The sequence below is a fragment of the Nelumbo nucifera genome, chromosome 1 (genome assembly GCF_055504915.1).
Source record: "Nelumbo nucifera cultivar China Antique chromosome 1, China Antique-T2T, whole genome shotgun sequence".
Classification (NCBI taxonomy): domain Eukaryota; kingdom Viridiplantae; phylum Streptophyta; class Magnoliopsida; order Proteales; family Nelumbonaceae; genus Nelumbo; species Nelumbo nucifera.
Window position 1 is genome coordinate 14004189 of NC_142649.1, and position 288358 is coordinate 14292546.

Below are 288358 nucleotides of genomic sequence, written 5' to 3' on the forward strand. Positions count from 1 at the left end.
GGTGGGGATGAAATTAATAGGAATACCTGATTGGAGACGGGGAGTAAAGTCCACACCCCGCACCAACCCCAATTATATATATTAAATTTGTGTATATATTATATTCAATACATAATATTATTTATGTTATTTATAATATTATATATATATATATACATCAAAATATTCTTTTCATTTTAATTTTTCTTTATTTTAAATAAATGCCTTTCTACAAACAAACTTTTAATTAAAAATTTGGGGATTCAAGTCCCTAATGCGGAATCCCTCTCTATTGAGGACTGGGGGAGTATGGCCCTCGGCCTGAACCCACCCATTGCCATTCCTACCCTAGGAGTCATCCCCTAAACCTATGACACCCCCAAACCCATAAATATAGTTCCATTAATTATGGCAATTACAAATGTAGTATCCAATACTAATGGAAATTATTAAAATTTTCCAATTATTTATTTGAAAAATTGGAAGTTTTATAATTTAAGTTTCACTAAATTAACAAAATCACTAATTATCGCTCAAAAATTATAGTAAATATCAAAATTACTGAAAATATGAAAAATAAATTTATAAAAATTACTGAATTTTTTTATTATTGTTTGATAATATCATTAAATATTAATAAATTGACAAAAAATATTGAAAATATCAATAACTACTTATAGATAAAAATTACTGAAATTTTAATTAAAAATTGTATTTATTATATTACCAAAATCAGTAATTTTGGTAATTGTATTTATTAAATTACCAAAACCAGTAATTTTCCCCAAGTAATTCTTAGCAATTAAAAATTTCAATTACCAAAGTTATGAAAAATTATAGTTTAGGTGTTGATATTTACTAAATAATATTCAATAAAAACAGTAGTTGTTGAAAATACAAAAAATACTTCACAAATTAATTTACCCATATTTTTGGCTTTTAGATGGTTTATAATATTGATTAAGAGGTGTTTTAGGAGGAATGTCAGATGGGAGAGATTGTTTTGGAGAAATTTTAGGAGGGGGTTGAGACGATTGGTACGTAACATGATATATAATATATATATATATATATATATAGAGAGAGAGAGAGAGAGAGAGAGAGAGAGAGAGAGAGATGGAGTGGAACTCTAGTAAAGAAGAGAAGACTGGCATGTGGCAATATAGATTAAGAGATGTTTCAGGAGGAATTTTAGGTGGGTGAGATAGTTTAGGGGAAATTTTAGGAGGGGATTGGCTAAGTGATTGAGAACATGAGAGAAAGATTTGGAGTGGCACCCTAGTGTAGAAGAGAGGGCTGCCATGTGGCTATATGGAAGGGCTAGGAAGGGGTAAAGGAGAAAGGAGAGAGGTTTAAGCAGAGAAGAGAGAAGGGGGAATGGGAGGAGTGGAAAGGATAGGTATAGATAAATTTACAAATATTTTATTTGAATTAGATATCCAAATATGTAAACAAATGATATTTGAAACTATGTTTTATATATATCCGTCAATATTGGATCAAGTTTGTGTCTCTTAGATGCTTATGGATCAAATTCAAATATACCCCTATCTGAATTTGATGCGACGATCCATGAATTTGCAGCCCCAAGCTTGGCACTATTCAAATTTGTCTTAAAATGTTTAAGATGCGCTTGTTTTGGCCATTGGGAGAGCATACTATATCATGTTTGGTAGGCATAACTTCCAAGTCCAATAAGAAGATGAGGTGACTAAGATTGTGGAAAATTGAGATCCGAAGGTGCCTATGAGCTCCTAATGGTTTGTGGTTTGGTGCCCATGAAGACCACGTCATCAATCTAAGTTAGAATATTGAAGGTACTATCTTGCCATATCAATGAATGAATTAGATCATGAACAAGTAGCAATCTGATTTAAAAGCCTTTAAAAACTCATAGAAATGAGAAAGATGGTTAGGCAATGAAACCAGGCCCGCGGGATCTGTTGTTTGAGTCCATGGAAAGAGTCTACTAGATCAGGAAATGAAGATTAGCTGAGCCCAACTGCCAAGTGGCTAATGTATTAGTATCTGTTTTAACTCTCTGATGTGCGTTGTAATATGTAACACATGAAATATCAAAGTACAAGGCAACGAACAGAAATCAAGCTCATGTATTAGTATCTGTTTTAACTCTTTAATATCTTTTATAACTTACAGTAATATAATTGTTTAAGCCAATCTTTGTCCTTAATTTTGAATTTTTGATACAAGAAAATTAGTTCTTCCATAGGGTAAATTTATGGTGCAAGATAGCGGAAACGCTTTGACCAATCACCCATACAAAAGCGACTGTAAATCCTCCCGATATTAACGTGCCAGCTGCTGATGTCGCGCTACCTTGAGGCGAAGAACAAATTACTGACGAAGTATAACTCCACATCAAATAAAGAAGGACAGCAGCGATTAGGGTTTTACTCCCAGTTAAGTAGTCTTTTGTAAGTTTATAGAGCCAGACCACAACTATTAAAAGAAATGCGGAATTGGAAGTAATGAACCAATAGAAGAACCACGGCGCTCGAGTAAGCAGAATTGGTGTTCCAGCGCTGTGCGGTTTTTGTGATGTCAGTGTAGAGTTGTCGGTAGAGTCCTGCCAAAAACCACCGGGAGGATTCACTCCGACTTGAAATATGGCCGTGATTACCAAAGTAACAATCAACATTAAGTCGCTCCGCCTTTCGCCTGCAAATAAATCGGTGCGGGATTCAGAACCAATCGGGCTTAATAGAGTAGGCAAGGAACTCGGCACGGTCGCCACCTTCAATATATCTTCAACCACATCATCGATTGTAGATTGTTGTCGTGGCTTTGCATGTGCCACATCATAAGTCTGGGCTCCACAACTGAGAAGAATTTCTTCAATTTCTCTAATTGGCCTGCGTGGATCTCTTGGCAACTGGCGTAATAAATCCAAAGCCGTTTGATTGTTAGCATCCACCTTGGTCTTCCCATGAGATTTATCAAGTAGCAATTTCACCATCTGCATTGGTAAAGGACGAACAGCTCTATTACACATTTTACTATTTTCTCGCAAATATATCGGAAGTTGTAAATTAAAAGAGGGAAGAATGACAAATTTGAAAAAGAAAAGAAAAATAAACATGGCGTTTGCCTGAGTTTGTCTTCTAGAGACTGAAATTTGCAAAAGTGTGTTTCCTCGGCGATCTTTCAAATTTAGGAGCTCGTATTTTTTCCATCGTTGAACTAATTTAACCAATAATTCAAATGCTTCCGACTTGTCATTTTCCAGAGCAATGTGAAGAGCAGTTTGGCTCTCAACTGTTAAGTCTGATATAGCATCTGGGCATGCAGAAAGTAGTTCCTTCAAAACTGATATACTTCCTGATTTAGATGCACAGTGAAGAGGCGTCATCATCTCTTTTCCCTTGATTCGGCCGAGGTTAAAGTCTCCTCTCAGAAGTTCCTTCACAATCTCTGTGTTGCCATTCTCAGAAGCTATGTGGATGGGACTAAGCCCATCTAGGTTTAGCTTTCTAGCAAATGAAGGCTTCAAGTTGGTAATTTCTAGAGCTAATGAGGTGTGTCCCGCCAATACAGAGATGTGTACAGGAGTATGGACGAACCCTATGCTATCAATCTTCTCAAGGATATCTGGGTCTTGCCTCAGTGACTGGTACAAGAGTCCTGTGTCTCCTGCCTGAACTGCAGCATCTATCCCACTTCTATCCATTACCTTCTTCTCCCTTCCCTTGTAATAGTGGAAAGACAACAACCAGACTACCTACTAATCCAGAAACAGAAATAAAAAGTCAACCGTGAATAGGAAGGCTTCCTCTATTTATAAAAGTAACAAAAGTCAGCTCTAGTGTGGATCTGTTAGGCATTAATTCGGTGTTGTTCTTAAGCTCGCATTCGAACTTGAAATTTTGTTGTCTGGTTTGTTTGGTGATTAAAACGGTTTGAATTTTATATTATCAACTGTATTTTGGTTATACTTAGAAATAAAAGAAAACAAAAGGCAATTAAGGAATAACTTCGATGAGGACACAGAATGGCTGGGTTTGTCTTAAGAGGTATTTGTTGTCCACGGGCCTGATGGGGCCAATCCGTGATGTCATTTAAAGAGATAAGGCTCCAAGACTGACAACTACGCCCAAGTCCTATTCATATGCAATGTCAGAAGCCCATTTTAATTTCTTTGATTTACATGGTAAGACATTTTCTTTAGAATAAGACCTAATTAATTATAACTTCTGACCTATATATCTTTTTTTCTTCTATTTATGAAATCATGTTGTAGAGACGTCTTCTTAACTGTTAGGTTTGAATATGAAGAAATTAGGCATATGATGATGAGACAATTTGAGAACTTGCTTTTTCAATTATTTTCCATTATAATACCAAGACATATTGAATCATCCTAGGAATATTACCATACAAACTTGTGTATTTATCATGAATGAAACTATTCAATTACTTGAATGATCTCTCTCTTTATATATATATTCAGAAGATCATGTGGCATGTTATGCATAGGCCCAATTTGTACTCAACCGTAGTCCAACCTTATGCATTGAGCCTAAGCCTTGAGCCCATGCTCAAACTTGAGCTATTTAATTTGGGTCTAATCCACATTGAAATTTAATTTGATGCACTTGAATTTGGCTCAAATTTGTATTGGTCAATCATCTCCATGCTGAAATTTGACATAAATGTATGTGCATATGCATACATGTATGCAAACATGTGACTTAAGGCTAAGTAGTTCAGATTGTACCCACCCTATTTCCATTTGTATAGGTCACTCACCACCAATTAGATGGAAAAATAATTTTCTTTTTGAGTTAATTTAAATTTTTATTCTATTTTCATTATTAAGAAAAATAATTCTTATTTATCACATTATTTTTTGTTTAATATAATGAAATGCATTAGCTTCCAAGAAAATAAGATGAAATACATAACATTAGAGATATATCCAAGTGTTTTCTACAATTTTTATATCTTTTAATATTTTTTGTCTCTTTCTTCTTTAAAATTCTTTGTCATTTAATTATGATAATGTAGGTTAACTGGTTTGACCTTTTGAATAAGAAAATGGTTTCATTTCTAGGTCTATTTTAATTAAATTTTGCATTTCATTTCCATATTTAATAAAAATAATTCTTATATGTTATACTTAATAGAGATGTGCCTAATCTTTTTTGTAACTTTAGTATTTTATTTATCTTCTAATATTTATTATTTAACTATGAGACCATTGGTTGACCCATTTGATCCATATAGCTGAACTATGTGCACGCCACACAGACAAAATGACAACTTATTTTCTTGTTGGATTTGAACACACAAGTTTTATATTATTAAAATTATAGGGTGTAGATTTAATTAGCAGAATTTATTGGTGAAAAACAAAAGTGCCTTCGAATAAAAGATATAGGGGGAGGGGGGAGAATGAGAATTAACATTTTGATGATAGGGAATTGAATGAAGTAAAAAGTAATAATTTAAAGGCAAAATTCCCGATTAGTACCTTGTACTTTGGGCCTAGTGCCACTTTGGCCCCTAAAATTTAAAATGCGACAATTTAGTACCTGAACTTTCAAAACATGACAATCCAATAACTACTATTAACTAACTGTTAACCAACCAATAAGTGGCATTTGAAAAAAACACAAATGCCCTTTGAGTGTCATCTAATTTTCTTTATCAATCATTCAAACATTGACAAAAAATTAATAGTCTTAAATTCTTACCTCTTCTATTCAAAAAAGTTGGGGTCACCAGAATGCCCACTCAAACGTGACCCCAACTTTCTTGAATGGAAAAGGCGAGGATTTGGGACTGTTAATTTTTTGTCAGCGTTTAGATGGTTGATAAAGAAAATTAAATAACACTTGAAGGGCATTTGTGTCTTTTCAAAGGCCACTCAACAACTAGTTAACAGCTAGTTAACGACAAGTACTAGATTGTTACATTTTAAAATTTTGGGTACTAAATTATCGCATTTCAAAGTTCGAGGACCAAAGTGGCACTAGGCCCAAAGTACATGGTACTAATCCAGAATTTTTCCTAATTTAAATTACATTTTTTTCCTCACTATTAGAGAATTACTAAATTTTTTTTGGAAAAGGTAAAGTAATATTTATTAATAAGGAATTACACACAAGAGGCTGATATTAGTCCTAGAACCGAATGACCGATCAAACTAGCAAATATACTATTAGAGAATTACTAAATTCAAAAAATAAGAGTGCTTTAGCCATGAAAAGTCCAAAACGATAATTTATTTAAGGGAAAATCTATGACACTAGAAAGATATGGTATCAGAAGTGCTTTGACCAATCAAAGCACCCTCATGAATTTTGATAAATACCTTTTAATGGTCATCTCTTTTATGATACCAGTTGATTAATGGTATATTTTTCTCCTATCATGTCTTTTCAATATCATAATCTAACCCTTTATTTATGATAAAGTAAACATAGGATTTAACATATATATATATATATATATATATAGTAAGATTGTCCACATCACCATGCCTCTCCTTGTTCCATTACCCGAACCTACATTCTCCTTGACTCTCTCTCCTCTCCTCTTCCCACCACTCCCATTAAGCCATGTTATCATTTTCAACCCAACTACATAAAAATATTCCTACAAACTACAATTTCACTCTTAAGATATCTCCTATAAGCCATTAGGAATGTACCATGTCACCTCATTCCCTAATCAATTCCTAAAATCTCTTCCCCAATCTATATCCACTCTCTCTAATTTAAAATATTTATATTAATTATTAAATAGTTAAATACAATTAGTATTTAATCCAACCCATATTCAATGAGTATTAAATAGTGTTATTACCAAAAGTTAATAAATACAGTTAGTAAATTATCGATAATTAAATATTCTTATTAGTATGGTAAATTACCAAAAATTAATAAACTCTGTTATTAATTAACTCATTATGACATTTTAAAGTATTTTGGGTAAATACTATTATATTCATGTCAATTAACAACATTTTATAGAAATTGAAAACTCTTTAACTAATTTCTTTAAAATTGAGAAGTGGGAATTTTAACTATTACCAAAAAGTATAAAATTTTAGTTATTTCTATTATTATAGTTAATAACCGAATGTGGATGGGTGAATAAAATATTATAATGTTGGAAAATGAAATTCTTAATTAATTTATATTGGAAAATAAAAGATAATTTAGTGTAATTTTGTTAGTAAACTACTTAATAAAAATAAATATGTAATACAAATTTAAAATAATTTTCAATAAATCTACATAATTGCACAAACGTAATAAAATTTTCAAAAATTTTCATAAAACTATATTTTCATAAAATAACATTTTGGAAACTAAAAGATATAATGTTGTACTTTTGGAAAATTATTGAAGGTTTATTTAAAATATATTAAATAATTATTGAAAATTATTGGAATGTTTAGGAAATTTTAGGAAAATTTATTACATTTGATATATTTTAGAAAACTATTGAAACATTATGTAATTTTTATTATAAATTATTGAAAATTTGTAAAGATAAATCAGTATAGGAAGGGGAAAACTATAATTTGAACCTATAATTACACAAGTTATTAAGATAAATTAGTGTGATTCTGTAAGTAAACCATTTAAAAAGAAAATAAATTATTTAATAACAATTTTAAAATAAATTTGAGTATATTTTCAAAATTACACAAATGTAATAAATTTTCCAAAACTTTCATAAAATTATATTTTTTACAATTTAATGTACTTTTAGAAATTTAACATGTGGTTAATACTCAGTATATCCTTTTCATCATTTTTGTCATCAAATTGAATATTGGGTTGACAGAGCGTGGACCTTGCCTTAAACCCGCCTGACACTAGGGACAGGGTAGGGAAAATTCAAGGATTCTCCATCCTTGATCAAGAGTGGGTGCCTTTCCCTAAACTCGTTCGACACTAAGGACGAGTTAGGGAAAATTGAGGATTCCCTGTCCCTAACAGGAAGTTATTAAAATTACTAAAAATGATTGATAAAATTAAATTTATTAAAAACTATTTATTCATATTAAATTAAGAATAATTATTTTTTGTAAATTAATATTAAATGAAAAAGACAATTATTAAAATTTTAAATATTATCAATAATTTTAAATATTTTTAGTTAATTAACAGTAAATTTTAATTATTAATTTATCAATTATTTAATAATAAATAAAATTATTCAATCTTTTGGATTTTACCGTGCATCGCACGAGTCCCCACTAATATATTATAAAGAACAAAAGCAGCAGTCTCTTTAAAATTTAGAAAGGTACAAAACCGATGCTTTTGGCCTATTCACACGCACCACCGCACTGCACTCATGCCAAAGCAGCCAAATGTGTTACACGAACTGCTACAATTCTCGCACGCTAGGATTCTATTTGAACCAAAATGGGCACTCCATCTATACAGCACGTTTTCTTTGGACAAGCTTCATGTCCAGCCAAGGGCGGAGGCAGGGGGTGGCAGAGGGGGGGCATGCCCCCCAATGCCTTGAAAATTCCTACAATACCCATTCTAACTTATTAACTTTTGGCCCCCCTATCCATGTTTATTGTATTTTGGCCCCCTCAAAAGAAAATCCTACCTCAACCCCTGCGTCCAGCCCTATATTCAGTTTGGGGGGAGAGGTGTCCGATTGATAGAATGTGCACATACACTTCTTAATCCCACTCTCTCCAGATCTCTCTCTTATTATCTATATAATTACATGTCACTTTGTAATATACATACATCAACTTCTGAACAATTAAAAAATATTATTTTTATAAAATTAATATTTATTAAAAAATATTTATTCATATTAAATTAACAATAATTATTTTTTATAAATTAATATTAAATGAAAAAGACAAGTATTAAAATTTTAAATATTATCAATAATTTTAAATATTTTTAGTTAATTAACAGTAAATTTTAATTATTAATTTATCAATTAATTAATAATAAATAAAATTATTCAATCTTTCAGATTTTATCGTGCATCGCACGAGTCCCCACTAATATATTATAAAGAACAAAAGCAGCAGTCTCTTTAAAATTTAGAAAGGTACAAAACCGATGTTTTTGGCCTATTCACACGCACCACCGCGCTGCACTCATGCCAAAGCAGCCAAATGTGTTACACGAACTGCTACAATTCTCACACGCTAGGATTCTATTTGAACCAAAATGGGCACTCCATCTATACAGCACGTTTTCTTTGGACAAGCTTCACGTCCAACCAGGGGTGGAGGCAGGGGGTGGCAGAGGGGGACCGTGCCCCCCAATGCCTTGAAAATTCCTACAATACCCATTTTAACTTATTAACTTTTGGCCCCCCTATCCATGTTTATTGTATTTTGGCCCCCTCAAAAGAAAATCCTACCTCAACCCCTGCGTCCAGCCCTATATTCAGTTTGGGGGGAAAGGTGTCCGATTGATAGAATGTGCACATACACTTCTTAATCCCACTCTCTCCAGATCTCTCTCTTATTATTTGTATAATTACATGTCACTTTGTAATATACATACATCAACTTCTGAACGATTAGCCATTGAGTCATCATCAATCGTATCGTTTTCTACCGATGTCATAGAAGGTTAACAACTTGTAATATATCAATTTTTCTGCCGATGAATGTTATATTGCTATGGGCCTGTAATGCCCAGGACATTAGAAAGTCTTTTTCATTCTGTGTTAGCTTAGCTCACTATGAATCTATAAATGCGTTCGAAATTAAGGCCCCAGTTTATTTTTTGGTAAGTTAATTATCCAGGTAAATGCAAATAAGGTAATGACCATTTTAACCAAATAAATCTATTATTAAAAATGACATTTTTGTTCGATTCAAGTGTTGGCAACTTTTCTCTAGGTAGGAAAGTTATTTATCCACTTAGTAAATGAGTATCACTTACCAAGTGATACTCAGGAAAATAAACTTTCCCTGACCCCCACATAAATTTGAAAAAAAAGAACATGGATTCTTGGTCAATGGATAGTAGGAACCAAAATCTCATTGACCAACTTTCCCCCTCTCAAAATCCCAAAAAAAAAAAAAAAGAATGTTCCCTGAAAAGCTATGGCATTATATTTAATTACATAACTCTAAGTGGTGGTGTTCACTGTTTGATTGGATTCTTTTCAACTGAACCATTATTTCAGTCTTTGCAAAATCTCAAACTGAAACCAATCGGTTAATCGGTTTATCAATTTGGTTTATGATTAATTCAATTTTATATCTATAATATATATTATAATGACTATATAAATATAATATATTACAAATATATTATTATAAATAGGTAATTATATATACCGGTCTGTTTCTTTAACCATCCATTTTTATTTTAGGTTAACCAAAATCAAAATTTTTGAAAATTATCGAAATGATCTGCTATATTAACTTGTTTTCAGTTTGGTTTTTTGGTATTTGTTAAGCACCCCTACTTTTCATTTCTGGAAGTTGTGTGCTCTTCTATGGAATTTGAAATCTAATAAGAAGTAAACACGTTATATTTACTTATCACAGATATATATACCGTATAGTACCATCATAGAGTCATGAAATTTCAATGAATTACTTACCACAGTATTGTAGAATCCACACATGAAATTTCAATGAATTAATGTAAGAGCATATGTTATACATGTTTACAAGTAAGTATTAACTAGATATGATATATGGTAGTTAGACAGAGGTGTAATGTGGACCACCTACACTGTAGAAGATCATGCCATGTCGGCATGCCATGCCTGCCTAGCTTGGAACCCCTCAAAAGGGAAGTTTGGCATGGCCCATGATGGCATTAGGGGTGCAAGTTGAGCGAGTTGGGTTCGGTTAATGGTCAACTTAGGCCAGACCCTAAAATTTGGGCTTAAGACCCAAGCCCAAGGTCAAGCCCGATCTTTTCAACCCGAGCCCAACCTGCATTATAATTTGATGCACTCGGGTTGGGCTCGAGCCCTAGCCGGGCTTGGGTTGGTCAATGAACCCACTCTAAAATTATATATGTATATATGCATTTTTGTAAATATGTATGTATACATATATGTATGTATGTATGTATGTAAATATGTATGCAAAATTTACATATATATACATATGTATGTATGAATATATATATATATATATATGTATATGGACGAATAGGGGAGCCACCGTCCATCCATTGCAGCGGTGGCTCACCCATTTAAAGATGTAAAAAAGGGATTCTAGCCGATAAGAGCATCTTTTCGGGTTTAATAGCAATTAAAATTACATAGTTCATATAATAACTAAAATAAGGCAACTTTTTTTAACAAATATCAAAAAAGAGCAGTTGTATATGAAAGGGGAGCATCGTATGAGATACAATTCGTATCTCCTTTTCTTAGGACAAAATTGCCCCTTTATTAAGTTTAGCAAAATTTACCCATGCTCTTTCTCTCTTGCAAATGTTTTCTTCTCTCTCTCGAGTATCCATCTCTTCTCTACTCTCTAATCGCTCAAATCTCCCTACATCTTTCATTCTCTCGAGTCTCCAATATTTTCTCTCCTCTTTAATCACTCGAGTCTCTCTACATCGTTCTCAGTTCGTTGGAGTGAAGCTCTGCGTCTCTCTGCATCTTTTAGTTCTTACTCGATCGTTCGAGTGATGGTCTACACATTTCGGTTCTCTGCTCAGGAGTTTCTCTTCATCTCTGCCTGGTAAGATATTTACTTATTCCCTTTTATCAGGTTCTTTCTCTGCCTTTCATCGCTACTTTTCTAGGTTTCTTTGCCTTGCTTTCAACTACTAGGGTTTTTCCATTCCAATGTATTTAGTAATAATGGTTAAGATAATCGTGACCAGGTCTACGAATTATCTCCATTCAAGACTCAAGAGGTTGTTTGTTCCTTTCTTTTTTTCCCATCTCTAGGGAGATTGAGAACTCTACGAAATATAATGATATTTCACTACCTTATTCTTTTATTCAGATCTCCATTATTTAGTTTCAAATGGGTTTACTTTTGAAATTATTGTACATATAATACTACGTAAAAATATATATACGCAATCGATGAGATCATTCTATTCCCTTTTCTTAATTAGGTTTTATGCCAACTGGGTTTTCTTTAAATTAAACTGTCTCCTTTCCTTCTCCTTTCTAACTTGAAAGTTACACAGTGATTCTTATAAGACTAAAACAAGATGGCAAATATTTAGGAAAAAAAAAAAAAGAGATTCACAAGATATAAGTCTTCTCTTCTAAAGTTTGACTCCAAGTGCTTTATCATCAGAATTACCAATAATGGTAGCTTTACAACTTTACACATTAGTTTGGTTAAGTTTGCTACTTCTGAATCAATTAGAACTCTTCAAATGTTTATAATAATGGTGATAATAATTCTTACAAAGTGTTGCGTAGAGGTACAACCAAATACCAAGAAATAGCTCTTTTAGACACAAAGCACTTCAGGAAGGTAACTATGTTTTTCTTCTCTCCTTCAATCTAGACATATGTTTCAGTAACATCTCTCTTTCACAGCTAGGGATAATCATATAATTTATTGTTTGAGATTTTCAAGAATGCCAATATCTCTATTTTTCTCACAGTTAGGGCTAATCATATAATTTATTATTTGAGTTCTTCAATACTGTCAATATCTCTGTTTTTTTCACAACTAGGGATAATCATATAATTTATTTTTTGAGTTCTTCAAGAATGTTGATATCTCTATTTTTCTCACAGCTAGGGCTAATAGCATAATTTATTCTTTGAGTTCTTCAAGAATGCCGAATACTTTCACTTATTTCTCTGAAACCATTCACAATTTTCTAGGTGTTTTGATAAAACTATTGGGAGAAATAGTGAATAAGTTGCTTTGGAGGGGGGAGAGGATTGCTTAGTCCTCATAGTTTAGGTAGCCTAACATGATGGTGGTGTATAAATTTAAGATGGTGAAAAGAATATTTTCATGGGAGCGCTATTGACATTAGGATATATTAAAAGTGATGATAGGATAACCAATTAACCACCAACGTTTCCAATGTTGATTGGGAGATGAAGTAGTGGTTACTAAATAACCACTAAGGGATTGGAGGAGAATTGTAGATGGTGTGATAAAAGGCTTAAGGTTGAAATCCACCATGATATTAGCTCCTTTCAAGAAGTGGCTAATATTAAATCCTTCGGGTTTGGAAACTTTTGTTCCATTGCTTTCTATATGCAAGAATTAATTAGATGGTTTCTTCAGGAAAGTCTTGCACAAACTAACAAGGAGAGAGATTTGGCTACTTGCAAGGCTTAATTGGATGGTTTCTTCATGAAAGTCTTGCACTCACTAACAAGGAGAGAGATTTGGCTACTGCAAGGCTTAACTGGATGGTTTCTTTGTGAAAGTCTTGCACTCACTAACAAGGAGAGAGATTTGGCTACCAAATGTGATCATATTCTTAATAGAAACTAGGTGAATGCCTTAGGTCTGTTTTCACAGTTTTTCATTAATGATACAACGAGGAATTGGGCATTAGTTGCAAAAATCTCTACTTGGAGGGATTAGCATGCAGTAGATTGGAGGTCGGTCCCATGAAGAAGGTTTTACCAAGTTAAACCTTGATAGATCCAACTTAGTCAATCTGGAGCCATCTAATATTGGCTTGTGTTTATAAATGAGGTCTGATTCCTACTTTATCCTCGGTCCCCCTTGGAGTGGGGGAAGTTGTTAATATCGAAGTCCACACATTCTAAACGGGGACAAAACTTTCTATAGAGATAGATTTTATGTAATAGTAATTGTTGCATACACAAGCAATAGGAGTGGGGAGAAATGTAAAGTCTTCCAAAGCTTTTCATTTGAACAAGGTCATAGGTGCATATTCTCTATAAACAAGCATCTCATAAAAAAACTAATTTCTAGTAGGGATATTGCTACACAAGCTTTTCTTAAGATTTAGATTTGGGAACCTTTCTTGGTTTTTGAAAACCAAAAAAAGTTAATGAACCCGTATCTTGCATTGTTGAAAAATTAGACTATAAACCGCAATCAATCTAATCACCGATGCCCAAATATACATCAACTGGGTTAGTAACCCAAGCAAAAAGAGAGAAATTGCCAAATGGGCCCTTACATCAACCGGATTAGTAACCCAAACACAAAAAAAAAAGAAACTGTCACTTGGCCCCTACATCTTAGGATTTAGGATTCAGAACTTTTCTTGGTTTCTAAAAACTAAGTTACTGAAACCAAATATGACCAAATTAGAAAAAAAAAAATTGTCACTTTGGCCATTAGTGTCAAGGTATTCATCATATGTATTATTAACCCAAACGAGTAGAGAGAAATTGTCACTTGTCCTCTAGATCTTGGGATTAAGGGTGAAAACCTTTCTCAGTTTTTAAAAACCAAGAAAATTTACAGAACCCATATGAGTCCAAATAAGACTAATTTTTCATCAATATAGCCACTAGTGTCGAATTTTACATCACTCGAATTAGTAACCCAAGCACAAAAAAAGACACTCTCACTTGGCCCCTACATCTTATGATTTAGGGTTCAGAAACTTTCTAGGTTTCAGTAAACCAAGAAAAGTTACTAAACCCAAATGTGGCCATAATAGAAAAAAAAAATTACCTTGGCCATTAGTGTCAAGGTATGCATCATATGGATTATTAACCCAAATGAGTAGAGAGAAATTGTCACTTGTCCCATAGATCTTATGCTTAGGGCTGAGAACCTTTATCGATTTCTGAAAACCAAGAAAATTTATGAAACCCATATCGGGCCAAATAAGACTAATTCTTCATCAATCTGGCAATAAGTATCGAAGTTTACATCACATAGATTAATAACCCAAGAACAAAGAAAGAAATGATCACTTGGCCCTTACATCTTAGGATTTAGGGTTCATAACATTTCTCAGTTTCTAAAAATCAAGAAAAGTTACTGAACCTAAATGTGACCAAATTAGAAAAAATTGTCACCTTGGCCATTAGTGTCAAGATATGCATCATATGGATTATTAACCCAAATGAGTAAAGAGAAATTGCCACTTGTCCCTGAGATCTTATGGTTAGGGCTGAGAACCTTTCTTGGTTTTTGAAAACCAAGAAAATTTATGAAACCCATATGAGTTCAAATAAGACTAGTTTTTCATCAATCTGGCCACCGGTGTCGAATTTTACATCATCCGGATTAGTAACCCAAGAACAAAAAAAGAAACTCTCACTTGGCCCCTACATATTAGGATTTAGGGTTCAGAAACTTTCTTGGTTTTTGAAAACCAAGAAAAGTTACTAAACCCAAATGTGGCCATATTAGAAAAAAAAAATTGTCACCTTGGCCATTAGTGTCAACGTATGCATAATATGGATTATTAACCCGAATGAGTAAAGCAAAATTTTCATTTATCCCATAAATCTTATGGTTAGGGCTGAGAACCTTTCTCAATTTCTAAAAACCAAGAAAATTTACGAAACCCATATGAGGCAAAATAAGACTAATTCTTCATCAATTGAGCATCGGTGTCAAATTTTACATCACCCAGATTAGTAACCCAAGCACAAAGAAAGAAACAGTCACTTGGCCCCTACATCTTAGGATTTAGGGTTCATAACCTTTCTCGATTTCTAAAATCCAAGAAAAGTTACTGAACCCAAATGTGACCAAATTAGAAAAAAAATTGTAACCTTGGCCATTAGTGTCAAGGTATGCATCATATGGATTATTAACCCAAATGAGTAGAGAGAAATTGCCACTTGTTCCCAAGATCATATGGTTAGAGATGAGAACCTTTCTCGATTTCTGAAAACCAAAAAAATTTACAAAACCCATATGAGGCAAAGTTAGATTAATTTTTCATCAATCTGGCCACCGATGTCAAAGTTTACATTACTCGGATTAATAACCCAAGCACAAAGAATGAAACTCTCAAAGCCTTTCTTGGTTTCTGAAAACCACAAAAAGTTATTGAACCAAAATGTGCCCAAATTAGAAAAAAAAAATTGTTACCTTGGTCATTAGTGTCAAGGTATGCATCATATGGATTTTTAACTCAAATGAGTAGGGAGCAATTGTCACTTGTCCCTAGATCTTATGGTTAGGGTTGAAAACCTTTCTTGGTTTCTAAAAACCAAGAAAATTTATGGAACACATATAAGGCCAAATTAGACTAATTTTTCATCATTCTATCCACTGGGGTCGAAATTTACATCAATTATATTAGTAACCCAAGGACAGAAAAAAACTCTCACTTTGCCCCTACATCTTTAGGATTTGGGGTTCAAAACCTTTCTTGGTTTTTGAAAACAAAGAAATCTTACTGAACCCAAATGTTGCCAAATTAGAAAAAAGAAATTGTCTCCCTGAACATTAGTGTCAAGGTATGCATCATATGCATTATTAACCCAAATGAGTAGAGAGAAATTGTCACTTGTGCCTTAAATCTTATGGTTAGTGCTGAGAACCTTTTTCGATTTCTGAAAACCAAGAATATTTATAGAACCCATATGAGGCCAAGTTAAATTAATTTTTCATTAATATGGGCACCGGTGTTAAAGTTTACATCACCCGGATTAGTAACCAAAGCACAAAGAAAGAAACTCTCACTTGGCCCTTACATCTTAGGATTTAGGGTTCAAAACCTTTCTTGGTTTCTGAAAATCAAGAAAAGTTACTGAACCCAAATGATCCCAAATTAGAAAATAAATTGTCACTTTGGCCATTAGGGTCAACGTATGCATCATATGGATTTCTAACCCAAATGAGTAGAGAGAAATTATTACTTGTCCCTTAGATATTATAGTTAGGGCTGAGAACTTTTCTCGGTTTCTAAACATCAAGAAAATTTACAAAACCCATATAAGGCCAAATTAGACTAATTTTTCATCAATCTGGTTACCAGTGTTGAAGTTTACATCAACCATATTAGTGACCCAAGCACAAAAAAAGAAACTCTCACTTGGCCTCTACATCTTAGGATTTAGGGTTCAGAACCTTTCTTGGTTTTTGTAAACCAAGAAACATTACTTACCTCGAATGTGGACAAATTAGAAAAAAAAATTGTCTCCTTGGCCATTAGTGTCAAGGTATGGCATCATATGGATAGTTAACCCAAATGAGTAGAGAAAAATTGTCACTTGTCCCTTAAATCTTATGGTTAGGGCTGAGAACATTTATTGGTTTCTAAATCCAAGAAAATTTATGGAATACATATGATGCCAAGTTAAACTAATTTTTCATCAATCTATCCACCGGTGTCGAACTTTACATCAACTGTATTAGTAAACCAAGCACAAATAATGAAACTCTCACTTGGTCCCTACATCTTAGGATTTATGATTTAGAACATTTATCCGTTTCTAAAAATCAAGAAAAGTTACTGAACCCAAATGTGACCAAATTAGAGAAAAATTGTCACATTGGCAATTAATGTCAAGGTATGCATCATATGGATTATTAACCCAAATGAGTAGAGAAAAATTGTCACTTGTCCCTAAGATCTTATGGTTAGGGTTGAGAACCTTTCTCGGTTTCTGAAAACCCAAAAAATTTACAAAACCCATATGTAGCCAAATTAGACTAATTTTTCATCAATATAGCCACCAGTGTCGAAGTTTATATCAACCGTATTAGTAACCCAAGCACAAAGAAAGAAACTCTCACTTGGCCCCTACATCTTAGGATTTAGGGTTCAGAAACTTTCTTGGTTTTTGAAAACCAAAAACATTACTGAACCCAAATGTGGCCAAATTAGAAAAAAAATTGTCTCCTTGTTCATTAGTGTCAAGGTATGTATCATATGGATTATTAACCCAAATGAGTAGAGAGAAACTGTCACTTGTCTCTTAGATCTTATGGTTAGGGCTGAGAACCTTTCTTGGTTTCTGAAAACCAAGAAAATTTACGAAATCTATATGAGGCCAAGTTAGACTAATTTCTCATCAATCTAGCCACCGGTGTCGAAGTTTACATCAACTGTATTAGTAACCAAAGCACAAAGAACGAAACTCTCATTTAACCCCTATATTTGAGGATTTAGTGTATAAAACCTTTCTTGGTTTCTGAAAACCAAGAAAATTTTTGGGACCCATATGAGGACAAGTTGTACTAATTTTTCATCAGTCTGGCCACTAGTGTCGAAGTTTAAATGACCTGAATTAGTAACCCAAGCACAAAGAAAGAAACTCTCACTTGGTCCCTACATCTTAGGGTTTAGGGTTTAGAACCTTTCTTGGTTTTCTGAAAACCAAGAGAAGTTACTAAACCAGCATGTGGGAAAATTAGAAAAAAAATGTCTCCTTAGCCATTAGTGTCATGATATGCATCATATAGATTATTAACCCAAATGAGTAGAGGAAAATTGCCACTTGCCCCTAGATCTTATGGTTAGGGCTGAGAACCTTTCTCAGTTTCTGAAAACCTAGAAAATTTACGGAACCCATATGAGGCCAAATAAGACTAATTTTTCATCAATCTGGCCACCGGTTTGAAAATTATATCACCCGATTAGTGACCCAAGCACAAAGAAAGAAACTCTCTTGGCCCCTACATCTTAGGATTTAGGGCTCAGAACCTTTTTTGGTTTTGGAAAACCAAGAAAAGTTACTCAACCCAAATGTGCCCAAGTTAAAAAAAAAAAATTGTCACCTTGGCCATTAGTGTCAAAGTATGCATCATATGGATTACTAACCCAAATGAGGAGAGAGAAATTGTCATTTGTCCCCTAGATCTTATGGTTAGGGCTGAGAACCTTTCTCGGTTTCTAAAAACAAAGAAAATTTATGGAACCCATATTAGGCTAAATTAGACTAATTTTTCATTAATTTGGCCACTGTTATCAAAGTTTAAATGACCCGGATTAGTAATCCAAGCACAAAGAAAGAAACTCTCACTCGACCCCTACATCTTAGGATTTAGGGTTCAGAACCTTTCTTGGCTTTTGAAACCCAAGAAAAGTTATTAAACCCAAATGTGGCCAAATTAGAAAAAAAAATTGTTTCCTTAGCCACTAGTGTCAAGGTATGCATCATATGTGTTATTAACTGAAATGAGTGGAGAGAAAGTTTCACTTGTCCCTTAGATCTTATGGTTAGGGCAAAGAACCTTTCTCGATTTCTAAAAACCATAAAAATTTACGAGACCCGTATGAGGCCAAGTTAGACAACACTCTTTTTCATTGATAAAAGTAAATATTCTATGGAGCAATCCCAATTTGCAATATAGAATAGAGTCTCATTCTTCTCCTACAATTAGAAATAACACCCAATAGAGTCTTATTCTTCTCTACTCTATTCTGTATCCACATATTCTATACTTGCCTTTATCAATGAAAAAGAGTATTGTCTTTAGTTAGGGCTTTAGACCTGGTTGACTACAATGGAGAAACAAGGAATGACAAAACCAATCATTAGAATCAAGTAGAGAGAGGGGGAGATGGGATACTCAAGAGAACGAGAGATGCAGGGAGGTTTGAGCAATTATAGAGGAGAGAAGAGATGGGATACTTGAGCATGGGTAAAGAGAGAGAGAGAGAGAGATTTCAATGGTGACCAAGGTCATCGTTTTTCTTGAGAATAGATCGAAGGAAAGGAAGACTGAGAGGAAGAGAGAGGATAGAATGTTTTGAATGAGAAGGGCAATTTTTTCCTAACAGGTATGGATACAATTTGTATACTATACTGTAGAGAGACCTCGTATGTTAGTGCCCCTAAGTGATATTTTCGAAAAAAAGTTACCTTAAAGGTTGTAAATCTTCAAAAAGTGTTACTTTAGTTGATATTAGAAGGCAAAAGTTCCCCTAATCGGCTAGAATCCCAAAAAAAACACCTACAAGTGAAAGGTCATTGTAACTAGATGTTGGCATTTATTTGCACCGGTGGATGTGTTTTTGCAGGTTTGCAAGAAATATTTGGGTAGCAGCGTCTCCACTCTCCAACCTTCGACTGGTTGTGAATTTGTGAATTAGGGGTTTTGTTTTCAGCTTGTGAATCCGAGAAGCATCAAATCATTTCTTTCCCTTGCCATGTAGGATGTTACATCATCCTAAAAATTGGAATCCGAAGAAAATCGAAAAATCACCAAAAGCGGTGATCCCTCGTGAGGTCCAATTTTAGGCTGTGTGGTTTGAAGGTAAAAGGTAGGGAAAGGTAGGAAAACCTTTATAAACCTTGTATAGATTTTTCTACCTTTTCCTTCAAACCAAACATACCCTTAGGGATTGATTTCCTAGAAATTGAAACAATCTGCCAACCAAACAAATAAAAAATCACTGGCTCTTTAACTTCTAATGTGGATCCTACATGGCATCGACTTTTGAAAAATCATCATAGATGACAAACATCACCTTGGTCTCTCTGGAAGTAATTGACTATTATCTTCTCTCCCTAAAATGCATATTGTTCCTTGTTACTTTTCCCTTGATTTTGATATATTTTCTCTTTTTCGGAAAGACAAAGCAATAAGTTATTCTCTTCATCCACTTGAGCTATAATCAGATGTTCTCTTAAATCCAGCTCTTTCAGACAAGGAACTCCCGACCTTAAGCACAAGATTTTATTACAATATTAATATGAAAGATTTTGAAAAAATGAGAGGAAATAATTACCCAACTCATTATTCTTCAGCCCACTACTTTGTGCGATTTGATGTAATTAATGTACATAGGCCCGTTTGGGAGTGATTTTGTGTTGACTAAGGGCATGTTTGGTTCAATTCTCATCTTTTTCATTCTTATCCAAGATGAAATTCTAAAATGGACAAGAATGGGTAAAAAATAGATAGAATGAGAATATTGTTATAAACCAAGCACTTTTTTAAAAAAAAATGTGCCAATATTCATAAACCACTAATCTAGGTCTCCAAAACTGTTGGCATAGATGTTTATCGATGGATGGCCGGCAGTCAATATTTATTAGTTGGCATAGATGTTTTTGTAAAAGTATTTTCGTAAAGGTGATTTTATAAAAGTACTTCCGTAAAAGTCATTTCCTAATAAGTACTTCTATAAAAGTGCTTTTATTTCGTAAAAGTACTACTGTAAAAGTGCTTTTACTTTCATGAAAGCACTTTAATCATAAAAGTTTTTTAATGTAAAAGTACTTTTCATAAATTTACTTTTATAAAAGTGATTTCGTATTAAAGTACTTTTATAAAAGTGATTTCATAAATTTACTTTATAAAACTATTGCTATAGATGTAGATGTTTACTTTTGTGAAAGCAATTTTATAAAAATATTTTTATGAAAGTACTTTTATAAAAGTGCTTTCATGTAAAAGTACTTTTATAAAAGTGCATTCGTAAAAGTGCTTTCATGTAAAAGTACTTTTATAAAAGTGCATTCGTAAAAGTATTTTTGTAAAATTTCTTTCACAATAGTAATCATCTACATCTATAGCAGCAGTTTTGTAGGCATAGTTTCCTTAAAAAATGAAAATGATCAAGATGGGGAATGATTATTTTTCATACTGCAAGCTATTCAAATTTTGTATTATGAGACTGATTTTTCATAATGTGGCCCATGGCAAAAATTTGATAATCAAACACTTTAATGTTATTCATTATTGCATAGAATGAACAAAAATTAAAAGAATAAGGCCTAGAGCAATGAATCAAACATGACCTAAACTGCATTGATTGAGTTGTTTCCAGAAAAACTTCACCACAAAGTTGATCTTTCACCTTATTATGTAACCCTATTTTTGGCTTTCTAATTTTTTTACCACACATAGCTTAAAGCTTCACCACAAGTGCTCATTAAAAGCAAATGGGATTTCCAATTCACTTTTCCTACCCACACTCTACCAACCGTGAATTGCAGCCACACATCTCTATATGAATTTAGAGATGTATTAGAAGTGCCTATTAGATTGGGTCCCTAAGTTACTGCCCAAAGGACACCTCAGCTTTGCTTTTTACAAGCTAATTAATTAATGATTCTTACTCCGACTCCGAGTAGACATGCTTTCTACAAACTTACCGATTGCACAATTAATCTCAATTCTCAAATGAGTTACCAAAGGAATTATTGAGTCTGTGCTTATCTTTTAGCGTCTGTTTGGAACTGTTGTCATTGATCCAGAAAATGGTGCCACATCAGCGCCACATAGGAAAAAACAGTGCTCCAAGAAATAACTATCTATTTGGAACCGTTTTTTCATCGAAAACGGTGCTCCAAGCCATGCCTTGGAAATCAGGAAGGCATGGCTTGGAGCAATGTCAAATTTGGCATTTCCTAAAGCTACAACTCATTGCTGCCAACATGACGGTGATGTGGTAGTGATGTGGCACTGGATAATGGGTAGAAGTGAAGAAAATGTTTCCTAGAGCATTGGTACCAAACATAAAAAGTTGTTGTTGCTCCAGGAAACGTTCTAACTGGCAGCAATGATTCCAAACGAAAAAAGGGCATCACTTTTTGAGAAAATAGTACTTCCAACCCACATATCAGCAGCACCGTTTTCTCTGCATTTGCAGCATCAATGCCAAACATATACTTAATCGTCTGAAGTCGAACTGTTGCAAATGTTGATGTAGATCAAACAGAGAGCTAGTATGTTCAATAATTACTGACTATTAAAACTAAAATCTCTCTCATAATAATGTAGATTAGTCCAAGAAATTATTTGCAATGCCAACTCCCTAACAGTCTAACTTATAGTATAAAAAAAAAGAAAAAAAAAAAGCTCTCTAACATGACAATAATGTTTCAGAGAGAGAGATGGTATGAACTAACAACTATATGAGGGATTTCTAGTCTTTTCCGTCCTCTTCCTTACATTCTGATATCAAATGTTAGATGGAACTGTTGTCGTAGGAATAACTGGGATAGAGAAATATGGCTCTACCAGCATTACTTCATCCTGCATGGTTCCTTCGTCCATAACATCGCCCCAGAACCAGTTGTACAATGCCTTAGTCTTCCTTAAGATGTAATACAGAGGAGAAGCTGCCAGGTCCCTAAAGCTGATTCGACAAGAACTCGAAGTCCTCAGGTTGCTGTCTTGCCTCTCTCGTGGCCAGCCTCTCCGTGATTTTTTGCACCTTGAACCTCCGCTTCGACGTCTGCACTCTTGGGAATGAGGAAATAGGGGCCGGGTGACAATATCACCACCGGAGGAAGTACTTGCCGACTTTGAAAATGTGACGGAATATTGTCGGAATTTGGTGGAACTAACAGTTCCGGTCGCCATGGCAATGAGTAGGTTGTGGTTAATTATATTGAGATATCCGTAGCTTGAAAGAGCTATTGCTCAGGCCTTATATATAAGTAGAAAGATGGAAGGGCCAGCGGGTGACCAATTAATGCATGGTTTCCAACACACACCGATAGATGTTGTATAGTACTTGTTGGGGAAGATGGGGTCACTGTAACTTTGGAGGAGAAGCTCTGAGGCGTGTCTGAAGACACTGTCTTTAGAACGTTATTTGCCCTCACTCAGTTTTACTGAATTTGCTGTTGGGTTACAGGCAAATTCGTTCCCAGGATACAACAGAGCCTTGGGCGAGAATCTGCAACCAGCAAAGTTGAAGAGTCTCCAAAGAAACCTTCTGTGAGACTGTAGCAGACCGGACTGAGAGAGAGAGAGAGAGAGTGAATTTCGAAATTGTGTGTTTTGGAGTCTGATTCATTCTCCTTAAATAATTTGTGAAGAGGTATGAGGAAAAGGTGGGTGCTGGTTTAGAGAAGGCACATTGAACAGTTACAATTTCAAACATTGTGACTGTTTAAAAAGTTGTTAACAGTTGGTGACTGTTAAATTTGAATTGTGCCTCTTGATCACACCCGATCGAATTGTGACCGTTGATCTCATCAACGGTGATCAACAGTCATCAACGCACCAAAACCAAAGCAGTCCATCGCGAGCCATGCAGGTGCGAGCAAAGTGCGGTTCTAAAGTGCCTCATTGCGCCGCACACACGCGTGCGCGCGCGTTGCGCGGTATCGAATCCCCATACTCTCCTCTACTAATTCTAAGGAGTGTAAATCAGCTCCTATTGAAATACTGAAAATAATCCTTATAATTATCCAATGTGGGACAAGTTCAAAACCGAATTTTATAAGAGAAAAACAGATTTTTCAATCAAGTATACAAGTACAATTTCTCATGTAATTGACCAATCAAACCAATCTCTTATGAGATTAAAATACAACAGTACTGGTAACATGTAAATGTGGGACCATTAATAGATGTTCTATAGAATCGTCATTTTTTATTGATGAGACCTTTGGGCCTCAATTTGCTAGACGTTTTCGGTGCAAGTGAAAGCCATCTGCTACAGTATTCTCCTTTACATGAGTGAATCAGTTAGCTGTGATGTTATTTTCTTATTTAATTTTGTAGTTTTATGGACAATAGGGGTCTCCATCAATCTAAATTCTTTACAAAGATATCTCTCTCACAAATAAAGCCAATCCACAAAAAACAAGTAGTGTTGACCCATTACCCATTTGATCCGGACATTGAATAAATGGGGACAATTAACATCACTCACCCATCTGATCTAGACAAGCAAATATAAAGCCCTCTACTCTAACACTTTCGAATTCAAATAAATGAATCAATTCAGCTCCATTTTGGGTTGAGTAGTCAAGTTTAAAATTACGTTTGGACTGGATGATTATCTTGTTATCAGAGCCATGATACTTGTCCACCTTCCCGGCGCAGAAATAGAAAGAAAGACGAAACCAAATTACCACACATTCACAAGGAAGAAAGAAAACAAGTTGTTGGCCAATCAATATTGAATCAGGCAAATTGATAAGGAAATAGTTCATTTGGAAAAGGATTTTGGCTCGCCAATTCAAGTCCAACCCTAAAAAGTGAAATTCTAAATTTGAAGCAATGAAGGAATAGTAACTCATTTGACGACTCATTTTTGGAAGATCTTTTGGGCTTTTTAAAGACTGCTAGAATAGAAAACAGTCTTTTTCCATTTGGCAATGAAAGATGAGAAGTAAAAAAGACCCACATCCTAACATTGTTTTAAAAGGCTTAAGTCTTAAGGTGTGAGACGTACACCTTGAGACAAGGCACTCAGATTTTGCCTCAAGGCTTAAGCCTCACAATTTTGGTTTGAGGCTTAAGCCTTTTGTCAAAATGAGGCGTAAGCCTCAAGCCTCAAGCCTCAAGGTGAGGCATAAAAAGGTGTAAGCCTCAAATATCAACATTATTTAGTGATTTCATGCAAAAAATATATATTTTTATGTTTTTTTATAGTTTGAAATATATAGAAAAAAGCACTTTAATAATTATGGGTCATATAAAAAAGAGTAAAAATGAAAAACCAATAGGGCAAATCAAGTTTTATTAGTTTCTCTTAGTACTTTAGTCTAAGAGAGTTTAATGCAAAAAAAGGGCCAATCAAATTATTAGTTTCTCTTTGATAAATCAACTGGACATTTTTTCTTAATATTCTAATTTAACATCCTAAGTTTGTTGTTTTTCTTATTTTTTTTCTAATGGATTTATTTTCTTTTTATTGATTTTTTTTTTTTTTTGCATAGATCAAATCAACTACATTGTTTCTTTTCTTCACAACTGTTAGGTGACCATAAATATGATTCTTCATATATGAATAATTTTGTAAATTGCATTTTGAAACATAAAATATATAATGTTTATAATTGTTAGATGATTAGTTCTTATTTTATTTAATGCTTAAAAGTTAAAATTTATTGCTTACAAAATTCTATTTTGTGGATATTTGTACCTTCCCTCATTCTAATTAACTTGGTATATTACATGTTATTTTTATCATTTATAAATTTTAATTACTTTTTTTCTTAATTTTTGAGGCTTATCATCTTTTTGAGCCACTACGCCTTTAGCCTTTAAAGCCTTGCATCCCAAAAAGGCCGCAGCCGAAGCCCCAAACAGTCAAAAGTCAATAAGTTTCAAAATGGAATTTCCCATCTTTTCACACCTAAAATCTTTCATTTAATAGCCAGTAGATCACAGAAGACCAGGATGCTTATCAAATAGTTTTGATTCTTAAAGACAAGACCTCAAGAAGTTAATATGTCTCTATTAATAGATCTTCCTAAAAGGACTTATCAAATAGAACCAAAATTAAAAAAAAAAAAATAAATCTTATATATTAAAGGATCTTAAAATAATATTAAAGACACTTGCACCATTGCATTCTGGATGGCCCAATATTTTGAGGTTTGATAGAAAATAGTAGAGAAACAGCTTTAAGGGAAAGTTGTCAAGAAATGATCAACAAAAATAGAGTGAACGAAATATCTGAATGGCCCAATATTTTCTATTGCACCATATAGAGTCCAAAAATTAATTAATGCATAATTAAGATGATAATCTGACCAAGGATGACCCAAAAGTCAGAAGCTGGTATCATAGACAAGGAGGCAAATTCTCTCATTAATGGACAAATAAAGGTTCTCCCTAGTATACAACGAAAGTGGAAGAGGACTAGACCCTTGTTTGTAGGCTTTTTGTTTAATTTCAAGAAAAATATTAACCTGTTAAGTGTTTGGTAAATGGTAGAAATATAGGTCTCAAGGTCCAGCAAGAAAGATAAGGTTTGGCCAATGCAAAGGGTCTACATGACTAAGGTGTGTTCGTTTGCTCTAAAAAATTCATTGACCTCTTAAAAGCAAAAAAGCATTGTCTATTCAGAACGTTGGATTGGTTGACTAGTTAACCTCCTTTCAATTCTTTGACAACCTCGCCTCTAATTTTTTAGGGGAAATTGTTTAAAGTTTATTATGATTTTTCAGCATTTTTCTTAATTTCACTGTAACTTTTCAAAACATTCAGGGAACCCCACTTGATGTTAAATAGATTAACGGGTGTTAATAGATTATCATTTTATTCTTTGTTATATTTGACCCATTTTGCAATATTCTAGAAATACCCCGGGTATTGTTTGATCCAAAACCCATTTTTCAGCTTTCTCATAATACTTTCAAGCAGCACAACGAGAGAAAAACATCTTTCAACGAGTAAAAACTTTATATATAGGGTAAAATACAAAAACCTTTCCTGAAGTTTCTGGCAATCATAAAAACCCCATTATAGTTTCATTTTAACAAAAACATCCCCTAGATTTTTAAATAATTCGACAAAAAACTCCCCTAGACTTAGCTCTCTTTACTTAAATAGTATTGAGAACCGCGGCAAAGACGAAGGTGATGTTTGGTACCACTTGCGCTTTATTGATGATACTACATAAGCACCATCTCAGCATTCTCTTGCTCTTATGCATACGTTAAAACTTCCACATAAACTTTGGTTCATGTGCATGCCAGCCTTTTGTAGAAATTATTTTTTGAAGCCTCTACAAATGGTCAGACGTCTATTCACTGTTATGCTGAAGTGACATCTAGTGGTGTCCATATGTCATAAAGATTGTAATTATTGCATTTTTTTTATTTTATTAATAAATAAAATACAAACATTTATTTTATTAACACATACGAAATGGACAATCCTTACAGTGGAAGACAACCATTACTACTAGGCCAATCAGAAACCACACGGCCATGGCGAACGCGGCAACTGAGTTCACACATGCAATTATCTTTGGCTGGAGCGCCATAAACAGCTCTGCCCAATCATGGGTAGGACCAGGAGGACTACAAGCAATGCGCCAACTCTCTGGTCAATCTTCTTGTGTCTAGAAAAGATCACTACCTATGGCCCACAAATTGGATGGCCATAATCTCTTTGCCATTTTCAAATGTAGGAGAAACCAAAAATAATTGAACGCAGGGGACCATTATTAACGCCGGTCATTCGTACAGACACACTTAAACTCATTGACTGAACTCACCTAAGCTGAACATGGCCATCCAATTATTTGTGGCATCGACACATCCCACCTGCATTAATAACAAAGAAATACTCCGTAAACCAACAACCCAACAAGCATAATGGAAAATAGTTAGATAATAGAAACCTCAGGTGTAAAAATCAGCTTTTCTTTGCAGGGAAGCTCACCAAAACGAAACGAGGGACCAAATAAGAAGGGAGGTTTTTGTTAAATTTTTAAAAAATTCAGGGGAATTTTTTGCTAATGTGAAATTATATGGAAAATTTTTATGATTGTCAGAAACTTTAGGACAGGTTTTTGTATTTTAACCTTATATATGTAATGCAGTTGGGCACTTAAAGGCATTTTAGTCATAAAAATATGTTTAACATAGATGACTTTCCATTCAGGGGCAGTTTTGTTATAAAAAAATATATTTATGATGACATAGACAACTTTTGTCAATGTACACTAATGCTGCTCTAAGTGATGGTGACACCGTTATACATATTGACGTTTTGAAAAGTTTGATGAATTTAAGAGAAATGATGAAAAGCTAAGGTGAGTTTTAGATAATTTCTCATTTTTTAGCTTTAAATTTGATATATAAAGTTATTTTCTTACCCTTTTGTTTGTTTGTTAAAATTATGTAATATACAACTTTTCAACCCATAGTTGTCTCAGAAAATTATGTTGATTGCCATTGTTTAGTCCCTACGTTATTAGGATATCAGCATTTGTCTCATCATGCCGATTTGTACGTATAATTATTGATAAATTTTGGTCTTGATTTACATGTACATCAATTGTTGGGAGAAGCTTCATTTTAATGCTTTCCTCAATGGTTAAGTGTTTATTTACTTTTTCGTTGATCTAGCACCTAATGGCATCTACTTATCAACAAATCCTGGAAAAACATTTATCAACCATTTTTTCTTGGTTTTAAAAATAAATCAAGTACAAATGTTTATTTAATAAATAGAAGCTATACCAAATACATAGTAAACCAAAGAAAAATTATAAAATCCATCATTCTGTTTAGGGATAATTTGAATTCAGTCCCCATCAGAATTTCTAACGCGTTTGGACAGTTCGGATAACATTTGAATAACCAATAAAATCTAAGGGGCAAAACTCTAAAAAGGCCTTGATTTATAGGGGTGTCAACGGTATTCAAAAATTTGATTTCGAATTCGATAATCGAAATAATTGAATTGAATTTGGATCATTCGAATATCTAATCGGTCGAATTTGGATATCCTATTCATATTGAATAGTTAATCGGATTCGAATTTTGATATGACCTTATTCGATTTGATAATATCCGAATTTGACTGATTATTTAATTCTTATATAAATTATTTTATATAATTTATATATAATAATTAAGTTATATAAATAATTTATGTATTTATAGAATTAATATCAATAAAATATTTATTTTATATATTTATTAATTATCTAAAATAACTAATTAATCGAATTCGAAACAAATCGAATATTCGAATATTTAATCAGATTCGAATTCGGATATTGATTTTCAATATCCATCGGATATCAAATCAAATTTGGATATCAAAATTTCTAATCGGATTTGAATTCGTATATTGTCTTATCCGATTTGAATTTGATCCATTTACACCCCTATTGATTTATTCCATCTTTCCACAGTATTGATCGTATGGTCAGGAGAAGCTCTAGTCCTTACAACTTTAGAATTAAACTGATATTTGACTAGCTAATCGACCAATTATCGGGTTCAAACGAACTATTTTGAATAATAAATACCAATTAATAGTTCAATAATATTTAACAAATAGTTATTTAATATTTAGTTAACTAACTTTATTTTTCAATTGATTTTTATTGAATTAAAATTTTTAATTATTTCTAGTTAATTAATTTCCTTAGTCATTAAATTACTTAATTACTAAATAAGTAATGAAATAATTATTTATTTCATAATAAAATAATTATTTTTGAATTAATTATTTAATAAAGTATGTTTAATTACTAACTTTAATAAATTACTTGCATTTAACTATATGAAATTAAATACTAATTATTAATTAATTAATTAACTAATATTTAATTATTTAATAAATATGTAGTAATATTTCATAAATATTTAATTGAAAATATATTAATTATGTAATCAATATTTAATAAATGTTTAACAAATATGTAATAAATGTATGTATGTATAAACAAGTATTATATGAATAAAAAAATACATATTTATATCTTGAAAATCACTTAAAATCAATATAAAGATAATTCCATTGAACAACCAGTTCGACTTAGTTGAACATGTCATGATCAAGTATTCAAGTTAATTCAAATTCTGGGTTTTAGGAAAACTGAACCCGGAATTAGGGTCAATTGACTGATGGTTCACACAATTCGATTGTCCGAATCAATGGTGTACTGAAAACGCTGAGTGATAGTAGTTGAAGTTTCAATTTTGAATTTAAAGTTTTCTTACGAGGGAAAAGCTCTATCACGTTATAGCCTCGTTTTCTTAGTTGAAAATAGAAACCATTATCGTGGTGCAAGGACACTTCAAATACCCATGAAAAAGGAAAGAAATGAAGAGCTCATGTCTAATCTATCACGTTATAGCCTCATTTTATAATTGTGTTTAACACATTTTATTTATTATTGAGATATTTACAGCAACTGTGATTAGATCTGTTCATGGGCCGGGTAGTCTGATGGGCTTGAATACAGATTTGAGCCTGCGGGCCTAAAAGCCTGGTTCGAATTTATTTTGGGCCGGATTTGGGATTTGCCAAAATAGCCCGGCCCGGCCTGACCTTTAAGTTAAACCAAAAACTCTAACCCTAAATATCCTAACCCCTCTCTTCTCAGTCATCTCTTTCTCTTAGTCTTAGCCGAACATCAGTTCTCTCTTCTCAGTTTCCACAGTCACAACCTCACACTCTCAGGCAGACAGAACCGGCGAACACTCACCGGCGCAACCAGTGAACTTCGACGGACTGGCAGTGAGTCCTCTCTCTCTCTTGTTCATCTTCTCACTTCTCCTTCTATCTCAGAATCTCAGATGTGAACTCAGGCACCGGCGAGGCGACAAACACAGGCACCGACGGCAGTGATGAATAGTCATCGTTTTAAACTCTCAAAACCCTACTCGAGCTTGACTTTCCCCTTTCCTCTTTGTTCATTGTTTTCCAATTATCAATTCTCATTCTCAACAGTCAGCGGTCATTGTTTTCCAATTCTCATTCTCCCAAAACCCTAGCAACGGATTAGCAGTCCAGCATGTCTTCTCAAGTGTTTTCTTCTCTAACAAACAAACCAGCAGTTCTCACTTCTCATTCTCAGTTCCTTGTTCCCTCTCAATCGTTTTCTTCTTCGACGATCTCCAACGAACGTAGGCTAGCATCTGCACACCTTCTTTTTCTCGTTATCTTCTCTGGTGAGCTTAGGCTAACACCTCAACGTGAACTTAGCACCGGCGAACAGTCACACGAACTCAGCACCGGCAACCATCTTTCTATTAGGTTGAGCTTCAGGTTTGGACCCAGGCTTTGAGCTTTTTATTAGAGCCAGGCTTAGGCTCAAGTTGTAAGCCCACTGGTCATGCCAAGCTCGAGCTCGGGCCTAACAAAATCCTATTTATAAAAAGTAAAAGCCCGGCCCAGCCTTGGCCATGAACAAGTATACCTGTGATGCAATTGTTGTAGCGTTCAGATCAGACTCCAGAAGACAAAAATATGCTATTTTGCTTCACCTAAAAGTACAATAACGCCACTTATTATTTTGGTTGTATACAATATAGAAATTTCTCAACAAGATCCTTTTTCTCCGTTGCACGGAGTGCATAAAACATTGAATGTGGTTTTAAGGGATAAGCACAAATCTGTGAAGCTAGGGAAAACTAATGTAAATAGACCAAAAGATTGGACTGTTATTTTTTATTTTTTATTTTTTTTGTGTGTGTAAAGTAAAGTGCAAAAATACCTGAGGTGAAGGTTATTTCTATGTAAGTAGTCCAGATGGACTAAAAACAAAGTGGTTAGACAACCCATAGAGATCGGCTTTCGTCAGGACAAGCCTGTGCCAACACCGTTCCATCCGCCTTTTGCAACTTTATAATGGGAATATCTCTCCATGAAATAAAGCACATAAGCAAGGAGATATTCTCAATGTAAGGCTGTAAAGGCCGCTCAAACAGGTTTTTCCCTGACTGGAGCCGAATTCTATCCTATAAGAGTCCAGCTTACGATGCATATGTGCATTGTTGGTGCAAAAGGAGAGCGCACAATAAGTCTTTTACTTCGTATACCCACTTAAAGTGTGAGAGGCGAAGGAAACGGTGTTGATAGGAGATACCGTTAGACTCCATTCGGAAACCTATTCTTTGCCACCTCGCACCAAACTCTGTTCACTCTCATTCCCCAAACATTGCATCAGGTATTGAAAAACCTAACTGATGTAGCGCAATCCAGCTGCTCCCTGCAGAAGATGATCTGGCTAACAGCAATGACAGGCTAGATGAACCTACAAGAGATGAATCAGAGAACCTGGAGTGGCTTACCCGGCGAGGTCACTCCGACAGTTAAGTTAGCACTTAGTAGCGAGCTTGAAGATGATAATAGATTGTGAGAGAGCTAGAGAGCATAAATTACGCATACCTTCGCCCCTGGGGGGTGAGGTCTTTATATACTGGAGTCCTCGTGGGTTTGGTGGAGTAGTTCTTGAATCCCCGCTATGATAGGATCTGTTTCCGTGTTAGTTGGGGATAATGCCACCAACCGGTAAGGTTGCTCATTTCCACCCGATTTGGGGAGGGGGTATACTAACTGTTACAAGGCATGATCCCGTAAGACGCGAGGTACGATGGTGAGATCCTTGAAATTACCATGCGGTGGTCGGTCTGACTAGGAGGCGAGCTGCCTGTGAAGTGTCGGGCTGCTTGGTGGCGAGCTGCATAGGAAGTGCCGGGCTGCACCTAGTTGTCATGAGGTTCCATGTGTCATAATGTCATTGGAGGGCCAAATCCGCCCTCATCATTTGCCCCCCCACTCCCGAGCTAAAAGTAACTCGACGAAGGGAGTAGATTTCTCCTTTTGGCCCGAAATTCGATGAGCTCGTAAGTGTTGATTCAATTCCTTAGGCTCTGGGAGCGACTTGCGGTCTACTCCTGGATTTTGCCCATGCCGAAGAGGCGACTGGGTCTTATGAGGTGCCGAAGTCTTTGCCAGTTCGGCACTTTAGCCCTTAGGCTTTGGGAGCGACTTATAGTCCACTCTCGTTGATTTTGCCCATGTCGAAGAGGCGATTGGGTCTTATGTGGTACCGAAGTCTTTGCCAGTTCTTCAGTTCGCGCTTGGGCCAGGCTGCCAGGTCGACGCCCGCGCTAGGCCACGCCAGGTCGGCGCATCGTCAGCGCTGGGATCCCAGCTGCAGTAAGCGGTATGGTGAACTGACCTATGCGGACAAACGGGAACTGAAGTTGCCCCTCGGAGACATTCACTTCGTTGTTTTATCCGGCGTTGCTAGAGGAAGCCATGGATTTGATTTTGAGCTTGAGATTTTTGATTGGATACAAGGGCTTTTAGTAGCAGTTTCCCACAGTCGGCGCCAAATGATGTAGCACAATTCGGCTGCTCCCTGCAGAAGATGATCTAGCTACCAGCAATGACGGACTAGATGAACCTGCAAGAGATGAATCAGAGAACCCAGGGTGGCTTACTCAGTGAGGTCACTCCGATGGTTAAGTTAGCACTTAGTAGCGAGCTTGAAGATGATAATAGATTGTGAGAGAGCTAGAGAGTAGAGATTACGCATACCTTCGCCCCTGGGGGTGAGGTCTTTATATACTAGAGTCCTTGCGGGTTTGGTGGAGTAGTTCCTGGATCCCCGCTGTGATAGGATATGTTTCCATGTTAGTTGGGGATAACGCCACCAACCAGTAAGGTTGCCCATTTCCACCCGATTCGGGGAGTGGGTGAGATAATACTAGCCGTTACAAGACATGATCTCGTAAGATGCGGGGTACGATGGTGAGATCCTTGAAATTACCATGTGGTGGTCGGTCTGACTAGGAGGTGAGCTGCTTGTGAAGTGCCGAGCTGCTTGGTGGCAAGCTGCCTATGAAGTGTCGGGCTGCTTGGTGGCGAGCTGCCTAATGGCGAGTTTCCTGTGAAGTGTCGGGCTGCTTGGTGGCGAGTTGCCTAATGGTGAGCTGCCTGTGAAGTGCCGGGCTGCTTGGTAGCAAGCTGCCTAGTGGCGAGCTGCCTGTGAAGTGTCGGGCTGCTTGGTGGCAAGCTGCCTGGGAAGTGTCGGGCTGCACCTAGTTGTCATGAGGTGCCATGTGTCATAATGTCATTGGAGGGCCAAATCCGCCCTCATCACTAACCCTAACCAATTTGGATGCAATCCTACTCATAGTCTCAACATAATCGACAATTGTTTCATCGGATACCGGCCACCGGCGACAATCAGGTACGTACATCTTCCTTCCAAAGGTAAAGTAAATTCATTAGTTCTCACACTAATCGCCATTTGCCATTCGCCAAACAGAGAAGATGAAATTAAGGTTTAGGTTTTGGGGACAACAAAAGGAAGGAAACGCAATACCTGATGCAAATCATGCAATGTTTGGGGAAGAAAATATGAAAAAAAAAAATAAAAAACAAATACCTGAGCTTTTTCCTCCAATTGTCAATGTTAACAATCGCCGGTGATAATTGTTCGCCAACAATTGGAGAGGTAGAGAATGAGAATGGACAAGGTTTGATGTCAGGTGGCAAAGAACAGGATTTTACGAATGAAGTCTAACGACATCTCCTATCAATGCCGTTTTGTATGCATGGGCCCATATGGGACTCACACTTTATGCGTAGGGAACACTAACATGTTCACTCTTGATAGGTTGCTTAGCCCACTTTGTTTCTAATCCATCAGGTCCCCTAAGTGAATAGGATATAACTAGAGGTACAATTTGACCGGGTCCAACCCAAACTCCGACCTGACCTGACCCAAGTTTTTGCATGAATTGGGCCTGAGTTTTTGGGCAGCATGTTGGGCATGCCAGCCTCGATAGCCTGGGCCAAAAAACTTGGGCTCAACCTAAATTTGGTTTAGGATTGAGTTGAGGTCTCAGGTAATACAAGCCCAACCCAACCCAGGCCCACCAAAAAAGGTATATACATATCTATATTATATAAAAATATCTCTTTTTCTAATTATAATTATGAATACATACATATATAAATTTTCAAACCCACCCAATCCACCCAAGCCTGACGAACTTGACCTGGCCCATCCCAAGCCCAACCCAAGTTGTGTTGGGTTAAACTCGGAGTGGGCATAGGTTCGGATTGGGCCAGGTCCAAGCCCGAGTTTTCCACTGTTAGGGTTGGATCTGGTTTGACTTCAACCCGACCCAACCCGTCCAAGTTGTACACGTAGATATCACCTTTTTTTTAGTTAGTTTATTTTTATGAACGAAGGAAGATGAAGCGGCGCAGAAACTGGGACCTAGTGGGTGCCTCAGAAATCCTCCAGAAGGCACTGCAATCTATTGACCTGGTTGTGGGCATTACTTTGGATATCCCTCTTCAATTATCTAGTCTCTATTGGAACGTTGAATCTGCTGCATCTGCTATTCTCCAAGTATAAATTATTTCCCATTTAATCTGCTGTGGAGGCTGCAAGATTCCTGGGGAGACATACTATCATGAGCCTAAATGCTTAATATCACCTTCAAAGCAGATGCTACTCCATCATTATTCCTTTCCTATAATTATCGCCTCTCTAGCAGTTGCTCACTTTGCAAAAACAAGCATTGTTCTTCTTCTGATTTGGGCCTTTTGATTAACAAATATCAAGACAAAGTAAAAAAACGCTAAAGCGGTATAGCCTGATCATATTGTGTAACTGTGCATACAGTTAAAATTGAAGCGGAAAGAGTGGATAATTCCCTGTGGAAAAAAAAAAATCAAAATTTTCAAGACCCCATATACTCCTATGTTTTGTATTACTGTTTATGTGAAACCAAATATTCTCTTTACTTGTGTAAAGCTCACAGGGGGATGAACCGATTAAGGGGTGGGGACAGAGCAGGGTGCAGGTGAGGGACTCGGGTTCAGTCCTCACAAGACTGTGTTCACACCATATTCACAGCCACTTGAAGCTGTGCATTGGAATCTCCCCATGAATAAGAACATTCAAGCATGGAGATATTCCCAATACATGGTTGCAAGTGTCTGTGAGTACCTTGTGAGCACGGTCTTGTGAGGACAGAATCTGATCTCTTAGGTGAGGTCTGTCGACCTAACAACTACTGGGTCCTGGGCAAGCTCTATGGTTAAGGTCTTGTTCGCTTTTCGGTAAATTACTTATCCGGGTAATTGCAGTTACCTGGGTAAGCTTTTCCTGGGAAACACTTATCTAGGTAAGTACATTTATCCATGTTCTTTTATTTCTTATGTAAATAAAGCAATGACCATTTTAGCCATAAAAATTCATTATTAAAAAGGGCATTTTTGTCCCATTCAAGTGTTGGCAACTTTCTCCCTAAGTGGAAAAGTTATTTACCCACTTAGGAGATGGATATCATACCCAAGAAAATAAACTTTTACTGGCCCCCACATAAATCTGAAAAAAGAACATGGGATTCTTAGTCAATGGGAACCAAATTGACCAACTTTCCCCCCTCTCAAAATCCGAAAAAAGTACGCCCCTAAATAGTAGCCAATGAGAAGCTCCTTTTGCCAATAGAGGAACTAGGAATTTGGAAACCTACAGAACTACCGCTGAATGCATAGCCACATGGCACATAACTCCCACTATATTGCTTGATTAATCACTACAACATCCGTGCTGGTCATGTGTAATGAGAAAATAGCCCATGTATTCATTTACCAGTCCTCTCTATAGAATATTCAGACTCCTAATCCTGGAGTTGGTGAAAATGCCCAACTGAAATTACAAAATAAATAGAATAGGAAAAGAGTGTGGGAAAGGATTACACCCTCAGCCTTAGGAGGTACACAATTGAACCAGAAATAGTTACTCTGATCATTGGTCCTCAAGGAGTATTCTCTAGAGGGTATTGTAGGAAATATGTCTTATATTTATTTATAAATGTGAAAAAAATGGATTTTTGTATTGAAATAACAAACTTAAAAATTAAAAAAAAAAAAGATAAAAGCCCTTACACTGCTTTACGCACCTTGGCTCTTATGGTCCCCAAGGCTAGTTTTTCTTCTTCTGAACTTTGACATCATCTGGGATCCATGAATTCCAAAATAGTGGCAGCAATGTAAATGCAGTTTGTATCAGAATGCCCTTTGGCAGTGCTGAGAAGTCCTGATCAGAGATGCCGACATATGTTACAAGTGCAACACCAAGATACCCGCTAATAATGAAGGCAAGTGCAATAGCAGACATGACAAAGGCCATCAGAGACCCCTCACAGCCTGGTGGGCAGAGTTGTGCCATCAAGACACTGAATGGAAGTACCTTGAATATGAAAAGGACTTCCAGCAATCCTGAGAAGATCACTACATATAATGAATCTGGCACACCCATCTCACGGTAAAATCCCTTCACAAATAACACATCAGATAACATGAAAACAGCCAGGGTGACCTGAACAGCTGAAATTAGTTTTCTTGGTCGGACTGATTTCAATTGTCGATTATAGATTATGCTCCATAGAAGCATTGCCACTTGTCCAAACACCTTCGACAATCCCAGCACTGATGAGTCAAGCTTCAAATGCTCTATTTGGTAGAAGAACATTGTGCCTGTTAAGACTGGGATAACAGCATGAGATGCTGCAAACCATGCAATTGCATATGCAATCTCTGGCTTACGCAATGCAACTAATAGGACCGAGAGCTGTTTACGGATGCCATTATTGGATGAATTCTTGGGGAGGTTCAGTGAGCTTTCTCGGATTGCAAGTGTTCTGAGGAGCTGGATAATCAGGATAATACCAAATCCAAGAAACATAGTTTGAGGAGAGAACCGGTCGATAGATAAGCCACCTATGAGGTTACCAAGGATTCCACCTACAGAGGCTGCCGTCCAAACAAATGACTGAAGCTCACCAGATGAAGATGATCGTGACTTATTGGTAGATTTCGGTTGCTTTCCTGCCTCGGCAACAAGGGCATCATTGGCAACCTCAACAATTGCTGCACCAAGATTGCTGAGAAGGAGGAGGAGAGTAACTGTGAAGACTGAGATGCTTGACGAGGGTAAGAGAGCAATGGCTAACCAAGACACTGCCTGCACAAGAGCTGCACTAGCAAAGTTAATGAAGTAGCCATGAAGAAATTCATAATCGGAGATTTGTTGCCAATTCTGTAAAAGATAATAGTAGTATGCCACTCCAAATTCCAGACTGTAAAAGATTTTCAGTAGATATTTTAGGAAAGGGTAAAACTGCAACACAGACATTTCAACACACACACATGCACCGGAAAATATGAATGGCAATTTTAGATGATGATAGTAATAATGTGTCTACGTATAAAAATAATTATTATTTCTCAATTTTATTTTTGTTTAATTTGATGAATATATTAGAGACATGCCCAAATGTTTCTACAAAAAGTTTCGTATCTTTTTATAATTTTTTGTGTTTTAATCTTTTTTTTGGAATTTTTATCATTTAATTATGACATCAAGGTTGAACTGTTGACCCACCACCAAACAGGAAAACAACTACATTTTTAGATCGATTTTAAATTTTGCATTTCATTAAACATCATTTATAAAAGAAAATCTTGTTTATGATGCTTAACTTTCTTTGATGTTAGTGTCAACTGTATAGGGATAGGGATAATTTTTAGTCTTTCTATTTATGTTTAAAACTGATGTGTAATGTTCATGGGCCCGTTTGGTGCGTCATTTCACACGGTCTTTCGGCTGTTTACAAGCTGGGCAGACTGATTTTCGGTCTATTTCCATTTGGTTCATAGAAGATCTAGCCACCAAAAGGCAGAGTGCCGAAAAGAAGCAAGAAGCCCATTTTGGGCTGATTTCAGGAAGCTTCAAATGAAGCTTTTCACGTTTTATTCTTGCCCGGAAAGACATGCATCTGCCAAACTAGCTTTGGGCTGCTCAGATCTTCATGCAAAAGCTCAATGTGTCTTTTGACTGTCAGAGCTACCAGAAGATCTTCCCAAAAAGACTTGCCAAGCGGGTCCTATGTTAAGTGACGTGTCCCATACTTAAGTAGGGACATAATAGTCTTTTGATTTTTGAATAGAAACATATAAATATAAACTGGCTGACTAGAGAGAGTGATCAAGCTCTCTAGTTCAAACCAGATTTTTCCTTTTCTTCTCTTTTCTCTTCTCTTCTTCTTCTCCTTTTCTCTCTAGTATCCCTTCTGATATCTCTCTAATACTGATACTAACAGAATCCTAGTGCAGATCAGAACTTTATCATGGTATCAAAGCAACTGTGACAAAATCAGATCTGCCTAGAATTCTCTTTTTATCATCATTCAGCCTAGGGTTTTTCAATTTTTCTTCATTATCTGTTGGAGATAGGGAAAGAGGCTGAAAAGGAATGATCGCCCTTTACTCTTGGAGGTTTTCATGCCTTTGGTCAGTAGGTTGATGGGTGTTTGCAGTGGTTTGTAGGAAACCCCCCCTAATCGATGGTGAGAAGAGGGCTGTTTTAGGTGGTGCTGTGGACAGTTGAGTGCAGGTTGGTTTGTGGTGATTAAATAGGTGGGTTATGTGGGCATTTCAGTGGGGATCAAGTGGTTGGTGAGTTGCTAGTGTTATGGTGTGTATTCAGGTAGTTGTGTGGTAGCTTTGTGGTGTGGAAAGTGAAGAAATCAGTGACAGGTGTTGCTGAAATTGTGACTATAGGTGGTTTTTACTAGCTTTGTGGTGTGGAGAGTGAAGAAATCAGTGACAGGTGTTGCTGAAATTGTGATTGTAGGTGGTTATCTTTACTAGTGTGCAGTGTGGTGAGAAGTGAATGTAAAAAATAAAAAAGAATCAGATATGGGAGACAACAGTGACAAAAAATCTAGTGTGATGGTTCCCACCGACTACTTGAATGTTCAGATGACTTCTATCAAGTTGAATGGGGAGAATTATGTGCCTTGGACGAAATCTGTAGAGGTCTTTCTTAGAGCTAAGAAGAAAGTGAAGCATGTAAGGGAAGAAAAACCCTCCACTGAGTCTCATAAGTATAGTGATTGGGAACAAGAAGATGCACAAATTATGACCTGGTTATGGAATAGTATAGAGCCCAACATTAATGTGAATTTCATGTTCCTAGATAAAGCCAAGGATATTTGGGACCATGCCAAGAAGCTATATTCGAGATAAGACAACACTACTAGAGTGAATCAGCTTTATCAGGAGTACTTTAATCTGCAACAAAGTAATCAAAGTCTTGAGGAGTACTATGCTAGCATGAGGAACCTTTGTAATGAGTTGAACGTGTACCATCCCCTCACCTCTGATGTTAAAATTCAGCAACAACAGAGAAAACAACTAGAAGTGACCAGATTTTTAGTAGGGTAGAAATCTGAATATGAACCAATGAGAGCACAAATACTAGGAGGGTCATCCCTTCCGTCCCTAGAAGAGGTATTTGCCCGTCTTCGAAGGATCTCTATTAGGCCTACAGAGAATTCTAATGTCTCTGGCAGGTCTGCCTTTGTAGTGACGAGAGGGGGAGGCCGTGGTGTTAGAGGTAGAGCTTAGGGAGTTCAATCCGGCCATAGTGGTGGTAGTGGACCGGTGTATGGTTGTAGTGGTGGTGGTGGACCTATGTATAACCGTGGTGGTGGACGTATTGAAGGTCAAGATTCAGGGGGAGTTTGTGGTAGAGGACGTAGTAATGGTCTAAGGAAGTGTACACACTGTGGTATGGAAGGACATACCATCAACTTTGTTATGATTTGCATGGCCCACCTTCAACTTGGGAAAATCATGTAGTGGCCAGTGATAGTGGTCCCAAACAGGAGAATCAACAAGCTAATCAGATGGCTTCTATATCTACAGATGTTTCTAGGAAAGAGATGATGAGTGTTCCACGTGATGAGTATGAGAGATTTATTAAGGCCACATCTCAACAGAATACAGCCACTCTTACACACTTAGGTATGGCTTGTTTGGCATCCAAACCCAACCCCTGGATTATTGACTTTGGAGTCTCCGATCACATGGCTAGAACCTAGAACTCTAGGTGTGTTTTCCTCCCTTTCTCAGTGCCCCACATCACACTTTGTTACCCTTACTAATGGTTCAACATCTTCCATTTGTGGTGTTGGTAATGTTGACATAGACCCTTTATCCCTATCCTCAGTTTTGTATGTTCCCAAATTTTCTTTTAATCTTATGTTTGTTAGTAAGTTGACCAAGTCCCTTAATTGTTCTATCACTTTTTACACTTCTTGTGTCTTTCAAGATCTCAAGATGGGGATAAAAATTGGTGGAGGGGATGAAACTGGTGGACTGTATTATCTTGATGGTGGTGGTAGCTCATCAATAGCTCTTCAGACATCCCTTTTCTCCTCTTCAGTGGTACTATCGACTTGGTCATCCATCGCTTAAATTATTGAAGCATCTTGTTCCGTCATTGAGTCATCTTTTTGTTTTGGATTGTGAGCCATGTCAGTTGGGGAAACACCATTGTGTTCCCTTTAGCCCTAGGGTTGTATGTCAAGTCATTTTTCTTTAGTTCATTCAAATGTTTGGGGTCCAAATAAAATAGTGCCATACAATGGTTACAAATACTTTGTTATTTTTGTTGATGATTATTCAAGAATGATGTAGCTTTACCTAATGAAAGAAATGAGTGAATTGTTTTTCATTTTCCAAAACTTTTATGCTGAAATTCACAACCAATTTGGTGTATACATTAAGATTCTTCGTTCCGGGTCGAGAATACTTTTATACACTGTTTCAGGAGTATTTGGAACAACATTGCATTATGCATCAAACTTCATGTACCTATACCCCATAATAAAATGGGATAGTTAAGAGAAAGAACTGACACCTTTTGGAAACTGCTCAATCCCTTATGCACCATAAGAATGTACCTAAACATTTTTGGAGTGATGTTGTGTTTATATCTTGCTTCCTGATTAACCGGATGCCCACGCCCATCCTTGAAGGTCATTCCCCTTTCACCACTTTATTTTCTACCTTGTCTCCGTTCCCCCTTACTCCTACGATTTTCGGATGTGTATGCTTTGTTCATAATCTTGAACCAAGAAAGGACAAATTGGATGCACAATCCACTAAGTGTATCTTCCTTGGCTATTCCCGGACCTAGAAAGGGTATAACTGTTATAACCCTAGTTCTCGACGTTCCTTTGTGTATGCAGATATTACTTTCTTTAAGTCTACTCCATTTTTCTCAGGGTCAGGTGATGTTCCTTCTTCTTCCTCACCTCCTCCTCTTCCAGTTCCCGCTGAGGACCCCATTCCACTTGTTCTAGTTGTGACTAAGTCTTTGCCTCTAATGCAACTTCCTGTTGAACGACCACCCATCCGTCAAGTGTATACGCATTGACAACATGTACCAGCTCCTCCTCTAGATTTGTCACCGTCGATAAATCCAACAGTTGTTCCAACACCAGCCACAACCCTAGTTTTTGACGTTGATTTTCCTATCGCCTTGTGGAAAGGTAAATGCAGTTGCACACTTCATCCCATTTCTAATTATGTTTCTGTCACTCACCTTTCTACTTGCCATCGCCAGTGTATTTCTCTATTGTCTTCTATTTCTGTTCCTATGAATGTCCAGGAATCCCTTGCGGCCTTGCTTCTCTAGGGTGGCACCATGCAATGGAAGAACTCTCTGCCTTAGCTCATAATCATATGTGGGAACTCACCACGCTCCCTCTTGGTAAGCAGGTTGCCAGTTGTAAGTGGTTATACATTGTTAAGTATTTACCAAATGGTAGTATAGAGCGGTTGAAAACTAGCATGGTTGCTAAAGGGTATTCCCAAACATATGGTATTGACTACACGGAGACCTCTCCTGTGCTAAAATTGGTTCAGTCTGTGTTGTGATATCTCTATCTACTATGTATGATTGGCCTCTATTTTAGCTTGACATCAAGAATGCCTTTTTACATGGTGATCTCCTTGAAGAGGTCTATATGGAGCAACCACCGAGGTTTGTTGCTCAAGGGGAGGATGGTAAGGTTTGCAAACTAAAGAAGGTCATTTACAGATTTAAATAGTTTCCCCATGTATGGTTTGGTAGATTTAGTGAAGTGATAAAGAAGTTTAGCATGAAACAGTGTCAGGTTGATCACTCAGTATTTAATCATGATTCGCATGCTGGGAAGATCTTACTGGTGGTATATGTAGATGATATTGTCATTACCAGCGGTGATAGATTGGGGATTGATAGGCTAAAGACCTTCCTACATGAGTACTTTCAAACAAAGGACCTTGGTAAATTAAAATACTTCTTGGGGATAGAAGTAGTAAGGTCTAAGCATGGTATTAATTTGTGTCAAAGGAAGTAAGTTCTTGATTTATTGGAAGAAACAGGACTGTTAGGTGCCAAACCAGCTGAAACACCTATGGAACCAAATATCCCAACCTTATCTTAACTATAGGCTACATGAGATTTGTTTCACCATTCCATTTTGTCTATTGCCATATATATTGTTGAATTATTGGCACTTAAATAATTTCTTATTACTTCTTCCCATGGCCCTTTGGTTTACTCCTAGACCTTCTAGCCCCTACAACTTGTAACAAATGACTTCTTTTTATGGGTGTTGATAGACTTTTATGACTATGATCAACCCATCTTAGTTTACTTTCTCTCATTTTATCACTCAAGGGAGCTAATCCTAGGTTTCTTCTAATGACTTCATTTTTTATACTATCCTTTCTAGTTTTTCCACTCATCCATCTTAGCATACACACATTACTGCCAAACTCGTTTCTAGACTTGTTGTTTCTTCATTGCCCAACACACATTTTCTTAAATATGATTAATATAAAATATTAGAGATGTGCCCAAATTTTTCTACAATCTTTTTTATTTTTTGAATTTTTCTTTAATATGATGAATATCTAATATTAAAGGTGTGCCTAAATTTTTCAACAAAAAATTTGTATTGTTTTGTAATTTTTTTTATTATTTAATTGTGACATCAAAGTTGAACTGCTAACCCACCACAAAACAAGAAAGCAATTTCATTTTTGTCTTGATTTTAAATTTTGCATGTCATTTCCATCATCAATAAAATAAATTCTTGTATCAACTTATTTCTCCTTAATATATGATTAATCTAAAATAATATAGATGTGCCTAAATTTTTCTACAATAATTTATTTTTTGTATTTATTTCTATTTAAAAATTTAGTATTTACTATGACATCATCGGTTAACTTTATTTGACCTAGATGAATTGCTTACCCCCCATTTGGACTTGGACAGAAGAAGGTTTCATTTTTGGGTCAGCTTTAGAAACATAGGTTTTCTATTGTTAAAAGTATTTGACATAGATATACCTGATATAATTCGTAATTTTTCTTTGGTAGATATAGTTGGGATAAGGCATGGGTGATGATGATTGGACATAGAGCTAGTTAGTAGAATTTATTGATAAGAAAAAATTACCTTAAATATACAACTTAACGAGAAAAATCGGAGTTAGAGGGAATTAAATGGGGTTAAAAGTAGTAGTTCAAATTATTTTGTGCACTAACAATTATAGAGGGATCAAATTCAAAAATAGAGATACTTTAGTCAAAAGGAAAAGTTCAACAGGCTCATTCGTACATGTAGTAGTAGTATAGATATATTATATAATGTATCAATAAATAATGTTTTTATAGCATTTTAAGATATGTATAAAGTATATTATTCTTGAACATAATATTTATATTATTTTATACAGTCTTTTATATCATATATTTTATTTTATATATAAATATGTTATATTATACAATATAAATTCTAGATAATATGATATTATAAATATTATATTATATAGATATATGGAATTGTTGAAAGGACAATATTAAGCAGTTAACAATATTTTCCACCTAGCTTACTTGTTAAGGTCTCTAGCTGGTTTTAGCTGAAACTTGAGACCTAATCTTATCTTTATCTTGGTCAATTTAGTGACACCATTATTTTAAGTGTTCATCTGTGGGTTCTCTTCTTTTGAATTTTATTTTATTTTTTTCCAAAACTGTGAGGTCAATCTCGGTTACAGTTTGCTGTTGTGGGATTCTACTATAATACTTGACTAACACTCCACGCCCACGGAAAATAAAATATAAACAAGCCCAGACCAATAACAGACCCACATGCAATTGTGTCCAAAGCCCAATTTTTCAGGCTCGCTATCTGCCAGTCTCTCTTTGCAATTGCAGCCCTACCCATTCACCAATCACAGTGTGACAGGTACCCTATGAGCTATCAAAAGCCAAGTGTAGTATACTAGTATGGAAGAAATGACGGCCCCACAGTAAGTACGAGGAAGCTTCAGTATAACTGGGTCTACTATTAAAGACTGTTCCCATCACAGTGGAGAGCCACATAGTGACATAGCAAACCTGATGATGGCCTCAGCCTGACCAAACAGCACCTAATCACCATTATAAATCGACCAAATAAGTATTTAACACATGTAATTCCAACAGCTCTGAAAGCGACTATTTTTGTCCTCGAACGAATGCTCGCTCTCAGCAAGCCTTGTTTCGCGGTCTTACCGAGCAAGCCAAGCATCCCTCCGACAAACCAGACGATCACCGACGTCACAGGCAATCACGCCTGGGGCAGTTCCGCCAACCTACCCTCCTCCTTCGCATTCGATTACAGTAACAAACGATGGACATTTTCGTCATTTACGTTCAAGAAAATGAAATATTCCGGTATCTACCCCTGCCTCTTCCCAACCAGATCGTTTGCTTGTTCAACAGATACTGAAAACGAACCAAAAGCGGTTTTCGGAGTTCAATACAAGGCGGTTATGAGGGAGCTTACCTCCAATGACGATGTAAGGGATCCTGTGCTGGCCTCCAATGTAAATGGCGTCGGAGACGATTCCGTAAAGAGGCTTTCCGACCATCGGAAGGTTGGCAGAGTTCTGCAACAGCTGAAGCGTGGAGGGGTCGACATTGAGCCCGTCTTTGAGGAAGAAATTCACGCCCATCCACGGGAAGCATCGGAACCCCTGTACCCAGACTCCGAATCCCAACAACGACCGAAGCGGATTCCCGGCGGAGGCCACCATTTACCGGCGATGGGAGAAATCAGGCCCGTGTTCAGAGAGGCGTCGTGTCTTCTCTCCTGCGGAGTGAAGAGTAGGAGAAATTTTTCCGATACGCGGATGATATCAAGGAAGAGAGAGTGGGCCGAGATTGCTTGGTGGCGGTTTTTCGTACACGTGGCCTTCTATTATTTAGATCCAATTGAGGTGACCGGTTAAGGTTCTAGGGGCGTTGATTTTCCGGGGAATGCCGGTTTGAATCCAGTCGACTCGAACGACATATTGATAATGGCCCTTCGCCTATCGGAGCCGGTGTATCCCCAAGAAAAAAGACAAAAGCAAAAAGACGGGGAGGAATTTTTTTCGGTAAATAACTACTGGGGAGGAATTGATTCAGTGCAATCATCGGCATGGCTTGAATAATACGGTGTAAGTTGTGGGCCAACCCAGGCCCAATTCTCAGCCCAACTTAATCCTAGCCATCCAATCCAATTCCAATTTTTAGAGTTTAATTTTGTTCTGCCGTTTGAATGGAGAAGGAATGTATGGAATCATGACTCAGGAAAGTGAAATACAACGTTGAACCGAAAGTGGCCCGTTGGGCATGCAGTATGCTTTAATGATAATTCTTTTTTTTCTTTGCTTCAGCTTTTGATTAAACTTTTTTTTAGCTGTGGGCTTTACCTGCTTTAACAAGCGTCAGAGAATCAAAAGAGTATGATCTCACCATGGTCATAGTCTCATAGAAAAAGGTTTAAAGGTGGCTTTTTTTAATTGAAGTCGTAATGGGCTTAGTAATGAAATTAATTTGTGGGCCGGTATGGTGTTGAAAACAATTCCATTTTTGCCGGTTGAGGCCTTGGAGTAGTTGAACCATCTCTCTCGGTCACAGCACACTAACACAGTGGATTAATAATTTCTCAATATTTTTTGTCAGGAAATATGGTAGATGGCCTACAAGGAGGGGCTGCAAGGTTCTAGGTTCTAACCAGTTGAACCAGATTCAATTGGACAGAGTAGACCGGTTGAACCAGATTCAACTGGAGCCAGACCCTTTTCCGGTTGAATTGTAATTAAAATTATTGTATAATTCTCTGTATTCTTAACTCATTTATTTGTCACATCAGCAGTTAAACCGGTTGATCAAGAATGTGCTTTTTTTTTTTGCAACTCACAGGCCCACCGTGCATTGAGAACATTTCAAATGTGTTATTATTAACGGAAGATGTTACTAATGCACGGTGGGATGTGTCTGTGAGATCAATGTGAGGAGCAGATCCAGTCCCTCATAGATGGGGTTTTATAAAATAAATAAAAAATTGTGAGGTGGGTAAACCATATTTTCATTTTTATATTATTTTTCCAGACATCTAATGAATTGGGTAGACTCAGGAAATTCATGGAATGAAGAAGAGGAAAGAGGCAATACCAGAGGAAGAACAAGTGAAGAATAGCATTCTCTTCTTGCCATGCTGTTTTCTGCGCAATTGAAATTGGGCCACCTGTAATGGGTATACGTCCATGGCCCATGGGCTTTTACATCCAAGCCTTCCAAGTCAGAATGATTTTCAATATAAGGGTGTGTGCTAATCACAATTGTGAAGGGAATTGGACAATTTTATTTGTGGGCCTTAAATTTGGCGGATCCAAGAACTTGTGTTTAACCTAATACCGGGCCATATAAGCTCGTCTTGGTCATGAGATGGGCCTAAAATGAGTGAAGTTTTCATGATTTTGATTTGGGCTGAACAAGATGAAATTTCCTAAATATATCTGCAATATTTATATGTATATATTTATTTATATTTCGTCTAATATATGTTAGTATTTCACTCCAGTAGATTTCTTTTAAAGGCCTAAGCCAAAGTTTTATTCATAAAAAATTGAAAAAAAAAAAACCTTGATTACAAATCAACCTCCATATTGTAAAAGCTTCGACTTCCAAAGCAAAGAATAGATAATTTCTTATTTCAAAAGCTTCAACTTCCATATATATATAAGTAAGCACACCTCATGAATAGACCTGTTCATGGGCCAGGTAGCCCAATGGAGCCCGACCTGGCTCGATTTAAGCCAGGTTTGGATAGGATTTCAAGCCTATAGGCTTTCGGGCCTAAAACACTGGGCCCAACCTTTTATCGGGCCAGGCTCGGGCTTTCTCAAAAAGTCTGAGCCCAACTTGATAATGTATTATATAATAAAAATATATTTTATATAATAATATATATAATATTTTTTGTATTATTCTTCTCTTTTTCAAGTAATAGTGAGATATTTCATTATTTTTTAGCTTTTGAGGATTTTAAATATAAATAAAAGAGTTTTTATTGAACAAAAAAAGAAAAAAAGAACACTTTTTTCAATTTTCTAGCTAGGCTTAGGCTCGGGCCTGGGCCTAAGTATATTTTGTTAATACAATGACAAAGCCCAGCAGGCTCAAGACCTAGGCCCGATGGTCAGGTGGGGCTCGGGTTCAGACCTAAATATATTTAGTTAATACAATGACAAAGCTCGACCCAACCCATGAACAGGTCTACACATAAACAAGGATTAAAATATTGATGTATGTTTTATTTTATTGTATTTGAAAATATCGGTCTACACATGAGTAGGTTTACGAGCGATATTGTATGTTTTATTTTATTTTCTTACTTTATTTTAACAATTATAGGGATATGATCTATCATTCCAAAGTTTTTAACTTTTTAAAATATGCATGTATCATACTATCAGTGCATTCTGATCACTACAAACTATATGAACTTTACACACGTTATGTGAGCCCAATTTGAATCAACCTAGCCCACAATTAACAGCGGCTGCTCTTAAATTTTCGGTCCTTGGGCTGGGCCTGGGCCCAAAAGTTTGGGCTTTTAAATTTTTCAGGTTGGGCTTGGACCTAGCCCTTAGGAGCCCAAACCCAGCCTGACTCAATTATATACTTGTATGTGTGCATAAGTAGACACATATTTGCATGCATACATGCATATATGCATATTTTTTAATAAACTATACCTATATGCATACATTTTCACACATGTATATTAATTTTTAAGTATGGGCTAATTGACCAACCCGAGTGCATCAAATTTTAGTATGGGATGGGCTCGAGCTTTAGGCCCAATTCTTAGGGTTGAATCTAGATTGAACTAAAACCTGACTCAGCCCGCCCGACCTGCACACCTAGTAACTAGAGTTGAGCTACCAAAACACATTCCAACCCTCTACCAATTTGATCTAACACTTTCATTTCTTTGTATTTTCTTTCATATTTTGATTTCTTCTTCTTCACCCCCCTACTACGCGACTTTCTAGAGCCCATCTAAGTGATGTGCGCGGTACAAAGTTCATGATGCAGAACTCTTTTTTTTTGGTTCGTCCTATTGGCTCGGCTCATCCGAAATAAATATCTTCCAAATCGGGGAATATCAATGAAGCCCTACTTTCTTTCTTTTTTTATTTAGCTTTAGCCCATCCATAATACGAATGAGAGTTCAATTACTCTGTTTGATCTAAAACAGAACGTAAAAAGATTCCTTTTCTTTTATATCTGGAGTCGTCGAAGTGAAGATTTTTTTCTTATCGTTCAATGAGCGTCTTGTATTTCATAGAAATTGGGGGCAATATAATCCTTACGTAACATCTCACAATAACACTAGGACCCACAGAAAAAGTGGGACACACTATATATATGTGCTGTGTGAGATCATGTTACTAATTATAGAGGTTTGGAACGTATTTTGTTAGTAGATGATCCGGATTCTAGTAACTATGGTATCTATGAGAAGGGCATGACCTTCATCCCTTTCTCACATAGCTTTGTCAACCCCATCAAGCTAAATGGCAAACATTTGATGTTCAATTTATTGGTCCTCAGCTTTAAACTGCAAGTGAGACAAATGTTTGATTATCCCATTAGCAAGCTAGTCATGAGACGAAATAAATCGAACAAGCAATTTCTTCTATATTATTTGTTCATGTGTAAAATGAAAATCTATCTCTATGTGTTGGGTCTTGCATGAAAGACAGGATTAGCTATAAGATATATATTTCAAAGATATTGCACCATAGAATAGGTGATGCAGAAAGAGAGACACCTAACTCAGTTAATAGAGAGCATAACCGTATCGCTTCTAGAGCAACCATACAATACTACGATACTCACTCTCAATATTTGAGTGAGATATATACAACGGCTTGCTTCTTAAAACACCAAGAAAAATATCATAACCGCTTTGGGATCACCTATCATTAGGGCAACCTACTTAATCAATATCGGAATAAGCATATAGTTGTAGAGAAGTAGAGGGATGAATTTGGAACCCATTTATACAATTGTAGAGAACCAAACGCAGTCTTAAGAAAAAGTTGTTCCTTCCAATGCTATGTACTATTTACATAAACTTCATACAAATGGCAAATGTATTGGTTGAGGATCATATAATTAATATAATTAATGGCTGAAAAACGATAATTACTCCAGGGGTGAGCAAAAAAAACCAAAAAGCTGAATCGACCGAAAAAGCCGGTTGAAACCAAACCAAAAAATCGGTTAATCGAATCGATCGATTCGGTTTTGGTTCAGTGTTTTTAAAAAACCGAAGGTATCAGTTCGGTTTTGGTTAACCAATATAAAAACCGACGGTTAACCGAATCGACCGGTATACATGTTTTTCTATATATTTTATATATATTTATATATATTATATATATTTTTTATATATTATAAATTAATAAATATGTATTGTATATAAATATATATATTTATAATATATTATATATTATTTATTATTTAAAATATAATATTTTGTATATATTTATATATATTTTTATAATATATACTATAAAACAAAAAAATCGAAAAATCGACAAACCAAACCGACAATTAACTGAACCGGTCAACTGGTTAACCGACTGATTTTGATTCGGTTCCGATTACCGGTTTTCCGAATTTATAGAGTAAAGCAACTTGGACCAAAACCAGTCCTAGCTTGATCTAGAGAAGGAAAACAAAAAACATAATTCCAAGATGGTAGGCTTGATTTCTATCCATGTCACATGTATTAATGAGCAGCTTGATGGGTAGCCTTAAGCCTGTTTCTATTGCTGATACTTGTGTAAGAATGATGGACAGCTTGATGGGAAGGGGGTTACTTTGTATAGGTTCCTCCGAGTTGTGTCAAGCGTTGCAGCTTAGCTTGTAGAGCTTAATTTAAAGCAACCTTGACAAAGCTGCTCATCAAAACAAAGCATATTTACAACATCAGAATTATGCCCTAATGTCCCTCACTGCTCTCTCTAACAATAAAAATCCAAATACAACCAAAAACAATTTTGTCTCTCTATAAGTCCCAGCTATTCCTAGTCTTGGACTGAAAACAGATCTAACTGGCTAAGGTAAAGAATAATTAAATAAAACAGTAAGTTGGAGATCTGGTTGTCTCAAAGAATTTGTCTCTCTATAAAACAATTTTGTCTCTCTTTTTCTATTGTTTTTCCGTTATGTAGGATGATTACAGATTGGTATAAAGGACTCAAGATTTAGACCTTGGAGATTCTCTTGCATTCAGTTTACTTGTGCATAGTTCACCAACCATTGCAAGGGCCATCCATGACCATGTATTGATTTAATGAAATATACACTTTGTTAAACTAAGAGAGTTAAGTTAGAAAAAAAAAATGAAGCATAATGAAGTTTTGCATCTCTTTCTCCTCACTTAATGCCCACCTTATTGACAGGCTCCTTGAAGATAATCAGATGGTGAAATTATTTTGTTTTCTCTACAGGTATAATTTAAAGGGATTTGAAACCTGAAAATGTCCTACTCCAAAGCAATGTTTATGTAACATTGACAGATTTTGATCTTTCATGTTTGACATCTTGCAAACCTCATCATATGGTGTGTTTTGGTCTATGCTGTTGTAATTTTCTAGTCTCTTCAATCATACTGCATAATGAATCCATTTTCTTTCGAATAAGAAATCTTCTTGTACTCGGTTTCAATGGGATACTACCATTTCTTGACAATAACCAACTCAAATGTCACCATAAAATTTAGTTCCTCCAGCTCAGTTTAAAACCTATTCAGATTAGGTCAAAATCATTGTTAAATGGCTATTATGAGCTTACAGCTAGTAGATGCATTGGTAAAATAAAGTGGAGATGTTGGGATTGCATGTGTAATTATTCAAGCCAACATGAAACCAGTAAAAGACCATTCACATGAACCACTTGCAGTTCAAGCACAGAGCTGGGATTGGCAAGGTCCTGGTTATTGAATCTTGGGCAGCAAGGCATGAAACTTTCTTAGCAGAGAGAAGAGAAAAAGATACTTTATCTAGAAGGGGACTAAAGGAATGTTGCAGAGTGCATTGAATTGAAATGTTGGACCTGGTTTTTACCAACATTAATAGAATATTTCAACAAACTCTCAGGTAAAATGATTGTCATGTGGGATAACCCATATGTTTCAACAGAGTACTAGGTGATTAACTGCATAACTGGGTATGTATACTAGTACATGAAAAGGGTGTTTAGGTAATTAAACATGCTTAGGTGTTGTATATTAATTACCATTTACCAATTTACCGAAAACCTTGTTCAGTTGGACTCCTATATAATTCTTTGGCTGATGCACTTGCCACTTGCCAGAGATGGAGCAGGGAGACAGGCCCTTGACTAGAGGACTCCTAGACCAAGGATTCATATATAGATTTGTTTTGTATTCTAAGATAGTGTTGCTCTTTCTATTTGCTCTTCTTTCTGCAAGATACTTCTTGCCTTCTTCAATATGACAGGTCTTCCATTCTCTTTATTGTGTCGAGTTCCTAGTACCTTCTAAAACTTCTTAAAACTATGACAATACTACTCTTCCAATGAGAATAAAAGAAGTTTACCTTAGCTCAACTATCTTCAAAGCCAATCCTCCTCTGGCCCAAACTTCCTTCATGGTGAAGTTTTATACTGCCAATCTGAAGCCTTGAGAAACAAAGGTCCTTTTAGGTTGGAAACTGGCTAAACAAACCTTCAGTCAAACCAATATGAACATGAATCCTTGGATGGTGTGAGATATCCTTAAAATCGGTAATGATTAATGACTTAGTTTTGTTGAAGGAATCAAGAAGTCTAGTAACTCTTGGAGAAACAGTTGGATTTCGCATCACTTGGGTTAATTCAATATTAAGTGTATAATGCATATAAAACTCTTATATTAATTAATTTATATAGCTAATTATTGATATCAATCCTTGAGTATTTATTCTTTGTTGATTTAGTATACTGAAGATTATGATCCAAAGCAAATGTCTTGAGTGCGATGCACGTGTATATAAGAAAATGTTCAAATGCAACGAGGATAATTTTGTCAATTCTCTTTTATTGTTTCATTTTTTGTAATGAAAATACTTGTGTGAACGTGAATATTAAATAAAGATTACTATGAATATTTTGTGTAAATGTGTAAAGGTTTTATTTGTAAAAACATCCACCATATACAAATATAGATACAGGTGAGAGTAAATGTTTTTCTAAAGTTGCAATGCTAACCATCCAATGTTTGAATTAAAAATAAAACTTTTAACAATGGTTTAATAAAACCGTTGCTAAGCGTATCTTCAATAGTACACAATGAGAACTTGTAGCAACGGTTTTTATCTAACTACTAATACACATTTAGCCACGGACAGATCCGTTGCTATCTCAATTTGTATCGACGGTACATAATAAAACCGTTGCTATGGCTAACTATTCATACACATTTAGCCATGGACAACCCCGTTGCTGTATCAATCAATGGTACATAACAAAACCGTTGCAACAAATGTTGAAATTGGCAACGGTTAAAATCGTGGCTATTTGTATACTTTTAACCACGGTGTACAATATCCGTTATTATAACTTTTAGTCATGGCAATATCCCTTACGTACAAAAAATCATTGCTATAACCTTTAGCAACATTTTTTTGGGGGTTGTAGCAATGATTTTGTCCATTGCTAAAACTGATTTTTCTTGTAGTGAGGGTACCATGGTAGAGGAGGTTGAGGTCCTTTGGGAGGCTGAAGTCAGGAAAACCGACAAGGGCAAGGTAGATGTAGAGGTGGTGTCCGAAGAGGGGCTTGGCACCTCTGTGTGGTTCGACAACCACTTTAATTCTTCTTATAGGTTGACGCCCCAAGACCTAGCCCGTATTAGAGCTCTTTATTGTATCCCCGAAGAGTACGAAATGAGCTGTCCCAGTATAGGCGAGAGAGTCACTTTGGCTTGGCCGAGTGAACTTTGTATTTATGAGCATAGCTTGTCAGCTGCGCTAAGGTTCCCTTTGAACACAAGCTTCACAATGGTGTTGAGGTGGTACCGCGTCCGACCGATCCAACTTATGCCCAACTTCTTTAAGTATCTAGTCAGCCTCCTCTATTACTGCACGGTTCACAACATGGACTTACCTTGCCAATGTTCATGTACTTCCTCCACCCGAAGAAGCACCATTAGGGCTACTATTATTTCTCGGCTCGATAGAACAATAAGGTGCTCATTGGGGCCCCCTCCTCGGTGAAACACTAGGAGTGGTTATTCTTCATGTGCTAACTAGAGGGCTGGTCGTTCCCCATTGAGCTATCAATCTTGAATACCAAGGTGAAGGCACCGACCAAGGCCGAGCTATCTAGGGAGGAGTTGGTGGCCATCAGGCAGATAGTGAGGGTAAATATACTGGAGTACGCCTTGTCCACAATGTTGATCCATGTTGAGTTGATGGAGCCCCCAGCTGGTCTGTCCTTGCTTTGTATTTTTTTTTTGCTTCATCTCTTTGGGCTTGACTAACTGTTCTTTCTTTGGAAGAGGTGGTGGTCGATGAGGAGGAGAGGACGATGCACATGTAGGTTACTATGTAGAGGAGGGTGACGACCCAAGTGAGGCAGCTCAGTAGCAACGCCACTCTGACGTCATGACTCCTCGGTCGCATAAGAGGTCGAGACTGATTGAGGGCGACATGGTTGACATTGGCTCTACTGAGTCTCCACCACAATACGTTCAGCCACGGTCTACACCCCAAGGAGGTCATGAGGTCTTGCCCTCTTCAGGCCCAGTGGAAGAAGGGGACAAAGTGTACAAGCCAAGCTGGAGTGTTCGGTTGGAGGACACCTTGGAGGTTGAAGGCATGCCCAAGCAGCTTGCTAGGGGCATTTTGTTGCCTGAGATCCATAAAGAGACTAGTGGTTGCACGAGCGGGGTGTTGGAGAGCACAGTCACCTGAGAGTCCGTCGTGGTAAGGCATCTGCACTACCCTTTCTGTTCTTCAGTTTTCTTGGCCATGCTCATTGACCTTTTGTTTTGCAGGCTGTATTGTGTGGTGACAATGTTGGTCGATAGGATGTGCACCCTTCGTCAGATGGCTAAGTCTCGAGAGGGTGAGTTCTCTCATCGGCAAGCGGAAATGGCCAAACTGAAACAGTCGATGGTGGCCAAGGATGAGGAGCTATAACAATCGAAGAACCACATGCATGATCCAAGGAGGGTTGCAACAAGGCATAGAAGGCAACTAAGGAGGCGGAGGCGAAGCTGCTATGCACCGAGAAGGAGGCGATCACCATGTACAAGGAGTCCAAGGAGTTCCAGATTTCCCTCCACGGTTTTGTTATAGACTCTTGCCAGACTCGAATTGCTTGTTGCCAGAAGAGGGTCAGGTGCGAGCACCCTGAGATCAACATAGCCATGGAGAAGTACAGTCCCTTTGATGTGGAGGTGCCGCTAGCTGAACAACCTACCCTGAATGACGACATGGCTACCCTTGAGGAGGTGAACCTTGTAGACAACACTACCGGTCTGGAATGATGTTCTTTCCTTCTTTCTTTTGTTGTACACAGCTCGGTATGCCGGGCTCATAACCGTTGTATTATGTTTTTTTTAATGAAGATCTATTTTGCCAAACAAATTTCTTTTTGTGCACTCTTCTTTTTTATTTTTGTTCACACTTCAAAGTTTGGCCAGTTGGAGTGCTCCTCAGACTGTGCTACCGTTTGGGCCTTAGGGGCTCTTTGCTCGAACTGACCCACTTCGGGTCTTATTTGGCCAGAGTGCTTCTAACTCCTTGTTGCTATTGGGGGAGCTTGGTGGCACTCGGTCTTGGAGGATCCCATGCTCCTTGAGGGGGCTGGACGTGATGCTCGACCATCTTTGCTCCAACTTCGAGTCAAACTACTTTAATGGTCGGATGGGCGTCATTCCTGTCGTGCCTTATTGGGCTAGTTTGGCTTAGGGCCTCAGTCGTCTTGTGTTAGTCGGATCTAAGTTAGAGTGTTAGTCCTTTGGCCTCAACTCGACTACCAGGTAGTGTCTTGGGGGTTGGCCTTTGTTCTATGTGCGGTCTTTATGTGCCCGACCATTCAGGTTTGGCGAAGTCGTGTATGTGGTATTGTGTTTTGATGTCCTTAGTCGTTAGAGTTCATTTGAGTTGGGTTGTGTGTGTGTAGTGCATTTTCAACTACTGTTGAGCAAAAGAGAATTTATTTAATTTGTTTGTACAGGAAATCTTCTATCTTGTTCACTGATAGTACATTCTAAGGTTCTCTACGTTTCAGCTCCTTGGCATTGGCTTATTGTCGAGGTCTTCTAGTCTGTAGGTTCTCAGATTGAGCACTCTGTTCACCCTGTATGGTCATTCCCAGTTGGGTCCGAGTTTTCCTTCTTTAGGCTCAGGCATGATGACTTTGCAGAGAATGAGGTCTCCAGTCTTGAACTCTTTTCTCTGGACTTTGGTGTCATAGTACCTAGCCATCCTCTACTACTATGCTACCATCCAAATGTGTGCTCGGTCTCGGGATTCTTCCACTAGGTCAAGCTTGGCATGAAGGTCTTCATTGTTTGTTTCATCATTGTAGAGCTCTGTTCGGAGAGTGGGGGATCTGATCTCCACAGGGATCATCACCTCGGCTTTGAATGCCAAGCTGAATGGGATCTCTCTAGTGGCCATGCGTTGTGTGGTTCATGGAGTCTTTAGAAAAATTGAAACAATAAAATTTTTATTTACAAAAATTTCCCTCCCCACTTATTGGTTCAAAAGGTAGATTGTGCTTGCTGGAATTCCATCAGTTGTTGAGGTAAAGTTCTTTGATGTCGATACAACTTTCAGCAAACAAGATCAAGTTTATTAATTTTGATGTGTCCAGACGGTCTGATGGTTACCGTGCAGCAAGTGTGGTTGCTCATATTTGTAATAGAAAGTTCTATTTGTTGCTTGTAGAAATGTAGTAAAGGGTGCTCCATCAACCTAGTAGAAGTATGGGCAACGGTTAAAGCACCAAAAAAGGCATCAAAATTTCCTAATCATCAAATTATTATTGAATGTGACGCCAAATTCATCCTAGATTGAATTAGGTCATTTATTTATGCCCATTATTAAACGTGGTAGTGCACCTTTATTTATGCCCCACCAAATAAGAGTGAGCAAAGAGTTATATGGAATTGGGTCAAGGACATTGTTGTAAATACCATGGGCCCTTAGTGTTTAATTGGGGATTTTAACAATTTTAAATCAATTGAAAATAAATTAGGTGGAAGATATCCTCAACCTAGTCAAACTTGGAATTTTAATGAATTTTTGAATGATTGCAATCTTATCGAATTGGAAATGAAAGAAAATCAATTTACTTGAAAAAAACAAAAATATTTTAGAAAGAATTGGTCATAGAGACGCATCCCGACCATCGGAAGGTTGGCAGAGTTCTGCATCAGCTGAAACGTGGAGGGATCAACATTTAGCCCGTCTTTAAGGAAGAAATTGACGCCCATCAACGGGAAGCATCGGGACCCCTGAACCCAGACTCCAAATCCCAGCAACAACCGAAGCGGATTCCCGCGGAGGCCACCATTTACCGGTGATGGGAGAAATCAGGTCCGTGTTCAGAGAGGCGTCACGTCTTCTCTCCTGCGGAGTGAAGAGTGAGAGATGTTTTTCCGATTTGCAGATGATATCAAGGCCGAGCTTGTTTGGTGGCGGTTTTTTGTACACGTGGCCTCTTATTATTTAGATCCAATTGAGGTGACCAGTTAAGGTTGTAGGGGCATTGATTTACCGGGGAATGCCGGTTAGAAGCCAGTCGACTCGAATGACATATTGGCCCTTCGGCTATCGGAGTTGGTGTTACTCCAAAAAAAAAAGGGCAAAAGCAAAATAAAAAATATGCATTGAGCTCTGATTTTTCATTGGTAAAGAACTACTGCGGAGGAATTGATTCAGTGCAATCATGCACATGTCCTACTAATACACAGTGTAAGTTGTAGGCCAACCCAGGCCCAATTCTCAGCCCAACTTAATCCGAGTTATCCAATCCAACCTTATGATTTTGTTCTGCCGTTTGAGTGGAGAAGGATGTATGGAATCATGACTCAAGAAAGTGAAATACAACATAGGCCGAAAGTGACCCCTTGGGCATGCAGTATGCTTTAATGATAATTATTTTTCTGGAAAATTCCCAATAGGTACTGGTACGAAATGAGCCACTTCAAATAGGTTCATTGCTCCGGCCCAGAATACAATTAATCCGGCATGGGCGACGTGAGCCCCAAGTAGTTTACCGGACAAATTGATAAGTCGGGCATTCCCGGCCCACCAAGCGAAACCGATGGTTTCTTGGTCACGACCAGCTAAAGCTAAAGTTCCATTAAAGAGCGTTTCCACGTGGTAGAACCTCCTCAAGGAATATAAGGTTTTCATGAGGCTGATCCTGAGCCGCCATCCAAGCACGAATCCCTTCGTTTAAGAGAATATTTTTAGTGTAGAAAGTTTCAAATTCAGGATCTTCCGCTGCACGGATTTCCTGGGAAACGAAGTCATAGGCACGTAGGTTCAGAGCCAGACCGACTACTCCAAGAGCACTCATCCATAAACCGGTTACTGGTACAAATAACATAAAGAAATGTAACCAACGTTTATTGGAAAAAGCAACCCCAAAGATTTGGGACCAAAAGCGGTTAGCGGTGCTGTACATCAGGCCGAGTGCTAATTTAGTATTGGAACTTTAAAACACGACAATGTAGTATTCAAACTTTAATTTTGCGATAATTTATACTATTGTTATGTATATCACGTGACTCCATGTGCAATTTAAGATTTTTAAAAATATTAAAATTATCCTTAGACATTGTTCATCATCTTCTTTCTCAAGAAAATGAAATAGAGCCCAAATTCTCTATACGCAGTTGAGGGACTGCTCGAATGTACTACTAGTACCACCCTCCATCCAACTACGACGACAGAAACAGCCACCACCAGCTCCCCGGTCACCCTCACAACGATACAGCCAGTGGTAGCAGTGGAAAGCGAGTGAGTCATTGACTGTTGGCAGTATCCCAGACTCCCAGTCTGAAACCAAGAAAAGAGAAGCAACGAACGTTTGTAGAATGGATCAATTGAGTGGAGCCATGGAGGTAGAAAAATAAAAGTAAAAACATTCAACACCTGATCCAAGTGCGTTCTTCCTGCAATACTAGATGATCGTAGGATTCGAAGAAGATTTGTATTGGTCTGAGCTTTCGCTAATCGCTAGCTTTATTTTGGTTTGGACTTCAGACTTTTAGAGTTGAAATTGGCCGCTTTTAGCCAGCCTTGAGTCCCCTGATGCTACCAAGTCACGAGTCTATATATTTGTTATAGCTCACTTACTCTTGAGAGTTGAGCTTGAGACTCTTATGGCTTATCTCATAGGAATAAGATAATAGATAATAGCAACAACTCTGTAGTTGGATGGTTCTGTTAGAAAACCATTTTCTATAGACCTTGTTTTTCAACACAGCACATTGCCAGATATAAAAATGGTTCTTAGCTAGACTTTAGCTATTTCCCACTCACCATAACCTAAAAAAAAATATTGGAATTTTGTCGGAAATTCTCCTCTGTTTAGGAGTTGCCACCTTGATGGTCCAAGCATGCCACCGAACCACTCAGGCTCGGTGTTCCATTTTGAGGAATACATGGCCACAAAGGATGAAAGGGTGAACAAGTCTCTGGACGAGGTTGTTCCTCTAAGACAACCACTCAAGATACATGAGGCCATGAGGTATTCATTGTTGGTTGGCGGGAAGCACATTCACCCCATCCTGTGCATCACATCCTGTGAGCTAGTGGGAGGGGATGAGTCGCTAGCTCTTCCTATGGCATGTGCAGTCGAGATGATTCATACCATGACTCTCATACACAATGACCTCCCTTGCATGGACAACGGTGATCTGAGACGAGGCAAGCCCACCAACCATAAGGTTTTTGGGGAAGCCATAGCTGTTCTGGCCAAGGATGCACTGTTTTCCCTTGCCTTTGAGCATGTCGTAGCTAGGACCATCGATGTGCCGCCGGAGTTTGTTGTCCAGGTAGAGGCTGAACTGGGTGCAGCAATTGGGTCTGATGAACTTGTGGTAAGCCAAATTGTTGACATTGCCTGTAAGGGACAACAAGTAATGGATCTAAAGGAATTAGAGTACATTCATGTCCACAAGACTGTAAAGCTGCTTGAAGCTTCGGCCGTCTGTGGAATGATCATGGGCGGAGGAAGCATGGCCGAGGTGGAGAGGGTGAGAAGGTATGCCAAGTGCACTGGTTTGCTGTTTCAGGTAGTGGATGATATTTTGGGTATTAGAAAGGTATGCCAAGTATTCTCATCTATCATCTGAAGTCTTAGTTGTCCACTATTAACAACTATGGTTGGGACAGTGGTAGCCATGGTAGCATTCTTAGACTAGTAAATTAGAGGGACGGAGAGGAGGAAAGAGTGAGGAGAGACAAGACAATGAATAGGCGGCACTGTCGGTTTGGTTAATCCTAGCTTCATCTGGCTCTAATTTCCTCTCAATGTAGTTTTTGGCTTCCTCAATGTTTTGAGGGGTGGATGTAGTGAAGAGATCAATAAAATACCCCCTAAACACATCAACTATGTTCTTTTTGCTCTTACTCCCAATCCCCTTTAGCATTCTTGATCCTTAGAACTCTATTCCTAGCTCTTCTACTCAAAGTTGTGTGATGGAAGAAGCTTGTATTCTGGTATCCCCAATTTAACTAGTCACATCTAGACTTTTGCGCTCAAAAAATTCTCTCTTTTAAGCCACTGATCTAACTTTTCTTCACACTCATTTACTCTCCCACCCGAAGTGGAGGATCCTACCTTTCTAAGAGCTTGGTCTAACTCTGCTTGAGCCTCCTAGATTTTGGTTCCAGGTTCCCAAAATTGAGCTTATTCCAAACTCTTAGATTTTTCTGACGCCACCTACACTTATTTCTCAGAACAACTTGGCTAGATCCAAAAGAACTATTACTCCAACTTTCTTCTATCACTCTAACACGTTCCTCATGCAAGGATCACATTTCCTCAAATCTGAAAGGCTTTCTTCTCTTTTCAATCTCTAGATATTGGTCAGAGACAATAGGTAAGTGATTTGAACATCCTAGTGGGATGTGAAACACAGACACTTAAGGAAACAGAGAGAGCCACTCCTTATTTTCCAAGGCTCTATCCAGAACCACCTTGACATCCCCCAAGTAAAGCCCTAGTGTTTCTCTACAGAATGCATTTCTTCTCAGTTGTCCCCCATACTTTGTCTTGGATAGAAAAAGGCAACGTTTAAATCTCCTATACAGATCCATGGACCCCCCCCCCCACCGCGCAAACTATTTCCAAGAATCCAAAAAAATTTTCTTATTTTTTTTCTTTGGTTTACCATAGCAAAAAGAGCAAAACTAGTCACCTTTATCAGCATCAGTCACCAAGGTATGAATAAAATTTTTATTGGCATTCAACACTCTAAGCCTCGAATCCGAAGCCCAAAATAGAGCTAGACCTCCAGCTAGACCACAACGATCAAGTCCCCAATAATTCCAATCTTTTAACTTTAAGTTTTTTCCTGGCTTCAACTAAATTGCGTTTTATCTCCATGAGAAAGTGAATCGAAGGTCTCTCTGTCCAAGGGGATCCCAAACCCTGACATTTCCAGCTTGCAACTTTCATTTCTTTTTTGGGGATTGTTTTAGGATAATCCCCTCTAAACATATTATGCTGAAGACCACTAATTTCGATAAATTTTGGCTCCAGAACCTCAACCCTCCCATGATTGAATTGTGCTACTTTATGGATAACCCAACTTTATTCGTTGAAAATACAGATCTTTTGACTTTACAAAAAACCAATTTTTCTACCACAGCTTGAAAAAGTTTCCTCTTGATACAAAAAAAAATCTGATGGCCTACCATATTTTTAAAAATTTTTTGGGATGCACAACTTCTAGCTTATTGTGATGGTTCGAAACATGACATGTTTGCTGGAGATCATAGGTTTTACTGCTTCTCATCGTTCTTCTACTAGAACGATTACTATTGATAGTCCAACACCAAGGAATTTAGGGGATCAAAACCAACATTTACTATTGATGAATTGAAAAAATTTGAACTCATTGATAACTTCCATTGGTTCAAGAACTTGAGATGACGATGCATTGAAGTTGCTGATAAAGACACCAGTCTTCTTTGAGAATAGAGGGATGATGGGTTTGGAAGTCTCAAACTTTGTCTTTTTAAAAAATGGGACCAAAATCGATGCGAATTCCACAAACTTGGATCTGAATCTAACCCCATTTAGCTCGAACACCAACCGCTTCAGCTTCAAGTTTGGTTTTATTTTTTTCTACACCTCAACTCCCTATAGTTAACTCCTTATCCCTTTTGTGTGGTAGGCTCTGTTCAATTTCCACAATTAGCGATTCCTTCTACCTCACGTCCTTTGCACAATTTTTTAAACCTCACCTCTTGTTGAATCGATATTTCTTCTATGATCACTCCCGATGCTTTTCTCGATTGTGAAAGGAACTTTTCCTTGAATGGTTGGCTATCTATGAAATTTCTAAACTTGGTGAAACTTGAGCCCCCCACTCTTGCCACATTGACCACGTTCCTCGAATTACTACACGAAGTGTCCTCTTGCCAGAGGGGGAAGATCAGCACTAATACTAGTTTGAAATTCTGACTGGTTATACTGCATTCAAGCTACGTTTGGTTTTTTCCATGGCAACTCGATGGGAAGTTGTTGCATGAAGACAAGGATAATGGACTCTCTTGCTTCCGTTGGGTTCTCCTTTCCTCTGATCTCAGAGAACCCTGACTTGAACCCTCTGATTCAACCTTGGAATCTTGATCTTCCTTTGAACCATCACCTAGGGGTGAGCAAAAAAAAAACCAAAAAACCAAACTGACCGAAACCAAACCAAAAAATCAGTTAATTAAACCGGTTGGTTCGGTTTCAATTAACCATTTAAAAAAACCGACGGTTAACCAAATCGACTGATATATGCAATAACATATATATGTATATATATATATATATATTATATAAATAATATAATATTATATATATTATATTATATTATATTTTTTAGTTTTTTTAAAAATCAAATAAAAGATTTCGATTTATTCGGCACCTAGTCGCCTACCGATTTATTAGCTGTAGACTTTCAGCCTTAATGTTCATATTTCAAATTCTTTTTTGAAATTTGAACCTTTTCAATTAAAAGTTCGGTAGTCTACCTCTACCAGAGTGCTAGAGTGCCAGTTTTCTTTTGTCTTTTCCCCATACTGCCAACTCTTTTGTCTCATTTAATTTTTCTCTTTTTCTCTCACTCTCTTAGTTTTCTCACTTTCTCCTCTCCGTTTTCTCTTCTTATTCAATTCAGTTCTCACTCCATAGACTAGACGGCCACGCGACCTGCGCCAACCACCAGCACGGCAGCACCAAGCGGCAACGCCGGTCACCGCCTCACTAGAAAACAAGCACCAATGGTCCAACCAATTTGGAAAACAAGCACCAGTGCTGTCTCTCTCACTCTTTCAGTTCTCTCTTCTCTCTCTCACACCTCTCCTCTCTGCGTCTCCACTAGGCGCCAGCCGCACCACCTCTCAGGCTCTCATTCAGGCAATACTTGACGGCAACCACCGGCACTAACCAGTCCGGCACCGACAGTAACCAACGGCACCAGCAGTCTGGAACCAGCAACCACCCAACAATTTTAGTTATTTTTTTTATTTTAAGTGTATAAAAAAAACAAAAAACCGAACCACGATTAATCGGTCCATCAGTTAACCGATTGTATTGGTTCGGTTTTGGTTTGGATATTTAAAAAACCGATCAGATCAGTTTGGTTTGAAAAAATACCTCACGACCGTCACCTGTTTTCCCCTTCGGTTGAGCCTTTTTCTTTTTTTCTTTTTTTTTTTCAATTTGTTTATGAACTTTAGCTCTTCCTCATCGTCATCCGCCCTCAACCACCTTCCATAATCCTTTGGAATACCTACCTCTGACATGGATTGCACTACTAGTTTCTCAGTGAGGTCCTCAATAGGATCCTTCTATTTAACAAAACTACATTTTTCCTTCTCATGGTCGATTCGACCACATAGGTAATAGAGCACCAATAACTTTTCATTACAAACTGGGAACCTTTCCACATCGCCATTTCTCTTGACTCGCTTAATGTCTTTGACTAGAGGATTATTGATGTTTATACAGATTTTAATTTGGATATATAGATCCCACTCTAGGGAGATTCGATCTTTCTCATCATCTTCTTCCAGGGGATAGGTTCCCATAGTTGTCTTGCTAATACTTCAACATGAGCCCTTGACATGTATTCAGTAGGGAGATCCAGGATTCTTGCTCCAATATTCAAGTTCTCAAAGCACATTGAGTTATATTTCAGATCTGGTTCCCACTTTTGGAAGAGAATAGGGTAATCGTTGAAGACCCACGTTTGATTTTTGAGCACTCTTTTGTGTTCCTTCTCCCTTCGAAAGATGATAAAAAAGACATAATCTTTCAGCCTCTTCACTTCATTGTTTTTTATTTTCTCCTTCTACATATTTCTCAGTCTTTCTTGAACTCTAAATGCATTTAATGGTTTATTGGACCCCTCTATATAGACACAACTTACATTTTTCATCTAAACTCAGAACATCCCCTTCCTCTTCCATTACACACTAGAGAAACCCCAGCAAGGACCTAGGTGGAGATAGAGGAAACTACCAACTCTTTGGTTTACAACAACCCTTGCAAAATTTGAAACTAGGAAAGACAAGATAAAGAGAAGATAAAGAAAAGAAGGAACGTCAATGGAGAAACTTTAACCGACTAGACTTCACTCCCACAGGGGCAAAGAAGGGCTCTGACAAAGCAAAGAACACTCCCATAGAGCAAAGAAAGAAGAAAGTAAGCGAGTTCCTGTGCAATTGCAGTTAGGTCATCTGTGATGGGTATACGTCCATGGTCCATGGGCTTTCACATCCAAGCCTTCCAATTCAGAATGAGTTTGAATATAAGAATGCGTGCTAATCACAATTGGGAAGGGAATTGGACAATTTTATTTGTGGGCCTTAAACTTGATGGATCCAAGAACTTGTGTTTAACCTAATACTGAGCCATATAAGCCTATCTTGGTCATAAGATGGGCCTAAAATGTATGAAGTTTTCAAGATTTTGATTTGGGCTGAGCAAGATGAAATTTCCTAAATTTCCTAAATTTATTTGCAATATTTATATGTATGTACTTATTTATATTTTGTCTGATATATGTTAGTTTATAACATTTAAATTATATCTATTCTATATTTGCACTCCTATAGCTTTTTTTTGAAGGCCTAATAAGCCAAAGTTTTATTCATAAAAAAGTAAAAAAAAAAAAAAAAAACCTTGGTTACAAATCATATGGGACAAAGAAAATGATGGACAAGAGGAGGACTACACATGAAAGCATGGGGCAAATTCAAGCTATGTTTGGCCAAGTAATGAAAACACCGTTATCCTCACGAGGAATAAATCGAACTAAGGCTGAAGAGAATTCAACCAATAATATCCTACATTTTGTGACAATGTCTTGTGCATGCCAAGGTGAAGATAAAGAAGATTATATCAATAGGAAAGAAAGGTTGAGTGAATCACTCTCTAGAATAAACTGAGATATCTAATTCCAAATCAAAGAACAAATAATTTCTTATTGCAAAAGCTTTAACTTCCATATATACGTAAGCACACCTCATGAATAGACTTGTTCATGGGTCGGGTAGCTTGGCAGGTTGGCCCAGCCTAGCCCGTCTAAATCAGGCTTGGATAAGTTTTCAGGCCTGTAGGCTTGGACTTGGGCTTAAATCACTAGGCTCAACCTTTGTTCGGGCTGGGCTTGGGAGCCCGAGCCCAACTTGATAATGTATTATATAATAATATATAGTATATTTTTTCTTTATTATTCGTTTCTTTTTCAAGTAATAGTGAGATCTTTCAATATTTTTTAGGTTTTGAGGTCTTTTAATATAAATAAAACAGTTTTTTGTTGAATTAAAAAAGAAAAACTTTTTACAATTTTCTAGCTAAGCTTGGGCTCGGGCTCGAGCTTCGGCACGCTTTATATAAGGGCTGGGCTCGTGCTAAAGACCTAGGCCCGATGCTCTGGTCGTGTCGGGATCAAACCTATTAATACAATGAAAAAGCCTAACCTGGCCCATGAATAGGTCTACACATGAACAATGATTAAAATATCAGTGAATGTTTTATTTTATTGTATTTTAAAATATTGGTCTACACATGAACAGGTCTATGAGCGATATTGTATGTTTTATTTTATTTTCTTACTTTTTCAATTTTTAACAATTATAGGGATGTGATCTATCATTCCAAAGTTTTTAACTTTTTAAAATATGCATGTATCACAGTATCAATGTATTCCAATTACTACAAACTATATGAACTTTACACACATTATGTGGGGCCCAATTTGAGCCTGAACCGACCTAGCCTGCAATTTAACACTGACTACTCTTAAATTTTCAGTCCTTGGGCTGGGCCTGGGCCCAACAGTTTGGCCTTTTAAATTTTTCAGGTTGGGCTTGGACCTAGCTCTTAGGAACCTGAATCCAGCCCGACCCAATTATATACATGTATATGTGCATAAGCAGACACATATTTGCAAAGATACATGCATATGCATACATATATACACACATGTATATCAAATTTAAGTATGGGTTAATTAAGCAATCTGAGCCCAACCCAAATGCATCAAATTTTAATGTGGGATAGGCTTGGGCTTTAGGCCCAATTCTTAGGGTTAGGCCTAGGTTAAGCTAAAACCTAACCCAGCCCGCCCAACCTGCACACCTAGTAACTAGAGCTGAAATCTTCTGCTAACAAAACACATTCCAACCCACAATCAACTTGATCTAACACTATACATCTCACAATGAGACTAGGACCCACCATAAAAATGGGATACACTATGTATGAGGTGTGCGGTGTAAGATCATGTTAGTAAAGATTTGGAATACGTTTTGTTGGTAGGTGATCCAGACTCTAGTAACTATAGTATCTTTGACAAGGGTATGACCTTCATCCCTTTCTCACATAGCTTTGTCAGCCCCCTCAAGCTAAACGACAAACATTTGACGTTCAGCTTATTGGTCCTCATAGCTTCAAATTTCAAGTGAGACAAATGTTTAATTATCCCATTAGCAAGGTGGTCATGTGACGAAATAAATCGAACAAGCAATTTCTTCTATGTTACTTGTTCATATGTGAAATGAAAATCCCAGCATGAAAGACAGAATTAGCTATACGATACGTAGCTCTAAGATTATTGCACCACAGAATACACGATGTGGAAAGAGAGACACCTAGCTCAGTTAATAGAGAGCATAACCATATTGCTTTTGGAGCAACCATAGAAATACTACGATACTCACTCTCAATATTTGAGTGAGATACAACGGCTTCCTTCTTGGAACACCAAAAAATGAGATTATCATCAAGAAAAATATCATAACCACCTTGGAACCACCTGTTATCAGGGCATCCTACTTAATCAACATCAGAATAAGCATACAATTGTAGAGAAGTAGAGGGATGAACTTGGAACCCATAATCAGTATTTAATAGTATTCTTCAAGTAGCGGAGAATACATTTGACAACAGCCTAATTCTCAGTGGTTGGAGCATATAAAAATTGACACACGTTGTTAACTAAAAGGCTAGTGAGTGTAAGATATTGCAATGAACCAATAATGCTCGATAATGACCAACATCATCAAGAGGAGATCCCAAATCTTTAGAGATAACTAAGAAATTTCCAAAAGAATCCCGAGCAACTACTCTAAAATTAACCTACACAACTACTAGTCAAAAAATATATATACACCAAAAAAAGAAAAGACACATCCGCATTTAATTTAAGGGGTTTTTATAGTTCAGTCCACCTCTAGAGATCTAGAGCTCCACTCTAGGGGTGAACTAAATCCTAACTGTGAATTGATGCCAAATCCATGGGGCAGGATGCAGTTTATAGGGAGGGGGTTACTAAGTAGTACATTAGGACGGGGCTGCAAATCAAATTTCTAAATCCCCAATTAATACATGGAATCGGAATCATTGGGGGCGACTAGCAAACACAATGATTTGACAAAGGGCTAAAGAGGAACCTTACCAAATCCTATCTAAAATTTTTCTAGGCAGCAACAATCAATATATATGAAGAATGTGAACTTGGGTGACTCCAAAAGTCTGATATATCTGAACTTGGGTGTTAGAACTTTGTATCTTATTAATGGTCGAATCGTATGCAAATTAAACCCTATCTAATCGGATTAAGTCAGATAGACGGGATCCGGATCCGTAGGTTTGATAGTAGGATACTCGGATCTGATGCGGAAGCGGTTGGGTTCGATCCGATTACGGCCCAGCAGTGAGATCGTCGAGGTGATCAAACAATCAAACATCCATCTCCTTTGAATATTAATTGTTCTTTAATTTGTTTATTTAAATAATGAGATTAATTACCCATTTTGGTTTTGAGTATGCGCTACTTTTCATGGACTCCATTAATTTAATATTTATTTGATTGTCTTGCTTCGTGTTCAATACGTTGATCACATTGAAGATTCCATTCCACTGTGTTGTGCTTGAGATTCTTCTCTCCCATCTTTGGATTCTTAACATGAGTCTTATTAAATTGGTTATAAATTTCTGATCCTAGCAATAGAACACCAACGCTGACTCCCATGCATGTCTTGATCCCGGAACCATCTCGATCTGCAGCCTGTTGCGAAGGTGCAACATATAACAACGCCTATTATATATTCGACCTTTCTCTCCATGAAAAAGACCGGCAAATATAATGATTTCACTTTAATGTATAGTTAATACAAAGCTCCAGAAATTACAAAGCATATCTTCAACGATTATATTAATGGAGGCTTTCTAGATTGTCTTTCCACCGGCCATCTCCCCCATTCCGTAGGTGGGCTCAAGGCTTGAGCTTGCACGGCCATGGCAGATAAAGCTCTAAGCTTTATAAGCATTCTTGCTGAAAATTTAGCACCCATGCTCGTAGAAAGGTTGTCTGGTGGAGTCGATGCAGAAGTGAAATTCCTGAAAGATGAACTAGAAAGCATGAAAGCCTTGCTGAAAGAAGCCGATACAAAAGGAGACTGTGTGGAAGGGGTGAAAGCTTGGATGAAACAAGTACGGGAGTTGGCTTACGACGTCGAAGACATCCCAAGTGACCGAGTCCAGACTTGAGCCAAATTCTGTTGGTTTCCATCCGAGTATCAATCACCTTTTCGAAGAAATTGTGTCACGCTATCAATTCGGAAGCCAAATAAGGCAAATTAACAAAAGGACTCACAGCATAAAAGAGAGAAGCGAGAGATACAAAGTCAGAAAACTCGCAGATCAAGGTTCAACTTCATCAACCATCATCAGTTCAGCCCATGATCCTCGAATAGCTTCGCTTTACAACGAAGAAGCTGAAGTCGTGGGCATCGACAAGCCCAGACAAGAATTAATAAACTGGTTACTAGCAGAAGAGCCCATGCGAATGGAAATGGCGGTGGTTGGCATGGGTGGATTAGGCTTGGATCACTGTTTCTCGGTCCTTTCAAGTTCGGGATCTCTTGAGGGAAATGATAAAACAATTCTGGGAGGAGAAAAAGGAGCCACATCCACCAGGGCTTGACGGCATGGAAATGGTCCAGTTGATTGACATAGTCAGAGCTTGTCTACAGCAGAAAAGGTATGTAGTCGTCTTTGATGATGTTTGGAGTATTGATTTATGGAACAGTATAGAGAAGGCATTAGTTCTTAATGGTTGTGGTAGTAGGATCATGCTTACTACACGCATGGTTGAGGTAGCCAATTACTGTGTTGAATCTCCCAGCCATGTCTACACACTCCAACCTCTACGTTTTGAAGATGCATGGGAGCTCTTCTGTAAGAAGGCTCTGGGGGGCGATTGTCCTCTGGAGTTGCATGAGTGGTCTGTTAAAATTGTAAACAAATGTGATGGGATGCCGCTTGCAGTTGTGACAATCGGTGGTCTTCTGTCAACCAAAGATAGAACTGCTTCTGAATGGAAGTTGTACGTTGTATGACAACATGGGCGATGAGCTCAAAACCAATCCAGTTCTAGAGCCCATGACAAGAACTTTGCTACTAAGTTACCAGGATTTGCCTTACCACTTGAAATCTATTCTCCTCTACATCGTACTCTTTCCTGAGGACTATGAGGTCGAATGTGGGAGACTGATGAGGTTATGGATAGCTGAAGGACTAATCAAACAGACAAGAGGTAAGACAGTTGACGAGGTTGCACGAAAGTACCTCAATGCTCTCATCCGGAGGAACTTGATTCAGGTAGCCAAATTGAATATGTATGGAGAAGTAAGACGCTGTCGAATCCACGATGTCCTTCGCGAGATCATTCTTTCAAAATCTGAGGAAGAGAATTTCTTCAAAGTTCTCTCGGAACAAGATAAAGTCTGGCAACAAGAAAGCATGATCAGACATTTATCAATCCACAATAGTATTGATAATTTTCTATGGAACAGCAGATATACCTCCAGGGTTCGAACCCTTTTATTGTTTAGGATTCTGAAATTACAAGGAAATTTCATGAACACAATTCTGTCCAGCTTCAAGTTACTACGAGTACTGGATTTACAAGGTGCTACATTAGGAAGTCTTCCAGAGGAGGTTGCAAATCTCTTCCATTTGAGGTATTTGAGCGTGAGAAAAACCAAGGCCAGAGTGCTGCCGAAATCCATAGGCAAGCTACAAAACTTAGAAACGCTTGATCTTAGAAGCACATATGTAGAGGAATTGTCTTTCAGTATGCTAAGGCTCAAACAACTACGACATCTCTTGGCTTTCAATATCAAAAACCCGGCTACTGCTGAAGGGATGAGGGTGCATGGTCGAATAGGGTCTCTAATGGCCCTGCAGAAACTATCATTAATAGATGCAGACATGGGAGGTGCTCGCATAACTACAGAATTAGCAGGCTTGACTCAGCTGAGGAAGTTGGGTCTTCACAACCACGTAAGAGAAGATGGAGCAGATTTGTGTTTTATTATTGAAAAGATGAAGGACCTCCGTTCGTTGAGGCTGGACACCATCTATGGTGAGTTCCTTGATTTACAGCATCTATCGTCTCCTCCCAAGCTTCTCCGACGCCTGTGGTTGGATGCCCATCTGGAAGAGTTGCCGCACTGGTTTTCATCCCTTCATAACCTGGTCTACTTCCGAATGGGCTAGGTCATGGTTGCGTGATGACCCCATTAAAGTTCTTCAGTCACTGCCTAATATGAAGGAGCTCTATCTCAATGGGGTATATGATTCAAAGGAGTTATATTTTGAGGCACAAGGATTTAAGAGACTGACGCAATTTGAGATCGGTGTCTCACATAATGTGAGCTCTGTAGTCATGGAGGAAGGTGTGATGCCGCTTCTTGAGTATCTGATGATATCGTCACGTGAGAAGCTAAAGAAGCTGCCATTGGGCATCCAACACCTCAGAAACTTGAACCACTTCAGGTCCACCAACATGCCCAAAGAATTCGATATGGCCATACTTCAATTACTGGATGGTAATAGTCAGAGGAACTCCAAAGTAGATGTTTTGAATCATATAAAAAAGGTAAATTTTAACACTCTTCTTGAAGATGGACACTGGCTTACTTACTCGAGGGACGAATTCAGAAGCACCATTGAGCGTCTTCGGAAGAAAAGCGACCCAGAATTCCCACAATCTTTGGAGGATTTGTTTGGTAAGTATATTATATTGTTTTTGTTTGATGGAATATATTGAGCTGTGTTTGGCTTGATAAAAAATAAGAGAGAGACGGAAGGTTGAGGGAAAGTTCTTAAGGAGTTTTAAATTCTGTCAAAGAAATTTCCCTCAACTTTCTGTTTCTCCCTTGTGACATAGTCTTTAGTTAGTTCTGTTTGAGTCTTTTCTAATTCTTTAATGAATCAGTTATGATACATTCACTAATTAATATTTTGTTTAAATTAAATCAAGATTTCAATCAATCATATTAAACAAGTCATATGGTTCACAAATCTGCACTGGGCCTATCCGTATTTTTCCGTATATTTTGCCCAAATAAATAAATATGTACAAATGCCACTTACAACTTGCAAAATCATTGTTAATTATAATTTGTTTTTGATATCATAGACTTGACTAAGCGAACTATACTCGAAGATCGGCGCAAAGACAGCTATTTTTGGTAATCTAAACTGCTTTACACAGATATCATTCATTTAATTTTTGCTTACTCGATCATATTCCTTTTGATTCATACTAATTAGATATTTTCTGTAGGCATCAAGTCCATGGAAGATAATTAATCACTGGAGATCGATCGCTGTTTGAATAATCACAGGGATATGGAAAACTGAAGAAAGAGGTTTTCCTTCTGATTATGGTAGGCATGCATCAGTGTTATCAGAGTTGGTTCATAATCTGTCTGTCCTGTTTCTGTTTTATTACCAATAGTCATTTGTTAGCCTGATACAGCATTAGCTCCTGTAATAGCTTCTAATGCTGACTTAGGGCGTTAATGGTCCTGGTAGTGCTGATGATAGAAAGGACAGTCCACAATATATAAGCTATAAGGTAACCACCCAACAGAAAGATGTGGGCCCAATTTAATGGGCAGTGTAAAAATGATGTATGCAGGCCCATCTTGGTTAGTATAAAATATAATTGATTCCAGATAGACTGCTTTGAGGAACCAAGACCTGCCCAGCCAAGACCCATTCCTAATGCACATTACAGTGTCAAGTGTTAGGTATGGGTATTAGCATTACAGACACCTGTCTAGTTTCTTAAGAAAAAATAAAGAAAAAAAATAGATACTTGTTTAGTCCATACTACCACACGGTATACACTAGTCAAAGGCGGAAAATTTTACTGTTAGCTTAGTTTAGTTTATTTTGAGGGAAATTTGGTAATTAGTGGCACAGTTTTAACTCACCTTTTATTTGTTTTCTATGTCCCATTTGTTGTTATTATTTTCACACTGGTTATAGAAAAAGCTTTATTTTCTGATTCTGTTAACTTATTTTAATATAAATGGAAAAAAGAAAATAAAGCTTTCATCAATAAAATGAAAATATATCTCAACATTTCATTCGAAAAATTTCAGGCACAAGATAAGCAAAAGCAATCCTATGGTAAATGTAACTGAAAAATAAGTCATTTAGATCCATGGGCGCATAAGTTAACAGACATGTTTTAGGATATGCTTCGGAGATGCATGGATTCAGTGAGAAAAATTAAGATGCTCATGAATATATTAGGAAAACTCAATGAAATCCCAAAGATACAGGGTGCAAGTTGGATAGACTCGAGTTGGGCCTTCTTTTGTCAAAGTTTGAACCCAGCTCGAAGGTCCAAATCCAAAACAGTGTAAAATTCTAAGTCAGGCCAACCCATCTAAATAATACTAAGAAAAAGGTTAAAACAACCGTAAGGCTATGTTTGAAAGGAATACAAATATGTAGACTACAAAACCTTATATTTTATATATATTTATACTTTATATAATTGTATTTGTACTCTTTTTAAACTAAGTAAATAATTTATAAAATGTAAAAGAGATATATTTTACTGATTTATATGAAGTGTAAATAAGATAAACTTGAAAATAGGTGTTGCAAATGAATGGGTTGTATTAAATGTGGGTTGAAGACTGACACATCCTCGAAGGCTCCAAACCTCCAACCACCTACATCCGTTGATAACCCACATTTTGTACATGTATATGGATTGGAACCCAATGTAACCCACATCCACCCACTTAAATCAACGTTCTAAGACTCAATTCAGACCAGATTGAATGGTTGGACATTTACTCAGGAATACAAGGATAATTTGATTTTTAAACCCTTACACGTGGGAGCCGTGTGATGCATAGGATTTGTTGAGGAAAGCTAAATAATAAAACATATAAAAGTATATAATTGTTTTATATTTTTAACTTTTAAATAATTATTAATTATTTATATTTTAGAATACTTTTAATAACTTTTTCCAATACAAAAATAACAATAATTTATTTCAGCTAGGCATGTTCATCGAATTGATGAAACCAACCAACCTGACCAACTTGACTCAAATTGCTCAGGTTCTAATATTTCTAATTGAAATTGGATCAGTTTTGCTACGGCCATTTATAAATTGACCAAAATTGAATGACCTAATCACAGATATATATTAATATTTTTATATTTTAAATATAATTTTTTAATATGGGAAAATAGGGAATTTCCCATATTTCTTAGTCTCAAATATTTTATATTATAAATTTTCTTTTAATAATGTTAATGTCATTTTTAAAATTTAAAACTAAGCTTTCAATTTAATATTTTAAACCAATTGAGCAAACCAAAAATCAGCCCAAACCAATGCAACCCGATTTAGTTGATTTTCACTAATGGCCAGTAGATTTCGAGTAACCAACTCCTCAACCAAACCATGTCAATATGGTTGGCCAAATAGCCTACAACCGAACTAAATTAGGCCATGATTAACACTCCTAATTTCATCTAAATTAATATTTTAATCTCTAATAAATAAAAGTAGTTTAATCTCCAATCATTAATAAAAATTTATAGCAAAAATACATAGTTATTGAAAAATATATTGATAATGAAAATAAAATAAATACAATAATTACAACAATACAAAAATTATATGAAGTTAGTCAATAAATATTGTAATCTCAAATAATAGATTAATCTCTAATAAATATCAATGAATAAAGTACAACAAAAATACAATAATACAATAAGTATAATAAATTAAATTTAAAAAGATAAATAACAGTAGTTTAATATCCATTAATTAATAAAAATTTTCTATGAAATAACAAGACAAATACAGATTTATACATAATTATGTAAAATATATTTATCATAAAAAAGTATAAATAATTGCTGAAAATAAAATAAATATTAATTTTAGTATATTAAATATATAATAAATATGGATTAAGATTTTAAAATTATTATTAATGGATATTATTTTTTTGAAATTTATTTTTCTAGAGTTACTAATTGATACAAGTGAAATTGGTTATTTAAAATATTATTTAGTGTTTAAATAATATCCTTATTTAAATTTTATAATTTTAATTCTTTATCGAATTTAATAATATATAAAATTATAATTTATTCTATTATTACAAAATTTCATTATTAATTTTATAAAAATATTAATTTATCATTAATTTGAATATTATGTTCTGATTTTTTTATTATAAGATTTTTTTATTTTATTGCATAATTTCATTATTTTAACTATTTAAAATATAGTTATGTTAAATATTTCGTTATTTAAAATATTTATTTATTTAAATATTTAAAAATACTCATTATTTTAGTTTAAGATATTTAGTTATTGAAATATTAAATAATGAAATATTTTCTATAAAATTATTTAGCTATTTTTAGTATTTTATTATTTAAGATATTTAGATATTAAAATATTAAAATAATATTTTATTTTTAATGTTTAATTTCTATTCTTTGAATAACATTTAATTTGAATAATCTAGAAAACCATAATTTATAGGGAGAAGTACCAATCAGCCCAGATCAGAATTTACTAGGTCCAAAGTACAGGGAGAATGCATCCTAACCGTGAATTGATGCCAAATTTACAGGCAGGATGTGGTTTATAGGGGAGAAAGGGCTAGTTAAAGGGGGGGCTAGAATTCAGAATTCTACGTCGTGTGTTTCCGTACTTTTCCCTAATTTATATTATTAGTACATAATTTCGTGATGAATTTTGTAGAAATATAAAACTATTAGTAATATGAATATTCTTAAATCTACTAGCGGGGACCCGTGCAATGCATGGGATTTATTAAGCGAAAGCTAAATAATAGAAACGGTCATTTACTAAAATACCCCTTATAGTTTCATGGATTTACTAAAATCTACCCTATAATAAGATTTTACTAAAACACTACTTATAATTTGCAACGGATTTAATCAATCTTCCATTAGATGATGGTGGAAAATGACAATGTTGGCATTAATGTTCATATAAATAAATTTAATCAAAAGAAAATAAAAATAAAAATACCATTTTTTTCCCTTTATAAGACATGGGAAACCACTCTATTGGCTATATTTGGTTAACTTTATTTTTCTGTACAAAAAAAAAGTGTGAAGCGTATTTTTGGAATAAAAAAAATCATGGGCCTAATGGCAAAACAAACACCCCTTAATGAAAGGTTGATTAAGTAAATAAGTTGTAAAATATATGGGATGCTTTAATAAAATGAAAACTATAAGTTAGGTTTAATTAATATGTAAAACTATAAGATGTGTGCTAGTACATGACCCTAATAGAATCACATAAGAGTATACAATTGTTTCATATTTTCAACTTTTTTAATAATTAATAATTATACATATTTTATATACTATTTTTAATAAATTTTTTATAATACAAAAATAACAATAATTAATTTCAATTAGGTTTATTCATCAAACTGATGAAACCGACCAACCCGATCAACTCGACCCAAGTTGGTCGGTTTTCTAGTATTTTAGATAGGCTTTGGTTCAAAATTTTTCCAATTCGACCAAGTTGGATCAATTTCACTTTGTTCATTTGTAAACCAACCAAAATCGAACGACCTAACCATGGATATATATTAATATATTATATTTAAATATAATTTTTAATATGAAAAAGTGGGAAATTTCCCATATTTCTTAGTCTAAAATGTTTTATATCATGAATCTATTTTTTAATAATTGCACTATAATTTTTAAATTTAAATATTTTGAACTGACTAACCAAACCAAAAAATCAACTTAAACTGATTCAACTTAAGTGGGCCAAATAGCTTATGACCGAACCGAACCCACTCACGAACACTCATAATTTCAACTAAATTACTAGTCTCATATCTAATAAATAACAATAGCTTAATCTCCAATAATTATTGAAAATTTATAGCAAAAATACACAATTATTTAAAATATATTGATAATGAAAAAATACAATAATTACAAAAATACAATAAGTACTAAAAACATATTAACTTAGTCAATAAATAGCTTAATCTCAAATAATAATTTAATCTCTAATAAATATTAATCAACAAGTTATAACAAAAATACAATAAATACAATAAGCACAAAAAATTAAATTTAAAAATTTCAATAATAGTATTTTAATCAACTATAATTATCAAAAAATTTCTGTTAAATAACAAAACAAAATAATTTATACATAATCATTGCAAATACATTTATCACAAAAAACAATAAATAATTATTGAAATACAAAAAAATTTAGTATATATAATTACATAATAAATATAGATTAAGAGTTTAAAATTATTATTAATAAATATTAATTCTTTTAAAGTTATTTTCTTGAATTATGTTACAATTATTTTTCTAATTTTCAGAATTTGTTTTATAAATTTATTACATAATTTCTTTATTTAAATTACCCAGTTAATTAAATACTTAAATAATATGTAAAATATTAATTATTTATTGAATTTAATTATTCATAAAATCATAATTTATACTTTTATTACATAATTCCATTATTAATTTTTTAATATATTAAATTATTATTAATTTCAATATATTGTTATAATTATTTTTCTACTTTAAAGAAATTTTTTAAATTTATTACATAATTTTGTTTTTTTAACTATTTAAAATCTAGTTATGAAAAATATATAGTTATTTAAATATTTAAATAATCTATAAAATATTTAACTTTTTTTCGTTATTTGAATTTTATTTATTTAAAGCTATTACATATTATTAAATATTTGAAACACATTTAAATTGGTGATCCGGAAAAACATAATTTAAATTGTTATTACATAATTTCGTGATATATTTTTTAAAAATATAAAATTATTTATTAGATCATTTTGTTATTTTAACTATTTAAAATATAGTAATTATGGTAAATATTTAGTTATTTAAATATTTAATTTTTTTTGTAATTTGAATTTTATTTATTTAAAGCTATTACATATTATTAAATATTTGTAAAACATTTAAATTGATAATCTAGGAAAACATAATTTAAATTGTTAGTACATAATTTCGTGATATATTTTTTAAAAATATAAATTTATTTTTTTATTTTTTTAATAAATATTTTAAAGTTATTATATAATTTTGTTAGAATATTTAAATAATTATTAAAATTTTTAATCTAAACTTTCTTTAGACAGATATAGATAAAAAGTAGGGGCGAGGATAAATAGGAATTATAGATAATTTAGGAGAAAACTATCTACTAAATTAGAGATAAATAGGAATTAGAGATAATTTAGAAGATAAATAGGAATTTGAGATAATTCTTGAGAAAGTGGGGGAGATAGATTAGGATAAATTTTCGGAGAAGAGATTATTTAGGTTATTGGGAAAGTGCATCTCATTGGTTTATATATATATATATATATATATATATATATATATATATACATGGGATTTATTAAGAGAAAGCTAAATAATAGAAAGGGTCATATACTAAAATACCCCTTACAGCTTAATGGATTTACTAAAATCTACCCTATAGTTAGCATTTTACTAAAATACCGTTTATAATTTGCAATGGATTTAATTAATCTTCCATTTGATGACAGTGGAAAATGATAGTGTTGACCCTAATGCTCATTTAAATACATTTAATCTAAAGAAAATAAAAATAAAAATACCATTTTTGCCATTAATAAGACATGGGCAACCACTTTATTGGCTATGTTTGGTCAATTTTATTTTTTATATAAAAAAAATGTTAGGGGTATTCATGGGCCTAATGGCAAAATAAACACTCCTTAATGAAATGTTGATTAAGTAAATAAGTTATAAAATATATGGGATGTTTTAGTAAAATGAAAACTATAAGCTAGGTTTAAGTAAATATGTAAAACTATAAGGTGTGTAGGAATGGCACGGAGGTGGGGATCATATTCTTCGTCCTCAACCCCAATTCTGAAATTAACCCCCATCCCTGATCCTCGACGGGGATGGGCTCCCCATGGGGACTTGAATCCCCAAAATATTTTTAGATAATAGTATTTTTTTAAATAAATAAAATTTTAAATTATAAATAATGTTTTAAAAATGTTTTGATACATATATATATAATATAACTAATATAATAGTATACTTAATATAAATAATATATATATATATATATAATCGGGGTCGGGGTGGGGCAGGGACCTCAATCCCCACCCCCGCCCTGCCAAAACAATCCCCATCCCCAGCCCCATCGGGTCGGGAAAGTCGGGTCCCCATCCGGGGATGAGGAAAATTACCATCCCTAAAAGTGTGTTCTAATAAATGACCCTAATAGAAACACATAAGAGTATACTATTGTTTTGTATTTTCAACTTTTTAAATAATTAATAATTATTCATATTTTATATACTACTTTTAATAAAATTTTTATAATACAAAAATAACAATAATTAATTTCAGTTAGGTTTATCCAACTCGATTAACTCGACTCGAGTTGATCAGTTTTCTAGTATTTTAGATTGACTTTGGTTCAAAAATTTCCAAATTCGACCAAGTTGGATCAGTTTCACTTTGGTCATTTGTAAACCAACCAAAATCGAACGACCTAACCATGAATATATATTAATATTTTATATTCTAAATATAATATTTACTATGGAAAGTGGGAATTTCCCATATTTCTTTGTCTAAAATGTTTTATATCGAAAATCTATTTTTTCAATTTATTATCTAATAGTTACACTATAATTTTTAAAATTAAATTTTTAAGTTTATATCTTTTGAACAGATTGACCTAACAAAAAAATCGACCCAAACTGAAACAACTTGAGTGGGTCGGTTTTCACAAAAGGTTAGTTGGTTTTAGTTGACCAACTCCTAACCTGACCAAGTCAATTTGGTTGGCCAAATAGCCTATGACTAAACCGACCAATTCATGAACACTCATAAATTAATCTCCAATAATTATTGAAAATTTATAGCAAAAACACACAATTATTGAAAATATAATGATAATGAAAAAATTTAATAATTATAGAAATTACAAAAATACAATAAGTACTAAAAATATATTAACTTAGTCAACAAATAGTATAATCTCAAATAATAGTTTAACCTCTACTACATATTAATCAATAACTTATAACAAAAATACAATTAATACAATAAGTACAATAAATTAAATTTAAAAATTTGAATAATAGTAATTTAATCTCCAATAATTGTTGAAAGTTTACTATTAAATAACAAAACAAAATAAATTTATACATAATCATTAAAAATACATTTATTGCAAAAGACAATAAATATTAATTTTAGTATATATAATTATATAATAAATACAGATTAAGAGTTTAAAATTATTATTAATAAATGTTATTTTTGAAAGTTATTTTCTTGAATTATTACTTGATATAAGTGAAATTAATTATTTACAATATTATGTAAAAATATAAAATATTATTGATGAGGGCAGATTTGGCCCTCTAGTGAAATTGCGACACGTGGCACCTCATGACAACTAGGCGACACCCAGGCAACAACTTACCAAGTTGGTGTCCCACCCGGGCACTGGCCTAGCCGGCCTGGCGCGAGGCCCGCGCGCGGCCTGCGCAACCTGGCACATGATCCGACCTGGCCGACCTAGCCGACCTGGATCAGCCCGACACATGATCCGACCTAGCAACCCATAAGACGTGCCCACCGATAAACTCGGCATGCATACCCCACGATACGTGGAGGCCGGCCCACGTTCCGGAAGTTGGTCAATGTGCATGGCGGTTACCTCCAAGGAGCTCGCCAAGGAGCTCAGCAGCTCGCCAAGGAGCTCAGCAGCTCACCACGGAGCTCACCAAGGAGCTCGGCAGCTCTCCAAGGAGCTCGCCAAGGAGCTCGGCAACTCACCAAGGAGCTCGGTAGCTCTCCAAGGAGCTCGCTAGCTCACCAAGGAGCTCGCCAAGGAGCTAGGCAGCTCTCCAAGGATCTCGCCAAGGAGCTCGACAACTCTCCAAGGAGCTTGCCAAGGAGCTCGTCACCAAGTAGCCACCAGGGAGCTCGTTGCCATAGGCAGCTCGCCACTTGCAGGGTAGCTCGGTACAGAAGAGCAGTTCGGCATATCGCAGGAAGATCTCTTGCCTGACAACCGTACCTGACAGATATGGTGGCAGCGCCCACATCTCTTGCCAGGCGGCGTCGTGCCTGGCGTCTCTGAAAAGCATGGCACGCCTGACGAGTCCGTACCCTACAGCACTAGCCTGCACCTGTCACCTCAGTCCGGACAGTAATGGCTTGGGTAGTGGCGGTTACGCCTGATGTGACTGGGCACACTATATAAGGACTCTGACCCCCAAAGCCAAGGGGGAGAATGGAAAAAATTGAGGTAATCCCTGCTCTCTAGCTCTCTCATTTCTCCAATATCATCTTTAAGCTCTCTACAACCAGAGTGCTAACTTAAGCGTCAGAGAGTCCCCGCCGAGAAAATACCCCCAGGTCCTCAGATTCAGTTCTCGCAGGTCCCTCAGCTCCTACCGCCTACAAAGAGGAGAAAAAGATGGAGTTCTCGCAGGTCCCTCAGCTCCCACTGCCTACAAAGGAGAGAAGATCACCTCATGCAGAGGGCAGTCGGGTTGCGTTGCACCAGGGAGCTCCACCATTCTCTGAGTCACAAGCCGCCTAGGAGTAGGGAGCTCGTCACCAAGGAGTTTGTCACCAAGTAGCTCACCACCAGGCAGCTCACCACCAGGGAGCTCGTCACCAAGTAGCTCGTCACCAGGTAGCTCGCCACCAGGTAGCTCACCACCAGAGAGCTCGTCACCAAGTAGCTCGTCACCAGGCAGCTCACCACTAGGGAGCTCGTCACCAGGCAGCTCACCACTAGAGAGCTCGCCACCAAGTAGCTCATCACCAAGTAGCTCGCCACCAGGTAGCTCACCACTAGGGAGCTCGTCACCAAGTAGCTCGTCACCAGGTAACTCACCACTAGGGAGCTCGTCACCAGGCAGCTCACCACCAGGGAGCTCCTCACCAAGTAGCTCGTCACCAGGTAGCTCACCACCAGGTAGCTCACCACCAGGGAGCTCGTCACCAAGTAGCTCGTCACCAGGTAGCTCACCACTAGGGAGCTCGTCACTAGGCAGCTCACTACCAGAGAGCTCGTTACCAGGTAGTTCGCCACCAGGTAGCTCACCACCAGGGAGCTCGTCACCAAGTAGCTCGTCACCAAGTAGCTCACCACCAGGGAGCTCGTCACCAGGCAGCTCACCACCAGGGAACTCGTCACCAAGTAGCTTGTCACCAGGTTGCTCGCCACTAGGTAGCTCACCACCAGGGAGTTCGTCACCAAGTAGCTCACCACCAGGCACTTCACCACTAGGTCAAATGATGAGGTACTTAGCCAAAAAAATTGGTACGTGACCAGAAACAGTTACATCAATTATTAATTTCAATACTATGTTATAATTATTTTTCTACTTTTTATAGTTTTTTTAAATTTATTACATAATTTCTTTATTTTAACTATTTAAATTCTAGTTATGTTAAATATTTTGTTATTTAAAATATTTAGTTATTTAAATACTTAAATAATATGTAAAATATTAATTATTTATTGAATTTAATTATCCATAAAATCACAATTTATACTATTATTACATCTTTTCATTATTTATTTTGTAATATATTAAATTATCATTAATTTAAATATTACGTTATAATTATTTTTCTACTTTGAAGAATTTTTTTAAATTTATTACAAAATTTCATTATTTTAACTACTTAAAATCTAGTTATGATAAATATTTAGTTATTTAAATCTTTAAATAATATATAAAATATTTAAAATTTTTTGTTATTTGAATTTTATTTATTTAGAGCTATTACATATTACTAAATATTTAGAAAACATTTAAATTGATATTCCAGAAAAATATAATTTAAATTGTTAGTACATAATTTTGTGATATATTTTGTAAAAATATAAAATAATTTTTTGTGTTTTTAATAAATATTTTAAAGTTATTTATAATTTTGTTAGAATATTTAAATGATTCTTAAATTTTTAATCCAAACTTTCTTTAGATAGATATAGATAAAAAGTAGGGGAGAGGATAAATGGGAATTAGAAATAATTTAGGAGAAAATTCTCTACTAAATTGGAGATAATTTTGGAGATAAATAGGAATTAGAGATTATTTAGGTTATTGGGAAAGTGCATCTCATTGGTTGTTTAAAAAATGACATGGAATTAAAAAATTAAAAATTAAAAAAAAAAGAGAAAATAGATAAATATCTTCTCTCAAAGGAGAAACATGCTGACATAAACAAACCAATTTTAATATATATATATATATATATATATATATATATATATATATATATATATATATATGATAACATCATGATTCATGAGTGAGATGTTGCCTATTGACCCAAAGAGAAGAAAGGTTGAAGAAAATTTTAATTTGCGGACGGTACCCTTGTTGTGTAGCCTCTGGAAAAGAAAAAAGAAAAAGAAAAAGAAAAAGAAAAAGGAAATGTGTTGGGATTGAATTAGGAGTCTCCGTTCAGTATATCTTCTTTGTATATATCTTCTTATCCTTATCTTGTATAGTTCAGATAGGAAAGATAGGTTTGAGTCCCTGTAATATCTGAATTCTCAATGAATAAAATACAGAAAAAGAAATAACCAGAAAAGCTCTGGTTTCACATGGTATCAAAGCCAGGCTCGCTGAATTGCGTTTTCCTCCGAAGGCAGCAGTTGATGTATGTTCTTATCTCTAGTACCCATCTGGAACAATTGCTGCTGCTGGGCACTGAAAGAAGGCAGACTGAATCCCTGTAGCCGAGCCAGATTGGAACCCCCGAAATCTCCACTGACGTTCATGGGCTACTTGAACGATTGGAGGGCTGCCAAGGAAGACAAAAACGACCCTCCACTTGGGTAGAGCACGGAAGACGGGTTTGGTACCATCTGAGGCATCGAAGAAGAGATCATCGAGTCTACGCCTTTGGTCCTCAGATTAGAATTACTACCAGTGGTGGTCATGACAGTTGAAGTGGAGGTCACCGTGGAGCTGAATCGTTGCTGCTGTGGTGATTGCTGGGTTACCGACGGGGAGTTGACTCTGTAGATTATCGGCCAGAGAAACTTCCTGTACCGAGCGAAATTATTTCCGTCTTCTTCAGAAATTTTACCTTTCTCGTGAAGAAGAAAGGTTTGATTCTTCAGAAAAGAACCAGTTGTCTTCTCGATTTCTTGTCGAACAGAAAAAGGTTTGATTATGTTCCTTGTCGAACTGGCTCGAACAGAGAAAGGTTTGTCTTCTTCCCTGCGTTTCCTGACGAACAGAGAAAAAGGCTTTCGCGGGACAAAAAGTTTGGTTTTTCGCCTCACCAGGTAAGAGTAGAGAACTCGGGGGTTCATTCTCGATCAGAATGTCTTGATCTTTAACAGGTTTCCGGCGAGTTGAAGTTCTGTGGCAGGTTTTAGGGAGATCCGGAGATCGGTTCTCTGTCTTTTGTGGCGATTCTGCCGCCGATTGTGGGCTTTCAGACACAATAGTCTGGCATGACTGAAAACAGAGAAAAAGGAGCAGGGGCAGGAGGAAAAGGTTATGGCGGCCAAGTCAAGGTCAATACAGCCAAAGCCTTTGTGCAAGGCAATGCGTCTCAAGGAGAATCAATTGATCCAGCCAAGACTGGGTTAAATGGATTGAGTAGTAAGTAGTGGAACATGTTGCTCAACCTTTTGAACACACAGAAAGAGGGGAGTCAACGACTAAGTGGTAAGCAAAAATTGTCAAAATGGATAATAGACACAGGGGCCTCTCATCATATGATAGGAAGCCTCGAGTCGATGAGAGACATAAAGAATGTCATTCAGTGCTCTGTCGGGCTACCAGACGGGAAAGCGACAATAGTAGAGAAAGAAGGCCCAGATGCATTGGACGATCATCTGAAACTGATTAGTGTTTTATATGTGCCTAGTTTGAATTGCAACTTACTGTCTGTATCGCAATTGATTGAGGAATCGAATTGTATTGTCCAGTTCACTAATAAATTATGTGTGATACAGGACCGCACTACGAGGATGCTGATTGGAGCGGATGAGCAGCGAGAGGGACTCTATTATTTTCGAAGCATTGCATCAACAAGAGCAATGAAGACTACAGAGAGCAGGACGTGTGATATTTGGCATCAAAGGTTAGGGCATCCTTCTTATAGAATTGTTAAGTTGCTGCCTTTTATTAGTACTAAGAATAATAATGATGACAGTATTAAGGGTTGTGATGCATGCTTCCGAGCTAAACAATGTCGAGAAGAGTTTGTTTCTAGTAATAATAAAGCATCCGATATTTTTGAGTTAATTCATTGTTATTTGTGGGGTCCTTATAGAACTGTAGCTTCTTGTGGTGCTCATTATTTCTTGACCATAGTAGACGATTTTTCTAGAGGCATTTGGATTTATTTTCTGGTTGATAAGACGGAAGTGGGACGAGTTTTTTGAAATTTTTTTGCTTTGGTTCAAAGGCAATTTAACAAACCTATAAAGGTGATTCGTACAGATAATGGGATTGAGTTTGTATGCTTGACTAGTTATTTTGCTGAAAGTGGTATTATTCATCAAACCACTTGTGTCAGGACCTCTCAACAAAACGGGAGGGTTGAACGCAAGCACCGCCACATACTCAATATTGCCTGAGCTTTGGGCTTTCAAGCCAGCTTGCCTATTGATTTTTGGGGGGAATGCGTCCTGACCGCATGTTATTTGATCAATCGGACACCGTCCATTCTGTTGAAGGGAAAGACTCGCTATGAAATGTTATTTGGGTGACCTCCTTCTTATGATAATGTGCGAGTTTTTGGTTGCTTAGTATATGCGCACAATCATGGACATGGAGGGGATAAATTTGTCAATCGAAGCAGACGGTGTGTTTTTGTTGGGTATCCTTTTGGAAGAAAGGATGGAGCTTGCATGATTTAGAGTCCGACATGTTCTTTGCATCAAGAGATGTTACTTTTTTAGAGCATGAATTCCCGTATGCACACAAGGAAGATGCACAGCCGAACAAAGCACAAGGCCAATTTAATTATGGAATAGGTGGGACAGATGAGGTGTTGGTACCATCCACTTATTTACCTGGACTAGCAAATGGTGAGATGGAGGCTAACCAGTGAGGTGAACCCGCTGAAGAAGGAGTCCGTGTAGAAGAAGGAACCCGCGTAGACCTGAATGCAAATGCTGGTGAACCCATGCATTCTTGTGACGCCACCACAGAAAATGCAAGTGTAGATGGTCCTGATGTCAGGGGGTGGCGATATTGAGCAACAACAGCACTCTGAATTTCATTTGGGGCGTGGGCATCGACAGAAACAGCAGTCCACAAGGTTGAGAGATTATGTGCTTCACACCACACAGCGCTTGAGTCCCTCTCCGCGTCCCTTTGCAAGCTCACTCGGCCAATCACATTCTGCAGGTAGTCCTTATCCCATAGATAACTATGTGAACTGTAACAATTTTTCTTGTCGACATCGTGCTTTCTTGGCAGCTATTATTGCAGGAGTTGAACCTACTTCTTTTGCTGAGGCTGTAAAGGATGAAAAATGGAGGGATGCAATGCAGAAAGAAATACAGGCACTTGAAAATAATCAGACATGGACTGTGGAGCCTTTGCCATCAGGAATACGAGCCATAGGATGCAAATGGGTGTATCGAATCAAGTATAACGCTGATGGGACAGTGGAAAGATACAAAGCCCATCTTGTGATTTTTGGGAACAAACAAGTTGAGGGAATTGATTATAATGAAACTTTTGCCCCAGTTGCAAAAATGGTTACTGTCTGTACCTTCCTTGCAGTTGTAGCAACTAGAAATTGGGAGCTTCATCAAATGGACGTACATAACGCATTCTTGCATGGTGACCTTCATGAGGAAGTCTACATGTGAATGCCTCCTAGTTTTCAGTCGGATAAACCAAGTATGGTGTGTCGGTTGCAAAAATCTCTGTATGGCTTGAAACAAGCGCCGAGATGTTGGTTTGCTAAATTAATCGCAACCTTGAAGACATATGGATTTCAGCAATCATGTTCAGATTACTCCCTCTTCACCTTTCGTCGAGACAGGGTGCATGTGCTTGTTCTCGTGTATGTGGACGACATATCGTGTCAGGTAATGATCGTATGGCAATCCAAGTCTTCAAGAAAAATATTTGAGTGACTGCTTCCATATGAAAGACTTGGGACCATTGAAATATTTTTTGGGCATTGAAGTTGCCCGAAACTCAATAGGAATTTTTCTGTCTCAACTTAAGTATGCTTTGGATATTATCTCTGAAGTTGGATTACTTGGTGCAAAACCTGCTCCTATTCCTCTAGAGCAGAATCACAATCTCGCCTTGACAGATGGGCCTCTTTTATCTGATCCTGAGCGATACAAGCGCTTGGTGGACAGGCTTATTTATCTCTCAGCAACACATCCAGAGTTGTCTTATTATGTGCATGTTCTGTCATAATTCATGCAGCAACCGCAAGAAAGACATTGGGAGGCTGCATTGCGGGTGGTGCGCTACTTGAAAGGAAATCCTGGTCAAGGAATTCTCTTGCGTTCAGATTGTGACTTAATATGCATGGTTTGATTCAGACTAGGCGAGTTGTCTTTTGTCCCGACGTTCTCTGTCTGGATGGTTTATTCTGCTTGGGAAATCGCCTATTTCCTGGAAAAGTAAGAAACAACACATTGTGGCTCGTTCTTCAGTGAAAGAAGAGTATCGTTCTATGGCCACTACCACGTGTGAATTGAAATGGCTGAAGGGATTGTTATTGGCTCTTGGAGTTACACATTCAACCCCAATGCGATTATATTGTGATAGTCAGGCAGCCTTGCATATTGCAGCAAACCCAGTGTTTCATGAGCATACGAAACATATTGCAGTTGATTGCCATTTTGTATGTGATGAGATTCAAAATGGTTGCATTCGTCCTGCTTATGTGTCGACTACCTTTCAGCTGGATGACATTTTTACAAAAGCATTGGATCGCAGAGAATTTGAGTACTTTCTCCGCAAGTTGGGCATTCACAATTTGCATGCTCAAACTTGAGGGGGGGTGTTGGGATTGAATTAGGAGTCTCCGTTCAGTATATCTTCTTTGTATATATCTTCTTATCCTTATCTTGTATAGTTCAGATAGGAAAGATAGGTTTGAGTCCTTGTAAACTTAGGAGATTCGATGGCTGTATTCATGTATATATATATCTGAATTCTCAATAAATAAAATACAGAGAAAGAATAAACCAGAAAAGCTCTGATTTCACAAAATGCATAGGAATAAAAGTTTAAAAGCCAAATAACGGGTTCCTTCTTACAAATGGGCCCTAAAAAGTTAACATGGGTCTGCATAGTTTTAAGGTATAAGTCTAAGTGAACATGATCTATGAACTAAGAATTCAAATGAAGTAAGCCAAATGAGGCCCATACCCAGATACCCTCTTTTAATAGAATGGTCCCTTTTATCAAAAACCACCAATTCTTACGTGATATAGCAGAGAGCATGTATAAGAGTTAACAAGTGTCTGAGATTGGCAACTCTAACCTTAGGATCTAAATAGCAGCGCCTACGGAGAACAATCTCTCTAGTCCACAAAACACATTTGAGAATTGCAAGCAATTACACCTTCAAACTCACTACAATTTCACTTCAAGCCTTAAGAGAGAAAAGGAGCAGAAACAATTTCTTATCTTTCTACTTCACATTTGGATTCATTCTCTCAAAAAAGATCAAGCCACTGCCAAAGGTCTTAGAGAAGCATTCTTCACAATTGGTCAAACACAAAGTCTGGAATTACATCTAAATTTGATTAAATTTTGGTAAGAATTTCGATTAGTTATTATTCACCATTGAATGGAGTTTGGACATAATAAGTTATTGACTAACATTAATCAATTAATAAACTGTTAGGTGTCAACCTGCAGGTTGGTAAGGTCTCTTAGCAGAATCCTGCCTACACCTGGGTTGAGGGACGGGCTACCCCGGTTGTGTATCCCTTCAAAAGAAATAAAAAAGAAATTAAACCAACCAATTTTATTAATATAAATACATAATAAATTTTAAGTATGGGTTAGGAAAAGGGTCGATCCAATTATGGAATAATTTAGACATGTTTAATTGGATCTATTTACAACCCTATGGCGGGACCATTAGTAATGTCGCATTTTGACAAAGGAGCCATTTGGGTGTATCCGTATAAAATTAATTCTTCACTTTCATATAATTTCACATCAACCCACTTTCTCTTTCCAATGAAGCGAAAAAGAAAATGATATATAAGCAAATAAATCAGTTCAAGATAAAACGCAAAAGAGCTAACAGTTGTGAATTACATACATCATAAATCAGGGGGACTCGCATTTATTATTCAAGAAGACAACCTTGCCTTTCTTTTTTTTAATCCATAAAAAACAATTTTGATTCATTCAGCAATGCTCAGAATACATCCCAAAAAGCTAAGATCATCAATAACAGTGAAAAGAAAGAGACAACGAAAAACCATCTACCGATGAAGAAGATGGTGACTCTGAACACCGGGAGAGAAAACTCGTGAGCCCTCTTCAAGTGGGGCAAAGTCATGATATGCCAAATAAAAGGAGGATGAATTCACTTTGCTTTTGCCATTAAATGTTCAATTTATCCACCATGATTATTATTATATTAATTCCATGCAATATATATCTTGCCTTGCAGTTTTCATTGTTCATACCTGCAAAAATGACCGTGTGAGTGGTATCGGAGGATTAGCGATGAGGTTTAACCTATCTGTTGATAATCAACTTACCAGTAACGGGCGAATTGACGGCGTCCAGCGAGTATGGTCTGTTTAGTTAATTCTGGTCATGATGTAGCAAATTTTGTAAGTATATAAAGAAGACCGTGAAACGGCATAACAGATTATTAGCTAGCAAGACAATGTCTATACAGAGTAATAAAAACAAGGATACAACGAAAATCATACAAAAATAAATAAAGAGATGAATTCGTAACACTTGTGACTTACTGAACATATCTTCTGGAGTCGAGATGTTATTGGAGTCGTTTTGCCTCTGAAGACGCTCCATAGTACGTCTATATTCCTCCTTAGAATAATAAAGCCAACGTCCATCATCTAGAAGAATACCAAAATTGATTTTGTTTATATGCTGCAATGGATTAAGGCCATCTTGTTCTTGTTCATTGTCCAACTGCAGTATTGCCATATCGAACTCATTGGGCATGTTTGTGGAGCTGAAATATTTTAGCTTTCTGAGGTGCTGGATGCCTAATGGCAGTTGCTTCAAAGCCTCACAAGTCGACATGTATAGGGATTCAAGTACCGGAAGTGCTCCATCGTCCATGACTACCGATTTTACATTATACGAGACGCCAATTTCAAGTGCCCGAAGTCTCCCGAACCCTTGTGCTTCAAAATGTAGTTGCTCTGCTTCGTATACACCATTGAGATACAGCTCTTCTAGCTTAGGCAGTGATTGGAGAACTTTAATGGGATCATCTCTTAACCATGACCAACCCAGACGTAAGTAAACTAAGTTTTCTAGAGACGATAACCAGTATGGCAAATTATTTAATTTGGCATCCAACCATAGACGTCGAAGAAGCCTGGGAGGAGATGATATAAGATTGAAATCAACCAACTTCGGTTGCTTGACGTCTAACTTCAAGGAACGGAGGTCATTCATCTTATCAATAGAGGAGCATATGTTTTGTCCATCTTCCTCTCCCAGGATTTTAATGCCGAAAGTCCTAAGCTGGGTTAAGCTTCCCAATTCTTCAGCTATAGAAGAGCCTTCCGTTGCCTCTATGAATGATAGCTTCTGTAGGGCTGTCAAACGTCCAATTCCATTGTGCACGTCCACCGCCGGATGATCTATGTCATTATCAATATTAGAAGCCAAAAGATGTCGTAAGTGGTGGAGCTTTGAAATGCGAACAGGTAACTTGACCACTAATGTCCTTCTAAGATCCAGAGTTTCTAGGTATTTTAGCTTGCCCAAGGACTTTGGAATCTTTCTGATCTTTGTTCGTTTCAGGCTCAAATACCTTAAATGATAGAGAGTCACAATCTCATCAGGAAAATTTTCCAAAGGAGCACCTTGTAAATCCAGAACCCTTAATAACTTGAAGTTTGATAGAAGTTGTTTTGCAGATTTTTCTTGAAATCCATCTATTCCAAACATCAGAAGGGTCCGAAGACGGGATAGATTCCTGGTGTTCAACGAAACACGGTCGCTGTTTTCAAGGATGGATAAGCGCCGTGCATTTATGGGTTGCCACCTTGTCTTTGGTTCTGGATAGACTTCATAGAAATTATCATCCTTGGACTTGGAAAGAATGATCTCGCGGAGGATATCATGGACTCTACAACGTGATACTTCCCCGTAGATATTCAAATGCGCTACCTGAACCAAGCTCCTTTGAATGAGCTCATTCAAGTAGTTTAGTGCAACCTCTTCAGGTGTTTTACCTCTTACCTCTTCAATCAATCCTTCAGCTATCCACAACTTAACAAGTCTTCCACATTCAATAGCGTAATCCTCTGGAAAAGATGATATATACAAGAAACAATATTTCTGAGGGTGTGGAAGATCATTGTAGCTTAACCACAGCAATCTTTTCATAGCTGGACTTGAGTCCAGCTCGTAGCCCATGCTGTCATAGAACTGTTTCCATTCAGAAGCAGACTTGACCCTTTTTCTCCCCAAAAGGCTTCCTACTGTCGCAATTGCAAGCGGCGTTCCTTGACATTTGTCGACGATTTTATGGGATAGTTCATGTAATTCTTGAGGACAATCACCCCCAAATGCCTTCTTACAGAAGAGTTCCCAAGCGTCTTGTTGGGATAAAGGTTGGAGATCATATATACGATTGGGTGGTCTTGCATAGGAAGAAGCTACATCGGTTAAGCGAGTGGTAAGAATGATTCTACTACCGTAGTCATTAAGAGGAAATACATGTTCTACTAAGAACCGTAAATCGGTGCTCCAAACATCATCAAAGATGATAACATACCTCTTTGACTGTAAATATGCCATAATCAATCGCTCCACCCTTCCCATTGCTTCTAGGTCTGCTGGAACTGGTTCCTTCCTTGCCTCGCAGAATTGCTTTATCATGTCCTTCAACAGCTCCTGAACTCGAAAGGACTTGGAAACGGTGACCCAGGCTTGGCAATCGAAGTGTTCATTCACTCTTCTGTCATCGTAGACCTTTTTAACAAGGGTGGTCTTGCCTAATCCACCCATACCCACCACAGCAAGAACCCTGCGATCTGGTTCTTCGTCTAATAGCCAACCTACCAGTTCTTCCCTACGCTGCTCAATGCCCACAAGGTTAGTTTCTTCAATGAACAGGGAAGCCACTGGAGGATCCTGGATTAAGTCGTTCTCCAAGGACAAATTCGAACCTGGTGTAATTGAACTACTGAAGTTGTATCTTTCTCTTCTCTCTTTGATTTCACGTACCCGTTCTTTGATCTCTTTTATCTGACTGCCTAATTTATGGCGTGATTTTAATTCCTTGAGAAACCGAGCACTACGAAAAACAAAACGAATGGACCAGTGCTTAAATTTGTACTCTTGAACTATGCGAAGCACGTACTTGTCTAGCACATCTTCCACATCGTAAACCAGCTCCCGCACTTGTTTCACCCAAGTTTTCACTCCTTTGTCAGTCTCAGCTTTTGTGTCTGCGTCCTCCAGGAAGGCTCTCATGAAGTCCAATTCGTCTTTTATGTACCGAACTTCTCTGTCAACACCGTGCAACAATCGTCCCTCTTCTATGAGCACGAATCCTAAATATTGGACAAGAATGCTCACAGCTCTCTCCGCCATTTTTTGGTGCAGAGCCCACAAACAAACAAACAAGCAAGCTCAACTACTCAAGCCTTGGATTGAACTACTGAGTAAACTAGGGAAATGAGTGTGCAGTGACAGAATAGACTATCAAAGCTACGAGGGCATCGTGTTCCCTGCCATTGGATCATAGGTTTGGTGATCCGATTGCACAGTTCAACTATTTATTTTAAAATGAGAATCAATATCAAACTAGTGGCTCATTTACAAGGTCAAATGGTTTAGTGGTTCAACTGAATGTTAAAAATATTACTAGTGGCTCAACTACTCAGGCCTTGGATTGAACTACTGAATAAACTAGGGAAATGTGTGTGCAATGATAGAATAGACTATTAAAGCTATTTATAAATTATAGCGACGGTGGCATCGTGTTCCCTGCCATTGGATCATAGGTTTGGTGATCCGATTGCACAGTTCAGCTATTTATTTTAAAATGAGAATCAATATCAAACTAGTGGCTCATTTACAAGGTCAAATGGTTTAGTGGTTCAACTGAATGTTTAAAATATTACTAGTGGCTCAACTACTCAGGCCTTGGATTGAACTACTGAATAAACTAGGGAAATGTGTGTGCAATGATAGAATAGACTATTAAAGCTATTTATAAATTATAGCGACGGTGGCATCGTGTTCCCTGCCATTGGATCATAGGTTTGGTGGTCCGATTGCACAGTTCAGCTATTTATTTTAAAATGAGAATCAATATCAAACTAGTGGCTCATTTACAAGGTCAAATGGTTTAGCGGTTCAACTGGATGTTTAAAATATTACTAGTGGCTCAACTACTCAGGCCTTGGATTGAACTACTGAATAAACTAGGGAAATGTGTGTGCAATGATAGAATAGACTATCAAAGCTATTTATAAATTATAGCGACGGTGGCATCGTGTTCCCTGCCATTGGATCATAGGTTTGGTGATCCGATTGCACAGTTCAACTATTTATTTTAAAATGAGAATCAATATCAAACTAGTGGCTCATTTACAAGGTCAATTGGTTTAGTGGTTCAACTGCATGTTTAAAATATTGCTAGAACTCAAAGTTTTGTATAGTTTGAATTAATCACACAAAATGTTAGGTTTGATCCGGATATAAACCAAATTTTCTCATTGGGTCATGGATCGAGTAGTCCAATCATCTAGCTGAATTGTTTGACCCAATAAATTAAAAACTCAAAAAAAAGTCGAAAAATACTAAGGGGGACTGAACTCAATAATCCAAACTGAATAGCATTAACCTATATAGAGATGATGACAATGGATCGGATCTGGTCTGGGACACGGTGGATCTGCGGGTCCCAACCAATAAGATAATGATGCAGACCAAATCAGACCCTATTAATTCTATAAAACCAGGCCGGTTATTAATTGGGCTAATTGGGTCTTGTCTCCTTACAGCCTATCAAATTTGACATCTATAATTATTTGTAATACAACATTTATAAATTCACTTTCCATAATCAATGTTTTAAAGACATAGTAGAGTGGGCTTTTCATGGTAAAATAATGAAATTTTAGTGCTATTTGGAGAAATTGGGTAATGTCGCGTTTCACATGTAATTTATAGGGTGTTGGTGAAGTTAAAGCTTAAAAATAAGCCAAAAACAAAAAGCTTTTATTGAAGCTTTTCAAATCTTTGGCTTTAAGCTTCCACCCTAGCTATAATCAATGTTTTAAAGAAACCCAAAAATGGAACACTTTTTTCCTTTGGGTGGTAGATAAGTGATTGAATTATCTATGTCAAAGGGGTCAATCTACAATTTAATAAATTAAATAATAAAAATAAAATAAATAAAATTGAAAAAATACAAAAATTATAAAAAATACAAAAAAAAATGCAAGAACATGATATTATATATCCATCTTATATTAAACAAAAGTAAATATCACAAATGAGAAAAATTATTATTATTGAAAATGAGAATCAATACCTAATTAGTGGCTCATTAACAAAGTCAAATGGTTTAGTGGTTCAACTGCATGTTGAAAACATTGCTAGAACTCAAATTTTTCTAGTTTGAATTAGTCACACAAAATGTTAGGTCGGATCTGGATAGAAACCAAATTTTCTCGTTGGGTCATGGATCGAGTAGTTCAATCATCTAGTTGAATTGTTTGACCCAATAAGTTGGAAATTCAAATAAAAAGGTAAAAAGTACAAAGGGGGACTGAACTCAATAATCCAAACTGGATAACATTAACCTATATAGAGATGCCAATGGATCGGATCTATTCTGGGACAACGTGGATCTGTGGGTCCCAAACCAATAAGATAATGATGGAGATCCAATCCTGAATCAGACCCTAATGTTGATTTTATAAAACCAGACCAGGAACTAGGTCGGTTATTAATTGGTCTAATTGGGTCTTGTTCCATTAGAACCAATTAAATTTGACATCTATAATTATTTGTAATACAACAATTTTTTTTTGGTAAATAGAAGTTAGGGTGCAATGCGAGGACTTCCTAGAAGGTCATTCATCATATTATTACTCTCGCCCAAGCACACTTTACTTCAAAGTTCTGATGGAATCCAATGCACTAGTGCTGGTATGCACCCATATATAAAAAGTTAGGGTGCAACACGAGGACTTTTTGGTAATACAACAACTTGACACATCACTTTCCATAACCTATATCTTTATGCATATAGCAAGATTGTCCACATCAGCACGCCTCTTCTTGCTCCCTTACCCCCATCTTGCCTTCTCTTTCACTCTCTCTCCTCTCCCCTCCCCACAGTCCTATTAAGCCATGTCATCATTCCTAACCCAACCACCTAAAAATATTCTTAGAATCTCTCTTAAGGTATCTCTTCTAACCCATGAGTAACTTAATCATGTGACCCTACTCCCCAATCAATTCCTAAAATCTCTCCCCCCCCCAATCTATATTCACTCTCTCTCATTTAAAATATTCATATTAATTAATATATAGTTAAATACAATTGATATTTAATGCAACCCATATTCAATAAGTATTAAATAGTGTTACTACCAAAAGTTAATAAATATGTTTAGTAAATTACTAAAAATTAATAAATAGTGTTATTAATTAACTCATCATGATTTTTAAAGTATAATAGGTAAATACCGTTATATTCATGTTAATAAATAAAATATTATAGAAATTGAAAACTCTTCAACTAATTTCTATGAAATTGAAAATTATATTTAAAAATGGTCAAAAAATATAAAATTTTAGTTATTGCTACTATTATAGTTAATAAGCAAATGCAAATGGGGGATAAAATATTATAATGTTGAAAAATGAAATTACTAATAATTTATATTGGAGTAATAGAAGATAAATTAGCATAATTTTGTTAGTAAACTACCTAATAAAAATAAATACTTAATATAAATTTAAAATAATTTTTAATAAATCTCCATAATTACACAAATGCAATAAGTTTTTCAAAAATTTTCATAAAACTACATGTTCGTAAAATAACATTTCGGAAATTAAAAGATTTAGAATTTTTGAAAATTTATTAAAAATGTATTAAATAACTATTAAAAATTATTGAAATATTTTGGAAATTCTAGAAAAATTTATTACATTTGATAGATTTTGGAAAATTATTGAAATTTTATGTAATTTTCATTGTAAATTATTGAAAATTATTAAGATAAATGGGTATGGGAAAGGCAAAGTTGTAATTTGAACCAATAATTACACAAATTATTAAGATAAATTAGTATAACATTGGAAAAGTAATTTATTGATTAATTTATATTAGAAAATATAAGATAAATTAGTGTAATTATGTAAGTAAATCATTTAAAAAGAAAATAAATTATTTAATAACAATTTAAAAGTAAGTTTAAATACATTTCCAAAATTACACACATGTAATAAGTTTTCCAAATTTTTCATAAAATTACATTTTTGAAAATTAAAGACAATTTAGTGTATTTCTAGAAATTTACATGTGGCTAATACTTAGTATATCATTTTAATCATTTAGGTCATAAAATTAAATATTGGGTTGACAAGGAGTGGGTGCCCTGCCTTGAACCCGCCCAACACCGGTGATAAGGTGGGGAAAATTTGAGGATCCCCCACCCTTAAGGAGGAGTGGGTGCTTTGCCTTGAACTTGTCCAACACTAAGGATGAGGCAAGGAAATTCGAGGATTGCCCATCCCTAACGAGGAATGGGTGCCTTTCCCAAACCTTGCCTAACACTAGGGATGGGGTAGAGTATTTTAACTATGGGACGGGGACAAGGATGGGGTGCCTTGCCCCAAACCCACCCCGTTATCATTCCTATATAGTTGTTAATTATTAGTGAAATTAATAAAAATGTTAACTTTTGTAATTATTCCTATTTATTTAAAGTCAACCAATATTTCATTTAAAAATAATGAAAATAATAATAGTTATTAAAGTTACTACAAATGATTAATAAAATTAAATTTATTGAAAAAATATTTGATCATATTAAATTAACAATAATTATTTTCTACAAATAAACATTAAATGAAAGATACAATTGTTAAATTTTAAAAATTAACAATAACTTTGAATACTTTTAGTTAATTAATAGAAAATTTTGATTATTAATTTATCAATTAATTAATTTTTTTAATCCTTCAGATTTTCCTATGCATCCCACGGGTCCCCACTAGTATATACTAAATTAGAGCTTTCCATGTCAACAGTCATCTCCTTGCTCCGCTACACAAACTAAGCAATTCTAGAGGGGGAGCAAGATTACCTCTAGAAGCACTAGGAGTTGCCACTTATTATGGCTTATCTCCTTTTTTCCTCTCCTTTTTACTTAGAAACTAACAATCTCCCACTTTCTCCAAAATTATCTCTAAAGAATGTTTCAATTAAAAAATTTAACAATTATTTAAATATTATAATCAAATTATATTAATAAATTTAAAATATTTATTAAAAACACAAAAAAAATATTATAATGGGTTTAATAAATAATAATTTTATTTTTATCAAATTCATAATGAAATAATACTTTTGTGGATTATTCAATTAATTTAATTACTAAATAATATTTCAAAAACATAAATAAAAAAATTTTAAATAGCAAAATATTAAAAATATCTAAATAATTATGTAACAAAAATTTTAAAATTACATAAAAACATTAAATAAATAAAATATAAATAAAAATATTAAATATTTTGCATATTATTTAAATATTGAAATAATGAAATATTAAACATAACTAAATTTTAAATTGTTAAAATAACAAAATTATGTAATAAATTTTAAAAGTTTTTCTTAAGAGTAGAATAATAATTATAATCATTTTCATAACTTTTGAATTAATAATAATTTTATATTTTACAAAATTAATAACGAAATTATGTAATAATTGATGTAGCGCAATTTGGTCACTCCTAGCTGGCAGGGGCCTCACTCCTAACTGGCAACGGACAACACCTGAGAAAGAGAAGAAGATGTAGGATTCCCGGGGAGCTCGCCCAGCGGGAACACTCTGATGCTTAAGTTAGAACTCAATGAAGAGCTTAGAGAGTAGTAAAGGAAAATGAGCTAAGAGTGGAGATGCGCAATTCGTAATTCGTAATTACCTTGCTCCTTGGAAATCGGGGCCTTTATATACTGATGCTCTGTCAAATCGAGTGTAACCGCCTTTGATTCTCTGCTCCAGCTGTTATTTGTCAGGGCTGATTCGATTGGTGTAGGTAACCATCGCAGAGTATGGTCTTGTCAGTTGAGAGATGTTACGTAGAACTGGCGTGCACGACGCCGCCTAACGTGAGACGTGGGCGTAGTCTTCTGGACTGGTAGGTGCTGTGCCGCCAGACAAGAGACGTGGGAGCAGTCTATCATATCCACAAAGCACACAATTGAAATTTCTTCTTTAATAACTATATTTTTTTAATATATTATATAATGTCTATTTATTTTTAATGTATAGTTTTTGAAAATAAATAATAAATAATTATTAATTATATTTTCAGTTAGAAGTTGTCCCAATGCATGTTTTATAGTTGGATAGGAGAGTTGGGTTTTTCCCATCCCATAAAACATTAAAACTTAAGAATTATAGTTAAGCATGAGATTTTTAAAGAAATTATAATTAACTACAATATATTTCTTTATTAAACCATTAAAATGTGTTAATTTAATGTACTTACACCTCATTGAAGCCTTATATGTAGTGTTGTTTATTTATTAAAGTATTTATAGTGTTTGCAAGTGTATCTATGCATATCTTAGTTTTTCTCCTATACACATGCGTATCTAAGGCGTATCCCGATATGTCTCTTTCCAATACACTTGACGTTTCTGATACTTTGAACATTGGTTTTAACACTAAAGAAAATAGTAATTCAATTTTTTACATTCAAAGTGCAAAGATAACTAGTTAGGTGGCATTCAGTAGCACCAAAGGAATCGGCTTCGTTTAGGGCAAAACTTGTTCATGCAGCCTTTACTGCCTTGCATTGAGAATATCTCCTTAGTTATATGCTTTATTTCATGGGTAGATATTCCCAATTCAAGGTATCAAAAGATTGTTAGAACAGTGTGGGCACAGGTTTACCTTGATGGAAGCCGATCTTAGCACCGAATGACAAAAGATGGTTTTTAGGCTCCGTTTGTTTGCGATACAAATGCCAAACGACACAGGTTTGCCCTGGTTCAGCATTTGTGAGTGTTTGTTTAATATGTAAAAAATAATGATTATCATATCAAAAATGTACTTTCTGACACTTTTGTACTATGAGAAGAGAGCATTACTATACCTATTTTTTTGGATACAATTTTGTGTTATTTTGATAATTAATTTTTTTTTACCAAAGTTAATACATTGGATCATTTAATGATGGGCCCACATTTTGCACCAGTTTCAAACAAACAAGATGAGTGCAAAAACGGTTTAAAATATGAACCATATTTGCATTCATGAATAAAAAAAAGAGTAAATATTCAATATACATATTTGCGTTTGCATTGCAACCAAACACAGCCTTAAGTGCTTGGTGGTCGTTGGGCTGCACCTCCTAATGTAGCTACCAAATGCTGAAAACTCCTTCTCACTATGAGCTACCATATGAATGTGTTCGGAGGCAGCACACAAAATTTCCACTCCAATGGCACATTTACTCAACACTACCGTCTTCTCCTGCTCCATCTCTACTTCACCATGCCTCTCTCCACCTGAAACCTTAATTTCTCAGTTCATCTTCCCTGCTGCTCTCTACCAGGTATCCTCCTCATTGAAGTAAGTGACGATAGTAATTAACTCGCACTGGGATTCAAACGCTGAGATAAGAGAAGGATTGAGGTTCAAATTAGAAAGAGATTCAATCCATGAAGACGAGATAGAAGACGAAGACAATGGCACTGGTTTGAGGAGAGATAGGCAACAATACAAATGGTGGTCTAATGAGCAGTCATCGTGGGTTTCCGACAATCCAAAGGTTTTTGAAGAAGCCATTGATAATGTTTGGATTCTAATGGTTTGATATAAAACCAACTCAAAACTAATTTTCTTTGATATTGAGTTCTTGTATTTATTGCCAATCACTTGGCTAGTTTGGTCCTACTTTAATGCATGTCATATCAAATGTACTTGATTTGCATTTGGGTCGATGGAATGGACATCTACCTCTATTTCTTTTGGGTGTAATTTATAGATAATTAGCCATGTTCGTTTTATATTATTTTTAATTATTTTTAAAATTTTATTATTATTATTATTATTATTATTATTATTATTATTATTATTATTATTATTATTTTCTTACATTTTTATTATATTTTGTAATCATTTTTACTACTTATTAATTTTTAATATTATTTTATAATTTTTATTTATATTATTTATTGATTTTTCGTTGTATTTTATGTTTTTATTATTTTTGTAATATTTTTATAATGTCATATTATTTTAATAATTTTTATTTACTTTTATTTGAATAATGGTTTGAGGGGTAAATTTGTAAAATGCAAACTTTTCAAACATTACAATATTCAGGTTATCAAAGAACTCCATTTAGATGTCTACAAAAACAGAAAAGCAAATTTTCTACTGAATATTTTTTTTTCTGAGATTTTTTTGGCTTTCCAAACTTCAACTTTCAAATTTACGGAATGCCACCATAGACCGTATTAACTTTTGTCTAGTTATAACAGAATATTGATAACTTTAATAGAATGTTCACCATTAAGTGGCATTAAAAAATGTGACATGTAGGGCATTTAAATATATCAAATTCAAATCGAATCAAGGTAGATTCAATTCAAAACCAATTACAAATCATGATATTTGAATTCAATTCGATATTTGGCGGATATCTAAAACTGAGGTTCGACTTTGATTTCGATTATTATTAAGTCGAATATTTGATTCTATTCTAATTCAATCATTACATAACCCCTAACATTCTAATTCCATGATAAAATTTTCAAGCTTATTATGAAACAAAACCTAAAAATAAATCATTCTAACTTACTCAAAGAAAAAAGAAGGCAAACATATGAATGTTAGATTAGGTTTTTGAATTTTGGATTACTTGAGAAAGGGCAAGTGGAAAGAATGAAGAATCTTGCTGATGAGGGCAGTTCGCCACCAGGCAGTTCGTCACCAAGTAGCTCTCCACCAGGGAGCTCGCCACCGGGCAGTTCGCCACCAAGTAGCTCATCACCAAGGCACGTCACTACCGGGTCAAACAACGAGGTACTTAGCCAAAAAATTTATACATCACAAAAAATGGTACGTGACCAGAAACAGTTACATCGCTTGCCTTTGGACCAGATCATCAAATTAAAAACCCCAAATCTACGATTCAAAAAATGAATTGATGTTGGAATAGGTGTGCCGATGCAAGTGTGCAACGATGGTGGTCAATGACTAGTGCTAGATGGCTGGACTGCTAGAGTCATGGAGTGGTGGTTTCTTTGCTTGAGTTGGGCAGCAACGAATTAGCGAAGTAACGAACCGGCAAATAACTGACCGAGAGAGACTGATAGAGCATTGTGAGTGTGCGACAGCGGCGCCACGGTGGTCGGTGACTATCGGTGTTGGTGATGGTGTTTGTTTGTGTTCAATAGCGACAAAGGGTTAGGGAGTTAGGGTTTTGGAAACTTTAGAGAGGAAGTCGAGGGTTGAGCACCCTCTCTAAATTGATTTTACCTCTATGCCCTCATTCTGATTGTCTACACTTATTAACATCATTTCTAAATTTTGACTCTTTTAGGTTCTGTTTCATGTGCAGGAATAGGGTCTAGAATGGAATGGACCATTCTAATTCCAATTATTTTGATTGGGTGGAATTAGATTCAGAATGGACCATTCTGATTCCAACTATTTTGGTTGGGTGGGATTAGAGCTGTAATGTGCGCGGAGCCAGTGGCAGGCCAGCATGTGCCAGCATGACAGGGGTCCTGCACGACACAGTCACTACAGTACCATGTCATGTTAGAGCACAGTACAAGGATCCGGGCCGTGTTGGGCCTAGGCTAAGGAGGGGACTGGACCTCCCAAGCATGACTTGACCAAACGGCCTGGCCCGGCTTGGCCCTGCACACGTGCAATTGCAATCCACGAGAATATAGCTGTTGTAGGGGGGCCAACAGCTATATTTGATTTTTTTCTAGCCTCAGTAGTTATAAACCACTAGGGTTATGTATTTTGGATAATGGATGGGGGTATTTAACTCAAATAGCATATAAGCTCTGAAAATAACCAATATGCCCTTCCCAATAGCCATAAACAACTAGTTTAGGAGGGTATTTTGGTCAAATTAATCTCCCAATTCCTATAAATATCCTTACCCTCCCTCTTCTCACCACAACTCTTGTAGTCTCTTATATATTCGCATACTCTATTACTCTCTACAATGAGTGTGGAGTCTTAACTATGTTTGAGTTGGTAAGGAAAGAAGAGTAGTTTGCAAAAAAATACAAACATGATTTCAGCTACCATAGCAGTAGTGGCATTGGCCATTTGTTTAGACACATGGAATCTCACCTAAAACAGGGAAGAGGAGGAGAGCAGCTTGAATGATCAACTCCATTGTATTATTTTTTTCAATTTATTTTTTTTGTAACATAAATGACAATTTTTTCAACTATTACTATTCGTGTTAATTTTCTATTATTGTATATTATTTTTTATTTTTTTCTAGTTTTACTTAGTTTATGAAAAGACGAAAAGTGGAAAAATGTAAAAGAAATGATCAAATAAAGTAGGCCCAGCCTACCATGGCCCAGTTCCTCAAGCCCAATCCAACATGATTGGGAACGAGGTGTATCGGGCCTGATATGGGAGAGGGACCATGGTGCCTAAGCACGGCCCACCAAGGCCCGATGCCTAGCATGACCTGTCAAGGCCCGATGCCTAGTACAACCCGACATGGTTGGGAACCAGGCCATAGCTCGTGCTGGGCTTGATCTGGGAGGGTCACTATATTGCCCAAGCACAGCCCACCAAGGCCCAGTACGGATGGCATCCGGGCTGCCTACAATTCATGTCGTGCTGGCTCGGCATAAATGGCATCCAGATTGCCTACAATCCATGTCGTTTTGGCCCAATACGGCCCACATTACAAGTTTAGGCAGGATCAGAATCCCATTCCAATTCTTAATGGAATGGCATTCCCTCCCCTGCTTTAGGAATGAAATCCCGTTCCAACCTATTCTTATTCCTATTAATTCTTATTCCTATTTTGAATCAAACAAATTATGGGAATAGACCATTTCGATTCTTATTAATTCCAACGATTTTTTATTCTGAATCTTTTTTTTTTAAACTTCACTGGATCATTTGAAGACGACAGTCACACTAGAGCACGGATTAACTAGTTGAAGTTGATGGTTAGTTTGAAAGGAGTATAAATACAAATATATAAAATGCAAAATCTTATACTTTATATTATTTTCTTTATATTTGCACGGTACATATTTGCATTTACACTGTTTCCAAACTGAGCCGATGGTTGTTTTAGGGGCTGTATAAAGCAATAATAACGCCCCGATGTTAGTCATCTCATATATAAATGCGAAGAGAGAGATTGAAGGGTTGTGAGTCATGCATATACACTTTGACTGATTGGGGCATTATTATTGGTTATATAGCCCCGGCCCTAGCACACATCCGGGCCGTGGAATTGCACTTCTTTGGCCTGTAACCAATCGTAGATTTTCCAGCTTGACGTAGCATTTATAATTTGTATATACTTTAATTGTGGTTAAATTCGTACTTGAATAGAATCATCCCCTTTATTCACTATAAATTAAAGAGTCATGGTACATGTTATTTGTTGTTTCCTGCAGGTTTCTTTATTTTCATCAATCATCATTTAGAGGTGCTTCTATATATCATTCTTTCACTTCTCCTCAAATATAGCAGCTAGGTGCATCCTCCTGGACCAAATCCCAACCTCTGTCCTGCCACATCGTAGATCACCTCATATGTCTGTTGTAATAAATTGCCAAGGACGCCGAATTCATTAGGGCTGCTGGTTGCAGCAAAAGCCAAGCAGACTTGAGATAAACTACTGTCTCCAATAACCCTCCCAGTTAAATCCACGTCGAGGCTAGCCCCTCCTTCAAAATAGAACACAACACTAGGTATCACCACATTGGTGGCGGACTTGCTTAGATCATAGCATGTATCAAGCTCATCGGGTGACAGTGGTGGCGCTGGCGGGTAATTAGTCATTCCTTGCCGGAATGCTGACCGGAGGGCTGCATAAACCGACGGTGGCAGGTAAGTCAAAGTTGTGCCAGAGTCTATGATGGTTCCAGGAGACTTGAACACAGATGGAGGGATGGACAAATTCCGTCCTCCAACACTTATCCCGATCAGTTGAACAACATAGAAGGATGGTGCATTTAAGTCTATTACTAGCGGTGTGTATTTTATGGAGGTGGAGCCTGTGCCGGCTTGGCTCCCAAATGCCAAGTATCCAATGGAGTTGCTGCTTGGAAGACAGTAAGAAAAGATTTCTCCATATGTTTTAGCAGTTTGAGACACCAAAGACACCTGATCACGTCCTAAGCCGAGAATCCCTGCGATCATACCGATGTCCCCTCGAGTGCCCTGACTACAACCAAACTGGAAACCAGGGAACACATCAGAGGATATTGTTAACGTGTCGACTCCAAGATATCCAATGGATGTGAAATTACCCATGTATTTCATTAAGTAGATGCATTTGGAGGTGGAATTGCAAGGATGTGGACCGACGAGTTGGGAACACTGGACAGAGTCGCACGGAATGCTGGAATAGGATGATGAGTTGGAAGGGTCGAAGATGGGTTCCAACTGTTGGTAGCAGCTGATGGCGCATGGTTGGCATTGAATCCAAGTTAGGGAACTGCCGGTGTCGAATAACAAGGTAACATATTGCGTTGGTGTACCAAATCCAACCTTAACAATGTACTCCATCTTTCCGAGTGGGAGGCCGAACTTGGCAGGGATTGCAGCCTTGGATCCTGCGATAGAAGTTTCTTTGAAAATTCTAGATTGGATGGATTGCACTCGGAGTTGGTCCTGGAGAAGGATCTGGAGAGGGCTCAAGGTTGTGTTTCTCCCTAGGCCCAGCGGTGAACAGGGTCCATTTTTGTAGACTATTTGTAACTTTGTTGAGTGATCGAAGCCTGCATCATGCAATTACAAACAACGTCAGTGATATGATCATAATTTTCTTCTCAGTAAAGCCTGAACTGAAAGCCGGCCTGTAGCAGTCAGCCCAGTCCTTAGAGGCTACAGCATAGACGACCTCTTCATACCCGGTTTAAACCACCCTGAGCTGAAACCAAGTCAGTCAGGCCATGAGCCCAGTCCAGTGAGGCTGAGGCAGTGACCAACCGAGTGACCAAGCAGTAAGTAGTCAAAGCAGAATACGAATATTCCTGAGCACCACCGAAGTCGGTGGCCTGATCCCTCCCCGGAGGGTACATAGTGCAGAGTGCAGACCCTCCGGGGTCCGGCCACCTTAATCTCCATCAAGCAGTTTCATCCTTCTTCCTTTAGACTTTGGGAGCTTATAGGCCGGCCAGGTTGTCCAAAAATGACTCGAATTATTGTTAAATAAAAACTCAAGAATTAACAAGAATATACATTAAATAAAGAACACGATTAGAGAAATTTGTTCACCTTTAGGGGACAGCGAACAATTTGTAGCTGGAAACCGCGAATTAATGGCAGCCTCTAGCCTTTCTCTTCCAAAGGCCTCGACGTAGAAAGGAAAAAGAAGGAAAGAATATAAAAGATAGCTGAGGAGAGAAGCATGCCTAATGGCCATTGCAGGGACGGGGTTCGTTGCTGCATCCCCCTAGCTCCTAACTTCTATATATAGAATTGGAGAATGAAGGTAGAGGCCGTAGGATTAACATTTGGTCGACAATAAATAAGAGAAGATGAAAGCAACCTATTTCCCCCTTGACGTGCATTTTATCAAATTAAAACTGTTTTGCGAGTCTCCTGAATCCTGATTGGGGAGTTCAAAGAGATGAAACTCGGAACTTGCAAATCCACTCTCTTTTTTATTTATTTATTTTCCTTTTATGACGTGGCAACTTCGATCATGTTTGCATCACTGTCCACGGAAAATACACAGTAGTTTGGATTGGAAAACCCCAAAGTCAACATTAATGTGGATTGGAGATCAAGTTCAATCCCATTGTCTACTTGTTTATTAGACTAATTAATCCTGTTAATAATTATAAAATGAAGGTTAGAATGATTTTACTATGCATTAGTAATACTAGTGATTATTTGTTCTTTAAAACATTTCATTGAATTAACATTTTTTGTGTATAGGGCTTTGATGCAAGACAAGTGCGTGCGCTATATTGCGCGCAGCAGGATAAATGACAACTATTTATTAATTAACTATAAGAAATGAAATGAAAATGTTGGACTGTTAACCCAAATTACCAAAGGTTTGAGCAATAGCTGTTTTTTTTTTTTTTTTGCACACAAGAAAATCAGCTACATTGATTGATTAGAAAATAATTTTACATGATTTTGGGTAGTAGAATGATACGCGAGCAATAGCTGTGCTACCCTAAAATCTCAACACCCAAATTGTCAATTAGCTACCGACTGTCAGCAGTGATCAGTTTTCTAATTTACTGAAACTTAAATTATTTTAGGGATGAAAATCTAGTATTGCACGCGTTATCTTCATACCATCCGGTTTGAACGGACAATTCATTCTGATTTAAAAATAAAAATAAAAAAATAAAAAAAATAAAATACGGCAAAAAACTATTATCACTCAGATTAGTAGCTCATTGACCAAATCAACAGTTTTTGGCTAAAAAGCAGTTTATTAGAACAAAACAGAATCTATCAGCTACCTAATTGATTCTCAGGTCACTCTATTTGATTGTTCGGTCCAATCCGGTTTTCAAAATCATGTAAATGATTATTCTCACTTTCAAATATAAACTTCAAATATATATATGTGGTACTTCTCCACTTTGGAATTTTCATTTGAAGGCTAGGCCATCTGGATTCTCGCCAGATTTTATACAGAGTAGAGCCACAAAAGTTCACCAAGGTAGTGAACTTGCTATTCATTTGAGCAGCTCTAAAGTGAAAGGAGCCACAAAAGTTCAGCAATGTAGTCTTTGAGAAATAAAGGTTTTGTTCTTCACTGGCTATTTATTAGAAAAGCTCTAAAATTTGGTTTTTTGAAAAATATTAATTTGTTACAGGGAAACCTTTCAGTCATTCAAGTTTAATTAAGTAGCTAGGATCAGTTGTTGATTCTAACTTGTGGCGTATTGAGCACATGTTCTTATAAAGGGCTGTGCTAGTTCAATTTGCATTGGCCATCTCAATATTGTATTATCACAATGATTTGATTGATGAAACAAGAACTGGATAGTTCTTGCAACTTGGCTAGATTGTGGTTATCTACCTGCATGTTAAGGAAGGTTTGGGTAGGACTTGTGAAGACCATCCAGTGAGAGGTTTGAATAGGTGAAAGGATTGGATTGGACTTGTTAAAGACTACAAAAAAGTAAATTGTAGCTCACTACAGAATTCTGAATTTCATTGTAGACTTATAATAATTCAAAATGTCAAACACCCCCACCCTAAACATCAACACTTGCCCATGTATTAACATCAATTCTGAGCTAGCACTTATCCCAATTGTACGGTGGGGCTAAAAATTTTGATAGTGGTTTGAACAATCATTCTCCGTAGTGACTATCTGGTGACACGGCTTGGATAGGATCTAATGAAGGATAATTTGGCCCGCCCAATGACACGATGACACATAGAGCGACGCAATGACTTCACAACACTTCAGCATCCTCGGACACCTCAAGCAATCCCAATCACCTCGGGTCACTCAGCCAAGATCGGGGCCCAAGCAGCTCGCTACACTCACCGACTTGCCGAGGTGTCATGTAGCCTTCTAGAAGTAAGCCAGCTATCTCCGATCTCTTTAAGATCATGCCGCACAATAACAAATCTTATCTTCATCCCGCACGAATCAAAAAGACTTGGATAAGCCTTATCAGCTTACTCATAGTCTATCTTCGGGTGCGGAACTGACTTTGGGTTAGACAGGGCCATTGATCTTGGACACGCATTGTGAGGCACATGACAGCTTGCCTATATAAAAGCTTCGCCTCCAACCTCACAAGGTACGCGCGATTTAGCTCTCGTAATCTACTACTCTTAAAGCTATCAACTCTCTCAAACCTCCTTCGCTAACTTAAGCATCGGAGTGCCCACACAGGGTAAAGTAACCCCGGGAGCTCTGATCTTCTTGCCTTGCAGTTCGACCCAGCCACATATCAATTCGACGTCTGAGCTGCCTTCTAACAGGGAGTGACCAAATTGCACATCATCAATTAGTGCCACGTTGGTTGACGCCTCCGATGTATTAACTAGCACAACCACCCCAGGAACCAACGTGCTAAACGTGCACTCGGCGACAAAGTCTGCTAAGACCTATGCTTTGATTGTTGGGCGCAGCTCAAACCAAATGTCATACTCGCTTAACTCGATTTCCCACCAGATAAAGTACCCCAAGAGTTCTGATCTTTTTGCCTTGTAATTCGACCTGGCTATGTAGTAATCCGACATCTGAGCTGCCTTCCAGCGGGGAGCGACCAGACCGTGCATCATTAGGGCATATGAAAATTATTCGACAAAAAGTTTGGATATGACTTGTGAAGAGGATTCTTTTCCTGGTTAGTGACATCTGACATGCTAGGTTTTATTCTTTATCTATTTTGTTTTCGTTTGCACGTTTTTATCTTCTCTTCTCTGCTTAGAGCATTTGAACTTCTTTTGATTGGTAACAAGTAACTTCACAAGACCATGAATCCAAAAAAGAGTACGAGATATTCAAAAATATTAGGTACAAAAATGAGGTACGGGGACAGAACTAGTGGTCCTAGTATCTAACCCACCCAACCCGTCCATTTATTCGGCGGATTGGAAATGGGTTGATCACCCATTGGGTTAATTTAAATGGATCGGGTTGTGGATAACCATTGGGTTAACCACTACATATATAAGTATTAATTCCTTAGCTTTTTTTTTTAATTTTCTTCATTTGAATGAAATAATTTATACTTAATGCATTAACTTTTTATTAATTATTGATTAAAATTAGTTTTTTCTTGAATCAACAACACACTTCACCCAAATCGACAAAAATCCAAATCAACTTGACCCAAGTCCAGACCAACTCAACTTGGTCTAAATATGAACAGACCCGGTCATCTTGGTTCAGTTCATTTGGATTGGTCAACCTCGTCTGGACCTGACCCGACCTAGGGCAGGCTGATATGGGTTTATTTTGATAATTAATAAATGCCAAAGTATTGTTATTTTTAAAAATATATTGTTAAGTAAAGTGGTTAGTTAGTTAAAAAATGTTGTATTTATTTATGGTTATTTTTAAATTAGTTTTATGTATTTTTTGGTAATATTTAAAAAGGTTATCAATTGCACTTCAACAATGGAGAATGTGTAATAACTGATAAGAAGGGTTAAATCATTGCTAGAGTAAATACGAGTTTCAAGTGAGCTCATCAACTCATACATAGACAATAATTAAGTTTTAGATTCTTCAATGGAAACCACCACATGATCAAATTTAACCAATAAAATCCTTAAAACCTTTTGTATAATTTTTTCATCTAAGAAAGCATCTCCATATGTTCTAATTTGATTTACAATACCAACAACTCTAGAAAAGAATTTTTGAACAGATTCATTTTCTTTCATCAAAAGATTATCAAAATCTCCCCAAAGAGTTTGAAGTTTTATAGATATTACCTTTTTAGTGCCCTTAAATTCCTTCTTGAGAATATCCTATGCTTCCTTTGAGCTTTGACAACCATGATTTTTGGAAAGATTGTTTTTCTTATTCCTTGTTAAATGTGGTATGGGGTTCTAGCATCGTCTTTTCCTATTTTCTTTTTATGGCTCTTCGTGCCCTTCTACTAACTCCAAATCTCTTTGGGTATGAAAAAGTTTACATTTGTATGCTCCAATAATCATGGTTTTCTCCATCAAAAATAGGAAAAGGAAATTTTTGGAAAGAATCTAAAATAGAATTACTTGAACTTGATGCCATGAAGGCTTTTAGTTTTAGATCTGGGTAGTTGGTTGGATCTTTTTAGCTCCAATACTAAAATTTTATTGGGGTAATGGAAGTGAAATCAGCTTTAGTGCTCACAAGGCCATGCTCACACAGTTCGCACAGTCCCTTACAACCTTGCATTGGGAATATCTCTCCATAAAAACTACTATACAAGTACGGAAATATTCTTAATACACAGTGTAAAAAGCTGTGCAAACGATGTGAGCATGGCCTTGTGAGCACTGAAACTAATCTCAATGAAAGTGTGGTGAAAAGAATCAAAGAAAAGACAAGATTTTGTAAAAGAAAAGATAAGGATATTATTTTTCATGGGGAATATAGCACTGAAACTAATCTTAATTCACGGTGTAAGGAATGACCAACTTTTATGGGTGTTACTCTATTCTTCACTTCATGTTATCTATCTCTAATGTAATTGCTCACACAAAATATAAAAAGGGACTGGCTTTTTTCTTTTTTTTGAAAAAGAGAAAACTTAAATTGTAGATTTGAAAATATGTACATCAAGTCCTTGGGAGGGTAATTGAAAGACCAATTCCGAACCCCTCCTACAGGCCTTAGTAGCTACTCTATGAGCTATAGCATATTTTGTTGTCTATTTACATGCTTAACTGTGCATACATCAAAAGACCTCGTAAGAGAGTAGAACTCATCTGAATACAACTTATTGACCCCGTTATTTCTATGTAAGGTGTCGACTACTCCCATGGCATCACAAAAAACAGTGATGATATTGATATTTCTTCTTTTTTCTTTCTGAAGCCCCAGAAAAACTGCCTTCTATTCAGCTTCAGCTGGATCTTGTGCTTGCACTATACTGCCTGTAGCTGCCATCACCCTCTTATCATTGTAGAGAAGAACATAAGCGCCCGCTGTTCGATGAGAATAATAAGAGAAAGCACCATCTGTATACAAGGTATAAGGAGACATAGATTGCCCTTCCTCCTGGATTTGTAAAAGTGGGGGATTCTCTAGTGAAACAATGTAGTTGTGGGTAGTTTTAACTACCCAGATTGGATCAGGACAAAGAATTTCATGTATTTTCTTGTTTCTGATATCCCATACACATTTCAACGCAATAGCCACTTCCCCCAAATAAAAACATTTTTTTTCGCTCTTAATAATTTGGGTAGGAAGTCCGTTTAACCACTTTTCGATGTGTTCATGAATGGAGGTGCTTTCATTAGTAGGGAGACAAAGATTATACTGTAAACAACACCAAACTGTCCTTGCAAAAGAGCATTTAAAAAAGAGATGCAGTTCCAATTCCAGCTCCTTTTGGCATAAAACACAAAGCCTATCTTCACCATTAAGAAAAAACAACTTGTCTTTTGTGGGTATTGCTTCCTAGAAAACTTTTCAAATGAACATTTGGAACCTAAAAGGGATTCTCAAGGCCTATATGTTGTTCCAATTAACTGGATGAGAAGAAGATGAGGGATAATTCCTTATGAAACATTGATACGAGGACTTAACAGAATACTTATGAGATCTAGAGTGCTTCCACAACACTTGGTCTGCTGTTATATGAGAAGCAATGTGTGTTTTCAACACTTCCCTCACCACCTCAACATCTAACACTTGCTTTAAAGCTTGCCTATTCCATTCGCCACTTGAGCAAATTAGGTCCTTGATTTTGATATTCCTGTCTATGTTTATAGAAAGGGAGCATCGTGTTGCATATCCCCCATGAATAGATGGAACCCAAGGATCATGAAAAACACTAACATTTCTACTATCCTTTATTTACCAAATGAAATCAAATTTCAACTTTTTGGCTATGGCCAAGATATATTTTCCACCATAGGGAATCATTTTGCTTTGGTTGCACGGTAAAAACGGAGTCTTTCTACAAATATTTCTCCTTTATAACCCTAACCCACAATCTCTTAGGTTCTATTAGAAACCTCCAAATTTGTTTAGCAAATAAAGCCTCATTCATCTCACTTAACATTCACTTTTCAAGTCCCAAAACAAGATACAAATACATGAGACAAAGATTTAAAGAAAATTACAAAATTACCCACAATTGACTTTTCAACATATTATTTGCTTTGTAGTCTCTTGGTTTCTTTATTTTCACTTTAAGCTTCTTTCATTCTTTCTCTTCCCCTCCAATAGATCCTCCGAATTAGGTGCATCCTCCTGAACCAAATCCCAACCTCTGTCCTGCCACATCGTAGATCACCTCATATGTCTGCTGTAATAGATTGCCAAGGACGCCGAACTCATTAGGGCTGCTGGTTGCAGCAAAAGCCAAGCAGACTTGAGATAAACTACTGTCTCCAATAACCCTCCCAGTTAAATCCACGTCGAGGCTAGCCCCTCCTTCAAAATAGAATACAACACTAGGTGTCACCACATTGGTGGCGGACTTGCTTAGATCATAGCATGTATCAAGCCCATCGGGTGACAGTGGTGGTGCTGGCGGGTAATTAGTCATTCCTTGCCGGAATGCTGACCGGAGGGCTGCATAAGCCGACGGTGGCAGGTAAGTCAAAGTTGTGCCAGAGTCTATGATGGTTCCAGGAGACTTGAACACAGATGGAGGGATGGACAAATTCCGTCCTCCAACACTTATCCCGATCAGTTGAACAACATAGAAGGATGGTGCATTTAAATCTATTACTAGCGGTGTGTATTTTATGGAGGTGGAGCCTGTGCCAGCTTGGCTCCCAAATGCCAAGTATCCAAGGGAGTTGCTGCTTGGAAGACAGTAAGAAAAGATTTCTCCATATGTTTTAGCAGTTTGAGACACCAAAGACACCTGATCACGTCCTAAGCCGAGAGTCCCTGCGATCATACCGTTGTCCCCTCGAGTTCCCTGACTACAACCAAACTGGAAACCAGGGAACACATCAGAGGATAGCGTGAGCGTGTCGAGTCCAAAATATCCAATGGATGTGAAATTATCCATGTATGTAATCTGATAGGTGCATGTGGAGATGGTTGTGGAGGTGGAATTGCAGGGCTGGACGCTGTAGACAGCCGGGATGAGTTGTGAGCAGTAGTCGGAGTCACATGGAATGAAGGAATAGGAGGATGAGTTGGAAGGGTCGAAGATGGGTTCCAACTGTTGGTAGCAGCTGATGGCGCATGGTTGGCATTGAATCCAAGTTACGGAACTGCCGGTGTCGAAGAACAAGGTAAAATATTGGGTTGGTGTACCAAATCCAACCTTAACAATGTACTCGGCCATTCCGAGAGGGAGACCGAATTTGGCAGGGATTGAAGCCCTGAATTGTCCTCCAGAGATTGCATTTGAAATCCTTGAGTGGATGGATTGCAGTCGGAGTTGGTCATGGAGGAGGATCTGGAGAGGACTGAAGGTTGTGTTCTTCACTAGGTCCGACTGTGAACATGGCCCATTTTTGTGCACTATTTGTAACTTTGTTGAATGATTGTAACCTGCACCATGGTATGAAGCAATCTCAGAGATAGATATTAGTTACTTGCTCCTAGGACCTCAATAAAAATTACAATAAAATATTAAACTGTTTATATGTGGATAAAACTAGTGTTTTCAATCAAAATAATCTTATATATACTGTATACGAAAATTACCCTTTTAGACATAAAACAGAACAAAAGATATTATAAGAAAATCGATCAGGAGACCTCTATATATTATTAACTATATAATGGGTTCAAGTAGTCTGGATCGGTTTGGTACAAAAAGAACTACAGGTCCTGAGACCCAATTATTAATCGGTTGGTTCAGTTGGATAGAACCGGCTATTGAGAGCTCCACTGAAAAGTCACAGTATGTTTGAGAGAGAAAGTCAGAAAAGTGAAAAGGAGTTTGAGATGAGATATAACCCTTTACAAAACCAAAAATAATTAAATGGGTTGTCCAAAAATGATTCAATAATTAGCATCCATAGGTATATATATTAAGCAATTAATAAACACTACCTATGATGAAGTTTATTCACATTGAGGGAACAGGGAGCAACTTGCTGCTGGCAACCGCGAGTTAATGGCAGCCTCTAGCCTTTCTCTTCCATAGGCCTTGACCTTGTCACAAGAACAGCAGAGAAGTAAAATGAAGAAAGAATATAAGAGATAGCTGAGGAAAGAAGCCTGCCGAATGGCCATGAAATGAGTAATTAATGGCCGATATTGTTATATACGCTTCCCTTGCTGATGCCCTTGTTGCAGCAGGTTTGTGGCTGCTCGTGGCTATTAGTGCTATATACAGAATTAAAGAAGCATTTGGCCGGCAATGAACAAGATCAGCAACCGTATATCAATAGTGACGTCCATTTTGTTAAAACTAAACCTGTTGTGTGAGTCTCCTGATGAATCCTCTGATAGCGTGAGTCGTGAGATATCAAACAGAAGAAACACGAAGTTGCAAATATGCACGTATTTTTTGACCTGCTGGTAGCTTCAATCAAATCATGTTTGCAACACTTCCCACGGAATTGCACTGCAGTTTGGATTGGAAAATCCACAAGGTCAACATTATGGGTTTATGGATTGGAGATTAGTCTCAATCGCATTGCCTACTTGTTTATTAAAAACTAAGCCTGTTAATAATTAGCAATGAAGGTTGGAATGATTTTATATATTCTTCTTTTGGAAGGAATATTATTGATTATTAGCATTTAATTATTGAATAATTAACATTTTTTGTGCTGAGCTTGATGCAAGCCAAGGGCGCGCGTGCGTTGTGTCGCGTACAGGATTATTTATTACTAATATATAGACAGAAGGAAATGAAACTTGTCAATTAGTTACTGATCGTCTGTTATAACTTTCTTGTAAAACTTTTAACTATTTTACAGACGAGAAACCCAGCTCTCTCTCTCTCTTACGCAGACGTGCACAAACTCCTCTCCAATTCTAGAAGGTGTAAGAAGTATAGTTAACATTCACTAATTACTGCGAAAGTTATGCTATAGATGAGCTTATTTAGGTTCTGGTTGCTGGTTAAGCAGTAGATGCAGATGCTCATCTCTTGGCAACCAATGTCCTTGTTAGACCATATGATTGTTGCAAAGGCTCAGTTTGGAATGTAGAGTGCAAAACCTTGCAATTTGGATGTATATGTAACTATAACCCATTTCAAACTGAGCCTAAGTCTGCGTTTGGAAACAATGCAAATAAGTGTGAATGTAAATATGTAGAGTGTAAAACGGTCCATATAAATTGGAAAGTTTGGTTGGTTTTGCACTGACAAATTTACCTTCTTGTCAAACAGACTTTTAGCTGTAATGGATGCAAATATGAATTCCAATAAAGCATATGTCTTTTTTTTTTTAATCAAAAACCCACTTGAATGCAAATTTACTTCTTTTTTATTGATGTACTTTTATATCTTATTATCAATATAATTATGCATTGGAAAATGTGTCTTCTATCTTTTGTTAATGCATAAATATAATGTTATCAAATATAGGCAAAAGTGAACTAGAGTGCAAATTTACCCTGAACCGGGATTTACATTCCATTTGCATCGTTTCCAAATGCAGCCTAAATATCAAATCAGATAACATTAAGTAAATGAGTTAGCACAGCCTAAATACATTCCATTTGCTGCAGGTGGTTAGCACAGGGCTAAAATTGAAGAATCCAATTTGAAGTAATCAAATTTTAAAAATTGATAGAAATAAGTTTGTAAAAAATATAAAAAATTTGTAAAAAAATATGAACATATCTCTAATATTATATATTCATCGTATTAAAAGATAAATATACAAGAAGTGAAATACAAAAGTTAGGAAAAAAGAGTGAATTAATCCCACTATCCTAGTGATCAAATGGTTCAATGGTTGGGTTAGCTAGATCATATTTTTGGCTGAGTCAACGGTTTTGTACAAGCACCCAATTTGGTAGTAAATGAACCTGGTTGGATATATAGAAAGATAGCTGGTCCAACTGATCTTTAGGCAAGTAATGATTCAATTAACACCAAAACATTGATATAAGCTATTACAAATGAGAAGATTTGAAAGAGGTCTTCAGGTTGAAAGACAATAAATCCAACAATGTGCCCATTGTTCGACTCTCTGTTATCATCTGAATGGAGAATTTCAGACCAAAGAAATTCAAATGCAAATCTACATTGTGATGCGACAGCTTCAATTAGCCTTGCATCACTGCCCACGAATCGAAGTTCAAGGTCTACCTGCATTGAACATGAGCTCTTTTATATTTTTTCTCTTTTCCTTCCTTCCTTTGTTTCTCTTTTCTTTTATTTTTTTTCCTACTAAAATGTTATCTTGATTATACTTTATTGCTTATGAGGCAGAATGGGAAGCGTGGGAGGAAGGAGAGCACTATCTTCTTCAAAGAATGTTTCTTGAATCCACACAAGAAAGGGAAAATCCTTAAATCTACAGGAAAAAGAGAAAACTCGAGAGTAAATCTTATTCAATTAAATATACAATACTCTTAGTTACAGACAATTCATCAACTAAAATTAGAGAAGTCCTAATTGGACACAAACTACCTAAAATAGTGTATCTAACCAAAAAGCAAACTTCTTGATCTAATTCAGACTCAAAAACTCAAAATTAACGTTCTTCTTTTTCCCATAATCAGTTCTCCACCCCTTTGGTAAAATGATCATAACTTTGCTTAGAAAATTCCAAATTTGATTGATCTTTTGATGCATTGGGAAGTAGACTTCAAGAGCTTTCTAAATATCTTTAGAAATTCGCACTATTAGGTACAAATCTACTACAAAAATAGCCCAAAACATCTAGCTTTTATGACCATCTGAAGTATTAGCACCTTCTTTGGGCTTCTTCTTTTTCTTTTCTGTCCATGGGCTTCCAAAAATTGTCCAATAACTCATCCTACATCAGCTTAATTTTACTTTTATTTATTTATTTATTTATTTATTTGGGGTGTTAGGTAAGGATCAATTTCATATCATTTACAAGGATTATCATTTGAAACCCCTCCACCTTTCTGATTTTTCTCTTAATAAAGCTCTTCATTACCTCTAATGATCCGTCAAACATTTGCAGATGCCCCTCTATTCAACTCTATTATTTGACCAAATTTCCACAAATAAGCCCATCCATTCACTTGATACTCAAAATGAACTGTTTCGTTAAGGCATTAAACTGTTTGTTGGTTGTCAAATGAGTGAACATGAAATAGGCAATAAAATAGGGGATGGAAATAAAGGTGTATTTTTATTATACGAAAATTAGTTAACGGAGTACACTAGCTGGTCAACCTTAATTTTTTATTAAAAAATAAAAATGGCACATAAGTTATAAAAATGGCACATACATTAAGGTGTTTGGATGTATCAAAAAGTCAAAGTTTAAGAGAATGTTAAGAAAGTAAATTGGTGCATTAGATGAAGGTTCAAAATATTGATACGCCCGATACGACGTATCGGTACTTTTTTTTCAAAACCGGTTCAGGGGGGGCCGGTTTAAGACTCCTCCACCTCTGAATTGGTCAGAACCCCGATACACCCCCTGTAGGGACATACCGGGGAGCTCTCAAAACGATACATATCAGCCCGTATCGGCCGATACGTGTCGATACTTTGAACCTTGTATTAAATAATAAACCATTGAATCTATATAAATCACTAGCACATTTCGTCGAGGGATTGCAAGGATGACAAGATTGACAAGATTCCCTCCAAGCAAGAACCCTGCAAACACTATAAGGGAATCCAGCCTTATATTGGAAACATCTTTCCATGTTTTAGCATACATGTACAGAAAATGAAAAAATATACCCAATGTGTGGCTGAATGTTGTGTACCAGAATTTTTTCTTACAAGAGGTCGGGACTCATTGCAAGGGACTCCAGATCTGCTGTTTACAGTTGGGTATAATGGGTTATGTTAACCAATCACGAGTGAGCATACCAATGTCCAGATCTAATAGGCACAGCATTGTAAGCAGGTTCACTGACAAATGCAATATATATATATATATATATATATATATACATATAAAATTAAATCTCTCTCTCTCTTCCTGTGCATTTGGATTCAAAGGCTTCAAGTCCACTCAATCATCAATTTAACTGATAACGAATAAAACAGAAAAAAAAAAAATAGTCCTTTCATTTGCCTTCCCAGTTCATTCCATTTGAGGCTTTTTCATCTTTGCAAAATCACAAATGAGATCTCAATTTCTAAAATCTTAGTGAGAATCCAACATTAACCTTCGAACAGCTCCAGATTGGAGCATTACACTGCTAGAACGAAGAGAGATGAAAGATGCGGTTGTAGAGTCATCACAATGGTTTTAGAATTTTATGCAGCTTATCCTTGACAGTTTATCCTGTAATGAAAATGTCAAAAGGTCATGTTCTTATCTGAACTCCAATAACGTCAATGCTCTTTATTGTAGATCAAACAGTTTCAAGTTTCAACATGTAACATTCCCCATCTAGTCCAAGTGATGATACAAGTTAGGCACACACTGTAAATTATTAACTCATTAGATTGCAATGCCACTTTGTTGAACCCCATTACAGTCACAATCCAAAAAATATGAAAGTTCTTAAAGAAAAGGAAACTAATTTAGAATATCCCAAACCCCAAATTCAAAATCTATTTCATGGTTTGAGGTGAATGGTTAAGACACATTATGACTAGTTTTTAAAAGCAGAAAGGTGGCGATGAAGCAGACTTCTTTCTTAATGTTCAGAGGCATAAGAGCCAAATAAGTTCACGTACTGTTGGAGGCATAATGAGATTGTTGGAGAGGAGATAGTTCAGTCACAGTGCTTGCAAATGTCATAACGATTCGTAGCCAAGCTCCTACTGTTGCACGCCTTCATAGCACAGCACCTCTTCCAAATTGGACAAAGGAAAAAAGAATTGGAAAGCAGACCCAAATGGCTGCCTTTTCTCTATTCCAGTGTTTTTAAGACTTGGACCAGATTAAAAACCAAAATGATCCATGGATAAACCGGGCTATTTGCCTGTTCAAACTGTCAAATTGACATTGTTCTCACGTATGTGGGTAGTGTGTATATAAAAAAGCATTTTTAATTCCACATTTTGAAGTACTCAGTTCAAAAATAAAAGCATGAAAAGTTCTCACTTCTCAGATCTACGGTCCTTGGAGTTAATCAGCTTCTTCATCAGATTCATCATAAAGGTCATAATCGTTGGCTGAATCAGCAATGTAATTAATCAAATCTTCATCATTTCCATCACCCGACTCCCCATTGCTTTCTATCAGCTTTTCTTGTTCTTGATTCACTAATTCCATTATTGCCTTTCCTTTGCCTATAGTTATACCAACAAAGAGTAAGAAAAAAAATTAGAACTTAAATAGATTTTAAAAATTAAAAAGAAAAGAATAAAATGCAAAAAGCTAACCTTTTGACTTATCTTCACTCCTCTTGTGTTTTGAAGAAGATGCTCTGCCTTCTCCACTGCTGCCAATAGCATCCAACATTGTTTGTTCATCAAGAACAAAATTATCAAGCAAAGATTGATATTCAGCGGGCTCATCAATGACCAGATTACTTGTAGACTCTTCTGTGATCCACTCATCATCCGATTCTAAATCAACAAAATCCAAACAAATAGGATCTTCCATGGCTTTCCTCTTATCTTGTCTTTGTGCCAATTTCAAATTGTACATAATATACACCACCGAATTCAAACGTTTTTGCTGTAAACAGTTTCTCTTCTTGGCATGAACCTATTCCTCAAGTTGAAGATCCACATCCAATTAGATGATGGTAAATAATTAGTATAATAGTGAATTACTAACATTTGACTAAATAATAAGGCTAACAGTGTATCACTAATATTAAACTTTGAGCCTTCATCTCTTGAAATAATATTTTACCTGGTTCAATGAGTTCCATTTTCGCAAACAACAGGAGGCACTACATGCAAGGCTTAACAATCTCATGGAAAACCTTGTCAACTCTGGGGTTTCATCACCATATGCCAACCACCATTCAGCTAACAAAAATACAAAAAAAAGTAAATAAAATTAGAAAAAAAAATGCAATAATATCTAATACTAAATATAACTTCTAAGACCCATGTATTTAATCTTAAAAAAGAAAACAAGAAAGAATAATCAAGTTACCAGGAACCCTTCTGGACACTGTAGATTTGGCTAATGTTATTCCAAATAACCCTTGACTATGTCGAAATGCATCAAGCTGTAAATCTATAGCTTCCTGCTCCTTTACATCTCTAACTAATCTTTGCAAGCAATTATAAAAACCATGTTTAATATCCGGGTGGGTTAAATGATCTGGGCTGTAATAGATTTGTGGATTTAGGTAGTAGGCAGCAGCATGCAAATCATGATGTAATTGTGGTTCCCACCTCCTATCTATAATATTCCAAATTGGTCTATATTGTAACTCATCATCATTTAAACTTTTTGCAATTTCTACCTTGGCTTTGTCCATTGCATTATATAAAAACCCCATTGCTGACTGTGCATTAGAATTTGCCATCCTCAATACCACAATCAATGGCTTAATGGTTTTCACAGCATAAGCTACAGATGCCCAAAACTGTTTGTCCCTTAGAATAATTGCTTTCACTGCCTTGCCTTTAGGTTTTTTTGCATAAGAACTTTGTGCCCACTTCTCTGATGTGAACATAGTCTTTAAAGCTTGCATTGAAGACAATAACCTTCTTAAAGTGAGAAATGCAGTAGCAAATTGGGTCATTGCTGGGCATATAAGATCTTTCTTTAGAATACTTCTCATCAATGCCAATACCCATCCATGGTTGTAGATAAAATTCAACACTCTTTTCGACTTTTTGAAAGCCATGTCATGCACAGGAAGTTCAAAAATATCCTCTAGCATCAACTCAATGCAATGAGTTACACATGGGGTCCAATACAAGTTCTTCCTCTTTTCCATCAGCATTTTACCAGCCTTTGCAAAATTAGTTGTACTATCTGTGATTATCTGTACAACATTTTCTTCTCCAACTTCATCAACAAGTTCATCAAGAAGTTTACACAATAAGTTTGCATCTTCCACAGATTCAGATGCATCTACACTCTTCAAAAACCAAGTCCCTTTAGGACAATTAACCAAGATATTAATTAAACTCTGCCCTAGAGTGTCTTTCCACCCATCCAGAATAATTGAGCACCCATATTGATCCCATGTCTTCTTAGACTCAACCAACATATTATTTACTGTTTCAACCTCTTCTTTCAAAATCCAAGTAGATAGTTCATGCATATCAGGAAGCTTCATTCCTTTTCCGCATCTGCCAAGGATATCTAAAAAAGCCTGAAAACTAGGACTGTTGCAAACAGTCAATGGCACACCATTTTCGAAAAAAAACCTCCCAATGCTTTGACAAACCCTATCTCTTTCTTCCTTCCGAACAGCATTCAATGTGGTATGTTTTTCACACTGTTTACTGACATTATGACCAGAAACTACAAATTGGTCCATAGGGCCCCTCACCCCCTTTGAAGTAGAGCTTGCATCACTAGACCCTTCTACTGGTGTTCGTACAACTTGACATGCATCACCAATGGATTCTCTATGACAATCCCCTATTCCATAAACTTCTATTTCTTGGACATCTCTTTTTTTCTTCTCCTTAAATTTGTCCAAGTATTCTTTCATTTCTTGTATCACTTCCATGGGGGCATACTTGCATGGGGCCACATTGCGACGAGTTCCTGCAAGATGTTCTTTCATTCTTTTCACGCCACCTGAAATTTGTTTCTCACAAAAGTTGCATTTTAGATACACATATGTTTTATCATTTTTTATTGGTTCTTCCATTTCTGTCCCATACTTCCACGCTGGATCTCTCCTATTTACACCCCTTCTTTTGCCTCTCCTTTGCATTTTTGCAAAACTTCAAGAAGCTATTATAACTGCAATAAAGATCAAAGAAAAAAATATAAATTATGGGATTTACATGGTGGTGTAAATCCAGTGTATAATCTATCCATCTACATTATACCACAAGTTTACAACCATCATTGCAGGTTGGTATGAAAACTACCAAATTAATCTCAATAAGGACATTGGCTGTACGCAAAGAGGAGACTAATATACACATTAAACAGAATTCTGTGTTTTGTACACATAAGTTCAACGAAGCAAAATTGAATGCATAGTAAATTGTCAAGAGGGTTCCCCCGTTCTGCTTTCAAAGAAAATTTGCAGAATCAAATGAGGAAGAGAAAGAGAGGGCCATGTGACAAGAACAGGGGCAAGCACGCCCCTGTAGATCAACCAGAATGAGTCAGACGACCATATAAACTCCTCTGTATCTCTGTAGATAATCTATAGCTGAGCTTGAGAGGAAGATGACCATTTAACCCTTTACAATTTCTATTTTCAATTTACTAAAAAATTACTAGTTTGATCATAATATTCCGACAGCACCACCATGCATGAAGCACTGAAGCATTTCATCAAACAGAAAAATGACAATGTAGAACAAGAAGCGCAGACAACAATCAAAACGCCCTTACCTGATAAAGAAAGCAAAGAGAACTCCACCTCTACATGCCTTCACCAAACAACACAAAAATCTGCTAGGTGACAACAAAAAAAATGGTAAAGATTGTAAACCGCAACTACAAAATATCCGATAATGGCTGACGAAAAGTTAGAAGGAAAGAGACTGGCAAATAAAAACCAAAAACCTTACGGCTACTTACTCGATGCAATAATCATGACCATGTGCTGTCAAACCCGGAGAATCGGTTTCGAGCAGGTCTTCTGACTGATCAGAAGCTCAGAATGCAGTGGATTCCACCAATTTTTACCTCTATTCTCATTTGCCTGTTAGATTTCCCCCAGAAAAATGCACAAGATTAGTTCTATAACTCTCAATGCACAGCCACAACCTCAAATCCCCCGCCATGATCCTCCGGGAAGGACAAAGGCGAAAACTTGGGTTCTGGGCCTCCGGCGTCGCTTAGCCCATAACCGATCAGGGCCCACATGTGTCTTGTATTAGGATGATGGGACCCAACATTCAACATATCCCACGTTAATATGCAAAAATAAATAAATAAGCAAAAAAAAAAAATCAGCTTACGTGAAACTAGGTTCCTTTTCCCATTTTTAGGATTTGAGTTCACCGTTCGCTTTTCGATAATTATTTATTAAAGGCTAAATTTCTTAGACTAAACTATCCTAATGGTTTAAGTTAATTGATTAACTCTATTCTTATTATTTATATATTGTCTTAAAGTATCATATTATTTTTGATAATTAACATTGTTAAAAATTTGAAGAATAGTCGTGTAATTTATGATGACAATACCACCACCACCTTCTCTACCACTGGTGACAATGCTGCGCTAAATTCAACCCAGTTGCAATCACCAGAAACAGGTCTTTTGAATCATGAAATGTATAATGAAAAGGGTAATATTGGATTAAAAAAAAATTATAGGTCACGTGATGTCACATACACATGAATTGTGATGGAATATTAACGGACACTAATGCTATGGGTAGAATTAGTCAATTGCTAGAAAATTTAAGAATACTCTAAGATAATATGTAAACAGTAAGGATAGAATTAGTCAATTAGTTAAACCATAAGAGTAGTTTAAGAAATTTGTCTTTTATTAAATTAGAAGAACTTAGGAAAATAAATTTTTTTTTACCCCACATAAGTCTCAATATGAATTTTTTATTTAATGAAAATCAAAATCCTATTGACCAATTTTCTCCCTTTTCAAAATCCAAAAAATCACCTCCTAAATTTGACTATAATTTTAGGAAAACAAATTTTACTTTTTACAACTTGAATGTTCAAGAATACAACTAGCACTTGAAACATCCACTCACCTTACCATGGAGAGCCTGCAGTTGCATGGATTTTGTTTCGTGTTTTTATATTTGAACATAAGGGTACAACTAGAAGTGTAAGTTAGGTTGGCTTGAATTAACAGCTTACATTGTTTTGGGCTTAAGCTTCGGGTTGGGCTGATTAAAATTTTAAAACAAACCCAACCCTAACTTGCAAAAATTGCACCCTTAGGCTCCGTTTTGAAAAGAATACAAATGCAAATATGCAGTGCAAAACCTTTTATTTTGTCTGTATTTGCACTGTATAAATTTGAATTTATACTTTTTTCAAACTGACCCTTAAGTACAATTCGAATTGGCCTGAACTAACATTTTATACTGTTTTAAGCTTTCGATTAGATCCATTCAAATTTTGACAAAAATCTAACAAGAGCCTGCCCAAGTTAGACCCCGATTTGGAGGGATGCCAAGTATCATATCATATACTTGATTATAGCGACATAGAAGAATGCCAAAGGTTTGATTCGACAGAGATTACAAACTTCCATGAATAATAATTGTAATAAATCACTCAAAAGCAAAATGAGATAAAAACAAAGGAATAAAAAAGATGTCAGGGTCGCTTCTTCCAATAAATTTAAAAAAAAAAAAAAAAAAAACTCAAAGACAAATGCAATACTCTTGGACCTCTTCCTGCAGAGAGGTTTTTTTTTTCTTTTGTTAAACATGAATTTCCACCTTTCAAGGAGCCAGAAAAAAATTGAGATATAACCAATCATACAAAACATTTGAAAATATTGTCAAGCTCATTGGATTCTCACTGGAGCCAATTTCTCAATCCTTAGATTGAACCCAGAAGCTTTCAAAGTCGGTCCTTGGTTGAAAGCTCCTTAATGACTGAAGATAAATTTGGGTTGATTACTAAGCTCCTGAACACCCAACTTTTGGTACATTTGTGACGATGCCATTGCTAAGATCTTCAACATAAATCCACACAATATTGCAACATAAATCAGGAATCCTATACACATCGGGTGTTGATATCACTACTGTCACATTTGGATTTTCGCTCTCGATTATGGACTTTGCTTCTTCTGCTTCCATCCCTATAAGCTCTGGCCATGACTGTTTCCCTGCAAATTTTGAAAAATAAAATGTTAATTTTAGTTTTTTTTGTACCGCTGAGGGGTCATGTGGCCCTTAATCCTAGATATTACAGTTTATCAATGGGTCGCCCACTAGTAACTTGGACTCTAACCCAACCCAAAAGGTAAATTGGGCTCTTATTTTTCAACCCCGACCATAACTTAAAGCTTCAATCCAACCCAACTCAACTAAACTGACCTTTTAGTTGGGGATTAGTCCAATAAGTGGGATCAAGAGAGAGAAATCATGAAACACCACTGAAAACAAGACTGGATTAGCTGAATGACATGGCTGTATAACCAATGAGAAAGCTCCACATCATCCATCAAGTGGTAGACCCCACAACCACTTTAATCTTGACACGCATGACAAGGCATGGGGGCAATGTACAACCATCACATTCAGCCAATACAGAACTGCTGAAAACTGTGCTGAATCAGGTAGTCCAATGGGTCCACTGTTGCATTTTTAGAGGGTGAAGACACTCATTGGATGAATGGATCCCACTAAAAAAGAGAGACTATCTCATAACCCACACCCCAGAATGTGTACACCAGCTTTGCAGCCTTGTAAATACAACTAAACCTTTTCTTTTCTCTGTCCCAGAAGCCAAAAAAATGCAGCTCTACAAGAGACCAAAGGCAACTTTTCTTCTTCCAATATCATTGATTATGGCCCAGCTAATCTAATGGGACCCATTTAATGTGGGTGACAACCTTGATAAGATACATATACGGCGAAGATTATCTTATATGATCTCCAAGGGTCATGGGATTGATGATACTTGGTGAGAACTGAGAGGGATCAAACATTCCACAGAATGTTAGGTGTAGTAAGCTAAAGCCTGGATCCTGGGATATGGTTTACCGACACTCGGTGTAACCTTTTATTGGAACAGTTTTAGGACCCTGAGGCCTGAGACACAGTCGCAGAGACCAATCAGTCTTGGTCTCTTACATTGGTAAGAGCCCCAAAATGGGTGATCCCAAGTGCAGCGCTGTGGCGCCTATGGTCTATAGGTAGAGCTGAGCAGCACAATCGTCAATGGTTTAACGAACGAAAGAGAAGAGAGGAGAGAAAGAGAGGAAATATGTAATCAAAAGAGAAGCAAGTTTTGAAAACGTTACCCGGACAGCAAATAATGTCACTGCAGCCCAGATTGTCGCAGGGAGGAAGAGGACTGGGAATTGTGCCCATCTCTCTCTCTCTCTCTCTCTGTCTGCGTGAGACTGGCTGGATGTAGTTGGTATGAGGGCCACAGAGAGAGTCACGGACAAATATATATAGATGGGTTGGGTCCACATGTGGCTTCGAATTACTTCCATGGAAATTGAGACGTTCTGGCAAGTGTCCCCCTTATCCCTGTTTTGGGGTCTCATCAGGACCCCATTTTATGATTCATTATTAATCTACAAACTCCTTTTTCCTGTGTTCTGTACTCTGTACACACGGACGTCGTTACTTTTGAATCTTTTTTAATTATTTTATAAAAAAATGGTTCCCGGGATTTCTTCCATGGATGGGCCAGGAACAGGATCTTCCAATCATCTAACAACTAAAATGCTGCTTTTTTTTTTTTTACGGAAAATTAGTGAGAAAGAAAATCCTTCAAGGTTTTCCTAAAATATTTGAAGGGTGTTCATCAGAAATTATGAACCCAGGCCATCACAAACAATTTTTTTTTTTTAACTATCCCCTTAGTACAGTTAAGAAACTATAGATTTAGCTAAATTATGCATGGATCTGATTCCAAAGCCAGATTTTGGTTGCACAGTGCAGACTGTTAGCAATTTGGAGCATAAATTTGAGACTATCCCCAACCCACCCAATGGAGACTGTGTCTTAGCTTGGAACACGGATTAATAGGGATGTTAAATCGAGACAGGGACCACCCCACTCCAATCTATCGGGTGAAAATCTCATATCCGTCAGAGATCAGGGATGGAGGTTAACTTTTCTCTGATGGAGATCAAAGACGGGGACAAATGCTAACTTAAGGTTGTGTTTGGTTTGAAGGAAAAAGTAGAGAAAGAAAAGGTAAGATAAAACCATATAAATGAAAATGCGCTGATTCTTCTCTTTCACTTGACTACAACCAATAGTTCTAACGTCACTCTCCAAGATAATTCCTCACTATCAAAAGAAATTTTTTGCAAGAGACAATTCAAGAGGCCATAAGCATGATTCTTGGATAATAATTAATAAAACTGTGTTTTGTAACTTTAAGCATATCTATATTGGTCCACGTTCCATATCTATTAGTTATGGGCTGGACAACTAATTTCAAAGTAGACACCCAAGTTGGATAATTATCGAAGCATAGACAACAAGGGCTTTGAATAGGCCTGGGCCTCCAAAAAATTCAATAACAAAAGAATAAATTCATTTTATCTTTCAACAAATGGGTCCAAAAGTGAGAAGTGGTTGAATTCTATTTTTAACTAACTTTTATACGAGATACCTTGTTAAGGCAACAACTTGGCCTTAAGAATTTTGGGTTCCTGGACTTGGGTCCAGAAGATTTGGATTTAAGATAAATTTGGGTTGGGCTTGGGTTGAGGACAACCTTGGCATAAAAAGCAGAAAAGCTTATTACCTTTATGATCCAGGCTTAGTATGTGTTGGGTTTAGCATGGATTGGACTGACATCAGGCATGGACCTAAGATCAGGATGGTATTGGGCTTATGATACAGGTGAGGTGATAGAAGTTGGCTTTACATTAACCTAAAAGAATACGTCCTTTTCTCCTCTAAAGCAATAACATTTATGTGGAAGGTGCCAACTGGCTTGGTTTTGTAGTGGAAATTTGGGATCAAATCCCACTATCTCCACAATAGAGGGTCATTCAAACTGTTTACATTTTATCCACCAAGCAATCTTCTGATGTTTTCACCAAGCTCCTTTGAGCACTTCATCACTTCCTTCACATCATCCACAAGTTGGGTGTCATTACTCATTAGCATTCACACTCTAACTTGAGGTGGAAAATTAGATACAATTAGAGACCCACATGTATCTACAAGTAATGCATTTAGTTGTATATCTTCATACATTTATAAATCTTTTTCTTTCGGTATATATGTATGAAATGTGGTAATTAATGTACATTGAAACTCATTCATCCATCTCCAATTTATTAATCTCTAGCAAATTTTAAAATATTATGGTAGGGTTTTTGTAATAGAAGTGGGAGTTCTCTAGTGCAGAGGTTTTTTTTTTATTTTTTTTGGCTCCATTGGGCTACACAACAAGGGGATGGCCCTGTCCCCAAACCCAAAACCTCGAGCAAATAGGTAAGTTTTATTGTCCAATTAATTTGACCCAAAACGGAGTAAATTGGGTTTAAATCAATTTAGTTCAATATAGACCATTCACTCCCCCTTGGAAGATTCCTTTAGCAGATTTTATTACAATTAAATTTGCTAAGCTCCAAATCTGTTGATAGAGGGGATGCCTCCTATTGTGTTCCCCTATTACTAAAATTTCTTAAGTGAATGCTTTAATCATAGGGAATTTGAACCACCTAGCTTGGAATCTGGTCAAACCACTTTTGCACAATTAAATTAAGATATCGATGAGTTTATAACACACAACTTAACAGAGGTTCTATATATTAATTAAAAAGTGCCAACTCCACTTGAATTAACTTTCTTGTATTGGATAACCTATATTCTGAAATAAACTTATCTTAGTTTGTCCAAGCGTCTTCTGTGTGCAATGCAAGTATATCCAATTGAATCACAACAAATGTAAGCAATGAAGAGAAGAGAATAATAGACACCAGATTTATAGTGATTTAGCCAATCACAAGCCTACATCTACTCCCCAAACTAGCATAGTTTAGGAATTTGAATATTTAATCATCCCAACTAGTTTAAAATTACTAGTCAATCCTTATGATGATTAGGTGATAGCAATATTTTCGAACCGCCGTTGATCTGGATGGTTGGATCATTCTGCCTGAGAATCGTTCAGGTAACCTGTTCTGTTTTATCCCAAATTTGGTTTTTGGCTAAAAACAGTTAAAAAAGTCAATAATTCGTTGATCTGGGCGGTCGAATCGTCGACTCGTTTAATGGTTTTTAATCTTTGTTTATTTTTTAATTTATTTGTCAGAATGGGCATCCATTCAAACCGAACGATTGGACCGTTGACCCGGAAACTAGTGGCCAAAATGATATCATTTCTAGGTCGTTTTTTAAAATGTTGGGTGCTGATAGTTGATACCAATGTTTTCAAACCACCGTTGACCCGGATGGTTGGACCGTTCGGCCCGGGAACCTTCCAGGCAACTGGTTCCGTTTTACCTCAAACCCGAAATCTGGTAAAAAACCATTGAAAAAGTCAACAACTATTGACCCAGGAAGTCAAACCATTGACCTGTCAACTCATTCAACGATTTTTTATCATTTTTTTATTTTTTTTTTTATTTTTTTAGTTTTGCTATCAGAATGGGCCGTCCATTCGAACTGAACGATTAAACCATTGACCCAAAAACTGATAACAGTTCCATTTCCGGGTCATTTTTTAAAACGTTCATTGATACAACGCTAATCACACACCAGCTAGTTGATACGCATGCATGCCAATCCACTCCAACTAGTTGATACAGTGTCAGCCTCACGCAACTAGCTTATACGATGCAAGCCAGACCCTAGTTAATTGATATGGTGTTAGTCACACCCCTGGTTGATTGATACAGTGCTGGCCACACTCAAACTAGTTGAATATGGTGCCAATCCACCCAACGAGTAGTTCAAAGGACTTGGGGATTATAACTTGATACCACTTGATGAAATGAAGAGAGGTAGAAAAAGCTGTGCAAATTCAAGCACCAAACTATGCAAATCTTTCACTTGAACAAAGCTTTTAATTAATCTAACTATAAGACTTCAAATCTTGTCTTGTGTTTTAATCCAAACTTTGAAGGATTTAAAAACAATAGCAACTTATAAGTTCAGTCCTTCAAGTTGGCTTGAGGAGTTGAGGATCAAACCAAGTTTAAGCACTGATAGACAGTAAACTCCTTAACCGAATATATAATAATCCTTCCGAATGTTCATGAAAAGTTCACAGAGTATTTTCAATTCAAACACTCAATAGACCTCAGTAAACATTTCAGTGAATACCCAGTAGAGTTCAAGAATATTATTGCAATTGATTTACTAAATGTATCTTTGAAAGATTTCCAAAGAATTCACCAATAAGCACATGGTTTGCTAACTCAAGACTTAGAACCTCTCATTGAGCCAATAAACCGGTAACATGGTTTTGAAAACTGGACTGGACCGGTTGATCCGGAAATCGGTCAGGCAATCGGTTCCATTTCACCCTAAAATCATTTATGTGCTAAAAATCATTGATTTTGCTAGCGATCCATTGACCCATACAGTTGAACCATCGACTCGTCAACTCTAACAATATTTTTTGGCTATTTTTATTTTAATTAATTAATTATTTTTTATTTTTAAATTAAAATGGGCCATCCATTCAAACCGAATGGTCAGACTGTCTGGCCCAAAAACGGGCCATCCAGTCCAATTTTTAAAACCTTGACCGGTAAACCTCTTGTCTTGAAAGAAAAACTAATTTTTAAAAATATCCAAATGTTTTTATCTTGAAATGTACTGTGCTTTAATCGAGCTTTTACAAACTCTTATATTTATGGTTGCATTTTAGAAAACCTAAGCTCAATCAGTTTACAGATTTCTAGTGAACAACAAATTAGATACAAAAACTGTAAATTGATTGAGCTTAGATTTTCTAGAAAGCAACCACATATTTAAAGTTTGTAAAATCTCGGTTAAACATAGTATATTTCAAGATAAAAATATTCTAAATGATACCACAATTAAGTTAAAGATTCTCATAACATATCTTCAAAGTAAAGAAATAAACCCGTTAAAATAAATGAGAGAGAATCCTTCAAAGGCTAAAGAAAACAAATATATCTTCATTGCCTATTTGCCGTTCTGCATTCGGCCTTGGACCTAGAGAGAGATGGGAGATTGATTGAGACTTGAGAGGGAGCAGAGATGGAGAGGAGCATTGCTAGGGTTTCAACTTTCAAGACTAAAGTGGTGTTTGATAACACTTTTTAGACCTCTAAAATCTGAAATATTTGCTTTTCAGATGCAATGCTTGTTTGATGTTGTATTTAAAATATGATCTGAAAAGTTTTTTTAAATCTAAAATTGTAAGACCCAAGTCCATCATTTAACGCACTCAAACATATTTAAGATGTGGCATAAAGTCAAAAATACCCTCACCTTTCGATCTCTCTCTCTCTCTATGTGATTTGAGTTCAGCTAGAGATTGCTACTTTTCGAAACGAATCATTGGGAATAAGGAGAGAAAGGGAGAATCAAAAACTCATTTCAATGTGTTATTTTAGGGATTCCGCCATTAAGATCCTGCAACGTTCGTCCTAGTTCTTGAGAACGAGAAAATGGTTGAACTTTCTAATGATGCTAATTAATACGTTTACTCTGCTCCTGCTGGTGCTTTTTAGGGAATGGAAGCAAAGCATTTCGTCTATGGAGAAATCATCCAAGGAAGAAAAGCAAGAAATTAGCATGAAGGTTCCGGTCTTGAGAGTTCCAGAAGCGATGGTTCCTTGGATGAGTACTTTGTCAGTGTCAAGGGATTAATTATAAATTATTTTAATTTTTATTAAGTATTAATTATTTTAACTTTTTTTACTAAGCATTAATTATTTTTATTAATTTTACTTGTGTTATTTATTAATTATTAAATATTTTTATTAATTAGTATTAATAAATTAGTATTTTAATTTTTATTAAGTATTAATTATTTTAATATTTTTATTAAACATTAATTATTTTTTATTAGTTTTACTTATGTTATTTATTAATTATTTTTACTAGTTAGTAATTTTTAATTATTTCATTAATTTTTAAAAATTATTTTAATTTTTATTTGTGTAAATTATTAATTATTAATTATTAATTATTTTAATATTTTTATAGTCATTAATTATTTTTTTTAACTTTAATCATTTCATTTATTAATTAATAATATATTAATTATTAATTTATTATTTTTATTTATATTGTTTCAATATTATTTTGATGTTGAAAATGATTTTTTTATGAGATAATGTGAATTAAATTCAACATTTTCAAATAATACGCTTTAGGGGTAAAATAGTAAAATCCATGAATTTTAGATGATAAATGGTTGATCCAACACAAACAAACTTATTGATTTAGAGCCTCTAAAAGTAAAAAAATACTTATACTTCGTTTTAGATTTTAGCAAATAACATCCTTTTAACTTTTCATATTTCAGTTTTTAGATTTATCAAACGCCACCTAAAAGTCGAAACTCTTAAAGAACAAGCCAAAAGAAGCACTAGCCACTAGGTGGTTGATTGTAGAAAGTTAAAATATTAACTTTAAAATATTATAATATATATAGGTCAGTTCACAGAACCTTACATTGAAAATATCTCCATACTTATGTGCTTTATTTCATGAAGACATTTACTCAATCAAATTAATTCGTTAAGCAAGAAAATTAATTGATGCATTATTAATAAGGATAAATCTCTTAAACTATCCCGTTCACAAAATTGACAAACTGTATTTACTGTTTAGATTTGCGGTACCCTTACGTGACAATAAGGAAATCTCGAATTTATCCTCCACTATTCCTCAAATTTCATCCCCTATTTCACCATCCGCCTCTACTCTCTCTCCATACCTCCCCCTCCGCGTCTGGTTTCTCCCCCTCCGCCTCTGGTCTCTCTCTCCTTCTTTCATCCCCTATTTCACCATCCGCCTCTACTCTCTCTCCATACCTCCCCCTCCGCGTCTGGTTTCTCCCCCTCCGCCTCTGGTCTCTCTCTCCTTCTTTCTCCGTTCTCAGACCTCCCTTCCACCTCTGAAACAATTATGGGGATCCTTGTCGATCGAGCTGCAATGAATAATCCCCAATGTCGGATCGTCCGGGACTTTAAAGATCATCCTCACGTTGCTTTCTAGCACTGATTTGGTGGGATCGTCGGCGATGATGAAACAGGGGCGACAGCCACCGACGAAGGGTTCCCTCCCTCTCTTTCTCCCCTTTGTTCTCTTCCCCTATTCCCTCTCGCCCCTGTTTCATCACCGCTGCCGCGGCGGCATTGATGAAATAGGTGCGAGAGAGAATGGGGAGAGAGAAAACAAAGGGAACGAAGGGGACAAAGGGGAGAGAGAGAGAACGAAGGGGAGAGGGAGGGAGCCCTTTGCGGTGGCTGCCATCGCCTGCGACGGCTGTGCCGAGAGGGAGAGAGAACGAAGGGCTCGTCGCAAGCACAGCTATCATTCTCCCTCCCTCTCAGCACAACCGTCGCAGGCAACGGCAACCACCGGCAAGGCTCAAACTATGCCACCCACTCCTTGGACTCTTCTTCCTCCGTGAAAATAACTGATTCAATTCGACCGTTCATTGATGGCGGGGTCCCTTCGCCACCCGAAAGCCCTTTTAATCTGTTTTCCATCTCTTTCCCCATATTCTCGGCGCTGAGCTCGAGCTAAAAGTTCCCGTCCGACGGTACGAGCAGTGAAATTTCTCTGATACTGAGGCCGCATCGGACTCAGCGTAGTTCTGGTGGTGATGATTTCCCGACGATCCTGAACATGGCTTGCAATGTCGGTAAGCTCTCGAGGCCTTCAAAGCCAACTCTGTTACAAACCCTAAGTCTAGTTGGAATTTATTATGATAGAAAACTAGAAAAGAAACCCTAGCTTGCTTTACCTGGGCAGTGAGAGCTTTAATAGCTTGCTTAGTACTTGGCGTGCCAGTGGTGTCCTCGTCTTTTGGTTCGTGAAGCGATCCACCGCTGAGCTACTTCAAACAAGCGATGCACGGCAGCATTTTGTGTCTCACTGATTGTTATCAATCGGATCTTTGCCGTAAACAGGGAACCCAAAACAAATATTTTGGAAGGGTGACTGGGATCTTCCTGTGGTAGCGGTGGAAGCACAGTTTAATGTTGGTGGCGGTGCTTTGTTTTCAAACAAGCTAATTACAAAGACCAACAAGGGAAAGAAGAAGAAGATAGAGGGATAAGTGGAGAGAAAGAGAGATGATAAGGATGGTCGAAGCAAGTTGTAACGATGAGGGGGAGAAAGGGTCCTTTGAATCCGTCCGTATAAACAAAAATGAAAGGGGGAAAAAGAAGAAAGGCACGGAAATGCGAAGATTCCAATTTTCTCGAGGCATAGGAAATCCAGACCGGTGTTTAGATCTGCTGTGGTGAATGAGTCATCAAATTTTTGCCGTTCGGAAGTTGCAGTGGCGACTGCCCCTTGCGACAACAATACAAAAATCACGCTACCATTGCAACTTTCAACAGCGGCTGTGAACAATAAAGATATTTTAAGAATTTTAAAATAATTACCATTAAGGTGATATCACATGCGGAGTGTGATGGAAAATTAATGATAAAATAGGTTTTAGCCCGTTGTCAGTTAAGAATACTACAAGACAATATCTAATTAGGAAGGGTATAGTTTGTTAATTTCGTAAATGGTAGGAATAGTTCAAGAGATTTATCCTATTAATAAATATATTGATATTTAATTTATTTTTCTACTTTAATCAATTAAAAATTAATATTTTATTAATTAAATTATAAAATTATAATATTTTATTAATAATGTATCAATCAATTTAGTTCTCTATACTTTAAAATATTATAATTTATCTTTGTACTTTAATCCTTAGTTGGAAGACATTAAAGAAGGAAATTTGACGTTTGAGATCTCAAAAAATCAATTTACAACTGTTAGGATGTTTCCCACGACCCACTGCTGAAACGCAACTATCATCTAGTCCCAAAGAATGTTGAAACGCGGAATAGAGATGTTTATTTAATTTAATTCTGAAAACTCCAACCGTTCAATTTTGCTTCATGCACTATTGTTCTATGATGGAGGTGCAGAAATATTGTGGAAGGGAGAGACTTCACCCCTTCGATCGATGCTATTTTAAGTGCTAATGCGGCCCAAATTCATGAATTAAAATCCTTCATGACTCATCAACTGTTAGTGGTGCCAATTTTATTATATATGATAGTCATTGTTCCTCAATGGACCCCCCGCCAACTCTCTCTCTCTCTTTATGAACCTCAACTTCTTGTGTTACTTGAAGTTTTCATCAGAATAATACATCGATGCTGTTGGATTGTGTTCAGACTTCAATTTTCTAGTTGATCCAATTAGTTTATTAGTATTTTTCTTTATGGTTGCTCTTCTATGGCCAACAAAATTGACTTTCTACGTATTTTCACAATTAATAATTTTAAAGAAAAAGAAGGAAAGAAAGAGAACAAACAGAAACAAAAAAAAAGTCAACTTCCAAATTGTCCTCAAGAAATGTTCTTGGAAATTGCAACTCTGTTAGTGGGAGGAAGACCTTCTAGAGATTAAAAAAAATGTATAAATGATGATAATTGTATAGCGTTCCAAGAAGGAGAGAAATCTGTGTTTCCTCTCTCTGGTCCGGCGGAGGATGAACAGAAATTCGACATGGTGGTGTTCCTTCTTCAGTGGTGTGTCGTCGTTAGCTGCAGGCAAGATCCACCAACTCTTGTGCGTTTGTAGCGAAGATTATAGATCAGGTAATAATTAAGCTTACTTTATGTATTTCGTAGTAATTAACAAAAGATGGTGAACGAAATTTATTCAAAATTAATTGGCAGGTGATCAATCCCAAATTTTGAGCTATAAATGTATTGATATCTAGTATATATCTACATTCACCGATTGGATTGTTTTCCTTCTAATGTAGCAACTTTCAATATTATTTTGACTCTGTTTGCATTGCAATTCTGAGCCCCATATATGATTAATTTTTTATTTTTATTCTTTTGATCTCATGCACATTGCTTCATCAGATTTTTGTAAATCATGATTTGCAAGTTTTTCAAAGTCTAAAGGCATACTTGAGACGCAATGGTCCAAAAAGGTGGAGTGTAAGTTTCAATGCGTAAGCCTCGGACAAAGCTTATGGATAAAATTAATTAAAGTTTATTGCTTGATAAAAATAACATAATATTATACTAATTAGTTAGAATGGTAGATGGTGTAAATATCCATAAAATAAAAGTTTATAAAGCACAAAGTTTCAATGTTTAAGCATTAAATAATGCAATAACTAATCAACTAACAATTATAAACATTTTTCTTTTTCATCAATAAATTCTACAAATTTAATCTATATTCAATATTTTTAATAATGTAAAATACATGTTCAAAACCAACATAAAAAAATAAGGGCAAATTTGTTAATTTATTCTTTTTTGATTTAGCTAATTAACTAACTCTACCCTTAATGTTTGCATATTGTCTTAAAGTACCCTTAAGTTTTTCTAACAATTAACATTGTTGTTAAATATTAACAGAAAATGAAATATAGAATTTATCTTTCACTATTTTTTGAATTTTTAAAATAAAACCCAATTAATGAAAATTTTTAAAAACTGTAATTTGCTCTGTACTGCTGGGAAGTCACATTCAGTGGCCGTTTATCTACTTGTGGTGGCTTTTCAGAGGTTGGGGATACTGTTAGTGTAGATCTGAATGGGCTGCCCCGTCTGATTTGTGTTCGGGTTAGGGAAAGGAGCCTCCACCGATCCCACTAAACAAGATTTCAGAAGAGTCTTCCGTCGCACCTCCCCTTTCCCGTTGGCTTCCGCAAAGAAATTTCTCTTTCCTGCCTTCAGCACGGCCTCCCCTTCTTTTGCCCACTCTAATCCTTTTGCCTTGTCCACATAACAGCGCAGTCCCCCTTGTGCCATCCACTCTCCCTTTCTCCCTTTCTTTTGCATACACCATGGCCTTGGCTAAACGATTTTGGCCTAACCGACCTTGTTGCCTCCTCTGGTTTTCGAACTCTCTCTCCCAGCCTCTATAATCCCCAAAGAAAGGCACTCTCCCCCGATCAAACCATCTCATTTTTGTAAGACAGAAGAAGACTGGCTTTTAGATCAACGTGCTACGGTGAGGTTCACGAGTAATGGCATGGTCGACGGCCGACGACTAGCCAGATTTTTTTTGCTAATCTATATGATTGTACTTTGTACATACCCCTTGGAAACGATGGGGACACTGTTTCCAGTAGTCTGTACTAGTTTTGTCATCATCAATATTACAAGCAAACGAGCAAAGCTCGGGTGAATACGAGATCAGAAATTTAGGGATAGAAGAGAGTTTTTCCTGGCTCCAGCTCAAAAAGGAGAAAGAAACTAACCTGCTAGTAAAAATTTCCAAGAAAATCTACAAGTGGAAAGAAACCGCAAGAGGGTTCCAGGTGAAATGATAGTTGGAGAGAGATCTCCACAAATTTCTACCTTATGTTACAGGGTTAAAGCAACAACGCAGTTGTTAAGTTGTAGTAGTCCGTCTCGTCATTTAAAAAATTCAAGCCAGGCCTCAACACGAAGGTGTTGGAGCCGTTGTTCGTTGAACGGTTGAAGTATATATCGGCCGGTAACATACAAAGATGACAGATTCTCACTCTTTCTTCTCTTTTTCCAAAATTATTATGAAATTTAACCTCTTCGTCGAAGCATCATCAATATCACCGTCCGACGCAATACATGAAAAGAACTCACATGTATTGCAGACGGTTGAGTTGGCCCAGAGACCGGGAAACATTGCTGAAGAACCGATTATATGTCATATGTTGTCACATATGTACGATTTTGACGAAACATTAACAGACCCTAACAGTGGGGGTAAATCCAGTCAATTGTGGCTGGTTTAAGACAATAGTTAAACTTAAACAGTAAGATTACAATTTGTCAATTAAATAAATAATAGGGGTAGTTTAAGAAAATTTCTAAAAAAAATAATTAAACAAATTACCTTTTTGTTTGAGTCATAAGTAAATAGTTCAACCATCTCATCAAATGAGTTAAGCATTGTTCTAATAGTTAAATAATAAAAAAATTAATATATATATATATATAAATATTATAAAAATTATAAAATTTTGTGAAAAATTTTAGGCATATATCTAATATTATCTATTTATCATATCAAACAACAATAAACATGCTAAATAAAAGTATTTTTATTAGATGGAAACGAAATACAAGTTTTAAAATTGACCCAAAAATAGAACCATTTTCCTATTCAAGTGGTGGGTCAATGGTTCAACCTTTTAGGTCAAATGGATCAATCCATGATTTTATAAATAAATAACAAAAATTTTAATAAAGATAGAGAAACAAAAATTATTAAAAACATGGAAATTTTGTAAAAAAAATAGAGTGCATCTATAATATTATGTATTCATCATATTAAACAAAAATAACTGTAATTGATGGTCAATGGTCCATACGGAGGCAAATTAGGTGAGCTTAAACTTGTAATTTTAGATAGACTAGTTTCAATTTTTTATCCTCAACTTAGACGTAGGCCTGTGCTCGAAAGGTTGGATTTCTTTATTCTTTAGGTTGGGCCCAAGCCTAGTCCTTAGGTAACTAAAGTCAGGACTAGTTATATACATATAATCATAAATACATATATAGTACATATTTGCATACATACAAGTACATATAATTATAAACATACATTTTATGTCAAATTTTGTCATGGGGTTATAGAACCAAGTCCAAGACTAACTCAAGTGCATCAAATTTCAATGCAAGTTGGGACCAAATTGGATAAATCAGGCTTGACTTTGGTCTAAAAACTTTAGGTCCAATAGGTTGGGCCTAGGTTAAGTTTAAATTCAGCCCAATCTGCTTGACCTGCACCATAATGGTCTAATCGTTTTAGTAAATGGGTTAATCAATGATGTCATAATTAAATAATAAAAATTAAAAGAATAGATGGAAAGACACAAAATTAAAAAATACATAAAATTTATAGAAAATTTTGATACATCTAAGATATTATAAACTTATCATATCAAACAAAAGTAAGTGTGATAAGAAAGAGTTATTATTAGAATTAATTATGTAAATGTGTTCACATCTCTAATATTATATATTTATCATATTAAACAAAAATAAATATGACAAATAAGAAAGATTTTTATTAACAATGAAAATGAAATACAAAATCTAAATACACTATTGCACCATGTTTTGATTATTTATCCATTTTAAATGCTCTAATAAGGACATTGAAATTATTAATATTATTTGAAATTGCCATGTAGGTGCATATTTACTAATAATTAATTAAATTTCAATATAAAGATATAAATGGGCCTACATTTGTCCACGCTCCAAATCATAGACTTTGAGGCGCAGGGGCTCCTTAGAGAATAAAAACCTCTCACCTATCAGGTTAAATATATAGGTTGAATGGTACGTTAATGACCAAAATCTACAAGTACCTATAGATGCATTGTGACGAATTTTGTATTAGAATCTCTTATAATTCTGTTCAAATCAACCCCCCACAACGTCTCACAGCACATTCCCGCCATGTATTGGGAATATCTCCCAATGGTAATTTATGGGGAGATGTTCCCAATACACTTGAAGATGAGTTGTGGGAGTTGTTGGGAACAATCTTGTGGGAGGCTGATTTGATCTCCTTATAATTAATGGGTTTGAGTTGGGCTGTTTTAATTAATGCCAAGTATGCTTATGTTATTGATAGAAATAAGAGAGAAATAAACCAAAGGGGTTTTAGAGTATGGTCTACTTATCCTAATTAATTAATGCCCTCTTGCAGGGTCAAGAGTGCAGCCACCTTGTTTGAATTCTTGTGGCTGTGGTCTACATCCCAACTCAGGCAGACAGGCACAAGTCGAATTCATGTTGGCGTATTCTCTCCACCTTGTTTGACTTCTTGTCTGTTCTCTTTTCTTTTTAGAAGCTTGATATGAAGTTTTAATAAAAAGGCATGGGCTCATACCCTTAAAACATTTTCCATGGTGATGTACCATTTTTAGACAAAAATACAAAAAATTCTTAATAGAAGATTGATTAAGTAAATTGGTTGCAGATTATCAGGGTGTTTTAGTAAAACTATAAGCTAGCAGTTTTAGTAATTGACCCTAAATAAAAACACAGAAAACATATGTGGTTTTTGTTTCTAAAACCGAAACCAAAGTGCTCTAGGATTTATGGTTTGAAGAACGTGTGTTGTGATCCAGTAGTGATCTAATATAATTCAATACAAGTGTCGGTAATTCAAACTCTGTTTGTTTTGAAAACCATTATTTTGATAGTTTAAAAAACATGAATTATTTTTTTAATTGTTTTTGCTTCTCAAAACAAATTAAGATACTTGCAATTCAAAAACAAAACCATGATTCAATTAAAAATAAATGAAAACAAAAAACCTTCACCTTATGATGAAACAAGTCAATTACGTAGATCCTTAACGCCACTGAAAAGCAAATTGATGAATTTCATGATTGTAACAATAAATAATACAAGCTAGGAAGAGTTTTATGTATAATTCATATAAATGTAACCTAAACTGGACTAGACAGGGTCTGTATTTCAGGCACGGTAGCCAAGTAGAGCCAAGACGTACTGAGCCCATATCCCTTTATACAGAACTGTCATTGGCCCGGCTTAGTAGCGTGCAGGATGTTTATGATTAAACCTAGAATCTCGTTTCGAAGACTGAGAGGTGGTTCAAGTTCGGAGTTCAGAAACTTGAGCCCCAGAGACAGTGAAGGGGATAGTGAAAATAGCAACGAGGAGATTAATAGAGCGGGACGCCACCATGTTTCCATTGAAATTTGCGAAGATGGAAGCAGCACTACCCTGATCAACAACAAGCGTAAGAAAAGAAAACCCAGCAGAAATTCAGACAAGGCATTGTCAGATTCCATCGGAGGAAAGGTGAAGCTTACACCTCCAAGGTCGTCCGAGTGTTGTATCTACCGAGTACCCAAAGCACTCCGTGAGACTAAAGAAAGGGCCTACGTGCCTGAAATAGTCTCAATCGGTCCCTTCCATCGAGGCAACAGAAACCTACAAGCCATGGATGAGTACAAGAGGCTGTATCTGCATGATCTCCTCTCCCATTTGCCAACCCAGGCGAAAATGCTTGAGAGTTGGATCAAAACCCTGAGAGGGTTGGAAGTAAAAGCCCGCAAGTGCTATTCGGAGCCAGTTGACAACCTCTCAAGCGATGAATTTGTGGAAATGATGTTGGTTGATGGTTGCTTTGTGCTTGAGCTGCTTCGCAAGTATTCAGAAATACAACTAAAAGGAGGGCCGCCGGAACCGGTTCATAGTGGAGTTCTAGGAGCAGCACAGGACCAGGCGGCCGACGACAAGGCCCAGCCGCAGGACCCCATCTTTAAATCTGCTTGGATGCTACCCAGAATTCTATGCGATATGTTATTACTTGAAAACCAGCTTCCCTTGTTTGTACTCGAGTGTCTGTTCAAGTTGACCATTGCTCCTCAACTGCAACAAGCCTTATCCCTCAATGAACTTGTCTTCAACTTCTTCGCAAATATAATGCCAACGGGTGGAGAGTCCCCTGCAGATAGGCCTAGACTCATCAAAGGCCAGCATATTCTCAGCTTATTACGTAAAGCCATTCTTCCCTCGTCCAAATTGAAATTCCCAGGGGACATCAAAGCGCCGGAGTTAACTCACTGCGTGACAGAACTCATAGAGGCTGGAATCAAGTTCAAGAAGAAGGAAAAGCCTGATAGCTTCCTGGATATAAGCTTTAGTACTGATGGGGTTCTAGAGATCCCAAGTATCAATGTTCAGGAGTACACAGACTGCCTGTTCCGGAACCTGATTGCTTTTGAGCAGTGTCACCCTAGTTGCACCAGTCGCATCACGTCCTACGCCTTTCTCATGGATAGCCTCGTCGACACCCCAGAAGACGTCCAGTATCTGAATCGAAGAAGCATCATTACACATGTTATGGGCACTCACAAAGAAGTTTCCCTTCTTTTCAACAAGCTTTGTGATGGCGTTTACCTCAACCACTTCTATTACGTTGACCTCTGCGACCAAGTGAATGCCCATTTCAGAAGTCGGTGGCATGTGTGGCGAGCAACCTTGATGCGTGACTATTTCAAGAATCCATGGGCTGTTCTTTCATTCGTGGCTGCAATTTTTCTACTCATTCTCACCTTCACAGGGTCATTGTTCTCTATACTCTCTTTTTCGATTCACAATTCTTGATCCATAGCTCAGTGAGATTGGTCGAGTGGCCAGGTTCATAGCTCAATGAATCTGCTGGTTTAATTGCAGAACCTGCACGGACTCATCCGTTTGCCTTTATTCTTTCCGTATAGGCTCTGAGTTACAATGGTTGCTAAACCTACTTACCCGTTTTCAGTCCTTTCATATCTGTTTTAGAGTCAGTCAATGTTATTGCTCTTTTTGTTCTTTGTGGTGCCGTTGCTTTCTCCCCTCTGGTACACTAAAAGGGTCTGAGCTTTTCTGGTTTCCCTATATCAACGTTATCATTTAGTCCTTCTATCCCAATTCAATTCCCATCACCACAGATTGACTTCTAATTCTGTGAAAACTTGACGTGTATATATATTTGATCATGAAAGGAGTTAGGAAGCTGTGATTATAATGGGATGTACCTCAATTAAATGTTCTGGGGGTATCCTTTTTTTTTATTTTTATTTTATCTATAATGATCATCCATACTTTCTTTCCATTGAGTAGCAATTAATCCAATACAACCCCCTTAACTCTTTTTTTTGTTCAATTTCAATTGGAAATTTCATTGACAAAATGGCCCATGGCAATGGCGCTTCAGCTTCTCCATTTTCCTCAATATATATTCTCCTGATGATAATAGGCACCTGGCAATTTCTTTTTTTGCAGAGAAAAAAAAAAAGAAGATTTTTCCTGCACCGTCTTTAAACCTTCAAGGCTCAGATTTATAGCATTGGCATGCGTTTGACTCAACATGAACCCAACGAAATGAAATGGGATGACGAACCCAACCCGACCTGCCCAATGATGGTGCCATACCCAGCTAAGACCTCGCCCAGAACCTGAGTTGAAACCGGATTAAGATTGACCAAACCTGCCCTATGCTCAGAAAATATATTATTTTATTTAGGTAGAAAAGGTTATACATGTAAAATTAAACTTAAAAATGTCATTTTAAAAAGTGTGTAAATGAAAAAAAGTAAATATATAAATTAACTATGAAAGAAAAAAAAATGTCTCCGAAAATGTATAAAAAAATTAAATAAATTTAATTTATTGTATATAAGAAGAAATTAGGAAATATGCAAATTAAATAGTGGAATTATTTTATTTAGGTAAAAAGGTTATAACCAAGAAACTGTAAAAAAATGAAATTCCAAAAACAAAGGAGGGTACCTTGTTCGCACCTTCCCTTCCTTTTTAAAGAGTATTAACATATCGCAAAGATATAAGAGAGATTATAAGAGACAATCACAGTAGAAAGAAAGTGGGAATTTTTTTTACTCCATGGACCCAAATGAGCACATTGGTAAGGATGTGACAAATGATGAAATATGGGAGGCCCTGAAATAGATGGACTTAAAATTCAAGACTTTTTTTTTTTCACTCTAGTAAAATAACAAGAGAAATCAGTAAGACTTTATAGCTCTAATTCCAAAAGTTGAGAAACTAGAGGGAGTGGATAATTTCAAACCAATCAATTTATACAATGCCACCTATAAAATAATTATCAAAATATTGGTCAATAGGGTGAAACCATGTTTGAACAAAATTATATCCCCACTTCAAAGAAATTAACTTTGTTCCAAATAGACAAATCACTAATAATATTTTAATAGTTCATAAGCTTTTTTAACACAACAAAAAAAAGAAAAAAAAAAGGAAAAGGAGGGGTTTTAGCTTGCAAGATCGAAATGGAGAATACGTATGATAGACTTGAATGGAAATTTTTTTATTAAAAAGTTATGTTTTAATGCAAAATGAATCAACTGTATTATGCAGTGTCACAATTGTGTTATTTCAAGTGCTTGTTAATGGCTCTCCAACTAGAGTCTTTAAACCCAATGGGGGTAGGGTAGGGGGATGCCTTATCCCCACATTCCTCTGTTTTGTGTGGGGAAGCTTTAACCAGGTTGATGAGTGATAGATCAAAGAAAGTTAATTTAGGAATTGGTGCCTTGAGAGATGGACCAAAAATTCCTAATCTCCAATTTGCTGACAATTATATTGTATTTGCCAAAGCCATGATGGGTCTAAGAATTAAAGAAGTAATTGAAAAGTTTGCAAGGGCATCTGGATTATGTCCAAATCTTAGGAAATCTAATTTCTGTTGTTCAGAAAATACCCCGAAAAGGCACCAAAGGATTCTACCAAAAATACTTAATTTAGATTCCCCTCAATACAAGAATGGATACATATCTGGGAGCTCTAATTATAGAGAAAAGCATCAACAAGGCTACATTTAATAAAGTGGAAGAAAAAAATCATAAAAAAGCTTTGTATGATACCTCTATATTTAATGAGAGCCTTTAAGGTTCCCAAAGAAAACCTTGAATCCATTGATAGTGTGCGAAGGGATTTTTATGGGAAAAAAGAGAGAAAAAAAAAAAAAAAACTATCTATCTAATTGGATAGAGGACGTTGTGAAAATTGAAATCCAATGCTGAACGGGGACTTAAAAAATTGGAGTGGATGAATGCCTCATGCTTAGCTAAACTAGTATGAAAAATTCTCACGGATCCTGGTAACCTATGGGTTCAGATATAAGTGTCTAAAAGATTTGAATTTGTGGGAAATTAAAGCAAAGAAAGGAAGTTTTTGGGTCTGGAAAGGTAAATTAAGCCAAAGAGATCTGATAAAGAAAGGAGCCCACTGGATAGTGTGTAAGGGTAATGATACAAAGTAATGGAGTGACTCTTGCGTAGGTGAGCAACCCATTGAAAATCAAGTAACGAGGAAGGAGACGATAAATCGGAATATTAAAGTGAGGGATATCATGGAGACCTCCCGAAAAAATGGAATTGGAGCAAAATGGAATGAAAACGTGGAACAGAATTAGAATTATGATTTGGAACAGGAGGACAAAAATGATTTAGAGATCAGATTCAAAGGTAATTTTTCAATAAAATCAAGACCTGGCAATTGGGTTGGGTGGGTCGGGTTTGGGTTGGGTCAAGACACTTCTGTTTGATTTCGGGTCGGGTTGAATTTCGGGTTGGGTTATTAAATGCTAGACCCTAACCCCAAACGTTTGGGTTAGGGTTGACCCATGGGTCAATTCGGGTCATCCCAAAAAAATAACCGAAATTTAAAAAAAATAAAGAAAAACTACATGAAAAATGCAAGGAATTAACCTTAAAATTCCAAATATAAAATAAAATAACTTCAACATTTAACAATTTAAAGAGTAAATAATAAAGAGTAAAGACTAAGTAGAAAAAATTAAAAAGTGGAAACTTCTAACAATATATAAATAGTCCCAATTAGACTTGATAATCGGGTCAGCGGGTTGACCCATGACCCAACCCAACCCAATTTTTTTCGAATTGGGCCGGGTCGGGTCATTTTCACATTCAGATATCTAAATATGAGACCCTAACCCTGTTTTTTTGGATTGGATTGGGTTGGGTTGGGTCAACTTTTTGCCAAGTCTAGACATTCATTAGTGAATAGAATTCTAGGCCTATGGTGGAGGGTCTAAGTGTATGGAAGTAAAATGCCTTCCAATGATTAAATGCTTTATGTTCCTCCTCCTCCCGTTGAACAGACTCCCTTCAAGATGCTTACTAAGACAAGGAGGTGTAAATATAGAAGAGGAATGACCTACTTGTGGTGAAAATTGAAAAGACAGGGAGCATATCTTCTGGAAGTGTGAATATGCCAAACAAGTCTTGAGCTTATTATATTGGTCCAAATTAAGACCTGAGAGTGATGTGATCTAATATCGCATCCAAAACGAAGAACGTGACTGTTAGTGATATAGATCTCATTGTATTCATCTTGTGGAGAATCTGGAAAAGTAAAAATGTGTTTGGTAAATGATGGTGCGCAATCTGACTGCTCCTAACTGGAGGTGACTTGGCTTTCCGTAGACGACGGACGTGGAGATCTGCACGGAGAGAATCAGATAACCTGGGGGTGCTTACCCGGCGAGGTCGCTCCGATGCTTAAGTCAGTAATGTGCGAGCTGAGAGTAATTAGAATGCAAGGAAGCTAGTAAGCAATAGTTGCGCGTACCTCTGTCCCCGAAAGGTTGGGGACTTTATATACTAGAGTCCTCGCGAGTTATTCGGAGTGGTTCTGGGATTCTTGCCGTGATGAGGCCCGTTGCCGAATTAATAGGAGATAACGGCGCCAGCCGATAAGGCATATCGCTGCCGTCCGAATCAGTCGGAGTAGATAAGGCCAGCTATTACGAGGTGTGATCCCGTGAAACGTGGAATCCGGTGACGAGATCTTCGGGGTTATCACGTGGAGGTCGGTCAATAGTACCCGTGCTAATGCCCCTGGGTCCGATCTGGTACGAACGCCGAAGTGCCTAGTAACCGAATTGATCCTAACGCAGTCGTGCCCCGAAGTGAACCTGTCTCGAGGTGGATTTGCTTCCGAGGTGGGCTTGTCCCGAGGTGGTTCGGTTATCCAAGCTTGATCCGTTTCAAACTTGGATACGTCGGGATGAGTTGTTGTTCTGTCAGTTAGGTTGTGTCCACATGTCCCCCTATTACTAAGTCGGGCCAAATCACCCTACATCAGTAATATTGCACTCCCTCTGGCTATTGTGTTCAACAAAGCTCGAGATGATTGGAGAGAATATACAAAGGTAGGTATGATCAACAGGGCAGCAGTGTTGGAATAAAGTGGGTTCCCCACTCCCCAGGAAGCCATGTATTAAAATAAATTTCGATGCATCTAGAAAAAAATAAAAAATAAAAAAGATGGTATAGCGGCCATTGGATGCATAGCTAAAAATGAGCTGGGCCAAACTCTTAAGATCAAATGCAAACCAGTTGGCCAATGCCCTATAAATGTAGCTGAAGCTTGGGCTGCTCTTGAAACCCATTAAATTGAAAAATCTTTCTATTCGAGAACTATTATCATCAAAGAGATTCAAAGCTAGTAATAGAGTGCTCAAGGATCGCGATATCCTCCCTTGGAGCATAACTAACATCATTGAGGAATGTCATTCAATCTGTTGGAAATGAGTGCTGAATATTGAATGTCATTCAATTTGTTCGAAATGAATACTGAATATTGAATGTCGCATGTATTTAGGCTGAATTTGGAAAGAGTACAAATGAAAATATGTACTGTGCAAATACATACAAAATAATGTAAAATATAAGATTTTGCACTTTATATATTTGCATTTGTACTCCTTCCAAACTGAGCCTAGGGAAGCTAACCAAGCAACAGATGGCCAGCAGGTGTTGGCCATGATGGTGTGAGTTGGGAGTCTATGATTAGGAACAGGATTTTTTGTTCATTTGCTTATCTGATATTTGGGGGAGAACTACCCCGTGTTACGTAGTCCGTGTGTTTCCTTTATAATCAAAGGGAATTTTTTTTCCAAATTTCTCATCAGTAATATTTTAAACCTATAACTGAATCGTATTTCACTGGAGACCAGATTGGCCGTGTATTAGGAACATCTCCCCGTGACAAGTACGAGAGATGCTCCCAATGCACGCTGAGATGTGAATGTGGGGTGCTTGTGGGGCACCATCAGTGGGGAGAAATCTGATCTCATTTCACTTACCCTCCATACCATATTACCATTTCCATTTACTTTTCTTCCAAGCTTTCACCGTAAACCGAAAAACCACTCTTACAGGTTAAATCTGACCCACCACCGGCCTCATCACCATGGGAGGGGTGACTGCAGGTTCTACAAACAAAAGCTGGTTGTAGGTTGAGTATTCACCTTCTTGCTAATACGGCAATACTATATTCTTTGATTACTGGATTTGACAAAAAGAAGTAATATGTTGATTAATGAAATCAAGTTTAGGGGCAGTACACAAGGCTACAGGAGTGTTTGCTTTACTCATCATCAAAGGCCTCCGTCGCATTCACTTATCTTGCCGACTTAGAATAATGTAGACTTGTAGTCATAACATTTTTTTATTCTAGTCAAATTACTTTTATCCCTTCAATCTTTTCGTTATATTGCACATCAATTAAAGTGTGTTTCTCAACCTTTTAAACCTGTTAAAATTTACAAGAATAAAGGAAAAAGAAAAGAAAATAAAAGAAATAGGGTCAAATGGTTTAACTGGAGCATTCTTTACAGAAAAAAAAATAAAATAAAATAAAATTTAAGAGATACAAGTGGAGGTGGGAGATTTCATCAATTAGCGAACATCAGAATCAAACTACAACAGAAACAACAGAAAGATGAGCTTCCAACTTTTCACCACTTCCGGTGGCCATGATCCCCTATGCCTGCAATAGAGTTCCCCGGAGAGACAACACGCATCCATAATTCTATTAATCCACAGGCCTGTGCAATTGTTCTGCATGGCATATATACATCTACGTCAAGGTACCTAGCTTGCCTGACCATGAATTACGAATGCTTTCTCTCCCATTTTCCTTCACGTCTCCCATCTCGCTCCCTCCGCTCCATGATCTGCCTCGATTTGCTGCCTCGAGACCCATGTCTCTGACCAGGCCCAAATCCAGCTGATTGTCCATCAAAGGCGGATGCCAAATCTGGATCACCAACACTACCTGTGTCACCAGAGTCCTTACTTCCATCAAAAGTTTCATCGTAACTACTGCCACGGTCATCTAAACGATCTCGTGACTGTAGAATTGTTGGTAACTGTCCAGAAAATGGTCGTGACCCAGCCAGAACAACAGTTGGCATGGATGACACACTGGTAGAAGTTGCAGGTTGATTCTCACGGCCACTGCTGCTTGGCCTCATGCCACCTTCATTCCCTGATCTCCCATTTTCCCTTTCTCGATACCTCTCCCTAGGCCGACTACACATAGAAACGCCACAGGTGTTAACATGTTTCTGTAAAATCAATAAAATGCAGCCAAGACCATGTGGTTCGTGGCCACCAAAACATTCTTTACAATGGACAAAGCAAATTCATAGGAACATGACTTTTTGGTCCGAAGAAAGCTCATAAACCAATTAACCATAACGTATTGGTTAGATGAATTGAATTCTCAATTTGGGAGTTCAGGCTGAAGCAAGCTGACAGTGAAATGTTGGGGAATTAGGATTCTCCAATTTGTATGACTTTTGGGCTATTATGACACAGTAAAGGGGTGGCCCATCATATCAAGACAACTCTCCTCTATGCCAGATTGTCAGCCTTGCATGAATGTGTGGTCCAAAGGACAAATCTTATACCAATAGGAACAACAGATGTTATCATTGACAAACTTTTGGGATATTGAGCAACTTGTCTCAAGTTGCTTCAGCCTTTTAAGGATTACCATTGACAAATTACAATCCAAAATGATCAGAGGATAATACCTCTCTAATGGTGTCATTTTCTCTATCATGACACTAACATTTACTTCACACTCCTATCGTACTTCAGTTACTTGTCCCACAAATTCTTAACAATCTCTATGCATGAATATATGCTGTAGCAGGCAGAGTAGTAGTTGCATTATATTACCCCGGGTGAAACTCTATGTAAAACATATATTTACCAATATTGGACAACTTTTATATACACCACCATCCATGGAGTCTTAAGGCACACACATACAGACTCATGTATATATGGAAAATGATCCACAAATTTTCGGCATTAACCAGATGCTAAATAATGTGGTTGTCACTCATCAGGTCTGTAAGTTATCATTCTTCTAAAAGGTTGCCACATTAATTGAGTTGTCTGGTCCATAAACCACCTAGATGGTATGTTATGATGGGAAGCTAAGCCCTTAGCAAGCATCCAGTATGACTCCCTTAGTAAGACATGTCCTATTCAGTCTGATGTGAGAGCCCTCATTGAATGACCATTGTAGAAATAATTTAGAGTAGCTTAAGAGAATTTCTCACAAGGATTTAGTATGAGATAAATAAATTCGTTTTTTGATGAAATGTTGATAATTTCCAATATGAAGTAGTCACGAACAATTGCTTGTCTGGCCTACATGCTCTGGATCAAAAAACGTTGACCCATCTCAGAGGAAAGCAGATGTAACATACCTACTGGTTGTGGAGGAAGAAAATTCCCGCCTTGAAGGTCGAATCCCAGACTCTGTCTGCTCTAGTTCTCGCTGAAGCTCTCTCTACAAGCAAGTAGATTTAATTTTTTTTGCAATTTTTCCATGAGTTCAATAATCAACATAATATAAAGCTAGTATGAGAAGTCCATTGAATTAACAAAACTAGGCATGGTTACATGAATTTAGGAATATCAAACTATACAAAATATAAATAAAATACATCTAAGATTTTGACATCAACTGTGGATCAAGGGTCACTTATCATCAAGGATAATAAAAATGTGCCGAACTGCAAAATAGTGTGCATGGCTCTTGGTAACAATGTTGGTCACTGCTACCTAGGTTCATGGGGAGGGGTAGACTGGATACAAACCTAACCTTGAGGTTTTAGCACCGGGTAACCATTCTTAGGCTCAAAGGTAACTGAGATAAGACGGCCAGAAAAAATAATACAATAAGATCCCAGAAAGGCAGATTTTATGAAATTTTGAGGTGGTCTAAGTGTCAGGCTCTTAACTGAGCTGGAAAAGTCATGACCTCTAGATTTTGGTGCTCCAAAGCAGTGGCATGCACACTGCCACTGGTTTAGATCTTGTTACTTCAAACTCTAAAACCATGTCTTTTTGGGCAACAAGAATAGTTATCATAGTGCAAAAAGATTAATCCAGTAAGAATTTATAATATGATTGATCGGAGGGAATGATTTAAAAGTTCACAATCAAGAAGTGTTGGACTTGTCAGTAGCTATGGACAACAGTTAAAACTTTAAAGATCCTAAATCAGGATTATACATGCAGGACAGAATACAGTCTATAGAGGGGAATGGCTGGTCTGAAATACAGCTTTAAGATTCAAGGGTTGGTGGGTGATATGGGCCAAAGTGGGGATTTACACAATTTAAAAAAAAATAGAATTACATCAAAATATAGGGTAGTTTAAGTGACCTTGGATAAAAGGAAAATTGCCATAAGAAACAGACATGTAAACTAGTTTAAAAGCACATAATCAGAGTTTCAACATCAAAGATTCTTTTTATAAGTAACAGAAATTCATTAATGTAAAAACAAGCTAGCCCCATAGGAGTAGCAGTCCAATAGAAACTCCCAGCCCTGGTTCTCCCCAACCCAAGAACTGTTTAACTGGTCTGGCTTTAGCTAGTGCATCAGCCATGCTGTTTGAACTTCTTGGAATCTACTTGAATGAGATGTTCAATTTTTCACCTAGAAAATGAGTCTATCTGACCAGAATCCTAAATCTTCCATCAAGAGAGATATGGAATAGATACAGAAATACAGACACTTTCTACAGAGTACAAGCCCCTCGCAGAATGGGCCTCAGACATCTATTCAATGTGATGGAATAAGTTTGACTAGAACTATGTATACTATCTTACACTACCAATATGAATTGTCAAACTATAGACACACTTCTTTTATAACTATTTGGTTGGCACTTGCAAGAAAAATGTTTGGATGGCACCACAAGTCAGGGGTTCCATAACTTTTCACATTTTGATATTTAGGCGCTCAGGACTAACCATTTTATAAGTCCCAGCATACAGAGAAACAGAAAAGAAATCACTTTTAAGCATAATCACAAGTGCTTTTACTCCATTCATTTGTCCAAAAGAAATGTGGATGTTTGAACCATGAACATTCTTTTAAAACTGTAGGAATTTCTCATAATAATGCATAAATCAAGTGGTTAAAAGTTGTCTGGTCATCATAGTGCCTGGGATGGGCACCTTATTAAATGGATACTGATCCTCCAAATAATCAACATTTTGCAAGGTGATCTTAATACAAGAATGTCAGAAATGTCAGAGGGGCTCTAAGCTTATTCATTATCTTGGCATGCAAATCTTCTTAATCAAGCTATCCATTAGAGAGTGTTAACCCTTTTAGATTGCATCCAACAAAAGATTTTAATAATTTTTGTAATGGTTATTCATCATTTAAGTACTATTTTTTTTTGTTGAACAAGGTGCATCAGAAAGAAAGCATTTCTGGACAATGCAAGTTCCTAATGGACTGCTCTTGCAGTTCTTTTAAGATTCTCAAGGGGTACAAAGTAGCCAAGGCAATCATTGTGCAGCTGATTGGAAATGGGAGATAACTACTTTGCATGGACCCTTCAATATATTCAACCAAACACTTTTTTTTTTGATAATTCAAACACAAATTTCTTTTCTATGACAAACAAGTCCAATCTTGTTAGTGAATACCTAATGCATCTTATTTGAATCTTTTAATTAGCACTCAAGAATTTGGTTAATTATCAGATAACAAGTCTTTTTGGTGTCAGTTTGGCACTATATGGTGAAAAATATCATAACTAGTATCTAGACAAATACTTGACTGTATCCAGTCCCACTGTTGTGCTGCATAAAAAACCAGGTAAAACAATTCAGGATTCACATTCATAGTGGTATACTGGTATCTAGCAGAAATGCAGGAAATCACTTACCTGTGTTTGCCTTTCCTTCTCCATGTCAAGATTGTGACGCAGCTCTCTTGTTTTTGCACGCTCAATCTCCAGTGCTCGCTGCCTCTCAATCTCACGCTCCATTTCACTAGTTCTCTCCCTAAGAATACATAACCAGGTTGTCAATAGCAGCATGCAAATTGAGATGTAATCTACACTCTGAACTCAACTATTCGTAAAGCTATGATTTAAAACTTGATTTGCAAGTAAAACCTATCAAGTTCTTGCAGAAGTTCTGCCTCTCGTAAAGCTGCCTCTTCCAAATACTTCTGGCGGGCATGTCTTACAAGAAGTTTCTTTTGTCTGCGAGCCACTATTTCTTCTCTGAGTTTTGATTTCTCTCTGTGATCATTCCACACAAAAAAGGAAATACATTCAATTCATCAAGTCCCAGACCATACTATACTAATATGCAAAGGCATAAGAGATTATTAAAAAGCAGTATGCAACTAATATCAGGCCTGCTGATGGGAGTGTTTAAAAATTAAACTAACATAAGATTTCCTTCTAGGGAGGATTAATGGCTCCATTTTGGTGAAAAATAAAGGAAGTTAACTAGTCAAAATACAGAAAGCATAGGAGCATAGTCATCTACATACTTGACAAGTTACATTTATTTAAAGACATACCTTGAATTTCCAGGCAGATTAAAGGTGCCTTCATTGTTGCTAGTTTAGTTCATATTGCATCGATTCTCTAAGTTTTCCCCAGTTCACTACATAACTAAATTTGTGTTTGGATAGATGAGCTTGGCTTTGGCCTTTAGTATTTGCATCCCGTTGAATAAGATTTAAATGGATTAAATTTAAATTATTCAAAACCTTGTTTGGATATTGATTTTGAATAATGTAAAATTGAATCTTCAGATTCTACATTTGCAGAGAAAGATTAACATTGCTGGGATTAGAGTTTGGAGTTGGAGACTGTTAGAGATAAGAGCATAACAGGTCCAATCTGGAGCAAATCCATTTAGATCAGGGATCCTATTTTATGTAAAAAAACTCTTGCCAGATCCAGATCTGAATCTAGATCCAAGTCAGATGTGAAGGTATTAATCCATTTGCACATTCAGGCTAGATCTCAGGTCAGATTCCAAAAGGATATGGCTGGAGATGGTCCACCTTTTCATAAACTTCACCAGACACAAACCAGATCCATTTCAGAATAGGGTCCATTCATGATGATCCAAACCCACTAAATGCTAGTATGGAGAACATCATGGCAATGTTTTAAAGCATGGAAGCATGACATGAAGCATTCCACTACCTGGAGGCGTTAGGCATAGTTCAGAACGTAAGAGGCATAAGCCTCACAGAAATCTCCTTAAGAGGAGGATCTCATCTTGTTTCTTTTCTTTTTTTTTTTGGTTTCCTTTTTATGAAAGATGTTTTGTATTAAGAAAAATGAAGATGCATAACAGTAGCTGAGGCATACGCCTCTAGCATGCCTCATGCAAAAGGCATTTGAGGTGTACACTTTATGCACCTGAAGTGCATGCCCCAGAGACATCAACACCTCTGGCATGCACCTAAGGGCGTTTTGGGGTGTATGCTTCCCACGCCTTTTTAAAACATTGGATCAGAAAGAGAGAGAGAAACACAGCCTACTTTGTATTCACAATTCTAATTCCACCACTATCAATTATCAAAACACAGCCTAAGTAAATGCACTACAAGAAGCAAACAATTATATTTTACCAATACGTTTGCTCTAAACAATGACAAAACAAAACAAAAAATCACATTGAAATACTTACATGGAATGGATTTCATCTTTAATTTGCTGAAGACGGTTACCATCCTTCATATTAACTGATTAAATTCACATAAGAAATACGAAAAATCAGCAAAAAGACCTACTTCAATTAAATGTTCTAACTGACAATTATTAACATGATAAATCTGCAAATATTAAGGAGAGCAATTATTACCAGGTGAAAGAGGTAATTGATGCGGCTCCCTAAAATTTTTAGATGATTCTTGTAATGCTTGTTCTTTCTGAAGAAGGTCCATCTCTATTTCAGCCTCTTCTAGCTCCTATAACATTTGCAATTTATAGAATCAAATCAATCTAAAATATCTGAAATAAAGTCATATCATGGATTATTATTATTATTATTATTATTATTATTATTGAAACTTACAATTGCCTCTTGGTCAATCTTCTTTGCAAAGATACCAAAATATGATTGAACATGGGTCAGATTACCAAGCACCTATAAAACAATTACATATCTGTTTAGTGAACAAGACAGTAGAAGACAATAGAATTATGGAGTGATACTGAAGATGAAAAAAAAAAAGAAAGACATAAATTAGAAAGTAAAACCACTTCCCATGCGTCAAGGGGCAAAGTAACAATCTTATACATTGACAAATTCTCCATCCAAATTTCATCACTGTCATCACCTAAGCCTTGTCCTATCTATATGGAGCCTGCTACACGAATCTTGTTTCACTATTCCATTTTATTCAGTGCCGTATCCATTGCTTTTTTTTTTTTTTTTTTGAGAAGTTGTAGGAATTTCATTAACTTTAAAGAAAAAAGAGGCTGATGAGGGAGCAATTTCCTCAATAACCAGGCAATACAAGGGCAAGAGAACTAATAAAGATTGCAAAGCAAAACCATCACCCCCCAAAATACTATCCCAATGGTCTACAAAACAACGGAAATCCAGGCCCTGAAAAATCCTGATAACAGATGCCCATTTGAACAAGGTTCTTTCCAGCTTGGCACAAAGCTTCTCAAAAGATGAGGATGATCTTCAATCACCTGGCCATTCCTCTCCTTCCATAAGCACCAGCATAAGGCCAAGGGAAGCGAATTCCAGAGCACCTTACCCCTTCTACTTAGGCATGACCTCTCTAGGGTGAAAACAAGGAGCCCACATCAGTGGGCGTAACTTAGCTCATTCCAAAGAACTGTAAAGCATGGGACCACAGACTGTAGGAAAAGCTACAAGAAACAAGGAGATGCTGAATAGTCCCCTCATACAAACCACAAAGATAGCAATGATTTACAAGGACCACACCTTTCTTTCTCAGCACATCAATTTTAGGAATCTTTCCTTCTAGAGCTACCCAAGCAAAGAAAATAATCTTGGAGGGAGCTTTTGATTTCCAAATCCACACCCAAGGGGGACAGACAGCTTGATCTTCAGCAAGCAGATGAAGCATAGAGTTAACAGTGGACATACCAGATTTGTTATGAGGAAGTGAAAGAGAAAAAAACATATTAGACTGGGAGTATCCTTGTAATATGTCAACATACATAATCATATATACAATTAATGCATATATGTATCTATCCATAGATGATTGGGATCTTAATCAGTTCGGAATAACCAAAACCAATCATGATCCGATTAATCGGTCCAAAGGACCAAAGCCTTTCATTTCCTTCCCAATCCTTATCATGAAATCTTAAATCATTCCTTGGTAATAAGAACTCATGTCTGTTGTACAACACCAACCATCATTGAAACTTTCTTGGCTAAGCTGCAAAAAAACATTGTAGAGAAGATGGGCCGAATGGCCCATAGGCTGTTTATCCTTTTTTATTTTTTATGTTCTTTGCTGTAATGGGCCTTAATCTGGGCATTATTCGTTCTTATGTTATGTTTTTTTAATTTCCTACCCAACTAGGGGCCTCTCTGTAAATTACTAAAGTTTAACTTAATGAAATGGAATTAGGGGTGTAAGAGAGAAGGTTATGTTCGAACATCTCTCTCTCTGAACCCTAGTTGCCACCACCTTTTTCTTCTTCTTCTCTCTTCTTGAAACCTGATTTCTGCTACTTCCTTTTGATTTTCTGCAATTTTTTAAACAGTCTTTTCTTTTCAAAAGGCTGTTTTTCTTCTTGGTATCAAAGCAGGCTTGACTTTTCCCTTTCTTTACCTCTTTTTTCCCATACACTATGTGTATGAAGAACTGAATCGTATGATTAGTTAAAGAAACCTATTTCAGCCCAGTTGTTAGTGGTTTTTGGAGAGTAGGGGAGTAATTTTGTCGTCCTCCTGACAGATTCAAGTGTGTTGCCCGAAACCCTAATTATCTGGAGAAATCTGATTGCGGGCCCCACTGAGAGTTTGACCTGGGCGCTCAATGACTGAAAGTCTTTGTTAGTGAAGGGGTATTTCGGTCTTTGTACCTGTTGAGAGTGCTGATGTGTACTATTATGTCAGTTCGAGTGCCTCTTACTTAAATAAGGGCACTTATGTCTTTTCCAATTACATTAATAATATAATAACAGGTCTGGCCGAAAGTAGGTGTGATTTTTTCCTAATTTCGAACCAGACCTTTTCTCTTCTCCTTCCTCTTTCTTCCTTCTTCTTTCCTCTCTTCCTTCTTGCTGTTTACTTTACTTTTCAGCTAACAAACAAAACAGACTTCTAGGGCAGGCCAAACTTCAACATGGTATCAGAGCCACATTAAACAAATCAGACCTGCTAGAATTCTGTTTTCTGCGCATTCGAACTAGGGTTTCTCTTGGATTTCTCAGCTGTTGGTTGGAGACTGGGAAAAGGGCTGAAAAGGAGTGATTGCCCTCTTCCCTTGGAGTTTTCTATGCCTCCGGTCGTGTCATTGGTGATTGGTTTCTGTGGTTTCTAAGCCCTCCCCTAATTAATGTAGGGCTGGTGCGTGTGGTGCAGTGGTGTTTCATTCCTTCGTGTGGTTGGCCTTCAGGCGATGAGGTAAGGAGTTTTTTTTTTATGCATATTTTCTGTTATGGAACACATGAGAGGTGTGGTACAAATCGTATGATGGGTTTTCAGATTGCAGTATGCTAGGGTTTATGCTGGCTTGTGTGTGATTCAAAGGGAAGTAGTGTTTACTTAATGGTGAAACTTCCGGTAGCTGTAGAGTAGGATTTGTGGTGTTATAAGTACGGCTTTCAGCCTTTGTTATTGCTGAAATCAGTGTGCAGATTTCGGTGAAGTGTCTGTGTGCAGTGTGCAGTGTGTAGTGCTCAGGATTCAGTGATAAGGGAATTTGGCAATGGCAGATAACAGTGATAGTAAACCTAGTGTGATGATATCTACTAACTACCTGAATGTCCAAATGACCTCCATTAAACTAAATGGAGAGAATTATGTCCCTTGGGCCAAGTCTATGGAGGTTTTTGTGAAGGCGAAGAAGAAGGTAAAGCACATAAGAGAGGATAAACCCCCCACTAGTTCAGGAGTATGAAGACTGGGAACAGGAAGATGCACAGATCATCACATGGTTGTGGAACAGTATGAAACCCATAATTAGTGTGAACTTCATGTTTCTTGACACAACCAAAGAGGTGTGGGAACATGCTAAGAAATTGTATTCTGGTCAGGATAATACAACTAGGGTATATCAACTGTATCAGGAATACTTCAATCTGCAACAGGGAAATCAGAGCCTTGAGGAGTACTATGCCAGTATGAGAAATATCCATAATGAGCTAAATGTAATATCACCCTCTCACTTCTGATGTCAAGGTTCAACAGCAACAGCGAGAGCAGCTTGATGTGACTCGGTTTTTGGTGGGGTTGAAGTCTGAGTATGAACCAATACAAGCCCAGATACTAGGAGGATCTGCCCTTCCATCTTTAGAGGAGGTGTTTGCTCGTCTTCGGAGGACTTCCATTGGATCTATGGAAAACTCTAATAACTCAGATAAATCAGCATTTGCAGTGTCGAGAGGACGAGGTGGCAGAAGTGGGGCTCGAGGAGCCCAGCCTGGCCGTGGTGGCAGTAGTGGTCCAGTGTATGGCCGGAGTGGTAGTGGTGGATCTACACATATCCGTGGTGGTGGTCGTACTAGAGGCAGAGATTCAAGGGGAGCTCGTGGTAGAGGACGTGGCTCGGGTCCACAGAGGTGTACTCATTGTAGTTTGGATGGACATACTATTAACTACTGCTATGACTTACATGGTCCACCCTCGACGTAGGCCAACCATGCCATGACTAGTGACACCAGTGCCAACTTTAGACAGGAGAACCGGTCAGCTGACCAGATGCCTTCTACATCTTCAGATGATCCAGGCAAGGAGATGGTGAGTGTTCCTCGTGATGAGTATCAAAGGTTTGTTCAATCCATGTCGTAGCAGAACACAACTACCTTTGCACACTCAGGTATGGCTTGTTTGGCATCCACACCCAACCCCTGGATTATTGACTCTGGAGCCTCCGATCACATGACGGGAACTCTAGGTGTGTTTTCATCTCTCACTCATTGCTCAACATCACAATCTGTTACCCTTGATAATGGCTCCACATCATCTATTCGTGGTGTTCGTAATGTTGACCTAGACCCTGTGTCTCTATCCTTTGTTTTATATGTACCTAAGCTTCCATTTAATCTTATGTCTGTTAGTAAGCTGACCAAGTCCCTTAATTGCTCCGTTACATTTTACCCTTCTATGTGTGTTTTTTAGGATCTCAAGACGGGGATGAAGATTGGTGGAGGGCATGAAGCCGGTGGACTGTATTATCTTGATGGTGGTGGAAGAACGTCAACGGCCCTTCAGTCATCTATTTCTCCTCTCCAGTGGCATTGTAGATTTGGTCATCCTTTGCTTAAAGTGCTGAAGTCCTTGGTCCCTTCATTGAGTCAACTTTCTGTTCTAGATTGTGAGTCGTGTCAATTTGGGAAACACCATCGTGTTCCCTTTAGTTCTAGGGTTGATAACCATGTGTCGAGTCCTTTTTCTTTAATCATTCAGATGTTTGGTGTCCTTATAAAGTGATGTCATATAATGGACATAGATATTTTGTTATTTTTGTTGATGACTTTTCAAGAATGACGTGGCTCTATTTAATGAAAGAAAGAAGCGAATTATTTGCCATCTTCCAGAAATTTTATGCTGAGATCCGCAATCAATTTGGCGTTCACATCAAAATCTTCCGCTCTGATAATGGCCGTGAATACTTGTCTTCATCTTTTCAATAATACTTGGACCAACATGGCATTATACACCAAACTTCATGCACCTACACCCCACAACAAAATGGGGTTGCTAAGAGAAAGAACCGACATCTTGTAGAAACGGCACGCTCACTCATGCACCCCATGAATGTTCCCAAACCCTTTTGGAGTGATGCAATGCTCACCTCTTGTTTCTTAATTAATCGGATGCCCACGTCTATTCTTGATGGTCGTTCTCCTTTTAGTGTCTTGTTCCCCAACATGTCTCCGTTTCTGCTTCCTCCTCCGGTATTTGGGTGTGTCTGCTTCGTCCATAATCTAGGTCCTGGGACTAACAAGTTAGATGCACGATCCCTTAAGTGTATTTTCCTTGGCTATTCTCGGACTCAGAAAGGGTACAAGTGTTACCATCCCAGTTCTCGTCGTTCTTTGGTATGTGTTGATGTTACTTTCTTCGAGTCTACTCCGTTCTTCGTGGGGTCCGGTGATGCTGCTTCCTCCACATCACCTCCTCCTCTTCCCCTTCCTGTGGCTGATCCTCCTCCTCTGGTTCCAATCGTGCCTACGTCCTTGCCTCCGGTGCCACCGTCCGTTGACCGTTCACCTATCCGTCACGTGTATACACATCGCCCACGTGTACCGGCTGTGCCTCCTCCGGCTTCATCACCGTCGACAGATCCGGCTCCAGATCTGACACCAGCCTCCAACTTTGATCTTCCTATTGCCTTACGGAAAGGTAAACGCACCTGCACCCTTCACCCTATTTCCAATTTTGTTTCCCTTACTCACCTCTCCGCCTCCCATCGCCAGTTCATCTCCTTGTTATCCTCAGTGGTTGTTCCTAAGGATGTCCAGGAAGCCCTTACCTCTCCAGAGTGGTGCCATGCTATGGAAGAAGAGCTCTCTGCCCTCCATCATAATCACACTTGGGACCTCACCGCTCTTCCTCCTGGGAAGCAGGCTGTCGGTTGTAAGTGGGTGTATACCATTAAGTACTTGGTAGATGGTCGTGTTGAGCGCCTGAAGGCGCAACTGGTTGCAAAAGGGTACTCCCAAACCTATGGCATTGACTACACAGAGACATTCTCCCCGGTTGCTAAGATAGGGTCAGTTCGTGTTGTCATCTCCCGTGCAGCTATGTATGATTGGCCTCTACATCAACTAGATATCAAAAATGCCTTTTTGCATGGTGATTTGCTCGAGGAGGTCTACATGGAACAACCACTAGGGTTTGTTGCTCAGGGGGAGGATGGTAAGGTATGCAGACTTTAGAAGGCTATATATGGGCTTAAACAGTCCCCTCAAGCATGGTTTGGTAGGTTCAGTGAGGTGGTCAAGAAGTTTGGTATGAAACAGTGCCAAGTTGATCACTCTGTCTTCAGTCATGACTCTCCGACAGGCAAAATACTACTGGTGGTGTATGTAGATGATATCGTTGTGACTGGGAATGATAAAATGGGCATTGACAGATTGAAGGCATTCTATAGGAACACTTTCAGACAAAGGACCTTGGCAAATTGAAATACTTTTTGGGCATAGAGGTAGCAAGATCTAAGCATGGCATTAATTTGTGTCAGAGGAAATATGTGCTTGATTTACTAGAAGAAACAGGTTTGTTGGGTACTAAACCGACTGAGACACCTATGGAAACAAATACGAGGTTGAGCAGTGATATAGGTGAAGTATTTGAAGACCCTAGCAGATACCGACGTCTTGTAGGCAAACTAAACTACCTAACCATTACTCGGCTAGATATTTCATTTGTGGTTAGTGTGGTGAGTCAGTTCATGCAGAAACCTTTGGTCCCACATTGGAATGCAGTGCTAAGGATTGTGAGGTACTTGAAAGGAGCTCCTAGCCGTGGTTTGCTATACAAAAGTGGCGGAAAACTGGAAGTAGAAGGATACACCGATGCTGATTGGGCAGGCTCTATGTCTGATAGACGATCTACCACAGGATATTGCACCTTTCTAGGGGGTAACCTGGTAACGTGGAAAAGTAAGAAGCAAACAGTTGTGGCAAGAAGTAGTGCAGAAGCAAAATATAGGGCCATGAGACATACTGCTCGTGAATTAGTGTGGTTAAGGAACCTTCTACAGGAGATAGGATATGACATCAGTACTCCAATGAAGCTCTATTGTGACAATCGGGCAGCGGTTCATATCTCTTCCAATCCGGTGTTTCATGAAAGAACCAAGCACATCGAAGTTTACTATCATTTTGTGAGAGAGAAGGTGCTGAATGGAGTGATAGAGACTGCATATGTTAATACGGGAAATCAGTGGGCAGACTTGTTTACAAAAGGTTTGAGTCGGGGGAGAGTGGACTACATATGTAACAAGCTGGGATTATATGATATATACTCACCATCTTGAGGGGGAGTGTTAGTGAAGGGGTATTTTGGTCTTTGTACCTGTTGAGAGTGCTGATGTGTACTATTATGTTAGTTCAAGTGCCTCTTACTTAAATAAGGGCACTTATGTCTTTTCCAATTACATTAATAATATAATAACAGGTTTGGCCGAAACTAGGTGTGATTTTTTCCTAATTTCGAACCAGACCTTTTCTCTTCTCATTCCTCTTTCTTCCTTCTTCTTTCCTCTCTTCCTTCTTGCTGTTTACTTTACTTTTCAACTAACAAACAAAACAGACTTCTAGGGCAGGCCGAACTTCAACAGTCTTCTCATCCTTCATCTTGAAGATCAAATCAAGTGGATTGGTGTTCTGTGAAGTCTACAAGGAGCGGCTGAGATTTCTCTGTTTCTCCCGGCTTCCGAGTGTGATGCGGGTAGCTGGTACGACTGCACAGAGGATGGCTCACAACACAGTTTTTGTTCTGTCTTCATTTGTTGTTATTCAAAGTTGTTATAAGTTATTTTCGAAGTATTTAAGAAGATGAACCCTTCAGAAGTTGAAAACAAGCATGTTGTTGAATCCGGACAGGTTCCGGGAGCCTCTGTAGACTCTCTACTGGTTGTGACCACAATCAAGCTAGATGGAACTAATTATCTGGATTGGTCACAATCAGTAAAAATTCATATTTGCAGTAGAGGCAAATGGGGTTTTGTCTCCGGGAGCAAAAAGGCTCCTTCGGAAGATGATCCATCATATGAAAAATGGATGCAAGAAAATTATACTATTATTGGATGGCTTGTGAACTCAATGCAACCACAGATTAGTCAGGACTATTTGTGGATGAATTCAGCAAAGGAAATTTGGGATAGTGTTGCTAAAACCTATTCCCAGAAATTAAATGTGGCCAGGTCTTACAAGCTGAGGAGTGATGTGAAGAATTTGCGACAGGGGGAGAAACCGTTAGTTGTTTATTTCTCAATACTAAAGTCTTTATGGCAAGAAATTGGTTTGATAGAAGCTGTAGCTTAGGACACCACTAATGATGCTGAGACCTACACGAAACTTGTTTAGAGAAACAGGGTGTTTGAGTTTTTCACAGGGCTGAATCCAGAGTATGACATCACAAAGCAAAATATTTTATCCAATGATAGTGTTTCACTGTCTCAAGCCTATGCCTTGGTAAGTAGTGAAGAAAGCAGGAGACTTGTCCAGGTTCAAGGGTCTGGTCTAAATGATCACCTTGCTAATAGGGGAGTGAAACCCAAGGGAGTTACAGGGACTCCAAGTAGCTCAGGGAAGAAAGAAATTATTTGAGTACTGTAAGAAGCCAAAACACACTAAAGACAAGTATTGGAAATTGCATCTTGAGCTTCTTCCTCTTCGGTTTCAAAAGAAGTCGGATATGAAGGCAGGGAATGCCAATATTGCTGTTGGTCCAGATAGTGACAGATACCAAACTGAAGAAATGACTACTAGTGAGCAGTTAGCTGCTATGAAGGCAGAATATGAGAAGTTTGGAAGGTTGATCAGTCACCTAGAGGGTGTGGCCTCTTCTTCCAACCCTCCAGGAAATTCAACCTCTTCTACATTTGCTCATTCAGGTATACGGGCTTCTGCCAATCATGCAACTATTTCAGGTAATCGTAGGATCCTTTGGATTATTGATTCTGGTGCTTCTGATCATATAACCAGCTTTTCCACTTTATTCGTTTCTTATGATTTACTTCCTAGCCGTGACAAAATCACCCTAGCCGATGACTCTCTTGCCCCTATCTTCGGCAAGGGAACCATCAAGGCTACACATTCCTTGGTACTTCCTTTTGCTCTTCATGTACCCAAGCTAAATACAAATTTGTTATTTGTAAGTAGCCTAACTAAGTCATTGAACTGCTATGTAATCTTCTTTCCTTCCTACTGTGTTTTTCAGGATCTGGAGTCTCAGAAAGTGATTGGGAGTGGCCATGAGGCGAATGGAATATATCTGCTAGACACTCCTGGACAGAGCCATGGACAACCTGGAAAAGCTGCTTTTGGGTCTACGTCTACAGAGTCCATCAGTTGAGTCATGTTATGTCATTTTCGTTTGGGTCATCTTTCTTTTTCTGCATTAAGTCATTTATTCCCATAACTGTTTAAGGGAATTAGTCTATCCAGTCTTCATTATGAGTCGTGTGAATTGTCAAAACATTGTAGAATCAGTTATCCTCTGAGTAATAAAAGGATCTTCTCCATTTCATATTCTGCACTCTAATGTGTGGGGGCCTTACCACTTACCTTCTATGGGTGGCTACAAATATTTTATCTTGTTCATTGATGACTTTTCTCGGTTCACTTGGATATTTTTTATGAAGTCCTGTAATGAAGTTCCCAGACTTGTGAGGCAATTCCATGAATTTGTTATAACCCAGTTTGATACCATAATTAAAATTTTTAGATCCGATAATGCAAAAGAATATTTTGAGAAAAACCTGACCTGTTATCTCACTGATTTGGGGGTTATTCACCAAAGCTCCTGTGTTAGGACCCCATAACAGAATGGAGTTGTTGAAAGAAAAAATTGGCATATTGTTGAAGTTGCAAGAAGTATTCTATTTGCCTCACATGTCCCTACAAAATTTTGGGGTGATGTTCTTACTACAACCTACCTAATCAACCATATGCCATCTAGGGTTTTGGGGTTTAAGTCTCCATTCAATCTTCTTCATCCGGGCAAGGATCTTTTTCCTATTCCTCTCCGTGTCTTTGGTTGTACTTGTTATGTACATATCCCAAGTGTCCAGAGACATAAATTTGAACCAAAAGCCCACAAATGTATCTTCCTTGGTTATTCCCCCACACAAAAGGGTTACTGTTGTTTTGATACGAAGACTGGCACTCGGTATGTCTCAATGGATGTCACCTTTGATAGCTCTCTTCCTTTTATGATTCTTCTCAAGAGAGGCATTGTCCAAAGGGGGAGAATTTGTCACAGTTGTTTGCTCTCCCCCTTCCTGTCCCAATCAATGTTTAAAATGTCGATGTCGATGGAAATGTCGCTTACCAAAATATAGGACATATGTTGGAAATGTCGGAAATGTCGAGGGGAAATATTGTAAAAATTAGAGACATTGTGGAAATATTATGAAATATGTGGAAATATGCAAAGATATTTTGTAAAATGATAAAAGAAGCATTAATACATATTTCTAGACTATTATCTTAATCCCAACCATTATATAAAGCTAAGAAACTAAGATCAATAACAAATTAGTAAATGACGATTTACTGATTTATTATGCATTTTGATGTTTTTACAAGGTTATCTGATATTTTCCTTTCTTATTTTTAATTCTGATTTATTATAAATTCTAATATATTTATTTCACACTAGTAAATAGAAATACATTTATTCTGTTTTTTTAAATATTAAAGTTATAATACATTATGTTTTATTATAAATTTAATAAACTGATTCTCCTTTTTGTAGTATTAAGATAATGATAAATTCTGATTTCTTATAAAACTTAATGAATTTATTATGATTTTTAATACTAAATTTATAATAAATTATGATTTAGTATAAAATTTATTAAATTTATTCTGATTTTTTATATTAAATGTATAATATGGTTTATTATAAAATTTAATAAACATTTTCTGATTTTAATAAATATTTTAAAAAATACTAACTAGTTAATATTTTACTACTTGAAAAATATTTTATGTTTTATATTATAAAGTAATTAATTTATTCTTTTGTTTTTTATATTTTGTTAATTATTTTTATAAATATTTTATTTGAAATATTAAATAGAATTATTAATTGAATAATCTATATTAAGATATTGTATTAAATTAAAATAATATACTAATATATTATATTTTTAATGTACATTAGTCGACATCTTGTCGACATAATAGGAAAAACTGTATTTTTTTTTGTTATTTGGACTGGTTTGGTCGACATTACAGAAATATAGGAAATGTCAACCGACATATGTAACTTTTATATTACCATCCACTTTCATGCCGGTGAGCCTTGACATCGACATATGTCGAGCGACATTAACGACATTTGGTGACATTTGAAACCATGGTCCCAGTTGAGTCTTCTGTTGAGACTCTTCCTCCTTCAAATGAGTCAAGGGAGGATCAGTCTTTTCATTCTCATTCCAGTGTTCCTATCCCTCCTCGTCCTCTTTTTAATCCTAGGTTGTACCAACGGCAAAGAACCAGAAGTGAGCAGATTGTTTCCCCAACAACACATGAGCCTCCTACACTTACAGTCACAGAAAAGACAACAGGTACTGATATAGCCCCTTTGGAGTCATCCTTTCCAGACCTTGATATCCCTATTGCTATTAGGAAAGGAAAAATGAAGTGTACTGCACATTGCATTTCCAAACACCTTTCTTATAGTTTGCTCTCTCCTTCATATTTTGCCTACCTTTCTTTTGTTGCTTCTAACCCAATTCCCAGGTCTATGTCAGAAGTTCTTACTATTCCAAAATGGAGGGATGCTATGAGAACAGAAATTGATGCCCTGCACAAGAATGACACTTGGGAAGTGGTTGATTTGCCTGAAGGGAAAGATCCAGTAGGTTGTAAGTGGGTTTTTACTATCAAATATCATGTTGATGGCACCATTGAAAGGTACAAGGCTAGGCTGGTTGCAAAAGGTTATACACAGACATATGGGATTGATTATCTGGAGACCTTTCCTCCTGTTGCCAAGATGACTTCTATGAGAGTTCTACTATCTCTGGCCACTTTATCAGATGGATGTAAAGAATGCATTTTTGAATGGAGAGTTACATGAGGAGGTCTATATGTCTCTTCCTCCAGGGATGTATGAAAAAGATATGAAAGGGAAGGTCTGCAGGCTGAAGAAATCTCTTTATGAACTTAAACAATCCCCTAGAGCATGGTTTGAAAGGTTTAGGGCTGCCCTTGTTAGCTTTGGCTATGTACAAACACAGTCTGATCGTACCCTCTTTGTGAAGAGGAGAGGATCCTTGGCCGTTTACCTGATTGTGTATGTTGATGATATTGTTGTGACTGGTAATGATGTATCAGGGATTAATGATCTCAAATCTTTCTTTCATACAGAGTTTGAGATCAAAGATCTGAGGGAATTGAGATACTTTCTTGGCATAGAAGTTGCTAGATCCAAGGATGGGATCCTTATCTCTCAAAGAAAGTATGTACTTGATTTGCTCTCTGAAATAGGGAAGATGGGTACTAGACCAGTTGCTACTCCTATTGATATGAGTCATAAACTCTCTGCTTCAGATGGAATATTGTTGAAAGATAAGGGAGTCTTCTAAAGACTACTTGGAAAACTTCTCTATCTATGCATGACTCAGCCAGACATTGCATTTGCTGTCAATTGCATTAGTCAGTTCATGCATGCTCCCAAGGATACTCACATGGCAGCAACAGAGAGGGTTCTGTGTTATTTGAAGGGTTCCCCTGGAAAGGGATTTCTATTTGCTAAGCATGGCCATATGAAACATGAGGCCTACATAGATGCTGATTGGGCCGGAAACATTGATGACAGAAGATCAACCTCTGGGTACTGTAGCTTGGTGGCAGGTAATATTGTCTCTTGGAGAAGCAAGAAACAATCAGTTGTTGCCCGATCTTCAGCCAAAGCTGAATACAGAGCCATGGCTCATGGAGTTTCTGAACTATTGTGGCTTAGATCCTTGATGGAGGAACTGGGTATTAAGCATGATAAGCCAATGATGTTATACTGTGATAATCAGGCTGCCACCAACACTGCTCACAATCCAGTGCAACATGACAGAACTAGACATATTGAAGTTGACAGACACTTCATTTGAGAAAGAGTGGCTTCTGGAGAGGTGTGTCTACCTTTCATCACTTCTGAAGGACAGTTAGCTGATTTCCTCACCAAGGTCATTCCCAAGGCTAAACTTCAACATGACACTGGCAAGCTTGGCATGATTGACATCTATGCTCAGCTTGAGAGGGAGTGTAGAGAAGATGGGCCGAATGGCCCATAGGCTGTTTATCCCTTTTTATTTTTTATGTTCTTTGCTGTAATGGGCCTTAATCTGGGCTTTGTTCTTTCTTATGTTATGTTTTTTAATTTCCTGCCCAATTAGGGGCCTCTCTGTAAATTACTAAAGTTTAACTTAATGAAATGGAATTAGGGGTGTAAGAGAGAAGGTTATGTTCGAAAATCTCTCTCTCTGAACCCTAGTTGCCACCACCTTCTTCTTCTTCTCTCTTCTTGAAACCTGATTTCTGCTACTTCCTTTTGATTTTCTGCAACTTTTTAAACAGTCCTTTCTTTTCAAAATGTTGTTTTTCTTCTAACATATACTGTCACTCTATCCAAGCCTTATATAAAGTTAATAGATTAATGGCAAGCCTCTAGGGTGAATCCAGTACAATTATAGTTAATGTAGCATGTCATTCTAGAGTATGTATACTCTTTGGATAGAGAAGAAGAAAAACATGGATTCTCACATTAGATGTGGTCTCAGGCCTAGTATGCTTCCTTACTGCAAAGGGGGATCTTAAAGAAATGGACATTGGACATTAAAAAAAACACTGACCAGTTACTTCGCATCTCTTGAAAAAAAAAAGATTGTTAAAAAGAAATGTAATCAGAAATTCAGCAAAATGCTACATGATCAAGGACTACATCTGACAGCAGACAACTGCTCCAAAATTTATGAATCATTGGAGAAATGTTCTTACCTGAAGAATTGCTTCACGGGTACTTCCAAACTCAGGATCAAATTGTCTTGAAGAACTTGAAGAAAGCACTGCTTTCAGAGCCTTGAATGAAAAATTGTAGTTCAGAGACTTTTGAATGCAAAAACATAAAGATCCAATAAAAATTCAATTATTTAGTTACAAAATCATGCAGCAGGTTTGACAGATGTTAGGATAACACATAATGGTTTGAGAAGATACAAGAACAAGGGCACGTATTGTAGGGGGAAATTAGCGCCTTACCTCTTTAGCCCCATCCTCCTCTGTTCTCAATTTACAAAGTGCTTGGCAGGCTGCCCTCTCCAATTCCCCAAGCTTTCCTCCTATATTAAAGATGGAACAGAAATGGGTAGAAAAGAAAAGAGATTGGAGCATCAATGGAAAGAATTCAGTCTCCCATTAAATGATCTTGAAACTAAAAGAAAATAAGTAGTCTACCTGCTTTTGACATTCCTAATGTCTCAACATTTTTCCAAATGCTCTGAGGAATCAAAGCAATATCTTCCTCTGGGGAGTACAGGCAAGCATTTGCAAGAAGAACTAACGACAGCCATGTTAGTGGCCCATCAAACACTGGATATGAAAGTCTCCCAAAACCACAAAGCACAGTATCAGCTGCACCAAGAAAGGACTGCAACTGATTGCGTTCAGCGAATGGGATATAGTCTGCCAGAAGTGCCATTGCATGAACCCTCAAAAGCATGGATGGATCAGAAGATGCAATCAGAGCTACCCTTTCCCATGTATTTGAGACTAGAACAGAGAGAACTGGCTCAGAAACAGAGGTAACTAGGTGAGATGCAACCAATTTATTGCAGACTATATATGGTAAGGTTGCTGTTCCAGTGTCTACATCTTGGCCAACGAGTCTTCCCAAGTACAGCAATGCAATAGATCTTTGTTCAGGTTCTGGATGACCAAGCATTGTACAGAACAAATCAACTAATGAATCCTTATGCTCACGAAGGCCACCAATGCCTCTTGTGAACAAGATTGACAACCATTTATCAGTCTGGAGGCGCCATGAGATTTTTGGTGCATGAGAAGCAAAATGCTTAATTGCAGAGCAAACTGTACCAAGAACACTATCCAGACAAAAATACTGAGGAAACCCTAGTAGGTAATCAAGCATAACAGACGCAACTTGCCAGCAATGGTTGTTTTGAAGTGTCACAACAACTCCAGCAAGCCCTTCAAGACCTACTTTCCAATGAATAGAGAAATGATCATTTGAATTGATTGCAATGAGATCCTCATTGTCATTCTCTCCACTAATAACAGCTTTTTGAATGGAGCACAAACATCTTGAGTAAATGAAACACTTGGCTGATGTAACAATCAGCTTTTTTGCAAGCTGATAATGAAGCTTCCAGCACTGCTCAATGGTTGGATAAAGTTTGGAAATCAAACCCTCTAAGTCCCTGGAAAAGCTTTCTACTACTTCAGAAGATAAAGCACAGACCTTTCTATGTGAAATACCATTTAAATCCTTGGAATTGTCAAACTTCTCAGAAATTTTAGTTGCATTATCAGGACAAGAAGAGAAGTCCGAGTCATCAGCATGGACTTCAGCCTTGCATATGTCAGTAAATTGAGGCTTCTGAACTGGTATGTGAATTCCAAAGTCTCCTAAGCTATCAACTAAAAGAAGTTTGCAACTTTCAAGGACATTCTGAAATGCACACAGATAGTCATAGAAAGAAGATGTTGGCTCAAAAGTAGTAAAGTTAACCCATGAAACTAAAGATCTCAAAACTTCCATCTGCTTGTGAAAGGATAAATCAGTGAATATGGCACCCAATATAAAGATGGACAGAGCTCCCTGATATATTTTCTCCCTAGAACCATCCTGACAATCATCCCTTTGTCTGATATTACTGAAAAACTCGTCAAAGCATAGCGACTCAAAATTAAGGCATGAAGATTCATCAGTTAACAGTTTTTCATCATCAGATACCTTTCCTAAGGCATATGATATAAGTGGCTTCAACAAACGCAGAACAGAATCAAGAAACGAAACATCACAATATGAAGCTTTACATAATGACACTAATACTTGCACTACTTGAGGTATTTCAGGAACCATTGCTTCCATGTGCTCAACTACAATAGCTTCAAGTATGTATAGTACGATTGCCTTGGCATTCTTAGCAACATAACCTTTTAAAACATCAGAACCATTTCGAATGCAATTTTGGTCCTTTACTGTGGCCAAAAATGGCCATGAACAGACATCTGATAACCAACACAATAGATCTGGAACACTACTAGAGGGAAGCAACCTCAGTTGCAAGCCAACAGCCTCTAAAATAATCTCCCCAAAAGATTCAAATTGCTTTTTCATATTGGGGAAGAACCTATGCAGGTCAGGGTAGAGAACATGAAAACATCTGTCACCATATGACCGATCAGGAAGTTCAAACATCTTGACTGGATGATCTTGTGCATCTCTTGTATGTTCAGACCTTAGAGCCTCATCTTTCTGGTAGACTGCATTATCTACCAGTGCAAATTCATCAGCAAAAATAGATAGTAAACATGCCAGTTGGGACAGATCAGAGGCAAAAAAGAGATGATCCTTGAGGTAACCTTTTGCATAACGAGATACTGCCATCCACCCCAAGAACCTAACAAGAGGGTAGGGGCTAGAAGAGAATTTAGGTATTCTCTGCATCCAGGATGAAAGTGGAACCAAAGTTCGGTACTGAAATCCACTGCTAAAGTTGAATATTGAGTCTTGCCCTTCATCACCAGAACTAGCTGCAATGACCAATCTTTGAAGAATCACCCATCTTCGTTGCACAGCATATATTTTCTCAGGGTCCAGCTGGAGATTACCCTCTTTAAGTTGATAATAGAAAGATGTAAGAAGACCATTAAGATATTCACCAGATCCTAGTATGATGTCAATTACATGTTCTGGAGGACAGAATAGATCAGTGGCCGAATGCAACAGAAATAACAGGCTTTGCATGAGGATTTCATGCATAGAATATTGCTCTTTCTGTAATCGTAAAATCAGAAAATTACACAGCAAAGCCTGATTCTGTCGAACCAATGTCACAGCATCTGCAGAATTCAGATCTTCTGGAGATAATTTTATGCCACGCTCTTCTTTTGCAATATCATATGGGCAACTTTCCCCATTTGATACCTTTATTTGATACTCCTTGTCCAATTCTGCCGCTTCAAGAAGTATTTGCAGCACAGTTTTGTCTCTTTTTCTTTCAAGTTGAGCTATAATTTCCAAGTCATTTTTATTCCATTTGGAGACCCTTCTCAGATCTTCAACTTCATACTTTTGAGGAATTGTAGTACCACTAAAATTCATCTTGTTCATAACCTTCGGAACACCTCTAAAGGCTGTCATAAAAAAAGGATTGACATAGCACTCTGCTGCTAAAAGCAATGCATCAATGGCAGCATCATGTCCCTCCATGGTAATCTCATGCTGTGAGTGCAAGTCTAATGCCAAACGTCGAAACTCAGAAGCCCTAAGTTCAGACTCATGATGGTTCATAAGTTGCAGGTAATCTGCCTGCATGTTAAAGTATTCAATAGAAAATCCAACATCCATGATTAGGCCATTCTGAAACTGGTAGTTCGGACCTTTTTCAATTAGATGTTTCCCTTCAATGCTGTTATCAACATGAACAGATTCTGAGCCATTTTTCTCGGGAATACTTGCTTCAAAAATGTTAGAGACATTCCTCAGTGATATGTTTTTCAACTCTGGAGGAGCAAACAAAAGATTTACGTCTTCAAAAGCATCGATGTTGCTGGATGCTTCATACAGGTCAGCCTTCCCATCACATTCATCTTGATTATTAGGTTTTGAAGAGGAACCTCCCAGACGAGGGACAGAAGATACAGATTGAACAGAGAAAGATTCTTGCTCAGCAGCTTTAGAAACTGGACATTTACAAAGGTCAATTTCAGGTGGCAATGGCATGTTGGGTCCCAAAATTGCAAGAAGTACACTGCATTAAGAAACTTGTATGACTCAATCCATTCCAACAAAAGATAAAGATACAGTTGCTATTGAATGTCACCAACTGTTTTAATTATATAGATTTACTTAATGCAGCACTTTTTGTCACCAAGGATAAAAGCGAACCAAATGGATTGTCCTAGTGCTTTCAAAAATCAAAATAAATACACTTGAGCTTTTTGAAATATGATATAGTCTAGACCTGAAGTTTTCACAATAATTGCTCAAACAAGAAATAAGGATTGTCTGTGGTCAGAGGATTTTTAAATACAAAAGGACTACCCTAAACAAATCATTGGGAAAATGGAGGGCATTTTCAGACAATGGGTGGTAATTCTCAAGGATATTGAGGGTACCACTACTGATCATTTCAGCAGGGATAGGGAACTCTTTAATTTTCAATCCTTTCATGGTGTTCTAGGGGAAGTTTAGTAAGCTCCTTTTAACCTGTTGATAACAGTATTGTATCTTTTCTGTTTCAAAGGAACTCCTCCTTCCAATAAAATTCACCATTTATCAAAAAACAAGGGCTGTCTGTGGTCTGGATTTGGAACAGGTGTGTATAATCAGTGTGTACATTGGAATATAACAGGATTATTGGATTGGATTAATGAGAATAAGGTATTGATCCAAATAATAAACAGATATTTTTTTAAGGTCTATATCCTAACTGGATCTGAACAGGATCATAATAAAATCCAGCATAGTTGTCAAGGCAACGCCTAGGCGGGCGCCCAAGTGACAAGGCGCCCTTGGAGGCTTGCCTCGCCTAATTGCCAAGCAGTTTTCTATAGTGTGTTATAAAAAACTTTTATATTCTTAGTTTGTTTAGGTTATAATTATAAAATAGACATTTTTAAACTAAAATATTCATTTTGTGTGTTTACATACTATTTTTTTATTATTTTCTTATTTGTTAGGATTTAATCAACACAACATTGCTAAATGCTGTATTGAACCCTCAAAGACTTCAAAACCTGAACCAATAAGGAAGAACATAAAATGTTGTCCAATCAACACATTTTCTTCTTTTTTCTTTACTAATTTTGTGTGTTTATATACTAATTTCCTCTTCTTCTTCCACCTTTTCTTTTCTTCTTTTCCTATAACAGAAATAGGGGTTCAGCCCCTATATTTTTTGAATTTTCTTTTCTTTCTTCTTTTTCTTCTCATGAATATGTTGGAATATGTTGATTTTCTATAATTCAACATGAAGTTTATACTTTTCTTATGAAAAATATGGATAATTTATTAAGGAAATATGATTATGAAACCTAGGGAACTACCCTAGGATACATGTTTTTACTTAAAAAAAATCCATCGCCTAGGCACCCCCCTATCACCTAGCCTCGCCTTGGCACCCTGAAAACTATGCAATCCAGAGCTTTAATTTATGAGAACAATAATACTTGGAATCTAATGTTTTACATGTGTCAATATTGTTACCATATAGCTGACCCAATATAGTTCGTGGGGGGTGGGGTCAACTATGATGCCGGAAAGACATGATACTGGAAAAACTTATAACCAATCAACCGGCATCATAAAAGAGGTAACCAATCAGGTGGGCATTCATAAGTCTTTCCGGAATCAGAGATTTTTCCATAGTTGGATAAGGCTTAGATGATGATGAATATTTCTACCATATCAATTTTCCTGTTGTTTTCCAGATAAAAAAAAAAAAAAAAAAAACAAAAGCAAAACAATTCTTAAAAACTTACTCAGATCACAATAATTTGAATATTTGTGAAAATTCATAGTGATTGTAATTTGTATATACTGCTGATGGTTATTATGAAATTTTGTGGAACTTTCAACAAAAGTTGAAACAAGACGTAAGAGTCAAACATAAGGAGATACAAAACCAAATAGTCATTCAGGTTTTAAATGCAAAACCAACCAGTAAGATGCTATGTATCTCTCCTTGCAAGAAATAGATACAGATTAATACTACCTTGGAGCCACTGATCCACGCCTCCATTCAGATTCCATCGATGGAAGAACCGAATGTTTATGTACAGCTGTACGGATTACATTGAGTGCTATGGCACAAGTTTGTTCTTGTTTCTCTAGAAAAATTGCAGACACATCCCCAAAAGCAATTGTGTTTTTCACTGGTGTTATGGCAGGATCAAGAAAAGGCTCCAACATTTCCACCAGAAAGAGTATCTTATGCTTTACTTCCTGAAAGGTGTGAAAAGGAAAATGTAAAACAGATCAGTTAATGACACCAGATAACATGTAAATAAAAACCAAAAGAACAGAAGAATCATAGGAACAATTTATCATATAGAGACAACCGGATGCAACAAAGTCTACTAGAAAATTAAAGTATTGAAAGGAAGAAGCAAAGATTAAAGAAATGAAACAGATTGGTCTTCAATTCCAAGCTGCCATATCTACAAATCCAACCACTGAATCTTCTTGAAACATTGTTCATTTCATAATCATAAATATATGCTAAAACTTCAAAATGATGAATCAGCAGTAGCCTGGTGTAGGAACAAGGACAAGGTTGAGACAATCGGATCTCTGAAGATCTGAGGAAAAAGGGGTTGGTGAGGACAGAAATGGCCGGACCCCCGGAGGGGATGCACTGTGTACCCTCCTCTGGTGAGGATAATTCATCAAGCGCATAAAAATCAAGCTCAAAGTGATCTAACATGAAAGTTAGAAGGCCAAAAGTCAAAACGTGGATAACCATTGAGTGCATAAAAAATAAATGGAGGGAAGGAAGTTTATATTAAGCCTGAGCTTGATCTCTAAGGCAATACTAATTCAAGGATAATTCACTTTTCAAGACGGAGAGTCTAATGAAAATCAGTCTACCAGCAATTCCAAGGATTGAAAGAAGAGAAAGGAGCAAAAAGTTCAAGACAATGCAATGGGAGCAATCTTGTATAATTTCTTGGGGAAGGTTTCAGAAAAGCCATATTTTCAAATCTGACCATTGGATCCATAGAACATTTTCATTGTCATGAACATATTCCATAAGCCTAAAAATGATCCAATAGAGACTTGGCAGTAATCACAGGTCTGAGGGAAAAGGCAAAGAATATGGAAGAGTAGATAAAGAATGAGCAGAAGGTAACCAGGAATTACAGACATATGTTGAGAGAACTATAAAGAATTATAGAAGAGTTGCAGGCAAAAGTGGTGTGGGTCCCAAGGGCTGCCAATGGATTGGCAGATGAGTTAGCAAAACAAGGGGTATCAAGATTGGGGCCAAATTGGTTAGGGACTGATGCATCTTTTATGGAGGTTAGTTGAGGCTAGTCTCCCTACTTGGGTTTTCCAATATGATGTACTCATATATTTCTTCTCATTAACAAAAGTTAGTATTGTTATTTATAAAAAAAAAAAAAAATGATTGTATCAGAGGAAGAAGATAATGCAGCAATAGGAAGGTGGACAGCCAGATTTCTTTCAAAATTCAATCATCAACTTTTGGCCAAGGGGACAAAAATGGTGAACCTTTTATGGCATTTAGTTAGTTTTCTAACCTAATCCATTTTAAAATCTTTTCTTAGGAATTTTATTTAAAATTTTTGAGGGTCATTGATGTAATAAAATCTACTTATTTGGATTATGGGTATATTTTACTTCTAATTCATTGGTCCTAGTATCTAATAACAGATTGGGTAGGTTTAAGAAAGATTAAGAAGCTATTTCAGAGATATTTAAGTATTTCAACAGAGTGGAATGAATGGTAATTTGAATAGTGTTTTTCTTGGCAGAATAAGAAATTTAAAGCTAGCTTCTTCGCAGACCAGTATGGTCAGTTATTTGGCTCTTCCCTTCAATCCATTCTTTGCTTTGCAAAATATAGGTTCACATAATTTTCAATGGAGAGCCAACCACATATAGTTGGAAAAAGGCAAGGATGATGATGCTGATGATTTTCAATGGAGCTTTTACTGAAAGAGCCATACAAAACATGAAAACAAAAAATACAGACATAGCAAAGAGCAACTTAAGTGTAAAGAAGCACCTTATATTTAGAAAGTATATCATCCATATGTCCAGATAAAGCCAAAATCAAATATTTGAGAGCAGCCCGAGCTCGAGTAATAGAATAGCAAGCCCCCTAAACACATGTCAAAGCAACAAGATGAATTAACTTGCAAACAAAATAAACCACTAATAAATCAGGGATAGTCTTAAAAATTTAGAGAATCAATTGCCTTGTTATGCAATTGATGATGTTAAGAAAGGATGGCAGAGAATTGAAGCTTCATCATGCTAAGAGACATCAACAATAGAGGGTGGTCTCCCCCATCCCATAAAACCATCAACTTAAAAAATTTTGGCGGGTGTGTCATGGGCAACTTGGCAGAGTCAGTAATAGAGGGAGCTTTTCCCTACACTCAAGAAGGATACTACAATGACCCTTCTACATTTTTTATAACTGAAATGATTTCATTAAAATTAAACCAAAGAATTACACAATTAAGAAGGGAGAGATAAATTTGTAAAGAACTAGAGAAAACATCAAGGGGAGAAGAACACCCATATAGTTAACTAGTAATATAGCTGCCCAAGTAAAATTTAGCACTCCCCAGCCCACTCCAAGCTAAAGAATTTGCAGAGATTTAAAGATCAGAACTAAATCTGAACAAGATGTAAAACCTAGATGCCAATGCTCAGGTTTAAATAATATGATAAACTCTCAAGAAAGAACAAATAAAGCCACCAACCATCCATCCAAAAATCATTTGAGAGTTCCCTTGTACCCAAGTTTAAAGTACCAATACAATTCTCCCAATACAGGGCATATTATATCGGTATCCATGGCCATTAATACGGGATATGCCCACAAATCGTGCATATCAGCACCATATGCCTCCATATTGGGTCGTATCGGACCATACCGATGGATATGGCTCGATATGCACCGATACGAAAGTGTATGGTGGCTAGTTTGATAAAACTGTACACTGACTGTTTTTAGATTGTTTTTGTACTTTAGTAAAAGTTGAAAGTTATAATTATAAATACTGGAAAAAAAATTTTAAGATTTAATTTCCCCCAAAAATTAAAATACTAAATAAATAAATGATATATATTTTACATATAAGTTGTATTTTAAAAATGAAAATATATTTATTATTTGAAAAAATAAAGTTATTATTTATATAAAAATACTAAATAAATAAATTTTCCCAACAAAATTAATAAAAATTGAAAACTATAATTTTAAAAACTGAAATAAATAATTTAAGTTTTAATTTCCCCCAAAAAATAACAAAAAACGTAAAAATTATAAAAATAATTTATTTTATCTTCCTGAAATGATTTATATGTTTTATAACAATTATGTGTAAAACCACACAGTTATATGTTAAAAATGAAAACATATTTATTGTTTGAAAAAGTAGTGTCATTATTTATATCAAAATAATAATTAAATAAATTTAACAAATTTTAATAATATTAAAAATTATAATTATAAAAACTGAAATAAAGTAATAATTATTGTATGATGTGTACATGTTCTAGAGTCATGGTATTGTTGATTGTAATCTTTTTCTTCATATAACCTATTAAAGTGGCATTTCTCATGTCTTTATATCTTATTCATAGATGATTCAGCTTTAGATTTAGTGTTATTAATGTATGTATGTGATTTGTATGCATTTCTTAGTGTATTCAAGTGTTTCCATATCTTTCATACGTATTTATGTGTTTCAAAAGTGTATCTGTATCTGTATCCATATCTGAGCTATCCGATACCGATACTTTGATCCTTGCTTGTACATCCACCCTCAACACCTAACAAAAATAGTAATCTGATGCCATAGATGAGGACCAAATTCTTTATATAGAGTATTCTGTTGACTGACCAGAACTAGATAGACCACAATAATGTGGCCTTCTGGATCAACCAACACCAGAGAGATTTGGGTTCCCAAGAGCATCCATCAGAATCTAGCTTAACAATTTCCTGGAAGCTGTTAAATGGACAAATGGTTTACCGCTTTCCTTGTTCGAAAAAAAAAAAAAAAAAAAGGCAGCCCAGTGCATGAGGCTCCTGCCAATGCTTCTCCTTACTTGTTCAACATAAATCAATATCTAGCATATACGATGAACTCCATCTTTTTCCTATACATTGTTCTAGGTAACAAAGAGAAACCTTATTTAATTACCTAATCTTCTGTAAGTAATATGATGATGGAATGCACAAGATACCAAATGTTTCAATAGTAAAATTGATTTTGAACATATCCCTGAGAATATTTTTTTCCATGTTCATGCAACACAACCTGGAGGGGGATTCAATCTTTCAAGATGCCCTGTCTATCAATTGCGAAAGTGGCATCCTTTGGCCACAATTTGAAAAAAATAAAAATAAAAATAAGTTCAAATATCTTTACTTTATATGGAATATGCAAGAACATGATAAACAAACCTGGATTGTGCCGAGAAGGTCCTCCAAAATCTCAATAGCTAGGTCAACCTGTAACAAAGGTTAGTCCTGAAATCAAAGAAATAGTAACAAAAAACGAACGGTCAAAATGATGTAACAAACCTTTGCTATCACAGTAGATATCCATGGTGCTAGTGGCCCAGAACACAGATCAATTAGAACACATGCTGCCTTTGCCTAAAGTGAAGTTTTCGACCAAATGAATTAATGCTATTCATATCCAAAATAGAACGCGATTTGATGAACTCTAAAAACATTAATTATTGCATTTCAAGGTGAACCCAGAAAATGGTAAACATTTGTGCAACAAGGATATTAATACAAATATTATAGTAACATGACACCAGAAACATAAAAAATAGAAAAGAGACAAGATTGTATTTAGAGGATGGTAGGATTTAGGAGTAACAAACATGTGATGGTAAAAAGGATGATAAATAGCCAGCACAAGAATGAAGAAGAGGATGGTACACTGATGAAGATGATGCTGCTACAATCTGCAATTATAATTTGATTGTCAGCAAAATGCATACAGACACATACATATATACACATGTATTCATATATGTTTGTATGTGTGCAAAATAGATGAATAGTAATAGTAATGATGATAATAATAATAGTGATGATAAATCAAAATCACATGATAACCTGAGATAGAGCATGCTGCACAGATGGCTGTTTCCACTGCAAAAAGTTATCATCCACTTGATCTAAAGTGCTGTTTACAGGAGGGCGAAGTGCTACACCATGCCACAGACAGCAAAATGTTCAAAAAATTGATCTACATCAGTCCAAGTGGTTGTATCATAAAAGCCTAAAGCATTTGTAAAGTGCTTGAAATGCATTTTTCCCTTTCATATTTAACATGAAGAAGAGATGTTTCACAATGTACCCAAAAAGAATCACCATCTAGAAGAGCTACTTTTTTATTGATCAATAACAAATTCAAATTAAATTGATGAGAAAAATAATTACAGCACTGCAGATAGAGGTAAAAAGACTAAACTCTCCCCAAGAGAACAAAATAAAAAATTACAATACAGCCCAAAATATTTGATCTCTTCCCACCCCCTGCCTTGCAGTGTCTACAAATGCATTTACTTTTCTCTTTACCCACTGAAATTGGATTTCCAGCCCCCTAGTTAGCCATTTAATTTCCCTTCTCTCATTAGCAAATTTCCAGTCCACTACCCTTCTGTAACCAGCTTAGAGTCACCTTCAACGACAAGCTTTTGTATATTCAGATCCTTTGCCTTCCTTCTACCCTCCAATACAGCATAAATGTCAGCTCTAAGAGAGTTCCCCTCCCCAATGGGACCTGAATACATTGCAATCACCTACCCACTCTCATCTTTGAAGACTCCCCCTACACCTTAAGAACCTGGATTGCCCTCGCTTCTCCCATCAAAATTTAACTTTATAAACCCAAGGTCTGGTGATGACCACACAGGACACACAACAGAACGAGCAGGAGCAGAGTTTGCCACCTCCACCCAGCTATTCAGCAACATCCCCAAAGATATATCATCAAACATGTCCAAAGATGTTAACCACTGCACCATCCTAACCGTTATTACTTCAATAATACCTTCTTTATTTCTTTCTTTTTCAGAGAACATCCCGGAATTCCTTTCCTCCCATAAAGTCCAGCATATAGCAGCCCTTACACACTTCCACATAATCCATCCCCTTTTCTTAGGCCATCTAAGGAAAGAAGGACTAAACAAACTTTGAATATTCGGCAGAGGGGACCATCTGCAACCAACTAGAGCAACAAACCTGTCCCAAATATCAAAAGCAAAGGGGCAAGAAATCAATTAAGTGGTAGGAGCTTTTACCGTTAGCCTTGCAAAGAATGCACCAATTAGAAGACAAGCACCAAGAAGGCCCTTTTCTTTGAAGCAAGTCACAGGTATTACATCTTTCCAAAAAGGCTTCCCAACAAAAGGCTCCAACCCTTGGAGGGATCGACTCACCCCAAAACTTCCTTTGCAGGAAAATCTAGAAGAACTACTTTTATCAAGGGGATTCCACTTTTATTGCTTGGGTACTTAAAGCCTGGAACCTTGACCTTATGCTGGAATCGACTTACCGATGATCAGTAGACATCTTTTCTTTTTTTTTTTCTTTTTTTCATGAGCTGTGGACATCTTTGTGCTTGAAATTTACCCACAAAAAATATGGGAAGTAGAAACACAATATATTGAAGCTCAGCATAACACTTGATTCTCCTTCACCCATAATTTCTGTTTTATACCTCTGGGCCAGGTGGTCCTATACTCCTATTGTCCTTTGTGATGTGTGAGAAGCTATGGCATCTTCAGGAGTGTTTGTGCAGGATGTTGGTGAGGTGGAAGTAAGATTAGAAGTTTGAGATGTGTGCTTAGTAGGTAGGTTCCTCGATTCAGATCCAAACAAAAGAGATGTTGGAGGTTGGGCTTGGAATGAATGGAGAAACAAAGGTTTCCAAATAGTGAGGCGATTGAACACTGGTCTAATTCTGTTCATATTCAAGCGAAAAGAAGAACCAGAAAATATTCAAGGAGATGAAGCAGAAGAAAGATATAGATACCCTGAACTGAGATTAGGTCAATAGTATCCAATGGTGAGGCAAGTGACGAATACGGTAGGAAGGTGCTATTTCTGGATTAACATTATACAGGATACCACTTCATATGTATACCCAGACTTTCAAAGCAATAGAAGAGGTGTTTTGAAAGTTCAAGAGATACAACTTTCAAAATCAAAGGTGGAATAAACTCAAGTTCGCATGAGTTTTGGTTGAGAGTCGAGACTGAGACTGTCCAAATAATCCTGTTGAAATTAGAACTGTACTTTGCTGGTGATTGGTGGGGTCTTTGAAATCAGATTAGCAATTGAAGGAGAAGATCCTACATTTGGTGTTAGAACAATGGTGATGGAAAAGGAGTTGCAGGGGAGCAAGGGGGGAGTGAGGAGTTGGAGAAATGGAAAGGGTGAAGGTTGGGGAGGGAGAGGAAGAGATATAAAGGGGAAAAGTGAAGGAAGATGATTCGGTGAGGAAGGAGAAGGCCAAAGAGGTATTATATAAGGGGATTAGAGGGAAAAAATGGGGACAAGGAAAATCTTGTTATATTAAGTAGTTTGGTCCATTGGCCCATGGGTGATATTGGGCCAAGTAATTGGTGGGCTCATGAGGACCCTAATACCAAACATGTGGATATTTTTCAACTGGTGATGAAGACAGTGGGTCAAGACATGTGTTGGGCTAAGTTAAGTTTCCAACTTAGCTGTATCCAGGCAAGGAGAAGTGCAGACTGACCCAAGCGATGTGTTTGCCAAGACCTTGAGGATAACCTAAAGAAAGGGAATGTATTTGAATAGAAGGAAAACCAAGGAGGGCTTTGGGAGTCAAAGATGATAGACAGCATGCAGACAGGGATAAAAGGGAAAGGCGAATATCAATAGCACATCACAAGGTACAAATATAAGAAGGAAGAAAAGATTGAGAAAGGCAGAAGTTCCAGAGCTGGAAAGGTGATTGATCAAAAGATTATGGATTAAACTTCATCTAGAAGAAGGGAAGTTGGAGTTGCAGCAATAGCATGTGGAAGAGGTCGTGGTACGATTCAGAACATGGCTGGAGATCAGGATGTTGGTATTGAAGGCAGAAGTTACAAAATGATCTAGGGTTTTTCTCTGGCATCAGGGTTCTGAACGAAGAGAAAGTGGGAGCTTCCTTCCTTCCAAAAATATCCAAGAGGAGGAGGAAGAGGGTGGGAACAAAGGTGAGTTAGGGGTTGGAGCTGACATGGAAGTGCAGGAAGTCTTGTTGAGAAGGGAGGCTGCATGCTGAAATTCTAGGTACTTGTGAAAAAGAAGTGAGAGAAGGTTTACTATAAGTGTTAGAGGGGAGAACCAAAAAGGTTAGGGGCAGAGTGGGGGGATGTGTTTCAAGAGAAAGATTGGGTTGGGGGAATCGGGTTCCAGGAAAGAAGGGTGGAGTGGGTTCACAGATTCTAGTTAGGAAGCAGATCAAAGAGAAGTAAGAGCCAAAGGTGGGTCCAGAATGACTATCGGTAACAATGTGGTTGGGCTTGTCAAGCTGTCAGAAAGAAGTAAGAATTGAGAAGGTTCTGGTTAAAATGGAAGAGTGGAGAAGAGATACGGCATCAGAAACAAAGGACAAGGAAGTATCGACAATACGGATGGAGGAGAGAGTTTGGTTTCATCTTGTTCCAGAGTCTATAAAAGAAAAAGAAACAATCAAACAACACCTTTATAGGAGGTTGATGAGAATTCAGTTGATAAAGGGGAGGAAAAAGAGGAAGGTGATTCAAGTGAAGATGAGATTACAGTGGATGAAACCCATGAAATTGAAAACTCAGTTGACTTGGAAAAGGTATTGAATATAGAGGTAGAATTGAGCAAGGCCTTGGGTTTGTCGATTTTACAGGAAGAGGAATTCACTAGGAAGATGTTCAAAGATCTAGAGGAAAATTTTCCGATGCCTGTGAGAGAGCCTAAAACAGAAGTCAAAGAAAATGTTTCAAAAGATGAAGGCAGACATGATAACCAGAGATCAGGTAAGCATGCCAGGTTAGCCAATGGAAAGGGTGAATGTCTAGGACATAGTTGTCAAGGCAATAACTAGGCAAGTGCCTAGGCGACTAGGAACCCATGGAGGTTCACCTCACCTAATCGCCAAGCAATTTTGTACATTGTGTTATAAAATACTTTTATATTCTTAATTATTTTAGATTATAATTATAAAATAGACATTAGTAAACTAAAATATTCATATTGTGTGTTTATATGCTAATTTCTTTTTATTATTTTCTTATTTATTAGGGTTTAATCAACAGACATTACTAAATGCTGTATTGAACCCTGAAAGACTTCAAAACCTAAACCAATAAGGAAGAACTTAAAATTTTGTCTAATTAACACATTTTCTTTTCTTGTTTTTTTTTTCGATTATAAAATGAAAATTCATTAAAAGAAGAAAAACATTACATCCTGAAAGGTGATAAGGAATCACCCATATACAACCAACACCAAAAAGCTAATAGAAAAAACAGAACTAAAATCCATCCAAGTTGCAGAGTTGAAGCTCCAAAATATCCCCTAATCTGACATCCAAATCCTCTCTTAAAACTAGTACAAATGCTGGAGAGACCAGAACCCAAATTGCAACCAAGATACTAACAATTGCCACAATCATGACCAAATTCCAGCATTTGTCTTCAGAACCTCTTCTGATCTTTTCTTTCATAAACTCACAAAACCGGGAAAAAAATGCCGGCATGAAGTGCAACCTTTAAGGCACCAGAAACAAAACTCCCCTATCAAACCCGAGACTTCTATAATTCCTCAAAAGCTTCCCCCCTCACCAACCACTGCTTTGCAGCTCCCCCATCATTCTTCATCCACTATTCCTTCCTCTCCCCCTTCGCCTTCCCCCCTTACCCCCAAACATTCAGTTTGTTCGCCTCTTCCCTTCTGTTTCTTTGAAATTGTTCAATTGCTTTCCTAACCACCACTTCCCTCCCCCCCTGCAAGAATGAATAATCCAAGAGACTTCCCAATTTCAACCTGTTGATACACTAGACTATCGAAACCCACCCTTTCCTTTTTGGGAATGCCATCCTTAGAGAGCATTTCATTTCCACTTCCCCCCACTCTCCTTTCCCCTTGTTCCTCAAGCTGAAGTTCTATGGCTTCCTTATTTTCCGCCCCTCCTGTTCTTTCATCCTTCCCCCTTCCTTCCATTGCCACCTTTTCAATGGCTTCCTTCTCATCTAAGCTCTCCTTACCTTCCCCCTCAAACAGGGACCTCTAACCCATTTCTTTCCCTCTCCTCCTTTGACAACTCCTCATCTTTTTGAATGGAAGGGAGAGAATCTGACGCCGTGTTAGCCGGGTCTAACTCTGTAGATGTTACCTTATCTCAATCTTTCAATAAGGGTTGACCTTTAGCCTTAATTTTCACACGTTTTCTTTTGTAAAGTCTCTTAAATCTGCAGCAAGGGTTGTCCCCAACTAACCCTTCCTTGAACCTGTGAAAAACTTTGGTCACATGAACCAATTGCCAATTACCCAACCCTTTGAAATTTCTGAGATCTCCTGTTTTACTAGTGCCACTAGCAGAATTCTCCAAAGTTCCTTCAGTCCTCCCACCTAGATCCACCCCCAGTTTACCTACTACAACCAATTTCCTCACTACTTCCTCCTCAAACAACTGCTCCCCTTCCTCTGCGGTTGTTTCTCCCACAGACCCCAGGTCCAACTCCCTACTGTCAGACTTTCTTGGACTTCCCATGCTCTTTGGCCCAATATCTAGAGCTATTGCTCCATCCCCTTCAAACTCAGCTAGGTCCGTATAATTGACTATCATTGATTCCAGATGATTTTCCTCTACTACGACCTTGTCTTGCACGATACCATCAGACGAAATCCAGCAAAAGTATTTGAGATTCTTCCAGACACGAATCTGATCCTGATTCAGGCATCGAACTTCTTAGACATTTTGGCAGGCTCGTCTCTCCAGATCAGATATACCTTGTAATCATCCACTCTGATACCTCCTTCTTCCTCTTTCCTTCACTCCAAGAAAGTTTTGAGACTTGGTTCTTAAAACCTGCTGATTTTTTCACCTTCAAACAAATGAACTCACTGGTCTTCCCCCACCTTCTTCTAGATGAACCAATTCATGCCACACTTCTTCATTGTCTCAAACAATGTTTTCAAACCGCCATTGACCCAGACGATCAGACTGTTCGGCCCGGGAACCGCCATTGACCCAAACAATGTTTTCAATGGTTTTTGGTTGTTTTTTTTTTTTTTTTGAAAAGGAAAGGTAAATTTATTAGATTAAACTTTTAAAAGTACAAAACAGAACCTCCCAACAACAAGGCAAGCCTGAGAACCCCCCATTACAAGCACCAAATTCACTGATTTCTCAGTAACTGAGATACATCTATATGTCAGAATTCTGGGGTAACCGGAGCTACATCTTTGGTTGTTTTTTATTTTTTTATTTTTTTTTTGTCAGAACGGGCCGTCCATTTGAACCAGTCGGCCAAACTGTCAACTCAGAAACCAATGGCCATAACAGTTCCAGTTTCGGGTCGTTTTTAATTGGTAAGCGATTCGATGGGGTGGTGACGCAGTTGGCTAGTGCATAGGTCTCATAGCTTTCTTTTCTTCTTTTCTTATAATAAAAATTGGGGTTCAGCCCCAATAACTTTTGAATTTATTTTCTTTCTTCTATTTCTCCTCATCAATATGTTGATTTTCTATACTTTAACATGAAATTTATACTTATGAAAATTATGGATAAACATTAAGGAAATATGGTTATGGAACCTAGGGAACTACCATAGCTACCAATAGGATATATATATGTTTTTTACTTAAAAAAATTGATTGCCTAGGCGACACCTAGGCACCCACCTAGGCAACTATGGTCTAGGAGTATATCAGTTGTTTGAAAAGAACAAGGTGCTTGAATTAGAAAGCGCCAATAAGGAGTCTGAAGATTTAAGGGATTTTAGGAAGGCTACACTTGCAGCGAGAAGATTTAGTGTCAAATTCTTGTGAGATTAAGAGGTGGATTGTTTGGCCTTGGGCCAAGCAAGAAGGTGATGAAATTCAAGAAAGCTCTAAAGGAGCAGGGACAATCTAATCATGTTCGATTCATCTTGGGATTGGACTATTATCTTGTGTTGGGACTTGTTCTTTATTTGTCCTCTCATATAGGGTTTAGTTTGTTGTGAGATTGTAGTTTGGACTTTGGAAGTCCGCTTATCCAATTTAGGGGTGGAGGGCTGCTGGTTTTTTCAATGGTTGGAGTATTTTGATTCTTGTAGATTCTTTCTTGTTAGGTTTTTTCTAGTTTGGAGATTTGGAAGGGATTTGGAGTTTTTTATTTTCTTTCTTTCTTCTCTCGGGTGGTTTCTGGTCACCTTTCTTGTATTCTTATTTTTATTTTAATAAACTTCATTTTATTAGCAAAAATAAGGATACGGATTGAAGTATTGATAAATCATTTGAGGACCTGTAATTTAACAATGGATATGGCACTAAACAGAATGGAATGATGGAACATGATTCATGTAGCCAAAACCCCATATAGTCGGGAATTGGGACAAGGCTTAGTTCAGTTGAGAAAAGGGGGAGAAGGAAGAGAAAGAAAAGCACTTAACTCGTTTAATTCCCAAAAGAATGTGAAGGAATTCCAAAGAGAACCTAATATGATAATCCAATATATACGAATATTAAGTTTCGAATATTCAATCTAAACTTCTAACACTAATTATCCCTAAAGAATTTACAGAGAGAACTGTAATATGATCATCAGAAACAAAGTCATTATTATCTGTCTTCAGCAGACCTAATTGGATTGAAAATGCAAATCTCTTCTCTTTCTGCTTTTTTTTCTCTTTAATTTTGGATTATAAGCACACAAGATAAAAAGGACAACCTGTCATAAACTGAAACTTTATATAGTTCCCATGTTTCAATCTAGAGCCATGTAGTCATAGTACCTAGGCATTTAGACATCTCTAAGTGATGTAAGAAATGATGGTTATTACATTACCAGTTCATTATATGGATCGCCATATGTGCAATATTTCCAATTTTCCATTGTAAACAATATCCTAAAACAAAGTCATACCTATGCCCAAAAGGATTGAAAAAAAAGGGATATGTAGTACCTGGGAGAAGAGCTTGCATTAGCGGTAGAACAGACCAAAAGTCTGAACTACTATCAGCCAACTTGGCACAGAGAAGAGGCTGCAAATTTGATTACAATAGAGTAAAAGGGATAGAAATGTTAGTATTATATTTAACCAATATACATGCCACAGGGACAAAAGTAATCTTCTGACCACATGGTAAATGAATGTAAACCCCATAATTCACCTGTGATGCACAAGCATAGAGAACATGTAGAATTCCTTCTTCTATGGAACTAATATCCAAGACGTTAAAATAATTTGTTTCCCAGTTATCATCAGGTATTTTGAATTCTTCTCCAAACAAGACTGAGTAATCAGCTAAGGACACATAATTGGATGCCTCACTTTTCAGTGTCTCATCAAAAACTGAAGATGTCAATTCACTGGATAATACCGATGCTTGCAGTGGTGTACCGGGCTCTATGAGCTTCTGTAGAATTCTACAGGCCTGAAGCACAGTGAAAGTATCTTAATCACCAGAATAATCTCAATAGCCAGGGAAAGAAGGAAAATAATTGAACACCACAGCACAGGTAAAGAGCACTTCCAATACCTACCGTTCGGCAAATAGTACCTAGATGAGAATCTCTATATGCCTTCCTCAGAAGAATGAACACCACATCTGAACGAAACACTATGGAACAGGAAGCAGGTTGGATGAAAGGTGAAGGGCTGCGTGATCTCCTTGGCTGGGACTGCACAGAAGATAAATTGAGTAAACTGCCATTAATATCAACACCACAAACAAACTGAAAAGGGGCACAGAAACCAAGTTGAGATGCAAGAAACAAGATTTTTCCAAAATGAACCTGTATGAAACATCAGAGATATGCTAAGCTCCTTCAAGGTATGATTCATAATTTTGGAATGCATGGGTGTTACACCATGCACGGAGATGAGGAAATTTCTAGAATATTTTGCCAATTTCACTATGATATTTAGATAATCTGATAAAATCAGGGAAGTTACTAAAACTATGAAATTTTTCTCAAAAAAATACTAAAAATATGGAATTTATTAGAGTGAGAATCCTCTTTTGTAGTTGCTGTCTTTTTTCTCTGTTTTCTTTCAAGTCTTAGTAAGTGAATCATATTTATAATAGTAAGCCAACCATCTAATTTGTTTAGGAAACAATTATTAAAAAATTAACAATTTTAATGAAATATCAGAAAAAAATCAATGGTATTCTGAGCTTTTCAATCTTGGATGTATAATTTATCAATGGAATTCGAAATATAATTTCTGAACCATGCCTTCAGAAAATTCATCATCATATCATTGGTCATGGCAACACAACAAGCACTCTTTGGACCAGCTATAGACCAATTTCAGCATGTTCTACAACCTCAACAGCCATGTCTCTGATCAACTTATTATTGGTAGAACCTTTTGATAACTCAATGCTCATAGCAAAACAATAATAGCAGCAACAACAATGATACAAAAAAGGAACCAATGAGATATGGTGACTCATAGACTTTCATAGGTTGCATGAGAGAGTAGTGTTACATCAACCCATGTAAGAAGGCTCATTAACACAAATAAATAAGACACACTAGCTTTTAACATTCAGTCCACCATCTCTACACTTGTACTACATATATTAACAATGTTATTTGTCCATAATTATCAAAAGAAAACAATGTTAATTGTCCATGTTATTAACATGGAGAAATTAAGATAAGGTTTGCAAGGAGAATGCAATCTGACTACATAGCCAATGTTATAGTCTCTATCTCTAACCACAATCAATTTCGGAAAAATCAAAGTAATTCCATGAAAATAGAAGATTTTCTATAGGTGATTTAAATGGGCATATGGAGAAAACAAGTGCAGGTTATTATATGGTGCATATAGGGATTAGTCTTCAGAAGGGAATGAAATAGGAGAAACAGTTTTAGAATTTGCAATTACTTGTAATATTGTCAATATTAAACATATATTTAAAAAGAAGAATAAATACTTAATTAGATATAAAAGTTGATCAAATTTTAAGTCAAATAGATTTTTTCCTTACAAGGAGAACAAAAAGAATCATGTGCAAAGACTGCAAAGTTATTCCAGGGAAAAGCAATTGCTTATAATATGTCTGAATCCAAACATAAATTATGGAGGGAATTGTGTTCACTAGAACAGAAGGCAAGACATGAATGATGAGTCATAAAGCAAGTGAAGGAGAAAATGAGATAAGCAAATAAAGAGAAAAAAGACCAATATGAACGTAGAAGCACTTACCTCAAAATTAGAGGAAACCATTAAAGTAGATGCCTGATTAATCCTAGAAACATCTGAGTCGACAAAGTTACCTGAAGACCTTGCTGTTTCCCTACAAATCAAAAATAGATAAATTTTTCATAAATTAAAAACATTTACTGATGATGGTTGAAAATAACAACTACAAATACAGATATTAGTTACAACTACCACCTTCAAATAAGTAACACTTTATATAATAGAGAAGCCAAGTAAACCAACATTAGAATCAGGAGTTTAGAACATAATTATAGCATACATTGTATTGTCAATACTTTTGAACATTTCAAATTGAACCAACATACTTGAAGTTGGAGATGATAATCATTTTTAGATAGTAAAATCCTCATCATCATCATCCATGCCTTACCCAACTATATGAGGTCAGCTACATGAATCCTGCTTTGCCTAGGGCTATCAATGGATCAGGTCAAGGTAGAACCAGTCCCAAACTGATTATTAATTGGGACAAAATCACACACCCAGAACTGTCCCAGTCAATAGTTGGATCTATCAGGTCCAGACCCGATTATACTGAAAACTATATTTTTTATTTAAATAATACCTTAACATTTAAATTTTGATAATATAACCCTAGTAAAATGATAGAAAAATACTACATTAGTTATATGTTAACAAAATAAACATTTTTAACTAATATTATCTATCAAATTTACCATTTCAAATATAAAATATGATAAAAATTATAAGAAAATATTATATATTTAATAAAATAATTGGGTCAGGGTCTGAATCAGTTCGGGACAGGTAAGAACCAGAACCAACCCAATTATTAATCTGGACAAAATCATGGAACCAGAACTGTTATAATCAGCTCAGTCAGTTCAGGTCTGTCGGGTAGACCTGACCCATTGAAAGTGCTAGCTTCACCTATCCATTCTATTTAAAACCATATGCACTATTAGATTATTAGTGCTTAAATCCATGATTTTAAAAAACAACACAGAAACGGAACTATTCTGACCACCAGTTTCTGGGTCGACGGTTCGAACGGATGGCCCATTCTGACAAAAATTAAAAATTAAAAAAAATAATAATTAAAAATAAAAAAAATGGCCAAAAAAACATTGAATGGGTCGACGGGTCGACAATTCAACTGCCCGGGTCAATGGATCGTTGACTGATTCAATGGTTTTTGGCCAGGGACTGGGTTTGGGGTAAAACGGAAACTGGTTGCCTAGATGGTTCCCAGGCCAAATGGTCCGACCGTCCAGGTCAATAGCTGCTCGAAAACCATGCTTAAACCGTTTCTTACTACTATCCATGTCCTTTTTTGTCTACCCTAGCACTTCTAGCCCCTTCCACTTGTAACAAATCATCACTTCTTCTAACTAGAGCTATTGGTGGTCTTTTATGCACATGATCAAACCATCTTAGCCTATTTATCACTTATAGGAGCTACTCCTAGGTTTCTATGGATGGCTTCATTCCGGATTCTATACTTTCTAATTTTTCCACTCATCCATCTTAGCATTCACATTTCTACCACACTCGTTTTCTGGACATGTTTTTTCTTGATTGTCCAACACTCTACTCCACACTCATTTTCCTTTTAATCTAAATCTCCTATCACACAAATGTCCAAATGCACCCGTCCTTTTTGTTGAACCTGCTCTAATGATATGGGTGACATCCTCCTCAATCTCTCCCTTGTTATGAATTATTGAACCAAGGTTCCGGAAATGGTCACACTGAGTTATCTCTTTGTTTCCAATCCTAGGTGTATCCTGATTTACACTCCTATTATTACTAAATCTATTAGTAAAATAAAAAATTTTATTAAAAGAACAAAGAATATCACCCAAGAGAAGAACGAAAAACCCTACACCACATAACAACCACTACGACTAGGTTAAGGGTGCAAACGTTATTTGAGAATCCAAGTTCGAATTCGAGATTCGACGTCATTGAATCAAATTCGAACTATTCAAATACCATTAACGGTTGAATTCGAATAAAATATTTTTACCCATTAATTTATCAAACAAAATTCAAATAGAAGTCTATTTGATTCGATTATATAGTATAAGTATATAAATTATATATATGCATATATGTACATCGATATTAGTGATGCAATTATATTCATGTTAAATAAATATATCAATATATAATTTTATTGAAATACAACGAATGATGAATTTTGAAAACTTTAATTTTAATATTATTTTAATGATAAAGAATTGAATGAAGACAGAGGCTATGATTATTCTTGGGTCAAAGAAAGTAATATTTTAATACATTTTATATTTTAATAATAAAAGAATTGAATGTCAACAGAGGTATGATGATTTTTGGAACAAACAAAGTAATATTTTAATACATTTTATCAAAAGGTGTGTATCTCATTAATTATTTCATACTTTTTTCATTTGAATCACTTGAACTTTACCGTTCCTCTTTCTTCCTCAGTTCATCGTTTGAACATTTCTTCTTTGCAGCTCCACTGCTCTTCTCATTACAACTTATAAGCTTTAATTGATAATCACCATTTCTCTATTCCTTTATTTTACTTTTATATTTTACATATGCCTTTTTAATTCTTCATTCCTCGAATCGCTTTCTCTCTCTTCCTATCTTCCTCTCTCCCTCTCTCCCGCTCTCTTTCTCTGTGCATGTTGTAGAGCACATGAACATGGTGATCGGCAATCTCTCTAATGCAGACAACGCCAATGGCGACACTTGTTGCAAAGCACATGACCATAGGGTCACCAAATAGATGGCTATGATTCAAAAAATTTTTAATTTGTTTTTTTTTTTTTTTGTTTCTTGGAAATTGGATGGACGGAGAATGATAAAAAACTTCAACACCACTCCTTGATGTAATGGTAAAACCTCAGGCTGACAAGCATCACAATGTGAGTTCGAGTCTAAGTGTTGCCACTTTGTGCAAAAAAAAAAAGCCAAAAGTTTGGTCTGTATCCAGTCTATCTTCCCAAGACCTCAAATGGCAGGGACCGACATTGGGTAATGTCCTTTAGATGATTGTTTCATCAGGTCTAAGAGCTTGATTTGTTTAGTCTTAGTCATGTTTAAAATTTCACAATAATTAGTTTAATAATGTAGGAGTTATTTATCTTCTTTGAATCAAAATATGGTAGTGAGGATTCAGTCATTTTTGTTTTCCTAGATCTAATAAGATTAGCCACCTCTATAGTGATTGATACTGAAGTGAACTTTCTGCATATTTTCTTTCTATCTTCTCTTATATTCTGAAAGCTATTACAGCCATTAAAAGCCCATAAATTGATCCAGGCTCTTTTTTATTTGTAACTTTGAATTTCATTGATTAAAACAAGAAAATAAATATGTAAAACTGCCATACATGGTGATATCATCACCATAACATTTTACCTATAAGGGGCTTTGTGATATGCCCCAGTTTCTACATACTTTACAAATCCCCAAATTTTGTTGTATACAAAATCTACTAAATAAGGCAAGATATTTAGTGGCCTCTCCTCTATTTTTTTTTTTTACCAGTAACAATAAAACTTTATTATTGATGTAAATATTTATGAAGCTTTAGATACAATAGGAGAGGTAAAAAGTCTTAAACTCCCCATCAACAGAATACAATGACAGAAAGTTAAAAATTAGCCCAAAAGATAGCCTCCCTATTCACCCCCTGCTCGGCCAGCCCATCTGCAAATGAGTTGGCAGATCTCTTCACCCAGCTATAGTGTATCTCAATGTCTCTGCCCAACCAACAGAATTTTTTTCTTTTCATTGTAATAGCTCCACAAGCCACTGTCCACTTCCTTCATCCAGCTAATCACCACCAAACGTCTGATATTTAGTTCCCTTGCTCTTTGAATTCCTTCCAGAGCTGCAAGGATCTCAGCCCTAAAAGAGTCTCCTTCCCCAATGGGGCCTGAGAACAAGGCAATAACAACACCCTCCTCATTCCTGAACACTCCCTCAAACTACTGCCATCAAAATTCAGTTTTATAAATTCAGGAGGAGGGAATCATGAGGGACTAGGAGTCCTCTTACACAAAGCAAAAGTAGCTATCTCTTTCCAATTTCTTAATAAGTCAGCCACAGGAAAGTCTGAGAACAGCTCCAAAGATTTTAGCCAATGGACAGCCCTTAAAAGTATTAGATCTAATAGGTTTGCCAGGGTTCCGTCCTTGTCTGAGAAAATTCGTGAGTTTCTTTCTTCCCATAGGAACCAACATACAGCTGCCCTAATGCTCCTCTACATAATCTTCCCTCTCTTCTTAGGCCATCTGAAAAACGTAGGAGAGAACAGCCTCTGGACACTCTCAGGGGGATTCCAAGAACACCCAAAGAGGGAAAGATACCACTCCCATACAGTTTTAGTGACCTTACAAGAAACCATAAGGTGTTTGTACAACTGCATCTTGCTTTCTTTCCACCAACCTAGCTTTCAAGGGAAAGTTTAAGGTTCATGAGCTTACCTTCTTGATGTAATGGTAAACAATCCTTCAAGTTCACATTGTGTTATCTTCGTCCACGATTGAATTTCAATTGGCAGTCCACAGTTCTGCTACTTTCCCTCTCCTTCAGTACCCACTATTAGGGGTGGCCATGAGCCGAGCTCTTCACGAGCTACTCGAGCTCAGCTCGTGAAAAGCTCAGTTCAGCTCGGTTTCAACCGAGCTTCGAGCTGAGCTTGAGCCCAATTTACAGGCTCCTTTATTAATCGATCCGAGCTTGAGCTTAATATAGCTCGACTCGTGAGGCTCGCAAGCCAACTCCTCCACCCTTGGGTTAAACTAAGTTGAACTTTGATGGAAGCAGCAAAGGAAACCCAGATCCTTCAGGTTTAGGTGGAGCTTTTAGGGATGAAGAAGGCCAAATTATTGCAATGTATTCGGGGCCTATTGGTTGGGGGAATTCTCTGAGGGCTGAAATACTGGCAGTGTTGGAAGGAATTAAAATAGCATGGCAGCTGAATATCAAAAAACTGGTGGTGGAAGGTGACTCGAGCCTGGTTATTAGGTGGCTGCAGAAGGAAGACTTCAGTTTGTGGAAATACTTAAATGAGAAAAAGAAAATTAAACCATAGTTTTCAAGGCGCCAAGGCAAGGCTGGGCGTTAGGGGGGCGCCTTGTTGCCTAGGTGCCCGTCCTAGGGTAGTTCCCTAGGTACCATAGCCATATTTCCTTAATAATAATTCATAATTTTCATAAGAAAAGTATAAAGAATTCATGTTAATGTATAGAAAATCAACATATTCATGAGAAGAAAAAAAAAAGAAGGAAAAGAAAATTCAAAAAAATATAGTAGTAGAAATGTTTGTATTGGTTCAGGTTTTAAAGTCTTTCAGAGTTGAATACAGCATTTAGCAATGTTTGTATTGATCAAATCCTAACAAATAAGAAAATAATAAAAAAGAATTAGTATATAAACACACAAAATGAGTATTTTAATTTAATAGTGCCTATTTTATAATTATAATGTCAAAAAACAAAGAGTAAAAAAGTATTTTACAATACATAGTACAAAACTGCTAGGCAATTAAGCAAGGTGAGCCTCAAAGGGCGCCTTGTCACCTAGGCACCCGCCTAGGCGTCGCCTTGACAACTATGAATTAAACATTTTGACTCAAAATATGGAAGTTCAGTTTCAGTGGACTAAAAGGTGTGCTAATTCCCTGGCGGATTCTTTGGCTAAGCAAGGGGTGGGAAGAGCTTTTCTTTTATGGGCAGTTTTGTAATATTAAGTAAACTTTTAGGGAGGGTTAAGAGATTTCACCCCTCCCTCCCGTTGTATCCTCCTTTTTAATCTTTCTATTAATAAAAGTTTCTATTATCTATCAAAAAAATAATAATAATAATATATAATAAAAATATTATAGATATGATATTTTTATTTTTATTTTTATATATAATAATAACTAATTATTATAATTTTTAATTTTTTAAATATCAAATAAAAAATATTTTTTATATATAATTTTTTATTTTTATAAAACATTTTTCTCAAGTCGAACTCGAGCTCAAGGTTCTAGCTCAAACAGAGCTTGAGCTCGAGCCTCGTACTACCTTGGTGAGCTATTCAAGCTCGGCTCAGCTCGAATCCACCCGTACCCAGTATTAATTAGATGACATAGGGTTACCAACCAGCTCAGTCAGCTTAATTGCTTAAAAGCTAGGTGGTTTACCCTCAGTTGGTCAAGTTGGGAGTAAATGCCCCTAGGATAGCCCATTCACCCAGAAAGAGCTTTTTTCATCTTCTTGCCATACTTACATATCAGTATGCTCAACTCTAATCACTATGACTATTTCATCCAATGTTATTTCTTGCTTTCACCTTCAGCCATGGAATAATTCTAACATAGACTGTTTAATCATCTATGATGCCTAGATGCAGATATGGACACAATGTCACAGACATAGATACAGGAATCAGGGATACGACTACATTTCCTAAAATTATGGACATGGAAAGGCATGGATGTTCCATGTAAATCATGCGTTTATATCTAGTTTTTAAAGCTAAATGTCATTTTCAATACTTATGTCTTGCTGAAGTTAATAAAACTTCTAACATGTCCAGATATTTTTATAGTATCTGTTAAAACATACCACTTTACATATTATAAAGGTGTAAATGCAATAGAGTTAATCTAAAAGTACTCATGCATTATCTGTTATCATATCCAATAAGTTTTGGATACAATACAATTAAGCAAGACATGTACAGCTACCAGGGTATCATAGCTAATCATCAGTTCCTCAGATTTCATCAAAGTTTCTTTCACCAAGTGTTGTAATTTCTATTTCCCCAATAAACATGTGTTCCATGTTTATTGGTATCGGCTTCTTCATTCTATTGCACAAGGAGTTTAGATGGCTAGATTATAACTGATTTTCTTATAAGGATATTTGTTCTCTTGTTAATATCTTGCTAACAGGCTGTATGGTCCTACAGAATGGGTGTAAATGGCCTTGTTATTGTATTCTTCTTTTGATCTTAATACAATACTGATTCAAACAAAAAAATATAAAAATCTATTGGAGCAGGTTGTGGGATTGAAACTTGGGGTTTAGATTTAGTTTGTTAGTCATACTGTTAACTCCAACTTGTGCGCCTGAGGCCTAGAGCTCTAATTTGGACAAGCTCAACCTAAGCTTTTGCACAGGTTGGGCTTGAGCTTTTATAAGGATTATTTTGTTCTGCTGTTAATATCTTGCTAACAGGCCATATAATGCTATACATAGAATGGACGTACATGGTCTAGTTCTTGTACTCTTCTTCTGATCTTAATACAATACTATTTCAAACCAACAAAAATAATCAAAAATCTACTGCAGCAGGTTGTGGGATTGAAATTTGGGTTTTGGATTTGGTTTATTAGTCATACTGCTTATTCCAACTTGTGCACCTGCTCCCTAGAGTTGCAACTTGGGTGGGCCAAACCCAAGCTTTTGCACAGGTTGGGCTTGATCTTTCATGCTCTAGGCTGGGCCTGGGCCAAAGAGTTCAGGCCTGAACTAAACTCAGCCCAACCCAACCCAACCCAAGCCAGCCCACATACTTATACACACACATCATGCATTATATTCATTATAAAAGCATCTTTTTATAATTACAATTACAAAAAGATGTATGTATAAAACTTATATATACAAAAGCATCTTTATATACATATATACACACATATATGTATGTGTACGTATGTATGTATGTATAAAACTTGTATATACGCATTTATTGATGGCATTTATGCACTTTTTTTATCAATAGCATTTATGCACTTTTTTTTATCAATAGCATTTATTGATTGGGTTTCAAAGAAACTTTGAAACCCAATCACAACCCAGACAGGCCCAACCAAACCCACCCAAGGCCAGCCCAAGTTGTGTTTGGTTAAACTTGGGTTAGGCCTGGGTTGGTAAATTCAGGCAGGTTTGGAGGGGTGTTTTCATGGCTTGATAGCTTTTCAGTAAGCATCGCTTTATTGCTTAAATGGTTGGCCCTTTGTATTTTCTTTCCTGGTTTCATTGAAATTTGGTGGAGAGGTTCTTGGTCTTATTGTATGATTGCTCAAGCAGTGGGGATCTTCTGTAAAGGTGTGATTATCGTATAGAGCTCTGGTTTGGCAGGGTGGCCTCCTTTAGTCTATTTGTGCCTCCACTCTTGGCTCTATGCCCTTTCTGGTCTTCTCATGTATGCATCTTGTATATGTTTCTCTTATTCTTAGTTGATAAAATTTACTTTACTAACAAGGAGAAAACAAAAAAACAAAAAAGGCCTCATAAAGGTTCAAGGATGAGTATAAGCAGGACAAAGGTAAAATGACCTTTCATTAACTATCTGAAGAATTGGATAAAATGGGCCAGAAAGCATTGCAAGAAAACGCATGGTAGCCTCTGCTGCTTCAGGAAAAGTGTTTAGGTCTGCCTGAACCATACAAAATAATTCATTAATTATAATTACAGAAACAAAGGAGAATGGAATTGCTAGATACTTGTCCACTACTGCAATAAATAGAGATCAGAAGTTTACCTCAAGTTGGGGAAGGAATACAAGCAAGCGGTTCGTCATGTCTTGAAGTACCTATAAACTAATAAGCATTAGAAGGCATAGAGATTTTATGAAAGAAAAAAAGAAGTGGACAGTTAAAGTATTACAATTTAGTAGTTTACCTGAAGATGCAAACTATTAGCATCTTGTTTGTGTGAGATAATATGTGGCAACAAGTGATTAACAACTGGTTGAAATTCAGGTTCAAGACCACTGACAGAAACCCCAATTAGCTGCAGGAGGATGTTGTAAAAAAGAGTTAATAATAATCTGGTGGTGATTATATCGCAAATAATTTCAGAAAACAGAAAATTCATACCCAGGCCATTTCCAAGAGAAGCATAAAAGAAAACAGTAAACTTTTCTAACCAAGAAATATAGTTGCCATGGCTTCACCTAAGCAAAGGCACCCTTGGTTGGGGGCCTCACCTGAATGCCTTGAATTATAGCAATTAGCAACTAGGTGCTGTCTAGGCAATGCCTAGGTGACAAAAATCTAAAGGCAGGTGCCTTATTACAATATCATTACTGTTAGGTAACTGCCTAACTCGGGGCTTTTCGAGGAAGCCTGCCTCCTGAAACGAGAGAGAGAGAGTGACTGAATTCCCAGAATCAATGTTTTCTCTTCTGGACTTCCTTTATTTACAACACTCAGTTACAATTCTGTTATCCCAGCCTCTCACTTGTCCAGTTTGTTATGTAGTTTGTTCGAGTGATTGCCTTTCAGTTACATTACTTAAAGGCTGACGTGGCCTTTTCTTGTACACTTGTCCCTCTGTTCCATTTATTTGTGTCTTAACAGTCCCTCCTCCCTTGAAAGAGACCTTGCCCTCAAGGTCAAGATGTGGGAATCTATTCTGTAAGTCTAATTAAGGTTCCTAAGTTGCATCTTCAAGTGGGAGACCTGACCATACCACCAATGCCTCTGGTTCGATGTGATGCCCTTTGCGTATCCACCTGAAATCTGTTATCTGGATGGGCTCAGTTTGAACTTGGCCATCTTCCGAGAATGATGGGCGGGTTGTTGTTGTTGTTGCTCCCATTTTCGGCCATTTCTTTAATAGAGATACATGAAATATGGGGTGCAATTTTGACATCGCTGGAAGGTCAAGTCTGTATGCCACGGACCCAATGCGTTCCACAATCCGAAATGGACCAAAGTACCTTGGGCTCAGTTTGTTCCACCCGCAGCCTGCTACTGAAACTTGCTTGTATGGTTATAGTTTAAGGAAGACTTGATCCCCAACCTGGTACTGGACGGGCCTATGCTTTCTGCTGTAAGAGTCTGTCATCCATTGTTGGGCTCAACGGAGGTGGGATTTGAACTCTCGTAACACCATATCCCGCTGGAGGAGTTGGTCTTTCACTGCTGCTACTGCTGTAGACCCTTTCTCATATGGGAGTAGGGTAGGTGGGTCCCGTCCATATAGAGACCTGAATGGAGTCATTCCTGCCGCACTGTGATATGTGGTATTGTACCACCATTCCGCCCAATGAAGCCACTTGAGCCACTGACGTGCCTATCCCCTGCAATAGCACCTTAGATAGGTTTCCAAACTCCGGTTGACCACCTCAGTTTGCCTATCTGTTTGAGGATGGTAGCTGGTAGATTTGAAGAGTTTCGCTCCCTGTAACCGAAAAAGTTCTGCCCAGAAACGACTCATAAAAATTGGGTCGCGGCCTAAGACAATGGAGTTAGGGGTACCATACAGTCGTGCCACCTCCTTGGTAAAAACCTCAACCACCATTGAAGCTGTAAGGGGGTGGGAGAGAGGGAGAAAATGGCAGTATTTGGTGAATCTGTCAACAACTACGAGAATGACGGACTTGCCATAGGAAAGGGGGAGCCCCGTTATGAAGTCCATGCCCACACTTGTGTAGGAATTGGAAGTGGTTGTAGCAAACCTGCTGGACACTGGGTATCAGCCTTATTTTTCTGGCAAATGACGCATTCGGCTATGAATTTTTGGACCGAATTCCGCATGCCTTTCCAACAGAATTGGGTGGCTAGTCTCTTTAAGTGCGCAAAATTCCTGAATGCCCTCCTGCTGGTGACGAGTGGAACAATTCAAGAAGCTGCTGAATATGGGCTGAATCCTGTGGTATCACCAATCGGCGTTTATACAACAGCAAGTTATTCCCCTCTATGTACCCTGGGTGGCTGGTAGGGTCCTCTTGGACCTGTGAACGCAGCTTACTCAGTTGTGGGTGTCATTCAGCTTCTTCCCTTAACTGATTCATGAAGGAACATGTTGGGGCCGTGAGAAGTAATGGAAATAGTTGTGGTTGGCGTGACAGTGCATCTGCCACTTTGATAGTGTGTCCTGCCTTGTATTCAATGACATAATCGTAGCCGAGTAGTTTGGCTATCCATCGCTGCTGTTCCGGGGATAATACTGACTGCTCCAACAAAAATTTCAGGCTATGGTGGTCAGTTCGTATGATGAACCTCCTCCCTAGAAGGTAGGGTCACCACCGCTGAACTGCAAGAACAATTGCTATCAGTTCTCGTTTGTATACTGACTTGGCCCATTTTTGTCCTGTCAATGCTTTGCTGAAGAACGCTAGTGGCCTTCCTTCTTGCATGAGAACCGCACCCACTCCTTGGCTTGACGGATCACATTCAATGATGAAGTCCTTTGAGAAATTTGGAAGTGTGAGCATCGATGGGGACAAGACGGTTGTTTTGAGCATCTCGAAGGCCTGTTGGGCCTCCCTAGTCCAGCAGAATCCATTCTTCTTGAGTAAACTTGTCAATGGGGCAGCAATCAGTCCATACCCTCTGATGAATCACCGGTAGTACCCTATTAGACCCAAGAAGGCACGTAACTCCTTAACATTTTGAGGTTGGGGCCAATTTATCATGCTTGAGATCTTTTCCGGGTCTGCCGCTACAGTGTCGTTTTCAACTACGTGCCCCAAGTAGTGTACTTGAGTCTGTCCGAATGCGCACTTTGACTCCTTTGCAAAGAGTTTATGAGTCCTTAGTAGTTCCAAATTGACTTGTAGATGCACTAGGTGTTTGTCTCATGTAGCGCTATATACAAGTATATCATCAAAAAAAACTAGTATAAATTTGCGCAAATGGGGTCGAAATATGTCACTCATAAGTGCTTGGAACGTAGTTGGCGCATTGGTCAACCCAAATAGCATGACCAAAAACTCATAATGCCCACCGTGTGTACGAAAGGCGGTCTTGTGGATGTCACCCTCATGGACCCGAATTTGATGATATCCCGATCTCAGGTCTAGTTTGGAGAATATTGCGGCCCGGCTGAGTTCATCGATTACCGGTATGGGAAATCGATCTTTCATAGTAATGTTGTTCAGGGCCCTATAGTATATACAAAACCGCCATGTCCCATCCTTCTTTTTCACAAGTAATACCAATGAGGAGAATGGGTTGTAGCTAGGTTGTATAATTTTTCTATCAAGCATATCTTGCACTTGTCTCTCAATTTCTAGTTTTTGAAAATAGGGGTAACGATAGGGCCTTACATTTGTGGGTGCCGTTCTGGGCAGCAAGGGAATGCAATGATCATGGGCACGTTCCGGTGGTAGTTCCTTAGTCTCTTGGAAGATCACTGAAAACTTCTGAAGTAACTGCTATAGTTGTATGTGAGCCTCTTCAGATCTGCTAGAGTTGCTTCCTTGGGCTAGAATTGGGCCGTTCTCGTGGGAGTCTATCTGCATTAAAATGATGTGGGTTGGGTCTACTGCCTGTTTTCTTAGGGTGGCAAGGTTAATGGGCCCTGGATCCTTGGACATCTGCCCTTGAATATGCACCTGCGATTTGCCCACTTGAAAGTCCATTGTGAGACGGGCCCAGTCACATATCACCAGCCCTAGTTGCCTTAACCATTGGACTCCGAGAACTACATCTGCTCCACTGATTTCCAGGGAATGTAGATCTACCTCGAACTCGTGTCCTCGTATCTTCAGTTTTAATCCTGTGCATGTACTGTCGCACACCAGATTGCTCCCATTAGCTGCGTGCACCCAGAATGCTGTATATGGTTGGACCGGAATCCCTAGTTGTTTGACAAATGTTTGAGTAATGAAATTGAGGGTGTTGCCACTGTATATAAGAACCGATACATGGCGCCCTTGTATCAATCCGGTTACTCTCATAGTTTGAGAGGAGGCAAGACCGGTCAAGGCTTGCAGGGACACGTCCGGATATTCTTTTGTCCATTGCCCCCATTCTTGGTTGTCCACTGGCTCGTCGATGTCTGTTGATTCCTCTGCATATTCGGTTTTGGGCTAAAGGAAGAATACTTGCTGGATCTTGCAACGATGGCCTTGTCCAAATTTGTCTCCACACGCATAACAAAGGCCCTTTTCTCATCGGGCTTGCATCTAGACCCAGGTTAACCTCTTGGCTGGGTCAGGGCCTGAACCGGAGTTGGCTTCCTTGCTTGTGATTCCCACTCCTGGTCTGGACTCCGGTTTACCCAAGATACCATGTTCCGGATTCGGTATACCTAGTCTGACCGCAGCTCCTAGGGGTCGATTAATCCTTCTTGCCCGATTCAGTTTGTCTTCATGGAGTCGAGCTAAGGCTGCTACGTCAAGAACGGTGGTGGGTTGCATGGCTTTAACCTCCAGCCGCAGTTCTTCTTTTAGTCCACCAACAAAACTTCCGACCAGTGTGTTCTCTGGCCACCCTTGCATGCACACAGCTAACTGACAAAACTTCCGACCAGTGCGTTCTCCGGTCTGTCGTAGCTTGGTGAGGCTTTCATCATAGTTTTCAAAAGCCGAGACACCAAATCTCATGGTTAAGGCACCGGTGAAGTCCGCCCATGTGGCTCTTGGGTGTCGTCGCCAGTACCACTGGTACCAGACGATCGCCTCTCCTTCCAGGTGCGTGGAAGCTAGTGGAACACGATCAGGTCCAGGCGTATCGTGGTAATCGAAGTACCTTTCGGTTCGTAGAAGCTAGGACGTGGGATCCCCCCCTGCGAAAACGGGAAACTCGATTCTTGCCATTCTGATGGTTCCTGATCCGCTTTGATGACTGGTGCCACTGCATTCTTCTTGCCCTTCCTGATTCAGAACCAGTGGTGTCTGTTCCAATCACCCAAGCAAGGGCTCAAAGCTCTCTTTTATTTCTTTAATGTCTGTCGATAGTCTTTGCATTTCTCCTTCCATGTTGTCAACTCCGTGCTCCATCGAGGACGACCTTGTGCTTGGCATCTTAGCTCTGATACCAACTTGTTAGGTAACTACTTAACTCAAGGCTTTTCGAGGAAGCCTGCCTCCTAAAACGAGAGAGAGAGAGAGAGATCGAATTCCCATAATCAATGTTTTCTCTTCTGGACTTCCCTTCTTTATTTATAACACACGGTTACAATTCTGTTATCCCAGCCTCTCACTTGTCCAGTTTGTTATGTAGTTTGTTCGAGTGGTTGGCTTTCAGTTACATTACTTAAAGGCTGACGTGGCCTTTTCTTGTACACTTGTCCCTCTGTTCCACTTATTTGTGCCTTAACAATTACTATGGCTACATCTTACTACTATGAGTGTCAATATATTCTGTTATATAGTTTGTATATTATCTATACTTTGTTTTGAAGTCTTACTATTGAAATTTAAAATATCCAAGGGTTTTGAGAAAAGAAAAAGACAGAAAGAAGAAAATGATAATAAGGTTTCTTTTGTTCTTTTGTTTACTATTGAAATTTAAATCTCTCTCAGATTAAATAAAACAGTGGGTCCACCCTTGTTCATTTTCTCTTTAAATTACTATCTTAAATTCTTTCCATATAAAATTACAACCTTCCTTTTTTACAAAAACTGTAGAGTACTTCATTGCAAAAAACCAACAGTACAAAAAAATCCCCTGTACAATGAGATTATGTACAAGGGTACATCAGGAAACCCATTCTATAACTTTACAAAAATATCATCCCTATTCAAAAAAAAAAAAGTAATTTAGTTTTTCCTTTGAATAATATGACTAGACAGCCATGAAAACCCATGCCCATCACACTATTTCGAATCTCCTCTACTATGTTCTGTTTTCCTTCAAATATATGAGCATTCCTTCTCCCTATATAACTCAGAACATAACTATTTCAAATCTCCAAGCCACTGCCAGATTTACTAAAACCTTTTATATCCCATGCACCTAAGAATCTCATCACATTACATGGAAAACAGATCTCAACCAGTGTTTTAAAAGCACAAGGCGCAAAAAAAGGCGCAGGGGTCAATTTGCACCTGAGGCGCATGGTAAGGCGTGTGCCTTTTTGAAGCAAGGCACAAAAATAATAAAAATGCTAAAAAATCAAAAACATATATCAAAAAATTTCAAAAAATCAAAAAAAAATAAACATAATATTAATAAAAATATAAACTTAAATTTAAAAAAACATATTTTAAAAAACCTATTATCTAAAATTAAAATACATAAATATAACATGCAAAGCATATTCAAATGAGAATTTAAAAATCAAATCAAACATATAAAACATTTTCAAGCATGTAAAAGCCATAATCTCTGTTTTTTCCTCAATTGCATTACTTCAAGTAGCTAATGTGATGTAAAACATATTACATTCCTGATTCTACAAGCTGCCTTTGTGCCACACCCCTCGAGGCAAGCCCAAACAAGTCCATGTTAGGGTCTTATGCCAATTTAGTTCTCACACAAAAAATAACAATTCTTTTTATTGGAAACGGTAACTTCATTAAATAACTTTAAAATAGCTTTCCAGATTTAAGTACAGCTGTCAACCCCTAAGTAGGTGTTGAGCCCCAGTTATCTTTCTTACAAAACTGCCCAGAACATACTCTCCCTCACAGTCCCTTGTTTAGCCAACGTGTCAACTAAACCATTAGCTGATCTCCTTGTCCATTTGAAGCATGCACCGATCTCCCTTGTTGTATTGTGGATTTCCCTTTTGGGCTGTCTATAAATACAAAAAATAACAATTTTATAATTTTAATTGCTTTTTAAGAAGATACTTTATTAGGATGAATGAATGAACAACATTACCAAATAGGGGGTTCTCGGAGCTCCGGTTTGTTCATGAACCGCTAGGTTCAAAAAAAGAAAAAAGGCGTCAAATTTTCAAAAGGCGCACGCCTGGGCTGAGGCGCAAGGTGGTGCATCAGACGCACCAGGCATGCGCCTTTTGAAAGGGTTGCGCGTAGGACCTAGGTGAGGTGCATACCCTAAAATGCACCTCGCATGTGCGCCTAGGCACGCCTATTAAATTACTGATCTCAACTCCAAAAACATCCAGCACTTTTGCCCATATCCTAAAAGAGAAATCACAATGGAAATAATAAATAGCTAGGTGATTTCTTCATTTCTGCAGCACATTACACAAATCACATCCTCCACCGCAACTCTCCTCTCCTTCCAATTAGATTATCCCTAAATATTTTATTCAAGGCTGCAGTCCAAACAAAAAACAAAGATAGATTGGAAGAAACATTCCAAATTACAGCCTTCTGCATTGTTAAATTGATATGAAGTTGCTCTATTAAATACTTGTTATATTAGTATTATTTTTCAAAACATTAAAAATAAATCTATTGAAAATAATTTTGTCCTTATATATGATGATTTGCCATGTTTTCAGAGGAAAATGATGTTCTTAATAAAGAGAATTGCTATTTTTTAATTGATATGCATGCTGGTTGGTATATAAAACTAGGGAACTAACCAAGTTCGTAGGCGCCCTCTTAGGCAACTAGGAACCCCACTTTTGCCCAAAATTACCTGGACGCCTTGACAACTATGCCAAGGAAAATCACACAGTAGGGATAAGATGCTAGGAATTTAGACATATAACTTGGACTGCTATTCTATTGTAAATAAGATATGGAAGAAATTTCAACATCATTTGTTCTTCAAGAGAATTTCTATTAGAATAATTTTAACGACTTCCATGACTAAAAGAGGCAATATTATTTTTTTATAGTAAAAGTAAAATTTCCTTTTAAAAGAGAAAAAATGATGCAATCCATTTGGTAATGAGATTTCAGAAGAAACCAAAAGCAAAAGCAAAACAAGCATTGTAAAATAATAACAGTTAAACCCAGCCCAATCTCCACACCAATGAAACAAAAGCCTGTTCTCAAAATCTTCTTCTCAGACATCTTTCAATTCTTGATGAGAAGAGACCATTTAGCATTCAAGTAGCACGTATCAACAATCAGATTCCTTTTTTAGTAGTATTTTCAAAAATGTGCTTGTTCTTTTTCTTACAGACCAGCACACGCCAAAGGGTAGTTTAACCATCACACTTCTAATCTTATGACTGAGCAAATTAACTAAATCTCTTAGTTGTTTTGTTACGGTACTCATTATGTGTTTCAGTACTAGACTTTAAAGAGACTGGGCCGAATGGGCCCTAACAGCCTTTCGTGTGATATCCTTTATTTTATCTTTTATTTTATGTTGATGGGCCTCACTTAATGGGCCTGTTATTTGTTCTTATTTTATTTTCTTTATGTAACTCCCAAGCTGGCCGCCCACTTAAGGGTATACTTTGTCATCATCAATTTTTAGAGATTAATAAAATAGGGTTAGAGGAGAAGGGTGAATAATTCGACTTCTTCTTCTCTTACCTCTTCTCTTCGCCATCTCTCTTATACAGTTATTCAGATCTGTTCTATTCTGCTAATCACTAAGTTTAATCTTGGTATTAGAGGACTGATTACATCTTAGACAATGAATCAAACTGATGGAGGACTTGAATTAGCAGACCTACATCATCTTCATGGTGGTTTGAAGAGTATGCTCTACAATCATCTTCTTCAGTGTCACTTTTTCAGTTGCTTTATGTCATGGGCATCCTTTGTTGCAGAACATGCAATTATGCAAACATCGTTCCTTCTTTTGGTACACAGTCTAGTCGTCAGTGTAAAGTATGTCAATTCAATAGACATCAAAGATTTTCTTTTCCATCTAGAGCTGTGAGTAGTGAGTACATCTGACATCCTTTTTAGTTAGTCCATTCAAATATATAGAGACCATGCCCAACCTTAAGAAATGGAAGCCCTAATGGATCTCACACCCCCTACAGGTCTAAGGCTTATACATATTATATTTAGGGCTTTCAAAGGTTGCATTTAAATCATCCTTAGAGAGGAAATTGAATCAACAGAAAGGTTTCCAATAGACCTTACTTAGAATGTAAGAGTTGCAATTAGACTAAGGGAGTAGTGTAAATTCTACCAAAGGAAATCAATTCGGCTCCTTAGATCATTGATGCTTGATGATCAATCAAACCAAATTTACTGTATATAATGTATTCAAGAACAAGGTTACTTTCCCTTAGATCAAAATAACTAGAAAAATATAAAAAGAGGCGACCTCATGGCCACTAAGAAACTGAAAACAACAAAACAAGAAAATACAAAATATGAGATCGGTAAGATATAGCAACAAGACTATTAAGTAGTTAAAACTTCTATCCCTTTAAGAATTTAAGAACCTTAATATAATTCATCTTCCTATCCTGCTCTAACCAGCCTATAAGAAATTGAGTTGATTAAAACCAATTGACAAACAAATTTAATGGCTAGCAAAGGATAGGTAGACACAAACAATAGTCATAAACCACTACACATATTAAGTACAAAAAGAATAAAATAAAATATCAGAAAAAAGAAAAGCTTCATTTAGAGAAAAAAAGAAAGAAGAAAGAAATTATAATCATATATTACCTGAATGAAAAATATAGCTATTGGGTTCCCACGCAAACAAGATATCCGCACATAGCGGCATGGAGTGTAGTTCATAGGGTATACCATATCACGTCTAGGTGCTTCACAGCGAGGGCGCACTTTTGCAAATGCCTCTGGCTGGAAATGAAAACAATCAACAGAATGCATGATGAACTTTAAAAAGCTCATAGTCAACAATAGGTAGTTAGCAAGTATTAGAGTATTATAATTTAAAATATGCATTTTAAGAAAGCAAAGTACAAGTATTATTGGAAGTATTATGGGATAAATAAGACAAACAGTTCTATTAAAAACATTAGTTGGAATCATGTGCAATGCATGTGGAAAAGCAGAGAACATAGAGCATTCATGCAGTAGAGCATCTTTCCTTCTGTGTTACAACTACTACCTTTATTCTAAAGATATTAATAAGTAGCACCTAGATTACATTTTTGTACAGTGTCAATATTCTGAGCATTTGAAATGAAGGTAGCAAAGTTTGGACAAAGATTATGAAGAATGTGATATACAGCATAGCATTATCATTTATATGTTTGCATAGAACCTAGACGACATAAGCATCAAGGCACTGTCAACTGCTTTGATCCACTAAAAATTAGTTAATATTCCCTGACCTTGTAACGCAAGCCAGCTGCAATTTCCCATTCAAGAACTGATTTATTGTAAATTCTTATATGTGATAATAGGCAGGGTTCCTGCAGGCAAAAGGGAATCCAATGTAATAAATGGTCCAATCAGTGATCACTAAGAAGTATACATAAAAAGTACAGTGCATAATCATTCAAGAATAAAACTTCATTTCATTAAAGAATCAAATATATAGATATAAAAATTTATACATCTACATGTATATGCTCACATGATGATATTATATAAGTTATGTAAACACATAGGAAACTAATATTTCTTAAACATAATACATGCACAAAGGCTGGCACTCTCAATTTATTGCATGGTTTGTAGGCTCAGAATGAAATCCACCATTAGCACATTTACTAACCAATGATAGCATAACCTATCAACATGCTTTCTGGAAGCAATCTCTCTTCCTAGAAACAATTAATCACTCTCTATTTTTTATTAACCTTTGCCCATAAACCATTCAATATTTACTCATGCATACAATAAAGTTTCTCAAATTGGACTTCTATTCAGGGATACAGACATATCATCTGCAAAAGCTTATGGCCAATGGGAAACCAACACAAGTCCTAGGGGGAGAACAACTCTTACAAATATTAAAAAAAAAGTAAGTAGCACATGCTCTCCAACCAAAAGAATATCACAAGTCCTGGGGGCAACATAATGAAGGTGTTGAAGCAAGGAAAGAAACATGGAAGAAGAAATAAAGTTTCTTTAGATTCTCGAACCAGTGGCAATTGTAATTTTTCAGTGGTTAAGATTTTGGTGTTTTTAAGCATTTTTCAAATTTCCTTCCAAGTTTCTTTGTGTCTTAGGAATAGGGTTAATTGTTTCAAAGAGTCATGGTCATTTAAAGAGTCATATGATAACTTTTAAAATTTTGAAAATGTGAAAATGCAATCATGTTATTTTGTGTCATTACATAGGTGATTGAATTATCTATCCAGCAATAGCAACATTCCATAAATTTGACATGTTTTGAGGAGTTATGCCAATTTAGTGAATAGTGATGGAGTGTCAGTTTACGAGATGAGATTTGAGTTTTCTATTTCTTTGGGTCAATCTTGAAACTGTCTCCAGTTTGTTTAGTTGAAATAGGATTAGTAGAGTATTATTAAACTTATTTTAGTCCAAAAGTAATTAGAAGTAGAAGTTGTATCTAGTCAATACTTTAGTCTAAATGCTTTGTAATGGAAGATTTGTGCCCAGATGTTGAGCCTATAAACAGAGTCGTCATAATTGAATATAGATGAGAATGAAAGGAAACAAAGGTTTAAAATGTCAGTATTGGTGGAAACATTGGTAATCAAAAATATAGGAAACATGTTGGTAATGTAAAAACATTTTATGGAAATATTGTAAAGATTATAGTCATGGTAGAAATATTGTGAAATATGCAAAAATATAGAATACTATTTTATGTAATGATAAAAGATGCATAGGTAGACTGATCAGATTAGGTCTGTACTCCCCTCCATAACTTCACAAAATCAGAGGGCTTTTGTTAAGAATAGACAAATGAAAGTGCAGAGGATATGAAGAGAAATGGGAAGGAAGGGTTTGTTTGTAAGTTGGATCTAGAAAAAGACTTATGATTTAGTGGAATGGGAATTTTTGAAGGATGTCATGGAAAGTTTTGGATTTGGTGACAGATGGTGTAGATGAATCTTGGGATGTATTAAGACTTGTTATTATTCAATACTGGCTAATCGGACAATGGTAGACCATTTTCCAGCCCTTAGAAGAATTAGACAAGGGGATCTACTTTCTCCCTTCCTTTTCACATTGATTGCTGATGTTTTTGGGAGATTTATAAAAAGGGTAGACTCAAAAAACTTAATAAAGGGTTGGACGGTGGGAAGAGAATAGGTACCAATTACTCACTTACAGTTTAATAACGATACTATTCTATTTTTTGAGAAGAGATTAGCTGAGTGAGGAACCTAAGAATGGTGATACAAACCTCTAAAAGAATGTCCAATCTGAAAACTAACTTGGAGAAGTATTGCTTGGTGGGAGTGAACATGTAGTATAGGGAGATAACAAAGAGTGCAGACATTTTGGGTGTACTGTTTCCGAATTGCCTATGACTTATTCGAGTTTACCATTAGGGAATAATCTAAGAAGGAATAATTCTTGGGACCCTGTGGCAGAATGGTTCACTAAAAGGTTGGCCTTGTGGAAGAGCAATTATTTGCCCCTAGGAGGAAGAATCACGTTAATCAAATCTACTTTGTCCCGACTGGTTACTAAAGGTTATTCTTAGTTATATGAGATGGATTATATGGAAACCTTCTCCCTTGTGGATAAGATTGGTTCAGTTTGTGTCTTGACTTCCTTGGCAGTTATGTATGATAGGCCTTTGTTTCAGCTTGACATTAAAAATGCCTTCCTCCAATGATGACCTTTTGGAAGAGGTCTATATGGAGCAACCACTAGGGTTTGTTGCTCAGTGGGAGGATGGTAAAATTGTGTAGGCTCAAGAAGGCAATTTATGGGCTGAAACAGTCTCCTCATGCTTGGCTTGGGAAGTTTAGTGAAGTGGTGAAAAATTTTGGAATGAAACAATGTCAGGTCAACCACTCAGTGTTCAGTTATGACCACTCAAAAGTGGTGAAAAATTTTATTAGTGGTTTATGTGGATGATATAGTCATAACTAGTAGTGACAGATTAGGGATTGACAAGCTAAAGACCTTTCTGAAAGAACATTTCCAAATAAAAGATCTTGGGAAGTTGAAGTACTTCTTGGGTATAGAAGTTGTCAGGTAGAAACAAGGTATAAATTTGTGCCAAAGAAAATATGTTCTTGATTTGTTGGAAGAAACGGGATTGTTAGGAGTGAAACCAACTGAAACACCCATGGAACCAAATGCTAGGTTGAGTAGTGATGAAAGTGAAATGTTTGATGATCATGGAAGATATAGATAGTTAGTGGGGAAGCTGAACTACCTAACCATTACCAGACCAGACATCTCCTTTGTTGTTAGTGTGGTGAGCCAATTTATGCAAAACCCTCGAGTACCTCACTGGGATGTAGTTCTTAGAATTGTATGGTACTTGAAGGGAGCTCCAAGTCGCGGATTGTTGTACAAACCAGAGGGAAGACTTGAGACAGTTGGGTATATAGATGCAGATTGGGCAAGCTCGATGTCTGACAAGAGATCCACTATAGGTTATTGCATGTTTCTTGGAGGAAATCTAGTGACGTGGAAGAGTAAGAAGCAAATTGTTGTGGCAAGGAGTAGAGTTGAAGCTAAATGGGCCATGGCACACACCACATGTGAATTAGTATGGCTGAAAAATCCTCTGCAAGAAGTTGGATTCTCAATGAGCAAACCTATGAGATTGAACTATGACAACCAAGTTGCAATCCACATCTCATCTATTCCAATTTTCCATGAAAGGACAAAACACATAGAGGTTGATTGTCATTTTGTGAGGGAGAAAGTCCTTACTGGAGAGATAAGCATAGAACATGTGGCTTCAGGTGATCAATGGGCAGACTTGTTCACAAAAGATTTGAGTTCAAGGAGAGTGAACAATATATGTAACAAGCTGGGATTATATGACATATACTCTCCAGCTTGAGGGGGAGTGTTTGAGTTGGTCGAGTAAGAATAACTTAGTCTTTTCTTTATAGTTTAGGTAGTGTAGTGATGTGGCAATTCTGTTTTGTTTTTTATTTTTCTTATCCCATATTTAAGTAGGGGTATATTTGACTTTGTACCCTTATTTTATGTTAGTAAACCCTAGTTGATTCAAGGTCAAAGTAGAGAAGAAGAAAGAAGAAAGAAAAGAGAAAGAAGAAGAAGAGTATTCGGCCAAACTAGAAGAGAGAATGTAAAAATCACCCCTCTCCTAGCCAACCCACTTGAATTTATTCAAAAAACTTAAAGAGTTACAAGAAAGACTATTTTGTCCCTCATAGAAGATGGGACACATAACTTAAACTCAGATACAATAGACCTTTCACTTTCAAGAAGATAAACCAGAATGACCAAAATACCCCTAACTCGAGCATTCTAACACTCCCCCTCAAGCTGGAGAGTATATATCATATAATTCCAGTTTGTTACAAATGTAATCTATTCTTCCCCGAGACAATCCCTTCGTGAAGAGATCCGCCCACTGATTTCCTAAGCTCACATGAGATGTAGTTATTACCCCACTTATCACTTTCTCTCTCACAAAGTGACAATCCACCTCGATATGTTTAGTTCTTTCATGGAAGACGGGATTGGATGAGATGTGAATAGCAGCTTGGTTATCACAGTATAGTTTCATGGGTTTGTCAATTGAGAATCCCATCTCCTGTAGTAAGTTCTTCAGCCATACTAGTTCACATGTGGTATGGGCCATAGCCCTGTACTCTGCTTCTGCACTACTTCTTGCCACCACTGTTTGCTTCTTGCTCTTCCAAGTTACAAGATTGCCACCCAGGAAGGTACAATACCCTGTGGTTGATCTCCTGTCTGATATAAAGCCAGCCTAGTCAACATCTGTGTACCCTACTATCTCAAGAGTTCCTCCATTTTGGTATAACAAACCACAACCTGGAGCACCCTTTAGGTACCTAACAATTCTCAGAACAGCTTCCCAGTGAGGAACCCGGGGATGTTGCATAAACTGGCTCACCACACTCGCAGCAAATGATATATCTGGTCGGGTAATGGTTAGGTAGTTCAACTTTCCCACCAACCTTCTGTATCTTCCAGGATCATCAAACTCTACACCTGCATCCACACTCAACTTGGCATTGAGTTCCATAGGAGTCTCTACTGGTTTAGCACCTAACAACCCTGTTTCTTCAAGTAGATCAAGAACATATTTTCTCTGACATAGGTTGATCCCCTGTTTTGACCTCGCAACCTCTATTCCTAAGAAATACTTCAGCTTCCCCAGATCTTTCGTATTGAAGTGGTCCTGTAAGAATTTCTTCAGCCTATCAATTCCATTGTTGTCACTTCCAGTTATGACAATATCATCCACATACACGACTAGCAAGATTTTCCCATCCTTTAAGTTACAGCTGAACACAGAATGATCAACCTGACACTGTTTCATCCCAAAGGCCTTCACCACTTCACTGAACCTGCCAAACCATGCACGTGGAGATTGTTTTAGTCCATAGATTGCCTTTTTGAGCCTACACACCTTACCAGCCTCCCCCTGAGCAACAAACCCTAGTAGTTGCTCCATATACACCTCCTCAACAAGATCACCATGTAGGAAGGCATTTTTTATGTCAAGTTGTACGAGAGGCCAATCATACATAGCAGCTAATGAAATCAATACCCGAACTGAACCAATTTTAGCCACAGGAGAGAATGTCTCCATATAGTCCACACCATATAACTGAGAATAGCCCTTGGCCACTAACCTTGCCTTCAATCGTTCCACACTGCCATCAGGAAGATACTTCACTGTATAGACCCATTTACACCCAACAGTGTGCTTACCAGGAGGAAGAGTGGTGAGTTCCCACGTGTGATTATGTTGTAGAGCAGAGAGTTCTTCTTCCATGGCTTGCCGCCACCCTAGGGAGGTAAGGGCTTCATGTACAGTCTTAGGAATGGGAACAGATGAGAGTAATGATATAAACTTGCAATGAGAAGCAGAAAGGTGAGCAATGGAAACATAGTTTGAAATGGGATGAGAAGTACAAGTACGTTTACCTTTCCGCAGAGCAATAGGGAGATCAAGATCTGAGGGAGAAGGAGCAGTAGCATGATCTGTCGACAGGTGCTGAAGTGGAGGGGCCAAAGCACTTCTGCGGGTATACACTTGAGTATATGGCGGCCTCTCTGTAGTAACAGGCATATGATGTGCATCTGCAGTAGGACTAGGAGCTACGGGAAGAGTGTCCACAACCAGTACAGGAACAGGAACCACAGTGGGAGAAGAAGAGACCCCCGGCATCTGAGAAAAATGGAATTGATTCAAAGAAGGTGACATCAGAGCACACAAACGACTTATGAGATTTTGGGTTATAACACTTATACCCTTTTTGAGTCCTCGAGTAGCCAAGAAAGATACACTTTGTAGCTCGAGCATCTAGCTTGTCTACTCCAGGCCTCAAGTGTTGAACAAAACAAACACAGCCAAAGACTCTTGGGGTGAGAGGAAATGGAGACAAAGTGGGAAACAACACGAAGAAAGGGGATTGACTTCCAATGATTGACATGGGCATCCGATTTATCAAAAAACAGGATATAAGAACAGCATCACTCCAAAAATGCTTTGGAACATTCATATTGATCATCAAGGACCGAGCAGTTTCAAGATGTCTATTTTTCCGTTCAACTACATCGTTTTGTTGCGGGGTGTAGGCACAAGAAGTTTGATGAATTATCCCGTGATGTTCTAGGTATTGCTGAAATGGTGAGGAGTTGTATTCTTTGGCATTATCGGAGCGAAGTATTTTCATATGAACACCAAACTGAGTGTGTATTTTAGCATGAAATTTTTGAAAAATAAAGAACAATTCACTATGGTCTTTCATAAGATAGATCCATGTCATCCTTGAAAAGTCATCAACAAAGATTACAAAATACTTATACCCATTGTATGACACCACTTTAACTGGACCCCATACATCAGAATGAACTAAAGCAAAAGAACTTGAAACACGACTATCAATTCTTGGACTAAATAAGACTCGATGATGTTTTCCCAACTGACATGACTCACAATCTAATGATGAAAGATGACTCAAGGAATGAACCATCAGCTTCAAAGCCTTGAGAGAGGGATGACCAAGTCTGCAGTGCCATTGAAGAGGAGTAAGAGACGACTGAAATGCCACTGGGGGGCCACCATCATCAAGATAATACAAACCACCTGCTTCATGCCCTCCACCAATCTTCCTCCCCGTCTTGAGATCCTGAAACACACAAGAAGAAGGATAGAAGGTTACAGAACAATTAAGGGACTTGGTTAATCTGCTAACAGACATAAGGTTAAAAGGGAACTCAGGAACATATAAAACAGATGCTAAAGACAAGGAGAAGAGATCAACATCACCAACACCACAGATAGGAGATGTAGAACCATTAGCAAGTGTAACTGTTTGAGATGTGGAGGAGCGAGAAAAGGAAGAAAATACATCAAGAGTCCCAGACATATGGTCCGAGGCTCCGAAGTCAATGATCCAAGGTGAGGCTCTGGAAGCTAAGCAAGCCATACCTAAATGGCCAAGTGTAGCGGTGTTTTGCTGAGATGTTTGAAGGAACTGCTCATATACTGCACGTGGTACACTCACCATTTCCTACCCAGAAGCACAAGCAGATGTGGAGGGGGTTGGGTCAGTTTGCTGGCTTTCAGTAATTGTGCTACTACTCTTAGACGTAGCATGGTGAGCCCAAGTGTTGGGTGGACCACGCAAATCATAGCAGAAATTAACTGTGTGCCCCTCTAAGCCACAATGTGTACACTTTCTCTGAGCATTACTCCTTCCTTTTCCACAGCCTCCCCCTGACTCTCGGCCTCCAGTCCGGCCACTAGCCCGGTTAAACATGCGTCCACCACGGTTGCTTGGAGGTCCACTGCTGCTACCACCACTTCTACTTCCACGACCACTCCCTTTAGTCACTACCAAACCAGATCTATCAGAGAAGGAAGAATGTTCTACCGGCTCAATGGATGTTCCTCTTAAGACGGGCAAAAACTTCTTCAAGTGAGGAGAGAGCGGATCCCCCCAATATCTGTGCTCTGACAGGCTCATACTCAGCCTTCAAGCCCACAAGAAACCTAGTCACATCAAGCTGTTCACGTTGCTGTTGTTGGATCTGGACATCTGATATTAGAGGGTGATACACATTGAGCTCATTGCGGATGTTCCTCAAACTTGCATAGTACTCTTCTAAGCTTTGACTCCCTTGCTTCAAATTGAAGTATTCTTGGTACAACTGATATACCCTAGTTGTGTTGTCTTGTCCAGAGTACAACTTCTTAGCATGATCCCAGATTTCTTTGGCTGTATCTAGGAACATGAAGTTCACACTAATCTTTGGTTCCATGCTGTTCCAAAGCCACGTCATTATTTGTGCATCTTCTTGTTCCCAATCACTGAACCCAGGGGAATCAGAGGGAGGTTTCTCCTCTCTCACATGTTTTACTTTCCTCTTGGCCTTCAAGAACACCTCCACGGATTTTGCCCATGGTACATAATTCTCACCATTCAACTTGATGGATATCATTTGAATACTTAGATAATCTAGAGAAGGCATGATGCCTGTTTTGTTGTCATTCCCATCTGCAAATGAAGCCATCTTAATTATTTCACCTTCAAATATACACCACAACCTCACACACTTCACAAGACTTATCTCACTTATGATACCACCAACTCCAACTTCTTCAACTGCACATTACACACTACACACTAAGGCTGAAATCATTCAGTCAACACATCAAACACCTTGACTGCACACTGCATGACCATCAACACGCCAAGGCTGAAATCACTCAGTCATCTCATCGAACACTTGTTCTTCATACTGCAGAACTGATTACACGCAAGGTCTAGGAGTTCACTTTTAAGCATTTAGAATCATAGATATGTCAGCCACCACGACACATCCACCACCACGCCACTGCTGTCATGGACTTCAGCAGTCTACAACTCTTCTTTCAGCACACATATGAGCAAGAAAAGAAAAAAAAAAAGAACATGACTGATATGTGTATCAGTCTCACCAAGCTCCACAACAACCAACTTCTGAAGCACAAAATAGCATTCACAATCCATTATTTGAGCACACGACAGCAATGTTCATACCTGTCTACGTTCAGCCCTCTTCGTACACTGAATAGAGGGTCTAGTGTACCACTTCAACGACCACCACAGCACCGGCCAGAGGCATTCTCACCTCCAGGCCTTCAAAACGACAACTCCTTTTTCAGCCCTTTAGTAAATCTCCAATCAGGTCAGCTGAAGGATGAAAACTACTGTGAAGCTGGCGGCGAACCCAGGAAGAGGACAGCAGCAAGAAGAGAGAACACGAGACCTTATTGCTCTGATACCTTGTTAGTAAACCCTATTTGATTATAGGTCAAAGTAGAGAAGAAGAAAGAAGAAAGAAAAGAGAAAGAGAAGAAGAAGAGTATTCGGCCAGACTAGAAGAGAGAATGTAAAAATCACCCCTCTCCTAGCCGACCCACTTGAATTTATTCAAAAAACTTAAAGTTACAAGAAAGACTATTTTGTCCCTCATAGAAGATGGGACACATAACTTAAACTCAGATACAATAGACCTTTCACTTTCAAGAAGATAAACCATAATGACCAAAATACCCGACTCGAGCATTCTAACATTTTAATATAATAGAGATTATGATCGACTAGGAGGGTTAAGACTCTAGTTCAATGTGGCAATTCTTCTTCTTTGAACAGGACTTATTTGAACCACTAAAACAATAAAAACTATATATTTAACTTCATGTTTGAAAAGTATTTTAGTGGGCTCAAAGTGGTAATCATGTCCATAATAACAATGCTGCTCCACATATCTACAATATTGTTGCTAACTTATTTTATAATACTATCTATTGTACTCCACGTAGCAACAGTAGCTTTCATTGGGAAAATGTCGATTCTAGTAACATTTCGTGTTACCCATAGAAATGGAAATATTGGAAAATTTATGGGCATTTTAAACCATTCTTATGAATAACAACAGGTAAAATCAATATCATTAGGAACGGGCTCAGAGGTGCAAGACAAAGGAAGAGGAGGGCTAATGTGTGGATCAGCCTCATAAGAGTTTGACGGCATCAAAGGTGCCACTTATGGTTTCACACCTAAATCCAATGGCTAATTCTTATGGTGACAAGTGTAGACCTAGAATTCAGGCTATGAAGGTTGAAATGGTTGAGTAAAAGAAAAAGGAAGCAAGAGAACCTGCCTCACCAAACTATTATGATATTATCACTTTTCTCCCTGTAAGGTGAAGCAAAAGAGCAAGACTCAAAGAATGTAAGATTGATGCAAAAAATACACCTTTTAAGATATAGGACCAAAACGTTTGTAGTTTTACACCCCTTTTGTGTAAACAAATACCCAAAGATACAAGCTATAGACCAAGGATCCAACTTACCAAACAAAGGAGATAAGTTATAAACAAAAACACTAACAACCAAAAAAGGAAAAAACTCGAATGGGAATGAAGAACAATGGAGAGATGGGGAAGAGCAACTGATGTTGGACCTTCAACTGCAATTTGCGAGATGGCACGTGGTTTTTTAAGTAGGCAACAACAAGAATAACATCAACCTATAAGCATTTGGGAACATGTATATGGAATAATAAGCTACAAGAAACTTCCAACAAATGTTTGATCTTTCACTTGGCAACACCATTTTATTGTGGTGTTTGAGGGCAAGAATTTTGATGTAGTAGTCCATTACTATCCAAGTATATAGTAAGAATTTTTATTGAAATATTCTTTTACATTATTCGGTTGTAATATCTGAGCATCAATATGAAATTGTGCAAATACCATATCATGAAAGTATTCATCAAAAAAAAACATATCATGAAAGGTATGTATAACTTGTGGAACTTGAAGAAATCATCAATAAAACTAATAAATTATCTGTAGCCACCTTCTGCAAAAACTAAAGAAGGGCCCCAAACATCGGAAGTGCAAGACAAAAAGGAAATTCAGGCCTTTTATTTATAGGAGGATATGAGTTTCTACAATGCTTACTCCACTAACAAGTGAGGCATTGCAACAAAGACAAAGACATGAACTTAAATAATTTTGGAAACTAAACATTTAACGAAACAAATAACAAATCAGCCGACTGGCTATGCCAATGATAAACCTTGGTTTTATTACAATGACTAATTGACTGACTCAAGAACCTAGTATTTTTCTAACTCCTCAAAACTCAAAAGTAGCCTCAAAATCTAAGATGTAGAGACCTTCAACCATGCATCATTTACCAACCATTCTCCTTGAGGTCAAATCCTGGAACACACAAGAGTCAGGAAGAAAAGTTATTGGACAATTTAATGATTTTGTAATACAACTAATAGAAAGAAGATTAAGTGGCACCTTAAGAAAATGAAAGACATCAAGCAAATGAAGACCACTAAGCAAAGAGACAACTCCTTGACCAACAATACTGGAAAGTGAACCATTGGCAAGCTTTACTTTTACTAGAAAGTAAACAATATGAAAAGAAAAGGATAGACTTACTGGCCACTTCTTTTGCCAATTGTGCTCCCTGTAAATCTGCTTGGTCCTCGGACTAATCACATCTCCCACTCAAATTGGACCAGAAAACAAGGCAACAATCACCCTCTGCATTCCTAAACACCCCTCCAATAGCAGAAGGCTCGAGATTACCGAGGCTGTTACCATCAAAGTTTAGCTTGATAAAGCCTTCTTCAAGGGGCTTCCAGGCAACAATCAGCTTGTTCTTAACTAAAGAAGAATTTGCAACAACCTCCTAGTTTCTCCACAAGTCAACAAGAGAGAATTGTGAAAGAGGCTTTGTAGATTTGGAGGGGAAGTCCACTTGCAACCAAACAGAGAAAGAAACTGATCCCAAATAGAAGAAACAAAAGAGCAAGAGATTAATTAATAAGTGGTAGCAAGACTCACCATTGGCTTTACAAAGAGTACACCAATTCGGAAAGAAGCACCAAAAAGGCTTCTTTCTTTGAAGTAGATCACAAGTGTTTACTCTTTCCAAAAATAATTCCTAGCAAAATGCCCCAACCCTTGGCAGGACCAATTTCCCCCACACTTATTTAATAGGGAAGGAAAGCCCAGGACTAAGAAAAGGTTGAGTTAGGGCTTTGAAAATGATGCACAAGTAAATGAACCAGAGGAGGAAAGGGTCCAAATTTGAGAGTCCAATTTAGAGGGATCTAAGAAAACCTTTTGGAGAATTTGAATCAAAACCAGGACACTGTCCACATCTGATCCTCTGAATCCTTGCTAAACCCCAAGTCCCAATCAAGCTCAAGCCCCAAACCAGGAGAGGATAGAAAAGTGGAAACAGGTTCATTTTTGTATCTGGAAAGGAGGAACAAAGATAGGAATTGATATTTAAGTGGAGAATCCCCCATCCACAGATGTTCCCAAAATCTTACCAAATTCCCCGCAAAAAGATACACACATGTAATCCCATGTAATTCAATGGCCACTAAGATACTTCACAACCCAAACTAGTTGCACACTCTAACACCTCTCTTTCATCCATATTGATCCCCACCACATGGCTCTTATTGAAATTAATTTTCGGATTTGACATCTTCTCAAGCACTTGGATCACCACTTTCAAATTTCTCACCTATCTCCTATTATCTCCCTCACAAAATAATATGGTGCCATCACAAATCAGAGAGAAGACACCATTCTTACTTTCCTTCCACCACCTTGCATCCCTTCTTTGTAGTTGCATCTCCACCGATTGTAGTTTTGATAACAAATACACATTCCTCCACTTCCCAACCAAAGAGAGGCCTTCTGAATTCCAGACACCATACCACCCTTCCTTGTGTAGTTTCAAAACTAGATCTACAAAAGATACTTTATTCTTGCTTAGGTTGTATAATTTAGTGTAAAGGTCACATAATCTACCAATACCTACCCAATCATCCATCCAGAAATTAGCAGTTGTACAAACCCCCATTTCAAAATTTTCACCTCCTTCAAACCCCACCAAGAATCCACCACCCCTTATTAGAATATCACTTGATCTTCATTAGGCATATATTGATACCTACAGTGAAACGCTTTTATAGGTTCACTTTTTTTTATCAATAACAGTAAATTTTATTAAAGGATTGAGAAAATTACAGAGTAAGGGAGCTAAACACTCTTAACTCCCAAATACATCCAAGATACACCCAAATATAAAAGCAATTACAACAGAGCCCAAAAAATAGAGTTTCTGTTCACCCCTTGCCTAGCTAGACCATCTGACAATGAATTCCACTTCTCTTTACCCATGTACATTGAACTTCAAGGTCCTTAGTCAGCCACTTAAATTTCCTCTTTCCATTGTTGTAATTCCAAAGCCTATAGTTGCCCTATTTTAGCCAGTTCACCACAATTTCAGAATCTCCTTCTATGATCATTTTATTAATTTTCATGTCTTTATCCCTTTGTACCCCTTCAAGAGCTGCTAGTATCTCAGCCTTCAAGGAATCTCCCACCCCAATTGGACCAGAATACATGGCTAACAGATTCCCTTTTTCATCTCTTATAACTCCCCCTATTCTAGAGGGCCCTGGATTGTCCATACTACTGCCATCAAAATTCAGTTTAGTAAAACCATGAGGTGGAGGGTTCCAAAGAGAACTTGAGACCTTAGCTGAGGCTGAGTCTGCAATTTCCTTCCGCTTTCTTAGCAAACCATCTACTAAGAAATCTGCAAACATATCCAAAGTTTTCGACCAATGTATCACCCTAATATGAGTAACCTCCAGTATTACTTCCGCACTTCTCTCCTTTTCTGAAAAATCTGTGAGTTTCTTTCTTCCCAAATAGTTCAACAAATTGCAGCCCTAATACATTGCCATATAATCTTAGCCCTTTTTGTTGGTCAGTTAGGAGCGGATGTGAATAAGTTTTGCATGTTCAATGAGAGAGTCCACTTACACCCAAGCAGAGAAGTAAACCATTCCCAAATGAATTTAGCAAACTGACAAGAAATTAGTAAGTGGTATCATTCACCATCAACTTTACAAAGGACACACCAGTGAGGAGACAAACAGCTATTGGGTCTTTTCCTTTGAAGCAAATCTCCTGTGTTAACTCTTTCCGAAAAGACTTCCCAACAGAAATTCCCAACCTTCAAAGGTATAGGTTGATACCACATGTCTTTAACAAGGAAGGACAAACCAAGAGCAGATGGTTGTATTAGGGCTTTAAAGAATGAGGCACAAGTAAAGGAACCCGAGGGAGTGTCCAGATTCTACTGTCTACCTTTGTTGGCTCCAGGAAGACCCCATCAAGGATGAATAGTAAAGTTAAGGTACAATCTAACCCTGTGTCCCTGATATCTCTTCTCAAACCCAAGTTCCAACCAAACCCAGAGGTTGAGTTAGAACGTACAAGGTGTCATCAGCAATACCAGAGGTGTCGTCAGCATCTTTAAAATCCCTCTTAACCATCTCTAAAATAACCTTCAAATTCCTCATGATATTCTTTCCTTTGTATTCATACAAAACCAAGGTGTCATCAGCAAACTACAACTATGAAACCACACTCCTCCCCACCCTAAAGCCTTTTATCCCTTCCCTATCATCCACCCTCCTACAAAGACAGCTAATTAATTAAATGACCAAAATAAACAACACATGGGACAATATTATGAAGATCATTTCCCAATTATTAGATACATGATTCTTAATATCCATATGGTTTCCATAAATCACCCATATATTTATTGCTTTATAGTAGTAATATGTTGAAACCTATGTTCCAAGATACCCATACCAAGGTACCATAACATGTCAGACACTTCAACTTTCAATTAAACCATGTATCCAACAACAGGTCCAAAGACATAAACCATCTCTTTTGACCAATAGAAGCATCAGCCCCTCTGAAAAAGGCAAAAAAAAAACCCTAGTCATTAAAAAACATTCTTCTCATATTAATGGCAGGAGCTCCAAATTGAATGAGAGAGTTAGCAAATTTTGCATTCCTAAATCATGTCGAACTTCTTATGGTCTAACAACTTCATTTTTTGTAATAGAAAGAAAAAAAATACTAAAATAAGATTGAAAAAAACACAAAGAAAGGTGGCCACAGTACCCAAGAGAAGAAAATTAGAACTACACCTCCAAAAGACCAACCCCAGTCTCCAAAAGTCAAAATAACCAACCACAAGACAGAAAAAACAACAAACCACCACCCCCGTTGAACAACAACAAGACACAAAACAACACCCTACATCAAAAGAACATAAATGTCCAACTTTCCACAAGCTTAACTAGAAACCTCTTTGCCCCTACTAGTTTTCTTTAGGGGTGCAAGTCGGGCAGGTTTGGTCGGATTTATGGTCAACCTGGGCCTGACCCTAAAATTTGGGCTTAAGGCCAGAGCCTGGACCGAGCCTGAGGTCAAGCCTAATCTTCCCAACCCGCACTATAATTTGATGTACTTGGGTTGGGCTCAGGCTCAGGTCGGGCCCAAAAAATTAAAAGCCCGACTTCTTCAGCCCAAGCCCAACCTGAGGAGTGATGACCAAAAATCCAAGCCCAACCCGTGTAAAATTTCGGGCTGGGCCTGTTCAATCTTGGGTTGGGCCCACCCAAGTTGCACCCCTAGTTTTCTGTGGCTTCTTCGTTTTCTTAGTAGGCCCAATTCCAAATAAACCCCCTTTCTATCTTGCAAACTAATGCAACTCAAATATGAAGAAAGATAATGAAAGAAATCTGCTCAAAGAAATATTAAAGAGAAAAAGGAAAATGGATGGGATTTCATTAATATGAGATGGTTTACAAAATGAGGCAACAAGGTTGGGGCATCACTCACCCAAGACAGGACTCTCTCAACTCTTAAAGAAAGCTCCAAGCTTCTTAAAACAAAGGGAAAAACTTGATGCCTATAGCTTGAAATTGCAAGGCTTTATATAGAAAACAAAAACTAGCTATTGGAGCATTAAATGAAAAAATGGTCATTAGAGCTTTTAATAAAACTAGCCATTATAAACACACTAACAAACTAGTTAGAAACTCACTAACCAAAATGATTGTTGGAAGCCCATTAGTGAGTTGAAATGTAAGCCCACTTATCTTCTTTTAAAATGATATGGTGCTTCTAGGGGCATGAATTTGAACTGCATCAATCTCCCCCCTTTTGAAAAGAACTCATCCTCGAGTTTTAACAACTTCAAAAGAATGATTTACCACCATGCTTCAGCTACATTTTTCTGTTACTGATCCTTTGATAGGCAATTGATGATGTAAACCTCCAAAATGAAATGGAATTACTTCATCGTGTCTCCTAGTTATTAAGACATGTTTCTTGTACTCCAAATAACCCAATTCTTCCTTCAACAACCATTTTAAACTTGGAGAAAATGGCTGCCAATAAAGGTCTTCATACACTTGCATGAAAAAGATGCAGCCAAAATCTCCCACTTGATGAATGTTGTTTTCATCACTTTGAAATTCATTATAAATGATAGGAGAATCATCATGAATAATGGCCTCTTCATCAAATATTGGAGGACTATCCCAATCAATATGCTCTTCCTCGTTGGATCTAGTTCATGAGAATGACCATATAAGATTGCCATTGCAATCTTCCAAAACTTGCACCATAAACAAAGTTGTACCAATATAATTGCTTGTAGGAGATAGTTTGGGAAGCCTTCACAAGATTTCCTCCATTATACGTTGAAGGGTTTTATAGCCTTCAAATTTCATTGATTTCATCACGAAGAAGGATATTTCGATTTGAGATCTTATTACCTCATTTTTTTGAAGAATTCGGTTGTAGTAGACAGCTTTGTCAATTGATCTTTTATTGCTTACAACTTTCTATAGAGAACTCCGATTGATGAATCGTTTATTGTGTTAGGAAATAGACTCGAAGAGCTTTCCAATGATATATGACATGACCCAATATGAAGAAGATTTCATTGCCGAAATTGGGACATTACTAGACCTATTTTCTATAACTGCAACACTTTATGGATGAAGAAAAAGAGTAAAGCAATGACATTACAAGCTCTAACTCGACCCGCTCTCATACCGATTAATGCAGCTCAAATATGAAGAAAGATAATGAAAGAAATTTGCTCAAAGAAATAAAAAAAAAAAAGGAAAATAGATAGAATATAAGATGGCTTACAAAGTGAGGCAACAAGGTTAGAGACTCACTCACCCAAGAGAAGACTCTCTCAATTCTCAAACAAAGCTCTAAGTTTCTCAAAACAGAGGGAATAACTTGATACCGCTAGCTTGATATTACAATGCTTTATATAGAGAACAAAAACTACTTGTTGGAGCATTAAATGAAAAACTAGTCGTTAGAGCATTTAATAAAACTAGCAGTTATAAACCCACTAATAAACTAGTTGTTAGAAGTCCACAAACAAACTAGCAATCAGAAACCCACTAACCAAAATGGATGTTGGAAGCCCATTAGTGAGTTCAAATATAGGCCCACTTATCTTCTCCTTTTAAAATGATATGATGCTTCTCGGGGCATGAACATGAACTGCATCACAAACACTTTAAAGACCTGGACTGTTTCAGAAGTTCTCTGATTGTTGAATCTTCAAATTGCACTTGGCTTCTTCAAGACCTTTAATGCCTTTTGAGTTTTACCATCATTAATTCCTTCCAGTTCTAGCACCACATTTCTCTCAAAATACTCCTCCAACACCAACTCTCTCTCCTCTACAACCCACACCACCTCCTTTAAATGAACTCAACTCTTTTTTATCAAACTCTAACCTAGAATTGACATTGATATCTTCCAAACCCAAGGTAAAATCTCCTTTATCATGCATTATTGAATGTCTTTCTTCCAAATCTTTAACATTTTCCTAGTAAAATTCTCCCCTCCAAAGCAAGTAATCCCAAATCTTTATTCCATCTTTTTTTTTTTTTGTGTGTGTGTGTGATAGGAAACAGTAACTTTCATTAGAGAATTGAAAAGATTACAGGCTTACCACCCATAAAATGGATGGAAAAAGAAAATCAAAAACTTACAAAGAGGCCCAAAACGAAGCCTCCCTAGTAACTCCTTGCTTAGCTAAAGTGTCAGCCACTCCATTTGTTGACCTTCTTACCCATTTAAAATGCACCCCAATCACCCTTACTAAGCTAATAATCTCTCTTAGAGGCTGTCTAAGAGACCACACTCCCAGGTTTCCAGCTTGCATCCACCCTATTACCAGCTTGGAGTCTCCTTCCACTTCTAATTGCTGCATTCCCCATTGTTTCACCAGTTTCAAACCTTGAAGTAAGGCCATTACTTCTGCCCTTAATGAATCTTCCACCCCAATTGGGCTCGAGTAAAGGGCCAAGGCTTTTCCTTCCTCGTTTCTGTACACACCCCCAACTCCCGACTGACCTGGACTACCCAAGGAGCTTCCATCAAAGTTTAGCTTCACCCTGAACTGAGGCGGTGGTACCCAACATTCTTGTACCACAGGGGAGAAAGGCGAGGATACAGCTTTAGCACTCCAATTTCTAATTAAGTCCACTTAGGAGAAGTCCTAGAAGAGATGGTATACTTTCAGCCAATGCATAACCTTGATGGTGACAACCTCCACAAGTGCTTCCTTGGATTTTTCTTGCCCTAGGAAGATCCTATTGTTTCTCTCTTCCCAAATTGACCATAGGATAGCTGCTCTTGTTATTCTCCACATTACCCTACCCCTTTTCCTTGGTTGTCGGAAGAAGCTAGAGTCAAAAAGGTTCAGCACACCCAAGGGGGGTTCCATCTGTAACCAAACAAAGAAGAGAACCAATCCCACAAATAATAAGCAAAAGGACAAGAAATCAAAAGATGAGTCACTGTCTCACCATTTCTTAAGCAAAGGTAACAGACGTGTGAGGAAAGGCTACAGCCTAGCCTTTTTCTTTAAAGTACATCCATAATATTGATCTTTTGAAGAGCCACTTCCCAACAAAAAGCCCTAACCTTTGGCGGCACAGGAGAATACCAGATTTCTTTAGCAAGAAAAGAGACAGACACAAAAGAAGACTGAACTAAGGCGTAGAGAAAAGATGAACAAGAGAAAGTCCCTAAAGATGACTCTTTCCAAATTCTACTATCTGGGCAGGAAAGATCTAGGAAAACTGAATTCAACACGGTGAATAACTCATTTGCAAAAGCCAATTCTGAATCCCTCAACCCTCTTCTCAAACCCAAATCCCAAGTCCCCTCAGACACACGAAGTGAGGAGATGGTTTTGAATTTATATAGGGAAAGAGAATACATTACCGAGAATCTATCCTTAAGGGGGGTGTTAAACAAAATTTTATTACCTGAGCACACATCAAATCTAATGAAAGGCTGAAAGGAAGGCAAGACTCCAGCAATTGCTTTCCAAGGGGAGAAATGAGAAGCCCTAGAGTCGACGCCAACATCCCATCCATTAGTTGCCATCCCATGAATACTTTCCACCACCAAGTGCCACAAATTGTCCTGCTCCAAAGGATATCTCCACAACCACTTTCCTAACAAAGCTATGTTTCTTAAACTAATATTGCCAATGCCTAAACCCCTTGCTTCCTTTTTCCTAGAAACTACTTCCCACTTCACCAAATGGTCCTTTTTTGAGTCACCCGGTTCCCACAGAAAATCTCTCGTGAGCTTTTCTAACTTATTGGCAACCTTGGCAAGAAGCTTAAAGGTAGACAAAAAATACACCAGAAGTTTGGCTAGAGTGGACTTAATTGAAGTGATTCAACCCCCTAGTGAGATATAACTTCTCTTCCACCCTACTATCATCTTAGTGAATCTTTTTAAAATTGAGTACCAAAAGTTTTATATTCTAGGATTTCCCCCCAGAGGCAAACCCAAATATACCAGAGACCAACCACTCACCTCACAACCTAAAGCCCTAGACACCAACTGCAATTAATCATCCCGTAAATTCACCCTACTACACAACTCTTGTTCCAATTGATTTTCATATTGGAGGCTCTCTCAAAATGCATCACCACCAATCTCAAATTATTCATCTCCTCAATTTCCCCTTCACAAAAGAGAATGATATCATCTACAAACTGTAGGTGAGTGACAATCACTCACTAAGATTGAGTGAAGAGGAAAGGTGACAAAGGGTCTCCTTGTCTAAGGCCCCTCTTTGTAGGAAAGAAATCCCTAGCTACTCCATTCACTAAGATTGAGAAGTGACAAGAGGTAATACAACCCTTCATCCACTTACACCATCTCTCCCCAAAGCCTCTATTCTTCAATACTTCTAGCAAGAAATCCCAATCCACCAAATCATAAGCCTTTTCTAAGTCAAGTTTACATATCAGACCCTTTTCTCCTTTTCTTTTTTTGTAATCCACACATTCATTGGCTGTTAAAATCTGATCAATAATTTGTCTCCCTTTCACAAAGGCCCCTTGATTCGGTGAGATTAAGGAAGGAAGGAATTTTATTCCATCATTATCCTAAAATGTTCTTGTGTCGTAACCCCTCTTCCTTTTATACATTCTATAACAAGTTAAACCAAAACCCTTCCTTTCTTTGACCCTTGCCAGTTCACAATCACCACTTATTATCTCCCCTTCCTACAAGTCCCCATTCACTACTATTACCTCTAGGGCCTCCTCCCTTGTCTCCTCCTAACAAACTTCAGCTTCCCAAACCCCTTTGTCCTAAGATAACATTTGAAACCACCTCAGTCGCTCTTCTTTCCATCCTTTTACTATTCAATCCTCTTTTATTCCCACTAGCCCCAAAATATAAATTCCTCTATTGCCAGTTGCCCCCATCTCCCTTACCCCTTTGAACTTCCTCAATTGAAACATCAACAAACCTAGGTGAATCAACTACAGCACTATTCTCCAAAGAGTTTTTTTTAACTCACCTCTACAATAGGATGCTCACTTGAGTCCCCTCTGAATGTTGTATTCTTTGTCAATGATGCCTCCTTATTCAACATCACAAGGTCGGATTCATTGTTTCCTCTCTCTAACCTTGATCTTTGAGTAGCCCAATCTAAAACCTTACCAAAAGCTTTTTTGATTTCTTCATTGGCCATATTTGTTACTCATGCACTGCTATAGATTCTCCATTAACCTAATTATTGCATTCCCCTTGTGCCTCCTCGTTCAATGTAGCTGATGGATTTCCTTCTTCTCTAGTCTTCAAGACCTCAGCATTCATTTTTTCTCCAATCGACAAACTCAAGACCTCCTTTTCTCGAAAATCTTCTCCTAACTTTGAACCGGAACAATATTTTGTTATAAACCAAACAAACTCCTCTTTGCCACACACACCTTTATTTCACAATACCTAACCTGGCCCAACATCAAATTTTCGACCCAACTCTTGGGCCCACCCTTTTCCTCTTTTATTAAAGCCTAAAACCCATTTAACATCTTTTTTGAAGACAAACCCAAAGACTTGTTCCTTGGCCCACTAACTTTAAGCCCACGGCACATTAACTGTCCACTAGCAACACTTGCCCCTTCCCCTTCTTTTACCAAACTCTCTGCCTGACCCTCCTTAATCTTTGGCAACTTTTCATCTCCCACCGTCCCACATCCCTTAAACCTTCCGATTGTAAAATTACTTCCATTCTATTGTTGTTTAACCTTCCATCTTCTTCCTTCTGACAATCGCTCACCTTCCTTCCTTTACCCTATTCCTATTCGACTAGTGAATCTTCAACCTATGAAAGCCTCTCAACCAAAGAAAATGTCGGATCCTCTCCTTCCACCACAATTCTTAATTCTTTTTTGTTTTTTTGATAGATAAAATATCATATTTCCATTAACTAAGATTGGTTACATGAATATCCCCTTAGAGAGGCGTGAGGTGCCGCCTCTCCAAATAGAAAACACATAAACTACAACTCAGAATCAACTGGATGTCTCATGAATCAATCAGCATTCTTGAAAACTACAGATGGAACCATGTTTTATTTCTAAAGTAACATCTTTTGGACCTCCTAGAGGTGTCCCCAACTGCACAGGAAATTTGGGTACACCAAGCATACAACAGAATACCAAAGACGTTAATCCAAACAAAGTTTCTTCCAATCGATCCTCTAATCAAATCAACCATTAGGTCCATCTTCTTAATCTCAATTCAGGGCATCTCAATGATCTACCTCCTTTAAACTTTAAAATCTCTTCAGAACATTCCTTCTTCTTGAACATAAACAAGAACAGATCTACATTTAACTTTCTAATACCAATGAAACCAAATCTTCTCCACTCATCTTGGCCCACCTGAACACATCCACTTCATCCAGTGAATAGTTGACAAATCTGCCAATCAAACATGACTCCAAAAACTGTAATCTCTCCTTCAACTTTCCGCCCTCCTTCACCACAACCCCAACTGTTGACATTTAAAAAAAATCACTGCTCCTGTGATTTTAACTGTTCTTCTCACCAATTAAAAAATGGCATACAGAAATATGATCGTGGAAGGAGACTCAAGATTGGTAATCAGTTGGAAGGAAGAAACTGCTGGTCCAATGCATCTACAACCTTTCTTGCTTCTATTTAAAACGTTTCTACTGGAACCTAACTACTAATCCTCAACAATGCTCTCACTCATCTTTGTTTCACATGGTCAAACCATTGCAGTCAACTTAGTCTTGCCTCCAACTAGTTTAATCCCCAAGTCCTGTTGAATGCATTTGTACAAATTTCATCACTCCTAAACTCACAACTTAGTCTTGCCTCCAGTTGAATGAGGGATTTTTAGAAAATTTGGCGTAACCTAAATCACACCCAGCTTTTTATGATCAACATCACCCCATACAAAAACTTACAGTTAACTAAATTCATTTGTCAAGTGTAAATAGACCCAGTTCATGTATATGAAACCCATTCCCATATTTCACTTATGTTTCAATTTTCATAAATAAATATGAATTTATCACTTCACCAGAGGACAAATTAAAGAAAAAATGAAAAAGAGAGCAATGAACCTACAAAAATAATGCAGCGTACAAGATATCCCTAAACAACATTCTTTTGGCAGAACTTTCTGAGGTGGCTCAATCTCTCAAAGTTTTGAAACCACAAACCTACAAAGTTCAAGATTTACAGAAAAGAAAAAGACAAATAAATAAAAGAAAGTACGAATTGTATAACACAACACCATTAAATTATACGGAGGTTCTAATGAAGCCTGAAGAGAAGCAGAAGAGCAACAGAACAGCCAAAGCAGTTCTTAGATAATGATTTAGTGGGAGAGAGAATTACGTCAAGCTCGACCAAGATCCATTCCTTAGTGTTGGTTCCAGTAGACCAGTGGGTTCGAAGGTCAGTATCGAGGACGTGAACAGCCTTCTGAGAAGGCGATTCACGAGACACGCCCTTGATTTTGTAAGATAGGGGCTTCACCCTCGGCTCTAATTCCATCTCCATCGCTACTTCAGCTCTGTTACAGTTGAGGAGTTAGGGTTAGGGAACGACTGGATTTGCCTTTTCGACTTGAACCAGCAAGGTGAAAGACAGAAAACAAGATGAACATCTGGTTTTTTCAAGTTCCATTATTTTTGCTCTTACAAAATGACGCTAGTATTAGTATTCTCGTTTTTTCGATTTCCCACCATTCGCATCTCAATTTGTTGTGGGCTTGGGTTTCTCCCGATGGGGGCACCTTTTTGGGCTTTGGCCTAATACCCTTAAATAGGCCCGCAAATAGATCTGATCGAATTGGATACGAGGTAGAGTCAATTCTATTCAGCGAAAAAAATATAAAATTTTAAAAATCTGTATATGTACCTGTACCTCTGTACCTATTCATTTCATTTTTCATTCATTTATAACAATACCTTATTCCATGTGCCTTAAATATATTTGTCAGTTGGGCCATGTCTTATAAGTTGTTAAATAGGGCCTGCAATTCATGTCTTCACTCGTATACTGTGATACATTATGGATCATTCAATTGTTTTATTCTTGGATAAATGTGCAGAGGTGATCAACGTGCCTATAAGGTATTTTCATACATGTTATTCTAGTGGTGGGTTGATAAATTTTGTTTCCAACTAATTTCTTTATTTCCTTTTAGTTAATAAGTAAGAAGAAAATGTTTTTAGGTATAAAACTAAATTATTTAATAGTCATCTTAGATACTGACTTATGCTATTCAATAGTTAATTGAGTAAATTAACGTAATAGCTTAGTTTACTTCTAACCATTAATAGTAATTATTTTCATGGGTTTTAAGTTATTACAAAACAGGGAACGGTTCTCCAATTCTCCATAAATTTTGTGTTTCATTGGGATGAATTGTATCTATATATAAAGTTGTTGAATGTAATTTTATAATTGATTTAATGCATTAATGTTTCAATCTAATGAATATGCAACCAACATTTTATAATTATAAAATTCAGATATTGGAATTTTGTGAGGATAGTCTTTTTTTATGTATAATATAACTGTCCTAGGATTTAATGCATTAATGTTTCAATCTTGACATTTTGTGAGGATAGTCCTTTTTTCATCTATGCCCAAGATATAAAAGCATAATCAAACATCACTATCAATACCAAATACCCCATGCATCTCATGGGCGTAGATTCAATTCTGATTTGCTTATATACTCTGACTCGAATCGAATCTTATCATCAAATTTGGATTGCAATCGGGTATCAAATAGCATTAAAATTTTAAATTAAAAAATAATTAAAATATTATCTTATTACTAAAGTATACTAAAAATTGCTTTGATATGTCTTATGTCATATCATGACAAAATACATTGAAAATAAATATTATAAAACTTAAACCAATGGCTTTGGTAAATATCCAATTACAATGAATTTACTACCATTTGTTTCATGTTAAATCAAGATATAAAATAATTACATGTCATATGATCTATTTTTCATTGATTCATATTTTATAAGGTTTATTTATCATCAAAACTTTAATAATGTTAAATATGTTAGTTTTTTTATGGGTAAAATACAAAAACACCCATGAAGTTTCCAACAATCATAAAACCTCCCCTCAAGTTTTACTTTATGAAAAATCTTCCCTAAACTTTTGGAAAATTCAATACAAAACCCCCCTTTCTGTTATTAAATCACACGAAAAACATTTGACTGATACGTTATTTGTTTAAATACCTATTTTACCCTTTTGTATATTATTGTATATATAATTTTACTAAAACTCATCAGTAGTTAGATTGGACACAGGAACCAGTTACAGACTAGTAGCATTGGTGGATGAGTAAGATCAAAGCTTCTGTGAGGTACAACTTTGCCATAACGGGTTTGCACACCGTCTCCATTAGACATGTTCATGGGCCGATCCGGGTCGGGCTTTCACTCTATATTAACAGATTTTTCTAAGGCCCAAGCCCGAAGTCTAACTCATGCCACTGCTATTGCTGAAGTGGCTGAATAGAGAGAGAGAGAGAGAGAGAAAGAGAAATTATAAAGAAAAAAATAAAAATGTATATGTTAAATTATTAATATACACACACACACATATATATATATATATATATATATATTCTAATAAATATTATATATTTTATATAATATATAAAATACATATTATATATGTTATAAAATATATAATGCTGAATCGGGCCGAGCCAGGCTCGGGCTAGGTTTTTATGACAAATCTCGAGTCCAACCCGAAACACAATCGAGATTACTGTTTTGGGCCCGAGGTCAGGCCCACGGACCTAATTACATGTCCAAGCCCGACCGAGATGTGGGTCGAGCTGTCAGACTACCCGGTCCATGAACAAGTCTAGTCTCCATGCCATGAAATTGAACTCGAGGGGGACAATGAGAACCCCATTTTAATAGTTGGTCGAAAATGGTCACACGTTTGAATCATCGGGTAGCTGAAACTTCCTGAACATCTGGGAGGTAATTAATTGTATTCACCTAAAACACTATCATGGATGGATGATACATGTCTTTGGGTACCAGGTGTGCCTGCATCAGGCTCAAGTCTCCCAAATATCATCATCATCATCATCAGGATTTAGGCACAGAGGATAAATTTGCAAGTTGGGAACACCAAACCTGTAAAGCAAACAAGACGGATGGTAACCAAATTTTGGGAAAACCAAGCAAGGGGTTTCCATTTGATTTCGACACTTGATCTCTTCATCCTTCTCACCTTTTGGGGTTCTTTAGATAAATCAAAATGTCCTCCCTTCATCCTCAATTCTTGGATGCACTTGGTAAGCACCCGATTGTCACTCTTCTCCCTCTGCAACTGTCCCCAAACCTTGTAGTACCTAAAAACCTTCATTTGAACCAAAAAGATGATGATAAGTGAAGTAAAAATCAACAAGGAAGACAGAAGCCGCCATCTACAAGTATCTTCGTGCGGATCTATGGAAGAGGTGTAGAGAATGGTTAAGAAGAAGTTGTGAAAGACAAGAAAGAAACTATATAATTGGAATATTTTGTATCTTATATTGTCCATTCAGGTTTCTTTTGTGGCGATCCTCTGGCTGAAAAGGTCTTCTTCTCTCTTGAAAAGCAATAAGTGGTTGGGGCTCTGCGAGATTTCCATTAGCGGGTATTGTTGTATTGCCAAGATGGTTTTCATCGCAGAGATGAGTTTTTGTTGATGTTAATCCAAGGAAAGGAAGAGAAATGTGTGCGCAAGAACAGAGCAAAGAAAAATTGTGAATGAGTTAAGGGAAGTGCATGATTGCTTTTGTGAATTTCTTCGAGAGCCTCAATGTTGGTAGAGAACATGATTATTTCTATGGTTTGCTTTATTTTTGTTCCTTTGGGAAAGGAAGGCGTTGGAGAGAGAGAAATATTTGAATTGTTAGGTTACGCGGTTACGCCTCAATTCGATAGAGACGGTTTTGGTGTTGTTGGATTTCTTCATTTCGAACCTTAACCAGGAGAGCCAACACTTTCTCCACTAGCCATTAGAGCTGCCGTTAGTTTTTGCTAGTTTCATGTCATCGGGGTCAAGGATTTGACATTAAAGCCCAAAGTAACATGGGTTCATGTGTCCAGACTAACTACTTATATAAAATCATATACAAAATGGTAAAATAGGTATTTAAAAAATAACATATTAGTCAAATGTTTTTCGTGTGGCTTAGTAACGGAAGGGAGGTTTGTATTGAATTTTCCAAAAATTCAGGGGAGGTTTTTCTTAAAGTAAAACTTGAGGGGAGGTTTTTATGGTTGTTAGAAACCTCAGGGGAGGTTTTTGTATTTTACCCTTTTTGAATGATAAAAATATTTGTTGTGACATGCCATTTTATCAATGGTTCACATTATTTGTTGCACGTGCTACCATTTTATAAGGTTTATTTACCATCAAAACTTTAATAATGTTAAATATGTTGTTTTATTTTTGAAAGATAAAAATATTTGTTGTGACATGTCATTTTATCGATAATTTACTACCATTTGCTTCATGTTAAATCAAGATTTCAATCAATTACATTAAAGATGACATATGATCTTTTTTCATTGATTCATATTTTATAAGGTTTATTTACCATCAAAACTTTATTAACATTAAATATGTTAGTTTTTTAAAGAAAAAAAATATTTGTTGTGACATGTCGTTTTATCAATGGTTCACATTATTTGTTGCAGATGTAGTTGATGAACCATAGATTTTTCCCCGGTAAAAATTCAAACCAACTTTCACTAGGGCAACCCCATCTGAAAAGGATTGTGTGAAACTGAACAGGGATTGCCCAGTAATTTCCCACCATTTTTTTTTTTTTTTTTTTTTGCAGATGATAGCTACCTCTTCATGAGGGCCATCTAAAAGTTAAAATCTGGTGGAGGCAATCAAACTTTATGAAAAGTCATCTGGCCAATAGGTAAATTTTTCAGTCTGAGATCTTTCTCAGCAAAAATTTTCATCCAAAGCTACAAAAAGCTCTTGGATAGAAGATTAAAAAAAAAAAAAGTAGACCATCTTGTAATCTATCTGGGCTTACCCACAACTGTTAAAAGATCAAAAAAAAGATTTATTCAACCATTTGACAAGGAGAATCCAGTCCAAAACTTCAAAATGGCATGAACTTCTACTTTCAAATGGAGGGAAAGAAGTCCTTCTAAAATCTGTAGTAGCTGCCATCCCGAATTACACTATGTCTTGTTTTTTGCTCCCTAAAGCCATTTGTCATGAGATGAAAATAATCTCAGAGAAGATTCTGGTGGGGATCACAAGAAAAACATAACAAGTTAAATTGGGTAAACTGGAGATCACAAGAATAAACAAAGGTGATGGTGGATTGGGATTTAGAGACCCAATTTGCTTTAACAAGGCCCTTCTAGCAAAGCAGTTCTGGAGACTCTGCACAGAAAAAAAAAACAATCTGTGGTGCAAAATGATAAAAGCAATATACCTAAAAGGAAAAAAATTTCTAAATGATAACTTACCACACAGAGGATCCTGGGGATGGCAAATTATTTTAGTTGGAAGAGAAATCCTCAAGTTTGGGGCTTTTGGAGAAATCAACTCGGGAGAAAAAGGTCAAAATTTGGGGAGATCCTTGGTTAAAGGACACCCCAGACTTCAGGCTAATGGGTCTAAACCCTAGAAACAATGAGCTTGTTTGGGTAAAGGATCTCATAGATCAAGAAAAAAGACGTTGGAACCTATAAATCATTAGGGAGCATTTTTCAAAAGAAATTGAAGATCAAAAAAAAAAAATCTCTTTGGCGTCTGGTAATTGGGAAGACAGACTAATATGGAAAGGGAGTAAGAATGGTTTGTTCCTTGTCAAGTTGGCCTATTTCATTGCTAGCAGAGAAAGATTTGAGTTCCATTCTGAAAACCAATCTGCAATCAGAATCAGAATCAATAGTCAAAACAAAGTGCCCTGGAAGGAGTTATGGAAATTAAAAATTGACCCAAAGATCACACTTTATCTGGAAATGCTTGTGGGATGTGATGGAGGGTGATTTGGCCCGACCTCATAATGAGGGGACACGTGGACGTGACTCGACATAAGTGACAACTCAACGTAATGAGCTCGCTCCAACTCAGCGTAACGAGCTCGCTATAACCCAGCCTGACAGCTTGCCACGAATGGTAGCTCGCTACAAGACAATACTCAGTTGCCCCGAGCTAAGACTCTCCCAAGTAGGGAGTACCCCGAGCTAAGATTCTCCCAAGTAGGGAGCATCCCGAACTGAAGATACTTCAGGTTGAGCTCGTCAACTCCCTAGCCAGAATAAGCTCGCCCCTGTCCAAACCTAGGTAGGCCACTTCGGAGACCTGCCTCGGATAGGAGCACCTCGGCATATCACCAGTAGCTCGGTGTAAGGTAGCTCATTGCAGAGCAGCTCGGCGTATCACAGGGGGTTTCCTGCCTGACAACCGTACCTGCCAAACTTGGAGACTGTGCCCACGTCTCTCGCCTGGCGGCATCGTGCCTGCCAACCCTGGAGGTTGTTTCTTGTCTGGCAGGACCGTACTCTGCAACGATCACCTTTAACCACCAGCTCAACTCTGACAAATAACGGCCAACCACTCCAAGCTGTTATTTGACAGCAGATCGCTGCAGCAGAGATTCGAAGGCGGTTGCACCTAACATGTCAGGATACTAGTATATATGGACCCCGACCCCCAGGGGCGAAGGTATTGCGTGATCATCACTCTAGCTCTTTAATTTCTCTACAACTCTCTCTCTCTCTCTCTCAGCTTTCAATCCGATTACTAACTTAATCATCGGAGTGTTCCCGTCAGGTGAGTCCTCCGAGTTCCTTCTTCTTCCATCACAGTTACCTGTCGTTCGTCGCCAGCTAGGAGCGCAGCCACTTCCAGCTAGGAGTGACCAGATTGCGCACCATCAATTGGTGCCGTTTGTGGGGACCGCTTCAAAAAGCCTCTTTCCACCAAGCACTTTCAGTCAAATTTTCATGGCTTCCTCCAGCAACGCCGGACGCAGTGCGAATATGAACACTTCCGGGGAGCTACCTCAGATCCCGACGGTGTGCGTCGGTCAGTTCATCGTACCTCTCTTTGTGGATGAGGTCCCGACTCTAAACGTGCCTCAGATCACGGCACCAGTGAGTGCTCCACTCCCTTCCATGGTAGGTACAACCTTCGCCGAACCGTCTGTTCCCCCGGTAGCCGGACAGAACCAACTCGAAGACCTGATGCACTGCATGTGAGCTATACAAGATCAAATGCAACAAGTTCAGCAGCTCCAACTGTATCAGCAACAAACATTGCACCATGTTTATCAACAGCAGTACCAGCAGCAATTCCCACTACTGCATCAGAACCAGCAACCGGTTCCACCTCAGCATCCAGCCACACAGCAAGCTAAGCTTCGCCGTCAGAGCGAACACCCCTCTTGCCGGGGAGAGACCTCCCAGACCCAGAATCCCCCTAGGAGCCAAGTCTCGTCCCGCGGCAGGAGGGAGAAACCAGTTACTCCCACCTCGCCGCGCATGGTCAAGTCGGGAGATTCTCAGCCTAATAGACCCGCATCACCTCGGCTTTCAGAGTTTGAGATCCCGCTCGTAGAAAACCGATTCGAGGTCCTGGCCGCGGACTCTAGACAAGGTCCCTCAATCCACAGCCATCGCCAATAGTTTGGGCCACTCCCTGCGAGAACTATGCCTGACAACACGGAGGCCAGCAGCACCAATGCGGAGCCGACAAAGAAGCAATGGAGACACCGTAGAGCTCGCCGAGCTACAATCCAGAACTTGCCCGAACTCCTCAAAGGAATGGAGGAAGCGAGCTCGGGAGCAGTGAAAGCCACTCCGCTCCTCTTTGTGCCATCTTCCCTGTCTCTCGAACTCCTAGCCGTCCCAATGCCAAAAGATTTCAAGGTACCTCCCCTGGACAAGTATGATGGATCATTCGATCCGAATGATCATATAGATTCTTTTCAGTCCTAAATGCACTTAATTGGAGCAGGTGAGTTTTGCATGTGTGTAGCTTTCTCTACTACATTTAAAGGGATAGCTCGCACATGGTATAGAAACCTCGCACCCGGGACAATTAAGAGTTGGGCGCAGTTCGTGCAGATTTTAACCTCACACTTTATCACCAGCAAGAGGTGTCCGAGGTCCCAAGAAAGCCTTCTCGGCATAGTCCAGAGGGAGGGGGAATCTATCCGTAGTTACATCAAGAGATTCAATGATGCATGTCTGCAGATACCTGATCTAGACCCGCAGTGAGGCTCACAACAGCTAAAAGAGGCACAACGCACAAAGAGTTCAAGTGGCATGTGGTTGCCAACAAGCCCAAGGATGTAACCAAATTCCTCAAGCTCGCGGACCAGTTCATCGGAACAGAGGAGGAGATGAACCAGAAGAACAAGAACGCACTGGAGAAGAGGAAAAGAGAAGGTGAGACCTCAACTAACGGGGACATTAAAAGGAAGAAAGAACCAGCTCGGGGAGGAAAGCCAGACCAGTCTTTCCGAGCTCCTCCAGCTGAAAGGACGAATTACACACCCTTGAACGCGAAGCGAGCAAAAATCCTCATGGCGATCAAAGATGCGTCTTATGTGAAGTGGCCACCTCGGATGAGAGGAGACCCGAATACTAGAAATAAAAATCTGTATTGCCATTTTCATAGAGATCACGGTCATAGCACCGAAAATTGTAAAAACCTCCGCGATGAGATAGAAGAACTCATCCATCGCTGGTATTTAAGAAATTTTGTACAAAGTGATAATAAAACAGGATGGCAGGGGGAGCAAGGTAGAGACACTCCCGAGTCCAGCAACAGCCAAAATGAGTAGCCGCAAAGGCAGCCACCCGAAGAGAGGCCAGTTCGGGGAACAATCCAAATGATCACCGACGGACCGATCGTCGCGGGCTGCACCTCAGCTGCAGCAAGGACCTTGGCTCGTGAGATCGAAAGAGAAGAGCGGAATCCCCCGAAGTGGCCAAGGATGGAGGAACCGATTTTCTTCACCAAAGATGACGCACGCGGAGTCCAGTACCCCCATGATGACGTGCTCGTTGTAAAGATGAGAATCAATGATTTTGAGGTAAGGCGTGTCCTCATCGACTCCGGCAGTTCGGCGGATATACTCTTCAAGGCTGCATTTGACCAACTTCAGCTTCGGGAAAGCGATCTCAAGCCTGCGAACACTCTCTTGGTGGGCTTCAGCGGAGAGGAAGTCAGGCCCTTGGGGAGAGTTACAGTACCTGTGGAGGTCGGCACATGGCCTAGTATTGTGAGATTCGACCACACTTTTCTAGTGGTCGCGACTCCCTCCCCGTACAATGCCATAATAGGTCGGCCAATCACCCACGCTTTACACGCAGTGGTGTCCACCTATTATTTGGCTATGAAGTTCCCAACGGACTTCGGAGTAGAGGTAGCGCAGGGCGACCAGCTCGAGTCTCGCAAATGCTACGTCGCCGCCCTGAAAGGCAAAGCCAAAGTGGCCGATGACCTCGAGTTGGAGTGACCTGTAGAGCAGCATGAAGAGTGAGCTATGCCCATTGAAGAGACGGTCGTTGTACCTACTTCGATAGATGATCCAGCTCAGACTCTCTAGATCAGCGCTTCAATTGAGGAGCCTCTACGATCTCAGCTAGTAAGCTTTCTACTTAAAAATTTAGATGTTTTTGCATGGTCCGCGGTAGACATGCCCGGCATAGACCCCGGAGTCATTACTCACAAACTGAACACTGATCCTGTAGTTTGGCCCGTTAGATAGAAGAAACGCAACCTAGCCCTAGAGCGTTGGAGAGCAGTCAACGAGGAGGTTGGGAAGCTCTTCGCAGCCGGTTTCATTAGAGAGGTCCATTACTCGAGCTAGGTAGCCAACTCCGTTCTGGTAAAAAAGGCCAACGGTAAATGGCGCATGTGCGTTGATTATACCGACCTGAATCGAGCTTGCCCGAAGGACTGCTTCCCACTTCCAAGATAGACCGTTTGGTGGATGCGACCTCAGGGCACGAGTTGCTGAGCTTCTTGGATGCTTATTCGGGCTACAACCAGATCAGGATGGACCCTGTCGATGAGGAAAAAACGACCTTTATAACCGAGCTCGGCCTGTACTGTTACAAGGTCATGCCCTTCGGACTGAAAAATGCCAAGGCAGCTTTTCCAAGACTTGTAAACCGATTGTTTGAGTCGTTGATCGGCAAAAAAGTAGAGTGCTATGTAGACGACATGGTCGTCAAAACCCAGTTTTTGAATGATTTAATAAAAGATCTGCATTCTGTTTTTGAAATTTTGTGCAAGTTTAACATGAAATTAAACCCGAACAAGTGCGCTTTTGGTGTCACCTCGGGTAAATTCTTAGGTTACATCGTCAACCGACGTGGCGTTGAGGCCAACGCTAATAAAATTAAGGCTATCTTAGATATGACACCACCTCGGAAATTGAAGGTGGTTCAAAGGTTGAACGGTCGCATAGCCGCTCTGAGCCGCTTCATGTCTAAATCAGCAGATCGCTGCATCTCTTTCTTCAAGGCAATTAAAAGAAGCAAGGGCTTCGAATGGACCCAAGAGTGCCAGCTCGCTTTTGACGAGCTCAAAAGGTACCTTGCTAGCATCCTGGTGTTAACCCGACCCGAGGAGGGAGATATTTTGGAGTTGTACCTCTCCGCGAGTGACGAGGTAGTCAGATCGGTACTGATAAAAGAAGTAGATCGGGTCCAACGACCCATCTATTATGTTAGAAAAGTGTTGCAGGAAGCAGAGACAAGGTATCCAGAGATCGAAAAGTTGGCGTACGCGCTAGTTGTTGCAGCTCGGAGACTTCGACCATACTTCCAAGCTCATACGGTTGTCGTCCTCACCAATAAGCCTCTGAGGCAAGTCTTGCTCAAGTCCGAGGTCTCCGATAGGTTGACGAAGTGGGCCATCAAACTCAGCAAGTATGACATCCAGTACAAGCCGTGAACTGTTATCAAGGCCCAAGCCTTAGCCAACTTTGTCGCGGAATGCACTTTCAGCACCGAAGTCCCCAGGTCGGACAAGCCCGAGCACAACGAGGAAGCTTCAACCAGTGCAGCCTCTCTCCTAGTTAGATCGAACCCGACCTGGGATGAAGAGCCCTGGATCCTCCATGTAGATGGCTCGTCAAATCAACAGGGTAGCAGGGCTGGAATCGTTTTGTACGGGCCAAGCGATGTGAAATTGGAGTATGCGCTACGCTTCGAGTTCGCTGCGTCCAACAATGAAGCGAGTACGGGGCGTTGATAGCTGGGCTGGCCCTAGCGGGTGAAGTAAAAGCTAAGCACATCGTTATTTACAGCGATTCCCAACTCGTGGTCAACCAGGTCACCGACGAATATGAAGCTCGCGAGCCAACCATGGTCGCCTACTTAGCCAAAGTCAGAGAGGCTCTGCTCAATTTTCAGTCATACTTCATCAAGCAAATCTCGAGATCCGAGAACGCTGAGGCCGACGCCTTGTCCCGATTAGCCAGCACAAGTGATAACACCATGAGAACCGTGTACATAGAGAACCTGCCTCGGCCTAGCATTCTCGGGGGGGTAGAGGAGGTCGCTCCTGTCATACAAGCAGAGCCGAGCTGGGTTGATCCACTCGCGAGCTACCTGCTACACGGGACCCTCCCTACAGATCGTAATGCTGCCAGAAGGGTAAAGCATCAGGCAGGCAAATACGTCATAATAGACGGATGACTTTACCAAAGATCCTACACGCTCCCTTATCTGTGCTGCTTACGACCTTCTAAAGCCGAGCTCGTGCTCCGCGACACTCATGAGGGCTTGTGCGGCGGACACATGGAGGTAGGGCTCTTGCCCAGAAGGCGCTATGATAGGGATATTATTGGCCAACGATGAAGGCAGATGCGATCGAGTTTGTGATAAGGTGTGACAAGTGTCAGAAGCATGCCAACATCCCCCACCAGCCCGCTGCCGACCTAAAGTACCTTACCAACCCGTGGCCCTTTGCACAATGGGGGATCGATATACTCGGACCGTTTCCACCAACGACAGGACAAAGGTGGTTCTTAGTGGTAGCAGTTGATTATTTCACTAAGTGGGTGGAGGCCGAACCTCTCACAATGATCCCGACGCGAAGTGTGTAGAATTTCTTCTGGAAAAATATAGTTTGCCATTTCGGACTAGCCCGAGTGCTCATCTCTGATAACGGCAAACAATTCGAGGACATTAAGTTCCAGAACTGGGGCAAAGACATGGGAATACAACAAAATTTCACCTCGGTGGCGCACCCTCAAGCGAACGGTCAAGCGGAGGTCATAAACAGATCCATTCTCCGCAGAATGGAGGCACGTCTAGCCCGAGCTAAGGGACTGTGGGTAGACGAGTTGCCCAGCGTACTATGGGCTTATCGAACCACAGTGAAGACCGCAACGGGCGAGACCCCTTTCAACCTCACTTACGGCACGGAGGCAGTGATCCCAGCCGAGATTGAGGTCCCTATGCTATGCCTAGAAGCATATGACGATGAAGCAAACAAGGATGAACTATGCACCAACCTCGACCTACTTGATGAGGTACGGGACCTCGCATACATTAGGACCGCGACCTACCTGTAGAGAGTAGCTCGATACTATAATGCCAGGGTTAAGAAGCGGAACCTATGCTTCGGAGACCTGGTTCTTTGTAAAGTCATGGTACCTGAGCCCGATGTTGGTAAGAGCTCGGGCCAAATTGGGAAAGACCCTACCGAGCAAAGCGGGTATTTGGGGAAGGAACGTATGAGCTTGAAACCCTATAAGGGAAGCAGATACCTCGGGCATGGAATATTGTCAACCTAAGGCAATATTACTTGTAATTACCGAGCTGAGTGGACCACAAGTCACTCATTGAGCCTAAGGGCCAAAGTGCGGAGCTAAACCTCGACACTACAAGACCCAGTCGCCTCTTTGGCATGGGCGAACTCTAGAAGTGAGTGGACCACAAGTCGCTCCTCGAGCCTAAGGGCCAAAGTGCCGAGCTAAACCTCGACACTACAAAACCCAATCACCTCCTTGGCATGGGCGAGCTCTAGAGGAGAGTGGACTATAAGTCACTCCCTCAGCCTAAGGGCTAAAATACCGAGCTAACAAAGGACCTCGACACCATCAAAGACCTAGTCGCCTCTTTGGCATAGGCGAAGTGGTAAGGCACACCTAGCTCGGGTATGGATACCTGTAATGGTTGTTATGACATGTAGCCTGTGTGCAGACTGGTCGGGCGTATACCCTACAATGTCGCTCACTTCAGCAAATTACTCCTATGTACGGGGTGGCAATTCGGGGTAACAGCTAAGAAATCCCTACCTCGATCACCTAGCTCGATGACTCAACAGTTCGGAGAAAATTACATAATTATGATAAAAAAGGAGGTAATTGCTCGACACTTGCAAAAAGAGTATTTCATTAATTTTGTAGTTCATTACAAGGACAAAAAAGGAACAAAAAACGCCGAGCTCGCAGGCTCAAAATACAAAAGACCACTTGGACTACTTAGGGGACTCGTCACTCTTGCCCGAAGCCTCCGCGGAAGTACCAGCCTAATTGGTGGCATTGACCTCTCCAATGTCATCATCACCCTCCTCCTCGGAGTCCGGGTCCTCAGCAGCTTGGAGGGCTACCTCTCCTGTGATTCGCGAAGTTGTGATGGCTCTTACGTTGAGTTGCGGGAACTCGCGCTTGATCAACCACTTGCTGAGCTTGAAGCCTTTGCGGTAGGCCTCCACTAGCGCCCCATCGAACTCTTTCGAGCTCTAATAGTCCTCAACGGCCTTCACCTTGGCCTCGTCCAAACTCTTAAGGAGGATCTCTATTTGTTCCTTAACATCGGCCTCGAGGCTCTCCACCCGACAGCAAATCTTCCTTCTCCGACATCAACACATTGATATACTCTTTCTGAGCTATCGCGTCGCTCTCTAGCCGGTGGATCTGACCGTGAGCAAACTTCAGTTCGGTATGAGCCTCGCGAGACGAGCTCTCGGCAGCCAGGGCCCGGTTCAAGCACCTCTCGGATTAGAGAGTCAGGGCATGCACGTTGGAGTTCACCTGCCAAGAGCACTAGTTAGTACCGACAAAGCAACAAAACCAGAAATTAAGGCAAGACAAGACTTTCCACCATGCAATGAGTAGCGGCCCAAGCTCCGAGCTGAGTGGTCGATAGCTCGGACCAGCTCTTGACTTCATCAGCATATATCGCCCCCTTGCTTTTATGGAGGCTGTATTCCGGAGTCAAAATACTCCAAACTGCCCCTTCGTTGCCCAAAGAAACTACAGCTGTAGAAGGAGCGGGCTCCAAGGGCACCTCGGGTGCATGAGGGCTTCTCTTCGGCTCCTCGATCAGGTCGATCACCTGAGGAGCACTCGGAGGTTGTTCGGGCTCGGGAGCCGGGGGCCGTGGAGATTCGATGCGAGCTCTTTTAGCAGCCCGCTTCTTCCTCCCCTTCATCTTTCCGAAGAGCCTGCCCGCGCTGAGTTGCTGCATGGGGCCTATAATAAAGCTCAACATTATCGATGCTACCAAGAAGAACTACCAACTACTGAGGTCAAATACTAACTCTAAACCAAGGTGACCTACTAGGACTCAGGCTGGCCTATATGCGCTTGTCCTAGGCGATGTAATCCTTGTAGTTGAGGCCGACCTCCGCCCAAGATTGGAGCGTCTCCCTTGTTTTCAGGTCCAGCCTAATGCCGGAGTCCTGAATGGCCACCCTCCAATGAGTTGGGAAGGGCCACCCCGCGGGATTGCGGACTACAAAATAATCCCACTTCCAGGCCGGGATTTTACTAGGGAGGTCGTGTAACATTTTGTAGCCTGGGCGAGGGGACAGGTAATAGGTCCGCCTATGCTCGGGAAGGACGCAAGAAACATTATTCTTTATGGATAAGATAGAGGAGAAAATGTCGAGGTCAAGGGGCAGGGCGTAGTCAAAGCAAACAGAAATTGTCCCGACCACATTCCGGATGGAGTTCGGGTGAAGTTGGTCTATGGTGACATCGAAGTGCTTCAAGACTTCTATGATTAGGGGGTGTAGAGAAAGACGGAGTCCAGCCATGAGCTATTCTCCGAAGATCACGATCTCATCATGATCGTGTTCCCAAGGGAAGTTGCCCGCGGGAAGGTTATAGGTATACTCCCTCGGGAGGTTGTACTTGTGTATTAGGGCCCTAAGTCTATCTACGGTCATGGTTGAGGGACCGAACTTGTCCAGCACCCGGCCTCGAGAAGAGGTGGATGTCGGGTTATCTGAGGCCTCCCACGCCTCATATCTGAGACCTCGAGAAGAGGTGGACCGAACTTGTCCAGCACTTGACCTCGAGAAGAGGAAAAGCTAGGGAGACTCGCTAAGAAGAGAGACCGAACTGGAAGACTGACGAACTAGAAAACCCGAGCTGAGGACTTTAACCGCGACCTCAAGGCAAATGCTAGTGAACTTATGGCGGTGAAAATGACTCGGGTCCCCCCATATTTATAGCCGCAAGGTCAGGGGATCAACGGTCGAGATCAAGAAGATCTGATGGTTCTTGAGAAAACCGGTTGCACGACCCTCAAGGTCAAAATCAATTTAGTGCATTTTTTGGCGTTCACGGAATCTATAGATCGCGTGACATCCGCGCGTAAACCGCACGCGACCTGGGTTATACTTGGTTGAGCCGAGTAGCAGAACTGGTTCGACCGATGAACTGTTTGATTGGATGGCCTGAACCTCGAGCCAAATCCACCCGTCACGCCGTGAACTCCCCGCACCAGGTTAGGACCCCTGGCCCGGGGAGTGGGGGCAATTGATGGAGGGTGATTTGGCTCGACCTCATAATGAGGGGACACGTGGACGTGACTCGACATAAGTGACAACTTAGTGTAACGAGCTCGCTGATAGTTATAATTATATAACCCTAGCAAATGCAATAGTTATCAAGTAGTATAAAGATATCGTTCCCACGAGGATTTAACAAAATAAGTATTAGAACTATAGCTTCCCTCAATTATTCGAACAACCGAATTCTAACAATAGGAACTACTGAAAAGATAGAAAAAGAAAGAATAAAAACAAAGGCAAAACTTGCAACGATCTAGTTGGAAACGCTAGGACTATTGGTCCACCTAACCCTTTCAATGGATATCAATTTATTAGATTAACCAAGATAAGTATTATTTTCATAAGCTGAAGTTTTTCCAAATTTATTTAATATTCCCTCTCAGGATATATTCCAAATTTATTTAATATTCCCTCTCAGGATATATTCCAAATTTAGGGGTGAGTGCATTTTATGCTCCATCTCACCCTTTTCTTTGGCTTCTAGGGTGAGTGCATTTTATGATCCATCTCACCCTTTTCTTTCGCTTTTAGTGTGAGTGCATTTTATGCTCCATCTCACAGTAGTCACAATTTTTTTTTTGAAAATAACAATCTTGCACTATCATTTTTTCAAATTTCACAGGAGCACCACCATTCTCATTCTAATCCATTGACTCATTAATGTGGTCTCAACATGTCTAACAAAGCAAGTTCTAGAATAATCAAACTGTGTTTGACACTTAACCGGAAAGTAATTAGAGCAAGATGCTCATTTGCTCAAAAGCTCACATAAGGGTTAAATTTGTATTGAATCTTGCCTATTGATCATTCAAAATAATGAGGTACCTATCGTAGCAAAAAAAAAATTCAATTATTCATGCTTGCAACCTATCTTGTCTATTCAACCTAAGCACATAATTCATGATAGTTTGAAATCATTCAAAAACAAGTTTGTAGGGAGCAGAAATTTCAAAAAGAAATGTTAAAAAGTGATGATCGAAGCATGCTAGAGTTAACCAAAAAATTATCAAATTCTCTCCCCCACACTTAGTCTACGTATTGTCTTCAATGTAAGGTAAAAAGAAAAGGTGGAAATAACTTAACTATAAAAACAAGAAGAGAAAAAAATAAAAAAATAAACTTCCCTGTTTTTAATCATAAATCGGTTCCTCCAGGTCTTGTAGTTGCAACTTCCGATGTTTTCCCCTCTCATCTATCATGAGTGGGTTTAAATCTGGAATAGGGCCTGCACAATAGATGGGAGGAGTTTTGTGTGAGCTGGAGGTGTTTCAATGGAAAGTCGCAATTGATCGGTAGAGGTCGGTCCATCCAATGGTAAAAATTTTCCTTGTCTTTGCTTGAACTCTTCTTGACCGGCCTCCAAATAGTTCAAAACCTCTTTAGTTTCTTCATCCAAGACCTGCACATTTTTATAAGAATTAAGACTACAACGTTCTAAAGGATCATCAGTATCAACTTCAATTGCTCAAACATCAATGCAATCGATTGCATATATTTCATGTTCAATTGTGTTGGGACAATTCATGGTTTTAAATACATTAAATACTACTTTTCACCATTGATTCTAAGAGTAAGTAGACATTTCTGCACATCAATTAAAGCATTACCAGTAGCAAGAAAAGGTCTCCCTAAAATCAAGGGCATTGTCCTATCTTCCTCCATATCCAACACAATGAAATCAACAAAAATAATAAAATTGCCCACTTTGACTAAGACATCTTCTACTATTCCCCTAGGATATTTAATGCTTCTATCAGCTAATTGCAGGGTAATAGTAGTAGATGTTAGTTCATGCAATCCAAGTTTTTCAAATATAGAATATGACATTAGATTTATACTGGCACGTAAATTGCATAAGGCTTTTTGAAATTCAGTATTTCCTATGGTGCAAGGTATAGAAAAACTCACTGGATCCTTAAGCTTTGGGGGCAATTTATTTTAGAGAATGGCTGAGCATTCTTCGTTTAATTTGACCATCTCGCATTCCTCCCATTTCCTTTTATTTGACATCACCTCCTTAAAAAATTTGGCGTATTTTGGCATCTGCGACAATACATCAAGAAGAGGGATGTTAATATGTATTTTTCTAAACACTTCTAAAAATTTCTCAAATTGCTTATCCAAGTTAGTTTTCAAAACTCTTCTAGGGTAGGGGAGAGGGAGTTTAACAGCATCTAAATTCAGTTTAGGTGTACTCCCTTTGGTCTCCTTTTGTGAATTGGTCACTTCAGCTTTTTGATCATCATTCTGGGTCTCGCCAATAGTCTTTCCACTTCTTAAAGCAATGGCATTCACTTGCTCCCTTGGGTTCTTCTCTGTATTGTTAGGCAATCGTCCTTATCTTCTCTTTGACAACATGCTCACGATCTGCCCCACTTGAACTTCTAAGTTCTTAATAGATGCCTCTTGATTCAAGAATCTCTTTTTGTGATTTTAGAACTTTGCTTCAATAGTATTAATGAACTTAGAAATCAGGTCTTCCAAGTTTCCCTTTTCTTGTGGGGGTGGCTGTTGTTGAAATCCCATGGGTGCTTTTTGTTGGTTGTTGTTCCATGAAAATTTCGGATGACTCCTCCACCTGGGTTGTATCTGTTCAAATAGGGGTTGAAATTCGGCCTGCCACCATGTGAAATAAAATTAACACTTTCATGTGAAGCAAAAGGAATATCTACCGGACAGTTATAATTAATGTCCTAATTGGCCACAAAGATCACATGGATTACTAGATGACACATTTATTGTTGCAACACTAAGATTGTCTAGTTTTTTATTCAAACTAGCAAGTTGTGCAGATAAAGCTGTAAAAGAATATATATGGTGTACTCCCTTTCGATTAGTTCGGTCATTATTCCATTGGTAGCTAATTGATACCATTTCTTCCACGAGATCATAGGCTTCCTCTGGAGTTTTCCTTATGATTGTGCCACATGCAGCTGCATCAATAATGGTGCGATTAGATGGAGTAATACCATTATAAAAAGTTTGAAATTGACGCCAAACTGGTATTCCATGGTGAGGACACTTCCTAAGCATTTCTTTAAATCGTTCCCATGCCTCATACAAAGATTCTCTCTCTAGTTGAACAAAAGTAGTGATATCATTAATCAATTTTGCTGTTTTAGAGGGAGGAAAATACTTAGCCAAAAATTTTTGAGTCAAATCATTCCAAGTAGTGATACTTCCTGCAGGGAGTGAGTTAAGCCAATCCTTAGCTCTATCACGTAATGAGAATGGAAAGAGCCTAAGCCTAATAGCATCATCGCTAACTCCATTATGCTTGAATGTGTCACATATTTCTAGGAAGTTAACAAGATGTGCATTAGGATCATCACTCGACAACCCACTAAACTGAATACTCGTTTGGATCATTTGGATGATCGCAGGCTTGATCTTGAAATTATTGGCTTGGATTGTTGGCTTGCAAATGCTAGAAGTAGCCCCATCCATTGTTGGACAAGCATTGTCCAAAAGAGTTCGATTTGCTTTTGCCATCTCTTCTTCTGCTAGTTCACCCTTTTCAACCGTTTCTCTTTCTTTACTTTTGTTGGCTCTTTACAGTATGGGAATGGTCTCTATTTCAGGATTGAATTCTACTAGCTCTTCTCCTCTAGTGCATGTCATACATTAAGCAAGAATTTGAAAATATAATGATATAAGAAAAAAAATAAAAATCCAAATTAATCAAAGTTAACAAGTTCTAATATTATTTTAGGATTAAATCCCTGACAACGACGCCAAAAACTTGATAGCTATAATTATATAACCCTTGCAAGTGCACTAATTATCAAGTAGTATAAAGATATCGTTCCCACAAGGATTTAACAAAATAAGTATTAGAACTATAGCTTCCCTCAATTATTCAAACAACCGAATTCTAACAATAGGAACTACTGAAAAGATAGAAAAAGAAAGAATAAAAACAAAGGCAACTTGCAACGATCTAGTTGGAAACGCTAGGACTATTGGTCCACCTAACCCTTCCAATGGATATCAATTTATTAGATTAACCAAGATAAGTTATTATTTTCATAAGCTGAAGTTTTTCCAAATTTATTTAATATTCCCTCTCAGGATATATCAAATCTATGTCTATCAAGTAACTCTTCGATCTCTCGACTAGAGTTCTCGTGATAGAGATGCAGTAAGTTCTATGAAAAACCTGTGTCATCAGATGAATCATGTATATATATTCATATATATACCATTCAATTCACACTATGAATTATTTAGTCCACTATATGAATTCCTCTCTCGATTCATTCATATAAACCAAATCAATTAAGAGGTGATCAAACTCCTAATCGCATTATGCATAATTACTCATAGACAATATGAAAATAACAATCTTGGATAAATCAGAATAAAAATCAATCCATTGTTGTGGTTAGGCTTTCCACAGCCCTAACTACAAATAAATTAATTTATGATAAAGGAAATAAAACAAACACAGGGTAAGAAAGAACTCATGATGTCGCCTTTGAAACTGAGATCTATGAGCTTGCCTTCTCTTTGCCGCCACCTTCCTCTTTTTCTCCTCTTGCTTTGTTTCGAAAATGGATTGATTGATGCCTAAAGCTAGTCTGCCCCCCCTTTATATAGGTTTAGGGGGAGGGGCTGTTTCCAACTCCTTTTACGAGTTCATTCCAAAAAATAGAAAGTCCTAATTAGTTTTGATCTAATCCTATCATATCTCTTATCTAGTAATCTCAATCTTCTTTATCTTTTTAGGATTACATTTGAAATTTAAATCTGATAAAATTATTTATTTTTGAATTTGAGTTGGGTTTCTTTAAAAAATTGGGCTGCTACAAGGCTTTTCTACGAATTGGGCTTCAGCTGTGAGCTGAGCTTCTCTACAAATTTGTTTCTTCTTTGGGCCCGAGTTTGACCTTGATGCAGACCGAATCTATCAAAACCCAAAACATGAAAGTTGTGGAATTCTCCCTTATCTTTCCGTTGCATTTTGCATAATCCGAATCGGAGTCCGGATTTGAGAGTTATGCTCAGATTACTGAATGGTTCCAAAACTGTGCAAAATCATCCGATTAGACTTGTTTCTCTTCTGTCGCCTTTTTGCTTGCCCTGAATCGAAATACAAGAGTACTGAGTCCAATTAAGTGTTAATTAAGTGTAAAAGAATGAATATTTAGGGATAAAAAAATGATAATTTTTATTCACATCACTCGCTCCAACTCTGCGTAACGAGCTCACTATAACCCAGCTTGACAGCTCGCCACAAATGGTAGCTCGCTACAAGATAATACTCCGTTGCCCCGAGCTAAGACTCTCCATGTAGGGAGCACCCCGAGCTAAGATTCTCCCAAATAGGGAGCATCCCGAACTGAAGACACTTTGGGTTGAGCTCGTTAGCTCCCTAGCTAGAATATGCTCGCCCCTGTCCAAACCTAGGTAGGCCACCTCAGAGACCTGCCTCGGATAGGAGCTCCTTAGCATATCACTAGCTGCTCGGTGTAAGGTAACTGTAGAGCAGCTCGGCGTATCGCAGGGGGTTTCCTGTCTGACAACCGTACCTGCCAAACCTGGAGACTGTGCCCACGTCTCTCGCCTTGCGGCATCGTGCCTGCTCGGTGGGAACGATATCTTTATACTACTTGATAACTAGTGCACTTGCTAGGGTTATATAGTTATAACTATCAAGTTTTTGGCGCCGTTGCCGGGATTTAATCCTAAAAGAATATTAGAACTTGTTAACCTTGGTTAATTTGGATTTTATTCTTTATTTAATGTGTTCAAATTCTTGCTTTGTTCAGATTAATTAGTGTATGACACGCACTAGAGGCGAAGAACTAGCAGAATTCGACCCTGAAATAGAGAGAACCCTTTGCATACTGAGAAGAGCAAACAAAAGTAAAGAGAGAGAGAAGGTCGAAGAAGGCGAACCAGTAGAAGAAGTTGAGATGGCAGACGAAGCAAATCGAACTCTTTTGGACTATGCTTGTCCAACAATTGATGGGGCTACTTCTAGCATCAGCAAGCCAACGATTCAAGCCAATAATTTCGAGATCAAACCTGCGATTGTCCAAATAATCCAAACGAGTATTCAGTTTAGTGGGTTGCTGAGTGATGATCCTAATGCACACATTGTTAACTTCCTAGAAATATGTGACACATTCAAGCATAATGGAGTTAGCGATGATGCTATTAGGCTTAGACTTTTTCCATTTTCATTTCGTGATAGAGTTAAGGATTGGCTTAACTCACTCTCTGCGGAAAGTATCACTACTTGGAACGACTTGACTAAAAAATTTTTGGCTTATTTTCCTCCCTCTTAAACAGCAAAATTGATTAATGATATCGCTACTTTTGTTCAACTAAAGAGGGAATCTCTATATGAGGCGTGAGAACGATTTAAAGAGATGCTTATGAAGTGTCCTCACCATAGAATACCAGTTTGACGTCAAATTCAAATTTTTTATAATGGTATTACTCCATCTAATCGCTCCATTATCGATGCAGCTGCAGGAGGCACAATCATGGGGAAAACGCCAGAGGAAGCCTATGATCTAGTCGATGAAATGGTATCAAATAGCTACCAATGGAATAATGACCGAGTTGATCGAAGGGGAGTGCATCATATAGATTCTTTCGCAGCTTTATCTGCTCATTTTGCTAGTTTGAATAAAAAATTAGACAATCTTAGTGTTGCAACAATAAATGTGTCATCTTGTAATCCATGTTACCTTTGTGGCCAATTGGGACATATAAATTCTGATTGTTAGGTAGGTAATCCTTTTGCTTCAGACGAAAGTGCTAATTTTTTTTCTCATGGTGGCAGGCCAAATTTCAACCCCTATTCGAATACATACAATCGAAGGTGGAGGAGTCATCCGAATTTTTCATGGAATAACAACCAACAAAAAGCACCCATGGGATTTCAACAACAGCCGCCCCCACAAGAAAAGAAGAGAAATTTAGAGGACATGATTTATATGTTCATTAATACTGCTGAAGCAAAGCTTCAAGATCACAAAAAGATATTCTTAAATCAAGAGGCATCTATTAAGAACTTAGAAATTCAAGTGGGGCAGATTGTGAACATGTTGTCAGGAAGAAGAGAGGGACGAATGCCTAGCAATACAGAGAAGAACCCAAGGGAGCAAGTGAATGGCATTGCGTTGAGAAGTGGAAAGACTATTGGCGAGAACAAGGATGATGATGAAAAAGTCGAGGTAGCCGATTCACAAATGGAGATCAAAGGGAGTGCACCTAAACTAAAAGAGTTTTGAAAGCTAATTTGGATAAACAATTCAAAAAAATTCTAGAAGTGTTTAGAAAAATACATATTAACATTCCTCTTCTTGATGTATTGTTACAGATGCCAAGATATGCCAAATTCTTGAAAGAGGAGATGTCAAATAAAAGGAAATGGGAGGAGTGCGAAATGGTGAAAATTAACAAAGAGTGCTTAGCAATTCTTCAAAATAAATTGCCCCCATAGCTCAAGGACGCAGGGAGTTTTTCTATTCCTTGCACCATAGGAGATACTGAGTTTGAGAAAGCTTTATGTGATTTAGGTGCTAGTATAAATCTAATGCCGTATTCTGTTTTTGAAAAACTTGAACTGCATGAACTAACACCTACTACTATTACCTTGCAATTTGCTGATAGAAGTGTTAAATATCCTAGGGGAATAGTAGAAGATGTTTTAGTCAAAGTGGGCAATTTTATTATACCTGCTGACTTCATTGTATTGGATATGGAGGAAGATAGGACAATGCCTTTGATTTTAGGGAAACTTTTTTTGCTACTGGTAATGCTTTAATTGATGTGGAAAAATGTCTACTAACTCTTAGGATCAATGGTGAAGAAGTAATATTTAATGTATTTAAGACCATGAAGTATCCTAACACAATTGAACATGAAATATATGCAATCGATTGCATTGATGTTTGGGCAGTTGAAATCAACGCATATAAATTTGATGATCCTTTAGAAAGTTTCATTCGTAATTTGGAGGCTGGTCAAGAAGGGTTGACCAGGTCTTGGATGAAGAAATTAAGGAGGTTTTGAACTATTTGGAGGCTGGTCAAGAAGGGTTTAAGCCAAGACAAGGAAAATTTTTACCACTGGATGGACTGACTTCTACCAAGCAATTGCGACCGTCCATTGAAACACCTCCAGCTTTGGAACTTAAACCTTTACCTTCTCATTTGAAATATATATTTTTGGGAGAAAGTTCCACCTTACCTATGATTATTTATTCTAATTTGATAGGTCTACAAGAGGAAAAGTTGGTAAGGGTGCTCAAGCAACATATATTGGCTATCGAATGGAGCATTGCCGACATAAAAGGATTAACCCTTTGGTGTGCATGCACAAAATCTTGATGGAAGAAGGTTGCAAACCCAAGGCACATCCACAAAGAAGGTTAAATCCTAAAATGCAACAGGTAGTGAAGACATAAATTCTTAAATGGCTCGAAGCAGGTATTATCTATCTTATCTCTGATTCATCATGGGTAAGTCCTGTTCAAGTTGTGCAAAAAAAGGGTGGGACCACTATAATTTTAAATGAAAATAATGAATTGACTCCCACAAAAACAATAACTGGCTGGAGGGTGTGCATAGACTATAGGAAATTGAATGAGGCTATTAGGAAATATCACTTTCCTTTGTCATTTATTGATCAAATGATAGAGAAATTTGCAGGACATGAATATTACTGTTTCTTAGATGGTTACTCTAGTTATCTTCAAGTACCAATTGCACTTGAAGATCAAGAGAATACTTTTTCACTTGCCCATATGGAACATTTGCATTTAGGAGATGTCATTTGGATTGTGTAATGCACCGGCTACTTTCCAGCGTTGCATGATGTCTTTGTTTGGCGATTTCATTGATGATTTCATGGAAGTGTTTATGGATGATTTCTTCGTTTATGGATCATCATTCGATGTGTGTTTACATAATTTAGAACAGGTACTTCAAAGGTTTGAGGAATCTAACATTGTTTTGAATTGGAAAAAATGTCATTTCATGGTTAAGGAAGGAATAGTTCTAGGGCATAAAGTGTCATCCAAGGGCATTGAAGTGGATAAAGATAAAGTAGAAATGATTGGAAAATTTCATCCACCTCAATCCTTACAGGAAGTTGGGGGTTTTTTGGGCATGCAGGTTTTTATAGACGATTCATTAAGGATTTTTCTAAAATAGCAATACCCTTGACAAATCTTCTAATTAAGGATGTACCTTTTGAATTTGATGATAATTGTTTGCATGCATTCAACACTCTCAAGGAAAAATTGATTCAATCACCCATTGTATCAGCTCCTGTATGGGAACTACCCTTTGAAATCATGTGTGATGCAAGTAATGATACATTAGGTACAGTTTTAGGGCAAAGAAAAGATTAGAAATTTTATACCATTTATTATGCAAGTAGGACCATGAATGAAGCACAAAGAAATTATTCCACTACTGAAAAGGAATTATTTGCAGTAATATTTGCTATTGAAAAGTTTCGGTCTTATTTGCTCTTGTCTAAAGTCATCGTGTTCATTGATCATGCTGCTTTGAGATATCTATTTGCTAAAAAAGATGCAAAGCCCAGGCTGTTGCGATAGATTCTGCTATTGCAAGAATTAGATCTAGAAATTAAGGATAAGAAGGGTAGTGAAAATACAGTAGCTGATCATTTATCAAGGCTTGATGAAAATTATGTTGAAAACACTAATGATTTCCCATTGCATGATGAATTCCCAGATGAGCAATTGTATGCGATTAACATAAAAAATGAACCTTGGTTTGCTGATTTTGCTAATTTTCTGGCAAGAAAGGTGGCGCCACTTCACTTGACATATCAACAGAAAAAGAAATTTTTCTGTGACGTGAAGCGTTACTTGTGGGATGAACCCTACCTTTATAAAATTTGTATGAATGGAATGATAAGGAGATGTATTTTTGGGGAGGAAGTGCAAAGTGTTATAAGTTTTTGCCATGACAAGGAAGCAGGAGGTCACCATGGAGCATCAAGAACTGCTTCAAAAATTCTTCAGAGCGGTTTTTACTGGCCTTCGCTCTTCAAGGATGTTTATTCTTATGTAAGTGCTTGTGATCATTGTCAAAGGACATGTAATATCTCCCGTTGAAATGAGATGCCCTTGAACAATATTCTTGTTTGTGAAATTTTTGATGTTTGGGGCATCAATTTCATGGGGCATTTTCCTAAGTCTGTTAATAATTCATACATACTTGTGGCTGTGGACTATATGAGTAAATGGGTGGAAGCATGTGCATATCCAACTAATGATGCTCGGGTTGTTATTAAATTTATGAAAAAGTTTATATTCACTCGTTTTGGGACACCTAGAGCTGTCATAAGTGATGGGGGGAAGCATTTTTGTAATAAACAATTCGAGCATTTGTTGAACAAATATGGTGTTACCCATAGAATTGCAACCCCTTACCACCCTCAAACTAGCGGCTAAGTGGAGGTCTCTAATAGAGAATTAAAACAGATTTTAGAAAAGACAGTTAGCACATCTAGAAGAGATTGGTCATTAAAATTAGATGATGCACTTTGGGCTTACCGTACTGCATTCAAAACCCCAATAGGTATGTCTCCATATGAATTAATTTTTGGTAAGGCTTGCCATCTACCCGTTGAGTTGGAACATAAAGTTTACTGGGCTATCAAATTTTTGAATTTTGATTTGAGTGATGCAGGCGATAAAAGAAAACTTCAGCTCAACGAAATAGAAGAATGGAGGAATCAAGCATATGAGAATGCCCAGACTTATAAAGAAAGAACCAAAGCATGGCATGACTCCCGTATTGCAAGGAAGGAATTTATGGAGGGAGACAAAGTTCTCTTTAATTCTCGTCTCAAGCTATTTCCTGGAAAGTTGAAGACCAGGTGGAGTGGACCATTTGTAGTGGCTAAGGTATTCCCTCTTGGAGCGCTGGAATTACACAATGGTAAAGGAGACACATTCAAAGTGAATGGGCAGCGTTTGAAGCATTACATCGAAGGGGAGCAACCTATTCATTATAGCTCCACTCTTTCCTTGCAACAACCATGAAAGAAAGAGCAAAGTCAAGCTAAGCTCACGACTTAAAAGGAGCGCTTGTGGGAGGCAACCCATCGAGTTCAATTATTTTTGTTCGGTTATTTTTATTTATAGCTGTGATTTTTGAACATTTTTTATAGCAACATGGTCGTGGTTTACAAAAAGTGATATATTCTATTTTCCAACACAAACTAGATAAGGGCACTGAAGATGAGTTAGGTATGAAGGAAGATCGAGATATCCCTTCCACATCGAATGCGCCTCCACAAGCTGATTACGGAGAAAAACTTGGTAGCCTATTTCGCATCTATAGGATTTCAACATTCCTCCCCACTTCGTCGTTCAAGGAAGTCCCCTTAAATTTTCCTATTTTACTCAAAGTTATGGGTGAGCTTGATACATTGGGGACAATGTATACATTAAGTGTGGGGGAGGGAACTTTATAATTTTTGTGTTAATTCTAGCATGCTTTAATATCATCACTTCAAATTTTCATGAATTATGTGCTTAGGTTGAATAGATAGGATAGGATGCAAGCATGAATAATTGATTTTTTTTTTCTACGATAGGTACCTCATTATTTTGAATGGTCAAATTAAAAAAAAATGGGCAAGATTCAATACAAATTTAACCCTTATGTGAGCTTTTGAGCCAATTTTTCGATTGAGTGATTGTCAAACATGGTTTTGATTATTCTAGAACTTGCTTTGTTATGCATGTTGAGACCACATTAATGAGTTCATGGATTGGAATGAAAGTTGTAGTGCTCTTGAAGAAAGATAGTGCAAGTTGTTTTTATTTTCAAAAAAAAAATAAAGAAAAAAAACTGGGTGAACTGGAGCATAAAATGCATTCACACTAAAAGCAAAAGAAAAGGGTGAGATGGAGCATAAAATGCACTCACCCCTAGAACCCCGAACCCCATTTCACCTTGATTTTTAATACATTGAACTCATGCTTAGTGGTGGAGATGTGATATATAAGCAAGCTTATGGTAATAACATTCCTTGTTTTGACTTGAGGGGTTAAAGATACCTTAAACACCTTGAGTGCATAGAGTGAAAACCATGAGAGGGTATTTGAATCTTGTTGCATTTTGATTTTAAGAGAGATTGTTAAGACAATGAGTGCTTATTTTAGTCCTAAAAAGTTCATTTTGTGAATTGCTTATTTTCCTTGATTGTTGATTTGACTTGGGTTCATGAGGAATGGTGATTTGAGATTGTTCTCTGATGAATTGAAAAGGAGAAAGAAGTGGAAAATGGAAAAATTATTAAGTTTGGATTAAGGTATGCTTGAGGACAAGCATCATGTTTAAGTATGGGGGAATTTGATAGAGTGCAAAGTGTATATATTAATTGTAGATAATTCCCTTTTATTTTAACAGAAATTGAATACCAATTGGTGGAAATCTCCATCTATGGCGCAAGTTGAAGTGAAGAGAGGAAGGAGGCGGCGAACAAAGAAAGGAGTGAATTGCCAGGCGGATTCACCCCAAGAATTTCCTTTTATTTTGGAAGGATAAGATGGCAGATTTCATCCATATCTGGATTCCTATTTTTGTGCTAAGAAGATGAAGTTGTTTAGGAGAATTCAAATCCTATCCTATAGGAGATAATCTATAGGGAACCCTTATCTTTCCAGTATTATATAAAGAGAAGGGTTCCAAAAGAAAGACACACAGAAGATGGCGGCGGAAAAGGAGAATGAGACAAACAAGGAGCTGGATGGCGACAGGGAGAAGAGAAGCTCACCGATCTCAACCTCAAGGGCGATATCATGAGTTCTTTCTTGTACCTTGTTTGTTTAATTTCCTTTATCATGAACTAGTTATTTGTAACTAGGGTTATGGAAAGCCTAACCATGATCATGGACTGATTTTTATTTAATTTAACCAAGTTGTTTTTATTTCCATATTGTCTATGAGTTATTATGCGCAATGCAATTAGAAACTTGGCCGCCTCTTAGTTGATTTGGTTTATGTGAATGAATCGGAAGGGGAATTCATATAATAGACTAAATAATTCATAGTGTGAATCGAATGGTTTATAGGAAAATATATGCACGATTCATCTGATGATACAGGTTTTTCATAGAACTTAGTGCACTATCTATCTCGAGAACTCTAATAGAGGAATCAAAGGGTTATTTGATAAAAGTAGGTTTGATATATCCTGGAAGGGAATATTAAACAAATTAGGAAAAACTTCAGGTTATGAAAATAATAAATTATCCTGGTTAATGCAATAAATTGATGTTCATTGGAATGGTTAGGTGGACCAATAGTCCTGGCGCTTTCAATTAGATCATTGGAAGTTCAGTCATTGGTTGCCTTTGTTTTTATTTCTTTTATCTTTAATTTTTAGTAGTTAAAATTGCTAGATCCAAAATTCAGTTGTCCAAATAATTAAGGAAAACTATAGTTTTAGTACTTATTTTGTTAAATTCTCGTGGGAACGATATTTTTATACTACTTGATAAATAGTGCACTTGCTAGGGTTATATAATTATAACTATCAGAGATAAATAGATTTCAGTACATACAATCATTGCAAAAATCAACACCATTTTTCAATCACTTAATCCCCCTCCTATTATGCATTTAGTGGCTACAAGTTTCCTTTGAGGGTGGATTCAAATATTGACTTAATTATTTTTGCAGATAGAGGCACTATATCCTCAATTTTGGGCTCTTTTGGTCCTATATGTTTAACTAAATCTCTATTTTGCATTGGCATTGTAAGGGGGATTTCAAAGAACCTAGGGTCAATGGAGGAGGCAGAATTGAATGACATTTTATAGGGAGTCTAGTATGCTTCTTAATTCTCTCTTGGACATATTTTTTTTGTGTGTTTAGACTTAGTCAACGTGGTTCAAGTGCTGCAATCAATGGCTTTTCTTCCTTGGTCTTGCCTTTGGCTTTTGTCTAAGACCAAAGAACTTATTCAACCTTTTAGTTCCATCTCTTGTTGTTATGTAAACAGGAAGTTTAACACTCCAACCTATGTGATAACCCAAAGGGCTAAAAATTTATCCTATGGCTGTTTTTATCAAATTGATTACCCCAAGGGGGTCCTAGATGTACTAAATTTTGTTGATATTTTAGAAACAAATTGGGCCAAAACCAACTTAGGCCCACTAAAACTATTGCTATGTTTGGTTTGAAGGAAAAGGTAGGGAAAGGAAGGGAGACATTAGCTCGACACCTCGCCTGTTAGGAAAACCTTAACTCGACACTTTAGCAGCTGAGGGAGACCTCAGTTTGGCACCTCGGCAGTTGAGGGAGACCTCGGCTCGACACCTCGGCTACTTGAGAGACCTATAATCAAAGGTAGCTGAGCTTTTGACTCAAGCCGAGCTCGAGCTCAAGTCTCTAATTCAAATCGAGCTCGAGCCTGGTAGTTTATGAGCGAGCCTCTACAATGCAGGGCCCCCTCTACTAGTTCAACGTAAACAACAACTTTCACCTTTCACTACAATCGCCATACTTATTAGGTCAAAGCCAACAATCTGAATAGGACATTTAGGCTCTATTTGGCAACGTTCACACTTATTTCTGTTCTTTTAGAAATTCCTATGCTAGAACAAAAATTTTATTCTTTCTCTCTAGGAATAACATAGACGTTTGGCAAATTGTTCTTCGGAAATGGATTTTTGTTCTACAGAAATAGAAATAGTGTTTGAATACAAAAGCTTTTTCTTAACATTAGTTTTGCAAATCCATCCCCATTAAGTCTAAAATTAAACAAGTGTCATGTCATAACGATGTCTTCATGTTGTCCCTACCTAATCCTTGATAACTTGAGGATCAAAACAAAACTTGATTTAGAAATACTAACAAATCGCCAAACCAGCCACAACCATGGTTCTTCTAAAAATTAGACAAGAGAAATTACAAAGTTGTTGTAAAATCTGATTCCATTCCATTTTACAGAGAAATGAACATGGTTCGGAAATATTATTGACAAATCGCCAAACCATAACAGGAAACAGTTTTTCTCGCTAGAAATGGAAGCAACAGTCGTACCTTACCTGAGTACGTGATTCCCATCGAAAAAGAGTCGCCAGAGATTAGAATCGTCGGAGACAACCGTCCACTTGCGCATCTTCAACTCACAACTCCCTAGGTTTGTAGTGATAGAAGTTCGACCAAATGAAGTTTGCGATTAGGGCTTGGAGCTGGAGATTATAAGTTCCATGTGAAATGACAACATTGTCCTCTTTCTCATGTGGGAACACCGTGCATGTGTTCATAAAACATATAGGACATTGTGGGAACGGCATATTCCATGAGGATGTGTTCTTTGGGAGTGTTGATTTATCACTCTCAAAGAATACATTTTTTGGCTGCTGTTCTCATTCGAGAATGGCTTATTTCTTGCAATTTTTTTTTTAACCAAACATGTTTTTGTTTTGCCAGAGTGACAAAAATGAAAGAAACACTCTCACAGAACGTTGCCGAAAAGGGCCTAACTGCACCACCATCTTTTTTCTTCTCAAATCTCAATTGAGATCACCACATACTTTACAAAAGACTGCTTATAAGGAGCTGGCGTCTCTTGAAAGCAAAAATTCTGTTCACATAGTATTCAGCCGCTCATTAAGAAAATCAATATCTCATACATTTATGTTTAATTCATGAGTAATGTTTCCAATGTATTTACTTATAGAAATCCCATCGTGCCCACTAACCGTCCCATCACCTTTAGATTGTAAAGAAATGCATCGATGAGTCCTGATTTTCTTTGAGCCCATATCACATGGATTTTAAATGGTATTTCTTGTTTAACTTGTGACACGGGGTCACGGGCCCAAAAATTCCACTCATCCCTCTTGCTTCAACACCAACAATTAAACACATGACCTGAGCTTGTAACCCGGATCTCACCCAAACCCACATCCCGAAACATCACTCCCAGTAAATACTCCCTAATAAATGGTTGGGTTCCAATAAAAATTAAGACCCAATTTCTTTAAATCACTAAAATGTTGTTACTTCTTAGGAGTTAACTGATTTTAGCATTATTATATATGTAGATGGCCAAAATCATGGTAAGTATTATATGACTTTATCATTAATGTGTATGTGGACAAAGTAATGGCACTTTAGGTTGCGTTTGGAAATGATATAAATAAGTGTGAATGCAAATATGTAGAGTGTAAAATGGTTCATATAAATTGTAAAATTGGGTTAGTTTTGCACTGGCAAATTTATCTTCTTACCTAATAGACTTTTAGCTGTAATGGATGCAAATATGAATTCTAATGAAGTTTATGCTTTTTTTTTTCTATCAAAAGGCCCACTTGAATGCAAGTTTACTTCTTTTTTATTGATGTACTTTTACATCTTATTATCAATGTAATTATGCATTAGTCTGTCATTTGTAAATGCATAAATATAATGTTGCCAAACACAAGAAAAAATGAACCAGAGTGCAAATTTACCCTAAACCGAGATTTATACTCCATTTGCATCATTTCCAAACGCAGCCTTAGGAATATTATTTGATTTTAGCATGAAAAGTGTATATTTGGTTGATGGATTGGAGCTCATAACCTTGTCAAAAATTTATTTCTTAAAATAAAAAGCAAAAAGGCCCTATTTATAATTTTCAATTCAATCACTTTATTTTTATCAAATATCCCTTACTTAGATTTATTAATTAGATTCTAACATCGTACTATACTATAATTTTGGTGTTTTCATTGTTATATAAGTCAAATCATATATATCATCTAATCTTATCCATTTGACAATGGTAAATAGAAGTGTCGATCTAATCCCAATATAGGGTCCTAACAACCAGTCTCAACAACCATTGCATCCTTACATCTGAACGTCTTACAATGAAGGACAGAGTTCACATCAGCGCCCCACAACATCCCACATCCCAGCAGTGTATTGAGATCATCTTCTGATGATGTCTCATCATTTTTATACTTATTATTATTGGGAGATGCTTTTAATACACGGGATGTGCTGTGGGATGTTATGGGCCCCCCTTGTGGGGGTGATGTGAACTCTGAAGGATAAGGGAAATGTCCCGGATGTATGATTGCAATGGCTGTTAGGACCAAATCTGACTCGATAAATAGGTGTTCTTCTAGTTACCGAGTTGGCGAGTCACCAAAATATGGATTGATGTGCTGTAGGACGTTGTGGGGCCCCCCTTGTGGGTAGGGGTGTCGATTGGACTGGATTTGGTCCAATCCGATCCAATCCAATGTGAGTCCTTTACAAATGGACCAGGTCTAATCCAATCAAATGAATAATTTGGAATAGTCCAATTTAATGTTCAGACCGTCTAATTTGTTCAAATTTATTTTAATTTAGATTGGTTTCAACTCAAACCTGGTCCATTGACACCTATATTCTTATCTTATATCAATGATCTGGATATTGGCTTAATCCAACCAAATCCAATATAAATTTATTACGGATGGACCAGGTCTAGTCCAATCTAATAAATATTTTGGATCGGATTGGTCCAATCCATTATGTCTTTTTGGTCCGTCCAATCTGTCCAAATTGATTTTGGACTGGACGGGCCCATTCCAAAACCGAAATGTCCTGGATGTATGACTACAATGGCTGTTGGGATAAAATCCGACTCGATAAATAGGTGTTCTTCTAGTTACCGAGTTGGCGAGTCACCAAAATATGGATTGATGTTTTGTAGTCCTGATAATTCAACTTGCAAAACATGATGAAGTAAGATGCCACGAGGTTATTACCTTACAAAATTTGCTTATGTTTTTTTAGTTTTTTTTTTTTTTTTTCACATTTAAGGCTTTTAAGTGATGATAGTAATAAAGAGAGCATCAATCATCAAGAGGGACTATAAGCAAGGCTTTTAAAACTTGACCAAACTGGGAACCATTTGGGGTCCGGTTCCCGGGTCGAGCGACTTAACTGTTCGATCTGAACGGATGGCCTGCTCTGACAGAAAAACAAAAATAAAAAATAAAAAACATCCAAAAACCATTGTCTGGATTGACGATTCTATGGTTCAATCACCTGGGTCAATGATTTGCTGACCAAATCAACGGTTTTTGGCCAAAAAGTGATTTTGGGGTAAAACAAACAATTTTTCTGGTCCCACCATCCCGTCCGGCCCAGTTTTGAAAACCATGACTATATGAGTAGTGCCTCTAAAAACTTGAAGCCTTTATATATATATATATCAAAAAGATCAGATAAGGTTGGATTCACGATTCAATTATATATGGATTGAATTTGTGGCACCCTTATTAATAGGATCAAATTGGAGTTTGAATTGATTAGATAATTGCATACCATTAATTTGTAGCCCTAATCTCTTAGGTCCCATTTCAATTTCCAATTCAAAGACAACAATTATGTGTGTGTGTAATTTTATTTTTCAAAATAAAAGCAACTACCACATCACCAAATTCAGGATACTATGGCTGTGTTTGGTTTGAAAGAAAAGGTAGGAAAAGAAAGGGAAAAGTAGGGAAACCTCAACAAACCTTGTATATGCATGTTTCCCTACCTTCCCTTCAAACCAAACACAGCCTAAGTGTACTTGAACTAAAACCAGGAGTTGTAGGTATGGTTTTGAAATTGGGTTACCTTAAGCCTGGTAGAAAACCTACACTAGCTGTTAGGCTGAGTTTTGCTTCTATTCCCTTGTCTGCTTTTTTGCTTCTTTACTGGCTGGTCCTGTCAATTGTTTCAGCCTTAGATGAGTGATCAGCTGCTAGAAAAAAAGATGTATATATATATAACAGGGGCTAGTACATACCAGATGTACCAGCAGCTGACATGTTTACTTCTGATTTGGTATACCAGCCCCAGCCAGTGTTACACATCATATTTGTGGCAGGTACAGACTCTTCTGTTTTAGTCGACTGCAACTAATTAACTTGGCTGTGGATGATGCTAGGAGGGAGAATATAGAATTTAGCTAGTTGTGGTCATTTGCCTGGGCTAGCTATCTACTTAACTTCCAATTCCAGAATTATAATGGAAATATTTCAGATCTAAAGTTGCAGTCTTCACTACTCTCTCTAATTCTTTCTTTCCTTTCAAAAACACATGGGGAAAGAAGAAATTAAGGATCCAGAACCTTCTAGATTAGCTTGGCAAAATTTCTGGACTCCTCTCAATTTACCACCTACCCCACTATCAATTTGAGCATGCCAAAGCGCGCGTGCAGGAAATTCCCCCCTCAATTCTCAAGCATGTGCTTAATAGGGCTTGTGCAGGAGACCCCAATTGGTTGTTGGACTTAAGAGCAAAGAGAAATGAGGAAACATGGAGAAAGGAACATCTGAAACTTCTTCAGGGGGGGGGGGGCATTGTATGAGAAGAACTAGTGAAGCCAGAAGGAGATATTTTGCACTGTAAATTGACCTCTCTCACCATGCATGCATGACGCAATGATCACGCCAAGCATCGATGCTCAACAGTGTACGAGCAATAGAAAAAGCAGTCAGAGAAAAGAACTAGTCCCATATTCCTTTCAAACGATGATAGCAACATTGCACATGGCGTCAGCCATGCTCAACCATCCACAGAAAGTTTCTTGCCTACCAACAATACAGCCATTGATTCTTCCAAGAATCTTATTTCCAATCATATTGTCTTTGCTTCTCTCTTTCAATCCAAGTCTTTCAGAAAGACCCAAGATACTCTTCTCTTTTCTTTAGAGAGAGAGAGAGAGAGATTGGGGTTTGGACTTTGGACCGTCCATGGTGGGTGTTACCTTTAGGGATTATTTACAGTGACAAGCACTAGGGCATGCAGTAGGAATAATGTGAATGTCATTTCAGGGTATTTCACAATGTGAACTTATCTGATGCATCCCTTCGTTTTTCTATGGTGATATTTGTTTTGATGGTTCCACCCCTCCTAAGTGATGCTCTCCAAAATATACTGATTACAGATCCTGACCGTCAGATGCATATTACATCTTATAGTTCAGTAATAAAAAGGCAAGAAGAGTATCCAACAGAAGTGTTAGGCTCTGGCCTTTGCAATTGTCCCAGCATTTCTTCAATGGTTTCAATGGCAATTGAGAATCAAATCCATGATGGTTTTAGTGTAATCTTTACGCAAAATATGGTCGTCAAGGCCAGCAGTAGTGCTTCCTCGCCACCCCATGTCCTGACCCTCTCTAACCTCGACCTCCTTTCAGGCCGTTTCCCTGTCACTTACTTCTACGTCTACAGGAAACCACCAGCTGAGAGCTTCGCTTCCGTTCTCAATGGCCTCACGAGCTCCCTTGCCGATACGCTCACTCATTACTACCCATTTGCAGGCCGAATTGTAACAAACGCCAAGACCAGCGAGCCGGAGATCATCTGTGACAACCACGGCGCCCTTGTCGTCGAAGCCCACGCCAACATTCCCTTGGACGAGCTAGACTATTACAATCTCGACCAGTTTCTACAAGGAAAACTGGTCTCCATCAACCACGAATACCCTCTGCATGTCCAAGTTACGAATTACACTTGTGGGGGCATCTCTATTACCTTCACCTTTGATCATGCTCTTGGTGACGCAAGTTCCTTCGGTAGGTTTCTTCTGGCATGGTCGGAGATAGCTCAAGGAAAGACGATTTCTTGCATACCGGATCACCGGAGGAATCTCGTAGCTCGTAGTCCTCCCACTTATGACCCCTCCCTAGACGATGCTTTCATCTCCTGCAGCATAGAGGAGATAGCCAACATACCCACAAAGCACACCTTGCTCAAGCTTCTCTATCACATAGATGCATCGAGTGTCGATCGGCTGCAAAGGCTTTCCTGTGTGGATGGCGTGAAGAGAACAAAGATTGAGGCTTTCTCAGCCTACATATGGAAGGTGATGGTGAGGACGATTGAGGAGTCTGAAACCCACTGCAAGATGGGTTGGTTGGTGGATGGAAGGACAAGGATGTGCAGGGACGACCCAAATTATTCCATGGCTAACTACATAGGAAATGTCTTGTCCGTGGTCTTTGGAGAGGCAAGTGTGGAAGATTTGAAGCGGGGGTCACTCTCAGATGTTGCTAGGATTGTTCATGGTGCAATTGCAAAGGCCACTAATGAAGCTCACTTCTTGGATTTGATCGATTGGGTTGAGTCTCACAGGCCTGGGCTGATGCTATCCAGGATTGTGCTGGGTCGGGGTGGGCCTGCTCTGGTTTTGTCATCTGGGCGTCGGTTTCCAGTGGCTGAAATGAACTTTGGGTTTGGGCCTCCAGTCCTCGGGACGGTCTGTACGACTGTTGAGAAGATTGGAGTTGGATACATGAACCAACGGCCTAGTGCAAGGGGTGATGGCTCATGGGTCGTCTCTGCAATTCTATGGCCTGAATTGGCTGATGCTTTGGAGTCGGATCCTGAGCGAATTTTCCAGCCGATGTCCAGAACTCACCTTGGGCTCTGAATGATGATCACAAAATGAAATCCCTCCGGATGCTCTGGTTTAGAATGAGTGGTAGTTTAAGACTTTAAGCCTTTAAGGCTAGCTTTGTATCATTACGTGTTAACACATTAACCTTTATTGTATACTAAATCAATACGACTATTAATGGTTAGAACTTATAACTTAGAAGAAGCAAAGTGCAAAACTGGTGGTAATCTTTCCTGGAAAACACTTACCGGGTAAATGTATTTATCCGAATAAATAACTTACTGAAAAGCGAATGGGGCCTTAAAAGATGAATACCATTTATAATCCAAGAGCATAAGCTATTGGGTTATGAGCCATTCTTATATACAAGTCTTTTCTTATTTCTCATTTCTTTTCGGTGCAATTTGGACTTACAATTTCAATAATTTATTTATCTATTGATGATCGAGGCTTTTGAGCATCGTTTAGAAGAAATATATGAATGTCTTAATGGATATTGCCATAAGGATGTCGATGGTTTATAATTATCTAACTCCAATTTGAAAATTCAATTCAATTATACTAGATTTAATTAGATTAAAAAAATCACCATATCCATTTATAGTTGTATTGGATTTGCATCCACCCTAATGAATATGCATATATCAATATAAAATTAACACAAACACATGTTGACAAAGTGGATTTAATTATATATCATATTTTCATTAAAGTTCATAAGGTCAAGTATTTTTAATTCATTTTACTAATATAATATTTTCATTAAAGGTTCAAATTTCGTGTATTGAATTAACATAAAATATGAAGATAAATTATAAAATGAAATTTTGCAACAAAGAAAATATAATGGAATTTGATTACCTGGGTAAGTTTTTCCTCGGAACCATTTACCCGTGTTAAGTGCATTTACCCATGTTCTTTTATTTCCTAGGTAAATAAGGGAATGACTATTTTAGCCATAAAAATCCATTATTAAAAGGGATATTTTTGTTCCATTCAAGTGTTGGAAGCTTTCCCCCTATGTGGAAAAGTTATTTACCCGGAAAAATAAACTTTCCCTAGTCCTCACATAAATCTGAAAAAAGAATATGGGTTTCTTGGTCAATGGGAATCAAAATCCATTGACCAACTTTTTCCCTCTCAAAATTCAAAAAAAAAAAAATGCCCCCTAAGTATAATTTTTCTATTGTGCATTAAGCCTCTAGTAGAAATGGTGTATATTAGACAAGTATATCCAATAAATAAAGATAATATAATAATATATAGGGATGGATCATGGGCTGGGCCGTGGCTGAGTTTTTATAGGGTAGCATGAGCATTTTAAGATTGCTTGGGATCAGCCCAGCCCGCAAATTTAAGTCTTATTAAAAGTTTCATGTATATATATATTGCATATAGTTTGCAACTAATAAATTTGGTATATAAATCTACTTTATGGTACTAAAGGAAAAAAGCGATGATGTAGAAAAACTGCCAATGGGTATTTGCTAACCACTAATCCTTAGAAAGCTACTACTTTTAGTGTTATGATTGAGATGCTCTGATAGAGCCAAGTTGAAGAAGCTATCGAAATTAAAACTCACACTGGAAAATCTATTTAAAAACTAACTTAACCTAACGTTACTTCCCTGCGAACTTTTGTACTAAATTAAGTTATTTAAGAGATTGCAAAAGATTGTCAGAAGATGACGGCAAAAGGCCTGAATAGTTCTTCAATATGAAAATTCTGTTGAATTTTCCTTCTCACAACTCTCATACTCAGATACAACAAAGAAGCAGGTACAGAACTGAACACAGTGTCAAATACAAAATTTATACTGAAAATTGAAATATTCTAGCCTACGCTGTCCACAGGCTCTCTTCATGTCGCATGCTAGTTCACAAAGCCATGCCTCCAGCTTCAGCACTGTTAGTGGAGTTCGGCTTTGTTCAGTGCAAATTCGTAGTCGCACCGTTCGAACAGCCTTTTACAATTTTGCATTCGTAGTCGCACCGTTTGAATATGATGTTGAATAATATTTCCCCTTGAAATAAAATACATAAGTACGACGATGTATTTCCAATGCAAGGCTGTAAAGGCTGTTTGATTGGGAATTGCACTGACTGAAGCTGAATTCTTGTAAGAGTTTGGCATCATTGCTGGGTAACATTGGTTTTATTTGGTACCAATGCTGCAGAACCATTTTCAGCATTGGTCTATATTATTCAACATCATATTCAAGATGATGCCACATTATTGCACTGCTGAAAGCAACAGGCTGTTTTTTTGAGAAAATATTGAATTTGCATTTCTTCAGACCATATATTTCCAATTTTTAAGGCGTGGTCTAGAGTAACATTTTTTTTTCTGGAAAAACGGTACCAAATAAGAAGCCATTTTCTGAAGCACCACCTTTTCTGATGTGGTGCCTACATGGCGCCGTTTTCTCAAAAAACGACATCGATGCCAAACTCTGCCCTTGTTAATGGAATTCACATCATCAATGCTTCACAAGCACCCCACATGTACATCCCAACATGCATTGGAAATATCTCCCATATTTATCATTGGGAGATGTTCCTAATACACAGTTAGGATATACTATAGGGCACGTCCTATGGTGGAGATCACATCTGCACCCCACAGAAGGTGCCCCGCCACAAATGATCCCACATGCACATCTCAATGTACATTGGGATCATATCTCGAAGTTGTCAGTGAAAGATATTCCTAATACACGATTGAGATATGCTGCTAGATGTTTGTGGGGCACAGATGTGATCTCCCTGTGGTGGGGCACTGATGTGATTGCAAGGAGTGCTGGGAGAGCCTGGCCAGGCGACATCATAGGCAAAGCAAGATATTTTCCCAGTACAGCTTATTAAGGCAAATTTGGACGCGCTACCAATACACGGTGCCAACAGCATTCCAACCTGTTGGGAGAGGATCCCTACCCCCCTTTAGGCAGGTTTCCGGGCTTTAGGCGCATGTGCCACTGCTGGCAAAAAGGCAGAAGGGTGTAAATAGAAATATTGGCTAGCTTTCCAATGTCTTAACCAGATTCCGATCAAACTGTACGAGAAACTGAGTTGCACACAGTCGTGTGATAATAGTTGCAATCCCAGATCTACGTATGCATGTGTTTCTCATCTTTTAGTTTCAGTTAGTGTTGCGCTTCCATTACCAAAAAAAGAAAGGTAAATTCCTAAAAACTTCCCTTAAGTTTTTTACCACTGATGAAACCATTTCAATCCTCTAACAATAAGCATTAAAATGTCCACAATATCCATACAATTTCTAATGAGGTTGGCTTTGAAAAAAAACAACACAAAGTTTATGAACAACAAATATATCTATATATATATATGAGTTTAAAACTGCAGTTCAAGATGATATAAAGGGTAACTTCAGAAAATAGATTGAAAAGGTTTAGAATAGTAATAGATATGAAGAGAAAATTTAAAAAATAAACCTTTTGGTCAAAAGTAACTGTATGGGTATTTTGGATATTTTTATGCCTATTGTTAGAGGATTCTAATAAAAGGGATCAACTTGCAATTATGTTAAAAAGTTCAGAAGAGGTTGTTGCAATTACAAAACTTTAGGGGAGGTTTCAACAATGACCATAAGCTTCGAGGGATGTTTTAGTAATTTATCCAAAAATAATTTTGTGCTCCAATTTACTTTCTTAGACTAAATTAGGGATGTGGAAGTCCGGATTAATTTGAATAAGCAACTTGGTCTTTTCTTTCTCAATTTTTGGCTGATATAATAGATTGTGTTTGATAACATTGCCAGTTCATTCTCAAACATTTAGAGAGGCGACAACATTTCATGTCAAATAGGTGTGTTTGGGATTGGCATTGCAACATAAATTGTTTAAAAGATATTATTTTTTAAAGGATTGGCTCATTATTACATATAGATTATCATCAAGTTGGTTCTAGAAATACAACAAAAGAAAAAGAACTATTTTGGAGGTAGTGTATATGGGCATTCGGTGGTGTATAAGCAACTTTGATAAGTTTCCAACAAAGCCCTTGTTTGGTGCCACTTAAAATAAGTACGTATTCAAATAATTACTTATAAGTGGTGGGACCACACAATAGGTGGAAAAATAAGTGATGTAGCTTGATCTGGTTGCTCCTTGCTGGAAGGTAGTTTGGACGTCGGGCTACTATTTGGTCGGGTTAAACTACAAGAAAGAGAGATTAAAGGTCCCGGGGTACTTTACCCGGTATGGGCACTCCAATGCTTAAGTTTGTGTGGGAGATTTGTGAGAGAACTGATAGCTTAGAATAGCAAATTGTGAGAGCTAAATCGTGTGTACCTTATGAGGCTGGAGGCGATGCTTTTATATTGGCGAGCTACCGTAAACCTCACAAAATGTATCCTAGATCATTGGCTTGTCTAACCCGGAGTCTGTTCTGCACCCGAAGATGGACTCCATGTTAACTGATAAGGCTTATCCAGGTTCGTCCAATTCGGGTGGGATAGAGATAAGATTTGTTGGTGTGCGACGTGATCCCAAGGAGATCGAAGAGAGCTGGCTCTCTTCTAGAAGGAGGCTACGTGGCACCTTGGCAGGTCAGTGACTGTGGCAAGCTGCTCGGACCCCGGTCCTAGCTAAGTGACCCGAGGTGCCTAAGGTGACTTGGATTGTTGAGGTGTCCGACGATGCTGAGATGTCACCAAGTCGATGGTTCGCTCAATGTGTCATCATGTCACTAGTTGAGCCAAATTATCCCTCATCAATTGCCCCTACTCTCGAGCCCGAGGTAATCGGCGGGCTTACGTTAAGGGACATCACTGTCATTTTTTCTAGTAAGATTATTGGGGAAACTCATGTCATCTTTAGGCAAACCTCCAAAAGCAAACGTATTCTTTGAGGAGGGGTGGTCGACCCCCTTGGGTAACTAACCTTGGCACTCCTAGACCAACATCCCTTGCGGGGCGGCCCTGGTTAATGGCTTGCATGGTTACTAGGGTTCCTCATGGGCACACACATGCTCATGGGGACAATGCATGGACTGGCACTGAATGAGCTATCCCGTTGCCCATAGCGCACGGGTGTGTTCCGGCCTAAGCGGTTGCCTATCATCATCGGCATACAGGAGTCCCTCTCATCGGCGCCCAGTTGCCTCTTATCATGGCCATCCCCCTTTAGCACGTAAGTGGCGCCTCCCATGGACTGGCTAGAGCCAGCAGAGAGCCCCGGCCATGCGACTTGAGGTCATGATCCAGTGCTACTAACCTTGGTGGAGCCATCTCATCGGGCAACTCCTAGCCTCACAACTCCTAGCTTCATACCTCTACCCCCGTGACAACAGGGCAGGAATTTTCGACGAGTTGGATGGATTTGGCCCAATCGAGGTCAAACCAACGGGTCAGACCGAAATAATCCAACTGGCTCGACTTTTATGGGTAGAGGTTACGTTTCAGGTATGCATGGACGCCACACGATCTATAAATATGGCCCTTGGGGACCCATTTTTCTTCGTTCCTGATGAATCAATTTTTTGTGCTAAGTACCTCGTCACCTCGTCTGCTCCCAAGTGGCTGATGACTCGGAGGCTGAAGTGAAGCTCCCTAGCGTAGCGCAACCCGGCTGCTCCCGAGCTGAAGGTAATCTGCTCATCTTTGTAGGCGGTGGGAGCTGGTTGATCTGCAAGAATTGAATCAGAGAGCTCGGGGGTGTATACCCGATGAGGTCACTCCGATGGCTAAGTCAGCACTTAGTAGCGAGTTGAGAATGATATTAGAGAATGAGAGAGCTAGAGAGCAGGGGTTACCACCTCATTTTCTCGCCTCCTTCTTGCCCCTGGGGGGTGAGGCCTTTATATACTGGAGTCCTCGTGGGTTTGGTGGAGCAGTTCCTGGATTCCCGCTGTGATGGGACTTGCTTTCGTGTTAGGTGAACATAAAGGCACCAACAGTTAAGATTGCCCATTTCCGCCTAAATCGGGGAGTGGGTGAGCTAATACAACCGTTACAAGTCACAATCCCATAAAACGTGGGGCATGGTGGTGAGCTCCTCGGGGTTGTCATGCGGTGGTCGGTCTGACTAGGAGGCGAGCTGCCCGTAGGTCGCAAGCTGCCTGGTGGTGAGCTGCCTGTGGCGATCTGCCTGTGCAGTGCCGAGTTGTCTAAGTTGCCAGGCTACATGATGGTGAGCTGCTTGTGGCGGGTTGCCTGTAAGTGCTGCATGGTGGCGAGCTGCTTGTAAGGTGCCAAGCTGCATGATGGTGAGCTGTCTGTGGCGAGCTGCCTGTAAGTGCCACGCTGTTTGTAAGTTCCAGGCATCATAATGTCATTGGAGGGCCAAATCCGCCCTCATCATTTGCCCCCCACTCCCGAGCTGAAAGTATCTCAGCGAAGGGAGTAGATTTCTCCTTTTGGCCTGTAATTTGACGAGCTCGTAAGCGCTGATTCAGTTTCTTAGGCTCTGGGAGTTGCTTGGAAGCGAGCTTCCCGTAAGGTGCCGAGGTCTCTGCCATTTCGGTACTTTAGCCCTTAGGTTCTAGGAACGACTTATAGTCCACTCTCCTTGAATTTGCCCATGCCGACGAGGCGACTGGGTCTTGTACAGTATTGTAGCCCTTAAGCTTTGGGAGCGACTCAGTTCACTCCTGAACTTTGCCCATGCCGAAGAGGCGACTGGGCCTTATGTAGTGCCGAGGTCTCTGTTTGTGAGGTGCCGAGCTGCCTGTAAGGTGTTGAGCTGCCTAGGTGCCGAGCTACCTAGGTGTCGAGCTGCCTGTGAGGTACTGGGCTGACCAGGTGCCGAGCTAACTGTGAGGTGCCGAGTTGCCTGTGAGGTGCTGGGCTGACCAGGTGCCGAGCTGCCTGTGAGGTGCAGGGCTAACCAGGGGCCGAGTTGCCTGTGAGGTGCTGGGTTGGCTAGGTGCCGAGCTACCTGTGAGGTGCCGGGCTGGCCAGGTGCAGGGCTGCCTGTAAGGCGCCAGGATGACCAGGTGCTGAGCTGGATTGATGAGCTTCGTTGCTCTTTAGAGACCTGCAAGGAACTAAATGTCAGAGGACCCAGGGTGGCTAACCCGGCGAGGTCACTCCAATGGCTAAGTCAGTACTCTCATAGTAGACTGCGAGCTAAAAATCACAGTCTGAGAGCTAGAACTTGCTTACTTGCTTCGGGGGTTGGTACCTTTATACATGCATTGTTTGGTGTGGGCTTCAAGCACCATATCCGAGATTTCTGCGAGGTCGTCTAAGTGGTTCGAGATTCCAGGAGGTAACCGTTATGCACGTAGACTACCCTCCAGATCGCTTGGCACGTGGGCCAACTTCCAAGGATCGTGGGAGTGTTTGGATATGCATGCCGAATTTGTTGGCGAGAATGTCTTACAAGTCGCCAGGTTGCCAGGTCGCGCATGTGCCAGGCTGCTCGGTCGCGCTTGGGCCAGGCCACCAGGTCGCGCCAGGGCCAGGCCGCTGGGTGGGCGCCTTAGAGCTATGACTGCGATGCATCAGCCTCGTGACGCCGATCTCCCACTTCTACAAGAAGCTATCGGGAACTCAACCTTCGAGGGCAGTACCACTAACTTTAGGTCGCCAGCTCGCATAGGAGCCTTGGAAGGCTTGACTAGCAAGGGTGCCCATGTAGTCTGTTGGCCGCCAACTCCCGCGGAAGCCATGAAGAGCTCGTCTTTGTAGAGGGGACCTCACGAAGAGGACTAGAGATGTTTTATCTGAATTGAAAGTAAAGTTGGTAGAGCTGCTTAGTCTGTTAGCTCCCTGCATAGTCTTTGAGTTCATAAAAAAAGGGAAACTATAAAGTGAGAGCTTCAGTTTCTAAAAAGTGAGGGCATTGCTTTCTGGGAGAAGAGGACTTAGCTTTTTGTAGGATGGGAACTTAGCTTTTGGTAGGATGAGAACTTAGCTTTTTGTAGCGTTATCCCACAAATGATGCCAATTGATGAATCAATTTTTTGTGCTATGTACCTCGTCACCTCGTTTGCTCCCAAGTGGCTGATGACTCGGAGGCTGAAGTGGAGCTCCCTAGCGTAGCGCAACTCGGCTACTCCCAAGTGCGAGCTGAGAATGATATTAGAGAATGAGAGAGCTAGAGAGCAGGGGTTACCACCTCATTTTCTCGCCTCCTTCTTGCCCCTGGGGGGTGAGGTCTTTATATACTGAGTTCTCGTGGGTTTGGTGGAGCAGTTCCTGGATTCTCGCTGTGATGGGACTGCTTTCGTGTTAGGTGGACATAAAGTCACCAACCGGTAAGGTTGCCCATTTTCGCCTAAATCGGGGAGTGGGTGAGCTAATACAGCCGTTACAATTCACAATCCCATAAAATGCGGGGCATGGTGGTGTGCTCCTCGGGGTTGTCATGAGGTGGTCGGTCTGACTAGGAGGCGAGCTGCTCGTAAGTGGTGAACTGCCTGTGCAGTGCCGAGTTATCTAAGTTTCCAGGCTACATGATGGTGAGCTGCTTGTGGCGGGTTGCCTGTAAGTGCTGCATGGTGGCGAGCTGCCTGTAAGGTGCCAAGCTGCACGATGGTGAGCTGTCTGTGGCGAACTACCTGTAAGTGCCAGGCTGTCTGTAAGTGCCAGGCTTCATAATGTCATTGGAGGGCCAAATCCGCCCTCATCAGTTCCATTTTGAGCTCTTGTGCATTCAGAGGTTGCAGAGCATGCTTTCATCGGTGTCTTTGGTGTCATCCTGTCATTCTTTCTCTCTTCTTGGTAAGTCATTTTCCTTGCTCATTTCATTTTTCTTTGCTTTTGTTTCTGGTATATCGGGTAGTGAGTCTAGTGGGGAGAGGGTTCAATCCGGTCAGGCAGAGGAGGGCACCTCGATCCAAGATCGACATGGCTCCCATAAAAGGGCCTCGTCATCCCATCGGGCTCCCAGGCTTAGATTGCTAGACCACTTTGGTCCCCCCCAACTAATTGCCGACGATATCTACGATTTGGCAGCTTGGTACAAAATTCTAGACCCCTCTGGTTATTCCCTTCCATTCGTGGTGTTTCCTTGGGAGAATGTGGAGAATGAGGTCGTAGTATTTGAAGAGGCCTTGAAGGTCGGTCTCTACTTTCCGCTTCACCACTTCATCCCCGAGATCCTGAACTTTTGTGATATTACTTTTAGTCAATTGCATATAAACTTTATTCATACCGTGGTTGTTTTGATTTCCCTTTTCTTCCACCTCGGCCTTTCTCTTGACATCAAAGCCTTCATTGCCCTTTGCCAAATCAAACAAAACCCTACTAGAAACTCGGGAAAGTTTAGCTACTACTTATCTTATCAGCTTGGATATAAACTTCTACATGAGTTTCCCTCTAAAGTCTTGGCCTGGAAAAGCAAATATTTCTTTGTCTCCCTAGCTACTAGGTGGCCTTTCCTGATGCATTAGCGAGGGAATCAAAGATGTCGGGGAAGAGTTGTGTGAGTAAATGTAGGCCAAGATGAGAGACCTGGAAGAGCGTGAGCTAAAGCTAGACGAATTTTTAGTCGAAGAGAAGCTAATTCAGGTCGGGCTGAGTCCTCCAGGTAGGTCGTCATCTTGGGTTCGGGTGTTCAATTTCTTTGCTTCATATTGATTTGACTAGCTCTCAATTTTCTTGTACAAGTGACATGTTGAGTGTCACGACTTCGGGGTTCCTCACTTACATGAGGAAGAAAAAGAAGAGGAAGACATCTCACAAGGATGCACCTTGGGTATCCATTCCTGAGCTCGTTGCACCAGCCGTAGTAGAGGAGGTCCTAGTGGTCGACCTTGTTGAGGAAGATCGGGCGGAAGTGCCTACACAGGAGACCAAGTTGGCCCATTTGTCCGAGGTGTGCCCTTTGCAACCCAGGGCTCCAATAGCTGAGAGGGCTCCCGAAGAGAGGTGTTCCATCATGGACATCAGGACTGTCTTGATCAAAAGCAAGGGGGTCATCTTTCCCGAGGAGCTCCCCAATATGTCCAATATGTAGGGTGTCGAGCTCAACACCAAAGCAATGCACTGCCTCATGGTGGTAAGGTTCCAAACTCTTTGTTGTGTTGTTCCCGAGCTACTTCTTGATACTTAGCTAATTTCTTCTCCTTTATAGTCGTACTCCGTAGTTCATTCTCTTGTAAATTAGACTAAGTGTCATTTAGCAAGGGTTGACAATGTCGAGGCAGCGGCAAATGAATATGAGTTTCCCTCTAAGTCTTGGCTTGGAAAAGAAAATATTTCTTTGTCTCCCTAGCTACTAGGTGGCCTTTCCTGATGCACTATAGAAAGGGAATCAAAGATGTCGGGGAAGAGTTGAGTGAGCAAATGTAGGCCAGGATGAGAGACCTGGAAGAGCGTGAGCTAAAGCTGGATGACTTTTTAGTTGAAGAGAAGCTAATTCAGATCGGGCTGAGTCCTCCGGGTAGGTCGTCGTCTTGGGTTCGGGTGTTCAATTTCTTTGCTTCATATTGATTTTGACTAATTCTCAGTTTTCTTGTACAGATGACATGTCGGGTGTCGCGACTTCGGGGTTCCACACTGACATGAGGAAGAAAAAGAAGAGGAAGACGTCTCACAAGGACGCATCTCGGGTATCCATTCCTGAGCTCATTACACCAGCTGCACTAGAGGAGGTCCCAGTGGTCGACCTGGTTGAGGAAGATCAGGTGGAAGGGGCTGCACAGGAGACCGAGCTGGCCCATTTGTCTGAGGTGTGCCCTTTGCAACCTAGGGCTCCAAGTGCCTAGGGGGCTCCCGAAGAGAGGTAGTCCATCATGGACATCAAGAATGCCTTGATCAAAAGCAAGGGGGTCATCTTTCTCGAGGAGGTCCCCAATATGTCCGATATGTAGGGTGTCGAACTCGGCGCCAAAGCAATGTGCTGCCTCATGGTGGTAAGCTTCCAAACTCTTTGTTGTGTTGTTCTCGAGCTACTTCTTGATACTTAGCTAATTTCTTCTCCTTTGTAGACGAACTTCATAGTCCATTTTCTTGTAAAGTAAACTAAGCGTCATTTAGCAAGAGTTGACAATGCCGAGGCGACGACAAATGAATATAAGTCTTGAGTGGAACGAGATGTTGATGTCATCGGTAAGTTGAAAGACGGGCTGGTGACCGAGAGGAGCCATGTCAGGGAACTAGAGGTCGACACCGGGAAGCTCAAGAAGGATCTTTAAGAGAAGGAGGCTCACTTTGCTAAACACAAGGTTCAACTTCTCGATGAGATCCAAGTTGCCAAGGCTCATGCCATTGAGGAGTTCAAGGTCTCGCTAGGCTGGTTACAGGAGAAAAAGGACTTCGGCACCGCAACCTTTCGTTAGGGCTTCAAACTCTGATGGATGCTGGTGTGGTTGGTATACCCCAAGCTCAACCTCGCACCCATTAAATCCTTGGCTTGCAGCAACGAGATGTCTGACCAGGTCTACCTGGAGCCGAACTCCGAGGAGGAGGAGGAAGATGGGGTCGACAAGGAAGTTGTTGAGGAGGAGGCCGACGTGGAGGCTACTGGCAAGGATGTCATCGAGGAAGAAGCCATTGAGGAGGATGCCACTGTAGTTGGGGACAAGGAGCCCCTAAATATCTGAAACTTTCGCCTCTTTTCTTGGACCTCCTTATACATATGTAAAGTGTCGAGCCTCTAAGCTCAGTTTAAAGAACTTTTCTTCTTCTTTTTTTTTTATGACACCAATGTAAACAATCGTCAACTTCAAATGAGTGAAAGTTTGTTTTCTGCAAACCTTGCATCCATGTCTTCTTAGTACTTCACAAAAAAACCTAAAACATAAAAAATAATCTAAGTGTAGGTTTATCTCGAGGTGCCTAATTTTGAAGTGACTAGACATGGTATGGGATTAACCCGAGGTATCTGTGTGCCGAGGCGACTAGGCATAGTATGGGATATAACCTAAATTGCCTATGTGCCAATTGGGCATAATATAAGATGTACTCGAACTGCCTATATGCCGACTAGGCATAGTTGGCGTAAGGGGCCTTTAGGCTTAAAGTCGGTGTCCCCTTTAAAGTGTTATTTAGCTGACGTGCACTCTACGTAGGCTAGCTCGACTAGGTCAACGAGGTGGGTGGTCTTGCATACTTCGTGAAATTTTTCGAACACTTGATTGAAGTTGTGGACGCTTGACTCCCGAGCTCATAGTTAGTATTTTCTTAGGTTATCCACATTCCAGGCATGGGGTACCTTCATCACTTCCAACGTCTCAAGTTCGTATGCCCCTTCACCGATCACCTGTAGTACTCTATAGGGACCTTCCCACTTCAGAACCAACTTACCTACACCGGGCTCAGGCACCATAACTTTTTGAAGTACAGGGTCTCCAACTCGGAAGTGGCGTCTCTTGACTCGGGCATTATAGTACCGAGCTACTCGTTGTTGGTAAGCCGTAGTTCGAATGTAGGCCAAGTCGCGCACTTCTTCCACTAGGTCGAGGTTGGTCCATAGCTCGTTGTCATTGGCCTCTTCGTCGTACGCCTCTAACCGCAAGGTCGACACTTCGATCTCGGATGGGATGACAACCTCTGTATTGTGTGTCAAGTTGAATGGAGTCTATCCAGTTGCCGTTTTGATTGTAGTTCAATAGGCCCAAAGGACGTTGGGCAACTCGTCTATCCACAAACTCTTAGCTCAGAAAAACTAAGCTTTGAGTCCACGGAGGATTGCCTTGTTTGTCACCTTGGCCTGTCTGTTTGCTTTTGAATGGGGCACTGAAGTGAAGTTCTGTTGGGTCCCCATCTCGGCACACCAATTCTATAACTTTATGTCTTCGAACTACTTCCTGTTGTTGGATATGAGCACCTTTGGGAGTCTGAATCTGCATACTATGTTCTTGCAAAAGAAATTTTGGACGTTCTGAGATGTGATTGTCACCAGTTGCTTGGCATCCACCCACTTCATAAAGTAGTCAACCACCATGACCAAGAACCTTCTCTGCCCAGTCGTCGGTGGGAAAGGACCAAGGGTGTCTATTCCCCACTGGGTGAAAGGCCATGGGCTGGTCAGATACTTGAGGTCGGCAGCAGGCTGGTGGGTTATGTTGGTGTGCCTCTAGCAGTTGTCACACCTCTGGACGAGCTTGAGTGCGTCTGCCTTCAACATGGGCTAGTAGTAGCCTTGCCTTATCACCTTTTGGGCGAGCACCCTACCCCTTAGGTGTCTTCTACAGAGACCTTTGTGGATCTCGTGTAGCACCTGGCTTGCCTCTGAAGGGCACACGCAGTGCAGGTAGGGGAGCATGAATGATCTCCTATACAACTGCTCGCTAATAATGACATAGCGAGCTGACTAGCGTTCTACCCTCTGAGCTATATTGTGGTCCGCTGGTAGGGTCCTATGGCGTAGATAATCAACGAGTGGATCCATCCGGCTCAACTCTGTTGCCAAAACAGGAGCGACCTCTTTTGCCAGAATAAATGCTTATTTTGGGACTTATTCCTATTAGTAAACTTGTACGTGCATTTGCACATGGAAGTATCTCTAGGACAAAACTATTTATAATTTATAGTCACTTTTTATAATTCATTTATGCAAAAATTAATTAAGGTATTAAGTGGGCAGTTCCTAAATAGTTATAATTCATGGTTCCAACACCCTAGCAGTTTTTGAACATAAGTAGGTAATTGCTGAAGTGAGAGTAAATGATATATATGCCCTCTTTATACCTGTTGTATGCTTAAACAAAAGGGTAAAAAATGTCCAATGAAAATTCAAAAAAGAAGGGGCATTCACTCTTTTATAGGTAATATAGATTTGACAAAAAGTCAGAATAAGTGCTTATTGTCTTCCATTCGCACAAGGTATTCTTGTAAAGTGGTTGAGATAGGGAGGGCAACCATTGACCGGAGCAATGACCCTAGAATTTTGCATTTCTTTTTTGGTGTTCCTCTTCCATATATAATCTGATTTGGACTTTTCTTTTTTTTTTGTGAGGTTTTCATGGGCCTCATGGCTGAAACTAGATCTATGACATTTTTTGCATAGATCTAGTTTTTAAACCAAAATCTGCTCGGATTCTCACCGGCCATGATAGGTATGACCATTCCAAACCCCTTATTTCAATCGTTTAGAAATTTTAGATTTTTTTGCATATTCCAATGATGTAGTTCCATGTGCGTTACATGTGGGCCCTGTCTTAATTTTCTCGGAAATAAATAATATAATATTCAAAAACCAACATTTATATAGAATTATAAAGTAAAGGTTAAAAATGTCATTTTTGCAAAATTAAGTGCTTGTTGGAAAAGTGGTTCACCAAACATCCTCACCTCAATAAGTATATATGATTTGGGAAAGGAGTCACCAAACAACAATAACTACTTATTCAATAAGTATGCAAAAATAAGTACTTATTTCTAAAACCTCTTTCTTGCCAAACATAGCCTAAGAGCCATCAGACAGGTAATTGGCCTGTTTCTGTCATGAACACCCCATGCTTTATGTTTTCTGTACAAAGATTTATCTCTGTTTTAACTCAAAACAGTATTGATTGAATAGAACGTGATGTTAAAACTCAAAACACCTAGGTGGTGCTGATGTGACAGTATTTCAATTAGAAGTAACCGCATTAGCAAACATGATCCTAGCAACTCATCGTAGTGAATGAAGGATGTGTGAGTTTGAATATTAAAAAAGAGTTAAAAAATCAATTTGATATTATAAATAATTAGAAAAGGCTTAGATGATGATGAAGATGCTAATCAAAAATAGCATTTCAACTATTCAAGAAGCCAAAATTTTCTTTCACCGTATGTCACAAACATATCAATGAATATAGGGCACCACATATCAATCCAAACTTGTTTGATTGTTATAATCCTTTGAATAATTGCCTAGGCTTGATCTTTTCTTGCTCCATGACTATATCACCCACAATCATACTTTTTCAATACTTTGAACACTAATGTGCATTTGGAACCAGAGCGTTCATCGCCATACTTTTCCATCACCACTTAATATCTCTCCATTTGTCCCTTTCTATAAACTTAGTGTCATTCTATTGGTCTGAAGTCTAATGTCTAAAAAGTGAAAAAGTTTTGAAACACTTTGAAAATTGGTGTTTTTATTGCATTATTTGAAGTTTGAATGTAGAGAGTGCTGTTTGGAAATTTAAATTATGAATTCTAAAAATGGTTGCTTTACCATTTTGCCCCCATGGTTACTTATGAGAATGAATATCTATGTCAATGATAATTTTCACTTTTAATAATAAAATATTAATCAAATTTACAAAATATACATAGAATAATAACAAAATAAAAATATTATTAATAATATGATAAAGTAAAATAATAAAATATTATATAATAATATGATAATAGTAAAATAAAGTTTTAAAATAATAAAATAATATTATTTAAATAATATTTTATTAATAAAATAATATTATTCAACAATAGTTTTATAATGTTTTAATATATTTGAAAAAAACAAAATAATAATAATAATAACAATAAGACTTAATTATTGTTATTATTATTTTATTAATAACATAATAATATATTTTTTAATATTATTAATATAACATTTCAAAATTTTATTATTACTTTTTTATAAAATTTTAATAAACTATAATAGTGAGTGTTTCACTAATAAATAATGAATGAAATGCTTAAAGAGAATTTTAGGGACAAAAAATTAAGAATGATATTAGGTTTGATCAATGATTAAAGTATCAGTATCGAGTATCGTATCAGACCACTTAGACACGGATAAGGATATGGATACACTTTGGGAACGCATGGATATAGATGAAAAAATATGGATACACAAAAAAATGCATATAATTCCATAAATATATTAATAACATTATTTTTAAGATCAAAATAGCCATAATTAATGTATAGATACATAGAAAATGTATATTCTAAAGGTATATATGAAGAAATATACTACAATTAATACAGTGGGATGCATAAAAATCATAAAACTTTATTGGTATTGTATCAATCAAGAATCTTAGAACATATATATATATATATATACAAATTAATACATGCACAAAGCTATTATTATGTTATTTTCTATTGAATTTCAAGGCACAAAACATATGCAACTATTATATGTGAATTACTATGTCGATTACTTTATAGAGAAAAGCATAAGAATCATAAAATTTTATTGATAATGTATCAATCAAGAATCCTGGAACATATTTTATATATATATATATATATATATATATATGTATGTATATATATATTTACAAATTAATACATGCATAAAGCTATTATTATGTTATTTTCTATTTAATTTCAAGGCACAAAACATATGCAACTATTATATGTGAACTATTATATCGATTATTTTCTATTTTACTATTTTTAATATTAACCGAAAGTCAACTAAAAATTAATTCTCAAATGTTTAGTTAACAATATTTTTATTTTTGTAAACAATTAACATGTTATTATAAAATGTAATTAAAATATAAATTAAAAATTTATAAAAATATGTAATATTAACCTAAAATATATCAAATATATTAAATTTTATAAGATACACATCATATGCAAATTCATAATTTTTAACTACTAAAATAATAATTCCATTATTAATATTTTTGTTTCCATAAATTTTGAGATAAAAAAATCATTTTTTGATTTAAATGTAGATTAATGGATTTGACAAATTCAATTTATATTATATTCTCAAGGTTTTTGTAAATGATATTTTTATTTTTATAAATAATATATATACTTTTATTTAGTTCAAACTAAAATATTAATTAATAATTTATAAAATTTTAGGATGCATATCATGTTCAAATTTATAAATATTAAGTACTAAAATACTTATTCTATTATTAATGTGTATAAATTTCTTGAGATTAAACAAATTTTTGATGTAAATGTGGATTTAAGAAATTATTTATTCTTTTGCTTTATGAAATATTAGTTTTGAATATTTTTTATTTTGCTGGAATTATTAAATACAAATGTAATTTGTTTGCATTACATGTGGACACTAGAATAGAAAATTTTCACAAGATGAAAAGTGGCGTAGTGGATAAAGTGTGTGGATAAGGTTTGAACACTCGGTGACTTGTGTTTGAATCACTCAAGTCACATTTTTTACAAATAAACACGTGCAATTCAGGAGGTACAGGTTTAGTCTATAGCATAACCTATAGGTATCATTAAATTTAAATATCTATAGTCTGAAAAATTTTGCTTTTTAGATATAATAAGTACAAAATATACCAAAAGAAGAAGGATGCTTCACTGTTTACAAAACCGGACTGGACCGGAAAACCGGGAACCGATCACCTGACCGGTTCCGTTTTCTTCCAAAACTACTTTTTCCCCCAAAGCCGTTGATTTTGGTCAACAAACCGCTGAACCAGCCGATTAACCGTTCGAACCGTTCAAACGTTTTCTAATTTTTTAATTTTTTTTGTTAGAACGGGCCGGCCATTCAGTTCGAACGGTCAGCCGATAATCAGACCCCTGACTGATTCAGTCACCGATTCGTTTTTAAAACCCATGAGATGCTTTTATAGTGTAAAAAAACATGTTTTTTCTAGTATCTCTTTTGTTGCCATATCCATGTGCAACCTAGCCACCTAGCGAGTATTCTAAAATTTACCAAATGCTCCACCATAGCTTTACTTCCTCCCCTTATCTGTAATTATTTGTATGTCAACAACAATCATGTACTTCATCAATTAATGGGGCTAGGCACTAAATCCTTATGACCATTCCAACATCTTCTTCATCATTACATTTTATCATCTTCCTCACATCATTACAACTTCTTATCATTTGCATTACATTGAATTCCCCCTTAGCACTCGACCCCATTAAATACTTTAATATTTTCTATACTTTGTTACAATTTTAACATCATTTTACAACACCAAAGTCCCCTAGCTTGGGGACTTGACATCATCAAGTAATTCATCTTCTTTATATCATTATAGTTTTCAAATCATTTTCCTCACCCAAAAGTCTCCTTTAGAACATGACCCAACCAAGTACTTCATCATCTTCTTCACATCATCATAGTTTTCATATCATTTTCCTCGAACCAAAGTCCACCTAGGCACTCTGCATTGGTTTTTTTATATCATTATAATTTTTATATCATTTTCACCAAACCAAAGTCCCCTTGGGTGTTCAACCCTGTTGAGAACTTTTGCACTTTGTACCATTACATTTTCACATTATTTTCAGCACACCAAAGTTCCCTTGGGCATTCATATCATTTTCATCATTGAAGTTTCCTTAGGCACTAAACCTATTGTCTAGCATTTCAGCTTCTTTACATCGTCATTGCAGCTTTTATATCGTCGGTCCAAGTTTTGCTAGGCACTTGGCCCTGCTAAGCATGTTTGCACATCATTCCCCCCTTTGTTCTTCGTTATCCATCATTTTCTTAACATAACAACATGTCTATGAACTCTAAACACTCTCCATGGGTCTTAAATGATCAAAAGACACAAAGTGAAAAATAAAACCAACAACAAGCAATAAATCAATCACTAGACCTTTGTCAAGTCTTTGAAAATATTTTCCAAAATGTTTTCAAATTAAACTTCTATCTTTTTTACAAACCAAACCCATTCAACAACTTTCATAAAACATCAAAATCCATGAAAAATCAAAGTCCAATAAACTCATTAGATAACAAATCCCGACCTAGCAGAAAAGGGACACGTGGACATGAACTGACTAAGAGATAACAGCTCAGCCTAGCCACATTAGTTTGCAACAATTGAGCTCGAGTATTCAATCACCTCGGCGCATAGTCACCTCGGCATCGAGGCACCTCGACACTCAATCCAGTTTGGAACTAAAATATTAAAGTATCAGCTCGGGGCTATCGACTTGGACCATCATGTAACGATCCCAGAAGTCTCTCCAACAAACTCCGAACCTCATGGGATCATGCCGCGTAACGGCAAGCTTATCTTCTCCCCGCCCAGATCAGGCGGAATTGATAATGTTACCCCCCAATTAAAGCGGAAACGGATCCCATCACTACGAAGATCCTAGAATCGGTCCGCTAAACCCGCGAGGGCTAAACTATATAAAGGCACCAACCCCAATGACACAAGGTACGCGTGATTTTTCTACTCTCTAGCTCTCTAGCTCTCTAAGCTCTCAAAGCTTTTCAGCTCGCATCAATTTACTGACTGAAGCATCGGAGCGACCTCGCCGGGTTAGCCACCCCGGGTTCTCTGATCCTTTCT

At 37.8% G+C, this 288358-nt stretch overlaps 11 protein-coding genes, 2 non-coding genes and 1 pseudogene across 25 annotated transcripts; 7 read left to right on the forward strand and 7 right to left on the reverse strand.

Annotated features, from left to right (window-relative positions):
• Window positions 1-27297: 27297 nt before the first annotated feature.
• LOC104588066 (putative folate-biopterin transporter 7) lies at window positions 27298-46504 on the reverse strand. 3 transcript variants are annotated; one of them, XM_088896650.1, is made up of 3 exons: window positions 45693-46496; window positions 36916-37990; window positions 27298-27780 (listed from the first exon to the last, which is right to left on the reverse strand). In XM_088896650.1, the coding sequence occupies exons 1-2, from the start codon at window positions 45940-45942 to the stop codon at window positions 36939-36941; spliced, it is 1302 nt and encodes a 433-aa protein (XP_088752776.1). In that variant the 5' UTR covers window positions 45943-46496; the 3' UTR covers window positions 27298-27780; window positions 36916-36938. The 3 variants fall into 3 exon arrangements, with proteins under 3 accessions (XP_088752776.1, XP_088752777.1, XP_010244173.1); XM_088896651.1 differs by lacking the exon at window positions 27298-27780 and having other exon boundaries at window positions 36597-37979; window positions 45693-46504; XM_010245871.3 differs by lacking the exon at window positions 27298-27780 and having other exon boundaries at window positions 36597-37990; window positions 45693-46495.
• A 9001-nt stretch (window positions 46505-55505) lies between these two features.
• LOC104588101 (heterodimeric geranylgeranyl pyrophosphate synthase large subunit 1, chloroplastic-like) lies at window positions 55506-61152 on the forward strand. Its single transcript, XM_010245921.2, has 3 exons — window positions 55506-55600; window positions 59816-60548; window positions 61120-61152. The coding sequence occupies exons 1-3, from the start codon at window positions 55506-55508 to the stop codon at window positions 61150-61152; spliced, it is 861 nt and encodes a 286-aa protein (XP_010244223.2).
• A 7994-nt stretch (window positions 61153-69146) lies between these two features.
• Window positions 69147-73220, forward strand: LOC148802928 (uncharacterized). The gene is made up of 3 exons (XM_088896581.1): window positions 69147-72027; window positions 72441-72492; window positions 72588-73220. The coding sequence occupies exons 1-3, from the start codon at window positions 71379-71381 to the stop codon at window positions 72607-72609; spliced, it is 723 nt and encodes a 240-aa protein (XP_088752707.1). The 5' UTR covers window positions 69147-71378; the 3' UTR covers window positions 72610-73220.
• LOC104588102 (disease resistance protein RPM1-like) lies at window positions 69886-70353 on the forward strand. Its single transcript, XM_010245923.1, has one exon. The coding sequence runs from the start codon at window positions 69886-69888 to the stop codon at window positions 70351-70353; it is 468 nt and encodes a 155-aa protein (XP_010244225.1).
• A 16421-nt stretch (window positions 73221-89641) lies between the features above and the next one.
• Window positions 89642-93308, reverse strand: LOC104588068 (disease resistance protein RPM1-like). The gene is made up of 3 exons (XM_010245873.3): window positions 90333-93308; window positions 90114-90165; window positions 89642-90038 (listed from the first exon to the last, which is right to left on the reverse strand). Exons 1-3 carry the CDS (start codon window positions 93160-93162, stop codon window positions 90026-90028), a joined length of 2895 nt encoding a protein of 964 aa, XP_010244175.1. The 5' UTR covers window positions 93163-93308; the 3' UTR covers window positions 89642-90025.
• An 11070-nt stretch (window positions 93309-104378) lies between these two features.
• Window positions 104379-106440, reverse strand: LOC148802929 (aspartyl protease family protein At5g10770-like). Its single transcript, XM_088896736.1, has 2 exons — window positions 106287-106440; window positions 104379-105787 (listed from the first exon to the last, which is right to left on the reverse strand). The coding sequence occupies exons 1-2, from the start codon at window positions 106432-106434 to the stop codon at window positions 104535-104537; spliced, it is 1401 nt and encodes a 466-aa protein (XP_088752862.1). The 5' UTR covers window positions 106435-106440; the 3' UTR covers window positions 104379-104534.
• Window positions 106441-112903: 6463 nt separating this feature from the next.
• LOC148802930 (aspartyl protease family protein At5g10770 pseudogene) lies at window positions 112904-113971 on the reverse strand (annotated as a pseudogene).
• Window positions 113972-118656: 4685 nt separating this feature from the next.
• On the reverse strand, window positions 118657-123671 carry LOC104588069 (uncharacterized). 4 transcript variants are annotated; one of them, XR_016085912.1, is made up of 7 exons: window positions 123390-123670; window positions 123201-123260; window positions 120816-122594; window positions 120567-120685; window positions 120089-120416; window positions 119438-119995; window positions 118657-119039 (listed from the first exon to the last, which is right to left on the reverse strand). XR_016085912.1 is itself a non-coding variant. In XM_010245877.3 (7 exons), exons 3-6 carry the CDS (start codon window positions 122563-122565, stop codon window positions 119832-119834), a joined length of 2361 nt encoding a protein of 786 aa, XP_010244179.1. In that variant the 5' UTR covers window positions 122566-122594; window positions 123201-123260; window positions 123390-123671; the 3' UTR covers window positions 118657-119039; window positions 119808-119831. The 4 variants fall into 4 exon arrangements, 3 of the variants coding, with proteins under 3 accessions (XP_010244179.1, XP_088760527.1, XP_010244177.1); XM_010245877.3 differs by having other exon boundaries at window positions 119808-119995; window positions 123390-123671; XM_088904401.1 differs by lacking the exon at window positions 118657-119039 and having other exon boundaries at window positions 119073-119694; window positions 119808-119995; window positions 123390-123671.
• A 12444-nt stretch (window positions 123672-136115) lies between these two features.
• LOC104588072 (UPF0481 protein At3g47200-like) lies at window positions 136116-143298 on the forward strand. 6 transcript variants are annotated; one of them, XM_088898023.1, is made up of 3 exons: window positions 136118-136268; window positions 140344-140462; window positions 141110-143298. In XM_088898023.1, exon 3 carries the CDS (start codon window positions 141210-141212, stop codon window positions 142776-142778), a length of 1569 nt encoding a protein of 522 aa, XP_088754149.1. In that variant the 5' UTR covers window positions 136118-136268; window positions 140344-140462; window positions 141110-141209; the 3' UTR covers window positions 142779-143298. The 6 variants fall into 6 exon arrangements, with proteins under 6 accessions (XP_010244181.1, XP_088754149.1, XP_088754155.1 ...); XM_088898029.1 differs by having other exon boundaries at window positions 140344-140434; XM_088898032.1 differs by having other exon boundaries at window positions 140344-140434; window positions 141124-143298.
• A 5390-nt stretch (window positions 143299-148688) lies between these two features.
• Window positions 148689-232775, reverse strand: LOC104588074 (uncharacterized). 3 transcript variants are annotated; one of them, XM_088894185.1, is made up of 27 exons: window positions 232377-232668; window positions 232104-232198; window positions 209457-209537; window positions 208822-208959; window positions 199257-199367; window positions 199117-199167; window positions 198911-199011; window positions 190597-190687; window positions 188919-189056; window positions 188546-188809; window positions 188338-188416; window positions 180287-180378; window positions 180049-180132; window positions 179738-179812; window positions 179618-179665; window positions 177200-177295; window positions 175163-175392; window positions 169656-173197; window positions 169461-169540; window positions 169200-169280; window positions 155377-155448; window positions 155164-155269; window positions 154990-155044; window positions 153447-153575; window positions 153216-153333; window positions 150730-150812; window positions 148689-149536 (listed from the first exon to the last, which is right to left on the reverse strand). In XM_088894185.1, exons 4-27 carry the CDS (start codon window positions 208906-208908, stop codon window positions 149116-149118), a joined length of 6234 nt encoding a protein of 2077 aa, XP_088750311.1. In that variant the 5' UTR covers window positions 208909-208959; window positions 209457-209537; window positions 232104-232198; window positions 232377-232668; the 3' UTR covers window positions 148689-149115. The 3 variants fall into 3 exon arrangements, with proteins under 3 accessions (XP_088750311.1, XP_010244188.1, XP_010244191.1); XM_010245886.3 differs by lacking the exon at window positions 232104-232198 and having other exon boundaries at window positions 232377-232775; XM_010245889.3 differs by lacking the exons at window positions 208822-208959; window positions 232104-232198 and having other exon boundaries at window positions 232377-232679.
• Window positions 232776-250842: 18067 nt separating this feature from the next.
• On the forward strand, window positions 250843-250949 carry LOC148802931 (small nucleolar RNA R71). Its single transcript, XR_016081554.1, has one exon. It is a non-coding gene; the product is annotated as a small nucleolar RNA R71 (small nucleolar RNA).
• Window positions 250950-253756: 2807 nt separating this feature from the next.
• On the forward strand, window positions 253757-254578 carry LOC104588104 (uncharacterized). The gene is made up of 2 exons (XM_010245924.1): window positions 253757-254072; window positions 254316-254578. Exons 1-2 carry the CDS (start codon window positions 253757-253759, stop codon window positions 254576-254578), a joined length of 579 nt encoding a protein of 192 aa, XP_010244226.1.
• On the reverse strand, window positions 254138-254244 carry LOC148802932 (small nucleolar RNA R71). Its single transcript, XR_016081655.1, has one exon. It is a non-coding gene; the product is annotated as a small nucleolar RNA R71 (small nucleolar RNA).
• Window positions 254579-267260: 12682 nt separating the features above from the next.
• Window positions 267261-269548, forward strand: LOC104588075 (HXXXD-type acyl-transferase family protein). The gene has a single exon (XM_010245890.3). It carries the CDS (start codon window positions 267710-267712, stop codon window positions 269261-269263), a length of 1554 nt encoding a protein of 517 aa, XP_010244192.1. The 5' UTR covers window positions 267261-267709; the 3' UTR covers window positions 269264-269548.
• The last annotated feature ends 18810 nt before the right edge of the window (window positions 269549-288358 follow it).

Bases quoted from the DNA above. Each gene is read 5' to 3' on its own strand.
- LOC104588066 (XM_088896650.1), bottom strand. From the start codon at position 45,942: ATGGTGGCCTCCGCCGGGAATCCGCTTCGGTCGTTGTTGGGATTCGGA. The intron at 37,991-45,692 runs GTAAGCTCCCTC...TTGCTAGTGCAG, and splicing joins CCCTTACATCGTCATTGGAG to CTCTTGTGCAGGCAGTGTCT.
- LOC104588101 (XM_010245921.2), top strand. From the start codon at position 55,506: ATGTACAAGGAGTCCAAGGAGTTCCAGATTTCCCTCCACGGTTTTGTT. The intron at 55,601-59,815 runs GTGCGAGCACCC...TCCTCTGTTTAG, and splicing joins TGTTGCCAGAAGAGGGTCAG to GAGTTGCCACCTTGATGGTC. The intron at 60,549-61,119 runs GTATGCCAAGTA...TTTTGGTTCCAG, and splicing joins ATATTTTGGGTATTAGAAAG to GTTCCCAAAATTGAGCTTAT.
- LOC104588102 (XM_010245923.1), top strand. From the start codon at position 69,886: ATGATAAAACAATTCTGGGAGGAGAAAAAGGAGCCACATCCACCAGGG.
- LOC148802928 (XM_088896581.1), top strand. From the start codon at position 71,379: ATGGTGAGTTCCTTGATTTACAGCATCTATCGTCTCCTCCCAAGCTTC. The intron at 72,028-72,440 runs GTAAGTATATTA...TTGATATCATAG, and splicing joins ATCTTTGGAGGATTTGTTTG to ACTTGACTAAGCGAACTATA. The intron at 72,493-72,587 runs GTAATCTAAACT...TATTTTCTGTAG, and splicing joins CGCAAAGACAGCTATTTTTG to GCATCAAGTCCATGGAAGAT.
- LOC104588068 (XM_010245873.3), bottom strand. From the start codon at position 93,162: ATGGCGGAGAGAGCTGTGAGCATTCTTGTCCAATATTTAGGATTCGTG. The intron at 90,166-90,332 runs GTAAGTCACAAG...CATCATGACCAG, and splicing joins GACTCCAGAAGATATGTTCA to AATTAACTAAACAGACCATA.
- LOC148802929 (XM_088896736.1), bottom strand. From the start codon at position 106,434: ATGGCCATTAGGCATGCTTCTCTCCTCAGCTATCTTTTATATTCTTTC. The intron at 105,788-106,286 runs GTGAACAAATTT...TGCATGATGCAG, and splicing joins TTGTTCGCTGTCCCCTAAAG to GCTTCGATCACTCAACAAAG.
- LOC104588069 (XM_010245877.3), bottom strand. From the start codon at position 122,565: ATGCAAAGGAGAGGCAAAAGAAGGGGTGTAAATAGGAGAGATCCAGCG. The intron at 120,686-120,815 runs GTAACTTGATTA...TATTTTTGTTAG, and splicing joins AGTGTCCAGAAGGGTTCCTG to CTGAATGGTGGTTGGCATAT. The intron at 119,996-120,088 runs GTTAGCTTTTTG...GTATAACTATAG, and splicing joins GAGTGAAGATAAGTCAAAAG to GCAAAGGAAAGGCAATAATG.
- LOC104588072 (XM_010245879.3), top strand. From the start codon at position 141,210: ATGTTTATGATTAAACCTAGAATCTCGTTTCGAAGACTGAGAGGTGGT.
- LOC104588074 (XM_010245886.3), bottom strand. From the start codon at position 232,541: ATGGAGATGGAATTAGAGCCGAGGGTGAAGCCCCTATCTTACAAAATC. The intron at 190,688-198,910 runs GTCATTTTACCT...TTTGATTTGTAG, and splicing joins CTTCAGATAGTTAATGAAAG to GGAAACAGCAAGGTCTTCAG. The intron at 177,296-179,617 runs GTTTGTTTATCA...ACATGTGTTTAG, and splicing joins ACCTTCTCGGCACAATCCAG to GGGGCTTGCTATTCTATTAC.
- LOC104588104 (XM_010245924.1), top strand. From the start codon at position 253,757: ATGGCAGACGAAGCAAATCGAACTCTTTTGGACTATGCTTGTCCAACA. The intron at 254,073-254,315 runs GTATCACTACTT...TTATCGATGCAG, and splicing joins TAACTCACTCTCTGCGGAAA to CTGCAGGAGGCACAATCATG.
- LOC104588075 (XM_010245890.3), top strand. From the start codon at position 267,710: ATGGTGATATTTGTTTTGATGGTTCCACCCCTCCTAAGTGATGCTCTC.